General features: G+C 37.9%; 2 protein-coding genes and 2 pseudogenes across 9 annotated transcripts; 2 read left to right on the top strand and 2 right to left on the bottom strand.

Moving 5' to 3' along the window:
* Window positions 1-21,077: 21,077 nt before the first annotated feature.
* On the top strand, window positions 21,078-152,920 carry CPEB3 (cytoplasmic polyadenylation element binding protein 3; the record flags this gene model as incomplete). 6 transcript variants are annotated; one of them, XM_081157522.1, is made up of 11 exons in its annotated part: window positions 23,905-23,945; window positions 24,158-25,170; window positions 55,984-56,143; window positions 65,191-65,247; window positions 77,878-77,901; window positions 89,562-89,729; window positions 91,175-91,264; window positions 108,658-108,776; window positions 122,472-122,586; window positions 132,048-132,229; window positions 149,699-152,920. In XM_081157522.1, the coding sequence occupies 10 exons, from the start codon at window positions 24,169-24,171 to the stop codon at window positions 149,924-149,926; spliced, it is 2,145 nt and encodes a 714-aa protein (XP_081013648.1). In that variant the 3' UTR covers window positions 149,927-152,920. The 6 variants fall into 6 exon arrangements, with proteins under 6 accessions (XP_081013651.1, XP_081013650.1, XP_081013649.1 ...); XM_081157525.1 differs by lacking the exons at window positions 23,905-23,945; window positions 77,878-77,901 and adding an exon at window positions 21,078-21,207 and having other exon boundaries at window positions 55,984-56,074; XM_081157524.1 differs by lacking the exons at window positions 23,905-23,945; window positions 77,878-77,901 and adding an exon at window positions 21,097-21,207.
* On the bottom strand, window positions 74,023-74,266 carry LOC308566780 (cytochrome c oxidase subunit 6B1 pseudogene; annotated as a pseudogene). Its single transcript has one exon. The product of its transcript is annotated as a cytochrome c oxidase subunit 6B1 pseudogene (transcript).
* Window positions 152,921-164,491: 11,571 nt separating the features above from the next.
* BTAF1 (B-TFIID TATA-box binding protein associated factor 1) lies at window positions 164,492-249,129 on the bottom strand. Its single transcript, XM_081158230.1, has 38 exons — window positions 248,796-249,129; window positions 235,628-235,751; window positions 231,675-231,789; window positions 229,809-229,955; window positions 222,124-222,287; window positions 219,867-220,003; window positions 217,360-217,489; window positions 217,019-217,087; window positions 211,579-211,668; window positions 210,887-210,982; window positions 210,613-210,789; window positions 209,735-209,875; window positions 208,806-208,930; window positions 206,251-206,371; window positions 200,626-200,730; window positions 199,368-199,517; window positions 198,917-199,059; window positions 198,483-198,657; window positions 196,809-197,012; window positions 190,592-191,018; window positions 189,296-189,486; window positions 187,460-187,613; window positions 186,951-187,060; window positions 185,384-185,585; window positions 184,250-184,398; window positions 179,953-180,105; window positions 179,642-179,763; window positions 179,386-179,553; window positions 176,829-176,906; window positions 176,564-176,693; window positions 174,652-174,793; window positions 174,430-174,560; window positions 172,784-172,909; window positions 170,998-171,150; window positions 169,959-170,170; window positions 168,401-168,560; window positions 167,868-168,038; window positions 164,492-166,121 (listed from the first exon to the last, which is right to left on the bottom strand). The coding sequence occupies exons 1-38, from the start codon at window positions 248,807-248,809 to the stop codon at window positions 165,978-165,980; spliced, it is 5,550 nt and encodes a 1,849-aa protein (XP_081014356.1). The 5' UTR covers window positions 248,810-249,129; the 3' UTR covers window positions 164,492-165,977.
* On the top strand, window positions 222,985-224,103 carry LOC308567228 (histone chaperone ASF1 pseudogene; annotated as a pseudogene). Its single transcript has 2 exons — window positions 222,985-223,096; window positions 223,501-224,103. The product of its transcript is annotated as a histone chaperone ASF1 pseudogene (transcript).
* Window positions 249,130-255,838: the final 6,709 nt, after the last annotated feature.

Below are 255,838 nucleotides of genomic sequence, written 5' to 3'. Positions count from 1 at the left end.
GATTTATACTAAATGTAAAGGAATTCTCACCTCATCTTAGAATTCCTATGTGAACCCCAATTTGGAAAGTAATATGACACAGTTCTTTTGATAGCAAAGCTGTGTGCAGATTAACTTTTTTTTTTTTTTTAAAAAAAAGGATTTGATATTAGCATCTGCATGAAAATCCTGTTTCCTGGCTGTGTCATAAGTCCTTTGAAATAGGAAAAAAAAAAGGCAACGCCGTTTTTTAATCTTAGGAGTGATTAGCACCAGACCTAGTAATTTCACTCCTTGGCGTCTTACCCATGAGAAATAAAAACATACAACTACACAAAGACTTGTGTGCAGATGTTCATAGCAGCGTTATTCCCGACAGCCAAAAAGCAGAAACCACCCAAATACCCATCAACTGATGAATGACTAGACCAAATGTGGTCTAGCCATACAACAGAATATTATTAGGTGATAACAAGGAAGGACGTTCTGATAGGTGCGACAACATGGATGCATTTTGAAAACGTTATGCTAAGTGAAAGGAGCCTGTCACAAAAAACACATATCATACAATTCCACTTACATTAAATGTTGAGAATAAACAACTTCAGAGACAGAAATTAGATTAGTGGTTGCCTAGGGCTGTAAGGGTTGGAAAGAAATGGGGAGAGACTGCCAGATATGAGGTTTTGTATTGGGGTGATGAAACTGTTCCAGACATAAAGTAGGGATGGTAATACAACTTTGTAAATTATATTTCTGTTTTAAAAATAAAACAAAATGAGGTTCTGGTGATGATGGCACAGCTCTGTAAGTATACTAAAAGAAATTGAATTGTGTGCATTTGAGTGAATTTTATGGTATGTGAATTACATCTCAATGAAGCTGTTAACAAATGTAATTAGCTATGTATAAAATGTTCATAGGACATCTAAAAAGAAACAGAGAACTGATAATTCCTTATCATCAAACTTTAATACTTTTAAATTAGTACGGGCAAAAATCATGATTAATAAAACTCACAAAATAAATTAATTCCTTGCATTTAAAATGAGTAACACATATACCCTGAATTTCAATATTGTCTGTCAATATTGTCTCAGTTCTTGCATTTTCAAATAATACTCAGAATAATAGGAATTATAATTTACTCTGTGATTTTGAAGGAAAAAAGTCTTAATTGCTTAATTGCAAAAAAAAAAAAAAAAGTTAAAATGCACTCCTGCATTTTACATGGGGTTAAGGTATATGGTAAACAATCATTCAGCCAAGAGAGTAACAACATAACTACAGCCAAAAAAATATTTTCCTCAGTGATATATTTTGAAATAGAAATTAATTTACTGAAAATATTTAAAGATTCTCCTAACTTCAAAGGACATGCACAAGGATTGACAATGTAGAGTTATCCTAAAGAGTTATGGAATACAGTATTAATAGTTTGGTAATGGATTTAGAAATACCTGAGTATTACATATGTCAGGAAATTTAAGATAGTATGTTACTTTAATCTTTTCCTGTCGCACTTGTTTTGAACTGTCTTCTAAAAGAGGCCCTGGAGGTATTCCATAAAGATAACATAAAATATCCAGGTGCCCTCCAAGGAGAATTGTCAATTACCAAATTTGGAGATAAACTGCAGTCTGAGTCCACGTTGCTGGCCACAAAAAGTTCTTCATTAATTCATTGAGCAGATGTTTCCAGAGGACTTACGATGTGCCTGGGTACTCCTGTAGCAAATTAAACTATAACTTCCTTGCAAGAGCATACGAACTACCTAATGACACTTAAATTTTTAAAAAAGTAAAACAAAGCATTTACATATGAAATATTTCATAATGATACATGGCAGCAGATGATGAAGCATCAAGTGAATGGCATAGAGAGATACAAAGTGACGTGGAAGTTTAGAGGAAGCTGTTCTGGGCTGGTGTGTGAAACAAGGGGAATTTAGGCTCTACCTTGTAGCAATAGGAGGAATTATTTAGGTGAAGAGGTGGAGAAGGATCCTAGGTTTGGATAAAGATGACAAGATGTAGACAGAGGAGTTACCCTTTGTCACTGTAGGTCTCTTGAGTAAGAGTGAACCATATGGCTGGCGGGTTAAGTAGGGAATAGTTAAAAGGCATTAAATTTATGACTTCTTTTAACAAATATTTATTGAACCATTTATGTGACGGGCAGTAAGCTGGACTGGGGATACAATAATAAGCAAAAACAAGCACAGTCCCCACCTTTGTGGAGTTTACAGTTTATAGTGGGGGAGAGATAATCACATAAATACATTTTAAAAATTACAAATGTGGTACATAGTGTTATGTGAGAGTAGAGTTAGGGATTTGATCTCAGCACAGAGGTCAGGAAAGGCTCTCTCAGCAAATGTCCATTATGTTGAGGCCTGAAGAAGAGCAGAGATGAACTAGATTAAGGAAGGGGAGAGGAGCTTCATGGACTAAAGAACAGTACGTGCAAATACCCTGTGGAGGAAACCTCTATGACAAATAGGGGAAATCAAAACTGAGAGGGGATTTGGGGCAAGATGGGACCAAAAAGGTCAATCACTTAAGTGATAGACTATGAAGAGCTTTGTAGGCCAATTTTAGGAATTTTGCCCTTATCTTAGAACCTGCTAAAAGGAGTTTAGATATAAGAAATCAACTTCATTCTGTGGGAAATAGGAAGTTAACTTGTAGGGGTTCCTAAACCTGCTGTGATTCGGAGAATTGCCCTAGAAATTCTGATCCATGTGCTTTGTAGTTGTGCCCAATAAACTGTTGTTTTAAGCAACTGTCCTAAGTGATTATTAGACCAATGGGATCTCTGCAGAGATATTGCAGTGGGTTGAGAGCTTCAACTCAAGCCTAGATTTGAAATCTTAGCATTGCCACTCAGAAGCTCAGCAACTTTGGGTAGACTATTAAATCTCTTTCAGCCAAAGGTTCCTCATCTCCAGGGAGAACTATAGGAACTACCTCATTGGTTACTGGGAGGATTAAATAAGAAATTTCATTTAAATGTTCAGTATAATGTTGAGCACTTGGTTAAGAGCTCCACTGGTATTAGCTCTTACTTATTAGTAAAATTTCTTAAGCAAAGTGAGAATGATTTAGGGGAATTAATCTTGGCAGTGATATGCATGTGTGGGTTGGAAACAAAGACAAGTTGGGACTGGGCTAGGTTTCAATAACTTGCCCATGGTCTGTAACTGTTTTCAAGCTTGCTTTAACACAGCTATAAGTTTTTGAAGATCCTTAGTTAGGCTAAGTAATACTCAAGTATATAATGTCCAAGGGCCTCTCTGAAGTACTTTTATGGGGAGACTTTGGTTTCCAGGATACATTTTACTGGATTAGCATTTATAGGATTACTTTGAATTGACTTTTAATTCTGGACAGAGGCTTCACTGGCCACTTATAGAGGATGGTCTAAAACCTGTCTTACTTGCTACTCCCATAATAGAATCCTAACAGTTTGTATATACTCTAAAGCAGGGGTGGGGAATGTCTGACCATGCCCCGCAAAATCATTTGGCCTGGCCCTACCAAGACAACCACAGGCAGGACTCAAAATTTAATAAATCTAGGACCTTTCTTCATAGCTAATTGTTAAGTTGATAGTTTTATATGGTCTGTGAATGATATTATAAATATCCAAATGGCCCTTGGCAGAGAAAAGGTTCCCCACCCCTGCTAAAGGACTAGATATTTACTAAGGGTAAATAATTTTTACAAAAACCCATCATTTACTAATTTGCCTTTTCTGTCTCCTCATACATATGTTAGAAGACCCATTTTTTACACTATCCTTGCTTAAATTCCTCCCTTTGGTTGTTTCCCTGGGATATGCAGTGGCGTGTCAAGGGTAGAAAAGAAAATCAGAGGATAACATGCCACATCTTCCTTCTGTATCTTGTTCCAGGAGTATTAATTTTATGAGAAAATGAATATGAAAGGAATTATTGAGAATAATGTAAAATAATATTGAATATCAACTGTAATTAAAAAATAAAATTTTAATCTATGTTTATTTTTATTTATTGAATTTATTGGGGTGACATTGGTTAATAAAATTATATAGGTTTCAGGTGTACAGTTCTATAATATAGCATCTGTATATTGTATTGTGTGTTCACCCCAAGTTAAGTCTCCTTTGAAAAATAAAATAAAAAAGAATTATTTTCCTTTTTAAACAAACATGGATGTCATAGAGCAGCAGTTCTCAAAATGTAGTCTAGCAGACCCCGAAGCCTCCTTGAGAACATTTCCAAGGGGGGTATGTGAGATCAAGACTATTTTCATAATACTACTAAAGCATTATTTGATTTTTAAACTGTATTGGCATTTACACTGATGGTGGAAGAAAGTGCTTGTTAGTACTATTAAAGGCATTGGCACCAAGTGAAGCTAATGGTTATATATCCTTCACCACTATGCACATGCAGTCAGAACAAAACAAAAGTTCACTTAAGAATCCTTGATTAGGCAATAAAAATTTTCTATTTTATTAAATCTTGACCCTTGAATACAGATGTTTTTAATATTCTCTGTGATGAAACAGAAAATATGCACACTTTTGCTGCATCCAAATTGTAATAGTTGTCTTAGAGAAAAACACATGATTAAGATGCAGGCTAAACTGGCTGCTCATGGCACACTATTTTTACCTAAAGGACTGACAATCAAAATTCTAAACTTTTGTGCTGCAAAGAATACTGTTAAGAAAGTGAAAAGACACCCCACAGAATGGGAGAAAAATTTTGGAAATCACATATTTGAAAAGGGACTGGTATCTAGAATATATAAAGATTTGTTACAACTCAATAATAGAAAAGCAAATACCTAATAAAAAAACAGACAAAGGATATGGAATAGCCATTTTCCAAAGACATACAAATGACCAGTAAGCACCTCCAACATTAGCCATCAGGGAAATGCAAATCAAAACCTCAGTGAGATCCACTTCACTCTCACTAGGATGGCCATAATAAAAAAATGAATAATAACAAATGGTGAGTCTGAAGAAATTGGAGCTCTAGTACATTGCTGTTAGGAAGGTGAAATGGCGTAGCCCCTTTGGAGGTGGTCTGGCACTTCCTCAAATGTTAAGCATAAAGTTTTCATATAACCCAGCAGTTCTACCCCCAGGTATATTCCCAAGAGAAATGAAAACATATGTCTCCACAAAACTTGTACATGAATGTTCATAGCTGCATTATTCATAATAGCCAAAAAGTGGAGCAAACTAAATGTTCACCAACTGATGAATGGATAGATAAAATGTGGTATGTTCATACAATGGAATATTATTCAACAATAAAAAGTAATGAAGTACTGATATATGCTACAACATGAATGAACCTTGAAAACATTGTGCTAAGTGAAATAAGCCAACACAAAAGAGCATGCATACTATGATTTCATTTATATGAAATGTTCAGAATAGGTAAATCTACAGAGAGAGAAAGTAGATTAGTGATTTCCTAGGCTGGGGAGATGGAGTTTGATTGGTGACAACTAGGGTGTGCAGGGTTTCTTTTTGCAATGATGACTGTATTCTAAAATTGATTATACTGATGATTGCACAACTCTATGAATATACTAAAAGCCACTGAATTGTACCCTTTAAATGAGTGAAGTTTGTTGTGTTTGAATTATATCTCCATAAAGTTATTTAAAATAACACCAGATAAAACCTTACAATCCATTATTAGTAGACTGACCCAATAACTAATGACATATCCATATAACATAATATTTTGTAGCTGAGCTATTGAAACAAATGAGATATTTCTGTGTAGGTCATAATGAAAAGTTGCCAAAGATACAGTAGCCATCAGTTAGGATATTTTTTGTTTCACAGAAATCAACTCTAGCTAATTCAACCTCTTTAGGGGGCATTCACTAATGTCTGGAGGTGTTTTTGATTGTTACACTAGGGGATACTGCTGGCATCTGGTGGATAGAGACCAGGGATGCTGCTAAATATATTATAATGCACAGAGTACCTCCTTACAGTAAAGAATTATTTAGTCCAAATGTCCATTGAACTGAGGTTGAGAAACCTGGAGTTAACTTAGGCAAAAGGAAATTCATTGGAAGATATGTGTGTGCTCACATAATTGAAAGTAAGGCAGGAGAACCGGCTGGAAACAGTTACGTGGCAGCCACCGTGGAGAATCTTGGTAGCAGGAACATTCCATGCTCTCAGATGAGTTCAGCACCGAAATGAATAAACTCTAGTGTCTTTATTCTTCTCACAGTTCAAAATCAAAGGAGGGAGCATCTAATCAATCTTCATTGCCACTTGACTAAAGCAGGGCAGTCTATCTTGACTGAAGGCAATTCCTCAAAAGGAGGAACATTCATTAGCAAACACCTACTGACCATATGCTTATGTTCCAGGCACTTTTTAGTAAAAGGTGAAAGATTTATATGCTCTGAAGAAGAACAATAGAGTATTCCAGGTAGTTTTTAGATGCTGGGGGTAGAATAGGGCGACAGAGACAAATATAACTTCATGGAGCTTATATGTATATGATGCTACATTAGGTCAAATCTTTAAGGAATAACTTAAAGCAGTTAGAATAGTTGCCAAATACCAAAACCGACACGGGAATACATGTTAAGGGAAAAAAGCAGGGAGTAGATTGTATCTATAGTATTACCCCATTTACTTTATTTTTTAAAATTTAGCATGTACATGTGAGGAGATTGCTAGGATACATAGGAAATTGTGTTGTTGTTTTTTAAGGTAAGCGGAGAGGCAGGGTGTCAACCTTTACTGAATACCTGCTTGAGGCTAGAAATATCTCACCTAATCTCCATAGCCCCATTTGAGAGGTAAGGAAAAAGGACTCCTCTTCTTCCCAACCCCTACCAGGGATAGCCAATTAACAGGCATTAATTTTTGGTGACCTGAAAAGTGAAAAGTGAAATTTTATTGTTATAGTCCAGTGATTTTCAACCGGTGTGCCGCAAGAATTTTTAGTACATGCAATACCTGACTGTTTAGTCAGGGGCACTGACCTCTTTTTCCTTAGATTGTCAAATAAAAAAATGACAACAGCCCTGGCTGGTGTGGCTCAGTGGTTGGAGCATCAGCCCCATGCACTAAAGCATCTTGGGTTCGATTCCCAGTCAAGGGTTGCAGGTTCAGTCCCCACCCCAGTTGGGGTGTGTGCAGGAGGCAACCAATCAATGGGTCTCTCTCACATGGATGTTTCTCTCTCTGCACCCCCCTCCCTTCCACTCTCTAAAAATCAATAGAAAAAATATCCTCGGGGAGGATTAACAACAACAAAAAGACAACAGCCCACACAGCAATAGCCATCTGGTGTGAATAAATAAAAATTATAACTATTTTTTTAGTCAGATTGGCAAAAAATATTTTTTTTTGGTGTGCTGCAGAATCTTAGTAATTAGTTAATGTGTGCCATGAGATGGAAAAGGTTGAAAATCCCTGTTAGAGTCAAATGTTTACCTCTGTTTTATATCTTCTGCGTTTTATGTCTTGGGTAAGATGAATTAATGGTAGAAGAGAAAGTGTACATTATAAACTAATAGACTAGGACACTGTCTTTTGGAAGTATAGATATTCAGCATAAATAGTTTTCCTCTACTTAGGGAGTTTTAGACCTTTATGGGGCATTATATCTAACTTGACACCCTACAGCTGAAATTGCAACTTGGTAAGTCTGAGGAAGATCGCCCTTTCATTCATTTATTCAACACCATTTCTTGAGTTCCAACTATGTAACTCCAACTGTAGGAGATACTGAGGATACAAAGATATGAATAGTACATTGCTATACTGTTCTTTTCATCATGCTGTTTACAATTTAATGGAAGAGACATGTAGTCATATATTTACAATATATGGAAATCTGAGCCAATATATGCACATACTCCCCAAAACCTAGGAGTCCTCCTTGAGTCATCCTGCTCCCTTACCTCAGACCCCTACCCTTCAGTCAGTCACCAGGTATGGTCCATTTATCTCCTAAAAATCTCTCAGCTCCACTTATCTGTTTCCATTCCCCTGCCTTCACCCCTGTCCTGATGACTGTCATCTCTTACCTTGGACTACTAACCAGTCTCATAATTGGTCTCCCCACATTCACTTTCATGCCCTTCAACTGATTTGACAATTGGCCTCTCCAGGCTACTCTTTATTTCTTTGATTCATTTTAGTAGAATGACCTTTTAAGAGATGTAGAACTGATCATGTTATCTGCTTAAAATTCTTCTGTGGCCTGTCTAAATCCTAGTGAGAAGGAGCCAGTAGAAAACAGAAATTTAGAAATTTGGAGAAAAGGGGAATAATCCATAAGTTGTGACTTTTATAATTTAGGCTTCATGAGGGTGGGGATGGGACCATACCTGTTTTGTTCACTATTATATACCCCATGCAAAGCACAGTGCCTAGCCCATGGCAGGTGTTCAGTAAATATTTAGTAAATTTTAAAAGGAGAGATGCTTCTACGGCTAGAACGAACCCTGTGATGTTTGATTGGAATTGGAGGTATCAATACAAACTTAAGATTTACAGGTATATAAACACACACACATGTGTACCTATATATACTTTCTAGCTCTATCTGCTGAGACGGCCTTAGGCCCTGACCCTCCAGAATCAATGAGTGTACCGACTGCTATCTCAGGTAAAAGGAACCAGGGCCCTTTGGAGAAATTGCTAATTCCAGGTTGGGCAGGAAAAGTACATAGAACTGGAACATCTGCTGTGCCAGAAAGTAGGGATGTGCTCAAAAAGTGATGGGGCCATATCAAAAGAACCTAGAAGTCAACTTGTAGAAACCCCGGCGACCAAAGTAGGAAGTAACATACTATATTATAATAGTAATGAATTATAACCCATAGAAATAAAATATGGATTTATGAGTCTATACTGATAAAAAAGAAATCAGGGAGAAGAAAAAACTCTTCCTTTTAGTAACATTCCAGTTAATGTTAAAATAACAGATTACAGCTTGCAAACCTCACAGAAATAACTGATGGAGGCAAGAATCATTAAATCAGTGGGCAAAAGTATGTTGAGAAACAGGATACTCACATAGAAAGTACTTCCCAAAGGTCTTTGAGTAAAAAGGTAAAAATAGTAACTTTGCAGTGGAGTAATCTGGCAGATACTACCTTAACCCAGTGACCAAGGTTAACATCACCACAACAGGACAAACCCACATTATGTTCTTTCTAAAATGATGCACTACGGAGGCACAATGTCACTTCTGTGCTATGATTGCCAAATAAGTATGTCCTGAATTTATACATCAGATACACCAAAACTGAGGGACGTTCTACCAAGTAACTGGCCAGTGCTCTTCAAAAGTGACAAGTCCCATGTTACTGGAGATCAAGGACACATGACAACTAAGTGCAGTTAATGATCCTGGATTGGATTCTGGGAAGGGCCAATTGGCAAAATAGGGTCTTTAAATCACGTAATAGTATTGAATCATTGCTAATTTTTTTGATTTTGATAATACTGTGATCGTCTAAGATGCTAATATTTGGAGAATGTGGGTGAAAAGTGTAGGGAAATTATTTTTTGTAATTTTTTTTCTAATTCTGAAATGATTTCAAAATGAAAAGTTAAAAAAAAAAGGTAAAATAAATCCCACTTCAAATGGCTTTATATTACCCTTCTTACCTTACCTAGGCCCCCTCTCTTCAATTCCCTGGCTGTATCCTGAGCTCTGGCTACCGGCTTTCTCTTTAGATTCTTGAATAAACCATGCTTCTCCTCTTCAGAATAGGAAGGTAGGAAGAAGCATGGTATTCTCTTTGCATGGAACATACTTCCTTTGAACTTTGTCTTTTTGTTCTTTAAGGCTTAGCTTACTGGCTTTAGAAAACTCCACCATGACCCCCTCTAATCCAGGACCCAACATCAGATGGTTTCATAACATCTGGTGCTTTTTCACAGAATTTTTATCACAATTGCCAAGAAATTATTTATCATAGAATTGGCTGTTTAAAGTCCCTCTCACTAGAAATTAATGTTTATAAGAGATGGAGGCACTGTGTCTTCTTGCTTAATGTTATTTCCCCAAGTGCCTTTGCATAGACTCTCAATGACTATTTGAACAATTAGTGCAAGTCATGCAATGGAGCATTCTCTGCCCACCCCAAACCCCAACAACTTGGATGAAATTGGATACAGGAGATGGTTTAAATTTGAGGAGATGGGGACCAGAATTGGGGACAGTGACAGAAAAGGATAGATGGAGAAGTCTTATCACAGAAGGAGCCATAGGATTTGATAAGGAAGATGGAAGTCAAAAATGACTCAGGTTTAATCATCAGCTGCATGAAGGCACACAGTTGAAGAGGCAGTTGAGCCACTTTTCCAGCAGTATTTTTTTAAAGTATGTTTCTAAAAATATTTGTACATGAAGTCTGTTTATTTTTAATAAAAATGCTATATGCCCATGGTAACATACTATATTCTGTGGTAAAAACTAGTATTTTACTGAAAATACTAATTGGCATGCTAATTGGTATATTTGGCATACTAAAAATTACTAGAGAATTTTAATAAAAATACTATATACCCATGGTAAAATACTATGTGCCATGACAAACGTTAAACAATAAAAAGTGACTATGAGACTACCAGAGTGTCTCTCTATAGTGGATACCATGGTACTCCAACCCGGATCCTCTCTTCATTGCTAATGTGCTCATCCCTTAGCTGCTGGAAATTGTAGTTCCTGATGGTGGAAAGCTTTGTTTTTTGCTGAGCATTGCCTTAGGCTGCATGGTTCTGCATCCTAAGGTTATGTATGCTCCCAGGAGCCCACAGGCAGTAACTGGCTGATTTATGATGCAAAGACTCAGGTTCCTTGCCTCATTTAAGAAAAGGTCTGGGGGACCACCCCAGCTCCAGAGCTCATCACAGGATGGGCTGCGTATTCAACTGCAACCACTTTGGGGATCAGCATTTTCCTCTGACTGCCTGCCTTTCTCATTTCATTGCAGTTGTACTGCCCCAATAAATCATTTGCATGCAAAACTTGGTCTCAGAATTTGTCTAAGGAACTTAAATTTTGACACTATCTAATCTGCCTATTCTCTAAAGGTTGCCATCATGGGACTTCTGTGTATGTGTTTTTGTTTGCTTGTTTGTTTTTGTTTCCCCCCCCAAACTTAAGAAAAATCTTAACAAATATACAAAAATGTGCCCAAATTAAATGTACAGCTTGATGAATTTTCAAAAGCTCTCAGCAGCATTTTGTTTTGTTTTGTTTTGTTTTGTTAATCCTCACCTGAGGATATTTTTTCCATTGATTTTTAGAGAGAGTGGAAGGGAGGGGAGAAACACTGATGTGAGAGATACATTGATTGGTTCCACACTCAAACCCCGAAGGGGGCTGGGGACCCAACCTGCAACCCAGGTACATGCCTGTGACTGGGAATCGAACCCAGTGTGCAGGCCAACGCTCTAACTACTGAGCCCGGCCAGGGCAGTTCTCAGCAGTATTTTTATAGAGACAGAACAAGAAAATGAGTTTGGATACTGCATGAACCGCCTACGTTTACAACTGCCTCATGGTGAAAACTTGGAGAGGGGGGTGTTGCAAAGGAACATTGGAAGTTTCTCAGATTTTGAAAGAGCAGTCATCTTTTGGTTGACTGCAGTGCACGCCAAAATGAGAGGAACATTCTAAGTATACTTTATAATACATTTAGGTGAAAGGGGGAAAATAATGAGTATCAAGAGCCAGAGGAAAAACTTCCTTCACTAGGAAGAAAGAGGAAAAGATAATCTTCCTGAAAATCAACTATCAATAAGTCAAATATGTAAAACTATTGCTAAAAATGTGAGTAACCAGATTTTCCTGTGAATCAAACTTAAGGCTATACTACTCTTTGGATTTTCAAGTAAAATTTCAAGAGTCCTTCCATGACTTTGTGCCTCAGTGATAAAGGTAGCGCTCGCTGAGGGTGTTCACTTTACTTTCTGTTGAATTCCCTGGGCATCTGCCACCACCATCCTTGTCCTGTCCTGTCTGGATGATACCATAGCTGACCTCTGATCAGCCGTTTCTCTGTTTCCCCCTGACGCCCACCATGGTCTGCTATTCACACACAACCCTGATGGCCTTTTTAAAGCATAAATCAAATCACGTCACTGCCGTGCTTAAAACTCTCCCGGGGATTCCATCACACTTAGAACAAAAACCAAAATCTTAATTTAGCTCAGAAGGCTCTACTTGATGTGGCGTTTGCCTCCCTTTCATGCCTTACCTTATACCACTTTCCTCCTCGTTTACTTGATTAGATGTTCTTCCAACGCTGGGGTTGAACTGTGTGCCCTTTTACAGAAAAAGTTTGCCAACATGGGATCTGACAGCTTATTCCTGCATTAGGATCCTCACATTAGCTGTTTCTTCCCATCCTCCACCACCAGCCATCACATGAATGGGTTCCTTTAATTCAGGTGGGAGCTTAATTCAGGTATCACTTCATCGTTGAGGCCTTTAATGACCATCTCATCTAAATACCTTTTTCTTTCAATCACATGACTCTTTTGTTCTTTATAGCACTTATGTTTACCTGACATTTTCTTATTTATATTTTTTTCAACAGCCATGTTTTTTCTTATTTACTACTTTGAGTATTCTTGATCATTTAGATGGAAGGGAGGAATAATGAATGTTGAGCCTACTGCATAGTAGGTGCTCAATAAATGTGTTGAATGTGTGAATCTTGCACATTATTTCTGCATATGAAGTTTTGGGCTGTGTGTTTTTTTTGGTCTTATCTGGGAGGATCTACACTGCCAAAGGCAATGAAGAGTCACTTTAGAAAGGAGGGGCAAAACCATGCCTTTCCTTCTAGAGAACAGAAGACAGATTGTTCAAAGGGATATCTTAAGAACTTATTTTAAAAAGGAAAACAAGAAAGGAAAGAAAACCTTTCTTTCATCTTCTTTTGAAAGTGGAATTTTTCAGAATGGCAATTGAGGTCTCATTCTCTCAGAGGCTCTGAGGCTTTTGGGTGAAGAGTTTAAGTAGAGGCAGCTCTCTCTCTAGCATGCCCACATCTTTCCCCACCCCTGTCTTTCCCCAGCCTGTATTCTCTTTGGAGCATGCCCAGCCTTTCCCCCTTTCCTTCATGCAGATGTGCATATCCTTGCTTTTTTTTCTACTAACTTCCAAGGGACCTTCTTTTGCCTCTGTGACTTGTTTCCTGAGCCCATGCAGCCCAGCTGGCTCACTTCTTTCTCTGTGACTTTCTAAATAAACTTTTGCTTGTATTTGGGGGGAGGGAAGAGTTTAAGTAGAGAGGCCTCTGCTTGGGAGATGGATTTAACACTAAGAGGAGCCAGGCCTGGGCTCAAAAGAGAACAATCTGAATAGGGTGTGTTCTAGGTGATCAGGTGTGGGGGAGAAAGGTAAAAGCCCAGAAACCACAGGTTCTGGATTTTTCTGAAGTTTAATTGCTTCAGATTGTCAGACCACACGTTTTGACTTTTGGTTTAGAAAAAATATGGTCACTAAAGGAAGAAGCAACAAGAAGCAGGAGCTTGATTGCAGAGAAAATGTAGGCATTGATGTCTTCTGGGCTGTGCCTGGGTGTGGCATGAGGTGAGGGCTGAGGCTAAGCTTTAGAGCTTGTTTTTGAGTCAAAATAGACCTGAGCTTATTCGCCCACTAGTTATGTCACCTTGGGCAAATTATTTAGCATTTCTAAGCCCAGGTTTCCTTATCTGAAAAATGAGAAGAATGATAGGTTCTGTTCTGTCTTTTAAGGTTATTATGAGGAATAACTGATAAGGCTTGTAAAATGTTTAGCTAGATCCCTACATAGACTAAGTGATTTTAGTGTAAACATCATCATAATTGTCATCACCAGATGATGAAGAAATTCAATCCACAGATTTTAAAACTAATAATAAAATCTATGTCCTGTGGCAGTTGAAAGATATGTCCCACTATATTCTGCCCAGGAACGCAGGATATGGAAAGAGGTAGGATAAGAAATGTTGTTAGAAGTATGGGCTTAACACAACTCATTTTGACTCCCAATATTAAGTGAAAAGGTGGCAAGTAACTCTGTACTTGAGTGTAGGCCATCCAGATAAACCCATCTATCAGCCTGTCAGTATTAGCTTTGGATTTCATACATTGACCTTTAATATTTTGCAGTCTATTTAAGAAGCCCTCATACACACTAGTACTGTTTCTATAAGTAGGATGGCTGTTATGATCTCTATTTTATTCTAGAGGAAACAGACTGAGAAATTGAGAACATGGGTTTTAGAGGCATACTGTATTGCCGGGATTTGAATCCTAGCTCCTCCACTTCCCAACAGTATAGCCTGGGGTAAGTTATGTGAACTTCCCAGAGCCTCAGTATCTTCATCAGTGAAATGGGGATAATGAAGGTACATACTTCTTAGGGTTGTGTGAAATTATTCATCATGTAAACAAAGTACATGGCATATCAAATAGGATGTTCAATAAATATCTGTTACTGTTATCTTCCAGGGCCAGCCAGCTAATAAAGCAGTAATGCTAGTGTCAAATTTAGATAATTGGATTTCATATCCTATGTCCTTTTCACACACCACCTCCCATAATATAAATACCATTGACTTCCTGCTACTGTGGTGATGCTATGAACCATTAACATCAGGGTGGGTGGTCTGATTTGTTTTTCCAAAAGTGGTAAGAGATCCATCTAAAGTATCCCTCTTGGTACAGTTGGCACACATATCTATTTCTCAGCTTCCTCAGTGAGAGAACAGCTATGACTTCAGGACAGAGCTACTGGTTCAGCTGGTTAGAGCAAGTACTAAGGATACCAATCTGCCACATGGTATAGCCTATATTAAACTCAGCCAATGGGAGCCTTGTAGTGTAGTTGAAAAAGCACACTCACTAACTAGTGAGTTGAAAGACTTGAATTCTAATCTGGGATCCACCACGTATTAATTATATCTTGCAACATGTCCGAGCCTGGGTTTCTACATCTTTATTTTATTTTTCCAGTTTTATTGAGGTATAATTGACATTCAGATCTTTAAAGTAGGGATCCCAATAGTCATCCTCAGTGCTGTCACCTGTTTACATAATCCCTTTGTGGAAATTAGGGAAAGGTGTCTCTTTTTCCTGGCAGATGCAGCTCTAAGGTTCATGAGCTTGGTGAGCAGAGCATGTACTAGATTTCAGTCTTTACTAGTCTCCTGGGCCAGCCTTTGGGTATATTGTACAGTGTGCAAAAGTGAACACAAGGGCTCTGTCTATGTTGTCTACCCACTGCACAGGACTGTGAATATCAAATGAGAGAACAAAGGTGAAGGAGTTTAGTAAAGTCTAATCCTTTCTGTGAATGTAAGGTACTGATATTACACAAACATTACTTGGTTTCAAATAGTAGGATCCAAGAGCTTCCTGAGTAGAAACATTGACCATTGATTGCCCTTCCATTTGTTCTGATGATCCCTGTGATTCAACATGTACAGCACCTATTAATTACTGGCCGTTAAAGCAGAGATTGTGGCAAAAGAAAGTTTTTTTCCATCACTCACAGGCCTGGGCCAGCCTTGCTTTCTAGAATCCTGCAGACTAAAATCAGTTCTTTTGGTGATTCATCATTTTTATGACAATCATGCTGTTTTTAGAATGTCCTGGAATGGGACGGGGTCTTGCCCACTGGTGGAATTTGGAACCCTTTGGTTAGAGCTTATCTCTGGTTTTCAGGCAAAGGTCACTGTATAAAAGCTTCGGGTCAATGGGAGAAAGAAAAGTTGCTGAACCATAATTTCACACCTTTGAAGCTCAAGCTGTCTCCTGGGCTGTATGGATCAAACAGGAAAGGAGGGCCTCCTTTTATGAGTCACTAACCAAAAGACAGCTTTAGAGTCAAACAAACCTGAAATTAGGTCCTAGTTCTGACACTACCTTGGGTAGGTAAGTCACCTTTCTAAATTTTCATTTTGTCATGTGGTTTTAGGGACAATAATAGTATTTACCTCATAAGTTTATTACATGGATTAAATGAATATTTGGAAAGCACTTAGCATTGTACATAGCACACAGTAAATGCTCCATAAATGTTAGCTCTCATTACTAAGCTCTATGCACAATATTCTATCAGACTTTGAGGAAGAACAAAAGCATAAGTTGCAATACCTTCCCCAAGAAGCTTAAGGTTGTAGTTGGGGAGTTAATGTAATCATACCAGAAAAGCTAAATAGAAATGGAAAGCAATAAATGTGTGGTACAGATAGATGCTACTATTAGGAACGGGTGTTTGAACTAGGATCTGAAGAAAGGCGAGGCTAGGGTAATAGAGTGGATGAGGAAGGCATTTCATTTGGGATCGGTCACATCAGCAAGGTGCAGGACTGTTAGATCAGTTTGCCTGGAGCAGTGGGCATAAAGCTGTCTGGGAAGGTAGATTGGGATTAGGAGGGGAGAGCCCTGAATACTAAATACTAGGGTAAGTATTTGACTTTTGCCCCATAGATAATGATGGTCATGATGACACTTGAACTTGGAAATGCCCAGTAGACAGTGGGAAGGCTGTTGGGAAAATGCTCAAAACTGTAGCTAAAACTTTGGGGATGGAAGTTGAAACTGAAAGCTGGTGATACCTCTGAGGCCAGCTCCTTGAGAGGTGCTCTTTGATTCCAATATAATGAGGATATTTTTTGAACAGCATTTAAGGTGAAATGGTGAAACTCTTGGGAGAGCAGAAGAACAATTTAAAACATTAACTGGGTAGGGTTTGCTTATCTGAAGTTTTAAGAAAGAACACCTGGTCTTTCAGAATAATTTAAAAATGAATTTAAAATATAAATGGCAGTTATTATAGGAGGAGAAGAAATGACCCATGTAAAGCTTAACTGTATTTTCTGAAATCATTCCACAATCTTTGAAGTCTCCAGAGGGTTCTTGTTACTGGGTTACCATAATGAGAGTAGGAAAATGAATACCCTATCATTGACTAAAGGGACGTACATTGTATCAAAAACAATTTGTAAAGGAGAGGACATTGTGAGCAGGGACTCAATTTGCAATTGGATAAAAACTAACAATAGTATGGGATGCTATTTTTAAAAATATATCTTTATTGATTTCAGATAGAGGAAGGGTGAGGGAGAGAGAGTTGAGACATCAGTGATGAGAGAGTTGTCATTGATCGGCTGCCTCCTGCATGCCTCCTACTGGGGAGCAAGCCCCCAACCTGGGCATGTGCCTTGCCTGGGAATCAAACTGCGATCTCCTGGATCGTAGGTCGATGCTCAACTGCTGAGCCACGCCCAGCCAGGCTGGGATGCTTTTTTAAAGAGTTAAATTTAGTTTCTCTATAAGTTCACAAATTTTTGATGCATAGAACTTGTTATGTAAAAGTATATGACCTGAGCTTATTCAGACCTAAGATGAATTCAGATATAGGATATATATATGAATATTAATTTTTCTTTTTAAAAATTTAAATATAATGGACATAAACATTGTATTGCAAAATGGTCACCACAATAAGTCTAGTTAACATCAATCACCATACATAGTTACAATTTTTTTTTCTTGTGATGAGAACTTTTAAGATCTACCCTCATAGCAACTTTCAAATATACAACACAGTATTATTAACTATAGACACCATTTTGTACATTACATCTTCATGACTTACTTATTTTGTAACTGGAAGTTTGTACATTTTGATCACCTTTGTGAACATTAGGTTTTAAAATAAAATTAATTACAATCGATGAAAGCTATTTATCTTTTTTCTCAAATGCAATACATACATGTACACATTTATATGTCATAATTTGAAATGGAATCTCCAGCTAATAAAGATAGGCTATACGTATTTAAGTTTACCTTCACTGTTTTATTATCACAGGAAGGTATGACAAAGTACTAAATATATTAGGATGCCAAAAGGGACTTAACCTTATTTGGCATATCCAAAGGGGAGAGATGTTTCTGCATTAGGTCATCAGAATAGTAAATATGTTATTCTTTACTGTATACACTATTTATACATTGTTTTCATGTTAGAAGTTCAGTTCTCAAGGAAGTATATAGTGTGCATTCTTTCTTTAACAATTTGTTAATGTGTATCTAAAGCCTTAATGTTATGCCTTTAAAAAATGTTTTTCTTGATTTTAGGGAGAGTGGAAGGGAGAGGGAGGGAGAGAAACATTGATGAGAGAGCATAGCATCAATTGGGTGCCTCCTGCACACTCCCTACCAGGGATTGAGCACTTAACCCTGGCATGTGCCCTGACCTGGAATGGAACTGGCAACCTTTGGCCAACTGAGTCATACTGGCCAGGGGAGATTTATTTTTGCCGCCAAGATTGCCTTTGCATATAAATGTCATTTTAATTCAACAAATATTTATTGAATACCTATTTATTATGTGCTAGGCACAGTGACAGATGTTGGGAATATAGCTGTCAACAGATAGGTGGTCCTTTCCTTATAATTGGGAAAGTCACATAGAGTGAGATGAGAAGAGAGCCTAGGGTAGAGCCCTGAAGAACTCCTATTTAAAGTCAATTAGCAAAGAAGACGGGGGGGGGGGGGGGGGGGGGGGGAAGAAATGTAAGGAAGTCAAGAAAGGACAGCATGAAGGAAGCCATGGGAAGAAGGGAAGAAGGTATATCCAGAAAGCATGGTCAGTTATGTCAGTGTTGCTGCAAGGTCAAGCAAGACAAAGCCCGACAAAACATCCATTGGACTTAGCTCTTAGTGGCTACTGAGAACTGTGTCTTTATTAGATTGTAAATTCTTAGATGGGAACAAAGTTCCCTGTTTAATTAGCGCTTAGTGTATGTTATTTCATGATGATAAGCAAATGATCTTCATATTGCTGAACATCAAAAGGGCCAAGATGGTTTTCTATTTTATACCACCCTCCATATTTATTCTTGCAGCTGATGAAAAATTGCTCTTCTAAATGGAAAATAATTTAATACCTGCTAAAACCTTGGCTGCTAGATAATCAGAAACTTTATTTCATCCATTCGTTCATTCATTCACCCATCCATTTATTTATTCATTAAACAAGGATATATAGAGCAACCACCAACTATCCAGGACTTACAAGCATTGTGCTAGAGATGCAAGGAGAGAAGGAAAGGAAGGAAGGAATATTAGAAAGATGTATTTCACCCATGTATATTTCAGTAAGTTAAGTCTGCAATCTCCGTTTTCATATTTTGTAAAGGGGGTATGTGGTTAATCTCTGTGACCTGAACACAAAATTTCAGAAAGTGCTTCCTTTCTGGTTAAATAAAAAACAGGATTTTAGTAGAGAAGTTCTTTGTCCTTTTTGGTGGGCCCTCCTATAATTTATTGTTTGCTTGGTATTTATTTACACCTTGGTATTTATGTTTTCAGTCATTTTCTTTTTAGATTTGAGTGCTCATTTTAGGGAACAGAAATTCATTTTCAAATACAATAAAATTACACTATGTATATTCAGTGCTAATTTTTATTGCCGTTTATCAAGGTTTAGGAAACAAAGCTTACTTTTCTCCATTGTGCGAATTATTAGTAGACCTGTACTTAGGGTCAAATGGATTAATAAATGGCCAAGTAAACCATTTTCAAGCACAGCTGAGTAACTTAAGAATTTCTACTTAACCGATAAAATATTGACATTAATTTCAAATTATTTTTAGAAATCAAGTCTTTTTAAGGATATTATGAAATAATTTTTTTTTAACTTCCAATACTTGAAAATGTAATAGAAGTTTAGTAGATTAGGAAGTCTTCAGGAGTAAGATTAACCTAGAGTTGATCCTCACTGGCTCTGGAATGCACCGCGGCAGAAGTGAGGCTTTTTTAGTAAGGTAGAGGAAGAGAGAAAAACAAAACAATATAAACTAAGCTTATAGGAGGAATAAGAAGATCATTTCGTTCTTTTAAAAACAGCTTTTGGCAGCTTAATTCAAGATGATTTTTTACTCTTAAATTGTTAGTTTTTTCCTTAGAAATAACTAGAAACAAAGACTACTAACTGCTGCAAATTGGTGGTCTCTGGCAATACTTTAGTTCTAATTGGTGAATAAGGGAAATAGAAAATGACAATTTTAAAGGATGCTTAACATTTTTAGTTCCAAGTGCAGTCAGCATAGTCATCAACTGACGTTTACTCTGAACCCCTTTGGGTGAACGTCACTGAGCCAAATCCCACAAGAAATAATATCTTCTGCCTACGTAAGCAAGCTGGTAGTTGAACTATCAATTTCAGAACCTATAGATGACAACAGCTAATGTTAATATGTTGTGAGATTCCAGCCTTGGAGTCATGATATTAAAATAGGAAAAATGTACACTAAAACATTTTTTAAAATATAGAAACTATACGTACTTTCTGTCTTGAAATAAAGAAGTCGTTCTCTTAGGCAGTAAATATCCCACCAAATATTGCTTTAGCTTAAAAGAGCTGAATTTTATTTAATTGAACAGTATATGAGTAATGCGAGGTAAACTTTCATTTTGACAAGTAAAATAAGGAGGTGAGTTGATTCAGAGAATATCAGCTAAAATATTAAAATAAGTGATTTGTGCCTTCACTGAAAACTCAGATACAAAGAAATCTTGGTGGATAAGATGTCATAAATTTGTGACTGAAACTTACTTTTTTCCTGACCTCCAAGGTTAATACCACATTTAACACTAAGGCATTTTTCATTCTATACTATTAAAATTGTTTCTCTTATATATAGTCAGATTTTAAGTGTTTCTCCCTATTAGTCTCCATTCCAGTCTCTTGTGCTCTGGTAGGGTTCCTATTGCTGGCTCTCTAAGTCATTACCATTCTAATACCATTTAAGGTAGCTCTGCTGGGTTTATTTATTCTGAGCCCTACGATCCAGTTTCTCTTTTAACCTGGCTTCCTAAATCAAGTTGACAAACCATTTTATTTTTTCTCTTTTTCATTTCCACAACTCCTGATGTGGACTGGTTAGGAGGATGTAATGTAAACCGGGTACAACCTCTTCCCCCTGGAATCGGTATTGGTGAGGCTTCCTCCTTTCCTGGCTGAACGTGCTTAAGTCGGGCAGAGTCCCTGGTGAAGGACTTCAGCCCCCACAGTTCCCTGTGTGCGCATGCCCTTTCTTCTTACAGTTGTCAAAGTGCTTTTGCCAGAGCGGTCACATAATCAACCTGAAAGAAGAAAATAAATACTGTACACTTTTAAATTTTATCGACCCTTAAAAACTGGACACTCAAAGGTAACTGCTACTAAGAATTTGTTACTTGAGATTGGGTGATTGCATGTAAAGGAAGATCTATTGTGTGTGTGGTGGGGGGAGGGGAAGGAGGTATCTATTTCTCGGACTTTGCTGTAAATAAGAAAAAAGAAAAAAAGAAAACAAACAAACAAAAAAACCCCCGACCCAAACAAACAAACCGTACAAGCAGTCACTGAAAGACAGTGCATATTAACTTTATAAATGTTATCTTAACCTATTGCTTACCTTTTGTTTAAAGGGTCTTATTTATTAAAGATGGGTCTTGACCTTGACAGAGTGAATTTATGCAGAAAGTGAAATTTATGTCTTTAAGGAGGGTTGAGAAGAGAAACGGATGCTCATGGTATGATAAAAAATTTTAAATTCAATAAATATATTAATATTAATTACAGCCTTGATAAAATATTCTGAGTCCAGCTTACTTTTTTGGCTTTCTAAAATTTTTGCTATAGTACAGCATTATTTTTTCCACCAAGAGCGTGTGGTTTACACTGAGGCATTAACAAAAAGCCTTTATACAAGCATCGGAAAAGCTAAGTGATATTGAAATTAGAATCAAATGCATATTTCAGCCATGATGATATGGCTATTGTAAAGACAATTCTAGCTCACTGGAAGTATCTCAGATCCCAGATTATAATGGTTTACTGCAGCACTGCTTAAACCAAGTATGAAAATGTCTCTCTATCACCATTTCCTTTGGCAGCAATAGAACTTTGTGTTGTGAATCCCAGCTTTGCTTGCCTCTTTGTGTCATATTTTTCAATGCTGATCAAAGCATTGTTTTAGACCAGGGGAACCGAGGAACGTAAAATCAATCTTAAGTAGATTTTATTGGTAGTAGCTGGCAGTTTGTGATGTATGTCATATTGGGTTGGGTTCTTTTTAGGGGGGTAGATAGAGGAGAAAGGAGTAGAAAAGAGAGTAGGGTGGCTGTGAAGAATTTCTTTGAGCCCAGTATTTTGTCTATGTATGGAACTTTAAAATGAAAGATTAACCATGTCTTCTTTTTCACTTTTAAATTACAATTGACATACAATATTATATTAGTTTCAAGTATACAACCCCTTGATTAGACATAACCATTTTAAAGATAGTCTTTAATAAAATAGAACTACTTTTAACCCTATTTCTTGGTCTGACATAATTTTAATAGTTAAGAGCAGTAACACCTCTGTTTTCCAATATATTTATTTTACAACAGTTATTATGAGGATGTCCAAAGGCAGAGCTTCTGCGTGTATTTGAATGCCCTTTCACAAGTGTCCTGAGATACTTCTCTGTATCTGAATTAGCTGCATTGAATAGATTAATAACTTTGTTATAATTATACTGAATTCTCATCTAAAAATAATTATATGTTTGGTCATATGCTTCTTTAACATTTCAAAATACTTGTTTGCAGGGTCTCAGCAGTGTAATATTAACATATTTAATACAATGAACATGTTTTAAGGGATAACTCAGTGATAAGTATGTGTATGGAAATCTGGTTTTGAGTGATTACTATTTTCATTCGTGAATGAGAAAACAGGCAGCAGGCAGAGGTGAATATAGTCCTTCTATGTGAAATGGAAAATACCATACGCTCCTTATATGGCTAAATGAAGCAGTGATGGCAATGCACTATAATTACAATGTATGAGAATTTGAGACTTTGTGCTCTGCTATTTTTAACGCTTTTGCTAGCATATGGTAATTCAGGGTCTTCAAACCATAATCTTTCACTGCTAATACCAGTGATAAGAGAGTGTATTCTAAATTTGCCTAAGTCTTGTGACCAAGGCAGCAGCAGGAGGGTTCAAAAATGAAAATCTGGCAACTCCAGAATTATCTTGACTTTCTACTTAAATCTCAGAAGGATTTTTTACTTTTCTTTTTTTTTCCTCATTTTTCCCCGCATAAGGATTTTTTTTTAAAAAAACCCCACCCCATCTCACACTCAGTGTTTGTCAGTCTCTCCCTCCCCCCCCTCCCTGACCTCAAATCCAACCAGTCGCTCTTTCTCTCCCTCCCTCCCTCTGTCTGTCTCTCTGACCTCAAATCCAACCAGAGCATTTCTCCACTCTGCAGAGAAATTCTCAGGCTCCTCTTTAGACCTGAACCACTGAGATGCCAAAAATCTCTTGTGCAGCAGCAGAACTGGAGATAAGAAATTTGGAGAATAAGCAGAAAAATCCCTAACCCTTAGAGAGGAACAAGCAGCAGGCACTTCCAAACGTTTCAGTAGATTTTTACCTCTTTAAAAACGGTGGGGTTTTTTTCTGTCTCCTAACAAAATGGAGTAGCTGCAGCTACTGGGAGGCCAAAGAATGATTGTGCAGCTGAGTCCTCCTCCTAACAAATGCCAAGGATTTCCTCCCTCGTGGTTCGCTGCAGCTAAATGAAACAATTATCAGCGTTCGAAGGCAGTTTGCTAATCAAGAGGGATAAGACTGCTGTTTCTTTAAAGTGCCAGAACCGAGCCGGGGGAAGGAAGGGTCGTGCGCGGTGTCTTTTTAACCTTGCTGAAGGACGCAGCAGTATTTATTGACGTATGCAAATAACCAGGGGAGGGTGGTGCTTTGGAAAAAACAGGAACCAGAATCAGTTTCTCATTGCAGGGTGAACGCTCTTAGTTCCGGTGAAGGGAAAAGAGACGTGGCGAAATTGCTGTCTTTCTGTCTTATAAGCACATCTCCCACTAATACAGAAAAGGAACCAAGACATCAGAAAGGGTGAAGACGCTCTCACAGTATTTTTAGAGACCTCGCGCGAGCCCTCCCACCCCAGCCCGACCTGTTCTTCCAAATGGGAGATTATGGATTTGCATTGCAATTGGCTAGTAGCGGAGGCACTGGATTTTCTCAAGTAAAACACCCGCCCGCTTCTGCGAGGGGCATTAACGATCACATTGACAATAACGCGTCTCTCTTTTTTCCCGTTTCAGCTGCGCAAACCATGCAGGATGATTTACTGATGGACAAAAGCAAAACCCAGCCCCAGCCCCAGCAGCAGCAGCGGCAGCAGCAGCAGCAGCCCCAGCCCGAGCCCAGCGCAGCAGAAACCCCGTCCACGCCCCTCTCCTCAGAGACCCCCAAGCCGGAGGACAGCAGCGCAGTGCCGGCCCTTAGCCCTGCCGCCGCCCCGCCGGCCCCCAACGGCCCCGAAAAGATGCAGATGGAATCGCCGCTCCTGCCGGGCTTGAGTTTCCACCAGCCCCCTCAGCAGCCGCCGCCGCCGCAGGATCCAGCGGCGCCGGGCGCGTCGCTGTCGCCGTCCTTCGGCAGCACCTGGTCCACGGGCACCACGAACGCGGTGGAGGACAGCTTCTTCCAGGGGATCACCCCAGTCAACGGGACCATGCTCTTCCAGAACTTCCCGCACCACGTCAACCCAGTCTTCGGAGGCACCTTCTCCCCGCAGATCGGCCTGGCGCAGACCCAGCACCACCAGCAGCCGCCGCCGCCCGCGCCGCAGCCCGCGCAGCCCGCGCAGCCCCCGCAGGCGCAGCCCCCGCAGCAGCGCCGGTCGCCCGCCAGCCCCAGCCAGGCGCCCTACGCCCCGCGGAGCGCCGCCGCGGCTTACGGCCACCAGCCCATCATGACCAGCAAGCCGTCCTCGTCCTCGGCTGCAGCAGCCGCCGCGGCCGCAGCTGCCGCGTCGTCCGCCTCGTCCAGCTGGAACACGCACCAGAGCGTGAATGCCGCCTGGAGCGCGCCTTCTAACCCCTGGGGCGGCCTGCAGGCGGGCCGGGACCCTCGCCGCGCGGTCGGCGTGGGCGTGGGCGTGGGCGTCGGGGTGCCTTCGCCGCTCAACCCCATCTCGCCGCTCAAAAAACCTTTCTCCAGCAATGTGATCGCGCCGCCCAAGTTCCCCCGCGCGGCCCCGCTCACCTCCAAGTCCTGGATGGAGGATAACGCTTTCCGGACCGATAATGGTAACAATCTGTTGCCATTTCAGGTAATGCTCCAGTGCACCTGCACACGCCTTCTACCTACCCCACTTCCTTGGCCCCTTCTTCCCTGCCTTTTAATCGTCCACTGATTACCCCCTGGCCCCTTCCAAAGCCCCCAGTTCAGTGGGGCTATTCCACTCCCATGCACCGGGGTGGGGGAGCGTTGTGACTTCAAAAATGCGTGCTTACACACCCAGCAAGGCAGAAAAGGGTCTTTTTCTTTTAGTTTATATTTTCCTTCACCGTGCTTGTGCCTCTTATTTTGACCTTCTTTGACAAGTAAAGCTGCAAGTGTGTGGCAAGGTGCCTGCATCGCCCCAGGATGAGTAGGCGGAGATTCCTGTCGGTTTAAGTAGCTACACCTTTCTGGTTATGCAATTCTGGGCCCAGGGTGCAGGGTGCCGGCTGCCGCTGCCGTCCACTCCTAAACCACCCTGGCCCTGCTCCTTAAGAAGTTAACAGCCCCTGAGTGGTGCCGTTTCAGACAGTTGCATACACTCAAACTAATGTGAGCACTTGTGTTTATGTCTTGCTAAGGTGCTGGCATCTTTAATAGCAATCAGCATATTGCCCCTGTCGGGAAAATTATGAGTATGAGATTCCAATAACCAGCGGAACTCTATCAGTGGCAGAGATGGAAGAGTGGAAATTCTAGGGGTAACCCTTCCCATGTTACCTAGAAGAAGGACTTAGGAATTTTTTTTTTTTCCAGAGGAAAGAGACAATAGGACGCGACCTTCAGAGCCATATTGCAATGGAGTCTGCTAGCTAGCACTGAAATATTTAAAGCTGCAGTGTCCTTCAGTTGGGTTATTTAAGAAGACAATGCAGATCAATTACACCATTTGAAACTGGCAAAGTGAAAGTCTTGCAACTTTAATGAAAAATGAGCCTTGTGTCTTGGTGTTAAATGCCAATGAAAAACCCAGGAAGTGCCCCAGACAAAAAGGTTGAATGGAGTGTCCTTATTCTGTTCTTGCTCTCTGATCCAGCCCAGGGCCACATCCTTGGCAGTGTCCTGAACGTCTTGAATTGGAAAGGGGTGGTAAGGGTGAGTGTTCACTGGGGACTTTTGTTCTCAGGCAAACATTTATCCTTCACTTATAAACTGATTTGGCCATAAGGTTCTAGGCTCAGTAAAAAAAGAAAAGGAGAGAGGAGGACTTTGGATGAGACCCAATTTGTGTGGTCAAGGAAATGAAACAAAACAAAGCACTTGAACATTGCTGAAAAATGGCAGAACCAACATTTGACAGAGGTAGTTTAAAACATCAGGCGGAATGGGAGCTTTTATTTTATTGCTCTACATTTCAGATGCGATGTTTGGGTGGCTCCCATCCCTGGAGGAGGAGGTAGGGTTATTGAGAAGCACGTGATTCTCTAGGCTAGAGCAAGGATTTTTAACCTTGATAGTTCAAGGGGGTCCATGAAACCCATAAATTGTGTGTATGAGAGTTTTTAATGAGAAAGGATCTTAAGTTTGCACAGGCTTCTTCAGGGATGGAAGATTTTAATAGTTTTATTTTTTGCCATTCTGAAGTTTGCTTATTTAAAAAAAATGAAGAGACACTGCAAGATGAGATCAGTTTGATAGGTAGAGAACAGGAAGAATCCACTTTCTGGAATTTCTTTATGCACATATTTTTTGGGGAAGAGGAGGTAGGGCAGGGAGGGAGGCTGCATTTGGTAGGAGAGCTCCTCTTTTTCTAAAAGCCATCACTTTTTCTAATAGGCCCTCATTTTATTTTGCTTCTCCTAACCCAAGTCCAGTCTTAGAGGATAACCTCAAATTTGGTAGGGAGATTTAGGAGTTGACGACATAGACATTAGTTATCTTTTTTTAGGAGTTGAATTTGAATGCACTCAAACTAGCCTTTGATTAATTATCTCTAGAAATGGGGTCTGGGAAAAGATTAAATCCATAAAGGTTCCCCCAAGCAGATACTGACAAGTAGGGTGTTGTTTCTCAGCAGACCATTTATCAGCAATGCTAATGATAGCCAGATAGATTGGATTGAGTTTGGTCTCTTGTCTTTTCATCCCTAATGGTGCTATTGAATAGGCTTAGATAGCCCAAAGATTTGTAGGTGAAGAGATTTGATTTAAAATTGAGCTTTATATATTTGACCACAGAAAGAATTACATGGACTTTATGTCTCACTTTGTTTTCCTAAAATGGAGCTTCTGAGTTTTGAAGCAATATTAGAATCAGAGTAGGAGTAACTAGGATGTATTTTGGCTTGGAATATTATCAGACTTGGTTTGTGTTGATAAGTAAATCAAGTATGTTTGAAAAACAAAACACCTTGAGCCTTATTTGGAGAATTTTATATGTTTGTGCATTTATTTAAATAATTTTTGTACAAAAGGGAGAAAATATCTTTTTAAAAAATATATATATCTCTATTGATTTCAGAGAGAGGAAGAGAGAGGGAGAGAGAGATATAGAAACATCAGTGATGAGAGAGTCATTGATCGGCTGCAGCCCGCAACCCGGGCATGTGCCCTGACCAGGAATCGAACGCTGATCGCCTGGATCCTAGGTCGATGCTTAACCACTGAGCCACGCCCGGCCGGGCAGGAGAAAATATCTTAAGTAGTCCTACTGACATTTTAAAAAATTTGTTTATTTTGACAAATAGGATTTTTTCTTTAAATTGAAAAGTTTATTTCATAGGATGCTAATTTTTTTTTTGTTTCACAGATTCTTTGGGCTAAAAGGGGCTTTCAACAGATCTGCTCTAATGTATCTTAAATTAATACATATATTTTTTAAAAAATCCATGCACCTCCCCGTTTCCCCCTTCCTCAGTGCTGCTTCACTTTCATTTGCCAAACAATAGATTTTTTGGAGCTTTACTTCTGTGGTTTATATTTCAAAAGCAATAACTGTATTCAAATGTGGTTTTTCAAACCATACATGCTTCCTTACCCCTTCTCTCAATTCTAGCAAAGTTGATTGGTTTCCCTGGGTTGGGGTACTGCTTGCTTAGGGACTACTGTATGTAAAAGCCACTTCATTTCTCTAAATAAGGAACTGAGGTCCTGAGAGGTAGAGTTGACATAACTGAGGTCCTAGAGCTTTGGCTAATTTTGTTGATGTATGTTCCTAACTTCCCTGTAGCAAATAGTGCTGTCAGGTAGAATTCATTTTTAAATCAGGTTCTTTTTGAACTCGATTCAAAGAGACTTAGTTATGGAACTTTCTAGTGAGGTTCCCTACCTGACTGATGTCTCTTAGTGATGTACCTCCCACCAACAGAGCTTAAGAACATTGAGGCACTCCACCGAGGGAATTGTACAATGCGTCATTCCATTTTTATGTAAGTCAGAGAAGCCTACGCTCATAAAAGGAGTAGGGCAGAGATGTTTTCTATACGATGTGAATTGGGTTAAGTAGTGCTTTTGTCTAGAGAAGTTTAGAAGGGGCTTTTGAGAGCACCCATTCCATCACTCTGCTCATTTTCCAGAGGAGGAAATCGAAGTCTCAATATGGAAATGACTTGCCCAAGTTCAGGTGGGTAGTTGCTGTCAGAAGCAGGTTTTGGGGGCAGATTGCCTAGGTTCAAATCTCAACTCTCTGCCAGTTAATGTCTTCGTAATCTTGAACAAATTATGTTTGTTGGCCTTCAATTTCTTCATCTGTAAAATGGGAAGAATAATTCCTTGCTCCCTGTGCATTCAAGTGAGAAACTGCATACAGCATGCTTAGCACAGTGGTCAGCCTGTAAATAAGTACCATATAAATGTTGGGTTATGATTATTGTTATAGTAATAGTGACTTGAGGCTCTGCATGATGTCATCACAGTATGGATTACCAATTTTTTCATAACAGTGCAATCTGAATAACCCCAAACTTCTATGTAATGTCATTTAGTCTCCCCCCTCCCCCGGTCTGAAGGTACCCTCTGGTTACTATAACTATGTGGTAAGCCACCATTTACCTGTGGGCCAGGCCCTGGTGCTGAGTACTTTACATGTAATTTTTCATTGGAACTTGTTTGAGGTAGAGGACTATTATTATCCTCATTATACTGATAACTTGAGGGTTAGTGCATTTATATTATTTGCTCAAGCTCACAGCCAATAATGGCAGAGTTGGGATTTGAACCTAGGCAGTCTACCTCCAGAGCCAGGGGAGGCATATAATACCTTGGCTATGATACTTCTTAGACTTCAGTTAATAGTGCAGTGTAAAATCTGTACTTGACCTTGTAGTATACCCTGAAAACTGTGTTTTTAAAAAATTTTGTATTTATAGAAATGGAGGAAGAAAAATATAGTGCCTGTACATATACCACTATGTGGATTCACAGTAACCAATATTTCCCACTATTTATTTATTTAATTAATTTATATATTTTTGAGTATTATATTTTTTGGGGGGAAAATCAAATTATGTTCTGCTATCTGTCTGCATTTTTGCCCTTTATCTCTCCCCTCTTCCCCACCCCAAATTGATTTTATATTTTCTGGCATAAGTCTAGTTAAATGTAATTTAGTGTTAATTTTGTTGGTGGGTTATCTATAACAGAGGGAGAATTCCTTACACAATGAATTCATGGGATTATACATTATTTAAAAAATAAATATGCCTATTTATCATAAATTTTGTGGAAACATTAATATTTTTCAACTTGCCCCTGCTCCTTTTTAAAAATATTTTTACAGGAAGTAATATAAATTACCTGGCTTCTGCTTGCTTTTGAATAAGGATAGTATGACCTAGATTTAAAACTGGAGACTCTTCTGTAGTTGATTTCTTAACTATTGCTCTGATGCAAAGCCACTTAAAGTCCACCCAACTCCACAAACTGTACAAAATGTTCAGAAAAATTAGATACTGTTGTGGCTCTTAGATGCCTGCTCAACTACCGGTAATTACAGTAGTCCCTCAGTATCCACGGGGGGATTGGTTCCAAGACCCCCTGTGGATACCAAAACCTGTGGATGGTCAAGGTCCTTATATAAAATGGTGCAGAACGAAGCATACAGTTGGCCCTCCACATCCACTGATTCCAAAAGGTGGATAGAAAATACCATTTTCAGTCCTCAGTCGGCTGAATCCGTGGGTGTGGAACCCATGGATACAGAGGGCCACTATACAGTCAGAGTTTAAAGGAGGAAATATTGTTGATAATCAGTAGTCCAGAGTTAATCACTAGTTCATGGCATCCGTAAGTGGAGAGGAGCTGGAATGATGTGTGTTGTGGTAACTGCCTGTCCTAGAAAGCCAGTCTGGCGCTCTGAGGGTTAGGGAGTATAGGCTTATGTCATAGGATGGTGTACATTTGTAACTACCTGCTTCTTCTTATGACTGACTCACCAATGCAAGTGTAAGAATTTTCCTTGCTCTGTGACTATTTTAATTGGTGATGAGAGAAATGCTTCAACTTTTAATTTCCTGAATGCCACAAGTGTTGATTTTGGTAGTTGTGAATTTACAATGTCTGTAATTTGAAGCTCCTTATTATCACTTCCCTGAAGACTGTGTCTGGCTCTCTGTAGGGGCCAGTGTGGTTGTTAGAGATTGAATTCCGTATACAGCCCCAAGTTAGGATCTTGAGGGCTGAGGAATATGGCCACAGCTTCAAAGGGCATTTCCCTGAGAGATCGCTGGGCCTGCAGTAGCCAGCCTCACAAGGAGTTTTTCACAGCTGGTTCTTATATCTGGTAGATGGCTTGTTCTGTGGCGTTCTCCTTCAGTTCTCTTACATTTTGTTTTCATATCCTTTAGTGTTCTTTACAGGTGCTGAGCATGTAAACTTCTTAATGTGAAATCATTGTAATGTTTGCATTTTGACTTGACTTGAAATAGAAAAGCACTATTGAGTTAAAATAATATAATTAGCATCTTGGAATCAAGCCTACTTTCTACAGAAGCGCTATTATATAATCCTCAGAAATAATAAATATATGATATGAATCCTTGTTGGCAAACTTCAGAGGAAAGAAATAGAAATGGGCACTAAGCAGCCTTAATATCATTTGAAGTGATCATAGAATTAATGTACACGAAGAGAAGGAAACACTGTGTACTGATATTGTATGCATAAGACTGTTGTGCAGCCAAATATCTTCATTCCTCAAGCATTCAAACTTATTTCAAAGTCAAGATCAAGTACAAGGGGGGAAAAAGTGCCCTGTTCGCTTTGGGTCAGTGGTTAGAACGTTGGCCCACGGACCAAAGTCCTGGGTTCAATTCCTGGTCAGAAGCACATACCTTGGTTGCAGACTTCATCCCAGGCTCCTGTGTCTCTTTCACATCGATGTTTCTCTCTCTCTCCCCCTCCCTCCCTCCTTTTCTCCCTCTCCATCCCTCCCCTCCCACTCTCAAAAAAAATCAATGGAAAAAATACTCTCGAGTGAGGATTAAAGGGGGAAAAAAGTATGCTTCTATCTTTAGTAATCCAGTGCAACTAGATTAAATGGTTAGTGCTACCAAACGAATGAGCATCTAAAAGTTCATGAGCACCTGACACTTAGTAGGTGCTCATTAAATGAACATTTAAATACAAGTTGCTATAGCTTTGTCCTTTCCACAATACAGTATATTTAACATTTTTGAGATAGATTCTTCATTATAGTATTTCTCTACAAGATGTACATAGAATATGGAAACAGATGAATGTATATAATGTCATAGAGGATATCTTTAATTTGTAAAAATAGAAAATATTACCTGTGTTTCCAGACTTTATGGACATCCCATGGTTTCTGGGCTGTAACTTTGTATTAATAGGTTTGGTATGCCTAGAAGTAAGCAGGGTTCTTGCCTTGACATAAAAGGTTTTGGCAGCCAATAGATGGGAACACAGCTTACATCCTATGAGTTAAATTTTTCTTTACCTCTTCACTGTTAACCATCTAATTCTTGTGGAGTTAATTTACTCTCTCACGATGATTTGTTTTGTTCCCGACTTCCCAAATGAAGGCATTAATATTAGAACTGATCAGAATGAGGGTCAGAATAATTCTGACAATAGCACTTAGAAATATTAAGGAGAGAATTCTTTGGAGTAAGAGGTTTACAGAGGATAGACTATAGTAGGCCCACTCAGCCGGTCATTCACTTGAGGAATGTGAGATGGGAAAGCAGAGATGTAAAGGGCAAAAGACTGTCTATCTTAAATATATGGTAGGGTTTGGGGACTGATTAGAGATTGAAATACTTCAGAGGAAACATTTTGATCTTACAATCTTAGATTTATCCTACAGTCTAACCCCCTACTCAAAAGTCCAGGAGACTTAGTTCTTAGGTTTCAGATAAGCAGCAAGTAAAAAGGACAAGAAGTACATGTACCCAGAAGCACCTCTCTTTTGAAATCTACCGTGGAAATTTTCCTTTCCTCTTTTGGACTAGGGAAATATCGCCTACATATTCAGGGGATTAAAAATTGTGAAGACCAATAAAGTTTATGAGATGCTGGGGGAAAGGCTGAGAGACAATTTTTAGATCCTGAATCTGTGTTTTTCATGTGTTTGCACTTGATATTAGGGGTAGACCATTTAGCTCTTTGCGACATTGTTGTTTAAAGCAGTTGTAATCAGTAGTAGAATCCCAAGTTCAGATAAACGGTCAAAGAGAGCATATGCAGTCTTTTTGTTAACCACATAGCTACTACAGAATTCCCATTCCGTAATGGGATTTACATTGTTAAAAATTTATTTTGGCACCTTCACTTGCAGCCATAATGCATGTGGTTCAGCTTTTGGGTGTGACATTGTTTTTGATTCCTTCTCCAGATAAATACAGCTCACAAATACGGCGTACCCTGAATGCCAAGCACTGGCCTCACACTTTTGACATAAATTATTTCATTTAATCTTTACTTGTTTTTGTGAATTAGGGATTATCATCCTAATTGAGACTCAGAATATTACCTGACTAATAAGGTGACAGAGTAGAAATGAAAACGTAGGTTTTTTGACTCCATGTCCAGTCCTTCTGTTCTACATCTGTTTGCCTCTTATCTTGTCATCATCTTTCAGTATGCCGTTGATGCTGCACTCTTTCCCCGGATCTTCCCCGATTCCCCTCATTCCGTATTTTCTTTTTCTTTTTCTCTTTAATCCTCACCCAAGAATATTTTTTCCATTGCTTTTCAGAGAGAGTGGAAGGGGGAGAGAGGAGAAGGGCAGAGACAGGGACAGAGACATCGATGTGTGAGAGCCTGCAACCGAGGCATTGCCCTGGCACCCTTTAGTCCTAGGGCTGATGCTCCAACCACTGAGCAAAACCGGCTACGGCTAGTCCATATTTTCTTTATAGCACTTGTCTGACTCTGAAATGAGCTGGTTTATTTTGTTTTGTTTCTCCACAAGAATGTAGGCTCACAAGGGCAAGGACCTTTTCACTGCAGTGTTCCCAGGGGTTGTGACAGTACCTGGGATATTTTAGGCACATGGTAAATGTTTGTGGAGTGTGTTAATGATTTACGTTTACAGATGATTGATTATGCATTTATTGGTCATTTGCATGTAGATAGCAACATAAGAATAATTTCTTTTATAAACATTTAACTGGCCTCTACCAGACGTCAGGCACTAGGGATTAAAGCTGAATCATATCCTATCCTCAGACAGCTCCCTGACAAACATGAATTAAAATACAGGACAGTAAGGTTTATAGCAGTGTGTGATATGCACAACAAAGAGAGTTTGTACTTGAATCAGAAGCAGGAATGATTAAATTTGTGTGTAGTGTGTATGGTTGGGAAGGTTCCAGGAAAGTCTTCAAAGTTTAAAATATTTTCAAAGTTTTTCTTGAATACTATATAGTCACTATTTAAAACTTGAGGGGAAAATTTTTCCTGTAATTCTATTATCTAGAGATAAGTATTCTTAATGATTCAGTGCATTTTCTGCCAGTTATCTCTTTTTTCATGTGTATGTATAATGTATTTTATATGGTTGAGATAACTGTAACAATTTTATAGCCATATACTTTAGCTTTTCATGTCATTAAATTTATAAACATTTTTATTGCATAATATTCCATCACAAGGATCCATTATATTGAACAAATTATTTCTATATTTGGAGGATTTAGGTTGTTTTCAGTTTTTAACTATTATTCAACACAGTGCCGTCTTAAATATCTTGGGCTTTTTAAAGCTTCTTATTTAGCTCTGAATAGGCAGACCAGGGGATGGGGGTAGGGGTTGCAGCAAAGACTCATTTTAAGCAGAGGGAAGAGCAGGTACACAGGTAACAAACAACATGGTGCTGAGAGAGCAGCAGGTTGAGGGGAGAGGTGAGGCAAGTGAGAGAGATTAGGCTGGAGAAGTAGGTAGGCACCAGATCTTAGAGGACACTCCATCATTCTCTGCCTTCAGCTTTGTCCAGTAGGGATGTTGAAGGATTTTTAAGCTGAGAAAGGTAGCTGTTATAAGGTTTTTAACCTGGTGAGTGAAGTAATCATATCTTTGTTTCAGAAAGATTATTCTGGGATATAGATGGTCAGGAACGAAACACAGGCAGGGAAACCAGTGAACACGTAGGGACCTAAAGTGATTGGGAGGAAGGGAGAAATTGAGAAATTAGGAGGCCGACTGGAGGGATTGGTGATGGCTTGGACGCGGGGAATAACAGAAGGAGGAGCTGAGAATGACTCCAGGTGTTGGCGTTCACAGCTGGGAATGATGAGCTGGGGGTAAATGCTTAATAGTGGCAGATTCGAATTTCCATGACTCATGAGCCAGGTGTGCTTTGAGGGGGAGAACTTCACAGGGGAAAGCTATGTGTTGGGAATATTTGAGCAAGTGATATGACATCTCCTATCCACCTGTGCTTTTGTGTGACTCTTAATGCGTGGGAAGGAAAACCTTATTAAGATAGATTACTTTGTGGACTACTTATTAGAACACTAAATCTGAGAGAAGAAATAACTACCATTCTAAGTCAAGAGCTTTTTCTGATTCTAGGCTGATTTTTTTTTTTTTTTTCATTGTACCCTGAGAATTAGAGTATATGTGAGCTGATTAGTCATCTTGTTTATGGGTTTCAGCCTGGTGTTGCAAAGAGCTATAAGGAACTGCTAACCAATCAATTATATGGAAGGACCACAGGCAATAAGAAATGAAACCTGGCATCCTTTATTATTGAAGTTGAATAAACTCAGTTGAGAGTTTGGTGGATGTTATTAGCCAATTTGAAATATCATTAATAAGGTATAAGCAAAGTTGAGATTAGACATGTGGAATTTAGTTCTACTATATTAATACAATGCTTAGAGTTTTAATTGAGTGTAAATATAATTAAATGTTTTGAAGCCTAGGATCTATAGGGCCACAGGGAGATGAGCTTTATGGGAAGACAGGGGAAAGAGATAGGAAAGAGGTATAAGAACCACCAGAATTACATGTTGTATATTCATTTGCATTTCTAGGGAGAGAGGTGGGCTATAACTCCATAAAGTTTACAGAGGAGTCCGTAACTCAAAAACGATTAATAATTATAGATATGGAGTAAAGGCACTGCTACATGGCACTCAATAAGCCTTTCAAAGATTTAAAAAACTTTGGCGTCTCATAAAGTTTTCTTTCCCCCTCTTCATAGCTGAAATTCTGCCTAACTTTAATTTGAGAACTTTCTAAATAAAAGGGACCCAACTCCTTTTATCTAGCTTTTTCTAGAGCATTTACATTGCTTTTCATCATACAAATACTTTCTTGGCATTCATTTCATTGGCTTAATATATTACATTAAATTACAATACTACTAGCATTAAAAAGGAATGGGGATGAACCCACCATCTCTAGGTAAGCTTGCAGCTCCGGTGGTAGGGCAGAAGTTCATGGGCTTATTCATCACAGGTGTCAAGTGTAGTATGGGCGTTTTTATTTAAACAGGGAAGATGGAACTCATGGGTTAATCTGGAAAGTCAGTTAATCAAAAGCTTTAACTATAGTAGATGCTTATATATTTGAATAAAGAAATGGACTAGAAACTTTTGATTCAAGAGAAGGATGTTTCATTTCTAGTGTAGAAATATTGATTTTCAGAAATTGCTAACATTCATATGACCTTCCTCCTCAGAGGGCCATTTCCACTCCCATACACCTCTTTGTTGCTACATCCTGAGAGCCCATTTCTACTGTTGACATCTAATGAAGAGAGGAGAGAGTAGAAGTGGGGCTGGGGGAGAAGTTGGAGGTTTGTGGGCTAGAGGGGCAGTTGTCCTAGATCTCTCAATGATAGACTTAGAACTCACAGAAGTGTACCAGACCTTGAGGTTTTTACGTAAAACAGTGTTGGCTACATGAGGTAGGTCCTTTATTTAGCTTTGTAACCAATTAACTACTTACTGGCTAGTGTGGAAACCTAACCCACCATTTTTTACTTAGTTTCTTTTGGTAATGAGCCATTTTAACAGCAACATTTTGGAATACAATTTGTTTAAGATGCATGACATCAAGGCCCGGTAAGAACAACTGACCAAATTTTGCCAGTTCTGAACTCTTTTTCAGTGTCCTGTTCTGCATGTATCTAAATTAAAACAGAAAGACTCTTGTTTGTTTAGGGAGGGAGTTGTTGTTGTTTTTCATATGACAGTTTAAATTGAAGCTTTACCAGGCACCTCATTGCCATTGTACTCATTAAAGGCAAAAATTATCTGGAGGCAAAAAAAAAAAAGGCTTTGTTATTTAAATCTATGTAATGAGTTTCAAAATGGTTGAATCTAGTTAAAAAATAGTTGGCATTTAAAGCTGCAAAAACACTCTAAATACTTTGAACTATTTTATAATGCTGATGAAACACTGTTTTGCAATGTTTATCAAATTAAACTTTGTGCTTATTTTAAGCAGAATAAAGACAAACTAATTGTGCCAATGCTTCAGGCTATTGCAAAGTAAAACTTGGGTGAATGGAAAATTTTAAACTCTACTTTCAAATGAATTTAGCATTTTAGAAGATTTGGAACCGGGTGGGGAGAATGATTTTTATCATATTTTGACCTTGAATTCTTAAACATTCCAAAGTCATGAGCTCACTAAAAGTAGCAATATTATTTAGTTAACATTGTAAAGCTTACTGCCTGCTTCCTACTTTATTTGCCAATGTAGGTGATTCTATTTGACCCATCACCTTTGGTGTGATCTAGTATATGAAATGTTACCCCAGAGTAGCTTTATTTTAAAGTTGATGAGTCATGCAGGTATAACACAAAATTTTCATTTTAAAATACAATGGGATATTTGATATTCTAATTTAGGCCTAGATTCTGTTAAATGTGAAATATAGAGACTTAAAGGAAATTATGACTTAATGTCAAAAATGCAAGGCCTGGAGTGAGGAGGGAAGGAAACAAAAATCTCTTGATAGTGAATATATTCCTTTACACTGAGATATAATGGAGGGCTGAGGCTGACAAGGGAGTTGGACTGACATATTCTGTTAGAGGGGCATAAATAATAGAGAATGTATTGAGTACTGTGACATCAAAGGACATTGAAAGACAGGGAAGAAGATTTCAACGAAGAGAACAAAGCTAGGTAAAAGGATGCTTCAGCTTTCGTTACAATAATTAAATATTCAGAAAGGCAGCCGTTTTATCCTGTCCAGGAGGGTAAGCAATTGCCCATTTTATATTCCAGTTTTGTGCAAGGAAGCCAGAGGCAAGGAAGCTGACATCAGGGAATTATATGAAGAAGTTTCTTCTAGGGAATGTCATAAGCAAGTTCAAAACCCAATCTTAATCTCCTGAGGTATAATCATAATATTCATGATGCTCCTAAGAAACTTTGTGTTTGTTCTAAACCATCAAAGAAAGATAAACTGTGTGTTCAGCATAATATACATTATGTATATTATTAATAATCTAGTCTGGTAACTTCTCACACTGGTCAGTATTGTAAAAAAGACAACCTATGTAGAAAAGATACTTTCTGTAGATAGATCCATGTTTTATGGAGACAGCTGTAGAAACTATCCATGCTGTGCAAGATTCATAAATCTGTAGAAATTCACATGTGTTATAGGTGGCAATGTGGTTAACTGGAGTTTGATTTCAGTAAGCATTTATAAGGTACATACTATGTTCTTTGACTTGTGTTAGGTATTGGGGATGACGCAAATGATTTGAATCCTGTCCTTAGGAACTAAAAATAACATGCTTTAGAGCATTATATGAAAGCAAGTACCAAATTGAGTGATGCGTTAGTTGCCATGAATGGTCAAGGAAGGACAAGAATAATTTGACCTAGGGCAGGAAAAAGTTATAGAGAGGGTCCCTGTAGCTCCATTTTGAAGGAGAGATAGGATTTGGCTAGGTAGAATTGAAGTCCAGAATAAGGAAAGAAAAATGAGCCATAAGTGATGTTATGAGCAGACCTTCCTGACGTGAGCACGGGACTTTTAGGTCTTACTGGGAGGTAAGGATGGGTTGGTTCTTAGGATTCATAATAATAATAATAATAATAATAATAATGAAATTTTACTTACTAGACTCCACTTGGTTTTAAAAGCATTTAAGACGTCTTTGTACATACTATACTGCAAGAAAACATAGATTAGAAGTAGGTGAGAAAAATGAGTTAAAGGTGGGATAAGAAGGTACAAAATGGAGTCCAGAATTAGATTAGACTAATCTGACGATGCTTATCATGACAGTGGCAATCCTGACTACCTGGTTTAGGAACGTGAACTCTTTTGCAGACAGTGGGAGCCCTGAAGGACTAAGATCAGAGCAGTGGCACAATAAAAATGTATGTTTAGAAGGACCAGGCAGGTGGGCTGGAGAAGCGTGTGTGCCTGCCGCAGTGCAGCGTGGCGGTGGGAAGGCTGGTGAGAGGCATGATACTTACCTTGGGTTTAGCACAAATCTAGGAAGGTATAACTGAGAAACCTTTCAAAATAAATGTCAGGAGTGCGACTGATAGAGTAGAGGATATGAACGAATGAAAGATTGTTCTGAGCTGTTACGTTTAAAACAGTATCTACTTTCAGGCTTTTTTTTTTTTTTTTTTTTTAATCTTTCTCTTTTTCTGCATGACCTTGCCCCAGCTCACACTTGGTGACACTGTTTCCCACATCTTTCTCCATCGAGGTTCCTACCCCTTAAAAGGACTGAGAGGGGAGAGAAGAGGATGACCTTGCCCCTTTCTCTTTCTGACACGTCCAGTGTATCCTACTGCTGGCTTCTCTCTGACTTTTTCATTTGGAGCTCACCAAGTCAAAATTGCTATTGCCTATTCTCATTTTTAAACTACTGATAAGGATATTTTCAGTCTTAAATCCCTGTCTCCATAAGAGCTGAGGGGTTATTCAAGTAAAAATGAGCAGCAGGCATGCAATTACAAGTGAGGAAGAACTGACGTCAGGTCAGGCGCTGGGAGCGAATGAAAGCACCTCTTTGTGCTATAGTGTTCCCTCAACAACCTCTATAGCTCTTCCGCCACAGAATTCACAAAGCGATCATCTTATCTGTTCAATAATTTGTGTTGGTTCATAAATATGGGTAGTTAGTACACTTGCCAGGTAGGCTGGAGAACAGGGTCTGTGCTTGTAATTGTTTGTAATGAAACACATACCCATCTCTCTTTCTTTTATATACATATACACACACATATACGTGCACCCTGTAGAGACTGTGAGACATCTTGAATAGACCATGTAACTGTGCAGTGGTATTAATGGTCTAAAGGTCAAAATTTCTCTTTGATTTTGGAATACTGTTTTTTTCAGTGGTCAGTCTTAATCATGCTCTGTTAATGCAAATTTAGTTTAATTTGAGCACTTGTGGATATTCAAGAAAGACTTAAGAAGATGCCGAAAAAGTAAAGCTGCCAAAATTTCAAAATTGATTGTGCGTCATCATTGATAAATCAAGTAGATGTGTTAATATTTAGATGCTGCCACAGTGGTTTCTGTCATTAATGTATGGTTTTCAAGTGGGGAAAGATTTTTATTCTGATGTTCTCTAGTTAGGTTGCCATAGGATTTGGAGGGTATCAGATGTCTTTGTTTATTTTTTAAAAAATCTTTTACTAATGTGGAGAACACTGGGAAAGTTGAAGGGAAATGATTAAAATAAGTTTGAGTGGGATGGGTAACTTTTCACCACTGCACATATATATGTTAATCTCGAGTCATATGTATGGTCTTCTGTGTAGTGATTTGGGGATAAATTTAGATTTCATAAATACAGCTTATTTAAGTAGCTATAATTCTGGAGTTCAAATGTGGCCATTGATTGAAATTAAAATGGCAGGGTGCGATTTAGTCTGTACTAGGGAGACTTGGTGGACTTCAGCTAATGTGCCACGTTATAATCAGCATTAGACTAGGGAGGGTGTTTACCCTGGCTATTGGGCTTTAAAATGGTGTTCCACTGAGTCCTGAGACTGGGAGAAAAGTAGTAGAGATTGCTACTTTTGTTTTATGTCTCCTGTAAAACCCCACCCAATTTTTAAAGACCCAGACAGGTATTGGGTACCAAATCATGAAAATAATAAGGGTTCTACAAAGTCTGAAAATTTAGACTTTTTAGTCTCTTTATAAGGTGCAGAAACCTCAGTGAAAAGGATGTGTTATTCCTTTGTTTCTAACTTAATGTTATCTTCTACTCTGTCAGCAGGAACCTAGTGCCCACTTGATTTGCCCTTCCACTCTTCCAAAATAAGGTAGATTGCTACAAGTATGGATTTTAACTTAGGTAATTTAAATCACTAGACAAAACAACTTATATACAACTTTTTCTAACTGTTCCTTTTTGTTACGCATCCTCAACACAACTGCATTTTTACAACTCTTATTTATTGACTTTGTGCTATACAAAGACCACCATGGGAGCCTGTTGAATATACAGACTAGGTTTCCTAGACTTGCTGAGTAAGCAGCACCTTTACAGAATTTTAGAAGGGCCTTAAAAGGGGGGAAGTTAGAGTACTTAAAGTTTGGGAATCTGAACTTAGCACAGGGTGGTTTTAGGGTAGAAATTAGAAAGCAAAGTTTGGGCAGGGATTGGTTAAATTTGTAAACTGGTCTCATTGCTGGAATAGTCCGTGGTCTTAATTATGGAGCACAGGAATTCAAGCTGAGTTCCTGTTAAATTTATTTGTCTGTAGCAACACTGCCCAATAGAAATGGAAGGTAAGACACAAGATAATTTAAAAGTTTCTAGTAGCACATTTAAAAAGTAAAAAGAAACAGGTGAAATTAATTTTAATAATATATTGTATTTAACCTGCTTTACACAAAATATCATTTTGACATGTGATCAATATAAAAATTATTGAGACATTTTACATTTTTATTGTACTGTCTTTGAAATCCAGTGTATTTTACACCTATAGCATGTCTCAATTCGTTCTAGCAACATTTCAATTGCTTTAGTCTATATAATCTTAGAATAAATGGGTCTGAATGAGCTGGTGTTTGAAACAATTTCATCTTAATTTAATTTGTGTTTTATGTGATGATTTGGCATAGTTTATCTTTACTGCAAGTCATAACATAGTTTTATACCTTGTGGTTTCTGTTGCATTTCTCACTTTTATATATAAATATGTAGTCAGTCTTAATTAGCATGCCATTATTAATAAAACATAGAGAGAGATACAATATATAATTTACAAGGGGAATGTGTTTTCTTGCATGCTTGATAAACTATCTACTAGAGTAAGCCCTTGCTTTTAGTAGGTAGAATGGGGTTTTTTTTGTGTTTTTTTTAAAGGGTAGGCAATTACTATTATTTTTTAAAATATATCTTTATTAATTTCAGAGAGAGGAAAGGAGCGGGAGAGAGAGAGATAGAAACATCAATGATGAGAGAGTCATTGATCAAGCCCGCAACCCGGGCATGTGCCCTGACCGGGAATCGAACCCGGAACGCCTGGATCCCAGGTCAACGCTCAACCGCTGAGCCACGCCCGGCCGGGCTAGTAGGTAGAATGTTTCATCAAATTTTCTAAAGCTGTTACGTATTTTGAACAAATACTGCCCAGAAGTGGGTAAATGTGTGTATTATAATACCAGTGTTTTTATTAATTTTGTGTGGTACTTTCTTTAGTTGTCAAAAGCATTTCACATATATTCTCATTTGTTATCCCTTAAAGATACTATTCCTAGGTATTCTTGCAGAACTTTTATGATCACATTTTAAATTGCTTTTATATAGGATAGATGATGAGTTGTCAACAAAATCATAAAATTTTTCAAATGAAAAGTATATTTAAAGCACTCTCTATCCATTGAAGTTTTATTCATAGCTACAGTTTTCCCAGGTGACTACAGAGTTTTCAAAAGTTTAGTTATTACTCCTTATAGTGTATACATGTGGTGCGGGGTGTGGTGTGTGTGTGTGTGTGTGTGTGTGTGTGTGTGTGTAATATTTTCCCTCATTTCTTTTGGTCTCCAGCAACTTTCCTGTTTTTCATTACTTCAAAATAATTGCTGTAGATTTTTCACATGCCTTATATATATTCAGCACCACTTAGTTGAGTGCAGTTTATTTGCCACTTGCTTTTTCATAATTCCATAGTTTGCACTCTGTAAATTATGCCTGGCTTTACCTTGGTTCATTATGACTTCATGAAAACAGAATTGAGGTTTATTCTGAACTTCCATACCATGGTATGTGACCACCTTCACCTTCCTGCATGGCCACAGAGAAGAATGGTATTCATTTGTTTACTTTCTTTACTTAATGCTTATTTGGTGCTTACTTTATGCTATATATTGTACTAAATGCTGTACAGACATTACCTTCAAAACATCCATATAAGGAGAGTGATATTATTCACATTTTTCTCTCCATATAAGGAGAGTATTATTTTCCACATTTTTCATATGAAAAATCTGATCCACAGGGAGGTTAACTAATTTGTCCAATTCTGTTGAAATTTGAGTGCTTATGATGTGCTGTGATTTACAAAATTTTACTTTTACCTAACTGCAGAGCAGCATAGCGTTCTAATTCTGGCCACAACAGGTCATTCCAGTGAAAAGACTACTTATCTTGTGTATACAGTTGTACAAATAGTGAGTTCTGTCTACTTTTTTCTTTTCATTTTTTCTTGGCTTTTATCTGCTTTTTCCTTCCTCAAAATATTTTTTGAAATTCCTTTTTCGGGTCTCGCTTTTAGACTATTTAGAATGACACTATATATCCTATAGTGTCATTGAATGACAGTAATCATAACACTGCCAGTCTGCTTGCTTGTTTTTAGCTCTTCCTCCAGAAGACGTAATATATTCCACTGATAGTAGAGTCCATGGAAAGAGGAATGCTATGTATTTATACATAAACATGTATTTATGTTTATATATTACGGTAATCCCCCTTATATACTGGGTATATATTTCAAGACCCCCGGTGGATGACCGGCAGTATCAAACTTTATATTTACTATGTTTTTTTCTATACATATATACCTGTAATGAAGTTTAATATAAATTAGGCACAGTAAGAGATTGACAATAATAACATAATAAAATAGAACAATTATTACAATATACTGTAATAAAGGTTATATGAATGTAGTCTCTTTCTCAAAAGACCTGACTGTACTGTACTCATCTTTTCACTTAAAGGAAACACTTTACAGCTTCTCTTTCCTATGTCTGAATTGCCAGCATCATTACTCTTCTGCTTTGGGGCCACTGTTGAGTAAAATAAGGATGACTTGAACACAAGCACTGTGATACCAAGACAGCCAATCCTGACAACCAGAACAGCTGCTCAGTGACCAAGGAGCTGGTAGCATGTACAGTGTGGGTAACACTGGACAAAGGGACGATTCATGCCCTTGGTGGGTTGGAGTGGGCAGCACGAGTTTTCATCACGCTACTCGGAACAGCGAGCAATTTAAAACTTAACGAATTGTTTATTTCTGGAATTTTCCATTTAATATTTTTGGGCTGCGGTTGGCTGGGGATAACAAACCACTGAAGGTGAAACCATGGATAAGGGGGATGACTGTATTTATGTTCATATATATAAATTTTCTTCTATTGGTACCTCACTCTTTATGCAATAAATGTTTCTACAACACTTTGGGAATAAATTAATTTTTGTCAATTGAATCAATTTAAGAACCTCGAAATAGCTATACTTTAATTACTTTCTATAAACAAATTACTACTTTAGGTTTTTCACTTAAGTAAACTGTTTCCTCCAAATAGGGTTTGACACACAAATTGAAGTTAAATAAAAAGAGGGGAGGTTGTTTTTTAAAGTAGGTATGAGAGAGAGATTTAAAATTACAGACTAAAAAAACACTTTGGAACTATTCATGTTTTTGCCTTCCTTTCCATCATTCCTGGGAATTCAGCTCAATGAATAAGAAACAATAATATAAGAAGGTACATTTCTCTTTCACACCCCCCCTAACACCAGGATGGTTAGAAAAATAATGGTTAGATAGTAACAGAAATGAGAATTATTAACTAGGAGTGATTCTCAACCTAGAGGCCGAAGAGCACAGTGGTTTTAAGGCTCTGAATTGCCTGGGTTTGACTCCTATCTCAGATATATTTTGTGTGATACCTTTGAGCCTCAGTTTTCTCATTTGTAAGATGGGATGATAATAATAGGATTTGCTTCCACCTTCCACTGGCTTTTGTGAGGAGGAAATGAGATAAAACATGTAAAGTGCTTAAATCAGTACCAGGCACACAGCCAATGTTGGTCAGTTCTGTTATTTAATTCCAAGAGTCTTTGATAGCCCTGTTGTTGATTTAATAAGAGGGGAAAGGTTCTGGGGTATGTTGAAGTGGATAGGGCATGCTAAGTAAGTCTCAAAAGAAGACCTTAATGAGGTTCAGATGAGCAAGGATGTATGAGAAAATGCTTTGTGAGATGTACTCTATAAATAACAATATGAGAACATTTTATTATTTGTAGCCTTAGTATGCTGGAAAGTGAATATTTACAGATCTAACTCAACAGATAATGGTATTATTTCCCTGCAGATCCTCAAAATTGAATACCAAGGAAAAGGTTTAAGCCCCCCCCCCCCAAAAAAAAGTTTTTAAAGTAAAGTTGGACTCTCTTGTGGTAGACTATTATTCTGAAAGTGTACACATTCATTACACAAATTAACATGATGCTGTCCTGGAGAAAGGGTTTGCTATGCTACATCCTTAGTGTTAATAGTATTTACAGATTAAGTCTTATCTATTTATAGTCCATAGCCCATATATTCTTTGAAGACATTTTTACTGGGTCCTTACACATTTCTTGAGGAAGTTGGACCTTGGAACCTATGCAAGTCTCCGTGCCCCTGGCCTTCCTCTTCTGGAAGCCCTTCTGATCTCTCCATTTTCTGTGCTCCCATAATTCTAAGCACATAGCTCTGTCATTGCATTTGCCTCACTATGTAGTAATTATCTATAAACTAGACAGCTGGCTGCTTGTGGACAGAGACTGTGAGTCACTTAACTTTTTAAATTTTAATGGCCTGGTGTATTAAAGTTCCCCAAAAATATATGTGGAATAAATGAAGAAAGAGGAAAACAGCCTTCGGCACACTTGGCAAAATTTTGTTAGCACCAGCGCTTGGAAGTAATAAAGAAAGATGTTCTTCTAAAAAGTATTCTGTGATACAGACATTTTGGAGATTCTGACTGAACTTCCCATAATCTAAATTATTACATTTTACTTTTTAATCTGCAAAGTACCGTAACGTAGCATTCCTCAAATAATATACAGGCTTCATTTTGAAGTAAAGTTCTTTAACCTTCCAAATACCAGGTATTTTAATTAATGCATATGCTTTGCATTTTAGATCCTTTAACATGTTCATCTTAAATGTGGTAACATTTAACTGGAAGATTAGATCAAGGATTTATAAGTATATAACGTCCTTTTCTTCCTGGAATGTTCACATGACAAATAATTTGTGTCTGGCTAGCCTTCTTCAAGGACACCTGATTTGTATTAAGAACTGAAATCAAAATTTGGTTTCCACATCTGTAAAATAGAGATTGTAGTACCTACCTCATAGGACAGTTGTAAAGATTAAATAAAATAATCCAAGTAAATTACCCAGCACAGGGGCTGGCACATATTAATCATCCTTTATATGGTAGCTGTTAACTTGTTATATGACTACAAGGCGTGTTTATGGGAAGCAATATACACACCCATTTTCCTCTTCCCAGAGGCAGAGTGGTAGCTGTTCTTATAAACCAGGATTATCTTATGTCAGAAATGGCTTGGGCAAAAGTGGTTGGTTAGGGAGTAAGCCTGTTCAAATTTAAAACTGATAAAGCTTTAAAAATGGTTTAGACAGTTTGGGCTTTTGACCATACAATTCTATTATATTTGTTTGGTTACTTAATTTATTTTTATTTTTTATCTCATCTGGAATCAGAATTGTACAATAAACTCGAGATTGCAGGGTTTTGTTTGTTTCCCCTTCTCCTGCTATTAGAAGAGAAAGGTTCAGAAACAGAAAAAAATACTGTGCTTTTCTCCCTCTGGTCCTAGTCCATCAACTTGGAGTAAATTTTGTTTTTGGTACTTACCAGGTTCCCTGCTTAAAAGTAAACACATGCGCATATTTGTGACCTCTTCAATGGTGGCCAACGGAGTGATTGTGAAGAGCTATAGTCCATAGCTGTTAATCTGTGTGTACACTGGGCATAGCATTATCTGTTGGTTTCTGGAAAGGGGAAGAGCCCTAGACAGCTGCTAGTCCAAGTTGGCACAGTGTTGCCTTATTGCTTTCATTGCCAGAGGACTATTTGCATAAAGGCAGCTGTGTTTTGCTGCTCAGTTTTTAAATACAAGGATCATAGAGGATAACAGGGGGCCTCAGCAGAAGTATTCACATCACAGCCCTTGTCAGGTTCTGGTGAATATGCGAATTCTGCTGTGTATCTCCTCACCTAACCATTAAAGTCAAAGGACAGTTGAAATGAATAGGGGCAGGGCAAACTTTGGTGTTTATGCATATAGGTGTTTTTTTATGGTCTAGTAATGCTTCTAGGTAGACGATGTGTCATGGTTTTAAATGGCATGAGCTGGGTCTCTGAAGGACACAGTACATCGCTGTAAGACAGGAATCTCTGGAATTAAAAAAAACTCATCAGAAACAATAGGAGACATGAGAAGATGCTGTTTATGGGTAATATGGCCAATAACTGCTTGTAATTCTCAGAGGAACATGAAAGACACCACAGAAATGTAAATGACACATGTTGTGGCAATGGATGGCATTAGTTATTTGGCAGTAGGGTTGTCTTTTGAGCTTTACTGCTCTCTGGTTTAGGTTTAGTTACGTGGGTCCTTTAGTGGCTCCTGAGTGGAACAGCTGGAGTCAAGACTTTGCTGTTCTTGAGTCATAGTTCAAGAAAGTTACTAGGTGTTATGTCCTATACTTTAAGTAGATGATTTGCCGGTAATGTTATAGTTCCCGTTAAAAACCTTAGAAAAGTACTTTAAAAAAAAAAAAAGCTTTATTGAGATATAATTCACATACCATGAAGTTCAGTCACCCTTCTAAAGTATACAATGCAAGAGCTTTTAGTACGTTTACAAAATTATGTAGCAGTCATCACTATTTAATTTAGAACATTTTCATCACCCTGAAAGAAACCCTGTACCTGTTAGCAGTCAATCTCCATTTCTTTCCTGACTCCCCAGCCCTAGGCAGTGACCAATCTACTTTCTGTCTCTATGGATAATTTGCCTATTCTGGACATTTCATATAATTGGAACTATACGTGTGATTCTTTGTGACTGGTTACTTTCATTTATCATAGTGTTTTAAAGGTTCATTCATGTTACAACACATATTAGTATTTCATTTCTTTTTATTGCTGAATAATATTCTATTGTATAGATGTACCACAATTTGTTTATCCATTAATCAGTTTATAGGAATCTGGGTAGTTTCCAGTTTTGGAAATTATGAATAAAGTTGTTTTATAAAATTATAAATATTATCGTACAGCTTTTTATATGGACATGTTTTTTTATTTATCTTGGGTAAATAAGTAGGAGTGAGGTTGCTAGGTTGTAACACTATGTGTTGAACTTTATCAATAACTCCCAAATCGTTTTTTTTGAAGTAGCTATACCATTTTGCATTTCCACCAGCAATTTACGAGATTTCTGGTTATTCCGTGTTCTAGTCAGTATTTGGAATTGTCAGGGGTTTTCTTTGTTGTTGTTTTTAGTCATTCTAATAGGTGGGCAGTTCTTTGTTAGTTTCAAGTGAAAATCTTGCAATATGAAACCATCAGAAGGAAAATTTAAATATAAAGCAGGCATTTACTGAATGCCTAATATGTGCCAGGCCCTCTGCTAAATAATGGGAATACGGAGAAATAAGACACATCTCTGCTGTCATAGAGCTGACAGATTATTGAGGATGACAGGTATGCAAAGAAGAAATTATAATAGATTGAATCATTGCTCTAACTGGAGCTAAAATATTGGGTTGGGGAAGGAGAGTCCAACTATACCTAGAAGTGGTCAGCTTTGTGGAAGGATTTTGACATTTATGATCAGTTAAAAAAAACAGGACGAGGAGCTGCATGTACCTTTGCATAATGTTCTAAGATAGGTTTTGGTTGCAAAGGTCAAGCTTCCCCTACATTATCATGTCTCATAAGCTGCTTGGGATAATATGCTGACTGATGACCTTGTGGATTTGGAGCAGCATCAGCTAGTCTCATGCATAATAACCAGGGAAAGGGGCAACTTTAATTTTTGTAGTTTCTTGAAGTCTGCTCTTTTGACCATTGTAGTAACTCCTTTTCCTTTCTGTATCCTTCTTAGGTCTGGCTCAGACCCAGGTCTCACTTTCTGCCCTTTACCTAGCACACTGCTAAACTGTATAATGTCTCCTTTTTAAAGTGCATACGTACTTCGCTCTGAATGGTTTACCACAGTCAGAAGTGGTAGCGATAGGCGTTTGTACTTTTTGTCCAGTTGACCCCTTCAGCATCCACCTGGCTAGATCTGGCCTCAGTAATGTAGGTCATTTCAGGTGAATAAGGTGATTACAAGAGCCATCTTTCCCTGTGTCTGATGAACTGCGCCTCTCATCTGACCTGCATGGCAACCAGTGAGAAGAGCTGTGAAGGAAGATTGGGGATGGTAGGAAACAAGGAGACTAGGTGAAAATCGTGGGGTTGTGCTTCAGGTCGTCATGCTCATCTAATTTTTTAGCATCTCGTAGAGCAGGTGAAACTATCTTCTTGCTTTTTTTTTTTTTTTTTTAACTTCTCAAGAACTTTAGCATGGTTTGCTGTTATATAGCAAGGAAAAAATACTATCTGATAAAAAGGTAAAAGTAATTAGAATTTGTCATCCTGAAGAAAAAAAAGATAAGGGAGTTGTAATTTCTTTGTTCACTGTCATCTTATGCCAGGCTGTATTAAGGGTTCTTAAGAATTTTTTGAATGGAAGACTGGGTTTAACAGTAATTTTAAAGAATATTGAAATTCACAGCAGGTGGTGATCAATTATTCTTTTCTTTGGACAGAAAAGGGAGAAAGGTTTCAACTTCCTAAGGACCTTAAGTTGGAAATAAGGAGCATTTGCTTGCTATTGAGTGATTGAAGGAGAGTCTACAATCACGTTTTCCAAAGGGTCACACATTTAGTACTAGTCTTATTTGGGATGGTTAAAATTTACCATTGACTGAAGGACTTAATACTGACTGAAGATGGGATGAAAATTTGCATTTGAAAGTTATTTTTTCTCTTCCCTTCAAGTTAGTGACATAGGTTTTCCTTTATTTGGAGAAGGTTTTAATCTTAGGGCAATTGTATGTCAAGCTGTTCAGTACTAGAGTAAAATTCAGTTTGATACAGGAACCTCATGCTTTTGGTAAGTTCTGCCACATAACAGCATTGATTGGTTTAAAACGTTATTAAGTTTCCTATCTGTTCTTTGTGGTACTTTTAAGCAGATTCTGTGCTTGACATCACTACATGTTGAGCTTTTGGAAGTGTACTGCCTCTTTGATTTTTACTCAGTCTGGCAAGTTTCATATATCATTATGTTTCATTATTACTGGTGTCCTTTATAGAAACGAGGGGTCAGGAGACCATTGTGCCACAGTAGACCAAGCATGGAAGAGATGCAGTTAAGGGGTCAGAACAGAAATTTTGAGAAAATTGGGGAATGAGAAAGATACCTCAAAATCAGAAAAATTACTGGGATTATTACTTGATTCTCTTAACATAGTCACCATGTATTTTACTTTGTAGGAGGGATGTGCGTATGGTTGGGTGGTGGAGAGGCAAGAATATCTATATGAAAAGGGACTGATTTTTGAAGCACAGTGTTGGTCAAAGAAAGCACGTTATGAGTAGTATGCATACTTTTATGTTTAGGGGAAAATAACATAAAACAGTATATATTTTCTATGAGGACATACATATGAATATATTTTAATATATTTTAAACATCTGAAAGAATACATGTCAAATATATATAGTAGTTTGAGGAGAGTACAAGAAGGCAAGATTGGGGACGTTTGCTTTTCCTGTAATATTTTGTGTGTGGGGGGTGTGTGTGTGTTGGAAGAATAGGTACATATATTAGCTATGTGATTGAATATCCTTTAAAAATAGATAAAACATTCATTATTCTTAAACAATGTTTATAGTGTAGACAGGGAGTTGAGATAATCTCAAATAATGTAATCTAGTGAGAAAATAAGAGCAATAGGGTAGAGACATAGAAATGGCTAGTTTTGTGGGTTAAAACACTCTTATGTGTTGAATACAGTTAGCTTTGAAATGTTTTATCCATACATATGTTGAAGCTATATGATAAACAGAGAAACCTTCCTTCAAGAATTCCTTTTATTTTTCTATATTGTTTCAGAACCACATTGATCGTTTCCTATTCTTTTCAAAAATCCATCCACCTTTTGATTTTGATCCTGTCTGTACCCCTTTCTTTCCTGCTGAGCTCCCAATATTCATTGCATGCATGGCAACTGATCAGTGCAGGAGCATTGGAACATTACTGGTGTGGACCGGACAGATCTTGGTTTATATCCCGGTTTCTGACCAGCTTTGTGACTTTACAGTCTGAGCAATTACATAACCTTTGTGAGTCTCATTTTTCTCTGTGAAATGGAGATAATGCCTACCCTGCAGAATTGTGGTAAGGATTGAGATTATGGCTATAAAGCATTTAACCCAGTGCCCAGCACACAGTAGGCACCATGATTTATTATATTGTTTGGTTCCAGAGCTGTTTTTTTCTCAAATGCTCTTGGCCCCTTGTATCTGTAAGAAAGGAAATGTCTGGAAATAAGCCAGAAAGGGTAGAAAGGGTCGGGGATTTCTCTCCCAAGGAAAAGGCAGATGCATGGGATAAGGCTGGTAGAGGCAGGCCCAGGCCTGTGCCGGAGGGTAGATCAAGCTCCTTTGAGTTTAACTAGTTGTCAGCTCAATAAGGGTTATTGACCAAGGGCAAGTAAGGGTGGCAGGGTGGGAGGCCTCTCTTTGATTGTGTCAGGATTAGGTTGAAGGGGGTGTTTATAAAAGGATTTAAGGTGAAGTAGGAGGAAGTCAGGGAGGCAGTACAATGAATGTCCTTTAGAGCACAGTCTGGATTTGACTGGGTTTGAGCCCTGGCTCAGCTGCTTACTAGCCCTGTAACCTTGGGCCAGTCACTTAATCTCTCCAAGATTTAATAGCTTAATTTATAAAATGGGGAGAAAAGTTACCTATCTGGTAGAGTTGTAAGGGAATGCATTTAGCATACTTAGAATAGTGCCAGGCACATGTTAAGTACTTGAATAATTTATTAATATATTAAGTCAATCTGGGGGAAGAAAGAAAGCGGAGCTAATGAGTTGTACAGTGGGGGTGGACTGCCTGTATGTACGAGTAACTGATAACATCTGTCATTGGTTATATTCAGAGATAAAGAGTCACTAGTGGAATGCATTATTTATAAATGTTCTAATATTTCCTGATGTGTTTGCTTATTAGAAATAAATGAAAAAGATGTTTTCCTTATTTTCCCTATATCGGGGAAACAAAAGTTACGAAAAAAAGACTAAAAAAGACCCAGTTGCCACTTGTAACCTTTGTTGTTGAATGGTAAATTGTGGTTAGTTTGTTCTGTGCATAATTTCTGTGGAATTTCACTGCAAGTTTTTTAGTTTTTTTATCTTTTTTCTGTTTCCTACAGGCTTCCTGGTCAATCGGTTATTTCAGCAGCGTTTACTACTTGTAGAACAAAAAGGATACAGCAAATATAAATTGATGAGGCATAGCTAGAATTAATTTTAGTGAGAAAATAAGTCTCTCAGCACTAAGTTTGTTCAATTAAGAAGCCTGTGCAAATTCTGTCACGCATGTCACATGTCATTTGTTTTCATCTGTGGAGCACTAGTGAACCTTGTTAGGTTAGCATCTGTGAACCTCTAGGTGGTTAATCTGTGTCCCAGTACTCTGATGTGGCACCACAGAGGGCTCTCTGTTATTCTCCCTAATGTTCCAGTAGCCACCACTGTACAGATGCTTTATGGTACACTCTGTCGTTTGGTACTGAAAACAACTATATAGAGAGAATTATCATCACCCTCATTTTGTAGATGAAGATAATCAAGGCTTAAAAATTTGTTCAGAGTGACATGCCAGCATGTGGCAGAGCCAGAATTTGAAAATCAGATGCCTGATTTCAAAGTTGGTGCCTTTAAAAAAAAAATTTTTTTTTTGCAGTTCAAAAAGGTTGGATTTTATTTATTTATTTTTAATTTATCTTTATTGTTGAAAGTATTACAGATGTTCCCCTTCTTTTCCTCATTGGTCCCCTCTACCCTGCGTACCTCCCCCAGGCCTTTACCACACAATTGGCTGTGTTCATGGGTTATGCATATATGCATATAAGTTCTCAAAGTTTGTGCTTTTAAAAACCAGACCACCAGTTGTTTCTCTAATCCACAGTCAATTGGAAGACTACAAAGCTGACTTTTGGCAAAGTGGCTAGGCTTGTTTATTTCCTGATGCTGTCCTTCCCTTACTTTATTGTCCCATTTTACCCATCAGATTCATGAGTGTAAAGGCTTACTTAACTTGAAGAATCATCCAGTCTTGTGGCTCTCAAATTTAGCTTAATCACTCGGGATATTTATTTATTTATTTATTTATTTAAAAATTATGATTAAGTGGGTTTTAGCTGGAGACCAGGAACCTACATTTAAACTGTTTTACATGTAATTTTGACAGTTTGACCATTTCAGGTACATGAACCACCTCCAAATATCCCCTCCAATTTCTCTGACAGTTATCTAATATCTGATATTGTCTCCTGACAGGAACTCACTACCCACTTACCAGGAAGATCATTTATTTCATCAGTGATTAGATGTAATGCTGTGCTTCTGTAGAGCTTCCATTTTATGGATTGGATTAACTTCTTTGGACAGATTGTTATACTCCTTAGGTATTGGCTTTGAGGTCAGATTCAGACTTGCATGTGTAAAATGAGTATGTTATCTGCCTTGAAGATTATATCAAGAATTAAATGAAAAAAGGGAACTGTCCTGGCTGGAAGCATTCTCAAATGCCTTAAAACAGCCATTTCTTTTAGTCCCTTTACTTTATCAGCCTTTCTTCAAACAGCCCCACATGGTGCAGGGTTAGAAGTGTGGATAGGTATGATAGATAGCCCCTAGACATTTATTTGGGGATTGTCAGTGCCATAAATAGGTTGTCATTTTGCCTCTTCATCAGCACACTTTTTTTTACCTCTGCTTTTTCTTTGGGCAAAGAATACGATACCTCTTATGGAGAAAGATAAGCCTGCATTTCTGGAAATTCAACTTTACTCCTTAAGTAATTCAAGTTTCTACTGATAACTTGAACCCAAAGCAAAATAAATGATCTCCAGGAAGACCTTAAAGGTAAAGGAAAGGCCCTTCTTAAATTATATAGTGACCAAAATGGAGAACCAAAGAAAATATTCCATGTCTCTTTCTTATCCAACAGTAGAGACAGATAACTGATGAGTGTTAAAAATAAAAAAATTGCGGAGGAGACATCAGTAAACTACGAAATGTTTACTACTTGTTCTTGGCAAACACAATGTGAGTAAAAGAAATACTTAGGTAATTTCAACCTAATTCTTGCAGGTAGGATCCCATGTTACTAGTGAGAATACTGAGGCCATTGAGAATAACTATGACAAGCCTTATATCTGGTCACATGACAGGTATTCAAGACTCCTAGTACTTACTTTATAGAATGTGAGTTTTAAAAAAATTATGATGCACGCATACACAAATATTTGCCCTTTAAGAAATAGATGTGACTTAGTTCCCATTGTACTACATACATTCCTCTGTCAAAACACCTATCATACTCTAGTTTTAATTGGTTATGTCTCTCTGCTAGTTATTTGCACAGGGACTAGGCTACCGCATTTATTTTTGAACTACCAGGGCCTAGTAGGGGAGTAGCCCTCAACTTGTGCATTAAGGATTTGTAAAATCTGTGCCCTCCACCCCTACTCCTCATCTATGAGTTTAAAAAAAAAAAAAAAGGATAGGGTTGCCAGGGATATTAGAAATAATCTAGCTCAATCTTCTCATTTGTACAAAGGGAGGAATTTCACGTGCAGACTGGAGAGGTGGATCATAATGCACCAAAAGCCCTCAGTTGTTTATAGCTGTTCTAGCACTCTTACCTCCTGGTTCTTAGGACCTGCATGCATACGTACTGTATTCATTTATTCAGCAATCCTCTGAGATTTTTTATGTTCAGTGATGAGGAAATGTCACCTTCCTTTTTGCCTCCCTGGATAGGTATACAGCTATGCTTTCCAGAAACCAGAAGAAAACAGCTTTGCAAGAGTTTAAGACAAACCTAGAAAATGGTCATTGTAGCTGAGGTTTTTACCTATTGTATTATTTTTGCTCACCTGGGGAGTCATCATGTTATTCTCCTGTTCATACGAGAGGATAAGTGATCATTTGCAAGGCTAGTCAAGATCCTGAAAATAATCTCTCATTGCTATAGTTTGATTTGTGTGGGTGTTGAGGTGTATGTTTGTCTTGCTTTTCTTAAACAAAAACAAACTAAATCTGTGCAATAGTAATAAGTTAGGCCATGAGTTGTATTTCCTTTTAGGCTCAGACTACTAAAAATAATTTGTAGGTGATGGTCTCCCATGGGCTTGAGTGAACTGTGGTAGAACAATTATTTTTTTTTCTTTACTTAGTTTGCGTTAGCTTTCTATTTTCAAAATGTTTTCGAATCTAACATCATGAAAACACTACCTTGGGTTAAAGCTTTTCATGTGCATGCTTTTCAAAAAGTAATTTTAGTACTTTGGATATACTATAATTTTTATGATGTACACCTAATATATGGACTTATCAGTAATAAATATTAAAGATATCCAATAAAATTACATTGAAATGACGATCACTTTTTGGTTTCTCAGGAAAGTAATTCCTCCCGAAAAAAAATCTGTTCATTTGAGTAGAATCTTCATTCGACAGTGGAGGAGGGGGTGAAGGGCAAAGCCAGTTCACTCGACTCTTAACTTTTGAATTTACCTTTTTAGTTCACTTGAGAGAAAGTCAATCAGAAGTAGTGGGACATATACATGAAAGCATATTAGGGAAAAGGATGCAATTTAATTATGGAAACTTGTATTAAACTTAATGTTGCTAAGTCATCATTCTTTTTTTTAAATTCCAGCATTAATGTATAGTATCATTCTGGAATGTCATTATTCTTAATGAAAATAATGACTTTATCATTAGAGCTATCTGGAACTTTGATTCATGTCATCAATACTTGTCAAGAAGCAAATGATATGGTATTGATTTTATGAAGTAATTTTATGTATTGTCTTGTTGTTCTGTGTTTTTGTTTTTAGGACCGGAGTAGGCCCTATGACACTTTTAACTTGCACTCGTTGGAGAACTCCTTAATGGATATGATAAGGACTGATCATGAGCCTCTGAAAGGTAAACACTACCCTCCCAGTGGCCCACCAATGAGTTTCGCTGATATAATGTGGAGGAATCATTTTGCAGGTTAGGAATATTCATATGTCCATTCCTTGCTTGGTGTTGTAAACAAAAATCAGCTTTTTAATAATTGTGATTTTTTTGTTTTGTTTGTGTTTTGTTTGTTTTTGTTTGCTTCTGTACAGCATTGTGGAATGTATTTAAAGTTGATTTTTTTAAAAACCTGGGTTCAGCTACTTTATGATTTTTAAGGTGATTGCTTTAATCGTAATGTCTGGCAGAAGCATGTGTTGGGCAGCTGAGGTTGCAGTTATAGCATGAGACCAGAAGCCAAATTTTCTGGGCTTTGCATTTGGAATACATAGCCGAACCTGGATAATTCATTTAAGTCCAAGTATACTGCAAGGAAATAAGAGATTTAGTAAACTAGTCTCCAAAGACTACTTCAGAAAACTTCATAGGAAAGGGTTTCATTTTATTAAAATATTATCAATTTCCTAGTAGAGGGAAGTAACATTACACAGACTTAAGAGCAGCCAGTGACTCTTTTGCATTCTCTAAGGCTAAAACTCAAGCAAAATGTCTTAAAGTGTGTAAATGTTTCAGGTTAAACATAAGGCAGAAAGTCCCAACATCAGCAATATTAGGATTTCTTATTTTTACAGCCCATGTAAATTCAGGATAGAGGCTGATGTTACACTCATAATTACAGCTATTTCTTTTTATGGGTTATAGGACTTTTTAGGGGCCCTATGCTATTTTTAAATACTGTAATGGAAAATTTCTGTTGAAATATCTACAATGCTCAGGGTTAGAGCCTAACTATCTGAAAACTGTAAAGAGTTAGCCATAGGGATGTCTAGCTTTTATGAACCCTTATGTCCTCTGTAGTTGTGAGGAGTGTGATCCCCACTGGTCCTCTCCAGGCTCTTCTATAGGGTAGGACTGACTTGTGAACACCTGATAGTCATTTCCTCAGGCCATGCCAGGAATCCATTTCATCCCTTTCTTGTCACACTCATGGTTTTCTGCTGCGGTCCTCAATTTCCAGTGAAAAGAAAGTAGTTAACAGACTATAAAGAAAAGAAAGGATTTTGAGAAAAGCTATATTTTAAAGCCTTCAGAAGTAGAAAAAAAATCTCTCATTTATTCATTGTTATATTTAGTCACTTTTACCATGTCTGTCTCCAGTTGAAAGATTAGGTACATGGTAATTTAAAGCATATTTCACTTAGAAGTGAGAATGATGTTAAAAAAGAAACCAATGATATTCACAGACTTTTGTGTTTTTAATATCTTTTAAGGCTGTTTGTCTTGCTTCTCTACCTTGAACAGCTATAAGCCTCTCCTAATCTAAAATATTCAGCCCTTGTTCTTTATGAATATCTGTTTTATCTTAGTCTGTATTCTTCTAGCAATAAAATACTATAAAAGGATCTAAGATTATAGCCTGTTAAATAATTTTCCAGAATTTTGTGGATATGGCTTAAGTAGGTGCTATTGTGGCCCGCCTTTTGAAAGTAGCACTGGCAAAGTGTAAGGAGGGTACCTCACTATGGGGTAATGTAAATACCTTATTCCAGTTGTGGTGGCCTTTTTTAAAATTGCATGTCTAACTCCCTCTGCACAAACTTCTTCACTATACTTGCAAATGTAAGGTTTCATCTATAAAAGCCTTCTGCATTGTATGTATAGATGTATGTCCTAATGAATTGGAAGGCATTTAATATGTACTTTTTTACAGCCTCAGTATAGTTGCAACTTCTCAGTTCATCATACCACCCACACTAATTTCCTATGAGTAGACCACTTCCCATATTCAATCACATCATCATGTCGTTGTTCTCTGGTTGGGGTGTTTGAGCTCCCTGCTTCCCTTTTCCAGCTAAGAGGCTTTTACATCTGATTTATGGCATTATGTGCTTGAACCTTATTCCTTCTAATAACATAATTATGATGCTAGCATTATAAAGGAAAGATTTTAAGTAACTTTTGACTTTTAAAAAGGAGCAAATTATAACAACAAGAAGGTAATTTAAAGAACACTGTGATGGCGTATCCTTTATTTTTCTATTTCCCACATAAACATTACCCATGTTTTTATCTGGTCTTTATAATTTATTGATAGGCCTTAACTTTGGACTCAGGTTGTTTCCAGCTTTTTTCTCCACTGTAGGCAATGCTTCCATGGACAAGTTTTTGCACATAGCTTTTTCTTAAGGAAAATTCATAGAGAGGGGTCTGGGTCAAAAGATGTAAACATCTAGTAATTAAAAATAAGAGGATGTAAACATCTAGGTGAACTGAGCTTTAAGAGAAAGGTGGTAGGCTAGGACACTTACCATGTGGGCTCTGGATGAGTCTATCTAGAAACAGTTCCCTCTGCCCCATCCTATTTTTCCTCCTGTCTTTAGTATCCTCTTCTCCCCCTTGAACATGGAATTCTATTTTGAGGCTCTCAAAACTCAAGTTATAGAGTCATTGTTTTTTTTATATGCTTGTTTGTTTTGGTGTTTTCCTCTGGAGCTCAGTTTTCTTTTGAAACAATACATTCTTTCTCGTAAGAAATTCAAGTAGTACATAAAAAGACAAGGAAGAAAGTGAAAAAAATCACTTGAGACTTACTACCTAGAGATAACAAAGATTGTTATTTTTATTAACATTCTTTCAGACATTTTCTATTATCTGTAGAGAAGATGAAATTTCAACTCGGCCTTTCTGACTTTGCAGAGTTGCTCAGACCTGTGGTTGAATTTTGGCTCTGCCTCTAGTTAGCCATCTATCTAGATAAATTAGTTAGCCTCTTCAAAGTCTTAGTGTCCTCATCGTTAAAATAAAGCACCTACTTCATAGAGTCAGATCAAGTTCCTGACACTAGAAACTGCTCAAATGGTATCTACAGTTTTTTTGCTCGCGGTGGTAGTGGTATGCCTACTGCCTGGCCTCGGTAATAAATTAAACCTTTATATATTCCTACAATATTTCCTTCTAGCGAGACTGCAGCTAAATGTTGAAAACTTTCAAATGAAAGTTGTTAAAATTTTATTTTTGCCATATATAAATAGTGATTATCATTATCAAAAACCACCTAAAGACCCGGCCTGAGGTGGCCCAGCGGCTGAGCATCGACCTAGGATCCAGGAGATCACGATTCGATTCCTGGTCAGGGCACATGCCTGGGTTGCAGGCCCAATCCCCAGTCGGGGCATGCAGGAGGCAGCCGATTGATGACTATGTTTCTGTCTTTCTCTCTCCCCCTTCCTTCCTCTCTCCCCCATGATAAAAATGTCAAGTAATATAGAGAAAAAGTCAAATTGGGTTTTTTTCACTGCACCCTGAGAAATGTCTTCTGCAGTGTTGATCAGATCGTAGTACCCTATTTAAATAAAAATTAGACTAAGTTTTGGCTTCTTAAAGATCTCAAATTACAGTTCTTGGTTATAACAGAATAACATTTTAATCATTACCTGTTGTCTCTTACCCCATCTTATGTGTGACTTTCCCTATTGTTCATTTGAGATAATGCCTCTGAGGGATGAGAAGGAGAGTTTTGTGATACGTGATGAACTAATGAAAACTGTTCCTTATTTCTTTTCTCAGTACAAAAATCCTTGGGTTGGTAGAGGTATGAGTGAGGCCTGGGTGGGAGGAATTGTTCTCTGCCCTGTTTTCTAGTGGATTGAAGGGATGTTCAGCTCTCCTCGTAACTGTGGGAATTAAGGGGATTTCTGGCATTGGGGATAAGTGAGAGGGCAAAAGGTTCATCCTATCCCCTCCTTACAGTGGCCTGTTCACATACTACTAATGATGAGGGTTCATCTAGATGAGGGAACCCTAGGAAAATCCAGGGTCATTAGGTTTGATTAATACACTATCCCTTAGGATTAATACTCAAAAAAGACAAAGTACTGAGAGAATAATAGGGAAATATCAACCATAATGCATTGGGCAGTGTGGGTGACATTGAGAGACAAGCTCCTGTCCCCTGGCTGGTATTCGCAATAGAGCAGACATCTTTGCAAAAAAAAAACAGGAAAAAGTCACCTTTTTGTCATCCCATGTAGTCTTCCTTTTACAACAGAAGAGTAGGCCTGGCTGACTACTTGGGGGTAGTGCCTGATGAAACCTCTTCATATATTTGAATTTTCTCTCCTTCACCATTCATGGAACTGAAATTTGAGAAATGAAAAGAGCAGGTGTCAGTTGAGAACTGATCTTGAAGGGTTTGCTTTTCAAATATATACCCAATGAGAAAAAATAGCTACCTTCCGATAACAGTGCTTTAAAACTTTCAAATTGACAGAAATTTGGAAGGAATAGATGCCACCCCGTTGGTGTTATAAAGGCATTTTTATTTTTTCAATATAACTTAAGTTTAGTGGTATATAGCCTTTCACAAAATTGGCCCTTTTTGTGGAATGTTGAGGTTCCATTGTTTTAGGAAAAGTGCACCTTCATTACACTCAGTTTGTTCAGAAAAACATACTGCCTCTTTACTTACTTGAGTCATTACTCCAGTTATATTTTTGTGCCACCTCCCTTCAGCTCTTATCAGTTTGTCTTGTATAAAAGTTAGCAGATTCCACAGACTTTTAGGGCACAGGTTATGAGTTAGCAAGAAGTGATTGTTCTTCTATATAAGAGGGGACAGTAGTAGGTAGAAGATGAGCAGTTGTTGTTTTTTTATATATAAGTGCCTCCCATTAATTTGCCCCATGAGCCTTTCAGTGTCGCAGTAATCGCCTGAGAGGATTTTTCCCCCACCTGAGAATTTTAAAAGAGAAAGATTGAGTACTTTAATCCTGTGTACTACCTCCAGAAATTCTGATTTAATTATTCCAGAGTATGGCCTGAAATGAGGAAACATTAGGCACATGCTAAAAATTATCCACTACAGGTATATGCAAAGAAACTAGAATTTGACCTCAGCTCCAAGCTCACAGCTTTTGCTTCTTGGTCCTTTGGAACATATTTAGAATGTTATAGTATCAAACTTTTATCATATTTCCTTGAAAGGGATTTAAAACACCATTTTACTATATTCTTACATACCATATTATTACATCTTGTGGATAGTTTTTCTGAAGGAAAGTCAGCTTTACGGAGAAAAGTGGTAGAAAATAGAATTCAGTAGAATATCCATTTTGTCTTGTAACCTTTTCTAGAACATGGCACTTACATTCTGTTACGTGAAGGTCTCTTGAAGGACTTGACTTTCTAGAGTAAAGGGGGGATGATTAGAGGAAGATACAGCAGTTGTTCCCTATCACATAACATATTGCAGAAGTGAAGAGGTGACTTTCATAGTTAAGTATGAATTAATAAAAATTCTAATTTTTATTTTGGACATATGAAAGTATGGGTTTAGCTGGACTCTGACACTTTGAATAGTAGCAGAGGTAGTTTTTTGTAACTTGTCTCAAATATGAATGTGAATTGAGTTTATGAGACTGTGATTTTTGCAGTCTGAATAACCATATGGAACCCTATTCTCCAAACTCTCCTTCTGTCCCCTCTCACCCCCATTCATCAGGCTCCGTGCAGTGGGAAAAGTGGGACACAGTCTCAGATTTTCACACCATTATTCAACTCAGTGAAACCAAGTTTGCCTTCCAGTTTTTGAAACCTTATATTTTACACTATACTTAAAAGATAGCTAGCTGACAGGAACAATTTAAAAATAGCAGACCATGGACAGGTGACAAAATGTCACGCTGGCAGCACCAGACTGCATTAACAAAAATCACCAGATGTCACACACTTGATTCTATTTTCACAGCTGATTAAACAGCAGTATTTGTTGGACAAAAGAAAGGAACTAGAAATGGCCTCATCTGAATTTGGAATCAGTTTTTCTTTTGCTGTTATATATTTTTCTCTCTTCCAAAATTCCGTAACAACTGTAAGAAAACTTAAGGCATACAGTATATTAAGTAAAAAATAAAATTATAAAATAATCCCCATTTTAGAAAAGAAACCTTTATACATATGCACTCCCTAAACTGGGAGACTAAATCAGAATGTTAACAGAACTTGCCTTGGTTTGATTGATATTCTTGTTTTCTTCATTTTTCTGTGTTGTCTAATTTTTCTCCAATGAAAATATATTGCATTTTATACTCTAAACATTAATTTTTGAAGAGGTAAAGAAAGTAACTTAAAGAAGCCATAAGTGGTCTTACTAAAAAGAATTTGCATTTAGGTGGGGAAAATTAGATTATATTTAAATAATTGGTTCTGGTGAGTCTGGCATTGATTGACCCAGAGTTTCTTTTAATATCTTTTATTGATGATACTGATCCTGAGATCTATTGGGTCAAAGAGGCCAACAGAATTAGGCAGGATACCAGGAAAAGCAAAAAGTTTCTGCTTTATAGGAAGTAGTAATGCCTTCTACAAAACATTGCCCAAGGCTCTTGTTTTGCTGTATCTTTAGAAAGATTGAATCGGAAGAAATCAGTGTGGGATAGAGGATGATTAATTAGAAAGCTACTTTTCATTTTCATTTTTGCTGGCTGAAAAGTCCTAAACCTCATGGAAAGAGTCCAAAAAGGATCCAGCTTCTGGAGGACTACAGAGAGGGGCATTCAAAAACATACATAAACATATGAAAATTATTATTCGATGCAGTGATTGTAAACCACATGCTTCTTTACTGTTAATGATTGTAGCACAGGAAATAAAAGAAGTCGAATGAGGATCAGCTTAATTTGGACTTGGTTTTCTTGATAACCCTTTATTGTCATAGGAATGTTTAGGGAACATAGCTAGCTTTTAAGAACCACACCTACCTCTGAATATTCTTTGCTTAAAGATCATAGAGACCTTCTCTATATGCCATTTCCTTACGTTCTGATAGGCAGAGATTTTGAACTCTTGTTGGGTTTTTAGGCAGACTTTCAGTGCTGGTTATTTACTGTTAAATTTGAATACCTCAGAATATAATGAGTAGATCACATCTAGTTCTCATAGATGTTAGTATTTGGTGGTAATGAACCCAAAGAGTATCTTGATTATCTGAAAATAATGGAGAGAATGTTGATATAGCTAACAAAATTCAGAATGTAAAGTCTCTACTGAGTCAAAGCCTTGTTCTGGTGACAAATTTTCCTGTAGTAGGTTCTGATCAAGGTGGTGGTGGCAGGCGATAGCACTCGTTGCATATGGTGTAGACTATAATTTTTAGGGACTCTAAATTGACTTAGGAGCTGGAAAAGCATATGACACATAGATACTGTTAAATTTGTCATTTAACAATGGCTTGTTTTTGAAACTCCTAACAATTAGCTTCTAGTAAATATGAAAATATCTAAAAAATTCATTAAAAAAACAAAACCGGAAATTCTGTTAGTAAGAGATGATTCATTACTAATATGATGATTTTTCTGTAGAAAACATTAAAATATAAACAAAGAATTTTACCAAAATATAAATGTTAGCAAAATAGTTTCCACAAAACTAGAGATAGGTATAATGTCTTCCTCCTGATAGGGAGGTTTAAAATAATAAAAACCAAAAATAATTTTTCTTGAAAGTTCTTTAATGCTTCATGGTAAAATTAGAACAGTTTCATCAGAATCCATCAATGGCTGATGATTTTTTCATTCTTAATTACTTTTTCTGTCACACACACACAGCCAATTCAAGCAACATTACACTTACGAGAGTTTTGTTTTTCCCTTGTCCCTAATATGAAATGACCTTTCACAGATTACTGTGATCTGAGGGTCTTCTTTAAGAGATTAGAATGGCTTTGATTTGAGAAGGAATTCATTATTCCCCCTTTTTATTGGAGGCAAATACTATGTTTTGTCAACTGTGATTTTTTTTTTCTCCCTTTTGGGCCAGAAGAGCTTGATAATGCTGTTTGCCTGCAGTACTGCATAACAGAATTCAGTACCAAGTCATGACTAACGTTTTGCAATTATATATAACACTGTATTTTCTGTAAAAGTCAATCACTTCTTCCTTACCTCTAGCTCTCTCTGCATCACTCTCCCCCCAAATGCTGCTGACATTTATTTAAACAGTGGTAGTGACCTAAAATTAACATTTTTCTGAGAATTTCATGGTAACTCTTGACATAATTAGACATGAAAACCTTGCAGAGCCGAGTTTGTAGATACTAGCTTCACACAATAGCAATAATGATTTTGTTGCAGGAATTGGTCAAGGAAACTTACTAAGTACATTTTTCCCATATAAGACTCTCTCTCTTTCGTTTTTCTTTTGATACACCCACCTCCTTTTCCTAAATAATTAATGAAATCTTAACCCTGGAGGCTATTGGCTGAAGCATCTGATTTATTCTTGTCACCTTATAGACCAGAGGTTGGCAAACTTTGTATTTTAGGCCTTTGGGTCACATTGTCTCTGTTGCACATTATTGTTTTTTAATTTTTGTTTTTTACAACCCTTTAAAAATGATTCTTAGCTCAGAGGAGTACAAGCACAGCAGCCAGCCAGTGTGGACAGAAGTTTGCAACCCCTGTTACTACTATGAGGACAAAGGTCTGAAGACAAGCATTATGCCCAAGGTCATATAACTAGTTAGTGATAGGCGCAGCAATAAGAACCCTAGATTTTTAAGCCAGTCGTTCCCCAGTCCATTATATAAATTTTACCTTCTTTCCTCCATTTGCCATTCTGATCATTGTTGCATTTTTGAGTCACTATGAGACCTTTATCTTTTTATTCCCTCTAAGCTTCAAGTTTATAAAGTTCTTAAATTCATTATTCTGCTGCTCGAATTTGAAGGGCACTATGAATGGTTGTTAAAATAAAATGCTTAATTCAGGGAGTTGGCATGTTTAAATCGGAATGCGGGAGATGCATTAAAATTTCAGACGATTATAATGGAAGCTTCTTTTTTGTTTTGTTTCATTTTGTTTATTTGTTGTTCTTGAGACTTTGGCTTTGTTTTAAGATTTTTCGTGTGTATATTTTATGATTTGATTTAAAAACTTGTGATCGCTATGGCCTTTGATAGCATTGTTTGTTATAGATTAATTTGTTTTTGCTCTTTGTAATGTTCATACTTTACAATGTATTTGTAACGATTATATTAAGCATTATTTTCTTTGTGCTTAAAATAAAATTATTTTATTTTTTAGGACGCATGGGAATCAATTTCCATCATCCAGGAACAGATAATATTATGACACTTAACAGTAAGTCTTCATGTGAAATATTCTATAAAATTAGCAGCCACATTTACAGCATATTATTTCCACTTTTTTTTTCTTTTTAGTCATTTTTTATTTTTCAATTACAGATGACATACAATATTATATTAGTTTTAGGTGTACACGCCAGTGATTAAACATTATATAACTTACTAAGCAATGATTTATCAGGATGTTATTTCCACTTTTTAATTATTACATTTCAGCCTTTGAATGAGTAAAACCGTAGGCCATTATTTTATAACAGTGGTTCTCAAGGTATGATCCCTGGACCAGCAGCATCATTTGAGAACTTATTAAAAATGCAGAATCTCAGGTCCCACTACAGACCTGCTGAATCATAAACTTTAAGGATGGGGCCCAGAAACCTGTGTATTAACAAGTCCTATAGGTGATTCTGATGGGGCTGAAGTTTGAGAATGGTAACTGTATACCAGGGGTTAACAAACTGCAGCGCTGTGAGCCAGATATGGCCCACTGCCTGTTTTTGTAAAGAGCTTTATTGAAACACAGCCACTCCCATTCACATGGATTATCATCTGTGGCTACTTTTGTGTTACAACGGTAGAGCCCCAAAAGCCTGAACTATTTACTACCTGGTCCTTTACAGAGAACTTTGCTGGTAAGGACAGAAGAGAAGGAAAGAGGGAGGTGTGAAGGGAGAGAGGAACTGGGGTAGAGAATGGGAATGAATAAGTCACCTTCATTACACATAACTGAGAATTTTCTCATTTTGGTAGATAGCCAACTGGTGCTTCAAACTGGACCTCAGGGGTCTCCCATTAGATGATTTACATGATATATAGGTGTCAACAGCTTTGCAGGTTAGAAATATTTTTGTTAGTAATATTGGATTGAGTTCTGTTGGATTGAGTTCTGGAGCATCAAAACCTTACTAACCAGAAAGTCATTATATTAATTAATGCTGGAAGAAATAGCTGGCTGGTATAAATTCTCTTTCCAAGTGTCTGTGAACCAAATACTTTGCAGAAGACATTTGCTCAGCTCTCCTGATTGATGGGAAAGACAGGTATCATGGTGTGCCTTCTCACTTCTCAATACTACTTCCTAAGTTTGAATGGGCCAATTTCCCATTCTTTAGTGTTCCTAGTGCATACCTTCCAGTTATACTTTCCTCTGAGAATTACCACTGCTGATGTTGTCTAAACGGAAAGTGTCAGTTGTCAGAAGGACCTATACAAGCCATTGATTTAAGTTTTCTCCTCTATCAAATGAGTGGTATCAAGTTGTCCACTCTTTTCATCTGAGATACACAAGCTAACTCTTGACACACATGGAGGACATCCTGGGTAAATCTAGGATTGCGTACAACATTACCTCTTTCCCTCTTGTTTGCATAGGGATATTAAAATGCCAGTGGAGTTCCTTAAGACAGATTTTAGGTTATCTCTAAAATATATATTTCACATTTCTTTTGGCTCTGATATGTAGCCTACCTCCTAGTGAGCACTGCAGAGAACCCCTGACAGTGCTTGACGGTGCAGGTTCTAATTCACTGTGTGCACATTTTGTTCTAAATAGCTAGTGTCACCCTCTTTTGGAGGGTCTTGGAAACAATAAAATTCCAGACTGTTCACCTCTATTTTCTAATTCCTAAAAGAAAGGTAACTTTACATTTAGATTATGCTACTTCTAATTTCTGGAAGTAGGTACATTGGGGTCAAGATGAATAGGCATGCTTAACTTGCTGAGCTACAGCAATTTTGTGAAAATACTTCAGCTAGGCAGTGGGATTTAGAGTTGAATGTAAAAGGAAAGAACAGCATGGTAGTGTGTTTGCCTGAAGGAGTGAGTGTGTATTTGAGAAAAGATCAAATATTTTTCAAGAGGGAGGGGATGTAATTTTTAATTTTTTGTGTAAAAAAATGAAGCTAGAAGACATTTTTCTTTCTAAAAGGTTTGGATTTCCTTTGTTTTGATTCTCTTTAAATTCTCTGCTTTTAAATAAGAGATTTTGTTTAAGTTCTTTCTACTTTGTGCATGTTACTTAAAATGCCCATTTTAGCCTCTAAATTTTCTTACCTGTAAGAGAAGGGGACTGAATTAGGTCATCTTAATGATTGCTTTGAGACTGAAGACTATGATTCTGTAGTATATTTTAAAGTACCAAAAGGATCGCCCTGGCTGGTATGGCTCAGTTGGTTGGGCATCATCCTGTGCATCAAGCTATTGTCTGTTTGATTCAGGGCACATGGCTGGGTTTCAGGCGCCATCCCCCGTAGGGGGTGTGCAGGAGGCAGCAGATTGATGTTTCTCTCTCACATTGATGATTCTCTCTCTCCTTCTCTCTTCCTGTCTCTCCAGAAAAGTAAAAATTAAAAAAAAAAACGTTAAAGAGAATGCTCCATGATTCATTTTTCTTTGCCATTGGACCGTTTTGATAGGACAGTTGAAAATGATGGTCATTCATCTCATCTTTATTGCAATCTTGTTTAAAACATGGCACTGTTTTCATTTTCTAAAAAAAGTAAAGGAACATGCTGATGTCATACAGCCACAAAAAGCCATCTATGGCTTGGACACACACTTTATTCTGCTAATCAGTCTCTTAATCCAGTGTGATTTCTACTCTTGGGTTTTCCCCAAAAGATCACTGAGGTTTCATTTAGCTCCTTTATAAGAAAGCTAAATAATACTTTATTGATTGTGGAGAATTAGTGCACTTCCAATAGGATCAGCCTTACTTTCAGAACATAGTCTTCCTTGTTAGTGACAAGAATTTTAACCATACTTCCAAAGAGGCTTCTAGTCAATGAAGATTGGGAGTCTGAGACTTTCACAGACTTGGTATGCAGATGATCCCTAGGTAAACTTAAGTAGATGAAACTTTGCCTTCTTTTCTTTGTTGCTCTCCACACACACACCTTTGTTATCCGACTCAATTTTTTTTCAGCCTAATATAGTGGAAAGAATGCAGTTGGGGAAGGCGGCAAAAAGATCTTGGTTTAGCCCGGCCGGGCATGGTTCAGAGGTTGAGCGTCGACCTAGGATCCAGGCTATCGGGGTTCAATTCCTGGTCAGGGCACATGCCTGGGTTGTGGGCTCAATCAATGACTCTCTCATCATTGATGTTTTCTGTCTCTCTCTCTCCCTCTCCCTTCTTCTCTCTGAAATCAATAAAGATATAAAAAAATTAAAAAAAAAATAGATCTTGGTTTAAATCGTTGATTCATTACTTATTTGCTGTGTGAACTTGGGCAGGTTACCTGGTGTTTATTTAAAATGGACATACTAACCTCTTCTTTACAAACAGTAAGGTTAAATATGCATTGCCCCTACTACCAAACCTAGCAAGAAATGCACACCTAAAAAAAAGCTATTCTGTGCTTCTTCTTCTTCTGCCCTTCCCCTATTTTTTTTTCTTTTGAAGTAGCTATAATTTTTAATCCTGGCTATACAACCAAAATGGGAACCAAAGTAGAAAATACCTGTGACCCTACACTAAAGACTTAATTTAATTGGTCTGGGATGAAACCTGGTTGCGGAGGGTGAGTGAGGTGTAGATGGAGAAGACTACAGTTAGAAGTAGTTACCTCTTGATAGATCCACCCCCTTCCCCTTGCCAGTGTCTGTCTGCATCTGAGCATGAAGGAATCAGGTATTATAAGGGCTGTGCCCATCCATTCCCTCCTATTTCTTTCCCCTCAAGGCTTGATCTGCTTTTGTTGTTCTCTGAGGTTTTCCTGAGTTCACGTCAGAAGCAGCAGCTGTTTTTGAGCGGTAAGGGCAGGGATGATGGGAATGGGCAGCTCTCATGTTGTTGGAGCTCTTCCCAAATTCTCAGGTCAAGTCCTTTCCATAGCTTTCCTCCATGAAGGAACCCTCCTCTCACATGAGAGGAACCTTGTGATAGGGACAAGGTGAGCACTCACTGACCAGGGGCGGGGGGCAGGCCTTTGTTCCGCTTAGACTCCTGAGCACGCTAGCACCCATTCTGTTCACTGTCTCTTTTCTCTGGAATAAATTACCTATGTTATTTGTGGGTTTGGAAATGTAAGATTAGCAAGTATTGGCCATCCCGAACAATCTAGAAATTTAGTATTTATATAAAGTTCGAAGGACATCATGAGGTTTTGGCATAGTAGTTCAGAGAAGATGGTTTATTTGAGAACACATACCAGATGTTTGGGTGCATACTTCTGTAGTAGGCAATTTCAGACCTGATTTGGACATATTGGTATGTGTAAAATACTCTGGTATGTGATTAGAATCCTCATGACTTTTCTTGATTTCTTGCTTTGGGGGGGCAGTTATTATGTCATTTAGCAACATGCTACTGAAATAAAAGTAAGGTGGCAGTTAACTATTCTCCATGGAATGCTATCAGGCCACAGGTGTGAGGGTAAATAGACATTGTCTGAAGTAAGCCAATGTGGATGCCCACTCTCTCCAACCAGTGATAATAGTGTGGTGCAGAGATTCTTTACCTAGGTTTGTTTCCAGAGAAATCTTGTCACACACACACATTTTGAATGGCTTTTTTTTCCTGTTTTATTTAGGAATTTAGGATGTGGACCTAGAAGTTCAGAGTGATTACTTTGATAACCTGTCACATATTAAGAGGCTCTGTTATTAGTAACCTATATGGCTAATGTAGTTTAGACACAACTTTAATACTAGATGCAAGATGGTAGAGCAAAGCCTGGAACTGCGATTTGGACAAGACAGGAAAATAGTGTATGGAAATGAATAAGGTGGTTAGGGGTTTCCTAGAGAGCAGAGAAGAAAAGATGTCAAGACACATGGGTATCGAGACTCTTGCGCTGACCTTGTGGAACTTATACAGGGTGGGGCAAAAGTCGGTTTACAGTTGTGAGTATGCAAAACACAGAGTTTATTATTTTATTCTTATTTATAAATTACTGTATTATTTTCCATACAGACTGTAAACCTACTTTTGCCCCACCCTCTGTTATAATGATACTATCAGAAGAGTGGGTAGAATTGGTGTTACTGAATATTTGGGTCTGATGTGTGGAATGGTGAGAATGAGGATCTGAAAGGTGGTTAGGGGTCAGATGGTGAGGGGCCTTGGATGTTCCAATGAGAAGCTTGGACAGACATGTGTTACCTTGCTAGAAGATTAGGTTTATCCAAAGATGAATGCTCAGGATGATATGGGGTATGGAAAACCATTTCTTATGAGGAATAGCTAAATATATCTTCATTGTAGAGAAGAGACAACCAAAAGGAAATAGAGTAAGGACCCTCAAACAAAAGTAGGATTAGGCTTGGGTCTATGATTAAGGATAATAGAGAGGCAGCTGTAAGAAAGAACTTTCCAGCTAGTAAGAATGGTTCTACCATGAAGTATTGATCTTTAGCTTTCCAGTCGTGTTCTATGGAACCCAAGCATCCAGGGAGATACTTTAAGGGCCACTATGGGAGAAAGATACCCGAAAAGTGGGGCTCTGGGTCCCTGTGCTGTTTTGACCTGAATAGCCTTGTTCAGGAAACAAATATCTCTTATTTGTTAGGGTTCATTTGTTGGAGGAGAGCGGGCTCTGATACTTAAAAAAAAGTTTGAAAAAAATGATTGGAAGGGGCTGAATTGAGCCTCCTTATTCTTGTACCTTAACTTTTAATTAAGGTATTCCAGCAGAACCAGGTAGGGCATCTTTGTGTTGTTTACAGAAGTAATTTCTGTTTTGTTTGGGAGATTTATTAAAAATCTATAGGTTTCCTGTAAGCTTTTTAAATTTTTATTGATTTTTTTAGAGAGAGAAAAAGGGAGAGGGAGAGAGAAAAAAACATTGATGTGAGAGAGAAACATAGATTGGTTGCCTCCCATGCACACCCCAACTGGGGATCGAACCAGCAACCTGGGTATGTTTCCTGATTGGTGATGGAACGACACTCCAACCTACTGAGCCACACCGACAAGGGCAGTTTCCTGTAAGATTTTGTAAGCAATGAAGCAGAATGTTGCAAAAGTTCAGTTGTTTAGAATGCAGGATATAGTTTCATATTATTAATGACAATTGGATTTTCTAACCAATTCAGAAAAATATCTATTAAAATACTGATTTTAATTCATAAAATAACAGCTTTAACTCTAATGATTAATAGAAAACAGTAGTGCTATGGTAATAATAATGAAATGAAATAGAATTTGATTGAGAAATTCTTTTTTATTCATCTTAGATTATGCTACTAAAAGCAAACAGGATGGTGAAGTTTCTGGAAATTTGAAAGGAATTTCTGGGTACTTTCAAGGACTTTATAGCTTTGAAATACTGGCTCTTCAATATTAGTGTATAAGAGTAAAGGGCTTTTCAGATGTCCATCAACTGGTATATTACTTTACTAGGACTGCCATAATAAAACAAATTTATTTTCTCACAGTTTTGGAGGCTAAAAGTCCAAGATCAAGGTGCCATCAGGGTTGGGTTCTCTTGAGGCCTTTCTCCTTGGCTGTCAGGTGGCTGCCTTCTTTCTTTGACATGGCCCTTCTCTGTGCATGGGCACTCCTAGTATCTCCTTTTCTTATAAGGACACCAGTCCTATTGGATCAGGGCCCTATCCTAATGAGCTCATTTTACCTTAATTACTTCTTTAAAGACCTGTCTTAAAAAACAGTGACATTGGGAGTTAGGGCTGCAAGTCTATGAATTTTAGGGGGACACAGTTCAGTTCATAAGTACTGGTGAATGGGTAAATTGTGGTATTTCCATACTATGGAATACTACTGAGCAGTTAAAAAAATGAAATATTAACACAGGCAACATCATGGATAAATCTCAAAAATACGATGTGACATGAAGTCAAACACATTGATTCCATTAATTTGAAGTTGTTGAAAGGGTACACGAGACTATAGTACAGAAAGAAGATTAATGTTTGCTAGGGGCTGTTGGTTAGGGGATGGAAACAACAGCAAAAGGGCACAAAGAAATTTTTTAGGGAGATGAACTGCTCTGTATCTTGACTATAATGGTAGTGGTTATATGACTGCATTATCTCCAAAATTGATCAAACTGTACACTTAGAGTGCTTGACTTTTATTGAATATAAATAATACAAATCATACCTCAATTTAAAGGGGAAAAAAAAGAATAAACTCTGTAGAGCCAGTGTTGATCTGGACTCAGTCCCAGGTTTGCTGTTTTAGTAGCTGAATAACCTGGGCCAGTCATCTTCCTGGTCCTCAGTTTGTCCATCTGGAAATGAGTATTATGATAGTTGCTTTGGGAATTAGAATAGGCATGTTAAGCATTTAGCATACAGAACATGATAAATCATCAGTAGGTTATTATATTTTATTTCATGGTATTTCTTCTCTTTGTAAAGTATGTCAGTAACACTAGTATTATTTATGCCTATCAGTTATTGGTGTTACTTTGTAGGCTTGCAAATGAAATGGAAAGATTTGTCTGAGAAAAATGTGTAAGAGTCAAAGAGAGAAGGGTAGGAAGAAGGGATTCTAAAACATCTACATACTTTATGTAAATATAGCAGATAAGTGTGTATCCCATCCCTTCAAGCACATTTTACCTGCTAAGTTCATGTTGTTTACAGATAAATTGATCTTTCAAATTATAGTTTGCCAGATTTGAGAATCACTGGCCTAAAACATTGTTACTTACCATTATAAAGACAAAGATAGAAGAAGAGCATTTATGAGACAAACTCCATCACTCCTGCTCTTTGGGAATTTACAATGTCATTAAGGAAAAGGGGACATTCTTTTACTAACTTTAAGATCTTAACTCATCTTTGGTGAAATTTTTTTCTATGACTAATATTTAGATGGAAGCTGGAAAGGGATCATTAGATGTTTGAATAGAATTGAATTTTGCATACTGAAGTGGTATTCAAAAAATAAGCCTGCAAGATGTTTTTAAGAAACTGATTTTATTGCAAGGAAAGAAATTAACTACTTGTTTCCACAGTTGACTTTTACTAGTTGTGACAGATGTTTCTAAGCCAGTTAATAAAATGTTGTACTAAGTTCTTTGTATCTTGTTCATCTGTTTTTCATCAATATCGCATCCCAGGGACTCTGCTTAAGTTCCTGAAAATAGTGCATGCTTTCCTGATCCACAATAGAGTGGAGATATCTCCCCTTGACCTCTTGTCTTTTGAGCCTCTATAGTGGAACCTGTGTATAATGTCATTTGCTTAGAGAAACTTCAGCCCATGTGGATGAATCCATGTAGTTGAAGAATTACTTTAGATTTTTAGATCAGATTATAATGTGCGCTTGGGGAATCACATGTATGAGTGCAGCCATTTTAAACAAGTGTGGGCCAAGTCATAAGGAGTAACAGATGATCCCTTTACAGTGTTGCCTCGTATGGCTAACAAAGCACCACTCTATTAACATGGGGGTGCCATTTACAATGTACTAGTCATTGACCATGTAAATTTATTTTTAGAATAATTTGGGCCTATCCCACTGTGAACTAAATGTACCTTTCTATACACACACACACACACACACACACACACACACACACACACAGGGTGGGGCAAAGTAGGTTTACAGTTGTTTGTTTGGAAAATAATACAATAATAAATAATAATACTGTGTTTTAATAAAGAATAAACTGTGTTTCGTTTGCTCACAACTGCAAACCTACTTTAGCCCCACCCTGTATATATATATTTTTATACTTCCCAACAAGTATTTATTATTAGTTAAGCCATGATTCAGGATCCCAGGGTGGGGTGTACCCAGGTCCCCTTTTGCCTCCCTGGGAGAAGGATGGAGGACAGAGGACATGGGGTGCAGCCAGTTCAGATCTTCCCAGGAAAAGTGCCTTCTGCCCAGCAGGAATCCCAGACCAACACCCAGGATATGGCGCAGAGGGACTTGTACGCATGCCAGTGCCATCTGCACATGGAGACATCATGCCCTTCAGCGGCCATTGCCTTCTCACAGTGGTGGAAGTCCAGGTAGTTCTGCCAGCAGTTCCTGGAATCCGCTGTCAAAAGGGGCAGTCTGGTAGGTCTTAATTCTGGTCTTGGTGACTTCTGCCATGTTGCTGACTCCTAAAGATGCCCCTGAAGCAGCTTGCAGCTCATTGTGAGCCTCAGCAAAGATGCCTCCATCTGACTGTTTATATTTATTTTGATGGATTGAAAATAATTCTTTACTTTTTTTTCAGTTTTGTATTATTCAGGTTTATGATTCAAAGACTACAAAAATTGTATCATTTTGGATTTTCCACATTAATGTTATAACCTTTTATTCCCAATGAGCCATTCTAAAATATTTGTAATGTTTTAGTTTTTTACTGGTGTATATACATACCAAACAATGCACAGATAATAAATTATGTAGCTTGATATATTATTATGAATTGAACAGTCATAAAACTAGTACTTAGATCAAGACCAAAACATTACCAATACCTAGAACCCCACTCAGGCTCCCTTCCAGTTAATACCCCTAGCCAAGGGTAACCACTACTCTGACTTCTAAAAATTAAATGTAATTTTTATGAGGTCTAAAATTATTTAATACACAGGAAATGGTGAAAGAATTTTGTCTGTAATGATGATGATGATGATGATTGATAATCAAGAATTAAAGATCGTAGAGGAAGTAGATAGGACTTTATTTAAAAGTAGATCACATCACCTGGCTGGCATGGCTCAGTGGTTGAGTGTCGACCTATGATCCAGGAGATTGCGGTTCAATTCCCAGTCAGGGCACATGCCTGGGTTGCAGGCTTGATCCCTGGTGGGGGACGTGCAGGATGCAGCCAGTCATTGATGTTTCTTCCTCTCTCTCTCCCCCTCTCCCTTTCTCTCTCTGAAATCAATAAAGGCATTTAAAAAAAAAATCAATAAGAATATTTTTAAAAAGTGTATCACATCTTATATATCTGATATAAATCTATACTAGCATAGAATATATCATATAGGTGGAATTAGACACACTACCCCCTTTTTTTCCTATGTGGGATTGTTTTGTGCTGGCTCATTTAAGTTTTTGTGTTCATTATTCTTTCTTGTGTAAAATTCATACTGATCTCATGGGAATGCACTACCTTTGTGCTCCCAAAGTTCTTTACTTGGTGTTCATTTCATTACCTCTCCCTTAGGGAAGAGTTTGACTCTAATTAGTCTATTTGCAAGTGGCCCCCATATGAGCAAATTTTAAATCTCCAACAGAGTTGGCCTACATTCTGAAGGCCATCAGGGCATATATTCCTCCCTCCCTGGATTGCATACTCAGCTAACAAGCCATATTTGTTGAATACCAGCTCACTACAGAGCGTTCTGCCAGGTTCATTAGAAGATATTAAAAGGAGAAGATACCGCCCTTGCTCTCTGGGAATTTAATAGTATAGTGTGGTGTTTGAAAGTGGGGAATCTGGAGCGAGGCTGCTCAGATTTATATTCCAAGTTCACCACTTCCTAGCTGTGTGATTTTAGGTGAGATACTTAATTCTATGTCCTGTTTTCCTCTGGTATTTGAGAGAAGAGCCTAAGATTCTTATGTCATGAAGGTGTGGGGTATGTTGATGATGTTAATACAGATCAAGCATTTTGAACTGTTGCTGGCGCAGAGTAAGTACCTCATTAAGTTTTAGCTGCTATAGTATTAATCACCATAGAGATCAAACATGAAATACTGAAATGAGAACCAAGGCAGTGCATCATTAAATTCCGCAATGAGTGAAGAAAGCAAATGGAAGCATCCAAGATTTCTGAACCGGCTGCCTGTTCCATATGCTATCTTACCTCCGTGATGTCAGAGTCCCCAGACTGGCGTGAACCAATTTACTGCCCTTGACTAGAATGGAAAAGGAGAAGAATCGATAAAAATCATGAACTATTTAAGGAAGTTTTGATTAAAACTCCCCAGCATGTCTTTTCCAGATCTTCCCTACTCCCCAGTTCAGGATGTTCCTGCCTGCCCCTAGCCTGTCTGGATCTATTAACTTCATGTTTTCTGTTGCTGAATGTTTAGCGGATGATTACTTGAGTGAACAGCATTCTCATTTATCCTTCAGGGTGTTAAGGTCTGATGAGTCATTTGTACCTTAGTATTGTAATCATTCTTTTTCACTGAGTACCTGGTTAGAAATCAGATATAATGAAAGAATGGAAATTTGTTGTTTGCGAGAGAAATGAGTAATTTTGAAATACAGAATGCTTTATCATTTCTCTACGTAGAGGTTCTGCAGTGGGGTGTTGGGTAGCACAACACCCTTGAGGATGGGGGAAGGGACAAAGAAATAAGAGGATGTGAAAACATATTTAATCTCTTTTTGAGTGTTATCTGTTATTGTTAATTCACTCATATTATCATAAATGAAGTAGGCTTTTTGGGAGGCCAAGCTAGGAAACTACCATTTATTATACACTCTATGGTAAGATGAACTCCAGCTTCCAGATTATGAAAAGTTTAAAAGTTAAAAAAAAGTTTGTGGAATGCATTTCCTTTGTAAGTGATATAAAGAGTAATTGCTTTGTAAATTCAGGAGAGATTTTTTTATTTTTTATTGAGCATTATAATGATAGAAGGAGTTAGGGAGAAAATAGAGCTTGAACTGGATAAGTGTGAGTATGTCTGAAGAAAAGTGGAAACTACAGAAGATGAGATGGGCCAACTGGTATTTTAACTTTCTAGCTGAAAAGTGTGAATTCTTTTCCTAGGAGGGAAATAGATTTCTTTAGAACTATCTTATACTGCAAATACAACCCAAATTATCCTTGTTTTTTGGTTTTAAACTATTATGACATTTTATGCTTTAAAAAAATCGATTAAATAGAGTTTCCATTTATTTTTACAGAACCCATTTGGGAACTTTCCCATTTGAGAAACTTTCCACTTTGAAAATAATTTTAGATAACAGGATCTCCTAGCAATTTATGTATGACACCACAGTCTAGCTTTATTAAACACTGTAACAATGCATTCTGTGGGCCTTGAGTTTTGAAGAGGAAGATAATCTTCAGAGTACTCTGTTCTTCAGCATGACCTGGGATATACCCAGTACCTTAATCCCTTTCTGCTTTTTCAGTTCACTTTCTAGATGACAAATATATTGTTTTTCTCTCATCTGTGATACTGTATGGAAGGTAAATGGGGAGACCAAGAGAAACTTCACTGAAAATTTTATAGAAACATTCTGTAAAGCAAGAGTTAATTTTGTGTAAAATTTCCATAGTTTTCAGAGGACTCCATGAAGTGTGTGTGTGTGTGTGTGTGTGTGTATAGAAATTCAGAATGACTACCACATGCTACAGGTTTTAGTTATTTAGAATACATTTTTGTAGGTGATGTCTGATGGTAATAATATATAGTACAAATGAAGATTTATAAATTAGAAAAAAATCTAAAAGAACTCTATATCTGATATAGATAATGGGCCACAATATAAATCTTTTTGAAACGTGTGAACCTATTGTGTCTTTTCAAGTGGCTGCCACATCCAGTTGAATTTCCCTTTAAGGTTGTGATTTAGTTTGTCCTTCATAAAAGTTTTTAAAATATAATATGTCTGCAGTCAAGTTAAACAGTACTTCCAGATCAGTTCTGAGAATACTTAGGAAAGGTTTATGTGAATCTTTTTTATTTCTAAAATCATCATTTTGATACAAATACCCATGGTTTTCTTCTGTGTTTACATGCAGCCAGGAGCTATGGGCGGAGACGAGGTAAACATTTTTTTAATGAGCTCTTTTGCTTGCCAAATTGTGAGTAAATATGAGTGCGTGTATGTTTATATCTGTGTGTGTAAAACAGTTAATATATGGTATGATGTCCTAGTTTAATTATTTTAGTGAAATAATTCTCTTCTATTTTCATTACTTTTTTTTTGTGGTGTTAGTTGGTAATTTGTTTTTTAATCCTAATAAAGACATAGCAAAGACTATTTCTACTGGGAAGTTTTTGTTATATGGTTTATCATGAATGATCTTGAGGGAATATGAAAGTGTTTTGTTTGTTTTTTTTGTCCTGTATCCACTGTGTTCTTTTCTTACCACTTAGAAGCAGAAGTTAGTTTTTAGAAGGCAATTCTCAATCTTAGTAGGTTAACTGGTGAATTTTTGTGTGTGTTATATCCAGAGGCAGGTTTACCTTGAAGCTAAATGAAGCTTTAGTTTCAGGGAACCTCACTTTCATGAGTCCCCTCCAAGATCTTTATATTTGTGTCGTTTTTGTTAAGGAGGGATCCCCAGCTTGTATAGGTACTAGACCCTATAGAACTTGCATTTTCTCCTGGTCATACCTAAACAAAGTAGTAATTGCTTTCATTTGTGTGATGCTTTAACCTTTCTAAGGCATTTCCATATCTGTAATTTGTTCACATAATTTCAGGAAGTAGATATGCTTAATGTAGTAGAAATAGCATGAGATTTAGGGTCAAGGACGTAGGTTGTAATCATTGCTTTAACAGTTAACTCTGGTATCCTCATCTGTAAATTATGAGGTAATAAAACCAGTCTTGTCCAACTTCAAGAGTATTAGTGAAGTTATAGTATTAAAAATGGGAAAGGAAAACCTATCCATGTAAACTAAAAGCATTCCAGAAATACAAGTTGCTTTGGTCCTCATTTGTAGAAACTGGGAGAGATGTCCTTACCTTGGGATGAAACAATAAATATGTATTTGAGTTACCATTGAAACCTTCTTTTGTGGTGGAATCATACAGTCAGTTCTGTTTTCACCTCATGGTGAAGAAAAACATTTGTGTTGTTATTATTTAACCATGGAAATAAATACCATTTAACATTCGTTAACCTAAATTATTTTTAAACTTAAAGTATAGAAAATAATATTACTAGAAATCATTTTGTGCCATATATTTTCTTCAGCTGCTAGAAAAACAATCACTCTCAGGAAGAAATAGGGAATGGACCATTTTACATGGAAAATAAACACCATCTGGAGGGTAGATGGACGGGACTAGCTTGTCCTCTTCTTACACAGTGATCAGTCATCAGATCTCGTTAGTATTTTCCTGCTAGTTTCTCAGGCTTTGCCCCTTTCTTTCCATTTGTATTGTTTCATCTTTCTGAAGTACCACTTTGTCCATGTCACCCCCGCCTTTCCATTCAGCATCCCCATCATTTGGCTTCTCCCCGTTTCACCAGTGTTTTCCTCTGCTTCTGCTGCCTTCCATTTTTCCTGTCTTTCCTGTGTGCTCTGATTCTTCAGCTGGAGATAAGTTCTTTGAGGCCGTTGCCTCTTTTGCTTAACAATGTGATAATACATATAGGTAGCACTTAACAAATGCTTAGTGGTGAGGACTGCTTTAAAGTAACACCCCACATCTATGCAGCCCAGAGTTTGGCATTATATTTTAAAAATTATTTTATTTTAAAAATTATTTTATTTTGCCCGGCTCAGTAGTTGAGCATCAATCCAGGAGATCATAGTTCGATTCCCAGTCGGACACATGCCTGGGTTCCGGGCTTGATCCCCAGTCGGGGACATGCAGGAAGCAGCCAATCAGTGACTTTCAACATCCATGTTTCTCTCTCTCTCTCTCCCTCCCTCTCCCTTCCTCCCTTTGAAATCAATAAAGACATATTAAAAAAATAATAAAATTTATTTTTACAAATTATAGTATATTAAATACAAGAATATAAGATCACCTGTAGTTTCTAAAGTCCTGAAAAAATAACTGCTCTTCCTATTTTCATGTTACCTTTTCCATAACTATTTGTAAGTTTCGACTTTACCGTTTTCAGAAGTCACAATCATCTTTGCATCAAATGCTAAGCTAAACACTGCCTAGGTGACTTGATCCTTGCTGTCTGTAAGTCTGCAGTTCAGTAGTTGTAGGTGAAGAAGTAAATAGCAGAGAGGGGCAGAGAGAGAAAGAATGAGTGTGTGTGGTGGGGGAAGAGCGAACTAAAAGTCTTAATATTGACTTTCTGCATTGAGGAGAGAACAGGCAGAAAATTTCTGTTCCATACTTTTATTCATTTTATTCTTCCATTCCCAAAGCTGTAAAAAAAGAAAAGTCCATTTCCGTAAATGCAGTGACATAGCCATATGGGATGAGGCAGGTGTACCTCATATCCACTTTCATTCTCTGAAATATACTCATCTGGGCCAACGCTGCATAGTATAAATTTGATGAGCTGGCAGATTTTCTCACGCTCATCTATTTGTGTGACCAGAGATTTTATTAATGTTTGATTTGTTTTCTTAAAAAAAAATTTAGACTTTCCCCAAAAGCATAAAAAGTGAGCTTACTGATGTGTTATTTTATTCTATATATGATTAAGATTTGCTACAACTTGCCCTGGCCAGTGTGCTCAGTTGGTTGGAGTATTGTCCCATACACTGAAGGGTTCAGGGTTTGATTCCTGGTTGGGGCACATACCCCTGCTAGGGTGTGTATGGGAGGCAACCAGTCAGTGTTTTTCTCTCTCATCAATGTTTCTCTCCTTTCCTCTCTCTAAAATCAATTTTAAAAATTAATTAATTTTTTTAAAAAGATTTGCTATAACTCATATTCTGTGCATTACATATGCACAGTAGGATAAAAGTAGGTTTACAGTTGTTTGGAAAATAATACAATAAATAGTAATACAAGAATAACTTCTGTGTTTTGCGTACTCACAACTATAAACCTGCTTTTGCCCCACCCTGTATATGTTGGTAGATATTTTAGCAATAGAAAGCAAAGGGAATTACCTGACAGTTTTGAGATCTATCAGCAAGAATTAAGCCAGTAGAATCTTTCACCTCTCTTGAACCTGGAAAAGCTTCGTAGAACAGGTAGAATTTCAGGAACTCTTTGGATAATGGAAGAGGAGGGGAAAGCAAGGCACTCTAGGTATGTGATTCAACTTGAAAGAAAGCTTTGAGGTGAGATTGGCATGACCAGATGCTTGGAAAGTATGTCCCCGAGTGTGTGCAGTGAGGGCCAGCTGGAGAGAAGAAGTTGGCAATGAGATGGTCTGTGCTGCCCTGATGAATGGTTTTTAAAACAGAGGGTAAGACTCCTAGACACAGATATGTCAGGCTTTAGAAGGAGGGTTTCATGAAACAATTAATGAAAACCAGCCCGGCCGGGCGTTGCTCAGCGGTTGAGCGTCGACCTATGATTCAGGCGATCGCGGTTCGAGGTCAGGGCACATGCCCGGGTTGCGGGCTCGATCCCCAATGACTCTCTCATCATTGATGTTTCTGTCTGTCTCTTTCCCTCCTTTCCTCTCTCTGAAATCAATAAAGATATATTTTAAAAAACACACACAAAAAAACAAAGAAAACTTGGGCATTAGCAGAAGGCTTACATGGGGAAACAAGTATTGGAGGGTAGACTCTGGCAAACCAAGTGCTTCCAGTAGTGTAGTTGAAGCAGCAGTAGTTAGGGAAGAAGAATAGATATGAAAGAACAGGATTTGAAAATGACTATTGATTGTATATAAAGTATTTAAGTATCCAATTATATTTCCTATTGATACTCATTTTTACTGTAGAGATGCATTCTAGTAGACAAAAGTTATTTCCCTGTGGCATCAACAGAACGCCAGAGAATTGTAGCATTTTCTTTCAGGAGTATTCTGGTTTTCACAAGCTCTGATATGTGCTGTCCTATACAACTGCAGCCCCTATTAGAAACTAGTACAACAGGTAGTATCATGTAAGATCTTTGCCTTACGTTTAGCAGCGCACCTGATTAAAATATATGTCATGCTTTTCATTGTACATTAATTTTTATGGACTCTGGGAGACTTCTGTCCATATGTAGACATGTTGGGTGTGTGGCAGTACCCTTGATGTTTAACAGAATTTCTTAGGTAAAGAGTAGCAAGGAAAATGGAAAATATCTTTTTAAACAATGTAAATGAGCAAATACAAATAATGATTGGAGTTACTTTACTATTGGAGTTATTATTGTAAAATGTACTTCTTTATATATTTAACCCATAAAAATGTATTGACATTAAATGGATGACTTTGTTGACAACAGTGGTTTTGAAAGTTCAGTAAAACAAACTTGTGTATCACGTTGGATTTGGGTCTTTCTGCCAAAGCCTTGCCCAAGGGAGGAGAGATCAGCTATATTAGTGAAACCATGGTACAAACATGCTATCCTGTTAATTCATAGCTGATTATGTGAGCTTTCTTGTCTAAAGGAATGGATGGTTCTAGAGTGAAACATGGATAGCTGACGAAATTTTTGAGTGCTCATGATTATAATCTCTGAAATGTTACTGTTCATTGTAATCAGAAAATTTGAGCATGATTTTTCACCTTTGCAAGAAAGTGCCTAAAGAAATAATGAAGGAGGGGTTCTTGGTGGTCCACCTAATTTCATTCATTTTGTGTTTGTGTCAGATGCTGGGCTAGACTTTAGATGTGTTCTGTCTCCCTACTGAGTATTCGCTCTAATAGGAGAGAGACACACACAATAAATAAGTGAAACAAACATTTTTATACTCAAAAGTTGTGATAAGTAGTAGGCAGGAAAAATGGGAGGTTCCCTCTAATATAAGATGGTTTTCTCTGAAGAGATGTTATTTAAACTGAAACCAAAAAGGTGGAAAGACAGCTATCTTTAAACTTTTTATTATGGACATTTTCAAACATACACAAAAATAGAATAGTTTAATGAACTGTATATCCATCACTTAGCTTCAATGATTATCAACATTTTGGCCAACTTTATTTCATATATTTCTTCCATTTTCCCCTTAGAATATTTTAAAGAAACTTCCAGACATTATAAGAGAGCTACTTTAAGAAGCTTGAGACAAAGTAGTACTAATAAATGCCACAACATTGATAAACCTTGAAGACATTATACTAAGTGAAAGAAGGCAATTACAAAAGATCACATATAATTCCACTTTTATGAAATGTCCAGAATAGCAAATCTATTGAGACAGAAAGTAGATTAGTGGTTGCCTAGGGCTGAGAGGGTTTGAGGAAAACGGGGATTGACTGCTATTGGGTTAAATGGATGAATTGTATGATGTGTGAATTAATTCCAATAAAGCTGTTATTTTTTTTTTTTAAATATATCTTTATTGATTTCAGAGAGAGGAAAGGAGAGGGAGAGAGAGAGAAACATCAATCATGAGAGAGTCGTCATTGATCTGCTGCCTCCTGCACGCCCCTGACTGGGGATCGAGCCCGCAACCAGGACATGTGCCCTGACCAGGAATCGAACCCCAATTGCCTGGATCCTAGGTCCACGCTCAACAGCTGAGCCACACCCGGCCAGGCAAAGCTGTTATTTTTAAAAAGGGGTTGGGGCTTGACGAAAGAAAGGGCTTTGTGTGTTTGAGGAAGTTAATAGAGCCCAGAATGGCTGAGCTTGGAAGGGGAGAGGAGAGACTGTCTTAAGATGAGATTGGAGGAAGGAAGGAAATCTGATCATGCTAGGCTTTAGCTCCTGGTAAGGATTTTGAACTTGGTCCAAGTACAAGAGGAAATCTATGAATATTTTAAAGCAGGGTCAAGTGATTGGATTTATGTTTTTAAAAGAGCACTCTGCCTACTGTTTGGAGTGGTGTGAGAGAAGTGGGATGTCTAGTTCAGAATGATAGTAGTAGTCCAGGCAAGAGATGACGATGCTTAGGACAGGGTAATGGCAATGGAATTGGAAAGAAGTGAATAAATGGAAGATAGATTATGGAGGGCAGAATCTACCCTCTTTGATGGCATTAGATTCAAGAATTGAATGTGGAAAGTAAATCAGAAGGAAGACTCAAAACGATGTTCAGGCTCTAGCTTGAGCAGTTGGGTGAATTGTGAGGCTACATATTGAAATGGGAGTGAGAGAGAATAGGTTTAAGGTAGATGTCAAGAGTTCATTTATAAACAGATTCAGTTTGTGATTCCTAAGAGATACCCACATAGCAATACGAAGAAAGATGTATTTTTATCTATTTGTATATTAGGATTTATGTAAGACTTTTGTGTAATAAAAGGAATTTTGCTGTCCCCAGAGATTTGAAAAATCTCATCTAGTTCAAATCTCTCAATATTTAAGTGAGACTCAGGTAAGTGGTTTGTCTTGGCCAATGTCACAGATTAAAGCATAGGCTGGAACCTGACTCTTGATTTACGGGCAGTTTTGTTTTTTTTAAAGGGTCATGCCTCATAATCCATTTTTTAAAAATCCCCTCAGTGACTATTTCCTGGGCTACTTGTAAAACTAAGATGAAAAGGGTCAGGCTTGAAATGGCCATACTGATCCAGAAGTGCCCTGGTGCTATTGGATTGACAAAGAGGCTTTGGTGGGAGCTCAGAAGTGAGGTTGGAGCAGCTTTGACAGTCCAACATGGCCAGTGGGTTTTGCTTTCATCAGAAGCTGCAGGAAAGGAAGCCTCCTAGGGTAGAGTTATCTTGGACAAGCCTTCTATGCTTAAGTAGTGCTGTGCAGGTTTCTTATTTGGCATTTTTCTTACAAGGATCCTTTAAGTTTAAGTCATCTGTACATGCAGAGAGTATTTTTCTAATTACTAGACCAAAAATTATATTCTAGTTATTAATTGAAAATAGGTGTCAGAAAACCAGACCATTTGGTAGAAAAAGCCAAATGACCAAGTTGTGGCAGTTGAGAAACTTCTCTCTTGCTTCTTTTGAAATCTTGAATATGGAAGTACTGAGATTTTAAAGCAGATTTGTATACTAGATACATAAGGATATACTTTTTGGTAAGTAACATGGCTTAAAACATTTTGGTCTTGGGGAATGTTTTCATTAAAGAAAAGAAGTATACTAGAAGGATACAAGTTAATGAACATTTGTCTTGTGGGTATGAACTTATGCCAACCAAGTGAATGCGCAAATATCAGCCTTGCAAGGCACCACTGGACAGATCAGAACACCACTGCTTTAACTTATTATGGAAACGGATGCAGTAGAAATACAATGTCAGTGGCTGATTACTTGCCTACTAGCTCAAGTGTCACCTCTTCATGATAGCAACCCACTAAATTCATTTACAGAACAGTCTTTCAGGAGCTTGTAAGTAGAGTATAGGGAAATAGACAGTTTTCAGGCTATAGAAACAACAGATGGACCATTCTCTTCCATAGAGGAGTAACCCCACCAGTGTGATAAAATCCTTTTATCTCCTGTTGGCCTGTGCTGGGTAAACACTACAAGTTCTTACTCCTCACTTCTTTCAAATGCCTCCTACAGACTAACCTTTTATTCCATCAGCTCTTCAGGCAGTCCCGTTACAGTGAAATTGACTCGATTATAGATTTTACATTCCATTCCTGAGGATACACTTTCTTTAACTTGATTGAACTTGGATATTTCCCAAGGCTCTATCTGTCTATATACTTCACACAATATCTCTTTCAGTGGCTGCCTGCTATAGGCAATCTCCATTTCCATGGTTCTTAAACACGAGCACAGGAATCGCTGGGGAGATTTGTTAAAAGTGCAGATTTTTAAGTTTGACCTCCTCAGATTCAGATTAAATAGACCTGGGGATTGGGCTCTGATATATATATATTTATAAATTTATCTTTATTGTTGAAAGTATTACAGATGTCCTCTTTTTCTCCCCATTGACCCCCTTCTACCCCACCCCAGGCCTTCACCGCACTATTGTCTCTGTCCATGGGTCATGCATCCATGCATATAAGTTCTTTGGTTAATCTCTTGCCACCTACCTACCCACCCACCCCTGCCTTACCCACAGTTAGGGAAACATCATGTATGTGTGAATTCTTAGCATTTTCATTACTAAAGTCTATTGTACTCTAAATACTAAATAAAACAGAGATTTGGTTTTAAAACCTTGGAAAGTTTAAGTATCCATAACCAATTTTTAAAACAGTCCAAATTTTTACAAGTAACTCTTGCTTTTATTTTCTTTGTCAGAATACTTTGGGGAAGCTGTGGTTACGTTAGCCATGCAGAAAGCAAGTTCTCTTTGTTCTAGGATGTCTTGAACATCCACTTCTTCACTGCTCTGGTTTAAGACTTCCTCATCTCTCATCTGGACAGTCACAGATTTCTTCAAACTCTCACCCCATCCCTCTTCTCCCTGGGCGTAAATTGCTGGTGGAGGCAATGGTAGCTATTGTAGGATTTGGGGTAGAGGAAATAACATGGTCACAAGCATCTTAGAGAATTCATTGTGACAGAATGAGAGATGGCTTAGATGGGAGTATAAGAGTCTCCAGGGAGTGAGTATAGTTTAAAAAAAGAAAAAGAAAAAGCTAGTATTAGAAAGAAATATTAAATTTGGAAAATGGGGTAATTTCCTATTTCTTTTGTATTATAGAATATAATGCTTAAACAAATAGAAGCAATAGAAAAGATCTCAATTTTCTGGGGCATGGTCCCATCTCTGGCCATCGTCACAGCGTGTATTGTGTCCCAGCATATACCTGCAGCAATTGTCACATGCTCTTTTCCTTTCCTGGATGCTGTCTCACTTTTAACATTTATTTAGTGCTGTTTATGTTCCCTTGTTAGAACATGACGATACAGTGATGAACAAAGTTAAATGGGTCCCTTTCCTAACAGAGCTTACAGTGTAACGGGAATGGGGAACGAGATACCAAATAAGAACCCATAGAGCAGTTTAATGGTCATTGAGGAAAGGGTTAAGAAAAGTGCTGTGAGTGGATGGAAAAGGGGACCTAACCTACTATAGAAGGTGAGGGTTGTTCCACCTGCGGAAATGACTTTTCAGCTGAGACCTGAAGAATTGGTAGGAGTTAAATGGAAAATTAGGGGGTTGGAAAGAGGCTGTTTGTTTTGGTTAGGGGGAAGACCTTGTCCTTAGAGCCAGAGGCAAGAAGAAATAATCAAGAAATTCAAAGGAGGTTAGTGAACCAGAGGGATGTGTTTGTACTTTATCCAGAGAGCAATGGGAAGTTATTGAGGGGTTTTATAGGTAGGGGTGAGGAGTGTGGCCACATGTTCGGATTAATATTTTAACATGGCGACTTTGTTTGTGGAGAAAGTATTGTAGGGTACAGGATAGAAATCAGGCTAAACAAGCTATTGTATAGACTCATTAGACTGGTAGTTCTGGGGAGAGATGATGGTGATCTGGACCAGGCTATTAGGATCAAACATGGAGAGAACTGACTGGTTTGAAGGATTATTTTATAGCTTGAATAGGTAGGTCATGGTGAGAGATTGATTAGAACTGGAGTATGAAAGAAATGGAGATGTCAAGGATGACTCTTAGATTTAGTGGACTGAAGTGGATATGGATAATAGTCATTTTTATTGAGAGGAGCAGGTTTCGAGGGAAAAATCAAAACTGCATTGAAAGTTCTTTCTCTGTGGATTCCTGTTCTTTACCTTAGGTCCTTCCTCAGGACTCTGCTCAAAACTGCTCTCCTGTAAAATCACTCTAAAGGTCTCTTTGCCCTCATCTCGCATAGGGCAGTAAGTTGTGTTTTTGTGTCATTTGGTAAAAAGTCTTCCCTTAGTACTTATCCCTCTATTTTATAATTCTGTACTTGCTTTTCTCTCTGGCCAGAGTTGATTTCTTTGCCAGGGACTTCCAAATAATGATCTTACTTGTTTGGTGTTCGTGGAATGTGGATAAATATTTCTTCAAGTGTTTTCCACTGAGTTATGTATGTTAAAGTCTCCTTTATCTTAAATCCAGGTGATGCTGGATTAATTTATTTTACTGTGGAACTTTTCCCAGCCTTTTTTATTCTAATGTGGATTGTTAATCTATGGGAAGGGCATAAGCTGGGCAATGTTTTCCAGTATTATTAGCCACCACCACCCACCCCACCCGCCACCAGCTTTTGTTTTCCGAGCATCTCATGTTACTTTTGTCGAGGGTCAGGGATGGGGATAGGAACATTCTTTGGGAAATGCTGACTGGGGTGTGTTCCTATCACAAGTAGGCACACAATTCACTAAGTGTGGATTATGTGAAAAGCAAAGCTGACAGCCGTGGGAGAACATCTCTTGATGTCTTTGGGGAATTCATTTTCCCTATAGTTGCTGCAGATCTATTTTTCCCCCCAATAATCAAAACAAACATCAAGGGATGAGAATTTACTGTCTATTGTTTGTTCCTGTCAGGCTAGAAAAGCTAGGTGACGTGAGGTGACCAATTTTGTTCTGTTTCTTTGCAGCTAAGCTGGGAAAAGCTGAACAAAAATTTCTTTGGTCCTTTTATTTATTAACTCACAACATCAAAACAGTGCCTTTCTTATACCACCTGGGTTCATAAAATAAACAGAGTTATATTAGTAACTATTTTTTTGTAAAAGAAATAAATGGTCAGTATTTTTCTAAGGCTATTTATATTCTGTTTCAGAGAGTTTACTGTAGTGACGCAGAACCTAGGTTTCAGGGAAATAAAGACAGGATAGACTTAAATGGGAGGACACTGTTTTTTTTGTTTTGTTTTGTTTTTTTGAAGAGTTTATGAATTTATTTTAGAGGGGAATTTTTCTTTTTTTCAAAAGTTAGAGTGCTCAAGACAGTTTGTTTCTAGAGTGGAACTTAGTGGAAAGTTTTACCAGGAACTCAGTGACTCAAACAGGAAATATATTTGTTTTTAAACTTAGATTTTATTTAGTAATGCCAGATGGCATTATTGTGTGACATTTATTAACAGACTGTAACTGCTAGTATCTTTCTTACAGTCGTGTGGAGTGGATAGGCACCTTTACTCTGTACACTTTATTTGGCTATAGAGTTAACAATGAGAATAATTTTTTGAGTGATATAAAATATGGCCTACATCAGTAGGGTAAAAAAATGTCATAACCACATCTACATCTCTTCTTCCGTGTCTTAGCTTATATGTTTTCATTTACCTGTCCCATCTTTAATTGTAGCAGATGTTTATTTTCAAACTGGAATAGCTTGGAATGGGAGGGAAAACTTAATCATATTTAGTCCAGCTCTCAAAGAAGTTATCAGCCTCTGTCATCAGTTTAATATTCCCTTGGCTATCAGGGTCCATCTTTAGAACTGAACCTTTGAGATCACCATAAACAGCAAATAAAAATCTGTGAACAAAAATTACTTTTTCATTTATTTTAAGAAATGTCTGGCGAAAGGATAAATAACTTGCTGAATACCCTTAGCAGCAGTAATAGGAACTGGATGAGTAAGATGTGGTGATCTTTTAGCAGCGAAAACAGCTGCAACATGTGATGCTTCTTCCTTAGTATTAATCCAGTTGTGTCTGTGCTTTACATACCTTTACACAAAACTTATGGTAATAACTTGTCTAGACCTGGTAATTTGCCGTCGCTTATCCTATTAAAAAAGTCATAGCTCAGAGTTTATCTTCTTATGTGCTTTACTCTGTCTGCCCTTTGGCTCCTAAAAACACGTTTGTTGTCCAGGAAAATAATTTTAACTGTGCGAACTCCCACATTTGTTGCAGGTCGGTCTTCTCTCTTTCCCTTTGAAGATGCCTTCCTTGATGACAGTCATGGTGATCAGTCCTTGTCATCTGGCTTAAGTTCTCCCACTCGCTGTCAAAATGGGGAGCGAGTAGAACGCTACTCTAGAAAGGTGTTTGTTGGAGGCCTTCCTCCTGACATCGACGAAGGTACTGTGCGCTCATTAACAACTTTATAAAGGCCAGGTTTGCTCTTTGTGTGATCTGACCCTGCCTCTCCTCTCCAAGGCAGCTTTAGGATATTCATATCTTAGTGAGCAGAGAAGAGAATATTTGATAGATGGAGCAGTAATAGATTATGCACTTCAGGTCTACTGTTTATATGTGTTTATACATAGCAGTCTTCCAATAGTGTCCCATTTCCTAGTTAACAAATTTTGGGATAAATTTTAAAGTAATAACGAGAGCTAACTTTTATGAAACTTACTATAAGCTCATTATTGTGCTTGGTGCTTCACATCACAGTATCTCATTTAATCCCCATAGCTATCCTATGAGGCATATCGTACCAACTCCATTTTATAGATGAGGAAGCTGCGGATCAGAGAGAAACATTTGTCAATAAATATTTATCAAATGGATAAATGAAACAAAATTGTGACAGAGTTAATTTAAGGGGAAAAAACCACAATTCTAGTTCTAGGCCTTGGATCTACTATAAGATATTATTTTAAAAAACTGTTTTGCCAGCATTATTCTCTGACATTTCTCTAATTTATCATAATTTTCTTTTTTGTGTGTGATGAGAGAAGAATAGTCTCTAAAATAGTTTTATTTTAGACTTGCTGCTTTAAAGTTGTACACAAACGGAAACTCATTTTCCCCCAATCTGTTCTCATACTAATGTTAATTTCATCAATCGATTGGGTTTTTCTTTAAGACAAAGTTTTTTGATCATGACTGAGAGAGTGGCAACTTAAACCTGAGTAGGAGCTAAGTTATAACCTTCTTCTTTGACTCAAAATCAGAAGGAAAAGATAAATTTATTGAGTTATAACTTTCGAAACATTTTCTTTATAGGATATGTAGTGGGTATGTATGAAAGAAACCATTGGCTTTAACTTTTCCTACCACTAAATAGAATTACCTACTTATTTTCCCTACTCCTCAGCAAAACAATTGTAATTACTTCTAAAATAATCTTACAGATTAATACACTTAGATTAATAATAATAATAATCTAAGGTTAATGATCTTAGAGATTATGTTATACAAGTGAAAGCATATTTTAAATATTCTGTGTACTTTTGCCTTTTTAAAAAACAGAGAACATTTGTATTTTTAAAATCTCCTTTTTACTTGACAGGGAGGTCACCTTAGCTAATGTCAGATTTATTTTCTTCCAGGTCTTTTATATCAAGTGTATTGGCAGTGAAGGGACATGAATTATAGTTAGAAACATACTACATGGATGAAAGTGAATGACCAAATGTACCCCCCAGCAATTGGTATTTTACTTAGTACGTTTGCCTTCTGTAAAAATGCTTTACAAAATTGCTCTCAAAACATTTTTTTATATAAAAAGGCATGTTTTATGCTATTCTGCTTGCAGTGTTTTTTTTCTTTTTCTCTAAGATGCCTTCTCTGTTTTGTAGATGAGATCACTGCCAGCTTTCGCAGGTTTGGACCTCTCGTTGTAGACTGGCCTCACAAAGCTGAAAGCAAGTCGTATTTTCCTCCTAAAGGTAATGCCCTTAAAAGGTCTCCACTGCCTGCCTGTGGAGAGCTAGCTTGATAGTCCAGTAAAAGACAGCCTTTTAACTCTCAAAATAGCTGTTCACTTCCTCCCCCCCAGTTGAGAAAACATTTAACATTGGTCATCTTCTTGTGTCTCACTTTTTTACTTGGAGACTGTTCCCCCAGGGGCACTCTGATTGTTTCATGGCATCTATTTTATTGACAGTGAGATCCTGTGAGTCTTTTGTGAATGAGCCTCATGCTAACTTTTCACTGTGTGAGAGAAAGGATCTAGGGTTTTGAGAAATGTCAGTGATGGGAAAGGAAAAGATTATTTGTATCCCATAGCCCTATGGTTTTATAGATGTTATAAACCCCAAACTTGGAAAACCTAGTGACTGAAAAATGATACTATATGAAATTACCTTTATTCATGTCTGTCTCTTAAGCAACTTGAGTCTTGTTGATGGGTGGAGAGCAAACTAGCAATGGAATTTTCACATAATCCTGCTTCCCTTATTTTTGGTAGGCTTTTATTTATGAGAGCATAAAAATATATTACTTTATTCATCGTTTGCCATTTCTGTAAAATCTAGGGATCTTTTCTGGTGATATTAAGTCTGCATATGTATCTAGATTTATATAGAAGAGTGTTTGGGTTAAAGAGGAAGTTTTTTTCTCATGTTACGTTCCGTAGATATGTTTGAAGGATGCCTTTCCTCTCTAAGGAATTGTTTTTTGGTATGTGTTATTGTGTAAAACATCACCCACCACTAGATGATGGAGTCAAAATACTTGCCCTTCCTGTGCCTTTTCCAGGAATCAAATGATAGCTTAACTGAAGAAAGGCAAGTGGCTTCCTTTCACTTTTGGTTTTTTTGTCGCCTGTACTTCTCCCCACTCTCTTTATAGCCTATGAAAGTGTTATTCACTAAAGAGGGCTGTTTGTTTGCTTTTAACACACTTCTGTTGATTCTCTCCAGGAATTTTTAAAGTTAAAAATTAAGTTAACTATTAACCAGAAAAGATAAAAATCATCATGCTTATTATTTCAGTGAAGGAACATGTTTACCACTTTGTGGTGCATGTATGTCACTATGTAAATACACATGTTTAAAACATATTTTTAAGAGTGCTCACCTGAAACATACATAATTTTATTAACCAATGTCACCCCAATAAATTCAGTTAAAAAACACAGTAAAGGCAGTGCGAGCTTTTGACCGAGCAGTGAGCTGCATGCCCACCTCAGGGGAACCCTGGACAACTTACCCAGGCTTTGGCAGCAGGCCTCGATCTAGAGAAGAGAGGTTCTGGAAAAGTTGTCTCTGAAATAAATTTGTTTTAGTGTAAAAAAAAAGATGGCTAATAATTCATTGAATCAGAGTAGTGTTATTTCAGTGAATGAATGAGTTTACCACACTGTACTGCATATAATAATACACTCTATAAAGTCACATGTGACAAAAGATACTCCTAAGAGTATAGTTGCATGTGTGAATAATGACAGTGTTGTGTCAATGAAAGAATGTGTTCACAGTGTGTTTCCTGTAACATACTATGTAAAATGACAAGTAAAAAAATACGTCTAAGAGTGCCAGTTGAAAAAAAATGCTGAGGTTATAAAAATAATTCTGGGATAAAAGGTTTCAGATGATCATCATAAAAAATAAAAATGAAGATAAATATATATGAACATGTCCAAAGAAAATTATCCCATATCTACCTCTATCAAATATAATCACTGTATACATTTTATTAAACATCCTTCTGATATCTCTTTATGAATATATACATTTACATGAAATTTTAAATTTTACATAAGTGAGATCACATTATACATGCTGTTTAATAACTTGCATTTCCCTCCCTAGCAATGTCAGTACTTTTCTATAAGAAATCTACATTATTGTTAATGACCTTATTTTATTTAATCAATCCTAATGATGATGGACATGTAAGTGACTTACAGTTGTTTTCACTCATGGATGATGCTTCAGTGAATATCCTTATACCTTCGTCTTTTTGTTCTTTTTATTTAAAAATTACCTCTTAGGGTGAATTTTCAGAAGTGAGGTATATGTTCATACGTATTGCCAGGCTGCCCATAAGAAAGATCATACACATTTATATTCCCACCAATAGTACCCGATTTACAAAATCAGTTTTATTGTGGGTCTGGGGATATGGCCTTTTTCAATCTTTACCAATCCAGTGGTTAAAGTAACATCTTTTTTGGCATTTTTTTTCTTTATTGTCCATTTGAATTTATTTTACCTTTTTACATTGCCATCTCATTTCTACCTGGAATTTATAGCGGAGTAAGGCACAGAAGGGATTCAGCTTTATTATTCCAGTTAGCATGCCAGTCGTCCCAACAGTCATTTATTGACTGTTCCATTTTTTCCTCATTGATTTGAATCATTAGAATTATGTTTTGATTGGAAGGTTACCTTTTTTTGTTTCTCAATGGAATGTACAAGTTTCTCTAGACCTACTCTGTCCAGTATCATAGCCACTAGCCACGTGGAGCTAATGAGTACTTGAAATGTGACTAATTTAAATCAAGATATGCAATAAGTGAAATATACACTGATTTCAAAGACTTGGTTTTAAAAAATGTCTCACTGATTTTGTTTACATGTTAAAATGATAGTTTTTGGATATATTAGATTAAATAAAATATATTAAAATTAACTTCACCTGTTTCTCTTTACCTTTTTAAATGTAGATATTGGAAATTTTTCAGTTACCTATGTGAGTAATATTTCTATTGGACAGCACTCCTCCAGAACAGGGATTAGCAATCTACCTGTTTTTGCAATGGCCCACAAGCTAAGGATGGTTTTTATATTTTTAAGAACTGTAAAAATGCACAAAGAAGAATACGTAACAGAGACTATATGTGGTCCTCAAATCCCTTTGCAGAAAGTCTGTTGACTCCTACTCTAAAATAGCCCAGAGAATTACTCAATTTGCTTCTGAGACATCCAGTGACAAATGAGGCAGTTTATTTCAAAGGAAGTCTATATGTTTGCAGACCTAATTATTAAATGTTGTTCTTCTATTGAGTCAAATGCTTCCCTGCAATCTTTATCCATTGGCCAGTTATATCCTATAAAGTAAACCAGGTGTCATCATTGTGACATCTATCTCATAGTACTTAAGACTCTCAGATTCTCTTTAAAAAGTCTTCTCTTTTCCAAGTTAAATATTTGCACTTCTCTTAGTCATGCCTTACACCTAATGATTTCTGGACCACCATTCTCCTTGTCTACCTTTTCTTTCTATATGTCACTTTTACAATATCCTACTTAAATTGGTTACTGAAGATTGGAGAGGGATCATTTGGTTGGTCTGAACAGTACAGAGTTTAGCAACTCTATAAACTCCACGGTTTTGGTACCACTTCTATATAACAGCATAATAATACAGAATTGTAGAACACTAGAACTGGTGCCCTTATTTTACAGCTGAGGTTAAGTTTGGAGATGGACCAACGAGAGCCAGGCCAAGAAGAGAATTTGGATCTCCTGATTCTGGTCCTCAGGCTTGTGTCCTCAGAGATTGGGGTCAAGGAGGAGAAATTATTATCATACGATTGGCTCCTGTTGTGTTTTGCTCTTAGCTAAAGTTTGATGGTTGACCTATTTGGGAAGGACCTAAAGAAATTTGATGTTATTCCAAGATTGAAGTTAACATGGAGAATCTGTGCCCAATACTTTGAATGTTGAGGACATCTGAGTAGCTCACCCCAAACTATTGTGTCTTTTTAATAATGCCCCTTTGTGTTTTTTCCACTTTTCCTTAAATTCCTTAGGTTTTAATTCAGGTTTGTGCCTTCTTGGTAGTGCCCCTTTTTCCCATTCTACTTTTCTTTAGGTCACCTTAGGTTGGCCACTAGGTATAGTTTGTTTGGCTATACATTTTAGGCTTATGTGTAAGTAGAGAGGAAAACATGAACCATCCCCTATAGTTTTCATTCATTCATTCATTCATCTATCAGGTTTACTATACAGAGGTGGAGTAGAGTTTGTAAAACCATGACCATTTCAGTGAACTCTAGAGAGCTTAAAATCCACATAGAGAAACAGCAGCCAGACACATCAGCTATCCACTTAAGTGTAGTTGGGTCAAGCAGAGCGGAAGGCGGTGGAGGCTGCGGCCCTCCCCTGCGGGGGCACTGAGGCGTTTACCGCCACTGAAGGATATGCAGGGCCCTCTGGATCGCTCTGTGGGCCACAAGCAGGCAGTTGCTTGGCGTTCTGCGGAGCACCGCCAAGAGCACAGGAGGCGTAAGAAGGCACGGAAGTCGGAGTGTGTGTCTCTATGATTCTTCTCAGACCTCATGAACTCAGTCCTGTGGGGAAGATAAGAGCACAGTCAAGTGGTCATAAAATACATAGTTACAAATAGTGGTAGTTCTCTAAAGGAAAAATAGAGAATATTGTGACTTTAAAAAGGGGTATCAGTTTATATTGACTTGGCAGGGCCACCCAAATGATTTCATGGGCTGGATGTTCCCCACCTGTGTTAAATGATAGGATGGAGGCTTGAGCCTAAACAGGCTGACCTCAGCGCCCAAGTTTCCTAAATATTACACTATTCTCATTGGGGAAGGCGGGGAGAATGGCCCAGAGAATGAGAATGGCCCTGCATAGTCAAGGCAGGTTATGTTGTAGCTTCACTCCCAGGCCTAGAACTTGGCACCTATAACCAGTGATCAAAAGTACAGACTCTGGCGTAAGCTGCCTCAATTGAATTTCTGTGCCACTACTTGCCATTGCAAGTATCTTTGGGCTGATTATATTAATCTTCCTAAATCTCCTTTTTAAAAAATCTACAAAATGAAAATAATAATAGTGTTTACTTCAGTTTGCTATAGGATAAAATGGGAAAATACACATAAAATAGTTTCATAGTGCCCATATATCATTGAAGGCTCTTTTTTTTAAGGGGCAATGGGGTTTTTTTTTAATTTGTTTTGTTTTTGTTTTGTTTTGTTTTTTTAGGCAGGATCAGTAAAATCATTTAGTAGTTTTCTGAAATCGAGCTCATAAGAAGTAATGAGGACCACAAAGACCCAAGATATTAGCATTTAGATAATACTAGAGTTAGGGGAAAAAGGGACCAGTGGTTCGTAGCGATAGAGTAGATCATGATGGTGGCAGATTTGATGGCAGGGTTGTACTAAAAATTCCTTTCACTGAATGGGAGCATCATGGCACTGCTGAATGTAGGAGAGTCAATATAGAGAAAACCAGTTTGGTGTAGTGATGATCTGATTAAGGACATGTAGAGTCTGGCATGTCCTCACCTCTTACCTGAGAAGGCATTCCTAATGGGCAATTGGAACTGTAGGGACTTTGTGGAAAAGAGACTGTGGCTGGAGGTTACATCCTTCAAGAGTCAGTTTTATAGAAGGAGGGAGAAGAAAATGAAAAACAGGTAATAAGTAAATTTTATTAGGAACCCGGAAAGAAGAGGACATGGCAGTGGAGATGTGGGTGAGTGAAGGACTGGGAGTGTATCTGTGGCTGTGGAGCTAAAGGAAAGAAGCAGCAAGAAAGACTAGTCAACACCATCAGATGGTGCAGGGTTTACTGACAAGTCCTTCTGAGTAGAGAAGAGGGCATGACCCTCTTTGTTACGTATGTAATCGTAGTAATTTCTATTGTTATCCTAATTATAGGCCTTAATATTGTAATGAAGTAGTAAAACCAGAACAAAGCAATCTGGTTTGCATTGAACAAGTGTTATTACATAAATAATAAGAATAATTCTGCCTCCCTAGAAGAACCAACCATCATCATTTTCCTGTTTCCTTTCAGTCTTTTTATTCATATATACATTTTGTGGGGTATAATAATAGCAGGTACAATTTTCTATTCACCTTCCTCCCATGTTTTCACATAATTTTCATATTTTAAAGAGACTGCCTAACCTATTTTTGCATCATAATTTACTTGCTTGTTGGTCATTTAGGCCATTATAAATAATGCTTCTGTTAATATATCCTTGTATATGGTTTTTCTTTCAAATTACTTATTTTTAAGGATAAATTCGCAGAAGCTTAACCAAAGTTAAAGGAAAGTCTTAATGACTCCAGATTTCATATCACATGGCTTCCCAAAGCAATTTTCTTTATGAAGTTTATGCTAATTTGGACATCTGCAGCACATTTTTTGCTTAGTTCCAAGTCAGATAAATGGTACATTACAATTGTGAACTTACCTTTTTGCCTGTGTGTTTGGAAAATAAGGGGCCCCTGCAGAAGCCAGGAACACATTAGTATGGATCTTGTACTTGAAGTGTTTAAGCATTGTCTTCTCGGGTCTGTTGAATCTTGGGTGTTCTTTGACACCATCTCCTGTCCTTCTCTCCCTTACCCACTCTGGCCACACTGACTTCTTTGTTATCCCTTGAAGGTCAGCTAAGGCTTCCGAGAGTCTTAGTTCTTCAATTTGTCTTAGACCATCTTCCCCCAGATTTCTGAATGGTCTGCTCATCTCTTCCTTTAGACTTCTGTTCAAATATCACCTCAACAGAGATCTTTCCTGCCTTCCTTATCTAAAATAGGCACCCCCTCTTATCGATACTCTTTCTCTCTGTGCCTCTTTCCCTCATTTTATTTTTCTTCAGTGTTTTTCATGACCTGAAAAAATTAGATATGTTTTTCTGTTTGTTTTCCAGATTGCAATGTAAGTTTTAACGAGAGTAGGGTTTTTATTATGTTTTTGATCCCAGTACCTTGCATACCTGCCTCAATGGCTGGCCAGCAGATATTTGTTAAATGAATGAATTTTTATCTTTGCAAATGATGAGTTCATCAGTTGCTTAGAGAGTAGAATCCATCAGATTTTAGACCTGGTAAGTTTCTTAAAGATCATCTCATTCTAACACAATTTAAACTGAGACTCAAAAGGTAAAGTATCTTTTCTGAAGTACACACAGCTTTTATAGTGCTTTACCCAGTGGATTATAAAGGAAGTAGTTTTTATTGGTTTTGCTAGTGTGTATCATTTGAGGGAAAGGAAGGTAGGTTTAAACTAATCTGATAAATTGTGCTATTATTTATAAGGCTGTATTTTATATAAAAATTAGCAACTTAAGCTACATGACCCACGGTACACTCATAGCTATTTAAAAATGAAAGTGAAAAAAATAAAAAATAAAAATGAAAGTAATCCTTGGGTTTTTCCTGAATTCTTCTGTTGTGTTGTTTATACTCACATTGCAGGGGTGTTTCCAAGAGCTGGTTTAGGATGAGGTTGTAGTTCTGAGCTGCCCCCTTTAGCTGTAGATGGACCGTGAAATTCTGCCTCTTGTGTTATGCCACACCATTTCTGGATGTGAGTACACTGCTTTGTAGTTGAGTTTTTTACTTCAAAGATAAGAGGTTCTCTTGTGCTACCTCAAATTGAGAGTGTGGTTATGAGTGACAAGGAAGCCCCCAAATAGGTGCTGTGATAGAACCAGGTGTCATGGGGACTGTGTTGGGGATGGCAGGCTGTAGGGATTTGAACAGTGGAAACTATTCTTCACTGTAATGTTCCACTGTTATCATGACTCTTTTCTGCATGTGTGCTTCTCTCTGTGGGCATATTATTTTCATATTTCTAGTTGAATTCCAGAGAGAGGGAATATGATTCGCCCACTTCATCTTTTAACACCTAGCTGTGACATAGGTCATCCTAATTATAGTGGCCTTAGAATCCTTGACTGCTTATTTAAAAAACAAAAAATCTTAGTTCTGCTTCCTTGAGCATGGGGCTGTGATTGTGGCAGCTAGGAAGATAAGTTGGGCATGACAAACTTTTATGATGATAGTTTAGCATAACCTTCTTCATTTCCTCCTAGGAGAGTTGCCCATATCCAAAGTTGCTGTCACTGGAGCTCCAAAAAAAAAAAATCTACCCCCTCTGAGCCTTCTACCCCTGGTTCTGTACTAAGCAGCTGCTCCTTATACTGCCATTAGTCTCACCTCTTGTGGCGGGGCTGGGGCCAAGAAGAAGAGTTGGCACCTCCTGGGCAGTAAGCACAGCTGCACTAACGCTGTTGGCAGAGACGTCTGGGACAGAGACAAGGATAGCAGCCAGCTGCAGATGTTGGACAGGAGGTTGGCCACGTGGCTCTGAAACCATGTTCAGAAGTTGGTGGTGCTGGCAGTGGACGGGAGGAAGCTGTCATCCTCAGCCCGCTTGGGCAACCAGCTTCAGCTCTGGCAGCGCATGGGCATAGGGTCCAGGTGAACAGGAACAGTAATAGGCATGCATATTTATGCAAGAGTGGCGCATGCCTTGCGCTCTGATGGTTCCCATCCACCTTGAGTAAAGTGTGTACTTCTAAGTGGCTGTTTCTACTGGTGATTATTTCTTTCCTCTGCACTGGCCAGACTGGCTTGACTGCTAGTCCTTGTGATCAAGGCCATGTCGTTGTGGAAGTTTATACCAAATGCCAACATGGTTTGTGAACCTGGCATAAATCGAGCCACACCAGGAAAGAGGCTCCACTTTAAATGGACAAAAATAGGTCATTGTGAAGCTGCATTGGGCTGGATTCACGGCATCTATTTCTTTTTCCTCCAGTTTGTCTGAATTTTGCTTTGGAAGGAAAGTTTTCAAGCTTCACATTTTTTTCCCCATGTAGCATAACTTGAATGGAAATAAGTCAGTGTTGTTTTAGGCCCAGATTCCAAATTTTTCCACCTTTTGAGTTACATAAACTGCTCAAATTAGGAAGCTAAGGCATTTCAGCCTGTACTTAACCTTTTACAGGTTCTAAGCTTTTGAGTAATACTTTGCTCCCCACCCTTTTTTATTTAATGCAGGTCTGGCTTTTAGTACTCACACTCTGGTGAATACTGTATTTTAATATTTAACCAACTGAAATTTTTATTCTGAGAAAGGATTTTTTTGTAAAAACGGGGAAGCTGCACTGCAGGGCAGCAAGAGTGGGCTTTTTGTTTTGTCCTGTTTTGATAGGTGGAGCAGCATCCTATTGTTGCTTTTAAAAGCTTTGCATACCCTCAGTTTAAATTGTTTTATTAAGCACTTATGTGAAGATGAACTGTAAGAGTTAGTCGTTGATTTTGAAGCATTTATAGTTTGAGGGACTGTACAGAAAGGAGTAAACAGTAGGAATATACAGGCCACAGGACAAAGTCTGAGCAGGGACACAAATAGGGACGTTTTCTAGTCGGTCATAGCACAGTACCTGTTGTGCTATGCCTGGGCAGAGGTGCTGGAAAGGGGGAGAAGCCAAGATCACTCCTGACGAGAACTTTCTTTGGAAGAGAGTTGATTTCAGGAAGTCAAATGGAAGGTGCAAATTTGGCAGGCTGAGGCAGAGAGGATGTGTTAGAAGAGGGTGTAGCTCGGACAGGACTTGCTGGCAGGCATTGCGTAAGGGCTAAGGCTATGAGCAAGTGAGACCAAGAGAGAATATGTCCTTTGAAAGAGTTTGAAATGGGAAGCTGACTGAGAAGATCTGGTGAAAAATTTTGAAAGCTGAGAGTAAAGACTTGGGTTGTCTTTCAAAATAGAATGGATAGCCCTGGCCAGGTAGCTCAGTTGGTTGGAGTGTCATCCTGATACCCCCAAGGTTGCGAGTTTGACCCCCCCGGTCAGGGCACATACAAGAGTTGGCCAACGAATGCATAGATGGGTAGAACAAGTCAGTGTTTCCTTCCTTCCCTCCCTCCCTCCCTCCCTCCCTCCCTCCCTCCCTCCCTCCCTCCCTCCCTCCCTCCCTCCCTCCTTCCTTCCTTCTCCCTCTCTCTCTGAGATCAATAAATTAAATAAAAAAGAATGGACAACCTTAGTCTTGAGAAGGGGAAATAGTGGCCCAGAGAAAACCCACTGACAGCATTAAGAACTCATTAGAGGAGTATTAAAGTGCAAGGGGGAGGAGAAATTAGATTGTCAAAGTTCAGGCAGTATATATAAAGCCAGACTAAGTGTCATCTGTACGGAAGCATTTGCTGGGTTAAAATGTAGAATTTCAGTGGTCTCTTGCTGAATGAGGGAGAGAACAAGCAGTGAGGCAAGTGCTAGGTATTTGTGGACTCAGATGTGGGCACCAGCAGCTACTACCTCTATGACATTGAGCCAGTGATTGAATCTCTGAACCTCAGTTTACTCATCTGAGTTAATACTACTTAGGGTTAATACTACTTGAGTTATTAAAAGGGTTATGTGAGGCAGTGCACCTATGCACCAACACAGTATTTAGGTTTAATAGGTGCTAAATAATATTAGTATCCTTAGCCCTGATGAAAATGTAATGCTCAGTAATAATAAAACTGCCCAACTAGTTTGACCAGTTCCCTCCCACATTTGTAGTCTGGTCTCAGTTTTCTTGGTCAGGTGCTTAGAACTGACTGTGACTGGAACTGACAGATTGGCAGATTTCACAAGGACCTCTTTATACGGGGAATGTGTGTTATGTAAAAAGAGCAGACTTTAAGCCCAAGTGCCCCAGGTCACTGCCCTGGACTGCAGGACTTTACTGAGAACACAGGAAACAGATTGCCGGTTTTCAACTCTGAGTTGATCCTACCCATCAGATTTATTTTCTTGTTCATTCCTACCTTCCCCCACCCCTGCCTGCCGAGCAACAAGCCCACAAAGCAACAATTACTAGTGTAATAAAAAACACAAAACAGGCAAGAACCAAAATATTTGAGCCTCAGTCATACGTAGTAAGTATAGTAAAAGAAATAGGATTGGTTCTTAATCCAAGGGGAATATTTTGGAATCCATGGACTTAGGCCGGACCTGCAGGGCCACCTTTTCATCTTAACTTAGGCTAATTTCTTCCCTTGGAATATCCTTTGTCATTTTTTCACCTGTGCCATACTATTAGGGTCTGGTTCCTGTGCCACCATCTACAGAAAGTCTTCCCTGATTTCTCTATCTTCACTGAAAAAGTCTTTCTTTCTGTAAAGTTCAACTTTAAAAAACATTTAAAAAAATACGTATTTGGGTCCTTAATGCATTGTTTCTAGATTAGAGTTCTTTATGTACTTATTTTTGACCTTCTTGCACTAGCTCATACATTCCTTGAGAACAAGGACTTGCTCATGTCAGTATCCCCGCAGTGCCTAAGACACATAGTAAGTGTCCAGTAAGTCTGAGAGATCAGATGTTCCCACCCAAGAGAAAAATGAAATTACTCCAGTTCAGGGACCTACAGTATTTTCCAGGCAGTGGGCAGGGGGTTGATGAGCTGCTTATCTCTTCCCACCCACTGCCCCCAGTCCTGTATTCTAACTAATGAACTCTCTACTCACTGTTTTCCAAATGAACCAATCCCTTCTGTGCCTTGGCCTGTGCTCTTTCCTGACCTTGGAATGCCCTTACTTCCTGGAAAAGTAATTCTCTTCCTTCTCAGAGATGGCCTTTGCTCTATGACTTTCCCTGATGTTTGGCTGCCTCTGCTCCATTTATCTCTCACCAGCATTCTGTAGGACATACTCCCAACATAGCACTTTTCATGTTGTTTCTTAGTTATTTATTTACAGGCTGAGTTTTTCTAGGGCAGGATTCTTCCTTAGCTTATTCTAATCATCTTTGTAGCTTCAGTGCCTAGCATCATGCCTTGTACCTCCTAAATATTTTTGGTGCTATTGAATTGAATCCAAAGACAAAGACTCCTGAGGCAAACCAGGTAAATTCTCTGACCTGAAAGCCAAGGTCAGAGAGAGAATGTTTGGAACAGACCTCCTGTGCCAAAAAAAAAAAAAAAAGTCTGAACTCAGGCAGCTCTGGCTGGGGAAATGCCCTTCATGTCTCTCTAGGAAGGTCATAGGAAATCAGGGAGCCTGGATTCCGTGTGAGGAGAGAGTTCTGTCTCTTCAAACCGTGGATTCTTCCTTCTGGGGCTGATCTCACTCAATCAGAAACCTGCCATGGCTTATTCAGCCACCATTTTCTGAAGGCAACAGCAGTTCAGGGCACAGCCATATAAGCTGGAATTGTTTCCTATTGTAGTTGATATTGAAACATATAAATCATTAAGAGCATTAGTTGATTTTAAGAGCTATTCCTTCTTTCAAAAGACCACACTCTTCTTCATTAAGAGCTTGTGGTTTTTAAACTTTTTTTACAAATCTTTATTTTTAAAAACTTCAAACCTACAAAAATGTTAGAAGAATAGTACAATGAACACCTTTATAGCCATCCTCTAGATTCACCAGTTATTAGCATTTTGCTACATTTGCTTTCTCTTTTTTCTATTTGTATGTGTATATGTACATGTATATTTTTTGATGAATCATCTGAGAATAAGTTGTAGACATCAAGGCCCCTCATAATACGTATATGTCTCTTGAGAACAAGAAATATCCAGACTGTTCCAGTAATATTTTTTAGAGCTGTTTTTAAAAAAATCCAAGATCTAGTCAAAATCTAGCCTTACATTTAGTTATCATCTCTTTACTCTCCTTTAGACAGTTTCCCCGACTTTTTGTCTTTTACATCATTTGAAAAGTCCATACCAGATGTTTTCTAGAATATCACTTAATTTGGAACTTTCTGATTGTCTCCTCTTAATGAGACTCAGGTGAAACACTGTTAGAGGAAGACCACGCAGATGATGTGCTGCATTGAGAGAGGGACACAGTACAGAACAGATGCAACACAGTGGTGTCAGTTTTCCCCTGTGGTTGCTGAAGTTAAGTTTGATCATTTGGTTAAGGTGTTATCTGCCAGACAGTTCTTGCTTAAGTCAATTATTACTGTTATGGTGATACTCATTTCATTAAAATCTTATTTAACTTAGTGATACCTCCTCTTTCCCTCAAGAGCCTTCATTCTAAATATTCAACTTAAAAAATGCATTGAAAGCCAATAAGCACCTTGACTAAATAAGAAAATTTGACTGACCTAAATATAAAACTAAATCTAAACTTCTCCTGATTATTTTGAAATTCATCATTTCAACTCTTAGTATAGTTTTTGTGGACATTAGAGCAGATATATCTACATAGGCCTTAAATATTAGGCACAGATTACCATTTCTTGCTACTAAAATACTTTTATTTTTTATTATTATTTGTTGTCACTTTTGTGACAGTTAAATGATCACTGTCACAAAAGTGACAATAAATAATAAATTGGCAAGTCCTTATTTGCTAGTGATAATGAAAATTTATCTTAACCATTTTTAGGTGAAACAGCATAAGTTAATGGCTAAAGAATGAGAACTCTGGAAACTGACCTAGATGGTTATCCTATATTTAGTTTTTATATTTTAATCTATGCCCCTTAACCTCTTGGAGTATCACTTTCCTCATCTGTAAAATGGTCATGATAACAACTATATTTACCTCATAGACTCTCTGTGAGGATGAAAAGAGCTAACAGATGTAAAGTATTTAGAGCAAAGTGCCTGGCACGTTGTAAGTACTAAGTAACTGGTGTTCATGGTAGTGAAACTGATAGTGATTGTTATTTGTACTAGGGATCCGTATAAAACATAACATGCAAAATTATGTATTTAAGCACTCAGGGAGCTTTGTTTTTGAAAGGTAGCCAAGAACATTTTGAAGCTCATTATACTTAATGTGTTCTCAGGTATTAAGAGAAAAAAATCTTTTAATTAAATTTTCCCTTCAAAAACATGGCCAAATAAAATGGAATTTTCCCAACTTAGCACTCCCTCCTCCCCATACCTTCCTTCCTCTTCCTCTTTACCCTCAAAAAGTTCATTGGTCAGTCCAGGCTTGTCCAAAAATCCTTCGCTGTTCTACCCATCCTCCCCCAACTTGTTTGGCACCAGCGGGAAAGCAAGCAATTTTCTGCCATCTCTTCTGCCTGTAACCCAGGGTTGTGATGGTGACAGTGCCAAGAGTTCCTACTGCTTCCCCCAGAGCCTATATTTTCACCCACATACTGGCTCTGAGTTGAGGGCCTCTTGTAGCTCACCATGTCGCCAAAGCCCCTGCATACTCCTCAGGTATTTGGGAAACAAGGTCACCATTTCTGAGACTTCAGGAGTTTGATAATCCTGTTATCTCTCTCTCTTGCTCAGAGGGGAGGGAGTTTATGATTTTTTGGCCAAGTTTTTTTAATACCTTTCAAACTAATAGAAGAATCTGCCATCATAGTGACAGTTTGAGGAGCTTGATTTATAGGTATAATAGGCTTTTATTTAAAGAATGTATTAACATCAGCAAATAATACCACATCTGATAGTTCTCTCTCCTGGTGGAAATGGCTAATATTCAGTCACTTTGTTTCTTTACAGTAATATCCAGACTGTCATTCAAAAAACGTTAAGGTTTATCTGTAGTATCTACATTACTGCCCTTTATTCACCAAATGCTTGCAAATGCAAAGTAGAAAGTATATGTCATTAATTTTAACTCTAATTTTATAGTGAGACATATGCAAAACTTGGCTTAATTTTACATAGCACATAAATAACTGAAAATGCAGTAAAAGAAAAATTGGCACTTGCATGATATCCTAGTTTACAAAGATCTTTACATGTATTATCTCATAACCTACATTTCTATAAGATAATCAGGACAAATACTTAGTTTCTTCATTTTACAGAGCAAAGAGCCAAGACTTACAAATTTTAAGTTAATATTCAAGTTCATAGTTTCACCAGTTACTGGTTGGCCTTGAACAAGTCTTTTAATCACTCTTCAGTTTCTTTAACTGTAGAACAGAATTTAAAATAGTGCCTACCTCCCAGTGTGTGTGAAGGTGAAATGAGTTAATACGTATAAGGCACTTAGAACAGTGCCTGGTACATAGTAGATGCTCAATAGATGGTAGCTATTAGCTGTTATTACCACACACAGTAAATGTTAGGACTTAGACCCAAATTCAGACCTTCTGACTCCTAGTCCAGAACTCTCTTCATAGCACCATGTGGAATTTGCATCTTAGTGAATCATTGATTTAATTTCTGTCTCACGTTGACCTTGTTCTTGAAGGGATTTTTTTCTCCTTTGTTTACTTTGACCTTAAATTGCTGAAGATCAAGAGGGAAATGGGTTTGAAGGAGTCTTCCTTCCTCATTCTTTTTTAATCCTCTGATTTCTATTGTCTTCTTGGTTTGTTTGACCTAGAAGTATCTATCAGAAGGTGTTTTAGTAGGGGAAAGTATCATAAAGCTGTTCTCATGAGTGATTTTGGTTTTTTCTGATGTATTTTGTTTTGCTTGGAAGGCCTTTTCATCTGATGCCCAAGTTGAACCCAATGCAGGATTTGATGTGGAAGATTGTAGAGGGTGGGCAGTGATGTGCAGGAAAGGTACAGTCAGCCTGGTGGAGGCAAGAAGCTGGCAACCGCCCCAGCTCACTGAGCGTGCCCCATCCCAGCTCACTGAGCCTGCCCATCCTCCAGCTCACTGAGCATGCCCCATCACAGTTCACTGAGCATGCCCCATCCCAGCTCACTGAGCGTGCCCCATCCCAGCTCACTGAGTGTGCCCCATCCCAGCTTACTGAGTATGCCCCATCCCCAGGCCTTTTTGATGTGGCTGTTCATCAAAAAGGCAGGGTTCTCTCCAAGCACAAGATATCCCTTGTGCCCCTAGGACCTTTGTGGAAGATCTGCACCAGGATTTAACCTGGTGAGGCAGGAGGTTTGAGAGCACATGTCAACACCTCCTCTTTGTGATATTTGCATTTTTAAACTCAGTCATCTCTAATATTCTCTTTGGCAAATAGAATTAATGTTTTCACATTAAATGAAAATACTGAATTTTTAATAGAGTCCCTAGGGCTTGGTGATAGTTGGATACTGTTTCTAGAAGAGAAAAGATATGAAGAAATGATGTATTATCTTTTATAGTTTTGCAGTTTGGCTTTATTTTTCTTGCCTGGCCACCTACTGAACCCTTCGACCCATCTAGCCTGGGAGCAAAGCCAAGAAAACAGCTCTGGGTCCTACCACATAGACAGCCTCCCTCTTGCATCTGTATACCCACTCCTGTGGGCTGGGTGCTTTCCTTTGTTTGTTGGCTTCTGCCTGTTGCAGTGGTCACTCTTGGTGTTCTGGATAGTACTTGATCTTTTTCCTGCTATATTTGCTTGGCTGCTCTGTATAGTAGATGAGGAGTTCAGAAAAAGGATTTAAAAGAGTACCCATTAGTCATTGTCCACTGCCGGTGCTGGTTCGTGCTGCCCAGGACTCCAGAGAGCTTTGTGTCTAGGCCAGTTGATTAGCATCTTTGATGTATGAGAATCTTCTGAATGTGAGGGTTCTTATCCCTCCACTACTTCCATCTTTCTGGCACGCAGTACACCAGAGGAGAACTGTATTGGTGATGGTTTCCTTTGAGGTCAGTAGCAGGATGGGGAGTGGAGGTGACAGCTGAGAGACTTAGCAAAGCTATAAGGGTTGTAGAGAGGTTGAATAGTGAATGCCCAGGCTTAGACTAGCTCATGATGAGCCCTTGCTCAGCTGTCATTCATGAATACCAGTGTGGCAGTAAGTGCCAGAGTTGGCCCCTTGAACATCTGTTGTCCTCTTTGAAGTCTTTGCTGATTCTCCCAAGTCAGAGTCCTTACTCCGCTGAGGTCCCATGGCACCTTTGTCTCCAACTTATCTCCCTGAGCTTTGTAGCCAGTAGTTAATTGTCTAATTGTCTGTTTCTTCTACATAATTCTCTTGACAGTAGGAACCTAGTCTCTCTCATCTTAGTTTTCTTATAATCCATAGATTGTGTCCCACTTGCAAAGTTGCTCAGTGAATCTTACTGAATTGAACTGAACAAAGCTGACTGTGTCCATGTTTATACATCATATACTCTGTTATGAGACAGGAGAGTGTCCTTGGAGAAAGAGAGCATCATCAGAAGTAACACACTAGCCTATTGTTGGGCTTTTTTTTTTTTTTTTTTGGACAAGTTTTGTTGAGATTAATTCGCATACCATATAGTTCACCCATTTAAAATGTATAGTTCAGTAGTTTTCAGTATGTCCACAGATTTATTCAACCATCACTAGAACTAATTTTTGAAAACTTTCATCATCCCCAGAAGAAACCCTGTGCCTGTTCCCTCCAGTCCCCTAGCCTAGGCAACCACTAATCTGTTTTTTGTCTCTAGATTTGCCTATTATGGACGTTCTGCATACATGGAATTGTACAATATGTGGTATTTTGCTCCTGGCTTTTTTTCACTTAGTGTGATGTTTTCAGGGTGTCCCCATGTTGCTACAAGTGGCAAGCCTAAAGCAAGGTGGTGCCTGTAGAGCACCTGATGCAATGCCTGGCACGTGAGGGTCTCAGTAACTACCACTTGCCTGAGTCCTGCTTTAGCTTCTTAGATTGTAGCAAGCACTTGCCAAGTAAAACAATAGATAAAGTTCTAAGTGGCATTTCGAGTTCGACTTACTGACCCCTCCCCTCCCCGCGCCCTTTGCTTTGTTCTCCCCAAGGCTATGCCTTTCTGCTGTTCCAGGAGGAGAGCTCAGTGCAAGCTTTGATAGATGCCTGCCTAGAAGAAGATGGGAAGCTGTACCTGTGCGTGTCAAGCCCCACCATCAAGGACAAACCGGTACGTAACCCGTAGCCAGCTGTTGCTTTTCTAGAACACGCGTGCTGTTGAAATAGCTGACGGCCTCCTCCTTGTAATGGGACTGTTGGTAACTAGGACCCTCTCACCCGGGGTGACCTTGCTGTGCAGTGGAGCTGGATTGTTGTTGATGGGAAGCTAATAACAAAGTACTCAGTATTTCGTTTTATACCTTTGGGACCGCATGTAAACAAATGTGCCCTTGTCTTTTTCACTTTACAGCTCTTTTAAGCTAATTCCTATTCAGAATCTCTTAATTGAAGTAAAGGACGCTCTTAATGGTTTTGGCAGCTGGTTTCTGTTATTGTTTCAGATCGAGGACAAGAGTAATTTTTTTTTTAATCATAATTGTCAATGTTTATGTGCCTTTGAATGCAAGGCATTGTACTGAGTACCCACAGCTGGCTAAATAGAGCCTCTGGGCCAGGAGCTTACACTCTCAAATGGGGAGCTTCGAACAGGGCAGGAGGGGGGAAGGACAGAGAACATGGACCTCAAGCCATAAACAAATGCACACTAATACAGTTTGTGGTTAGGAGTTTGTGGTTACTGAACCAACGAGTGTAAGTCATTGGGTAAGACAGGCAGACTGCTATCTTTTTCCTGGCAGAGTGGGTATGAGTGGAGAAGGGACAAGACTGTGTTTTGAGCAGAAGAAAAGAACTCAGTAAATATGGAGGAAGTGAGGATCTGTGGGAAGTTGGGAGGGGTGAGTTTGTCGAGACTTGGTGCTAGGAGTGGGAAACAGAATACAAATAGTGATGGGGTCCAAGGCATTTATCTATCATGGGGTTTGCAGCATCCCCTGTAAGACTCACACCAGAAGAGTGGGGCTTGCTTGACAGCTGGATGTATTCTCAGAAATGTGCATGGGAAAAGAGTAGAGATTGGACATAGGAGTTGGAGTCTTGGTGGGGGTCTGGGGAGGAGGAGTTGGGAAGAGATTAACCAAAGAACTTATATGCATAACCCATGGACACAGACCATAGTGTGGTGAAGGCCTGGGGAGGGGGTGGAGCGGGGAGGAAGGGGTCATTGGGGGGGAAGGGAGACATCTGTAATACTTTCAACCATAAAGATAAATTAAAAAATAAAGTCAGAGTCTTGACTTTAGCATTTAAATATCTGCTTGGCTCTGAATAAAGTCACCTAATCCTTGCTGCATCTTGGTTTCCTCATCTATAAGACGGGAAGATTAATGGTCTGTCTCTGGGATGTCAGAGGCTCAGGTAAGAGGAAAGTGAATGTGAAAACATTTGGTGAGGTCAGGTCCTTGTGCAAATGTAACTGGATGGTGCTGTTAGTCTACCAGTGCTATTGGATTTAGAAGAGCAAAGTTAGAGCTTATCTACATGGTAACATCTGTTGGGAAAAAATGATGATATCTAGATCAGAGTTTACAATTGGTTGCAAAAGAATGATGCTGGGACTTCACCACCTCTAAGGGGGAGACTGCAGTATGTAAAGCAGAAGAGAGGTTACTAAAGAATGGGAATATTGAGCATATTCGAATAATGGATGCAGAAGGAGAAGCGATGATTTTAACAAGTGTGAAAGTGCCACTGTAATTTTAAATTCTGGGGCCATTAAAAAAATTTTCATAACAGATCTGGAAACAGCCCAAGTTCCCATCAGTGGATAAGTTGATTTAAAAGTTGTGGGACATTTACACCACGGAATACTATGCAGCTGTAAAGAAGAAGGATCTCGTACCATTTGGGACAGTATGGAAGGACCTGGAGAATATTATGTTAAGCGAAATAAGCCAGGCAGAGAAAGACAAAAATCACATGATTTCACTTATATGTGGAATCTAAAGAACATAATAAACTGATGAACAGAATAGATTTAATGACGTGGAAGCATGGATTAGACTGATGAATCTCAGAGGGAAGGAGGGGGGTGGCTGAGTGGAGGGGGAGAGATTAACCAAAGAACTTATATGCATATATGCCTAACCCAAGGACATAATGGTGTGGTAAGGGACGGCAGAGGGTGGGGTGGGTGGAATGCATCAATGGGGAGAAAAAGAGACATCTGTAATATTTTGAACAATTAAAAAAAAAGTTTAAAAATTTTTTTCATAACAGTTAACAGTGTTGAATAGGGTAGCATACATGTGGGGAAAATAGTAGAAAACAGTACTTCGGGAAAAAGAGTAGAGAACCTTTGTTAACTTTGTTCTTAATTTTAACAGTGTGGAGAGGCTGTGTGTTATGAGGGAGACATGGGGACTGACCACCATGGGAGTGTGCAGGCTTCATCTGAGTAAAAATAAAGCTGAAATAACTTCTCTAAATATCTTTGGAATAGTGTGAGATTAGAAAGACCAAACCCAATTTGTCAGGGTCAGATGCCTGACAGGTAAATGGTCAACCTGCAGAGAGTGCTGCCACTGGCACATCGGTAGAATGGTAGTGAGCTAGGAAGGGCTATGGTGGGATTGGTCATATACTCTAGGAGGAGGTTAGAAATATACTTCTATATACAGAAGGGCAGAAAGGTAGAAGTACACATTAAGATAATTATGCCCATAGTAGATTAGGAAGCAGTTGAATTGACGGGGAAAGACTAGAGATGAGCAGATGGGTCTCCTGTACCTTGGAAGGCTCATCACTGACTCTGTGGGGGGAGGAGGAGATCCCTGGTCGAGGCAAGCCTCACCAGGCCTGGGCATCTTTTAAGAGGGGAATGAGAAGTGGTGGTTGCAGATGGAGGTGGTATGGAGGCAACATCACTCCAAACGTGTATTATCTACCTTTGGCTTGAAGGACTTTTGAAAATAATTAGTGTAATTATCTGTTTTGGAGATGTTTATGGAGAACCTAACTTTCATTGTTTGTGTTTCTACAAATTTTTGCCTTATTGCAGTTTTCGTTTTCTGAGTTCAAGCGAAGCAGTTTTATTGGAGCTTAGTGAATTATGAATGGTGGCTGCCGATCACATTTCTTTGACCCAAGTATACTCAGAATTTCCAGCATAAACAATTTGAATGAAATTTAGGCTGAGAAACATAAAAGTCCCCAAATACCCGTAATTCTAATGAACTGGATCCCATTTTGGGTTCCAACTCTTTTGGCTCCATTTTTGAAACCTTCCCTTCCTGTGCTTCACCTCCAGGCCTCTCGCTCCCAGCCTCCTTTGGCAGCACTTCCCTTCCAGGTTTCAGTGCATTCCACCTCACTTTGGGTTGAACCTTTGGGAGTAAATGAGCACCTTGGCGGTAGCTCAAGGTAAAGTCAGCGATTGGAGCTCATTCACCACACTCTCTGAGCTATGGCTCTTTCTCACTTTTTCTACTTCTTAGCTTGGCTGCCTTTCAGTATCCCAGTGCCCTCATTCTGTTGTTGAGTTCTCTCCATCCTCCCTGTATTTCTCCTTGGAAATACACCATGTTCCAAAATGACCTCCCAGGTTTTCTGTCCTTCGTCCTTCCCCTCTCCTCCCTCTCCCACCCCCTCCCCCTGCCCTAAACCCTGTTCCCCTTGTGTGGTTGGGTTAATCAGATCCTTTTCCTAATACAGAGCCTGATAGCAAGGTTCCCTCTGACTTAAACCTTCTCAGATCATGTCTGTTTTCAACTCAAACAAATCCCTAATTAGTGGATTTCAGGTAGTATTAGGGAGACAGTTTTGGTCTATGATTACCTTTCATTAAATGGCTCCACTCAGACTGTTCTATGTACAGGTCTGATCCTGAAAGATGGCAGAAGAAACTGTGTTTGTGGCCTGATTAATTGACTTCTTAGCCCCAAAGAATGGGTGGTCAAATTGACAAGAGCAGGAGCTATTACAAAATGTCTCGATACATGATTTTTCCCCCTGCAGCAAGAGGAATTCCATAGCTTAGATGTCCCAGGCATCCCAGATAACTGTGTCCCCATCCAGGCCCCTAGCAAAGCAGGCAGACATTGTGACAGTGGCCCTTCTCGTTAAGGTGACTGTACTTTTTGAATGTATAAATAGACTGGAACCTAAAAGTTGGAGGCAGCAGTCTGAGAGAGCAGCCAACCTAGGAGAGTCTAACAGAGATCGGGATTGAAAAGGGAGGCAAGGAAGGAGGTGGTGATGGTTCTTGCCTTATAGGACACTGTGGCTAGAGATGTGGGGTAGTAAACACCTTGAAAGGAGTATCAGAAAAGCTTCCTGCTTCCTCCTCCTTGAAATTTATAGCACAATCACAATTTATAAATATCCTGAAATATGACAGATTGATTTGCTATATACAAGGATGGGCAAAAGTAGGTTCAATTACCAACCATCATTACCTAAAAGATAAATCATAAGGAAGAATACAAAATAATAATAATAATAATATGACAAATAATACAAATAAATAATACAATAATTAAATTAATAGTAAAAGAATGAGGTCTCTGTTTCATACAACTATACACTTACTTTTGCCCCCCCCCCCATATTTAAAAACTGTCTTACCAGACTGATGTGTGCGTATGGAAAGTCAGTTCTTTAGGTTATTGCTTAGGTAATGTGGCCATCCACTTAAAACTTGAAAACAAAAATTGAAATAAAATGTTGGGAGCAAGGAAGCTGGAAATAGAGGCTGGTTTAATTCTTTAATTTTTAATCCTGTCCAGTATATTTATTATTCTGGTCTCTCTTGCCCCCATCTACATATTAATGAGATCTCTAGCACTTTTCATCACTCCTCTTTAGTTACAAAAGTCATTCAGATCCTTTTGCCCACAATTTAATATCTTCCCAGTCTGACTTGAAATTTTTTTTCAATCTTACCTTTTTCTGCTTTCCTTCTGAACCCCATATTCAATTAACTGAAATATTCTGTTCTCATCTTAATTTCTAATTCCTTTCCTTATTTTAAGACCCCTTTCAAATGCCATCTTTTTCCTGAAGCCTTCTCTGATCACTGCACCATCTACAGCAGATCATACCTGCTGTTACAGCTATCTCCAGCCCACATACAGCCATCTTTTTAAAACAATTTGCCTTCCTTCCTTTAATTCACCTTTGAGTGCATACTGTGGGCAAGGCATTCATACTGGTTACTATGAATCAGAACTTAATCTAAATCAGGCATAAAATCCTGTATCAAAAAGTTCATAGTATAATGGGTAGATAAAACAAATATTTAAATATGTACTTCTATAGAGCCTGGCACATAAAAGTTCTTAAATATTTGTCAAATTAAGGAAAATAAATACAGTGAAGATAAGACATAAATTAAGTACTTTGGAGAGTTTATATATACCTGGAGTGATAAAAGAAAGCTTCTTGAAGAAGTGTCATTTGAACTAGGCCTTGAAGGATTCAGAGGCTTTGGAGATTGGCCGGGAGAGGGGTGGAGGGGTGGGTACACAGGCATTTTCGAGAAAGACAGCAGTATGAACACAGACTGTGGTGAGTGGAGAACATCTAGGCTGGTTAGAGAGAGCACAAATGTATGAAAGGGAGTAGAGGAGAAGTACGTTGGGAAAAGTAGATAGGGCATCTTGACTGACAGCCTCAGTCCTCGGGTTGTGGTATAGTCACTCAGACTCTTTCTCCATCTGCTGCCTTCTAAGACAACCACCATCATTTTATCTTGGTTCAGTCAAAGCTGGTTTTGTTCTAGCCCACCTGGGAAATCTTCAGCATGTCTGATCTTCCTTATTTATTTATTTTTTTCTTGAATCCTTGGTCTAAATTTGTGGTTTGTACACCTTCCACCATAGGAATTTCTCCAAAGGATTTCTCCCCTAGAATGAGAGCAGTACCTCCTCTTCATAATTAATCCTATCCCCCCCCCCCCCGCCCCCAAATCTATGATTTAAAAATGGATCCAGAGTTTCTTAGTGCTTGAGTCTTTGGAAGCTGTTATTCCTTCCTAGGGAGGCCTAAAAGGTGCTGCAGTTCCAGTGTATTAGGCAGTATCTAGTGGACAAAACAGCCACCCCATCCCATATTCAGTGTTTTCCAAAGTGTGTTCTGAAGAGCACTTGTTCCATCCAAACACTGGTCTCTTGAGAGGAACATTGACAAAAAGGTTTGCTCATCATAATAATAGGTGTCACTTATTGAGCACTGACTGTGCATTTTATATCTTCTCCTTTAATTAAAGGTTCAATAGGCAAAACCATTTGGGAAACATTGATATATTATAGTTCTGACAAGTTTTGCAGTAAGTAAATTTGTGTAATATTGTTTCATCCAGCATATTATATACCTGGCTTGGAATTATACTTGTGAAGATTTCAATAGAATTAGTATTCCATGAAGCACACTCAGAGAATAGGCTTCTTCCCAGGAAAAACTTAGGTCATTTGAACTTTTATGTGTACATTCCTCTCAAGAGTTTTAGTGATCAGCACGCCAGTAACAACATCCTTGTTCTCATACCATGGAGCTGAAAGTACACGTTGGACAAAATCGTATGGCTGCAGAGCACAATTGCTTGAGGCTGAGAACCCAGAAGTTAAAATAGCTGAATACAGTGCCCATTTCATTGCTAAGTCATTTTCTTGACCTTTTCTAACTGCTAGGTTTGTTAGGTGTAAGAGTCTATCGGTTACTTCTTTAATGCATTGAAAATAGGCAGAATAAGTTTGGAAAGAAGAAAGAGGTTAATCAGTCACAAATGAAAGTGCACACTGACTTGTCCAGGAGACTGTCAGTAAGCATAACTGGTGGCCAGTAGCCTGGAGGACGGGGAGCCTCACAAGCACATGACATCATTGCAAGGGGAAAAGTACAGAGTATATAGGCTTTGGGGTCAGATAAATATGGGTTTCAGTCCTGAGTTGACTTTACTCTTCTGATCCTTCATTTCCTTATCTCTAAAGTAGGTATAATTCTTGCAGCATAACAGTTACAGTGAGTTTAAGACTAATCATATGTGTAAAATGCCTAGCACAATGGTGCAGTGTAGGTGGTCAAAAGTCTTAATTTCTTCTTCAAAAGGGACTCATCTGTCATGCTTATACTTTCTAAGTGATGTGGAAGCATCAGCAGTAATGATAAGCTCTAGGTTGTTTTATAGGGAGTAGTTGGGCTGGGAAAGGCGGGGGCAGGGGCTCAAAGGGCAATGTGGTCAGATGTTCCGGAAGGAGTTATGAAAGCCAAAGGAAGGTGTACCCTTGAATCTCTTCTGCTTATAAGTATAGTTATTTATCATAGCATTTAATTAATAATGGATTTATTAAGTCAAGCATAAGGCAAGGATGTGCATAGCCATTTGGGAGCACAGTGTACGCATGCTCTCTTTTTGTATTGGATGCCCTTATGAAACTATACAGAGAGCTGTTTTAGTTGTTCAGCAGTAACTGAAGCTCCTAGAGGGCTGTAAGCCTGTGGTTTCCATGCATCCGGCAGGTTGTGCAGCTTGGTGCAGATGGCAGGGGTTTCCTTTTTGTTCTTGGACTGTTTCTGACCCTGATAGTGGACCTGGAACATTCTGGGAGAGCATGAGAGAATTCCCTAGGGTTACTTCTGGCTCTCTGTCTAGGAAGAAGCCTGGCTTTGACAAGGCTTTATGGGGCCTGTGATCTACAGTCATGCACCACATAATGACGTTTTGGTCAACGACAGACCACATATACGATAGCAATTCCATAAGATTAAAGTGGAGATGAAAATTCTTATCTCTTAGTGATGTCACAGCCGTTGTAACATCATAGTACAACACATTACTCATGTGTGTGGGGATGCTGGTGAAACAAGTTACCGGACTGCCAGTCATGTAAAAATATAGCACATACAATTACAGTAGGAGGCTGCACCATCTAGGTTTGTGTAAGTGCACTTTATGATGTTCTCACAACGACGAAATCACCTAACACATTTCTGAGAACATATCCTGGTCGGTAAGCATTGCATGGCTGTGCACTTATCTAAAGAATGGGGGAAGTAGGCTGAGTGTAAGACTTACAGCTTTTTGCTTTAAGGCCCAATGGAGTTCTGACTGGAGGCCCCAGAGCTGTCCAGGGTACATAATCTTGTCAAGGCCAATGACTCTGATCAGCTCTTAAGTTCCTTTCTGGCCACAAGCCTCCCCCTCTGCATTGGCCGGAGGGCAGCCTTTGAGAATAATAGGTAGCATCTAAACTCCTGGAAATTGGCTCACCTTTTTGTTAGAGAGCTATGTGGTACAAATTAGGTTGAAATGAGATACCAAACATGAATGTACTTTGAAGAGTTCAAACCACAGTCCAAAGCTGTTAGTTTTGGTGGTCAATAATAATAAAACAAGCCCTTATACCATGGAAGAGAGAAAGATGCCTCACAAACCACAAACTAGTTTATTTGTGATACTGTGGGGCACTCCAGTCTTTCTGTGAGGTCTGTGGTGCTTAAAATAGAATTGCTGACAACTGGGTTGGGTCTGAGTTCATTACGCTACAGCTGAGCTGGTGCAGCTGCATGTCAGCGGACCTAGCTGACTCATCCTGGGTGTCAGAAGAGCCAGGATGCTGCGGCTTGCTGGGGAGAGCAATCCTGACAGTTCTGCAGTATTGTTTTTCTGATTCATGTAGATTGAAAGGATTGTAGGATTATGGGGAGGAAAATGGGGACTTTTCCTGAAGAGCTTCAATAGGAGTTTGAAGGGTATTGAATAGAGGACAGGGGAAATTGGGGGCTGGGGGTGGGGCTTTAGCTGTGTACTTCATGGGAAACAACAGTGGCAGTGAGGTGGGTTTTGGTCAGGTAGTTTCCCGCTGGTCACCAGATTGCACTGTGTACTCGAAACAGTTTGGTTGCTTTTTGGAGCAGCCTTGAGATGAACATAAAAAGGATGCGCTATGCAGTAGGATGCTCATGTGACTGCTAGTTTGTGTTCTGAGGAAATGACCAGACAAGGATGCAATGTAGGGTGAAATGTTCAAAATGAGCTCAAATAACATTATTCATTGGTCGATGAATATCTGAATTCTAAACAGGGGTCTAAACTGAGAGAATCCTAGAGCTATAGGGAGACTTAGTCATATTCAGAAACTTGAAGCCCTAAGGTTTGTATTAAAAACTATTCTTACTGCCCTGGCCGGGTGGCTCATTTGGTGGGAGTATCATCCCATCCACCAAAAGGCTGTGGGTTCAATTCCTGGGCAGGGCACATAGCTCGGTTGTGGGTTTGATGGGAGGCAACCTGTTGATGCTTCTCTCTCACATCAGTGTTTCTCTCTCTTTCCCAAAAAATCAGTAAAATTAAAAAAATATCATCGAGGGAGGATTAAAAAAAAATAAAATAAAAAGCAAAAAGCTGTTCTTACTAAAACTGTATGTTTTCTTGTATCCTGTTATTAAAGATACAATTAAATGCATTTTATATTTAATTACAACATAGAGTCTCTTGAAATCTTCAATGAAATTTTCTTTTTAGGAAATGATGTTATAGCTTCCTGTCAAAATAAGTGACCCATATTGCATTTCTTAATTTTTTTCTCTAGCACCGCCCCTAATCTTACCTCTATTAATAATGACGTTTAGTTTTAACTAGGGTGAAACTTTAGTTTCTATATAGAACTACAATTAGATATTTTATTCTTTATTGATAGAGAAATCGTCAAACTGATTTGGTAACATCTCTTTTGTTTAGTCAGAAAACTTTCAATTCTTTGAACAGTTATCTGTTATTCAGATTTACTATACTCTTAACCGTTTAATTTAATTTCTATGGAAGCAACCCTTTCAGAGCAGTAGCAGGAAATAAGTGAGGAAAAGTCCTGGATTGGAGCGAAGTTTCTACAACAGTTTGTTCAATTAGTTCAACCGCATTCCATATTTTGATACATCACAGTATGGATATCAGTAGGTATAATGCAAAAGATAGGTTCCATAGGAGTAATTTTGGAAATACTGGGTTTAACAACGTTTGAACAGATTTCTTTCCTGTAGAACTGCTCAGAGCCTTTAATTAATATACACGAATGGGTGCCATGAAACTCCAAGAAGGAAGACAGAGTTTCTGACTTTTCCCTAACACTGCTTGTCTGGCAGAACAACCCTGGGGGCCTACACTTCCTAGAACACACTTTGGGAAACCTTGAAAAGGAAAATTAGTGCTTTCTGTACTGTTGATATTATCAGTGTTAATGATTTAGGATTCCTTGAAGCTGTTGAAGTCACTGTATGGTATAAATTGATAACTTACACAACCAAGCCTTATGTTTGGTTTTTGACCTTATTCTTAAAAAGATTTTGCCTTTGGAGATAAGCAGTTATACAAGACAAACTATTAATTTGGGAGGTAAGAATTTAGAAGGTAAATAATTCAGCCAGAAGTAGGCTTCATGGTCCTCAACAGAGCTTCACTAGGAATACATGCTCTAAAAAGAAACTGAAGGAAAGCCATTTTGTATTTTCTCAGAAGTGCTGATGGAACACTGTGTTCCGTTGTGAGCTGTGTGGTAACTAAACCTTTCTAGCCACAGATCACAGACCGGGGCCTACAGGATAGACTGGCCTGCACATAGTTTTGTTTACCCTGTACAGTGATGTGAACATTTGAATTAGTTCCCAACATTTTAAATTTTTGAAGTTTCGCATAAAAATCTAGCTGCTCTTAAAAAATGGGAAAGTCTGACAGCACATTTGCAAATTATAACTGCTTGCTGGAGCTGAGAAGTGTCTGCTTTCTTTAAAAGGAGCGATTTATCCAGTGTGTCACTGCCTGCCTACTATTGTCCTGGTGGCTTGACGCATTTATGTTACCTTTATGGCCCTACAGACTGGTTTGGTGTAACCCCTTTAAGGGCATGGCCTGGCTGAAGAGCTGGTGGGTGGTGCATCTTCCTGGAGTCTCCTTTACAAGCAAACGTGGTCAGGTTTCTCCAGGAAGGAGAATCAGTTTTGGAATCCGTGTGAGGCTCATTTACGAGAATCTTCACTATTTCTGGTGACATCCCTATATTTGTCCTCTGAATGTTGACGCTTTTCCTGCTGCGAGTATAGCCTACAGTAGCCTGTTTGACAACATACTGGAAGAGTTGTTACGCACGTGTGCGCGGGCGCGCGCGCGCGCGCGCACACACACACACACACACACACACACACGGTGATCCCCGTATATGTAAAACTTGTTTGTATTGCTGGGGTAAATTTATATTGAATCAGGACACAGTTCTAATTTCGTCCGTTCTCAAAACTAATTATTAAAGAAACAAAAATAATAAAAAAGCTGTTTTATTTATGTTCTACCCCTTTCTACAAAATATTTGAGTCAGCTTATAAAGTGTGGTATTTAAAAAGTAGAGAAACATATGTGTGTGTGGAGAATATATTAAAGGACCAGAAAATATATCCAAAGAGTAAGTGAGAAAGATAGAACATGGCTATCAGGCCCTGAGAATACACCTTAGGAGATGGAGAACATGCCTTGTGTGAGAGTGGGTTTATGTTTCAGAGAGATACCAAAATGTGAATGGAACATCTCAGTGCAAACGGGACCACAGCATTACCTTTTGCTTAGTCTGCAGAGTGTGCCAAAGTTGGCCTATATGGACATTTCTCTGATTCTGCAGTGTGAGTTCTGAGGAGCTGTTTTCTGGTAACAGCTGGGAAATGTGGATTTTATGAATAGGGTTAATTATTGCTGTCTCCTGAGACCTCTTCCTGTATTTTTACCTAATCTATAATGCCAAGAATAGGGTAATGGAATGGGTTGTGTGTGATGTAATGGAGTAAGGGTGGGAGGAGGGGGCAGTAATGAAGCTCTCAGCAGAAAGGTTTGAGATCTGCAGAATTCTTTTGAGCAGCAGTAACCTACAGCTGTTACAGAAGACTGCATTATCTGTAATCTGATTAAATGAAGCCAGAATAGTATGGACACTGCACAGGAATTGTTTTCATTTGTGAGCAAAGTGATCCAAGATCAAACTCAATTATCATAAAGTGATTGGAATGGCCAGGTCCTGAGGCTGCCTTAACTACTTTATTAGGGATAAGACTAAAAGGAGAGAGGGCTCTGTGTAGAAAAAGGTACATTCTACTTTTTTTATTGGTGACATTAAAATTCTTATTATTACAGTGTCTGGAAATTGTGCCTTTGATTAAACATTAATAATGGGTACTCATGAATATGATTTTTGGCTTTTTATTTTTTAAATTTATTTTTCAGTTACAGTTGACACAAAATATATTATTTTCATGTGTACAACATAGGGATTAGACATATATATACCTTATGAACTGACCTCCCCTGAATGAAGGCAATTAAAAGTGATGTTTTATGGTTATAGCGAATCTGCCTTCAGGTAAATGTCAAGGGAATGATAGTTTAGTCAAACAGGCCAAATTTTACAAGGAAAGAACTGGATCTTTTTTCCCCCATGTGATATAGGTGGAGCCAATGCCTGAATATTTACAGAAATTGCAAACAGGTCCAAGTTTTCAGGACCTAGGAAAAAATGGAGATTTTATAGCTTCTGGCTAACCCTTGAAGGGAGCAATGTCATAAAAGGCAGAAAGTTAGGTAGGGGTGAATGTCATAGCAGTCATAAGGAATGTGCAGACTGCTGAGCAATGCCAGTTTTAGAGTTGACATTCAAAGTGTTTTGAAAGTGTAATCGGCAGATTTACTACCTTTCAAATGGGAGTACTCCTAGATATAAGCCAAGCCACATAAGAAATTTTCTTATGTATTTCCTTACATTAACTGTTGAGAGTTGAGCAATGGGGGAAATGAAGAATTTTGTTGATACTAAGGAAATGAAAATTCAGCTGCTTTGTTTCCTTTCCTAATCCGTGGAAGGGGAAAGGAGAGGCATGTTCCTTAAGGACAAACACCAATTTCTCTGCTTCTACACCTAGCCCCAGTTCCTGGAACACACGTGACTGGTTCTTTTCCAGGCAGTACTGAAACTCATCTTTCAGTATGGGAGGGTTTTTTTGTGGTTTTGTTTTGTTTCATTTTAAGCTTTTCTTTGATAATTCAGTTATGGATTGAAAGGAATATACTTTAAGGTTCAGATTCTGATGAAATAAATACCTTATTTTTTATTGTTTGATAAAACAATACAAACTATGGGCAGGAAGTCAGATTCCCAGTTAAGAGATATAGCAAATAGAAAGAATCATGCCATAAAGAGTTCTTTCTCTACTGTTTGAAAATTTACTTCAGTTTCTTCCTTTATTTAACCAGACTTGTTTAGAAAAATCAGATAAATCAAAAGTAGATAACTCTGTGTGCTTCACTGTTTGATATTGCTGGAAACCCCGTGCTAACTTGATGAGTGTTAATCTATGTTAAATCATATTGCTGAAAGATTAATGTTTTAATTTTAGGGGATGATAAGAATTTAAAGGCCAGACATACAGATAACTTTTAGAAAATATTTCTAATGTTCCCAGTCCCTTCCTTTAGGTGAGTCTTAAAAAGCTGAGTGCTGTACTATGGCAGGTTATAAACAGTCTCTCATGTGCTAAAATGGTTCTGATCCAAAGCCCAGAATCTGTCTGTAAAAGACTGCTTTTTTTTAAGCCACAGGTGGTTTCTGAAGGTTTCATGGTATATGTCTTGAGTGTCAAGTATAGTACCTATAAGTAGATTTCCCAAGAGTTCTATTGAAAGGCACATAATGCAGATTACATTAAGAAATAACTGGATTTCTGTTTGGGTTGTGTATGTTGTAAAATGCGCAAATCAGTGGGTTTGTCTTTAGTCACCTTATTCTCATTTGGGGTTGATGGAAATGAAGTAAGGACCAAGTAAACGACTTTTTTTCAGGTGCAAATTCGACCATGGAACCTAAGTGACAGTGACTTTGTAATGGATGGTTCTCAGCCTTTGGACCCCAGAAAAACTATCTTTGTTGGGGGAGTTCCACGACCCCTTCGAGCTGGTGAGTGGAAATAGTAACACCACAACAACAGAACCCACAACAACAACATTCCCAATGCATTTAGTCTCCAATATTTTCTAGGTTTCCAGTCAATTATACACAATCTCCAAAAAGAAGGCTGTCATGTCAGTTTCACTGAGCTGACTCTTTCAAAATTAAATGTTTTCTGCCAAAATGCTCTATTTCCTGATGGTGCAAGAGTGAATTTCATTAAAATGTTATTTTGAAAGGATGAATTCTATTTAGCACTTTCCTATTCAACCACATATTTTAAAAATAGTAACAATACATTTGGCAGTGTCATTCTTACACGAGTTAGCATTGTTATGTATGACAGAAAAAAGTCACCCCATCTGTCCAATGCAGCTGTGTGCCCCTCAGTGACGAGCCAAACCACTGCTGGAAACTGTGTCACTGAGTGTCAGACTGAACTCTTTCCAAGTGAAACAGGTTCCTTTTTCTTATGCAGTTTGAAAAATGAGTTACGGATTCAAGCATCTTGATGACTTTTTTTTAAAGCTCCCGTTTTTTTGTTGTTGTTGTTTTGTTTTTTTAAGTTCCTTTCCAATGATGAAATGTTCCTGCTGGTACTGGGCAGAATCATAATTGACTGGGGCAGTTGAGGCTGATGATATCAACATTCAAATCCAAACACAAATCTAATCAGTTGTGGATCAGTGTTATTGCCAGTGGAATATAGTATTTTTTGTAGGAACTAAGCTTTTAAAGTGCTTAAAATAACTGAATTTTATATTTTTCAAAGTAGGATGAAAAGATAGGTAACTGTTGCCGCTGTAGTTGTGAAAAACTTGACATTATCTCTGTTATTTGTAAGCAGTTTGACTTAATTCTACCTAAAAAAGAAAAGAAAAAGCAGAGATCGTGAAAATCAAGTTGTGAAAACAATTATAAAATGTAAAATGTACCTACAGCTATGTGGCTCTGTGACTGATGAGTTCTCAATCCTTACTCCCCCTCAACATTTTTAACATATTTATTTAGATCTCAGTTTCAATCTAGTCCTAAATGATAAACTTCAGGCCGATATAAAAATATATGTATTATTGCATTTTGAAGGATTTTAAAACATTAATTATGACTGTGGAGTGTAATTTTGTGGTATTTCAAAGAATCAAATATCTTTGGGTCTTACTTTCATTTTAATGGAAAATTATGCCAAAAGAATGAAAGCAAAGTAGCAGAGGCCCGCTCCTCCCCCCCCCAACCCCTTCCATGATCTGCTGTTGGAGAATCAAGTCCAGGAAGAACCAGCTCCAGCATGAGCAGCATTATTAGATGTGGGTAAATGCAGCTCTTTGTTTCTAAGCTGCTTGTGCTTTAAAAAAAGAAATGTAGGTGGCGGCATTGTGGAATATTCTTAACTTTTTCTAACTAGTGTTATATTTAGGAGTGGAGTAGGAGAAAAATCCCCTTTGCTGTCTTTTAACAACATATATATTTTGCAAAAATGGACATTCATTGCTAGTATTCCAGCTATCCTTTTTAAAAAATATATGTTTTTATTGATTTCGGAGAGAGGAAGGGAGATAGAGATAGAAACATCGATTAGCTGCCTCCTACACTACCCCTACTGGGGATCGAGCCCTCAACCCAGGCATGTGCCCTGACTGGGAATTGAACCGATGTTTCGATGACCTCTTGGTTCATGGGTCGATGCCCAACCACTGAACCACCCCGGCCAGGCTCTAGCTATTTTTTTGCAACTAACTGCAAACACAAATTAGTATTAATATTCTAGCCCCTCTCCTTTTTTCCTAGATAGGAATCTGAAGGAAAAAAAGATTCTGAAAGAAAAAGCCCCACAGTTATAAAAAGAATAGAACTGGCTTTAGCCTATTATGTCTATTTTTAAGTAACTGACACAATAATTTATAAACTAAATTTCCTTTTTTATTATTTACCCTTTATTCTTCCTGTTTTAATGATTTTAAAGGATAGATAAGGGCCTCTATATTATTTTCCCTTTATAAATCCTATGAAGATCCATTTTCCACACTTTTCTAAGATCACATTGACACCACAGGGCAGGAGACCCAAGGTGCTAAATTATATTCTTTCTTTAACACTCTGTGTCTACAAGATGCTGCAAGTTCTAGAATTAGACAAGGGTTATATTTAGTTTTCTCATCTGAAATGGGATTTTGTGTTCCCTACCTAGATGGTATATACCCTTTATAAGTCTCTTGGTGTGTTTTTTTCTTTTATATCTTTATTGATTTCAGAGAGAGGAAGGGAGAGGGAGAGAGAGAGACAGAAACATCAATGATGAGAGAGTCATTGATCTAGCCCCCAACCCGGGCATGTGCCCTGACCGGGAATCGAACCCTGATCGCCTGGATCCTAGGTCGACGCTCAACCACTGAGCCACGCCCGGCCGGGCATCTTGGTGTGTTTTTTTTAAGCTAAGCTAAAATTTTTGTTTTAAAGTTTTGTTTTTGCAGTTATGTGGTTAGCAACCCACAATCACTTTGTCTGATGGACACATTCCTCCACACCAACACTTCCCATAACTGTAGCTGGTTTCTAGATGGCTAAATAAGCTATCTTAGTATCTCAGAATTTGACTGTCTATTTAAGACTTCCCGATTGGATGCCATGTAATCCATACGAAAAGAGTTAACATCCGTAGCTTTTATCCATGTGCAGAGAATTGGACTTCTTTGAAGACACTGAGCTTTGTGGGCTGGTGTGTGCCTTGGAATAGAAGGCTATTTTTAAAGGAATTCATTTTGACTTCGCTAGACCATCTTAAACTGAATACAGTGCAACTCACTTGATCAATAACATTTATTGAGCATCCACTGTGTGACTGGCACTGAGCAAGTGCAGGTCATGCCAAATTGAATGAACATCTCACTGTCACATTCAACAGGTTGTCATCTACAGAGTCACAGATTTCAGAACAGAGGAAAGCAAGAAATGCATTAATAGAATGCTGACTCAATTAACTGGATGCTAGACTGTACTTTTTAACATAATGTTTCTCAAACTTGGTTTTTAAATACTTCAGGCCATTTTTTATTATTTCCAGAGGGCATTGTGGTTATGGAATTTTGAAGAGTGTTAAAACTGTTTCAGGCACTATATGCAGGGTGATCTTGGACCAGAAATGGGTGACAGTACTCAACAGGTGGAATTCTAAGTGTCCAAATTGATTTTCGCCTTCTTCTGGGCCAAAAGTGGTCCATTAACATGGAATAGTGACTAAAATGTTACCACTCAAGAATTATTCCTTTGGATCTTGTGAGGCTATTTATCTTTGATATTTCCCCTTTTAAGACAAGACCATTATTATTAATGTTATTATAAATATAGTCCTTACCCCACCAAAAGGAAATACACAAACACTTCTAAAGAAACAAGGCAACCTGTTTTAAGCAGTATTAGGTTGCTCCTTCTGGTCCTTTGACAAGCCTTCCTTTTTAAAATTCAGGTTGGGGGAGAAAAAAAAAGTTACAGACCTAGATATATTAACCTGAAAATGGGAAAATATCAATGGAAAAATCTAGATGGGTTTCCCAAAGCTAGACTGCCTGATTGTTGGTTTTTTTAGGCCAAATGATACACATCCCTACTGTCTTCTCTCCCTCCCTTCCATCACTTCCATCAGTCACAGTGGCAAGACAAGGACAGCTTGCCTGAAGTCTCCTGGTGTTTCTCAGGTCCTGTTCTTTGCTCCCCACCTCTTCTCACCCCCATGCTAGGAAAGGCTATAGGTAGACTCACCATGCCACCATGTGGCTGAAATTTACATTATCCTTCAGACAGCCAGTACAGGGAAAGGGGTAGGTAGTCTGTCTGGTTCTCCACCTGGAAGTACAACAGTGTGTCTCCAGTCTTCATCCCAGTAACGTAAGCAACGTGTCTTCCTGAATCTCACTCGGTACAGAAATAGCCCTGTTGTATATCCCTATGGCATTAGGACCTCTCCAGAACATGTCTCCTTGCTCTCAGAGGAAATGAGTGCTAGGCTTGGGGATGGTGAGGCCACCAGGAAAAAGTAGAGAATGAAGCATCCGGTCTCTGTACTCTCCCCCCGTTTATAAACACGAATATTCTGACTCCAGCTTCTTGGCTCAGGCATCTAATTTGAGTACTGCCTTGGTGATCAAGCTTTGGGACCCAACCACTTCCATCTTTGATTAGGCTTGAAAAACCCTCCACCGTCCTCTCCAGTTAGGGACTTGTGAGCTGTTCTTCCACTTCATGACTTCCTTCTGACAGTTCATCAGTCCAGGTCCCGCTGACAGATCAGTCTTGAGAGACTGCTCATCTGAGTCCCTAGAGCCTCCCTGCCATTTGCTTGTCACCCTTGGGTCTTTCCTAACTATGGCTTTGATAATTCTTTCCTGTCTTTTTCTCCCCTGCTAATATTCTGTGATGAATCCTGAAATTTCCTTCTCTGCCTCCCTCCCCCCCCCCCCCCCCCCCCCCCCGCGACTGTTGTTAGGATGGCTTTTCTGTAGAGGAAAAAACAACAACTTTGAGGTAAATATTCAGTGATGTGTGGGATACATCTAGAGAACATGCATCCTGAATTTTTCTAGGTGCACTTATTTCAGACATTCTGTACAGGCATTCTGGCAGTTCACATGTATTAGGAATCACATTCTGATTTGTGACTCAGGAATTAGGACTCTTGTAACCGTAGCTTTTTTTTGTTGCTGTTATTCTACAAAGTGGTAGCAGGCAGAAATCATCTTATATCAAGTTTCTCAGTAGTAGAAGCTTTTTCTTTTACCAAGTCCCAAGTTCGGTACGTGTTGTCCCAGATAAGCTCCAGGTTTAGCATACTGACTTGATTAAGTACATTGCCCTTAGGGTTAAGGATTTTCTAATGTTAATATGTGTTTGTGTTCTCTCTCCCCCATAGCTGATGTCAAACTTTGCCACATCAGGGGCAGGTTGAGTAACTTGAGCATAAAGTTCAAGTAAGACTGGGGTGAATTGGTGCTTATGGAGCCGAAACCAAGCCAAGTTAACATTAAGCAAAGATTTATGAGTAGAGGCAAAAACCACCCCTGGACAGAGCTAAACATTTGAGCACCAGTCTGTGCTCAGCAGTGTGTTCAGAGTTCTCATGTATGTTTAATCCTCATGATAACCCTGTGAAGTGGAAGGGGTAGAATTCATTGTAGAGATAAGGAAGCAGGGTTCAAAGGGGGTGATCGGCCAAGGCCACAATAAGTTGAAAAGCCAAGACTCAAGCTCAGATCTCCAGACATCAAGTTTGGGGCTCTTTGCACAGAAGGGAGCTTCTTTCTCCAGCTGAGAGCTGAGGTGTTGTCTCTGTAACAGTAATAACGGTTAACTTGGTACCAGTCCGATTTAATCAAGTTAATCACTCTCTCTCTGACTTGGTTGGTGGTTCATACCATTTATTTGAAACTATTCTTAACTTCCCAACATCTGATGCAGAGTGGAAGCTTGTGATCACCTTCCTGAGGTGCCTTCTGCCTCTTTTCTGTCTGCTTTGTTCTTGTTTCCTAAGGGAAGAAACGTGTCTTCTAGATTCACAATTTAGAATCTGGAAAGATGAATGTGTTGATACTTCCTTTAGGAATCCTTATTCCTGCTCTACCCTGTTTGGTTCCCATCGTGTCTCATACTTAAACATTGCTTGATGGCTGGCTTTGATATCTAACTAGGAACAGGACCCTGGGGTGGGGCAGGATGAGGGAGTCATCATGATTTCCGCTCTGGTGAACTGAAGTCCCTTTCAGATCTCTGTGAAGAATCAGGACTTCAGAGGCATAGTCGCCACAACCAGGAGGAATTCGTGGGAATGCTACATGCTACATACTCTGCAGTATTCTTGCTTCCCTCTCCGGTGGTGGCACAGTAAAGCTCATCACAAGAGCCAGTGTGTGAGTTAGACTCTTAGTGTTGCTTGTTATCATGGAACAGATGTCTTTGACATGACTTGAGTTGTCTTAGGAGCACAGAGCTTATCCAAAGTGCAGAATGCCCTTGGATAGAGCTACCAGACCTGCTAATTCCCCACCCCTGTGGTGACCAGACAGACCATGTGAACACTGTCTGGATAGGAAGGAAAAAATAAAACGTGGTTTGGAGACTCCTGACTTTTTCATGGACTCTCTCCGTGCCTGCTGTTACCTCCATCTGTCTGAATTCCAGCCTTCGCCTGTATGCCTTGCTCTAGTAGCCTCACCTTCCTCAGGTTAAGTGTTAGGAATGTGATTCTGGGAGCTACACTGTCCTTGCCCTCTACAGAGGATGATTTAGAATGAGGAGTCACTGTCATAGCCTTAGTAGGTGGTTTGACCACATTTTCCAGATAAAATACATCTTTGATCAAGTGCTCACCTTTCATGAGCAGGGTTGAGATCACAAGATACAGATAAACCCATGAAGGTTTTAGTTCATTTCTGCTAGATCCTTACTGCCTTCTACTTTTCTCCCCTCCCAAGTAGTCAAAATGGTAGCCCTCGTCTTGGCTCAGCTTGCCCCCATCAGAGGAAGGGAATTTATATGGGATTTTCTTATGTTAACTGATGATGCTCACTATAAGGAAGCCTTTAAAACCTAGTCTCTAAAAATAGTTGTACATTCTGACATCTGTAGGTGAATTTGTATCTTTATAAAAAATATTGTTTCAGGTTGAAAATTTATAGGACTTGAGGAAGACTTGCTCTGTTATTTGTTAGTCGTCTACCTAGTGGTGAATTCAATTACATTTTCTTCCCTAAAGCTGTATTTACCAAGTGGTTACTTTTCTCAATAATGTCATTTAAGTACTAAGCAGAGTTACTTAAATGACATCCCCCTGGTGTTTGAGTTTAGCCTGCAGGAAGTGTGCTTTTGATGAAGACTTGCTGATTGAAAGGACCAGTCCAAACAACAGTTCTCTGACCATCATTTACCTTTCTTCAGGGGTGATCATGGTATTAGACCTTTTGTAATTAAAATAGAGGTTAGGGTAGAAAGAAAGATGGGAAATTTTCATACTCTTCACCCCAAAAGCTCTCTCTTTAGTTACCTTGGTTGTTTCTAGCTTGTCAGCAAATTGCCCTTCACTTAAGTGAGACTTCATTGACTCAAATGTCTGCAGACTTTTTGGTGGCCAAGAAAATGACTGTGTATAATAAGCTTATAAGTGGAAATGATTTATTTATAAGTATTTTTCATAAAAGCATAGTGAGTGAGGGTTTCTGCTTCCTATCAAAAGTACTTAACTGCCAGCAACAGAAGTCATGACCTCATCTTTGGCACGTGAAAATGATTTTCCAGCAGCTAGATCTACGAAGCAATGGAAAGTTTGTGCTCATGGAAGGCGCCTTCTCTGGCATCCGGGACCCCCCAAGATTCCTTTGGAGGCCCCTATGCAATAGAAGAACCTGTGGTTACAGTAACTCTCCTCGCCAGCTAGAGCTGCAGGCTTACAGCCAGTGTACCTTCTTTCTAAATCAAACACTTTCTTGAGTGCTTCCAAAGGGTGGAAGACAAGTGCCATTTGGTCCCTTGCCAGCATTCTTCTCCTGCCATTCACCAGGCTGAAGGAGTGTTTATGTCCTATTCCATTCCAGAGGAAGCCAGGTCTTTGGGAAATTAGTGTTTAATTTCTAGGCCCTGAGGTTACTTAAATTACTAAGCCCATTTAACCAATAAGGGAAATTCATTAATGACTATAATTAACTAATTCTCTCTTCAGTTTCTTGGTGTCTGTAACTGGAATAACATTAGCCAGGTGAAGAGGTCCTCAAGCCATCAGAGGTTGTTGGGATGGAGTATAAGGACCCACTGAACTCAGACATTCAGGGTGTGTGCACCATTATTTTTGCATTGTTTGAATGAGTGTGATTCCTGGATCCTGCTCCAAGACTGCAGTCAGGGTCTGCTTGAGCGCTAATCAGCAGTGTTCCTTTGGCTGGTATGACTCAGTAATTCTGATCATAATGGGATAATTGAGATGGCTTTCTGCTCTTCTGTCTTGAATAGCACATATTCTTGGCCGATTACTAGCTTCTTTCCTCACCTTCTGGAAATACCTGTTGATTGCAGGTCATTCTTCCTATTACAAATAGGCACTTAGAAAAGTCACCAATATTAGGGACTCTGGTGTGGGGTGCCTACAAAATTTCTCCGGGGAGAAATTTTGAAGTTAAGTAAAAAGACAGCCTTTTTGTCTTGGCAACATAGCTTTTCTCACTGCTCAGCAGCTTCGTGTTACAGGAAGCCAGTAGTACTTGGCCTGCCTTCTGCTTGTAAAATTTTGGTGGGGCTCTTATACCATCCAGCCCTTACATCTGCTGCAGATTTCTTCCTCTACCCCACCAGGTTGTGCTGCTTTTCCTCTCCCCACATCCTGATTCCTGTGGATCTCTACTCCATAATGGTCTTTGCCCACGGGCTGTGGCCCAGGTCATCATCTATCCTCACTGTCTTCTCCTTTCCAAATACCATATGTAGGTATTTGAGGGAAGTAGGTCCTTGGGTCATTCCCCACGGTTAGGGTAAGTCTTTTGGACTTAAACCATGTTTAATGGCCTGAAAGGACTGGTCATACCTGGAGGAGGTGCCATCCAGTATCAAGTAAATAATTACCTTCAGGCAATTTGGATCCAGGTAAGTCACTGCTTCATTTCTCTCCATGGTACCTTTATGGTGAGGATAATTTTAGAATATCAGACCTTTGGAATGGACCAATTTCCAAATGCTTTCTGTACAAAAGATATTTTGTAAATATACCAATATAAAGATATATTAGGGGAAATGTGACAAGGACTGCAGACCAGACCTCTGGATTTATAGCAGGTGCAGGATGGGTATGTTTTCACTGCCTTTGTAGCAGCTTAGTGTTTCCTGGCACATTGTAAGTGCTCAATAAATGTTCATTGCTGCTGTTATCATTGCTAATATCACTTAGAGGTTAGTGTGGAGAGTTCTCAGTTGGGATAAAATATACTCTAACAGTCTTCTTTTTCAAGTGTAGAGATTTACTTTAAGGCTGTAAACATATTGCCTCTAGCTAAAATGATGACTTAATTCTTTCTATAGCTTAATCTTAAACATAGCAATGTAACTTTAGTAACTGCTTTCAGTCTTAGAGGGTTGTTTTTTATAACTTGTTAGGGCACCGTGAAATGCTTTGCCTACACAGGGCCCACTCCAGTGGACTAAGCAGTTAGAAGTTAGAACAAGAGGATTAGTGATAGATCATTCCTTTAACACTGTTGCTGAAGTTCTGATTATGTAAATTTGTGTGTGCGTGTGTAAATTTTATTTCCATTTTATTTTCAAATATCCTATGAGGATCTCCCCCTACTTGAATTGTAAGACTGATGTGGACACTCTTCATGATATTTCACATGGGTTTTCCTTTTCTTAATTACACCACATGATCCTTACATAGTCCTTCCTTCTCCTGGTCAGGAGCACCTTCTAAACATTTATGCAGGATTGTGTTTATTTTCTTGCAGTTGAACTGGCAATGATCATGGACCGTTTGTATGGTGGTGTCTGCTATGCTGGCATCGATACAGACCCAGAGCTGAAGTACCCCAAAGGTGCTGGCCGCGTGGCGTTCTCCAACCAGCAGAGTTACATCGCAGCCATCAGCGCTCGCTTTGTGCAACTCCAACACAATGACATTGACAAACGGGTAAGCACGTGCTTGGGGTGTCATTGCCACAGGAAAGAAATGAAGCTTGTTCTCTGGGCTCCTGGGAGGAAAAGCACCCTGTGCTCCTAAGCGAGCAGCTCTGCCTTACATGGCATCAGTCCACAAGTCCATCTAGGCTGCCTGAAAGGAGAGCACGCTTGGTGTTTAAGGCGTTAATGAACCCTCTGCCTCGCTCATCCCCAGGGTGATGTCACACTTATGAAAATAACCCTGCAGAAATTAGCATACCAAACCAGTGCTGTGCAAAAGATGACGCCAACAACGCGTTCACAAAGGTTGGGAGCTGGTGACCTATTTGACCCAGGTGGTGCGCTTAAAACAAGCAAACTTGGACTAACATTTAATGTTAACGTGCAGGCGTATACATAAAATTGTGAAGCTCTGGTTTCTCTTAAAATTGCAGGATCACATGTGGTAGCAATCATTGAACCAAATAGCTGCTATCCCCGCCAGTCCCCCCTGCACCTCCCTGTAGTTCTATTGCTCACACCATATATATAGGGTGTCCCCCAAAAATGTATACACACACTGAATAATTATAAAGGCAGTGTCTTTTAAAATATATTTCATTTTCAGAATTGAGCTATCAGCTGTTAAAGTGTGTATACATTTTTTGGGGGACACCCTGTACATATGCTTTACCTGCCCTGCTCGTTGGCATTACCTGATTGGCCACTAGAGGCATTCAGATTTTCTCCTTCTGATCTGAAGAGGGTCCACGAGGTAGATCTGAGGAGTTGGTATGCTCGGTTGGTTTTGCAGACAGGCATAGGTTTAAATCTCTTAAATCCAAGCTCTGCCACTGTTTGGAAGCTTGGGACAATGGAAGGTAGTAGGTATTAATCTGGGACCTGTGTTATTAGAGTAAAGGAGCAAATAGGAGAATAGCAGCAAGCCTTGAGCACGTCCCCTATGCAGTTGTACAGTGGCTATTAATGCTTCCAGCAAAGGGTGTTCTTGGGGGATACACTGATTGGATAAATAAAGCTCATTCCTAGTTTTATTTTTTTTTTTAATTTTTCTGCTAAAGCTTACATTTGAGTTTTGTAGAGAGTTCCCATTGTATACAGGGTGGGGCAAAGATGGGTATACAGTTGTAATGCAAATAAGTAATACAATAATTAATAAGTAATAATACAAGAATAAACTCTTTGTTTTGCATACTCACAACTGTAAACCTACTTTGCTCACCCTGTTTAAGCACATCAGTGTTTCCTTAGGTGATGGCCTTTTCCTTTCTCAGGGGCTCTCTTTGTGATTGTCTGCAGAGATTCCTTCTTCCCTTAATAACCCTCCAGGTTTTTAGCAGTAGTCTCATAGCTACGGTTTTGAAACTTGCTGTCCTAAAAGGCAGGGACAGATGTTCACCTGTGCCCACAATCCCTTTTCCATGCTATTGCAAATTCCAAGATGCTACAGTCTTTTTTTCCTTCATTCTGATGTTATCCTAGAGTTGCCTTTTAAACCAAGACTGTGGCTGTTTTAAATAGCATCAACTTCTATTACCTCTCTGGTCAGAAGAGCCTCCTTTGCTGTCTGCATCATTATAAGCGCAAATTCAGTGAATATTTTTCTAAACTGCAGGTGGAATTTTAAGGGCCACTTGCTTCCTGTTTGCAGCCCTTACCCCTTTTCACATTTCCCCCCATATGGGAATTTGAAGAGGGCAACCTGCAGAGCAGCAGCACCTGGAGCCATGAAAGTTCTGGGACTGTTTGAGGTGTGTGCTCTCAGGTTGCACCTTCCTTGGTGAACTGTGGGAAGTACCTGAAGAAGAATTTGACTGGCATGTTCCCTTTACCTCTTTTATATCAACCCAGTTTTTTTCAAAAAGACAACTCTTTAGAGAGTTTATATGTTTATGTATTTATTGTTATTACTATAATTGCTGCTCTTTGACTAAGCTTTTAGATGGAGTGGTTTATGGGGAAAATACAGTCTTTATAGATTTGATTTCTTTTCACCATCTTAGAGACTTTTGGGCTTGCATGGGAGTAGAAAATATGTCCATGTACAATACTGATAGGGACTGTCGACCCTGAAGCTGTCATTTCTCTCATCCAGTGTGTCATCACCTTTAAGGAAGAGGTGTTTTTTTCTTTTTATATTTGTTTTGGTAACAGCTTTATTGAGGTATATAATTCACATGCCATACAAATCACCAATTTAAAGAGTATGATTTAATAGTTTTTAGTATATTTACATAGTTGCACAACTATCCCCACAGTCAGTTTTAGGACCTAGGAAGAGGTATTTTAAAGTACAGCCTTCAAGTAAGAGGATCAATTAAACAATAACCCCAGTGGGGGTGGGGGAGGCACAGCATTTATCCTCTATAATTTTACTCACCTCTTTATAGGGAGGGGATCTTACTTATTTAACCTGTGCTCTTCAAAGTTATGGGAACAAGATTGTCCAGGCTATTGGGGCAAACTTCTGACTCCTGCTATAGCTGTAATTAGGGTCCCTCAAGAATATGTGACTTGTTAGAGTGGGCTGATAAATGTACACATCAGCAGACTTTTTGCCATGGTGTGTCTAGCAATGGAAGCACTAACAGGTGGGGGGCTTCTCATGGTTCCTCACAGAGCTGCCATGTCCTTGACTCTGCCACCTGTGCGCAGAGGCCTGAATGGGGGTGCTTGGGACATGAGTGGTACTCAGTAAATGTACAGAATAAATTAAGATGATAAATGGGAGGACAAGGACTGGAAGCAGCCATGGAAGTTTATCAAGGATTCTGGAGGGAGTCACTCTCGTCTCTCCCCTGAACATCAAGAATAGCTTTCTCATGTCTCCCCACTACATCTTTAGCCCATCCCAGTTCATCCTGTACATAAAAATCAGTGTGATCTTGTAAAATCATATGTGAATCATGTCTTCCCTCCTTTAAACCTTTTGATTATGTTCTACTGTCCTTGGAATAAAGGTCAGATTTCTCACCATTGCCTGCATGACCCACCATGCACTACATACCTCTTCTGCCTTAGCTCTCCCTTCCTCATCTTGAGCCAGTCACAAATAGCCTTTTTCTCTGTTTTTCAGGGTTATCATATATACTTTTTCCTCTGCCTGCCTAATACCCACTTTTCTTTAAAGTCTCAGCTTAATTGTGATATTTTTAGGAATCCTTTCTTCAGTGGAGCTCATATCGCCACTGTAGATCATTGTCATAATACCACCTACCATTGCTTCGTGGCATTAAAGCACATCTGTAATTAAGTAATGCTCCAGTGTCCTGTTAGACCATACAATCCCTAAGGCCAGTGACTGTATGTCTTTCATGTTGGCTACTGATACTTAATACTTGATACAGAGTGGACACACACTATTACTTGTTTTTGGATGAATAATGAGTGAGTCTTGAATGAATGCTGACTGAGAGGCAGCTCATGAAAAGCCCTTATGTACCAACCTTTGGTATGTTCCACTGTCCACCAGAGGGCACTTTGCACAGCATTCCTTCCCTACTTAGTTATGAACACTCACTTGAGTAATAAAGAAACCTAGGTTTTACTGTTTAAACTACCAGAAAGTATTCTTTGACACTTATAGTACATTAAAGCCAGACTTAACCTTAGGCATGACCTGATTCAACTTTGTTTATTTTACAACAGAGGAAAATTTAGGAGAGATTTGGAGACTCTCAAGATGCCTGTCCATTGAGGGCAGGGCGGCCTCTGCTCTTGGGACTCCCTTCCTGGATTTTCCTGCTTATCCAGGGTCTAATGTTTATTCAGACCAACTTATTCCATTAAGTCCTTTCCCCCCAGACTTAGGTTAGGAACCTCGAGTTAGATTACAGGTCCCTTAGTGATTTTATATATGTTTCAGTATTTCACATACCTTTTAGGTGAACATATTCTGCACAGAACTCGGCACAGCTGGAGTTTGTTACCAGGATTTTCTAGTACGTCTGTAGGTCATTTTGAACATTAACAAAATGAGTTTGAAATTTTCCTGTGCTTATTTTTACAGTTGTTTTGCTTTTGATTTTTACTTTTGTGCTGCCTTCATGTAAAACCTTTTTTCAAGTCAATATGAGCCAATGCAACTCCACTGGATTTATATATATATATGTATGCATGCATGTGTGTGCATATATATATATATATATATATATATATATCCTATAGTTAACCTTTACATATACATAAACATATATATAAACATATAATGTTCTAACATATAACATTAGTGAAAATGTTTGCCATTTTTAATGTCATAATGACCCTTGTTACAGAACATTATAAATGACCCAAGGGGTCAAATAAATAAATAAATAAATGCACAAATGCAATTCATGCCTCAGTTTTTACTTCCAAGGAAAAATTAACATCTTGAAATAAATCCTTTAAGACTTACATTATGCATATCTTATGGCTAGTATTCACCAGTTATTGGCCAGTTGGTGATAGTCCCTATGTTGACAGTGTCAAGATTGTATAATACCCAGTACAGTGGTTCTCAGTGTTTCTTCTGCCTTGGCATACATGAGGCATGTGATGCACTCTCATGGGTAAGAGAGGCTCCCTAGACACTGTTAGAGTGGGGCGTCTATGGTTGATGCCCATAAGTACCTTGGGGGACGTTATACTCCACACCCACTCCTATCCTCACCGTCCAGAAAACTATGGCTCTAGTGAAAAACTGTCCCAGCTTGAGACTTGGGAGATGTGAGCCACACTCCTAGCTCTTCTCCCAGGCATGGTATTACCTTGGGCAAGTTTCCTAACCTCTTAGAGGCTTGATTTTATTGTCTTGTAGTAGTAAGAAATCAGCCTTATGGTTTATTGCACAGATAAGCAATGATTGATGAGCCAGTGCTTTGGAAAGCTGTTCAGGTGTTGATTTGTATTATTGTAGAGCCTGGCCTATTTAAATTGTGCCATTGCCCAACCATACAACCAAAGCTAATTGTTGACTCTTTTTTTCCCATTTGAAAGTGCCTACTCAGTTCCACTGAGAATCATTAATATAAGGGTAAAGACACACTTATAGAGACTCTTAAGTTCCTTTTGTAGATGTGAACACCTGGGTGCATTTTCCATTTAAAGAATTGAAGGTGGTTTTTTTCCCTTTAGTCTAGAAAGAGGTGTTTTTACCAGTATCTTTTTGCTGATAATGAAAAGATTTTGAACTTGATATTCAGTAGAAGGTTAGGATTAAATTTTGCTTATATTCCTTTGAACAGTTTTTCTGTGAAAAACTGGAACAGTTTAAAGTATTTAAGCGCAATGAGGGCAAAAGAGGGCCCCTGTACTCATTCTATTTTCATGGTATTTTTAGAAGTGGTGCCAAATGAACACCTAAGATGTGAAAGCTCTGCTAAATCCAGTTTTCTTTATAACTCATGTCTGGTCACTTACATATGAAAGATTTTTGCAGTGTGAAAAATGAAACCCTCTGAAAATGGGTAACCTTTCTACATGCTCACTTTCCTACCCCTTTGTCTACTCTGCACGGCTCTGAGAAAATTTGTAAGGGTAGAATCAGTTGAATCTCCCTTAGTCTAACAAAAGCATATGATTTGACTGATATGAACAATTTCTTTATAAAAATCTGAGAGGTTTCCCCCCATACACAACTGTTGTTTAGTACAACTCGGTCATGTTGTCTCCTAGAAATTTGTAAGCCAAATGTTTCAAACTTGACATGCATCATGCAGTAGACATTGGTTGGAGCCTGCCAACTCAGCCCATAGAGACTGTTTTACTAGTCGAAAGATACTAGACTAGAATCAGCCAGTCTGGGGTTTAGTCTTGACTATACCACTTATTACATCGTTTGAAGGAAGGATGTGTGTGTATGTGTTAATGACGGTGCTTTTGAAAGCTGTAGAGCACTCCTTCAATATACAGTAGCACTGATAACATATTAATTTACATGAAACCATGAATGGCTAATATTCGAGCTCTTCTGGAAGATGCTTATTAGTCTAATTGAAATTTCACGTGATAAAAGGAGTTAAATATTTCAGGCAAGAAAGTGGGTTGATTGTTTGAGTTTTTGAAATAGGAAGAGGAGCTCTGAATAGGTAGGGATCTACCCCTAAAATTAGTGCCCCTAAACCGTTTTCTAAATCGTTCTTCAGAAAGCATGAGTCCCTTGGGATTTTAATATCTATTTTGCAGAAAAGTCTTTTTCCGAGTCAAATGAGTTTGGAAATGCTCCCTTGAAGAAAATTAAATAGGCTGCTTTATTCTAGAACTTCTTAGACTTCTTTATACACTCATCTTCATTGTGAAGACCCAAGGAGGAGACACTGTGCAATTCTTCACAAATTCTTTTGATGGTGAGCTCTCCTAAAATGCACCATCTCTTGGAATAATGTTCATGGGAGCCCAGTTGGGGAAATACTGTGTTTTCAGCTTCTTTTCTTTTTTCATGCCCAAATTCAGAAGTTTAATAAGCAGTCGATTTTTCCCCTTCCTCAGTCCCTTTTTACCAAGTATGTCACATCAACATATCTCCCCTCCCCTCCCCTCCCCTCCCCTCCCCTCCCCTCCCCTCCCCTCCCCTCCCCTCCCCTCCCCTCCCCTCCCCTCCCCTCCCCTCCCCTCCCCTCCCCTCCCCTCCCCTCCCCTTCTCTTATTGTGGTAAAAAACACTTAAACTCTATCCTCTTAACAAATGTTTAAGTGTACAGCACACTATTATTATTAACTATAAGCACAATATTGTGCGTAAACTATACCCTTTGAACAGCAGTTCCCCACTTCCCCTGCCCCCAAACTCTGGCAATGGCCAGTCTACTTTCTGCTTTCTATGGGTTTGACTGGTTTAGATGCTTCATAAAAATAGAGTCATGCAGTTGTCCTGCTGTGACTGGCTTATTTCATTTAGCATAGCGCCCTTAAGGTTGATAATCTATGTGGTCACATGTGACAGATTTTCCTTTTTTAAGGCTGAATAATATTCCACTGTATGTATAGACCACATTTTGTTTATCCATCCATCGGTGGACATTTAGGTTGCTTCCATGCCTTGGCTGTTGTGAATAGTGCTGCATTGAACACGGTAGTGCAGGCACCACTACGAGATCCTGATTTCAGTTCTTTTGTATAAATACCCAGAACTGGGAGTGCTGGGCATATGTTTTCTATCTATGAGAGTTGGGGTGGGGTAGGAAAACAGCAGCTGCGTATTCGTGGTTGTGGTGGGGCATTGAAGGTGTGACTGGTAGTCCCTGTAGTATTTATAGTTTTTTGTATTTTGATTATTTGAGATTATCTACATTATCTATTGTATCTTTCTAACATATCAGTCTCTATATAAAAAGGGAAAATAGTTTTGAAACCAACATACTATTGACAAATAATGTTTCCTTGCGTCTGTTTTAGCTTAATGCAGAGGACCAGAGAGACTGTCAGCTAATTTGGGGCTTCCTAATACATCGTGACAGCTGAGCCATAGCACATAATATTTGCTTCGAGTAGCATACATTTTTATTTAATGAGATGTTATTCATTGCACCTTTCTTTGCAAGCACTTCAAGTATTTCACATATTTAATCTTTTTTTCCTCTTCACTAAAAACATATTAGACTTGAATTTTAGCTAAAAACTATCAAAGGCTTTGTATTTTTAGCCTGCATGAAGATTAATATGACCCAGTAACCATACTGACAGAAGTGCAGATAGTGCCACACTTTGTCCTTGGTCACAGCTGGAATACATGAGATGACTGGAATACATGAGCAAAAGGAGCGAGGGTTCTGAGGACGTCTGTTCCTAGCCTCAGTCTGGGACTCCCGTAGCCCAGCCTTTATTTAGCTGCTGGTACTGGCCCCTGCCTTGATCTGGCTTGAAAGCTTCTCAGCTGTAGCTATGGCTGTGTTTGATTTGACCCTTTGAGAAGCAGCAGCACCCAGAAGTGAGTTCATGTATTGTCAGAACTAATCCTACCTGAGCTTATTTCGAAGCAGTGGGAGTCTCGGAGACTTTGACTGGAAATAGTTTTTTAAATGGAGTTTGGGTCATCTAAAGAAAGCGAGAGAGATGCTCCTCTTCTCTAAATGGCATAGAAACTTTTTGTCCTAGTCTTGACCTCTGATCTCTCCTGTCCTGTCCTCTCTTCTTATGTCTTCTCTCTTGGAAGTGTGATAATTTTTAATATGAAAGCTCGACCATCACCCCAGTAAGTAGTTATCTCAGTAGGACATTCAGGTTCTTTAACCCCAGAAGTCAGGGGCTATCAGTTAGCAATTTCTTGGTGAGTGCTTATTCTTATTTGGAGGAGCTGGTCCAAACCTCTCATGGGGTAGGGGACTCTGAGGCTGCAAGGTTGTGATACAGCCAGTTAAGGGATAGAGTCAGGGCACTCTGCCGTTTTATACCCCAGTGAAGGTGGGGGAGGGGCAGTATGCATTTCAGTTTTTAATGATTTTCTTACCCTTTGTTCTCCACATGATACACTGTTTTGCTAACTAGAGATTGGCTTGGAGCTGATTAACACCTTCACCTCCATCCCCGCTCCCAAGTAGCATGGAAGGAAACTGGACTAAGGGTGAATGTATGGATTGTGCAGGATGCTGTCAGCTGGCATGAAAAAGTTATCTTAAGGCCAACAGACACTCACAGGTCTTCTGTTCTCTGTAAGCACATGGCAGCAGTGTCATCACTGGGACACGTAGGCACAAGGGTGATTTTTAAATCCTTCTGCCCCTAGCACCTGAAAACATGAAACACGATAAGATCCATCTTTTGAAAGGTCGAAAGAAAATGAAATCCAAACCATTTTCCTTACGTGTGTTTTAATCCCAGATCGCTTCTAAAATTAATAACCGTGAAGTTGCTAAATCTGGAAGGTTGTGAGTAACTCTGCTGCTGAGGGAAAGCTATTTTCACGTTGCTGCTTTAATTTCCTAGCATCTGTCATCTGCTTTCTAAATAGCAGGATTCCACCTCATAGTCAGTTGAAAAACTAAAAGTCTGTGTTTGAACATCCTTAGTATCGCCTGCAATGGAGGGCCTACGTTAGCTCTAAGGATGCCGTGTTTAGTGGGAATGGTGACAAGGTCTCTGTGGTTTTCAGGCTAGATGTCCTCTGTGACACATGCCATGAAGGTTAGAAGCACATTACACTGAAAAGCTTTGAGCACACCAAATAAAGTTCCGCTCCCGGGAAGCATGTTGCTCTAGGTGATAAGAAAGGCGACCATGACTTCTTGGCCAACCCTCACATCTGTCCCCATTCGATCATACCTCCGCACTTGGCCTCTTTCTCCAGTGGGTCCACTCTTACTCCATTACCTGAAGTCTTTGCTTCTGCTCAGCTTCCAGCCACCTTTAAGCATATCTTCCCTGCCTTGGGATGGCCAGGTATCTGACTGGCTTAATTTGTGTGTGTTTTTCTGTCACCAAAGGGCAGAATGCAGCAGGGACCAGTCTTTAGGTGTCCTTTATGTAACCTTTATCTGAGCCTGACCTTGGTTAATGCCTCCCTTCTGGTTGCTACACCCTTTCAGGCCCAGGAGAGGGAAATCTGGACCTATGCGTAGTTCATGGCCTCCCTAGGCAACCCCTGTCTTCCACCAAGAGCTGGTTAGCCGTTGTTTCATTTACTTCAGGAGACCATGTTGCTGACCAATATCAAAGTGACCACAGAGAGAAATATTTTCTCTAGCTTGTTAGAAACAAAACAATGTCAGCTTGAGGCCAGTTTGTTAAAGTATGGCTTTCTCTTTGTGTTATCCGCCTTCTTATAGCCGGTTATCTCAGGCTCCACCGCAGTCCTGACCCGCAGTGGTTGCCAGCTCATCAGTAGGTTACACGTGCTCCTCAGCATCCTCGGGCGTGGTGCTCTCTGCTAGGTATGTGGTATGAATTCATTGTCTCTCTGAGGAAGTTGCACCTCCTGTACGTGATGATCCCTTTGGCGCAGAGGGTCAGTTTGGTGGTGTGATTGGCTCTGCGAGGGGCTCTGGCGTCTGGACTTAAATGGTGGTGTAGATCAGTAATGTGATGCCAGTAAGTTGGTGTCTTCAAAGTGGCCTAGCTCAGTGATATTGCAGGTGACTTAGGTGGTTAACAGAGAAACCCATTTTTTCCCCTGCTTATAAGTACTTAAAATTAAATTTGTTGGGGTAGCATTTGGTTAATAGGATCACATAGGTTTTAAGTGTGGGTTTCTATGTTACAAAATCTGTATATTGCACTGTGTGCTCACCACTAGTAACAGATCTGTGCATTGGGAAAAGCGGAATCGATCTGGATAGTCAAGTAAAACATCCCATAATAATACAGATGGCATTAGGATATGGCGAAAACAACAAATGGTTTGAGAGTGCCTTTAAGAAACTCTCAGACGAACCATAATTATTTTAGGGAAGACCTATGTCGTGTTCTCCATTGTAATTCAGTTTTTAATATGGTGGCTTACAAGGAATAGGCACTTCCATAAGTATTAGTCAAATGAGTGAATCCACTTGAGCCAAAATACACACTTCTTTGGCACAGGACCACCTGACTACCATGTCCTCATGCAGCTACTTCTGCTCATTGATTTAAATTGTCAGAGATCCTGCTTGACCATTGCCCTTGGAAAGGCCACAGTAGCCGACCTGCACATCTGTGTTTGTGGATCACTTTGAGTCATGGTGTATGTCTGATCTTTTGGCCAAGCCTCTGCCCTTTGGATCAGCGCCTCGCATGGAGGTGCTGGAAGTGGCTTTGCAGTAACAATGCCACTCCTGCACCTGGAAGGTAGCCCTCTGCAAGTTGTCAGGAGAGGCCTCCGGGAGCGGAGTAGCAATCCTGAGGCCACATCCTTTACTTTGTGACTTTATTCAGCCTTCTCGACTCCGATGATTGCCATGTAATGTGCAAGTCTCAACCTGATTATCCGGCGTTGCAGTATGATTAAAAATGATAGGAAGCTGCAGATGTATAAAGGATCAGTGAACGGTGTTATTAAAAGTGACAGCAGACAGACTTTGAAAGGGGTGACAGAAAAAGAGAAAACTGCTTTGTATTACCTGGCACAACTGTGAAGAGCATGCATAATATCCCTTGCTTAAGAGGGGGCAGAATGAAGACTACATTTTAGGAAGATCTCCATCAAAAAACATCAAAATTCAAGATGGTTTAGCACTGAAAAGGAAAATTGTCTGCGCTCTAGAAAAGTAACTTATGAGAATTTGTTATTTCCTAAGAAAGCTGATTAAATAAGGCATCACTGTGTGCCTGCCTAGAGGAGTCATGATGAAGCTTCATGACATATATGCTGACCAGTTCTCTCAAAACCCTTCAGCGGGTAAAGAACATTGTGGCCAAGCTCAGCTAGAAGCCTGAGTTAGAAGATGCAGTTTATTCACATTGCATTTTCAAATATCAGCACGAATGTACTGCTTGACCTTGGTTCAGTGTTTTACAGTTTGCCATACGAGTCTGTATCCATCGTTCCACTTGATCTTAACACCCCCTGTTGTGGAATTCCTTTTAAACCAGTGGGTGGAGCACACACTCAGTCTTTTTCATGACTGCATGATATTCCGAGCGGGGGTTAGATGTACTGCATTTTATTCAACCATTTCCCTATAGGGGAACATTTACTTCGTTTCTAGTTTTTTGCCGCTTCAGTAAATATATTTTACATGTGGTAGTTATATTTTCACGCATTGGGATGACAGCATTAACAACCACCAGCAATAGGATTATTGGGTCAAAGAGTATATGTATGTTTAATTTTAATAATTTGCTAGTTTGCTTTTTAAAATTGATTTTAGAGAGAGGAAGGGAGAGAGAGAGACAGAAAGAGAGAAAGAAACATTGATCTGCTGCCTTCTGCACCTGCCTTGACCCTGGGTCAAACCCACAGTCTGGGTATGTGCCCTGTCGCCTTTCTGTGTATGGGACGACACTCCAACCAACTGAACCACACTGGCCAGGGCGCTAGTTTGCTTTTTAAAAATATTGTAGCAAGTCACATTTCCATCAGCAAATGATAAGTAGGTATCACCTCTTAAATGTTTGCCAGTCTGATGAGAACGACGTGATATTAGTTTTCTTCCTCCTGACTACAACCAGTGTGAACATCTTTTCATGTGGGTTGCCTTTGAATTCTTATATGAATTAGTCTCTACCCATTTTTCCACTGTGGTGTATGTCTTCTTCTTGCCAGTTTTTAAGAGTTCTTTGTATAATATAAATAATTGTATTTTCCCCCCAAATCCATCATTTGTCTATTGACTTTTCTCATAGTGTCTTTTGTCATTTATAAATGTAGCTTACTTTTACATAATTTATTTATTTCCTCCTGAAGCTTCTAGGATTCTAGTCCTCATTTAAAAGGTCTACCTTGCCCTTAATTTATACATATAGACCTAGTTGGGTGTTTTTAAAGATTACTATTATTTTTGTAACATTTAAATATTTCTTCATGTAGGTCCTATGTCTTTATGGCTTGTTTCATTCTGAGTAACTTACAATTTTGTTACAAATGTGAACAGAATATTTTCTTCATTTTTATTCCTAGAATATCATAAAGCTACTAATTTTCTTACAAGTCTTCTTAACAGAGAAATGATATCTTGGTTAGATAGAGGATTTTTGGATCATGTCTTTTCGTCTCAGCCTAATAGATCGTATTTCTTGGTGTGTCGGCTTCCAGTGCTACAGATAAGAGGTCAGGGTGTTTCTTTCTTTCCTTTATGGGAGGTAGTAACTCGCTCTTTCCACTTGGAAGCATGTAATGTTTTCTCTCTACCTTTAGAGTTTGAGAATTGTAGCTAGTGATTTACCAGGATATGCCTGCTGGTGCGTTTCTTTCTCACCCAGTCCAGACTGGGCCTGGTGGTACTTTTGATACGCAGTTCAGGACTTTTACCTTCCCTCAGTTCTTTTTCTTCTTCTGGAACTTTTGTAATTTATATATTAGGTTCTCCTGGATCTATTAAAATTTCTTGCCTTTTCTCGCTCTTGTCTAAATTATTTTTCCCCCCAGAGCTTTGAAATATCCCTTCCACTTGATCTCTTAGGCCGCTAAGCTGGATCTCAGTGATTATCTTCTCTTCATTTCATCTGATAACTTAATTAGTCAAAAAGTCCCAGTTTAAATATTTTAGCTTCTTAATAATAAAAACGTTTGGATACATTCAGAAGTATTGAGGAGAATATAATGAACCCATAATCTAATTACAGGTTATCAACATGCAGGTGTTTCCATCACCCAGTTTCAGTAACTGTCAACTTGCAGCCAACCTTGTTCATCTGCACCTCTGCTCTCCCTCCCTCACCCAGACATCGTATCATTTCATCCTGAGATCATTTAGTTAAATAATTCAGTAATATCTCTTAACAAGAGTTCTTTAGAAAACAACGCTGGGAGGACAGGGTTTCCTTTTGCAGTGATGAAAATGTTTTGGAACTGGGGAGAGGTGGTGGTTACACGACATTGTGAGTGTGCTAAACACCCCTGGATTGTTCACTTTTTTATGACTTTAACCTCAATTTAAAAAACTAATTTATGCTCTTAAGGAGAAAAAACCTGAAGGGAAAAAACCCACATAACCACATTACTGTTCTTATACCTAAACAAAAGTAACTTTTTTTAAATGGAATTTATTGGTGTGACATTGGTTAATAAAATTATATAGGTTTCAGGTGTACAGTTCTGTAATACATCATCTGTATATTTATTGTGTGTTCACCACCCCAGGTCAAATTCTGGTTTTTGGGGTTTTTTTAAGTATTACTGGAAAGTCTCCTTTGTGCTAGACTTGAATCTCCTCAAGTGCCCATAGTGTACATGCTGTAAAGGGCTGTTGTCTCTCTCCCCAGCGCTCCTTCTTCTTTGCTGAGTGTGAATTCTATTCTTTCAGACCAGTCTTCTCGCAGACTGCTGGATCCCTTTTCTAGGCTTACTGGGGCTCAGGTCTGGTTGCTGGGACACCCTGAGTATTGGGGCCTGCCTGGTGGTAGAAGCAGAACAGTCCTCAGCTCGTGGGCTGGGGAAGAAGAGCAGGCCGCTCCCAGTTCCCTGGCTGCCCTGCCTCTACCACAGTCCGGCCTCAGGGCACAGAGGAGTCAGTGGGCTCCCTGTGGGCTTTGAAGCAGGGAGATGAGGCACCGTTAGATGCACTAAGCCTGTAGCTCCCTTCCCCTGGGAATCTATAATCCCCGCAGACCACTTTCTTCCCCCGACCTGCCACTGTCCTTTGCTCCAGGACTCTGCTTGAAGCTAAGGAGAGATGCTGACCACAGCAGGGCGATACAGGAAATGCCAGATGGCAAGGTGCAGTATTAAGTCCAAAGGAGGAAGGAATAGATCCCTCTGGGACTGAAATAGTTAAGGAAGGCTGGGCCTTGCATTGATTTTCTACAAGGTTGCCAAGATCATTCAATGGGTAAAAAATAGTCTCTTCAATGAACAGTGCTGGGGCAACTGGATGTCTACATGCTAATGAATGAAGTAGACCCCTTCCTCACACAGTACACAAAATTGACTCAGAATCAATCAGCCTAAATATAGGAGCTAAAGCTATGAAATTCTCAGAAGAAACCTAGAGGTAAATCTTCATGACCTTGGATTTTGCAGTGTGTTCTTAGTATCAAAAGGAGTCGTCACAAAAGAAAAAAATAAATTGGACTTCATAAAAATTAAAAACTTTTTTGCATCAAAAGGCATTATCAAGAAAGTGAAATATAACTTATAAAATAGGAGAAAATATTTGCAAATCATATGTTGATAAAAGCCTAGTATCTAGCATATATAAAGAACTCTTACAGCTCAACAATAAAAAAACAATCCAATTTAAAAATGGGCAAAGGACTTGAAATAGACCTTTCTCTAAAGAAGATACGCAAATGGCAAATAAGCACATGAAAGGATGCTCAGTCATTAGTCAGTAGGGAAGTGGAAATCAGAACCACGGTGAGGTACCTCTTCACACCCATTAGGACAGAAGGAATGACAGGAGTGAAAAACAGCAGGTGCTGGTGAAGATGTAGAGAAATTGGAGCCCTGGTACATTGCTGGCGGGAATATAAAATGGTGCAGTCCCTGTGGAAAACAGTTTGGCAATTCCTCAAAAAGTTAAACATAGAATTGCCATGTACCTCAGCCGTTTTACTCCTAGGTACATACTCAAAAGACTCGAAAACAGGTATTCAAACAAAAATATATACATACATTCATAGCAGCACCATTCACAGTAGCCAGAAGGTGGAAACACCCACAGTATCCATGAGCGAATGAGCAAATAAGATGTGGTATATACATGCCTGAGCAATGGAATATTATTCAGTCAAAAGGAGTGAAGTTCTGCTGCATGCTACAACATGGATGAACCTCAAAGCATTATACGTGAAAGATTCCAGATGCAAAAAGGGCGCATATTGTGTGATTCCATTTATATAAAATATCCAGAATAGGTAAATCCTTAGAGAAAGCAGATTGGTTGTTGCCAGGGAGAGGTGGGTAATGCTTAGTGGGTATAGGGTTTCCTTTTGGGGTGATAAAAATGTTTTGGAATAGATAGCAGTGGTTTACAACGTTGTGAGTGTATTAAATGCCATGCATTGTTCACTTTAACATTGTTAATTTTATGTCAAGAAAGAAAAATAAAAGATTGGGCTTCATTGGGTACATGGAATTGTTGGGCTAGCTGGGCATTCAAGGCCAGCAGTTAAGGTGGGAAGAATGTGCACTGAAAATGAAGACCAGGTAGAGTTTGAGTCGGGAGAGAGATTAGGGCAAAAATGAAGTCTCCTGCTCATAACCGAGCCATAGGAGACGGAGTAAGCGCCCTGTTACACTACGGCAGCTGGGCTGGGGAGAATCTGGCTTCGACCAGGAGAGGAGCCTTGTAAAGGAGACTGTGGAAATGTCAGCAGGTAGATAGGAGAGTTGGACCGGGGAGGCTGGAGTTGGGGGGTCAGCGCAGAGGCCATCAATACTGAACACACCAGGCGCGTGTCACGATGGCCTAGACTAGAGAGGAAGCGGCGGGAGTAATAATGCTTGGTGCTTCTGCCGCGCCAGTTCTGTTTATGTGGTTTCATTCACTTCATCCCCAGCAGAACCAAAGTCTCCTTTTCCTCCAGTGTGCAGATGAGGAAACAGGCTCAGAGTGGCTGAGAAACTTGCCTGAGGTTGCACAGCTGTTAACTAGACTTGAACCCAGGCAGGTGACCCCAGAACCCCATTACAGTTTTAATTATAATGCAGAGGTAAACGTGAGAGATTTGTTTGAAGCCCACTTACTACCTTGTCAGGTTGAGGGTGAGGAAATAGGAGGAAGGGAACTGGAGCCAGAGTAGAGACATTTCCCCGCTGGTGACCGGGACCGGCACAGTCTGCTCAGGTGGGCCTTCCAAGTAGGGGCATCCGGCGGGCCAGTGGACCTGAGGACTAGAACTCATGGCCAGGGACAAAACTCGAGAGGCGGCCAGCCAAGAGGCTCAAAGGAAGGAAGAGCCAGGGAAGTAGTGTCTAGTCCTGGACAACCCCCATCTTCCCTGCTCACCCCTCCCTCCAGAACCTCCTGGCTGCATCCAGAGGCACCTAAATTGTCCTGTCAAAAAACTGTGGGTCCTAGTCGCCACGGCCCCAGTGGCCACAGGGGTTGCTCTCTCCAGTGACTCTGGAGGTCGTTGTGGGAAGGAGCCTGATGGCAGACTCGTCACCTTCCTGCTAATTTCTAACATTTGAGATGAAAACATTAATGATGCTCCTTGTCTGAGGTTCTAGGGGAAGGGGCCGTGGGGGAAAGGTAGCTTCTGTTCCTGCTTCATTTCTAGAGTATAAAATGCCCCCCTGAAGGGCTGGGATGAAAAGTTCCCTAGTGAAGCTCCCAGTCTTGGGGGAGATTAAGGCAGTCAAGTCCAAAACATGAAAGAGCCTCAATTACTATAGTAGCTTCTTAGCATCTCACTAGTCCCCCTTCTCCTCCAGCCTCCTGCGTACAGTCCTGGGATGTTAGGCGTGTCATTGAAACACGAAGGCCAGGCCTCGTAGCTGTATCGCCCTTCAGCTGCCTTGCCCATCCCCACGTGGCTCCTGCCAGACCATCCCCAAGCACGCGCCCTGCATTCGCCTGCTTCTGGGCTTTGTCCCAGCTGGTTCCTCTCCCCGAAATGCCCTTCCTTGTCCCGCATTGTCAGGTGCTGCCAGGCCTTCAGGATTCGGCGCAGGTGCCACCTCTCTTAACCTCACCAGCACCCTTTGAGGTAGACACTGTTACACCCACCTCACAGATAGACGTGTGTGTGCGTGTGTGTGTGTGTGTAAATGTCATACCCACTTTACAGATGCTCAACTAGAGCACATGAGGCAGAGTGGTGAGAATTTGCCTCCAGCCACACAACTAGTAAACGGAGGGAGCAGATTCCGAAGCCCATGCTCCCGGCTACCTTCCGACGCGAACTGAGTCTCACTAGTGTCCTGGAGGCTCTGGAAGGTGCGGAAGCCTCGCTCAACCCTTTTCTTGTCTTTCCTTTGGGCCCAGGTGGAAGTGAAGCCATACGTGCTGGATGATCAGATGTGTGACGAGTGCCAGGGCACGCGCTGCGGCGGGAAGTTCGCCCCCTTCTTCTGTGCCAACGTCACCTGTCTGCAGTATTACTGCGAATACTGCTGGGCGAGCATCCACTCCCGCGCCGGGCGGGAGTTCCACAAACCGCTGGTGAAGGAGGGAGGCGACCGCCCTCGGCACGTCCCGTTCCGCTGGAGCTGAGCCCAGGGCAGCCCGGCCACAAGTACTGGAGTAGCTGACGAGGGAGACGAGAGGGCACTGCCTCAGGGCTTACAGTGTTCTGGAAATCTGTGCATTCGTTCTCGATTTTTAAAGAAGAAATGGGTCTTTTTATTATTATTATTTACAGTCATATTACTGAACTCAATGTCCAGTATAATGCAGAACTGCAGAGTGTCTAACGGTACTGATTTGCACTTTGATTCACACCTTTGTCTGCTTGGTACCTTCATTTCTTATACCTGATCTGTCACTCGTGACAGTGCGTAGACTGCCATTCTCATCAGCGGCCATCAGGTTGATGTCTGTGATTTTTTTGTTTGTTGTTGTTGTGTTGTTGTTCCGATTGTTTTTGAACTGGAGCATGCACTTATTTTCAGAAACTTAGAGAGTTGCCCCTAGGAGAAGACTTACCAAAGGTAATACTCGAGAGTAGGTGGCAGATGTAGCAAAAACTTCACAACAATTCAGCAACCACTAGTTGGGGTCATTTAGAGTAAGGATAACCCTTAATGAAAATAAGCCTTTAGTTGCTCTCTGTTTTGACATGTAAGGATACCTCATAAGCTGAATCCTTATTTTTCCTTCATGTTCGATTTTTGTTTTGCTAAGGATTTTGGTTAGATCTTTTAGTGTTATGTAAATTTATGCTGCAATAGCTTTTGCTGCTATTAAAATGGTATTATTAATACCATAATACTCTATTCAGGCTAAGGTATCAATGAAAAAAAAAACCCAACAACACACTTCTGCGATTTAGGGGTAGAATCAGCTGCCGAAGGGAGATCAGAGTAGACTTCAGAAAGCTTCGACGGAGGCCACTGTTTCCGACTGCATGTTTACTTAATCAGGTTGCTGCATGCAATAAATTTTATATCCAACGTCTAGTATAAAACCTTCCCACAATGCACAAATTAAGAATCTATATAAGCTATAAAATACTGATTTTTTTTAACAAAAAAACAAAAAAAAGATTTTTTTCATTCAAAGAATTGGTAATTGACCAGAGGAAGGCATGTCTCAATAAATGGAATGCTCCTGAAATTAGGAAGAGTCCATAACAGAATGACCTATATTACAACCAATATAAAACCTAGGTGTAGGATATTCTTAAAGCAAATTCGTGGATGGTAGATGAAGTACTTTGCGGTGCTCTGTTATATATTGTGCAATTTATTTTATATAGTAAAGTGATTATGTCTAACTGTGATCAAACTTAACTGTTTAAAGCCTCTGTGTCAGACGTTCATGAACGTGACTGTTCATAACCGATATACTCTTAACTAACACATGAGCTCTTAGTTACAACCTCCTAGTGCTTGCACCATTTTACATAGCTTCAGACCTTGTCCAGAAAACCAAAGAGCTCATCTTAGCTTACAAACACTAGGAATATATACAGTATATAGAGATAAGTTGTCAGATTGACAAACTAGGCACATTTTAAGAAAGTTGCGTGGTGGTGATGCTAAAGAAATGTCTGTACAAAATACGATGGCCTGGGTGTGGGGTTGGTTGTCTGGGTGAGAAGTTAACTACTTAATTCCCTGGATTTATCCTGTAAAGCTTGAATAGAACTAAGACCTGCTAATACTACCGTGGACATTTTTTTAGCATTCACTCTTGGGCTGCAGATAGTAATATATAAACACACACAATGATTGTGACTATGTAGATTTTTTTTTTAATCTTCTTCCTGTGTTTTGGAATTCTGGGGACAATCTGACTGGATATGACACTGCAGAATAGATTTAAATCGCTGTGTTTTATGTGCTGTGATGTCCTTGTGCTGTCTTAAGTTAATATTGCTTGGTTTTCGTCCCATTCTGTTTTGTTTCTCCAGCGTTTTGTTGCAATTACCAGCTCTCAAACTATAGTTTGTTTTCAAAAAGGAAAAACAAAATAGTTTTTTACTGGATTAAAAATGCTTATTAGAATTCTCCCCTTTTGAGGTTACCTCTGGGCTTTTTGGTAATAATTGCTTTTTTCCAGCCCAGCTGTGGTTTTCTGTTTGTTTGTTTTTTCTATGTTTGTGGTTTTTTTTCATCTGTACAAGAAATTTTGTTATGCACTACTACTTTTTGTATTCTAGACAGTTTTCAAAAGTTGGCTGAAGATTTTTTTCGTTTGTTTGTTTTTAAGGAAAAAGGCATGCTTTCTGACTGACATGATCTTTTGCAATACCTCAATTTTGAAATATAGGAGAGAAAAATGATATTTTCTAAGTAAGTTTATTCAGAAAAATATATATTAATTTAATTCTGCAAGAAAAATGATTTAACAGATGGGTAACTTTATTTTTTTCATGCTTATTTGTGTTTTTTGAAAATGAAGAAGTTAGAGCTTTATAACTATAATATTAAAGATCATATCTAACCTACAGAAATCTACCTAATTATGTGAAAGAAGCAACACTTTTTGAAGAGGCACCCCTCTTTCATGTACTAAAATAACACTGAGATTAAAAAATAAAAATAAGCTGGAAGATTGGACAGCCTAAAGCTTACCATGAAAGCGAAAAAACATTGTCATGAAGAATAGGTTACAAAACAACTCCATTTGGTGCTGAAAGTTGTGAATAGATGGTGGAAACGACTTTCCCTTAATTTGTATATTTATAATCAAGCGTTGATTGTGCACGACTGACCAGGATTGTGAAAGAGTTCTTCTGTTTGTATTTTTTTAAAGAGAACTTTTTTAGTTTATTAAATTATAACATGTTCCCTTTTGTTTTGTAAATAAATGTGCCCCCCCAAGTTGTTAATGTTATATTAAAAGAGAGGGTCCTTCAAAAAAAATTATTTTTTAAAACACAGAGGTGTTCTGACCTGCAACTTGACTGGGAAGCCCCTGGGTATCACAGGTCCTGTTGTGGCCTTTCCTTGATGTGACACTTGAACTAGTCGATTTTTTGAAGGCTATAACCTAACCTCGACTATTTGTTGTTATGTGCAATACTGTTTGTACTGTTTGTATAAAAAATAGAAAAAAAAAGAAAAGAAAAAAGGCATAAATCTTTATTGCAGATTTATTTTCATTGCAAACTTTAGACATTGTGATTCACTGAAATCATTTTTCTACTGTCAAATATGTACCTTTTCTTCATGCTGGTATTTTTTCAATAGTAATGTAGCCTTTGTACTGAGACAAATTTTCATTGTTATTTTTAGAAAGATTTTTTGCTAAGAAAAAAATTAAACATATTTACATATTTTTCATTTTATTTCGTATTTTCTTTAAGGAGTGCTTTCTCAATCATTAATAGAGTTGTTTCTGGGAGGGACTTTCATATCTGGTCAATGTCATAATATTATTTTGTATTTTTACTTGGAATAAATTAATTTTATGATGCTAATTCTTTAAAAGTTTATTTTTTTCATTTTCAGTTATTTTTGAAGCTAAAACCTTTGTAATATTGTTACTAAAGTGTCTAGTTTTTTGAAATGCAAAGCTTTATGTATTAACTTGCTGATGTGGTTTACAATAGTGTGACAACAATGAAAATGGTTGGTTATGTAAAGTGATTGGAACATGTAATGAATAATTGGGTAATAAAATGACAGAATGAGCAGAACATGTGAGATTTTGACAAGCCTTTTCCTTTGTTACAGTGGTTTAGTGTAAGATTAGGGATGTCACAGTACAGTTCTCTAGGGATGTCACAGTGGATTTATACAACACCAGGTGCAGCCAAATCTGTGGCCCTGATCATGAAGTCACCCTAGTGAAATACCCCCAGGTGAAAGCCTGGCCAGGTCAACAGAATGACTCATCCATTGCTTTTCCCCCTCACTCTTCATCACGTCGTGTGTGTGTGTCTGAATCTGCCACCAACTGCTGTCCATGGGCGACGGTGCCTTTCACCCAGGCCACATCTTTTCCATTCATCCACAGTGGTGACGTCTGAAGAGTAAAAGGAAGTTGCCCAGAGGACACCGCCTTCTGTGTCGTTGCCTTTAGGCTTGGATTGTAGCCTCTCCCGAGTCGCCCCTGTCCGGCTTGGGTGGTAAACTGAGGAAGCACCCTCAGCCGTCACCACTGTCTATGGACAGTCTCAGACTCCGCCTTCCTTCACCTCCCACCTGCCCCCGTTATGGTGCCCCTCGTTTGTCCCTAACTGTCCCTTACTGTGGCGACACATCTGACGACACTCTGAGCATGATCTGTCTGCCCTCCTGCTGCTTTTCCAACACCCGCCTCACCTCGAAGCTGCGCTGCTCAGGCAGCGTGCCATTGGAATGGCACCTACAATAAAACCAAACCCAAACCCATACAGCTGCAAAACTGGTGTTGCGTAAACAGAACATCCGATGGCTTGCTCTAGACGGACGGGGTGTTTCTGCTGGTCCTTGATGGCCTCTCCCAGTCCCGCTGCGGCCGAGGCGAGGTGATCAATAACTCGGAGAAACGTGTGTCCAGAGTCGGCTTCTGGGTATGCTCTATGTATTCAGTTTTGTAAATAATATATAGATAAGATCAAGTCGTGATGTAAAATTTTAACTCAAATTGGGTATCACTGGTTGGAATTTTACATTAACTTACAAATAAGTGATTAGGAACAGAAGAAACGAAATTGGAAAATTCTTGCTTAGTGGTATAAAGATTATGCTTAGATTTCTGCTTATATCTTGTGTTTTATAGCTTGTTAGTGAGGCATGGGCTAATGCAGAATGTATTGCATTTATGCAATTAGCAAATAACTGCTAGTTTTACTTTTATCTATTGTATTAGCAACAAAATGGTATTTAACTGGGTAAAGCTCCTACCTAAATATTTGAGTATTGTGACATCTCTACTTGCAAGGTTTGAGTGAAAGATTAGTCACAGATTAGTGAAAAAAAAAGTATCTTTTGTTAAAACTGGCTTATTTGTATGGATCGTTGCTTTTTCCCTGGTTTGTATGGTATGTCAGCTAACATTTTCTGTTTGTTTTTTTAAATAATAACCAAACTTCTCTATCTCAGCTGCAATAGTGTTCCATTTTACCACAGAGTATTTTATAATTAATGCTGTTGACTTTATACCCCAAAATGGGTCAAGAAGTGTGGATATGTGATTCGGGGGTGTTTAAATTTGTATGACGACGAAGTTAATCGCCACAAGTAGAAAACTCGGGTGCTAACACAGGATAACTTCTCTTTTTTCTTTTCTGGATATAGTTCTGTTGGGGTATAAAGTATTAGGTATTTGTATTTTTGCTGTCAAAATAATGGACATAACTTTTAGAGTGTTCACAGCTAAGATCTCTGTATTTGTTTTTCAACTAACAACTAATTTTAAATGTATTGTATCTTTTATTACCTGTTCTCTTAGATTGTTTTTGCTAGTAACCCTTACTCAGCTTCTGCCTTTGGGGCTTGGACTAATATTGCTTGTACGGAACTGCAGTACTGTGACTAAACATGGAGCTCGATGCAGCTATTGCTTACAACTGCTTAAACTTTGTAGTTTGGACTTCATTTTTTTCTGTAATAACAACTTATTAAATCTAGTTGTATGAAGTACTGACGCTTGTCATCCTTTGCATTCGCTGAGCAGCTGGCACATGCGGGTTGCACCTGGGAGCAGGAGCGCCTTCAGTTTGCTCCATGAGCTTTTGGAGGGAGGGGGGCAAATTCCTTTACAGCAGATGAAGCCCAGAAATTGTCACCTGTTCTCTGTCCCAGACACCACTCACACCCCCACTCCAGCGCACGCACCCCAAAAAACCACGCGTACCTTTGAAGCAGGGAGCTAAGTGGTTGGTTGACTGCGAACCTGTTCAGTGCAAGGGGTTTCCAGGTGCGGCTGGTTTTTTAATGCCCGGCACTTGCCACGTGAGACCGATTTTCAAAATCAAAACCGGGAAAGTCGATGGACGCGTAAGTACGTCCCCTTCCGCCTTGTTTTCTGCACGAGGCTCTCCGATCATTTCAGAAAACGGGTGTTTTTAAGATCCCGTGTCGCTCGGGACGCCCTGGCGGCGCCAGCGGAACCCTCCGAGACCCCGGTCACGCGTGGCGGCCGGAGGCGCCCTGGGAGCCGCCCTGGGAGCCGCTGGCACGGGCAGGTGCGGCGCCCCGCGCCCCGGTGGCCTTCACCGGCGCGGGGCGGGGCGCGGCGCAGGTGTTTCTAAACTCCCGGGGCTTTCGGCCCAAGACCCAGCCGCGCGTGGGCCCCGCGGGTCCGGGCGGGACTTCCCGCCTCTGCGGTCACCGGGGCGCCGGGGGACGGGACTCGCGCCCGCGCAGCGCTCGGGCCCTTGGCGAGCCCCGCTGCCGGGAGGGAGGGGCCCTGAGCTACCCCCCGGCCCCTGCGGTCGGCTGCGGAGTCCACGGGCTCCCCCGTCCCCAGCTCGGGCCACGGCCGCGGCGCCAGGACAGGCTCCGCCGCCGCAGCCTCCCTCCCGGGCTTCCCCTCCCCGAGTCTCCTGCCTCGCGCCCCTTCCTGGGGCCGGCACCCAAGTCCGCGTCCCAGGTCTGCCCCCTCCACCCAAGGTGACCCTGCGTGTCGTGGTGGCCCGTCCACTCCCCGCTGCAGCCCTGCAGGTAAGCTGACCAGGGGCCGGGGGGCCGCGTCCCTACCCGCCCCCCCCCCGGGCCTGGAGGGGCGCCCCCGGCTCCGCCTCGCTGCGCGCAGGCTTCCGGTGCGGGGCCTGGAGCCACGGCCGGAGCCTGGGCCGCGGGGGTCAGCCCCGCACATTGGGGGCTTGGTATCCCCCCAGGAAGGCGAGAGGACTGTTTCAGGTCCCTCTTCTGTTTGATTTTCTAAAAATGTATCACACTCTGCGCAACAAATGGCACCCTCCTCCCAGGCGGCTGGGCCGACCGGCCGCACATTCGTCCCCTAGCAAACGGTTCTGAGGTCCCGGCTCCTGGGGCGGATGGAGGGAGAGGGGCGCACGACTGGCGCCTTGGTGACGAGCGGCCCGTCGTCTCCAGGAGTGAAAATCCGGAATCCCGACGGTCCGGGCGCGCGGGCCGAGGCGGACGGGCCCCGCTCGACAGCGAGCAGCCGCCGCGGGGGGAGGGGCGCGCGGCCCGCACGCGGTCTGGGCGGCCTTCCCTCGGGCACTGCGCTCGGGGTGCGGGACTCAGCCCCGTGCTCTCAGCGGAGCGGCCGGGGCGGGGTCCCGCCGCCCGTCGAGCGGTCGCGGGGGGGGCCGCCGGTTCTTCCGCCAGCGCCGCTCAGCGGCCGGGACTCTTCACAGCCGCGCACGGGGCTGACGGGCGGAGCGAGGTCACCTGCAGCCGCAGCGCGCAGAGGCGGCCCCTTAATACAATTACGGACGCGGGTTGACAGCCTAGTTTAATAGGGGGCGGAGGGGAGGCTTCGGGCGGAGCGGCCCGCGGGCCGGGAGTCCGCGTGGGGTCTCCGCGCTGTGAGCGCTTTTCCTCCCCCGTCCCGGCCGGAGAAAGTCCCGGGGGGGGGCTTTGGCTGCAGCCTGGCTCTCGGAAGTTTCTGCCTTTTGTCAGATAAGGGGAGCCCTGAAAAAGCTGCTTTTTGCATCTGTCGAATCTCAAATGTCTTCCGTTTAAAATTATCTTCATATCAACTCGGGGCGTCCGAGTGGGTTCCCGCAGATAAGTGGCTGGAATGCAGCTGTCACTGGGACAGATACCGGAGTTTCCTTTATTCTGGGCTGTTACATGGTGGTGTGGAGGGGATGTGATTCTGAGTTCGGGCATTGTGTGTATTTAGATCAGAGGTGGGGGACCTCGGGCCGCGGCTGTATAGGCCCCGGGAAATCATTTGCTCTGGCCCTGCCGAGCCCTCACCAAAGAGCAGCAGTTCCTGCCATCACATTAGGGGTGAGTTAGTTAAATGTTTGACCAAATATAACAGTCTAATTTTTAAGATGATAATTTTGTGTGGGCCACAAATGATGTAATAAATATCCAAATGGCCCTTGGCAGAAAAAAGGTTCCCCACACTTGATAGAGGACTTGGCTGGCTGTAATTGCATGTACATACACACTCGCACCTCAATAGTTAATTCTGACACCCCCCTCCCCATGAGTCAAGTCATGTCATGTTCTGCTGGTTACTGGTCCAATCTTTTTTTTTTTTTTTTTTTTTTTAAATATATCTTTGATTTCAGAGAGAGGAAGCTCAGAGAGGGAGAGAGAGAAAAACATCAATGATGAGAGAGTCATTAATCCGCTGCCTCCTGCACGCCCCCAGCTGGGGATGGAGCCCACAACCTGGGCATGTGTCCTGACCAGGAATCAAACTGCGATCTCCTGGATCCTAGGTCGATGCTCAACCGCTGAGCCACACCTGGCCGGGTCTGGTCCGATCTTCGGTTCAGATGGTTTGAGCTGAACTGTTAAGCACATGGGAAACATTCCCACTTCTCACCTTCAGTGCAGGCTTAAGCCAAATGAGACTCTTTGTAAATGGAAGAAAAACTCCCTGGGCAAGTTTTGGTCCCTAAACTGAGTTGTCATGTTGACAACTGCGTGTTGGATACACAGGTGTGTTCAGTTAGTGAAAATTCACTGAGCTTATACACTTCGATGTGTGCACTTTTCTGTTTCAGTGGAACATCGAAACAAACAAGGAAGGGCTCTGTGAAAAGTGAAAGTTGGTGCTCGGGCCAGATGGAATTCTTTCTTTCCAGGCAACCTCCATATACAGTGGTGCCTCGGTTTTCGAACATCTCCATTGATGAGCATTTCGGGTTGCGAACGCTGGAAACCCGGAGTAAATGCTTCGGTTTCCAACACACCTCAGAAAGTCCAACGTGCCCCGCGGCTTCCGCTGAGGGCAAGGTCCTGAGGCCCAGCTGTGTCCTGTGGGTCCCTCGGTTTTCGAACATCTCGGAACTCGAACGGGCTCCTGGAACGGAGTACATTCGAAAACCGAGGTACCACTGTAGTTTGCGTTTCACGCTCCTGATTAGCCACGTTTCCTTTCTGCCTGTCATTGCTACCAGTGCCCGGGAGCGCAGTAGCAGGGTCGTACTGTAGTTTCATGTTTAGTTTTTAAACAAACTTTTCTGGAGTGGGTGTTCCTTTTTACAGATTGACCAAAATGTATGAGTGATCCAGTTTCTCTGATTCTCTCCAGCCTTTGAGTTCGTCGCTACTTTTTGGTTTAGGCATTCTGATAGGTATGCAATAATATCCCCTCCTGGTTTTAATTTGAGTTTCCCTAATGGCTAATAATGTTGCACATTTTCCATGTGCATATTTATCATCTCTCTCCCCTCCAGTGAAATGTCACTTTCTATTTTGCCCATTTTCTAATTGGATTATTTTATCATGTGGCTGGCTATTTTTTACACTTTTCCAGAGCAATTTTAAGTTCATTGAAAACTGATCAAACAGCAGAGTTCCCATGTGCCCCTCCAAACCCCCCAAGTTTAACATCATGCATTGATGTAGTACCTTTGCTACAGTTGGTCAACCAATATTGATAAATTCTTATTAACTGACACCCGTAGTTTCCATTAGGGGTCACTCTTTGTGTTGTACGTTCTGTGGGTTTTGACAAATGCACAGTGCCACATACCCACCATACAGAACAGGTGGACTGCCCTAACCACCCCATGTGCTCCAGCTTCTCTCCTCTCCCTCCTCACCTTGGCAACCCCTGATATTTTTCCTGTCTCTATACTTCAAGCCTTTTGCAAAGTGTCATATAGTTGGAATCCTACAGCATGTAGCCTTCTTACATTGGCTCCTTTCACTTAGCAATATGCATTTAAGGTCCTGCCATGTCTTTTCATGGCTTCATACCTCTTTTTAGTGCTGAATAACATTCCATTGTTTGGAGGTACCACAGTTTATATCTATTCGCCTACTGAAGGACATCTTGGTTGCTCCCTGTCTTTGGCAATTATGAATAAAGCTGCACCCATGTGCAGTTATTACTGTTTTTGAGAGAGAGAAGAGAGAGACATCAATTTGTTGTTCCATTTGTTGATGCCTCCATTGGTTGGTTCTTGTGTGTACTCGGACTGTTGGTGTATCGGGATGACGCTCTAACCCACTAAGCTACCTGGCCAGGGCCATCTATGTGCAGGTTTTTGTGCCGACATAAGTTTTCAACTCATTTGAGTAAATACCAAGGAACATGATGGCTGGGTCATAAGACACTGTTTAGCTTTGTAAGAAACTGCCAAACTGTCTCACTGTGGCTCTGCGTTTTGCATTCTTGCCATCAATGAGTTCATTGCTCTACATCATGGTCAGAATTTGTGTTTTAGATTTTAGCCTAATAGGTGTGTAGTGATGTCTCATTGTTTTAATTTGCAGTTCCCTAGTGATATCTGATGTTGCGCATCTTCTATTACCTTTGATGAGACCTCTATTCAGGTCTTCTGCCCATTTTTGTACACTGGATCGTTTTCTTAAGTTCTTTATATGTTTTGGATACCGGTCCTTAATGTTTTGCAGATATTTTCTCTGGCTTGTTTCTTCATTCTCTTAGTCTTTTACAGAGCAGTTTTTAATTTTAATGAAGTTCAACTTACCACTTTTTTCTGTCATGGACCATGCTTTGTATTTTATAAATAAAAACTCATCATCAAACCCAAGTTCATCTAGATTTTCTTCTATGTTATCTTCTAGAACTTTTACAGTTTTGTGTTTAACATTTAGGTCTATGATCTGAGTTAATTTTTGTGAAAGGTGTAAGGTCCGTGTCTAGATTCACTTTCTTTGCATGTGAATGTTCAGTTGTTCCCCCAGATTTGTTGAAAAGACTTTTCTCCGTTGTGTTGCTTTTGCTCCTTTGTCAAAGATCAGTTGACTCTACAGAGTGGGGCAAAAGTAGGTTTACAGTTGTCCGTATGGAAAATACAATAATAGAAGAATAAACTCTGTGTTTTACATACAACTAATAAACCTGCTTTTGCCCCACCCTGTACCTGACCTATTTCTGGGCTCTAAATTTTGTTCCACTGATGTATTTGTCCGTTCTTTCATCAGTATCACACCATCTTGAGTACTGAGCTTAAATTCTAAGTAATGGTTTTTGCCTTGGAGGCTTTTTCTGAAATTAATGTAACTATATCAGTGGTTGGCTTCAGTATCCTTTTCCTAACTGGTTTTTGAGCTTCTCCCATGGTGTTTGGCACTGAGTAGGAATTCATCAATAAATGCTGTGCATATGACTGTCACTTAATTTTCAAACATGAATAATCATATATTTGATCTGTTTGTAAATCCCTAAAGTGTTTTGGTTTTGTCTTAGTCTTTATAAATGGACTGAAACTCTCCATTTTATTTTTTTTATTCACCCTTGTTTTTGAGATTTATCCATGTTTTGTTACTCAGATTTTTCACCGCTGTATAGTATTTCATTATATAAATAACCCCCCAGGAGATCTTACTCAGTCCCATACCTTATAATACTACCTTCCACATTTAGGCCCCTAGTTGTGACCTTTCCTTTGGAGCTCTAAACTCCTACATCTACCTGTTTACTCAACATCTCTACTTTGATATGCAATAGGAACCTCAAATTTAATGCCAAAAGACAATTCTTGATTTTCTACCTTCCCTTTTCCCCTCCCAGATCTGCTCCCTTTTCAGGCATCCATATGTCCCCATGACACCAACCAGCTATGCCAGAATCAAAATCAAGATGGAAACACATTTGGTTTTATGTTGAGGTATAAGCAGAAGACTACTGACTCGACTGGGGTAAACATAGTGGGATATGACAAGAGAAAGGACAGTGGCCAGAACCTGTAGGACTCGTAGACCATGGTAAAGAGCTCAGGGTCAGCCTGAGTGTTATAGGAAGCCAGTGAAGGATTTGGCAAGCAGACCAGTTAGAGTAGAGTAGTTCAGGAGAGTTAAGATGGTGGTGGGAACTACAGCTGTAGTGGAGATGAAGAAAAGATTTAGAAAATATGTTGGAGATGGAGATGGTAGAACTTGCTGATGGACTGGATGGAGGGGTATGCAAAAAATAGACATAAATCAAAGGTGATTTCTTATCTCCTGCCATGATCTCCCTTCCCTTCTGGACCTCCTACTGAGTGTGTATTAGCTGCTGTCATTCCATCTCCCGTGATTTTTGCCGCTTCTTTTCTATTTTCTATCGATTCATCTCTGTATCCCATTGTAGGTGATTTTGTAAGATTAATCTCCCAGTTCACAAATTCTCTTCAGCTGTGTCCAATTTGCACTGATACCAAGTTTTCAATTCCAATAACTTTTTCATTTATTAGAACTTTTTCAAATTTGTCATTTTTTAAAAAATGTTTTGATTTCGGGGAGAGAAAGGGAGAGGGAGAAAGAAACATCTGTGAGAGCCATTTTCGGCTGCTTCCTGCACACCCCCTACTGGGGACCGAGCCCACAACCTAGGCATGTGCCCTGTTTGGAATCAAACAGTGACCTGGTTCATAGGTTGACGCTCAACCACTGAGCCATGCCAGCCAGGCAAATTTGTCTCATTTTTTAATAGTTTTCCTTATTTCTGTATCAAATTATCTTAATCATTTTATGGTCTTTCAAATTACTCTATTTTCAGTTCTTAAAGAACTAGTCCTATTTGCACCTGCTGACTTTTCCTCCAGGAGATAGTTCCATGCCTCTCGTAGACAGTGGGTGTGTACGTCAATTTAATCTTAGGATTCCACAGGGGGAGAGATATCAGAGCCTCTCTATAGGGCAGTTTTGTATTTGCTTCAGAGTTGATAGTGTTGTTTTGATTTGTGGTTCCTACAGTATACACTTAGCATAGACCCAGACCTTAAACTTAACTGTGGTGCAGGCCTGGGAGTCTGATTCTCATAGATAACTTTGTTTCTGGGCTCCTGGACAGTTGTGGCTAGTACCGTATGAATACACGAGCTATTTGTGACTTTATGGAGGGAATTGTTACAGCTCCATTTTCTCCTGTAAGCTTGAAACCAAGTCTTTTGTCCCTACACAGATATTAGGATCTCAGCCCCTTATGTTCTTCAACAGAACTTCATTGGCTTGAGGAAATTTACCAGACTAAGAACCCTTTGTTGAAGCAGAAAGCAGTTTTTGTCTTAGAGACGATGGCTGGTACTGATTTGTGTAAATAGTAAACACTTCCTATTAATTGGCATAACTCAAGTTTTTCATTTATAGATTTACATTGAGTGCTCTGGCACTTGATAACAGATTTTCCTGCAACCAATTTCACTTTAGAGCCCACTGATGGCAGCATATATGCTGGGAAACTGAGGAAATCTTTCTTTAACCAGGGAAAAGACTGTATTGGGATTATTTGGAATGGATGTTATACAACGCCTATTACTTTTCTATAATTTCTATTCTACTTTTAGAGGCAAAATTGGGGGAACTATTAAGGGGTCACATTCTTACACAGCTTCACTGAAGTATTTTACTTTTGAAGAAGCTTATATAATCATCTGAAAGGAGTAAGATTATAGTATACTGGGTCAATCAGTCCAACATCAGAGACTTTCACCATTATAATGAGCTCCTATTGAAAGACTAGAATTTTTCTTTAACCAATGTTTGTGGATACAGTCATATAACAAAAATTATACACAGAACCTCAAATTTTAATATTTCTTTAGTCCTAAAAACTTATGATTTTCCTACAGGAAACACATTAATAACTCTGATAATCTTTGAATATATAATTATTTTTTAACTAAAATTTTCTATAATAAAAGGGGGAGAACAGTACAATGGATATCATCCATGAACCCAAACCCAGCTTAAAATATTAACATTCTCTCATGCTTGTTTTGCTTCCCACATGCACTTATTTTAAAAAACATTACCATATCATCACATCCACAAAATTAACAGCTGTGAATTTCTTTACTATCATTCACTACTCAGTTCACTCCTCCCCATGTAGCCATCATTCTTAGGCTGCACTACTGATTTTTAAATCGGTCACTTAATTGAGGATACTTAATTCTTACCTGTTTGTGTTTTTCTTTATTTGGAAAGCTGGAGTGTGATTTAATTTTGTGTGACTCAAAAAAATTTTTAATTAATTTTAGAGAGAGGAAGGGAAATGGAGAAACATTGATTGGCTGCCTCCCGCATGCACCCTGACAAGGTTGGATCAAACCCACCATACCTTTTTGATGTATGGGATGACGCTCTAACCAACTGAGCCACACCAGACAGGGCAAGGTTATTTTTTTAATGTTATAGTCACACTAAGTCTTCCTCTTATCCTCTTTCTCCACTCAGCGGCAATCACTGTTATCATTATCCTGTCTATGCTACTAGAAATATTCTACTCTTTTAAAATTTAAACTGCCTACGCATCTGACTTCCAGCGTTGTCCTTCCAATTTGGAAACAACTTTAACTTTTATGGTGTGAATTCTCTTCCTGCCTTTAGTGATATATTGCTCCCTACATATTCTTAGAAACTATCCATTACTCTGAGCTATGCTAAATAGTTGGCTTCTGGAAATAGCATATAAATACTTATTAAAAAATTCAACTCACGTATACTGACTCAGCTACCCAGTGCTATGTACAAGGGATGTTCTATATAAAGTCAAGAGTTCCCTTTTGTTTTTTTATTATTTGAATGTAAATCCTAAACAATGAAGCAATTAACCAAGCTTTTTCAGAATCTTTACGTATGAACTAATCATTTTAATCTTTTGCTTTTTTTAGTGATCATTTTGTACAAATAACACACAGTTGCATATATTTTACAGTTTCAATCTTATTTATTATTCTCTTGTGGAATGCTAGGTTTAATGTTACAGTATGGTTGTCAAAGCTACTGAAATGTGACAAATGTCCATGTCTAAACGCTGCAGAACAGTATAACTAATGATTTTAAACAGAAGGGTTATTTTACAGCTGAGGTCTGATGGTTTTTAAACCGATGCCTATGTGTATGGCCAGCCACAAACCTTGGGGATGTTTATTACCTGTACATGTATATACAAATATATGCCATACATATATATGCACACAGGCATGTATTAATTTATGTGTGAAATTTATAAAATTATATACATACACATAAATGCACATCTATATACATATACCCACCCTCACCACTGAGATCACTTTTCTAATACTAGTTAATCAACTTTAGGCCCAGTTATTATTGCTGCCCAGTATAACTACATGATTTTAGTGCCAATATCAAGCACCTTTTCAGATGACAGGTGTATGTCTGTGTATATGTGTGTGTATTTATGTATGTTTGTGTATATAAAGGAATTATTTCTCCCTTTTATGCTTCAGTGATGCATTACTTCAATAAACAGTCTTATCACCATAGGTTTTAGAATCACCATAGGTTTTAGAATTCTAAACAGTGTAAAATCTACTTCTGGAAAACTGTATATGTTCATAGTTACAAAAAATATATTATATATATATGATTGAAACCTACTGTGTACATATGTTCTCTGAATCTGGCTATATCCTAGCCATTAGATAAATTAAAAAAACACACCCTCTTAATAGGATGTTATTATGATAGCCTTAAATAGACCATTACCTGTATTTAGAATAGCTGATATATTTTAAAAGTTGACAAAATGATGTTAAATATATAAAGGTTTCCACCAAGGGCATGGTTCAATTCATTGCCTAAGATTTCCATGTTCCAAGAGTGGCCAATATTATGGTCACTATTCTTAAAATTATGGCTCATTAAGGCTTTTATTTAAAAAAAAAAAAAAAAAAAGCCCTATTTTTAATCATTTGTAAAAACGAGTTCTAGTTAAAAGAAAAAATGTACATGAACACTGAAGTACTCCTGGATATTCATTCTGTACAAAGTGACTATGTAAAATAGGAGGCTCGTTCCCAGTAAGAACACCTCATGGTAGCACATGTAAACCTGGTTTGGTTCCTCTGCTCTGCAGCTATTCAGCATGTAAAATTTAAGCCATTTCACATTAACATTTAAATTTAATACAGTGCAAATATTTTAGAATAACTTGTTCCCCCCAGTGAAACAAGAACCAGCATTATGCTGAATATTCTTCAGATCTATTTACACATTGAGCTAAAAGTTCACCATAAACTTTGAAATTTGCTGAATATCAGCAGAAATGTAACCGAACTAGCAGCAATTGCATTAACAACGTTTGATAGTTACTTGAGAGAATGCATAAAATTTTCCAGGCTGTACTCGGACTCATATTGCTCTTGATCCCAAAGATCACTCAGGTTTTCAAGAATTGATTTCATACTTGCTTTTCCAGAAGTAGAGGTGTCAGCTTTTCCTGATTTGCCATCCTTAAAGAAAAATTGCAAAAAGATTAACTTCAAAAATGAGATTTTCCTTTAAAATATCATACTTGTTCTAATATTGCACTTATTCAACAGAGTTAAATAGTTCAAGTGATGGGTAAGTTCATCTCATAAGATAGCTTATTCTATTTTCTCACAGGACTAATGATTTTATTTATCATTTTAAGTTTTTCATTTGGGAAGAATTCTTACAGAATTATAAGAACATTACAAAGAACACACTGTTAATTGTGTCACACTGGCTTTGTCATTCTCTCCCCCCTGTGTGTATAATATATATATATGAATATGTATGAGCCAGATATATAGTTAAATAATCAGCTTTTTATCCAGACCATTCAAGAGTAAGTTGTAGATATTATGCCCCTTTATCCCGATAGGAATAAGCATGTATTCCTAAGAACAAGGACATTCTCTTACATAAACAAAGTACAAAGATCAAATTAAGAAAATTTAATATAAATTGATACATTAAAATGAGCTAACATATTGTCCATATTCAAATTTTCCTAGCTGTCCCAATAGGATCCTTTATAACAATAGTTCTTGCTTCTGGAACATCCCCAAGTCCAGTTCTCCTTGCTAAAAGTCACACTAAGACTATTCTTTCAAACAGAATAAAAAGTTATTTGAAAACAGCAATCCATGTTTCTTTCAGCCTTTTTTCTAGGTTTCACGTCTTGTGTGTTTTTTTAACCTTACCTTACATAACATGATTGAAGAACCTTCCTCCATTCTGGCCATCTCTCAGGGACTTACTACTGTTTAAAATGTAGCAACCAGAACCAGACATAATATTTTAAATGTGGCTGAATACACATAGTATAGTGGAACTACTTTCTCAGATCTGGATATTACAATTCTGTTATTACAGGTAGTTTAATTATATTATCTAAGGCAATTCTCACCGTAATTTATACTGGGTATGCAGCTGATTTTCTGAACCTAGGCAGGACTTTAAATCCAACCTTATTAGTTTTACATTATTAGATTAACCAATATTTCCAGATGATGCATTCTTTGATTATGGATTATCTGGTGTACTAGTTCCATCACCCACAACAGTGACTACTATTTACTGAGAATCTATACTAGATACCCTTTCTAAGTGCTTACATAAATTATATTAACTTCACAACTATTAGTAATATAGGCATTGGTATTTGCCCAAGGGTGCAGATCAGGGGTGGGGACCCTTTTTTCCACCAAGGGCCATTTGGATATTTATAACATCATTCGTGGGCAATACAAAATTATCAACTTAAAAATTAGCCTGCTATATTCAGTCAAACAATTAACTAACCAAATGGGCCAGATCAAATGATTTCCTAGGACTTCTATGGCCCTCAGGCCAGATGTTCCCCACCCCTGGTGTAGATGCTCAAAGAAGTTAACTTGCCTAAGGTCACCAGTTAACAGGAGGCAGGGCAAGAAACACAAATCCAGGTTTAACTAACTCCAGTGAGAGATGTTCTTTAGCAGGAAAGGACTAAGGAAAGAAATCTCAGGGCAAGACACTGGAGACATTAATCAGAGCCAAAACTTCAAACATCCCCTAGAATCCTGGAGAGTTTTATCTGTGTGTCAAAAATTCCCTCAAAAAGTTGTCTAGTTGATACCATTGATACTAAAGTGAATGCCTTTTGTTATTCCCTTCAATACTTTCACCAAGCATCCCCAGGAAGTCTGTGCATGCATTAAAGATAGAGCAAATTGTGTTAAGTTCTTTACCTTATCAAGTGTAAACAGATCGAGAAGTTGATCTGTCCCCATACTCTGCAAACTAGAATTCTCTTGGCTAATAACTGTATTCGCTATATTCATCTTGAATTTCTGCAAACCCATTATTTTCTCTTCCAATGTTCCTCTGGTTATCAATCGGTACACGTTAACCACACGTTTCTGAGTAAGAAAAAGAAGTTAAGCAACTGTAGCACAAATAAATTGACAGGTTTGAGGTTCACCAATTCAAGTGGCTTGCATACTTAACTACTATCTAATTATTATGGAGTTTTCTTTATCTGGCCCCATGAACTTAAAATATTTGCAGAGAATCACAGAATATTAGGAATGGACAGTGTCCCAGTTTTCTTAGGCCAAGTCACCTCATTTAATGCATTGAGGAAGTGGTGCCACAGAATTGTGACTTGCCTAACATCAAACACTTGTTAACATCAGAGTAGGAATTTAAACCAATTCCTGTCTTTTTTGAGGAGTATTTTTCCCAGTTCACAGGTTAACACACGTGAGTGGTTACTTTTTACCTGCCCAATGCGATGGGCCCGGTCCATGGCTTGTAGATCACGCATGGGATTCCAATCGTGCTCCACAAATACTACTGTGTCAGCGCCTGTTAAGTTAAGGCCTAGGCCACCAACGTGAGTTGTAAGTAAAAGAACATCTATGGATGGATCATTGTTAAACCTAAAAGTATAGATATTTAAAAGGAAAATTAGTACATTTCTTTCTAAGGTACCCACATAATAGAAATTGGACTATTTAATAAAAATTAAAGAACACAAGTGAGAATACTTCTTCACAAATCCATAATATAGACACTTCTGTGACCACTTGATATCAAACTATCATATTTTAATATTTAGGGTGGGGCAAAAGTAGGTTTACAGTCATGAGTGTACAAAAGTTTATTCTTGTATTATTTCCATACAAACAACTATAAACCTACTTTTGCCCCACCCTGTAAATAACATCTTTAGTAGTAGAGAGAATGTATTTTAGAACATGTCAGAAACTTTAAAGGACATCTAGTAGCTTCTAGGAAAAAGAAAAAAATAACATTATTACCAACCTACCATTTATTACATCCCACTGAGTCAAGCAATGGGCTTTGTACTTTATGCATTATGCTATTTTAGTGTTACAACAGCTCTACAAGGATATTATCATTGTGTCATTTTAGAGAGACTCAGGCTCTTTGGGTGATAAATAGGCCCAAGAGAACACTGCCTAAATAGCAATCAGGAGTTAAACCTCAGTCTGCCTGCCTCCAAAGCCCAATCATGGGTCTCTAACTGTATTACTCCTAACAATCTCGAAGGTACCTGTTAAAAATGCTCACTCTTGAAGTTACAAGTCTGGGACAGAACCTAGGAATCTGAATCTAGGTATCTGTGATTTCTAAAGCAGAGGGTGCTAAGTGTTTCCACACTTAGGAAATACTGTGCTCACTAATTTTGCTTGCTAGCTCGGCCAGCTTCCAACTTGTCCAGAGCAGAGACACAGAGATCAGGATATAGATCTCAGCTAAGCTACATTTTTGCTTCTTCCTACCCCAACTCCCCCCAGAAAGGTGAGGTAAAATGTAGTTATCTCTATTTTTCATTGATGCCTTAAATTTCTTTCATACCCTTCAAAGTGCTTACCTAATATAGTCACTTCTTTTAAAACTTAAACTATTTATTCAATGGTTTTTCTGTAGTTCTATATTTTTATTTTTTGGTTTTTTAAAAAATTTTTTTTTCCATATTTTTATTATTTTTTAATGCTCACACAAGGATATTTTTTTCCATTGCTTTTCAGAGAAAGTGGAAGGAAGAGAGACATACACACACACTAACTGGTTGCCTCCCACACACGCGCCACAACCACGGCCAGGGATCGAGCCTGCAACCAAGGTACACCCTTGGCTAGAATCAAACCCAGGACCCTTCAGTCCGCAGGCCGACACTCTAACCACTGAGCCAAACTGGCTAGGGTAGTTCTGTATTTTTAAAGAAAATACTTCATGAGGCAAATACTTCTATGTAAGTAATAATATGCTGACTATAGCCATGATTTATAAGAGTTTTAGAAGCCACTTACCGTGAAACAATGGAATGCCTCTGACCAGGAGGTATGCTTCCATCTAATCTCAGATAAGTGACAGAAGGTAAGTGAGGCTTGAGAAGGTCATGTTCTACTATATCAAGCATGCTTTTAAGCTGACAGAAGATCAGGATCCGGTGCTGGGCCACAACGGACTCTGTGCCACTCTCTGAAGTGCTGCCATTTCCCAAACCACAGTCCAACAGCAACTTGAAAAAAGAATCAACTGTTAAACGGGTGTTCCGTAAAAGTAGGCAACCAATAGTTTTTCAAGCTATATCTCATATAAAATGGTTTTTAGATTTATTATAGTTATATACTTACAGTGGCCCCAACTATAAATGATACTCAAAATTTGATATAAAATACAGTGAAACTATGATATCCTCATTTTGGCCATTTCACTGCTTTAATCCCACCAACATCATGTTAGCTTTATTTACTGGCAACTAATTCATACAGTAGGTTTGTAGTGAACTTACCATCAAATCAAATTCAACTTTACCCTAAAAAAAATGTTTGCCAAGTCAGAGAGAATCTATTATTTACCGAAGTGTTACCTGGAGTTTGTTTATTCAACTCTACTAAAATTTTAAAATTCTGACTCTGGCAATATTAAATACTTCTTGCACTATTACCTGCTGATAAACATGTTTCTTTACTTCTAGTGCCAGATTTTTTAAATGCAAATAAGATTTCTCCTCTACTTCAGAGAACAGACATTTTAAATAAAAGAAAGCAAGCTAGTTCTCAGACAGAACCTTTACTCTGAATATCTGTAAAGAACTGGGCAAATGGAAAAGAAGGGTTCTAGAAAAGTCCTCCATGAGTATAGCTAGAAATAACCTGGGCCATGCCTGGCCGGCATGGCTGTGTTTGAGCACAACTTTTTAAAAAGCTATACCAAAATTTAACCAAATTAAAAAATTAAAAGTGGTAAATATATCAGTAATCTATTGGAAATGCAAATTTACCTAGTATTATAGATCAGGAATGTTCAACCCTTAAAACATCTAACCCTTAAAGACCTACTTACTTGTTTCAAAGCTGAGAGTTTAGGGGCATGTTGAATATCATGAAGAGAAGAATTCTGAACAGCGAGTTTTTCAGTAGTACTCTTGAACTCTGGATGTTGAGGTGTTAAGACTAATGCTGGGTGGTTGCACAGTTTACGCAAGTACTGTAATGCCTTTAAAAGGGGAAAAATATATATACAAGTCCACTCCACATGTCACAAATGTTTATACCTCAGTATCTTTCCCTTCTGTATTCTATCTAGAATGCCCTTCTTTCCCTTTTGACGACTACTACTCATTCTTCAAGAACCAGTTCATATCTCATCTGTAATGCCTTCATCTGTTTCTTGTACAGTTTGTATTTATTTTTGAGAGCATGTATAACTTGTGTAAACTGTAGTTTATTCTGTATCCCCCACTAGAAAATGAGCTTCTCATGGCAGAAAGAGGCTTATTCATTAGCTCCTATAGATAACCCTTTCCCACTCAAAGTACCTGATAATGCTTACAGATGCTTCTGGAACCAGGCATCATTTCCCAAAGAAGGGTTACTCAGACATCAGTGGGTATAAAAACTTGAGGATCGATAAATCTGCAAATCCTTCCCCTCTAAATAGTATTCCAGTTCAGTAGGTCCTTGGTGGGGGGTCGGGAAGCTAGGTGGTTATTTCAAGTGACTGTGTTTGAGAAGCAGGACCCTATAGAATCTATTCTTTCTTTTCTCTGATTCAGGCACACCCTTTCTCTTTTGCCTTTTACTTGAGTGATAATTTGTGTCTCACCCTTGGTACAGAGACTTGTATTAGCAAGCTCCACTGACAAGGCTCAAAAGACGACTGGGTACTTTGATGGAAATTGTGGGAGAGGTACAAGCCTTTACAACCACCTTTTCCCTCTTCTATCTTTAAAAATGCTTACAGTATTTAATGTATTGGAGGTTTTATATAGTAGAATATTTCAAAAGGGAAAACAAGTGAGTTGACACTTTCCATGTCTTTTTCATTTGCTACCCCTGGGAGCACAATAGGAAACATGTCTCAGGACTTCTGTAATTTTTATATCCTCTGCCCAGAATCGCTTCCCCTTACATATCTACCTTGCCTCAATCCTCCTTCAGATCTCTGCTAAAATGTCACTTTCTCAGTGAGGCTGTCCCTGATCCCTCAATTAAAAATCATAACCTGGTAGTTGAGCATCAATCAGGTTTGATTCCTGGTCAGGACACATGCCCTGGTTGCAGGCTCAATCCCCAGTAGGGGGCGTGCAGGAGACAGCCAATCAATGATTTGCTCTCATCACTGATATTTTTCTCTCTCTCTCCCTTCCTCTCTCTGAAATCAATTAAAAAATATATAGTAAAAAAAAAAAATCACAACCTACCCTGTTTCTTATACTGTATAACCCCATACTCTGCCTTTTCTCTTACATAATATGTATTTTACTTATTCATTTTTCATATCTACATGGGAGGGAGTCTGTTTTGTCCCCTCCTTTAATTAACCCCTGAGCCTAGAAAAATTGCCTTGTAGTAGGTGTTCCAATATTTTTTGAATGGAAAGCAAAAGATTATTTTAAAACCCTTTTAAACATTTAATAAACAAATGTATATTACATTTTAAATTTAATTTTATTAAATTACCTATTACTAATTACTAATATGAAAATAGATTGGTACTTTTACCTATTTTCAAGAATGAACACATGATATTTAAAAAATTTAAATCCATATTTCAGTATACCATGTAAAATCTGCTGCATTGAAGAACATTCTTAAGCAACATTTAAAAAGTAGACTATAATCTATACCTGGAATACATGGCCTGTAGCTTTAAGTTTTGGTTTTTCAGTTTCTTCAGAAAGTGCGGCTGATGAAACAGTTTCATCAACATCACACTTGGCGCGAGACTTAGCAAAGTCCTCATAGAGCTGAACCTGTAAAATACCCCCCCGAAAGTATATTTTCAATTGTTGAAAAAAATAACTAGCAAAGGCCAGTAAGAGCAGTAATTTAAATCACCCCTCATTAAAGAAAATAAATTATGACACCTATACTTTGCTATTGATTACAGATAATCCACTGCATCTTTAGTAAATTCCTTTAAAATTACATTTAGAAAACAAATATAACACATTGAGTTATGTGATCAAGACTCTATAGGTATATTCTGAGAGACCAACTTTTAAAAGAATACCGCTGCCTAAAAGGGGAACTCGTATCAAGTTTAAAGTATTACCCTTGGGGTTTGGGTTCTGCTTGTACATGCTAAAACAATGCAAAAGGGAAGAAAATCTAGAATGCTAAATAACAGAAGTCAGAGTATAAAAACCTATGAAAGTTAAAGCCAAATGTCACTTGCCTCCCTAAGCTCCCTTCCTCCAGACAACTTAAATGTATTTTATGTTGATGTTTTAATATCACCAGTATATCACCACAGCCTTTTTTCACATGGCACCTTTTTATTGCATTTTAAAAAGCCTTCATCTCATTGCCCATAAAATATTCCTTTCAAGAAATATTAACCCTAGTTTTACAAATAAGGAATGGAGGCCCAGAGAGATGAGGTAGATAATATAAATGATCACGGAATTCTTAGCATCTAGATTAGTATCCTCCCCACTAAACTCAAGTTGTATAGATAAATACTAACAGGTTAACTGTCTATACACTAAAGGGGGAAAGAAGGTAAGTTTGTAGGGTGTGTCTATATATCTTTCATTCGTTTGATCATCTCATACTACTGAAACAGACTGATGAATAGTAACCTGGAACATAAAGTATATATTCAAACAAAATTCTGATTGTAAGTGTCTTAGTAAGACATGGCCTTTAAGGGACAGTTTCCCTTTACAAAATACTACACAAGGAAAGGCATACAATAAATTCCTTTGGTAATGTTCTGTATGTACAAAATTAGAACTGTGCAGAAGCCAAAATTTATTTCAAAAATTTACTGGTAATGCAATAATACTTTAAAAGGGATGAGGTCCCCACTTCCCAAGGTTTGAAACTCAGCCCTGATATATATTAGCTATATAACCTTGAGCAAGTTGCTTAACTTTCTGAGCTTCAGTTTTCTTATTTGTAAAAATGGGGACTGATGATACCTATAATGTTGTGAGGATAAGACATTATAGGCAGATTTTTGGTCTTTATAAACATTTCTTCATCAGTTTAACCTTACAACCTTTTCAACTAATTAGACATGAGAAAGCAACTATGATACTGAATTTTGCCTTTTAATCCTAGATTCAAAATGCACATATCCAAATAGATTCACTTAGGTCTTATCTATATCTATTTGAAACAGAATATTCTTCAAATCTAAGGAAGCAGAAGCTAGATTAGAGTGATAAAGCCAAAGGCTATTCCCCTTTATTCAATACTTGATGGCTTAGTCAAAGCATCTACTAGTAAACATACCACCAACAACCATAATCACCAGATTCCTAACCTGGAGAGGACTAAGAGTACAGTAATAGTCTTGAATAATTTTGGGTGGAAGGTCTTGCAAAACATCTTCTTTCATCCTTCTCAAAAGAAATGGCAGGACTTGGCGGTGCAGTGCATCCATCGCAAGGACACCTTGTTAATAATAACAGAAAATGGCTCAAAAAAGTTAGGAATAAATTATATTCACTTGCACAAAGAATATAATTATGTCTGCTTTTCATACCTGCTTCTTGTTCTCGACTGGAGCTTCGAGCATCCCTACTTGCTAATATAGGTTTACCATATCGAGCAGCAAACTGGCGTTCAGTCCCCAAAAATCCTGGCATGAGGAAATCAAATAATGACCACAGCTCCAAAACGTTGTTCTGAATATAAGAAAGGAACATGAGTTATCTTTTGTACTGGGATGATTTACTTACACTTAAAAAAATGAAACATTAACAAAAAAGCCCATTATGATGATATAGATGAGATTTTATCACATTTTTAGGTATATGGTATAAGTCCATATTTTAATGTGTAATCTTCAGGTCAGCATCTTTGGAGAAAATTATCTTATTTGGGAAGAGATTTTCAAGTCTCCTACACCAGATAAGCCTTGGTTTATAATATTTAAATCCTACAGGTGGCATAAAGTAAATAAAAGAGCAAAATGATGATGAATGTGTTTCTAATTCTTTTAACTTTGATACTCAAATTAACACTAAGACTTAAGGAATTTCAAGTCTGCTGAGTATTTATGGGTCACAAAGAACTGCCATACGTTCTTTCCAATTCTGAAATTTCATGAAAAACAAAACACGTTTTCATTTGGGATGCTTTCTCAGTATGGGTGTATCTTAAGGTACCATTTCACCCCTTAACCCTTCCAGATGCCCCCCTCACCTTGCTCAGGCTCACCACCATGCTAGGCTGCTCTCCCATATGAACACCCTTCAAGTCCCACTTAATTTTGACCCCCCAACTCTGGGCTACCATGGCTTTTTGGTGCAGAAACCCACTTCACAACTTCACAGTTAAACTGTTCAGGTGGGTATGAGGGGGAAAAAAGATTGCCTTTAAGCAAAAAAACAAACAAAAACCCTCTTTTATTGTGAAAGCAATAACCTATTTAAAAATATTGTGAAGTTTCCATGTAAGTTCAAATTGGAACAAAATAAATCTTCATAATTCAAGCCTAGACAGTCTTTTTTCCCTTTTAAAGGTACTTTGAAAAACTTGTATTAAATTTTTAAATGCTTGTAATTATCTCTTACGGTTATTAAAATCCACAGTGTTCACTTAATGGACAAAACCCTAACCCTTATAATAAAGAAAAGTAACAAATACATAAATAAAAACATCAATTATTTCAGAGTTGGAGGAACTCTTAGAGGTCACTTGTTTACCCTCCCACTAACTGGAGTGATGAAGGTTATCTTCCCATCCGAGTGGACTATCCAAGCTAGGTGTAAACATTTGCAACCTCTGGAAGTAACACAATTTCTCTTACCTGAAGACATCCAAGTACTCAACTATTTTCTTCCTTTCCCAAGATAAACTTCTATAATATCCTCCCTTCAACTACTTCCTAACCTCAGGTATTCCTACTTTCAATGTTAAATCAGACTGTGGTGTTAATACTACAAAAGGAGAACTGCTAGTTTGGAAGAGAGTCTGACTAATGTCTCCCAGACTTTGGACACAAGTCTGTCCAAAGGCTATTTATATAGCCTAAAACTGTATTTTGAATATGACTTTAAATACTTAGTTTGCTAAGATACTGCTACATACCAAATGAACCATTATAAAAGGAAGGTAATTGCTGGAAATTATTCCTATAAAATAAAAACCCTCATTTTTTTTTTCTTAAATATGCTTTTATGATTTCAGGGAAAGGAAAGGAGAGAGAGAAACATCAATGATGAAAGTCAATGATTGGCTGCCTCCTGCACACTCCCATGGGAATTGACCCTGCAACCCAGGCATGTGCCCTGACCAGGAATCGAACCCTGATATCCTGGTTCATGGGTCGACGTTCAACCACTTAGCCACACCAGCCGGGCAAAAAACCCTCTTATTTAATTCACTGACAATGCTAAGCTTTCTCTCCACTTAGCAAATACTAAAAAAAAAAAAAAAAAGTAAATAATTACCTGTATTGGCGTTCCAGAAAGAATAATCCTGTAATTAGCAGTCAGTTGTTTCACTGCTTTTGATAATTTTGTTTTTCCATTTTTGATGACATGGCCTTCATCAAGAATACAGTAGTTAAATTTAATATTTCTAAGGGAGAATAAACAAAAAAATTTAGCATTTTTACTGTATGTCAGGAACTATATGAAGAGTCTTTAAGGCAGGGAAATACTAAGTTTCTCCAAATTTGATATTAAGTTTTTCTAAAAAATAAAAAATTCTTACCTAAAGAAATCTATGTCATTCCTCACAACATCATATGAAGCCACTATCAGATTATGCCTTTTTACTTGATGCTGTAACCTGTATTTAAAAATAAATAAGAGTAGGAAATGGGGCATCTGCAAAGTCTGTAATACAATTTCAAAGGGGAAACTATAGCTACCATCATATAAGGTGCTTTCAATCTGCCTACTAAGACTAACATTCCCTTCTGTTTACATTTATGACCCTGCTACCTGAAGGCCATTCTTTTTATAAATGGGTCTTATTGCCCTAACTTAGTCTGATTAGAAAAGAGATGGAGCCCAGACAGTGTGACTCAGTAGTCGAGCATCAACCTATGAACCAGGAGATCACAGTTTGATTCCCAGTCACGGCACATGCCCTGGTTTCAGGCTTGATCCCCAGTGGGGGGCATGCAGGAGGCAGCTGATGAATGACTCTCTCATTACTAATGCTTCTCTCTCTCTCCCTTCCTCTCTCCGAAATTATTTATTTATTTATTTATTTATTTATTTATTTTAAAAAGGGGGGGTGGATACCTGGCTCAAAATGTGGTGGGAGTTTTAACTTCATTTGCGTGCACACCTCTTCCTTAGAGGCACTATTCCTTCACTACCCCATGTCGTGTTGGGCATTTGAATCAGGCTGAGCCACTCATAAGTTCACTGACTACAAAGGGCTGGTTTGCAGGTATGACCCAATGGGCCTAAGACTGCCCATGATCATCATACCCACCAACTGTAGACTGAAGTCCAACACTGACCAAACACAACAAGTTATGTATGAGAAGAAAGAGCAAATGAGAGTAACCTACATGTGCCTGAAACAAGAATTCATGCCTGAAATAAGAATTCACCCTGGAAATTCTCAATTTAGTGAATTAATGAATTTCCTGTTTGCTTCAGCTAGTCTGAGTTGAGTTTCTACCACTTGTAAATAAATGAATTCTAACTTTAAGAGTACAAGCTGTTGAGCTGCCTGTGTTCAAATCTCATTTAATTAGATGAGTGACCTTGGACCTCGGCCCCATGTCCTAGACTCCTTATCTGCAAACTGGGAACAATAATAGTACCCATACCTCATAAAGTGTGATAATACACAATTTTACATAAATGTAAAACTGCTTAGGACAATGCCTGGCCAGTTAAGTGCTCAATATATGTTAGCTATTATTAATACAGAAGGAGTAGCGTACCTTTGGACTAATCAGCAACCTATGACTATCCAAGCTTTGAAAGGCAAACTAAAATCAATGAGATTCCCTTCTTCAAAATTTGTATTGAGGAAAGTAACGATGTACTAGTAAAGACGGAGAGGGTAAAACTAATAGACCTCTAGTGTAGCTACGGTATCAGGACAGCTAAAGCAGTCATTGTGGACCAAAAGCACTTTTGGGGAGAGGGAAGAAGGAAGAGGGAACTCTTAGGGAAAGTGGGTGGCTCATAACACCTATGAAAACAAGGGTCCCAAGAATAGCACAGAGAATGGCTTTGGTTCCTGATAGTTTTCTAGTTCCAATACTTAGAAAGCCTAATTGATTGTTAAAAACAGCCCCAGTCCTTGATATATATATATTTTAAAGAATTTAATTTTTTTTATATGTTTTTTAAATTGATTTCAGAGAGAGGGAAGGAGACGGAGAGAGAGAAACATCAATGATGAGAGAGTCATTAACTGGCTGCCTCTTGCACGTCTCCTACTGGGGATGGAGCACAAAGCCCAGGCATGTGCTCTGCCTGGGAACCGTGACTTCCTGGTTCACAGGTCGACACTCAACCACTGAGCCATACTGGCCAGGCTAAATTTTATTTTTCAATTACAGTTTACATTCAATATTATTTTGTGTTAAGTTCCATGTGTAAGCGTAGTGCTTAGACAATCATATATTTTACAAAGTGTTCCCAGCAATGTTTCTAGTACCCATCTGGTACATACATAGTTATTACATTATTAACTATACTCATTATGCTATACTTTACATCCCTGTGACTATTTTGTAACTACCCATTTGTACTACTTAATCCCTTCAACTAGTCACTCAGTCCCCAACTCTCCTCCCCTCTGGCAACCATCAGTCTGTTCTCTGTGTCTGAGTCTGTTTCAATTTTGTTTGTTCATTTTGTTCTTTAGATTCCACATGTAAGTGAAATCATATGGCATCTGTCTTTCTCTGACTGACTTATTTCACTCAGCATTAATACCCTCTAGGTCCAGTCATGCTGTCACAAGTGGCAAAATTTCATTCTTTTTTATGGCTGAGTAATATTCCATTGTGCATATGTACCACAACTTTTTTATCTACTGTCTATTGATGGGCACTTGGCTATTGCAAATAACAGTGAACACAAGTGTGGCATATATTCTTTTGAATTAGTGTTTTGGGTAAAGTCCTTGAATACTGATGAAACTGATTATCTTTAAAATGTATGTATACTCACCTTCCTTAAATAAGTTTCTAACAACAAAAAAAGCTACCTAAATTCACCTGTAATAAATTTTCTTCTTCCAAACTACTTAAAGCAAAAGACTTAACATTTTTTGGTTATATGGTTCTTACCTTATTCTTTCAGTAGGAGGTCCAGTATAGTGCAATGGATTGAGATATTCTCTGGAGCAAAATTTACCTACTTCATCCACCCAGTGACCTGTTAATGTTGGCGGACAAACCACCAAGGAAGGAAGTGGCATACATTCTGCCAATTTTGATCTTGCATATTCCTGGGCCCTTTACAACAATAAAACAATAAATTAACCACCTTGTTTACATTTATCAGCATCTGGAAGCCTTCTTTTAAAGTAACATTTCAAATTACCTATGACAATGATCTCCTGCTAGAATGCAGATGGACTGTAAAGTTTTTCCTAAACCCATGTCATCACATAGAATTCCATGAAGTTTATACTTATTAAGAAATGCTAACCAGTTCACACCATCCTGAAATGTTGAAAGAGAAAAATTATAAATGTAAACATCATAAATATGTATTTTTACAGGCATAAGAGAAACAAATGGATATAAGACACTAACCATAAGATTTTACTAAATGAATTTTTAAAACTCTTTAAGGTACATTTGGAAGGAATAGTCACTATTTATATTTATAAGTTAAGTATAAAACTTTACCTGCTGATATTTTCTGAGTTCAGCATTGATTGGTACTGGAATTTTATAATTTTCTAATTTCTTCCCATCTAACAATTGCTCCAAAAAGTGTCGTTCCTTGGCTTTCAATTGGATTAATTCTTCTGACATATTTGGAGGGTCTGGAATGCCTGCCTAAAATGATATTTTAAAATGATATTTTAAAACTATTTACTCATAATCTTTTTATCCTTAGATTACGAAGTAATTTTAAGTTTTATTAAAATATAAATGCAGAGAGAAAAGTAATTAAAAAATAGTATACATTTAAAGATTGGAAGACAGTTTAAAGAATTTGACAGGTATTAAAATGCTACAATCAGACTACCAAACAAACACATTTGAAGTATTTTAAAGAACACATATGAAGTCTTAGGGCGTTACTGTACACTGCTATAGACTTTATGAGCATGGTCCCACAAGCTCTCCTTCCCCTGCTTCCTTCCCACAGGGTCAAAATAAAACACTGAAGCTGTTAATGCTGCTCCATGAATAGAGATGTGGGCTGGATTGATTGGAAACATGAAGGAGAAACTGGCTAAGTAAAGCTTAGATCACTATAATAGTGACTGTCAGGAGGGAGTTGCACTGGAAATAAGAAATTAAAATGGAGAGGTAAAGGAACATGGGATTGTAATGGCAATGTGGTTTTGGCTATTGCATGTTGGAGCAGTGGGCAGATTGAGGAACTTTGTGGTATTCATTTAAAAAGAGGGTGTTTAACATGGAGTGGGTGTAGAACTGAAGAGTCAATATTTTTACTTTGGAAATTTGTTTTTGGGTCCATGGACCCTGTCTGGCATAATGAGCTCTGACACTGAACTGATGTAATTATTTGTAATTATATTTTTCATCTCAATAAGTTCAATTTAGGTGGTTTTCATGTCTTCAATTTTGCTCCATATTATACTCATGCTGCCTTCTTAAACATATGGAGTGTATTTTAATGTCTTTGTCTACTATTATATGGGCCATTTCAGAGTCTGTTTCTAGTGACTGACTTTTCTCCTATGCTGTACATCATTACAACCTGAAAATACTTCCCAAGTACAGGGACAGGATGGCTCCACACTACCACAAAAAACTTTCAGTAAAGTGGCAGTGGCACTTAATATTTGTTACGGTAACTCCTGGGGCATTCTGCCCTTGCACAGGGTCTTAGGAAAAAGAATTTATAGCAATGTACTCTGAAGACCATCAAGTTAGATCTGGAGGGCTGAAGAACCCTCTGAATATGTAGTACTAGGGGGAAAGGTTCCTCTGTGCTGAAACAGGTCAGTGGCTGAATGACTGGGATATAATCTATGCCCTCAAAATTGAGGGGCTGTGAGAGGGAATTTATTACCAAGCCTCACAAATAATGTTCCCATCAGAGAAAAAAAAAGTTGTCCTGAACCACATCTACTTCCATTTCTTACAGGAAATTCAGCTCCATTAAAATCTTATGGGACCACCATAAAATATGTGGTCTGTCGTTGACCAAAAAACGTCGTTCTGTGGCATATGACTATTTGTAATTATATATTTCATCTCAGTAAGTTCAATTTAGGTGGTTCTCGTATCTTCCATTTTGCTCCTCATTACACTCATACTGCCTTCTTGAACAAATGTTCTTGTCTACTAATTGTATTATATGGGCTGTTTCACAGGCTGTTTCTGTTGACTTTTCTCCTGGTTATCAGAAATATTTACGTGCCTGGTAACTTTTTCATGGATGTTAAACATCGTAAGTTTTACGTTGCCAGGTGCTGAATTTTTTTGGTTTAAATATTTGGGGGGAAGATTCTGGAATGTAGTTTCTTGAAATCAATTTGATCCTTTTAAGTCTTGCTTTTAAACTTTGGTAAGGTGGGTTCAAATCAGCCTTTTGTCAAGGGCTAATGTGGCCCCACTACTTAGGCAATATACTTCTAAGGACTATAATGTGATGCTCTATATGGTAGAAGGTCTTTTGACTCAGCTTGGTGGATACACAAACTATTCCTGGCCCTGTGTAAGCTCTGGGAATTGTTCCACCTACTTCTTTCTATATCCTCCCCCCCCCCCCGGTCTCAAACATATATTCTCATACATATGCCCAGATGAATGCTCAGTCCTTATGGGGACCTCTGGAGCTTCCTCTCTGTGCAGCTACTTCCTGTTGGGTACTTTGCCTTGCAAATTCTCACCATCTTGTCCTCCCTGCACTCTGACTCTTCAACCTGGTAAAACCACACGACTCTTCATTTGTTTCCCTTCTCTCATGAATCACTATTCTGTGCTGCCTGTTGCTCAATGTCTGAAAACCACTGTTTTATTCATTTTGTCTGATTTTCTGGTCCAGGTAGAATAAATCTGGTCCCTGTTTTCCTATCATGGTGGAAGCAAAATATGCCTCACATTTTTATAATTTTCACATCGAAGGGAACCTTATTTTCTCTATCTCTGAAGTCAAAAATCTCTTTTCTTTGCCAATGTTATCAAGTACTATTTTTTTAAAAAGAAGTTTACACTCATTATCACCTCATAGTGGATCTGGGCTCTCACTTGGGGGTACTTCCATTCTAATCCACATTCAAAAAGCTATTAAACTGATTTTCCCAAGACACTGCTTTCAGCCATTAGACTAATTTTCCTAAAACATTGCTTTTATCATCTACTCTTCTGCTCAAAGACGACATGATGATTTCCCATCACTCATTGATTCCAAAGCTAAAAAAGGGCCAAGGGGACTAAATATAAGCAATTTAGCTTTCAGATAAAATGACGCAAGGCCCAGGAATCAAAGGCTATGAATAAGACCTAGGGAGGATGAAAACAATTCTGGATATAAAAAATATATAAACAAATGTACAGTTTAATAAATTATAAAACAAACACCTTTATAACCATGATCTGACCAAGAAAAATAGCCCTGCCATCATCCTTGAAGACCCCATATGTTCCTTCCCAGTGATAACTCACTCTCTGTTCCCTAAGAGGTAATCACTTTACTGACTTTCATAGCAATTTCTTATTTTTCCTTATACCTTTATCACCTAAGTATACATCCCATATACTTTTAACTATTTTTGAATTTCATAAAAAAAAAAAAAAAAAAAAGGGAATCTTATGTAAAGGATTCATTAACAATGCTGTGTCTGTACTGTTCATTCTTACTATAGTATAATCAGTTAACATATCTATTCTACCACTGATGAACATTTGAGGGGTTTTAGACTACTATAAATAGTACTATAATAAATATTCTTGAAGATGTGCCTTGGTACATATGTCTATGAATTTTTCTGGGGTTTATACCTAGGATGGTTTTGCTGGGTCATTAGGATGAGAATCTTCAACATTACCAGATATAGCTAAACTTTTTTTTAGAGGCTAACTTATGCTCATATTTTGCTGGTAGGCATGTAAAATGGTACAATTACTTTAGAAAACAGTTTATCAGTTTCTTAAAAAGTTAAACATCATATGACCCAGTAATTCCATTCTTAGATATCTATCTGCTCAAAAGAAATAAAAGCACACAGCCACACAAAGACTAATAAGTGCATGTTCATACTATTATTTGTAATAGCCAAAAGCTGGTGACAATCCAACTGTCTATCAACTGTTAAATGGATAAAGAAAATGTAGTATGTCTATACTATGGAATACTACTCAACCATAAAAATGAAGCATTGATACATAGACAATATACGGAACAACACTGACATCCAGTTGTTCCATTACATCTAAGTTATTAAGGAAATTTCCAAATGGTTCTGAGGTAGATGTTTTCCCAAAGTATTGATACATAGTATAGCATGGATGAACTGCACATCTACTTATTTCCTGAATCACAAAAATCCCACCAAAATATTTCAAGGGGCTTGTTAGTAGGGCTCCAGTTCTTCCCTTACTTCAAGCCACTATTTCCTGCATTGACCACATATATTATTTCTGCTCCATGAATACACTCCAAAATTCTCCAACTTTAGTCCTTCTAGTCTGCTTTCTCCATACTCCCACAGAGACTTCAATTGCTTTACACTTTCAGTTACCACCTCTCAAATTTACCTTTCATGTAAACTTCAGCATAGAATCTTTACACTGATGTCATAGGGATACTTAGAAATGACTGTGTTTCTAGAATAGCATCAAGGAAATAGTCTTTTAGGAACCCTAGTTTTACTTAAAACTGTTTAAAAAAATTACCCATTAAAGTATAAGCTTCTTAATGCTTATAACAAACATATTCAACATTATTTTAAAAAACTTAACATGTTCTATTAAGTCCATAAACCAAGTGTCTTGCACTTACCTCAAGTGGCATGAGTCTAATTAGTGTTGCGAAGCACTGCGTAGCCATGAATCTTACACTGTCTGTCTGATCGCTCATTCTTCCCAACACAGGCACAACTAAAAGGACAATATATGGAACAATACCGACATCTAGTTGTTCCATTACACCTGAGTAAGTTAAGGAAATTTCCGAATGGTTCTGAGGTAGATGTTTTTGCAAACAAACTAATGCACCAAGATTGTAACTTCTAAAACAGTTCCTCATTTTCTCATGTGTTTTGAGGGACTAGACTGTCCCTCAAGGTCTGATTCACTTATAACAGCATTTGCACACTATTGCTCCTTTGTAAACATTATGTAATTTTCTCATGATTAAAAATACAAAAGTATATTTTCATCTGAGGATGACTGGAGAAAGTTTTACTAATAAGATTTTTTTCATTCATGTAAGTTTTCTAAACTTCCAATACCAAAAGAGAGTGAGTTACATTACAAGCAGGGAACACAACACTCAATGATTAATTCCAAACTTCCCATCAGGATCTTGACAATCATAAACTGTACATAACAGGCCCAGTAAGTTTAGTTCTCCTATAATCTTCAGCATTTCTGAAACTGATTTTCTACTGATTTGATCTCCATCCATCTGCTCTTAGAAATATTTTTCAGGTACTTCAAGTTAAATAACGTCAGTGGATGCTGTAACCTTTTAGCAAAGCGCTTTGCCTATATATTTCTAGTAATTTAGTATATGTAGTCACATTCCACCCAAGTAATGAACTAACTCTGGAAACGTAATGTTTTATAAGGACTACCTACATAGTATCTGATTAATATTAATGAGGCATTTATTATAAACCAAATAGATCAATTGCTAGATACATAGTTCATAAAATACATAAAATTATTTTTGCCTATTAAAAAGATCTCCTGAATAGCAATTCTTCAAAATTTCTGTGTAAAAATTTTCATAATAAAATATAATGTATTTATACTATAATAAAAAATACTTCAGAGTAAAATGTAAAAAGGTAGTTTTCTTTTTGGAACAAGGCAGTTTATGTGCATATTTGAATGAATCAATTTTATTTTAGTCATCCTTAAATAAAATGAATATAATTGCTCAACAGTTTGTCAAAATAAAAAAGGATACAGGCAAGTGCTTCAATTGCACCCTCTTGCTTGATATTGTCGTCAATAGCTCCCAACCATGGAAGAACCTTCTCCAAAAAAATATTCATTGTTTCCATGGTAGCGATTTTGCTCATAATTCCTACACAACGAGCAGCCATGTGTCTTACTGCAGTGCTGGGGTACTGAAGGCACATATAAAGATGAGGCAAATGCTGCACCAACTAAAAAAAAGTTTAAGATCATTAGAATACTCATTAGGGAATCTATTGTTTAAAATATAACTATAATAGTCCATACTCAGAGGTTCTCAAATCTGACTCTAAATCCAAGAATATCTCCAATTATCTCAAAACAATACTGTCAAAACATCCTCAATAAAAAACTGAATCCAAACTAAGGTATTATAACTCTTTTAGAAAGAAAAGGTGCAGAACTTCCCTGCTCAATATCTTCTTTTAGGTATAAGGGAAAATACAATTCTTTCAAAAATTAACAGGAACACATCAAAAGGTACTTGTAAGATTCTCCTGCTGAGGCTGGGGAAATGACACCACACATCACCACCTCTCTGCAAATCTTGTAGCACTGGCTTAGGTTTAAGTGCATACTTTTTATTCACTGGGTTGAACAATCCCGATTTTGTTCTAGGCACCATACTTTGATAGGTGCATTTTCCACTTTAACTTCCTAGCTTACCATAATGTTATGACCACAACAGCAAGACATATGCCATTATTAAATGTATGCTGCAATGAACACCAGGATTAATGTTGATGAAAGCCAGATATCTACTCAACAGACTAGCCTTACATTTCAGGTGAATGCATGTTTTTGATCATGGAGGGTAAGAGTATATGGATGGATTCTGTCTTCCTTTACTGATAAATCAGTGGAATTTAACAAGTAAAAGAATGTATTTTATTACTGTATAAAAGGCAAAAGTTCATTCTTCTCTACTCTCTCCTGGAATCTCCCTTTTACATTGGCTATAATAGAGAATTTGAGTTAGCACCCTGTAAATTGAAGAGAGCTTCCTATTGCATCTATATTGAAAAAATAATACTTTCTGCTACGTTAAAGTCAGATAATAAACTCTTTTCCTCCTCCCTCTGTCTCAATTTTTTTGTAAAAAAAAATTTTAATACTAAAACTCAAATGAGTGTTCTATCTTTGCCACTAATTAGTTTCATCTTTTTCAGGTAACCTCCTTCTACCTCTACACTTACGTTGCGAAGAAGTTTTATTACCTGTGCTCTTCCTTTCTTAAAGCTATATTATTAAGACGGTATAAATGAATAGAGCTGCAGTTTTCTTTCCTGTTTATACCTGGCTTCTGTGGCATCAGAGACCTGTCCCTACTGCCCTGTATTCAAAGGTCCCAGAGTGGGTTTTCTATTATTCACGCACCCAATACTGCCTCAAATCACAGAAGAGTTGTGCTGTCAGTAAGAAAGGAATCTAGATATACCATATAAAAGAAAATGCAATTACTAGGGATGACATCAAAGTTGCATTTTTCAAGTCATAAGACTTTTATATAAAATCACTTGTAATAGAAAAAAACTACACTTGCATTAGTTAATTACCAAAGGATGAAGCTCAGAATCCATTGACGCTGCTGCTGTTTCAAAAACTTGCAGAGAATTCACCAAGTCTTGGGCAGGACCATCTCCCTTTTCCAGGAGAGACTTTCCATCTATTAAAATATATTGATTTAAGTGCGTATCACCTTGCAAATAATTTTTCAAAATATAGAGCCCACATAAAATTTTAGCACCTCCCCAGCTACCATGAGAGAGTTGATTTTGCTTTTTCAGTGTGAAATTAAATGCCATGCTCTTAATTTAAGTGCTATGGTACACTTAAAGCAACTGAAAAAGTTTACCATAATGATTTATTTCAATTATCTTTCTAAATATATAATAGAAAAAATTAAAAATATATACAAAATTAAAACAAATTACCAACCTTCCATTTTAAAACTTAACAGTAAGTCTGAAATAAACAGGTATTAGCATTTTTATTTTATAAGGATATATGTAAAAATTTACAGTGACATTTATTAAAAATCCAACTCAGAAAAATATGTACACACCAAAATTATTTATGTCGATAGTATTCCTCAATGGACCAACCATAGCATCCCAGAGATGTGGCAACTTGACTGCCATTTCACCACCAAAATGTTTCACTATAGTTGTCAAAGCAAATTCAGCTCCTCTGCGTTGTACCAAATACGGTTTCTGGGCCTAAAATTAAATGTTAGTTTTAAACACAATTTCACAAAAAGTATAATGCATTTGAAATTTTGCTAAGAGAATATAAAAGTAACCATCTAAGAATTCAGTGCTACCATTAACCAACTAAATAATTATTGGATATATTTATCACAACTACAAATATTTTTCAATAACAAAATTTACAGCAGCATAAAATCCAAACGATTTTTTTATATCCAAAGCAAAATACTTTTTTGGGTTGGGGATAAAGAATAGAACGACATATGCCGTTTCTAGAGAAAGTCCTAAGTGATCTCCTTTTCTTCTCCCTACCCCAAGAAACTTACCTGATAGAGAGACTGGAAGATAAAATGATATCCTTATTAATATTTGTTTAAGGACTAGAATAAGAGCATCTGTTTACTCTAACCACAAGATTAATACCTTCTCACCTAGCAATAATTTGATTATAATTCAATACACATAACTGTTGCCCCAGAAAGATATGTTTTTTACAAATTATTATCAAGTGGAAGAACTTTGCAAACCACAGAGGTATAAATATAAAAATCACAGTAAATTTTTTACTAAAATTATTATTGGAAGAATATAATTAGTGAAAAAGGCTTCATTCATGGACTATTTTAATCCTCACCCGAGGATATGTTTTTCATTATTCTAGAGACAAAGAGGAAGGGGGCGGGGGGACAGATACATAGATATGACAAAGAAACACTGATCGGTTGCTTCCCACACACACCCCGACCAAGGATCGAACCCTCAATGTGGAAATGTGCCCTGACCGGTAATCAAACCCGCAACCCCTTCAGTGCATGGGATGACACACTGGCCAGCGCACAGAATAGTTTAAAAGAAACAGACAATAAGCTAACATTTTTATTTTAAACCTTAAAATAGGCCTATATTTTTAAATATATATATTAAACACATATCTTTTAGCACTGACAGTTTATTGCTGAACTCAGGTAAGTTCCAATGTCTTGCAACCGAAAGAGTTCTATAGCATTCATCCACTGTTAATAATGTTACTGTTTTCAATAACCACTTTTATCATCTTTAAAGAATATTATACTGTAAAACAAGAGTAGACTAAAGAAAAAGAATAGAATGCCCAAATAGATCTTCATATAGTTTATATAAAGCATGATATATAACAAAGGTGCCATTTTGAATCAGGGAGGAAAGGATCAATAGTGGGATAACTTGGATATTCATACAGGAGAATAAATTTAGATCCCTCCCTCACATCACACATTTAATAAATTCTAGGCTGACTAAAAGTCAGATAGATGACAATTATTTGACTTACAAAATTACTCTGAGTATCAACAATTCCTGACACTGTTAAGACTGAGAAAAGTTAGCTTTCAGTTATTTAACATCTCTATAGTCACCGCTATAGGAGTGAATTAGTTTACATTTATGAATGACTTATGTACCAAGAGGGTTTCTTGCTTAGGGAGATAACCAAAGTTAAGCTAGTTAAAATTTGATGCATGAGAAATCTGAAGAAATTTTCAGTTTTTCTGGATCTTGTTGCTGGAGTACTCCAAAAGGTTATTAATCCCAGTTCTTTCACTTAAAAATATAAAAATGCAATCCTGGAAGCTGATATGGCAATTGACAATTTAGCTCTCAATCTGAAAGATATTTGTTTAAAAACCAGAGTATTGAAAGAAAAAACAATTTACCTCGTCAAGTTCTACAAGGATATTTCCACTACTTCCTGCAGGAAGATCTGCTATTTGAGCTTTTACTGCTTTGGGGGTTGGACCTCGTCTACTTGTAATAGCAAAAGCAGCTTTCTGATGCCTATAGAGTGTAATTATACCTCTATGTTTGGTGACAGTATGGTGCATTCCATCTTTTTCAGAGCTGGATCCTAATAAAGAAAAAAGTTAAATAGCCTTTTAAGTATAATATGTGACCAGATGTTTCCTGGTCAAAAAAACAAACAACATATTTTAAATCTATGTAATTTTTATAGGCCAAGTACATTTCCTTTAGACAATGAAACAGTAATAAAATTATCAGTAATTTAGAACATTAAGTTAAATGTTTTGATGTCTGAATAGGTCCATATTTAATATAATCAAAGTTGTAGGATCATGTTAATAAGAACTATCATATGCAAGAATAACTGTGCCTTCAAGTTAAAGCATATTAATTTCTTTAAATGATTGTTTCTAGGCATAAAAACAAACATTTAAAAATATTGCACGTTCTCTCCATAAGAAACATCCATGGTTATGTAAGAAACATTGATCCTGCAAAGTACTGCTGCCTTGCATAGCACTGGGGGCTCGCGTGGGGACTAGAATCACCCTATCACATTTTTACAATGTTGATATTCAAAATGTCCACCACATTCCGTTTCTAGTTCATTCACTTTTTTTTCAAGACCTATATTGTGCCAAAGTTGTAAGTCTATTACCTTTTGAATAATTTGCTTTTCCAAAATCTTAACAAAAATAAATAAATCACATAGGACTAAGGCATGTGAAAAAATGTTGGTCCTTGAGACTAGCCTCGAGAAGGCAGTTTTTGTCTTCCATATACATTTTCCAGATGAAAACAGAAAAGTTGGTTATAAATTATTTGCTAAAGGTAATAGAACTTACTTATTTCAAAAGACACGCACCAAATTAGAGAAATCAGAGTTTAATAGGAAGAACTTCAACATTTGATACCATGAAGTTTTCTACCCCCAGTTCACAGTAAGTCCTATAATGACCTTGAAAGACAAGGGAAGGGTTTACACCTGTCTCAGATTTCAGTCATCTTATATTAGATATCAGGCCTTTAATGAATAGCGGACTTGAGTTTACAGGGTTATGATTTGATTAGCAGTATGTGCAAATTCTCTCAAAATGGGAAACAGCTCTAACATAAATGGGATTTGTATTTAAATTATACCTATAAGTAAATGAAAACACATTTAAATGGTTAATTCTTTCTCTACCCCAAATGAAGGTTTAGATATATACCTTTAGAATTTTCCTGGCCACTTTGTGTTGGTACTGGACATGTCACACAAGGAGTTAGATAAGGATCCACACAAAGTGAGCTGCAAAGGTTTTTAATAATTTTTGAATTGGGACAGGGTGTCCTCGTTGTGCACTGCTGAAGTAGTTTGGCTATGGACTGAGCCGCATAGTTTTGCACTAGTGTATTCTCTTCTTTTTTAATTGTCTCCATTAAAGGTTTTATGATAGGATTTAATTTCTCCGGAAGCTGCTGCAAGCTAACAACTGCACATGCAACAAAAGTATGCACTCTCAACTGCAACACTTGCCACTCCTGGTTGGTCTCTGTAATTGTCATTTGGACCTGCTGTCGTTTACTATCTAATTGCTGTGACACTTGAAGATTTAATTCGAAAGATGACGTGACTTCATTAAACACAGTAGTGACCTATTGAAAAAGAGAAATTAAAATCATTAATGATGTCAACCCCAAAACAGTCCATAAAATCCTAAAGGGCTGACAGCAAGCTTTCTGTTTCAATTTGAAGTTTTGCAATATCTAGTATTATTTTAGTATTCAATAAACTATTTTAATCTGACCTAACATCTGAGAGAAAAATCACACTCAACACACTTTATTTCACATATTACTTTAGTGAAATAAAGCCATAAGCAGCCCAGGCCAGTGTGGTTCAGTTGGTTGGGCGTCATCCCGTGCAAAACGCTGCCAGTTTGATTCCAGGTCAGGGCACATGCCCAGGTTTCGTGTTTGATCCCCAGTAGAGGGCGTGCAGGAGGCAGCCCTCTCTTTCTCCCTTTCCCTTCCCCTCTCTTTAAAAATCAATTTTTTAAATCTTTAAAAAAAAAAAAAAAAAAAGCTATAAGCAAACATAAACTGTTAAGGAATAGCAGAACTCACAAACTTCCTTTTAGGGAAAAATATTCTCAATTCAGAAACTTTTAGGATAGCTGTTGCTAATTGGATAAGTATTACTAACTGAATTATCATCATTCTTTCTTTGGTCTACCTTTTGGTGAAAATGCCCAAATAATAGGGCAGGGGGTGTACAATAGATTAATTCTTTAATTACCAAGAACTGCCTAAAGCTATAAGGCTGTAGTATTAGACTACTTTACAAGCCCCATTAAAAGACTGCTCAGTACATCTTTTTTAACAGTATTCAAATACAATTCACATACACTACACCCATTTAAAGTATATAATCCAATGGTTTTAATTATATTCACAGAGTTGTGTAAACACTGCCACACTTTTAAAACATTTTCATCATCCCCCAAAATAAAACTCACCTATTAGCAATCATTCCTCTTTTCCTCCCAGCCTTATCTACTTTCTGTCTTTATAGATTTGCCCATTCTGGACATTTCATATAAATGGACTAATATGTAATCTGTAGTGACTGGTTTCTTTCATTTCGCATAATGCTTTCACAATTCATCAATGTTGTGGCATGTATGAGTACTTCATTCCCCCCCTTTTTTTGCCAAATAATATCCCATTATATGGATACACCACATTGTATTTATCATTGTATTCATTAGTTTATGAATGTATGGGTTGTTCCCACCTTTTAGCTACTATGAATAATATTGCTCTGAACATTTACGTACACATTTTTGTGAGCATGTCTGAGTGATGGCTTACATAACAAAAATAATCTTGTTTGACAGGTAACAGCAATCATAAAGAAGTTCCATAAATAGATCCAGTCTAATCAATATTGGTCAGAAAAGCCTGTAACACTAAAGAACCTAATTTTTTTTAATGGAGAACCTAATTTTTCAGACTTAGAAATGATCAATTCCATTGTGAACAAGACTGATAATGCTGGCCTCTTATTATGAAAAACAAAACTGGCACACTAATAAGATCTTCTTTTATCATTATAAAATACCAAAGACTTTAAATTGAGCTGTATCTGCTTGACCTTGTCAATCTGCTCACTAAAAAGGAACATGATCACAAACCATTATCTGTTTTATTCATTTGAGTTCTGCATAAAATTTATTTGAAATAGAGTTTCACTGCTAGAAGTTTGAAAACATTGTCTTCAATATACTGTTTCTGTCTAGGCAACTAAGGAAAAAGCTTTCCAATTACCAAATTAACTCATTCATTCATTCAACAAGTATTTATAGAGTAATACTAAAATATGTCTTCATTCAAAAAAATGCAGAGACTAATGTAGGAGATAGATATGTAAGTAAACAACTAAGACAATGTAACATATAACCGAGGTAAGTGCAAGTTGCTGTGGGAGCACATGGGTTTGCTTAACTCTTCTTAGGTGACAAGATTAGTGGAGGCTTGCCAGGAGGTTAACACTTGAATTTTTATAGAATGGGTAAGTCAGGAGTTGTAGGGACATCTTGGAAAATAGTTAAGGAGGGGAAAGCTGGATGTTGTCCAAGAAACTGAAAACAGTTTATCATGGCCTGTGCACAGGGTGCAGATGGAGGAAGGTCAAGAGATGAACTTGGGATGAGCATAGAGGACTGAGGGAAGGGAATTCCTGGAAAAGGAAACAGCTCAGGCAAAGAAGTGAGAATGATGAGACACAGAAAGTGAGTGTGGTGTATTTTTCTGCAAGAGGAAAGCTAACTAAGTTTAAGTGGCTGGGTATCTCAGTTGGTTAGGGCGTCATCCCCATAAGCCAAGATTGTGGGTTCGATCCCAGGTCAGGGCACATACAAGAATCAACCAAGAATGCATAAATAAGTGGAACAACAAATCAATGTTTCTTTCTTTCTCTCTCTTGTCAATAAATTAAAAAATAAACTGTTTAAGTGGAGATGTGGGAAATAACGAGGAGGAAAGATGATAAATTTAAAGACAACGGAAGAAAGAAAGAACTCAAATTGAGGAAGAAAATGATGTTTTTAAAGAGAGGAGGGATGCACTCAGAGTGGCACCAGAGGATTTTACTAGTCTGGCACAGCACATAGAATAAAATGAACCAGAGCTGCCTGGAGGTTTAGAGGTGAGTCAGGATCTAGTGATAACGTACTATGGCCTTTGACTAAGTTGGAGCGATGGAAACAAAGGATAAACACATGAAACTTTTTGAAAGGAAATTTTAACAAAATTTGTGAGTGTGCATAAAAATGGTATTTTTCTGTTTAAAAAATTTCCAGTTTTAGTTGTGTTAATTTGAAGTGGCAATGAGATATCCAAGTAAAAATGCCTAACAGAAGAGCATATAAAAGATCAAGAGAAGAGAGCACACACAGCACATGGATAAGAACTAATTCATGAAAATGGTGAGAGACAAAGAAAGGCCTCAGGGAAACACCTGTACTTGGCAGGCAAGAGAAACATTGGGATTCAATGAAAGATACATACAGCAGGCAGTGACTCTTAGCCAAGGCCAAGACTAACCTTTTGAAATTGCCATTCCCTAATATCTTCCAGAGATTCTGATACTTCAGGTCAAAACAGCAAAGTTCATGAAACAGAACAGTAATTTCATTGGTGAAATAACAAAAGCTTGAAGAGGAGGCCATTTGATAGCTTTAAAAAGAAAAGAAATAATAGAAAGGGAATCCAGACCAACAAAAAAATTTTGACATCTCATTCCAGGCAGGTAAAAAAAAAGCGGGAAAGGGATGTGAAAGGAAAAATTATAGAACAACAATCAGAAAAACAACTTTATAAAAGACCACCACAGGAAAAAAAATAGCAATTTTAGATTTCTCTCACTGGTGAGAACAAAATTTCAACTACATAACTTTTTAACTAGGAGGGTAAGAAATGAAGACTGCCTGGCTGGTGTGGTTCACTGGCTGAGCATCGACACATGTACCAAGTGGACATCAATTCAATTCCCGGTCAGAGCACATTCCTGGCTGTGGGCCTAATCCCCAGTAGGGTGTGTACAGGAGGCAGCCAATCAATGCTCTCTTTCATTGATGTTTCTAATCTCTCTCCCTCTTCCTTCTTCTCTCTCTGAAATAAATAAAAACTTTTTTTTTAATTAAAAAATAAAGAAATGAAGCCCGGCCGGGCGTGGCTCAGCGGCTGAGCATCAACCTAGGATCCAGGTGATCGGGGTTTGATTCCTGGTCAGGGCACATGCCCGGGTTACAGGCTCGATCAATGACTCTCTCATCATTGATGTTTCTCTCTCTCTCTCTCCCTCTCCTTTCCTCTCTCTAAAATCAATAAAGATATATATAAAATAAAGAAAGAAAGAAATGAAGACTGCTATTTCATAGGGACCAACACAAGTGAAGTGGCTCAGTTTCTAATCCTCTAAATAAAAAAAAACAACAAAAAACAACTCATTTACAACATCTAACCTCAAGGACTTATTAAGTACAAAAAGCTACAGTACCCAAAACATTGGTGATAACACGAGGAGAGACAAATAGATTGAACAAATACAGCCCAGGTAGAGACCCACACCCATACTTCAATGAATTTTTGACAAAGGTGCCAAGGCAATCCACTTGGGGGAAGAAAAACCTTTTCAATAAATGATTGAAAAACAGGAAAAATTGGATATCTTTAAGAAAAACAAACAAAATCCAATCTCTACTTCACTCTATACATAAACATTAATTCAATATGATGATAAATGTAAACATAAAAGCTAAAACTACAAAAAGCTTTAGAAGAAAATGTATGTGAATACCTTTACCACTTGGAGATAAGAAAAGATACATTAACAGGTCACACAACACAATAACCATAAAAGAAAACATTGATAAATTAGACTTCATCACAATTAAAAATATCTGTTCATCTAAAGACACCATTAAAATGAAAGGGCAAGCCACATAAAATAGAAAGCACCTATCTGACAAAGGACTAGTATCTAGAATATATAAAAACTCCTATAACTCAATAATAAAGACAACCTAATTAAAAACTGACAAAAGATTTGAATAAGCATTTCAGAAAAAAATCCCTACAAATGGCCAAAACATAATAAAGTGTTGAACATATTGGTCATCAAGGAAACACAAATTGAAACCAAAATGACACTATCACATAACCACCAGAATAGCAAAAATTAAAAGGAGTGACCACACCAAATTTTGATGGTGATGTGGAACAAGAAGAACTCTCACATATTCTTGGTTAGAAGGTAAAATGATATAGCCACTTTGGGGAAAGGTCTGCAATTTTTTATAAAACTAAGTAAGCACCCACCCTATGACCCAGCAATTCTACAGTGTCTTTACCCAAGAGATATGGAAATATACTATCTACAAAGACTTGTACAAGAATGTTTATAGCAGCTCTGTTCCTAATAGCAAAAAACTTGGAACAGCCTAAGTGTTCAACAGGAGAAGGGCTTAAACTAATTGGAGTATATTTATTAAAAAAAATAAGTATTGATACATATAACATGGATGAATTTTAAAAACATCATGCTGAAAAAAATCCTTACACTAATCAGCACAGGGTGTATGATTCCACTTATATGAAATTCTAGAACAGGCAAAAGTAACCTATGATGGCAAAAAAATCAGAACAATGGTTACTTGAGAAGTGGGGATGATACTGTCTGTATCTTGTTAGGGATCTGGGTTTCCTAAGTATATTCTGTTAAAATTCATCAAATGGTCCAGTTAAGATTTGTGTATTTCAGAGTATATAAATTTTAACTCAAAAAAGAGCAAAAAATCAGTCAAATATTGAATTTTAGTTAGTGATATACATCCTGAAATGTACTGATATCTGCGACTTAAAAATGCATCAAAAAAATAAGATGGACTGATGACTGGATAGAGGGGCAGTTAGTTGCATATACATGTGATAAGGCAACATTAGTAAAATGTAAACTTTAGAATCCAGTCGGTGAGTATATGAAATGTTCATTGTGTAATTGTCTTGCCTTTTGTGTTTCAAAATTTTCTTTATAAATTGAGGGGGGTAGAATTATTTAGGAACTTAGAGAAGCAGCTTTTCTTCTATACTCTGCCAGACTTAAGCAAGACAGAGAAACAACAAAAAAAAGTAACAGCTTTTCTAATAAAGGTGCATTGGTTTGCCAGAATCTAAACTTTAAAAAAAATTCCTTCCCCATCCCTTTATTTCAAGAGAAGTCAATACAATGAAATAACTTTTCAAAAGGGTAAAAATGGCAGGATATCAAGACACAGACAGATTCAACAAATTACAGTGTTTTTGTGGTAAACATGATATGACAAGTTTCTAATCTTTATTTCATGCTCTATCTAAAATTAAGAAAGTTACTTCTTTACTTACCAGGTCATTAGCTTGATCTATTGTAAAAACACTGTTGTTTACTCTATTACCAACTTCAATTTGTGCATCAGCTAATGATGAAATAAGCTGTTTACACTCATTCTGCATTCGTGTGAATGGGACGGCAATTTCATCATAATATAAATGTTCTGAAAGGATATCAAGTAAACGTGGCTGCACAGCTAGCGTAACAGCTTTACACTCCTAAAATACAACAGACAACAAATATTCAGGGCAAATAAACATAATTCTAGAGATGCATAAATCTTCACTTGCAAACTCCAAGTTCAAATTCCTATTGATTTTCAATCTATGTTCTGTTTATCTCCTAAAACATAGTTAGTTGCACAGAGAAAAGGTATCACACCCAAACTATCTAAAATTTTAATATGAATGACTACAGAACATGCACATGGAACTATTAAAATTCCATTACATTTTCCAACTAATTACTGTTACCTTACTCTGAATTTATTCCGAGTTTACATCTATATAGCACAGATTTAAAAATACATAACTGTAAAAAGAAATCAGTAAGATAAGAACACTTAGCATGCACTAAAAATGTTATTTAAAAACTCATTAGATTTCTTAACGGTCGAATCCATAGCTTCACATGCCATACTGTAGAAATGGATATATAATTTAAAAGCTACTTACCTGCCCCCAAATTTAACTAACCCTTCCCACTCTCTCTGGTTGTTGCCTGCCCCAACCAGAGGGGGAATGGCCTCAGTGGTGAGCCATGAGGGGTTCTGTGGGATCTGGGTGATGAGCCTGGGCTAGACAGAGTAAGTCCAGGGAAGCTCTGTGAGGGTCCAGAAACCGAACTGTCAACACTTGCTGCTGAGTCTGAGAGGCACAAAAACACAGCATCACTGCCTCTCCAGCACACCGAGTCCTGCCTAAAAACAGATGAGCCTTGCTTCTTTCTGGAAGCAAAGCTGGGGTCTCAGCTGCAATAGAGCATGGCTCAATTACTTTTAGACACAGCTCTGACAAACTGCTAAGAGGCAGTAATAAGCAACTCTCACAGCAAGTGCAGACAGTTAAATTTCCAGAATTCCAGTCAATGGATTAAACAAAGCCAGCAGGAAGTTTTTTTAATTCACAGAAGCAAGACTTATACAAAATCATACATCTTACTAGAAGTTAAATGGGCTGCAAAGGCATGGATTATTTGGAAACATAAAGATTTTGGCTTAAATGTGGAGATTATTCTTCCTGTGACCAAAAATTCTGCCCTTGCTAGACTACTCATACAAATGGATCTCTAGTACCCAAAGCCTCTTATCTTTTGTAGTTTTCAGTGATATTCGAGAGAGAGAGAGAGGAATGAATGACCAATTGTTTCTGGACTGCTTCCATACATACACTTTTTTTTTAAGAGGGACATTTCTTAGCAGATAGTAGGATCGAAAGTAAATGTTAAGTATAGGCATAATTAGTAGTCTCAGGTATGAGACTGGGGGTTCTATGAAAAAAGTCGAGGGTTAAAGGCAAATGAGAAACAATGTTTCAATATAATCTGAAATACTTTTTTGTAACTGTTGGAATTTTATGCAGAGAAAATTTTCACTTTTCTGCTTATAAAGTATAATGAGAATAATCCTAACAGCTAATGAAAATTGGTTTACTTAATGTGACTTCATTACCTTTTGAGCAAAATCTTACCTTTTGTAAAGCAGCCCATTCACAGATTACCAAAGCAACACTAATCCTCTGTAAGGCAGATTTGGAGTTCAAATGGAAGAGTAGTAACTGGCCAAGGGATTCAGCTGGTTTAATTTCTTGGGTTACTACATTTACACCTGGATCACAAATACAGCAACAAAGTGCTCCTAACAACCTAAAAGGAAGAAAAAAAGAGTTACTATAGAAGTTACTTGAGGTAGTTTCCCCTATTGAACCTGTAACTTTTCCCAAAAAGACATAACTCCAATCTTACCTTCGTAAAAATATGTACATCCTATTTAAAACTTCAAAAAATTAAGCTTTCTTATACATTAATTTTTTTCTTATTTTGTAACTAGTGTGATGAAGAAGGATTAATAGACACATTAAAGGAATCTTTGGGTTAAATAAATTTTGAACTTATGTATACTCACTTGGCTGCCATCATTCTAGCCCGCATAACCACAAAATCTCTGGTGGAAGGGTCCTCCATAATGGTGTCTGCACCTGCAATGTACTCCTGAAGTACTTCTTTACTCTGGCTTTGGCCTTGGCGTATCTTACCACCTGTTTTTTCCTAGAGGGAATGAAGAAAAAAAAAACAAAAAAAAAAACCACAAAAAACAACAATTAAAGATTAATCATTAAAGTTTAACAGCAACATCAAAAATATTCTCATTTGTTATAATCCCAGTAAAATACAGTTTTCACAAAATTTTAGTGGATAAAAATTATGCATTTTGTTAAGATCCTCATAAGATAATTTTCCCTTAAGTTAAATAAATAAAATCATATTTACGATAAAGCAATACAGATTTCTTACATGGTTACCATATTAATAATTATGAGCTGAACATACAAATAAAGTACATCCCTTTCACTTACCTTGGCTCTCGCTTTAACTTCCAGCAACATATTTAAATCAATAGGTAAATGTGAAGGCTGCATCATTAAGCAAAGCCAAGCACCCATCCATGGACAAGCAGCTGCTACCACATACTGAACTGAAGCCTTGCTCAACAATTCCATCCAAACCTACAGAGTGAAAGGGGAACATGAAAGTGAAACTTTTCTAGTAAGGGCTAATAAAGCCTTATACTTATTTTTAGGGATGCTAAATTAAAAAAAAAAAATTCAGAAATAGTACAGAGATTAATTTTAAAATTCAACATAGAGGCCTATTTTTAAAATACTGGGGTTTTTAGGGGAGGTTTGTAACTAAAAAATGTAATAAAAAAAAAAGTTAAAAAAAGGGTAATACAAAGAATTTTCAGTATTTTATGAGTCATTTAAAATAAAAAATACCCATAAAAATAATAGGGTTGTCAAAATCTCAGTAAGTCACTGAAATCCTTTGCATATATCATCAAGTTCAATACTAATACAGTCCCATATTCAACTCACACTTCAAGATATAAGAGCTCCTGATAAATATCCTCTGCTAACTTTAGAGGTCATAATATCCTAGTATAAATTAAGAACAGTATAAGTCTTGATTCACGATCTTACTCAATAAGGTACCTTACTTGATGCCTAACATTAAATGGGGTAGGACCAGTATGAACAGTGGTAGTAACAGTGGTAGAAATAACACCACTGTTAATTCAAGGCTATTAACAATGAGCCAATAATTCAAGACTAACTTAACAGGTTTTAAGGTACAACAGTGCCACCCCCCCCCATGTTATTAAATATATCACATGGTTCTTCTTTAAACATTCCAACACATATAAACAATCTTGCTAAGTAAAAGGGAAAAGTACAAGTCTAAACTATGACAATCAGACTCTACTTATCACCAATAAATCCCAAAAGATACTTTGCAGGATCAATAAGCATTCTGATAAATAGGAAAATGAGTGACAGAGAAAAGCAGTCATTCCTTCATTTTATTTTCTGTAGTGAGGCTAAGAAAATACTTAAAATATCTGCATAGAAGGTCACACAAGAGAAAGAAGCACGGCCAGTTGGGATTTAAATATCATATTGCATAAGAAGCCTATTTCCTCGTCTCACCTTGCAGATCACCGAATGATTTCTAATTTCTTAAAAATCTCTGACCAACAACAGTGTAACAATTATGAAAAAATTTAAAAACTACCAAGTTACTGGGAAAAGGAATACAGATATATTCACTGTGTACCTTGTGAATGAGGTCCAGAATTTCCTGGCTACTTTCTAGAACACAAAACTGAAAAATGTGCCGCAGCATATCAGGAAGAATAGGTATAAGCCAAGATGATGAGTTCTGAAAACAAAAACAGAATCAAAGCTATAGTACATAATTCATGGGTATTAGCTTACTTGAGAAGTTATAAGTCAAATAATCTCAAAGTATTACCATGAAAAGATTATATAGCTTTATCGAAAAGGTTCAACTAGTGATAAATTCTGACAAGATTTTAGAGCAACAGTACCATATTGACTATTCCAGTAGTGTGGAGAAACTGAATGGCATATAATGGCTGGGAAACTGGAGAAAGTCTGATTATGATTAACAGCACTAAATTTTGCTTCAAATATGCTGAAACCATCCTCCACATGGAAGGAAGCTCTAATAAGCAACATCTCCTTGGTTATGTTATATATCATTGCTTTGTCAGGGAAATTTGAAAGATGATCAGATTACTGCTGCTGTTCTGGATGATCAGAATTTAAGTTCTATTGTAGTCACTAATAATCCAAGTGAGGAATTATACGATGATACCCAACCTAGAAAACTCTGTTTTGACTTTGGTACAAAATTAAGGCAAAGGTTCTTAATCTATTTTGGGTCAGGGAAACTGAAAATCTGATGAAAACTATGCACACTCTTTTCTTAGAAAATCGCACTTACATACATATTTAGGTATAACATTTTGCTACCAATTTCAGAGGGTTCCGGGATTCCCTTAAGCCCAGGTTTAGCACCTCAACCCAAGGAATTTCTCAACAATTCAAAAGCCCACCCCAAATTAAGCAATCAAAGAGTGCTCAACCAAATGCCTATTGTGTACCCAGGATTCTCAGAAACGAATCTCACATGTTGTCTATTGTTGTTCAAATAATTACAAGATCACTGAGTAAGACTGACCAACCAAAAAATTCTAGTAACTCACAGTACCTATCACCATATCACACCATAATTTTTTAAAGCAAAAATATGTTGTTTGGAAGGAACTGAAAAGAAATTTGAAAATTTAAACTGAAATTTCAGGCAGCTAGAAGTTCTAGGGATAGCACATAACTTAGAAAGCTATGTATAATTTTCTAGCAAATGAAAAACTAATGAATGACAAAGATAGGACTGGGGTTGTATGTTCTCAAAATGGGTTGAAAGATGTTTAAAACAGACAACAAAATCATCAGCTGGGAGAGCCTATTATGCCTTAACTACTTTTTACTGCAAGGGAAAGGGAAGCTAAGAAGTTCTTTTCTCATCAGACACAATTAGGGACAATTTTAACAGAATTAGGAAAGCTGTAATAACAACAAGCAAATAATTTAATACTACTCTTCTATAATCTCTTCTCTCTTATGATTTTCGAAACCCCATCATATTTACCAATTTTTTTAACCCACCCTACCCCCAACTCCATTATTGGAAATCTAAACACTGCTTGTAGATCCCAAAGCCGTATCTATAGGGGAATACTGTTTCCCCTGTATTTATAAACAATAAATGTGATACAAACTGTAGTAGTCTTCTCAGGCTACAGGTTTAACTACTATAGTAAATTCTACTTTATACTTATTAAAAATAACTAGGGGGAGGAAAGAATGAATAGGTAGAGAATAGGGGTGGGGGCTGAGGGTGTGGGGGTCAGAATTTAGAGAAACTATTCTGTATGATACAATAATGAAGATATGTCATTATACATTTGTCAGAACCCATAAAATGAATGTACAATATGATTTGATTGATAATGATGTGTTAATGTTGGCTCACTGACTATAATAAATGTACCACTCTGGTGTGGGATGTTGATGGTGGGAGAAGCTGTATTTGGGGTGGGGGAAGAGGTATATGCTGTGAACCTAAAACTGCTCTGAAAAGTAAGCTTAATAAATAAAGAGAAAAATAAAATTTAAAAAATAAAGAGAAAACACCCCCCCCTCAAAACCCATCCCAGAATATATAGATCAACATCATCACAGGAACTAGCATTTGAAAAATGCAGATTCTCCAGTAGCGTAGCATAAATTCTACTTACTAGAAAACATAAGGTAAGGTTGGGAAAACATCTGTAGGCCAAAGTCAGTCCACCTGAATAATTGTACAAGTATCTCCTTTTAGATATGGTTGCAGAAAGTAACTTGCCTTTAGCTCACAATAGTACCATCTTAAAAGATCACAAGATATAGTTCAGTCAATCCAGGGTCAGTCCATCTCTTACAAAACTGAAAGCTGGCCCATCCATTTTCATTTCTTCTACACTTGTCCTCTAGTAGGCACTGATTTAGACAGGTAATTTAGTGCTGTCGATTTGTATTTATTTATAGGTTTGTTTACTTAACTAGATTGGTGAGGGAGCAGGGCACAGTAGAGACTATGGTATTTTCAGTCCTTTCCCAGAATTGTAGTTGGCAATAAATCCCTAACTGGTAAAATTGGCATCCTAGGTAGGCTAAGATCTTGCCAGCACCCTTTTGCTATGTCCCCTCTTTTATCTTCCCACAAGTATTCCCACAAACTGGGTAGGTGTGGAAAAAAGCAGCAATCTGATTATCATTACCAGAAACACCTGATTCCTGATTGCAGACAAATTAATCATCACTTCTATCTCTATAGCAAATGAGTTAGGTTGCAGGGAAGATCTGGAAAGAAGCTATAAAAATAAAAATAAAATGAAGCTCTGGCTGGTGTGGCCAGTGGTTACAGTATCGCCCACACACTAAAGGGTCGTGAGTACGATTACCAGTCAAGGGCATGTACCTGGATTGCAGGTTTGATCCTGGACCCACTTGGGGCATGTGTGGGAGGCAACCAATTGATGTCTCTCTCTCACATTGATGTTTCTCCCTCCCTCCCTCCCTCCCTCCCTCCCTTCCTCCCTCCCTCCCTCCTTCCTTCCTTCCTCTCTCTAAAAATCGATGGAAAAAGTATACTCTGGTGAGGATTAACACACATTCACACGAAGTGATGAATCACACTGAGTTCTTTCACTAATCCCATTTTGCCGCCCCCTCCACAAACCCAATTCTATATTTAGATAATTTATAATAGCTTATTCTGTTCATGTGCCCAACCAATACTTATTGAAAGTGGCTAGGTATTTACACTTTGTCTCCCCTTTCCATATCTTTATAAAATCTGGCCAAACCTAATTATGCTAAAGTTCTCTAAAGTCAAAGTCTTAGTCAAGTCTATTTTTTGGTCTTTCCGTCTCTTCATATGCATATGTTAAACTTTCTTACATCCTGGATTAAGTGTGCCTCAGATTCCAACTCAATCTCATGTATATCTTTGTGCTAAATATAAGCTTCATGCCAAAACTTGCCTTTCAAACATGATTCACAAAGTGACTGTGGTGCAGATGGAATGAAAAAGTGCACCCAGTCAACAGAACATGGCTAAACAAGAGATTCGTGTCCAGAAGCATACCTTTCTAGATCTTAGAGTCAAGTTCTGGCTATAACAGTTAGTGGTTATCAACACTAGTTAATCTAGATATTCCAGTAAAGGAGTTTACTGATAGACATATACATTCTTGCATGTATAAACACAATCAGGCTAAAGAGAGAATGTAGGAAGGAAAAACAAGTGGTAAATTCACTCACTTAGATTGCCAAGCTGCTAGTTTAGCAAAAAAGTTACACCTTGACTTTAAGTCATTACCAAATGAAACTAGTTTGGTTTGCTTAAGAGTTCTTATTTCATGCTCCCCAAGAAACCAGGCTTGCAAATACTTTCACGTGTTAACATCGCAGACAGAGGCACAGGGACTAAACAATTTATTTTCACAGATACCATGGTATGTTATAGATAAGTTCCAATAGACATAAGATTCACAAACAACTGTATTAACTATGATTCTATTTAAGGATATTTTAGGGAATTGCCTGCCTGCATATATACTTATGATCAAATAAATTTTAAGATTAAGGACAAGGACACCTTTCTCATAAAGTCTTCTGGTTTTATAAAGCAAAACAAAACAAAAAAATTACTAAAGATAATCAGAACTTTCAGGGGAACAGAGGCATCAGTCTTTCTGAGGTATTGATGCACTGAGCTACAGCCAGGTTTAGCCTAACCAAATTACCCTGGAATTACTGAAATAGGTTGAAAAGTTAGAAACTAAAACCAGAATAGAGTTACTAGTAATTTAGAAATGAGGTTCATTTTCAGGGCAGTGAAACTATTCTATGTGATACTATAGTGGTATATATCTATCATTGTACATTTCTCAACACCCATAGAATAGACAGTAGAGTGAACTTTAATGTAAACTATGGGTGTTAGTTAATAATAATGTATGAATATTGGTTCATCAAGTGTAACAAATGTACTACGCTAATGCAAGATGTTAACTATAGGGGAAACTGTTGGGGGTGCATACAGGGGCATATGGGAACTATGTACTTTTCGCTAAATTTTTCTGTAAACCTAAAACTGCTCTTAAGTAAAGTTTATTAAAAACAAACAACCCCCCCAAAATAAAATAAAACCCATGAAGGGAAGAAATTTGGAAATTTCAAGAGGCCTATCCAAGTGAATTTAAGAATACAGTTCTTACATCAAAACATTTAGATAAAAACCACGAAAGTAAAATAAAGTGAAAATTCAGAATAACCCATGCCAGTTTTGTCATAGCAACCCATGCCTGATCAACTGAGGATTATAAAACAGACCTGATAGTTTTTCCTCAGAAGAGTCTGAGTAGACAAAATAAAAAATAATGCAAAACAAAATTTACAGATGCTGATTCATAGAAGTGCAACACAGTATCATGCTGCAGATTAAAGCAAGTCTATATGGAATATTCCTAATTCACAAAGAAATGCATGGTTAGTTAACACAAAGGAGACATTTATTCATACTTACAATCTATTGTCTAAAAAAATTAACCACTGCTTTTTAAAGTTCACTGGCTCAAGCTGTAGTACCTATAAATAACACCAGGATAGAAGAATGGATTTCTTATATTTCCCTCAATTCTAGTATTTTGTTTGACCTATAGGGTTATTTTAAAAATAGGAATGTGAAGCCTTTTATAGACAGGGCAAGGACTCCTCAGCTCATCACAGAAGATTCCATTCATACCTTGATATTACCTGAATGATTGCTGCAGGCATTTCAGTATCTGACTCCTGAAGTATACTATCCTTGGAAATATCATGCTCTTAGGATTGAGTAATCCTTAAGAGGAGGCAAATGCCTAGCAATTTCATTGTTAGTCTTCAGAAATACTATATAGCTTCAAATGTAACCTTCTAATCTGCAATGGGTTCTGCAAACCATCAAATTATCAACCACACAGAGCAAAGACTGAATAACAGATCTTTGACAGGAAGGGACTATTCAATTGTTCATAATATTTACTGAGGGCCTCCTATGTGTTAAACACTATTCCAAGTGCTAGTAATACAACCTAGAGCAAAATATTAAAATATTTCTGCCCTCATGGTAATTATATTCTTATGTGTCTACATGGTCACCATACTATTACTAGGTCCAGCATTCTACTGATCTTTGGATATGCAACACGGGTAACCTGGTGGTCCAATTTATTTCATAAAATTAATTTATATAAATTTCAAGATTACTATAGTTATTCTTTCTTACCTGGTCCTGTGTTGATAATAACGTAAACAGAGTTTCCAGTGCTGCTCTTCGAACTGATGATATAGTGTGATGCAAAAAAGGCCAGACACGTGGAACTAAAACTGTGAGTGACTGCTGAATACTAATAAAGAAGACACAAGTTAATCTAATTAATCTCAGTTGAAACTCCATTGATACATTATTTATCATTTCCTGGTGGACCTACTATCTTTTTTGATGAGTAAATTCTAAAAATACAATTTTCATATGAACATTCATTTAACACCCTCATTCAAAACTGTTATTATGGCACCAGCATAGCCAGAGCAAGTAGTCATAAAGAAGAACAGAAATATCAACATTAAGTTCTTCAATGGCACTAATGTCATGAATTACCTTTATCAAATTAGAACTTTCCAACACAGATGTTCTTATTCTTAATCTGTTCTTACTCAGGAAAATGGGAAATGTAGTTAGCCTACACAAAATCAGGATTGCTAATCCTTACTCCTCTCCTGTGGGCAACCATTAGATACACATAATTTACATGTGGCCCCTCTGGGGCCATCTCTGACACATGTCAAATGAGCAAGAAGTGGTATGGTAGTTGCTCTGAAATTTACCCTTAGCATTACTAAGTTAAGAAAACTCAAATATCTTCCTTCTTCCAGATTAGATTTTAAATGGGGAAGAAAGCAAAGCCACATATAGGCTAACAACTTGGACCATAAGGTTCCTGTCACATCCATGAGTGATTTATCAGTTACCTGGAATTAGGAAATGATTGGTAAATAGCATTTGAAATACATACCTCTGTAGAAAAAAGGCATGAATAAAAAAGAATATGTCAGTGTAACTATTTATCTGTTGTTTTGTGGTCCCTCTTAGGAGGCCTATCTTTCAATACTTCAATACCTGAAGGTTTGTATAAACCTGACTTCTTACATTAATTTACCCATTTAGTACACATGCAACATAGACATAAAACAGACTCAAAATATATAAAAAGCATTATAACAAGGTCTTGTTAATAGTGTAACTGCTCATGCTCCAAATGACATGCTGCATTTCTTCTGACATAAGCTAGAAAGTATATGCCAAATATCACAATATATGAAGCAAATTTTCTAATAAAACAATTTTGAAAAGAATTTTAAAAATACATTATTTCATATTGAAGAAACAGAATTTTCACTACGTTCTTTCATTTTCTTACATTATCCAGCTTTTCTGACACTATCTTAGTTGGTGATTTTTTTTAGAAGTCCTAAGTCTTTTATTTAGAGCAGTTGTCAATAAACTAAGGCCCACAGTCCAAATCCACTCTACCTGGTTTTTTAAATCAAGTTTTACTGCAAAACAGACACATTTACTCTTTTATGTATTGTCTATGGCTGCTTTTGTGCTACAATGGTAAAGTTGAGTAGTTCTGACAGAGATCGTATGGCCCACAAAGCCAAAAATATCATTATCTGCCCTCACAGAAAGGCTGCCAATCCCTAACTAAGGGTAATCAAAAATTCTTACATTTTGCAGCTTGAGGAGGGCTTTCACATAGATTAACTCATTTATTCCCTATAGCTTTCATTATTAATGAAAGCATATGAAAATTAGGAAATCCCATATATGCACTACCACCACCACTTTTCTCATTTATTTTGCTGTTCCAATTTGTAGACTGTACAGTATACTAGCCTAAACTTAACAGTGAAGTACTACCAGTTGGTCAGTATTATTTGAAACATTCTCTACATGTTTTCATACATCTATGATTTTCTTTGGGAATACTCACAGAACCAGAAATCATTTATGATCATAATCATATGAACATTTACTGAACACCCTCACTAGGCTAAGAACAGTAATTAATTTTCTCATCTGTAATTTTTTTTAAGTTGCATACAAATTTTCACTTCTGTATCTCCAAGGATACTATTAATAGAAACAATAACATTCAGGAGCCAGTCTAAAAGGAAGGGAATACATTAATTAGCTGAGCTTCATTTCAAATAATCAGGATAGGAAAATATGACACTAAATTTCTTGATTTACGTTTTTGGCTTTACCCAATCTCTGCCTTTGGACATTACATTACATTACTATGCATTTCCTTCTTGATGAGTAATCCTTGAAACCAAGAACAAAAGCTGAAATAAACATTACAAGGAAAAAGTTCCTAGAGGAGCAAATTTTGGAAAATACAATGCTGCTGGTTTAATGTTAACTATATCAACTAAATATCACTAAGTTAGGCTAAAGTTCTATATTCTGGGGTTAGAGGTGAAAATAAAATGCAATAATTATGTTCTGAAGTCAACTATTATAAGATGAAAAAGATGAAGAATTCTATAACCAAAGTAACCCAAGGGTAAAAGAATATGACCTTTTTAAGCTCCTGCTCCAAATGTGCTAGTGTCAGATAGTTTAAAAACAAAGGCCTCCTGAAAATAGTAGTCTTTGGCATCACCAACTTACAGTACTGTTCCTAAAAGCTAGACTATTATATTTTTAGGCTTAATTATCTGGAAATTTATATAAATACTTTTTACTTTATTCCACTAAATAAAAATAATTACCTGCATTGTTGAACCTGAGGGTAAGTTAACAGGGATGAAAGAAGAGTCATAATACTATTTGTTGAAGCTGTTAGATCATCTAGTTCCAGAAGAGCATCCCATAAGGTATTTATAATGAAGGGTACCTATAAGACCAGTTATCAAAAAAACAGTTACTAATTTTACACAAAATATTCACAAGCCATGCCAAGTTGTATCCCAGGAGTCACTACCAATTCAAAGGCATATACAAACCCAAAGATCTTGGATAGTGTCAATTTTGAGCAAAGTTAAGAAGGGGATATTATTTGCCTTTAACAATTCCCTATCCCTGTTTTTAATGCCACTCATATCTACTTTGAAACTTCTCTTCCTAACCAGATTCGCAATGGCAGGGAGAATCCAGGAAATAAAATAGTCAATACTTTATTTTATATAAAAACTAAACTTTGAAAACAATAAAGACACACAAGACATAGCCCTCTATGTAATTTTATTTAAAACACTACTATAGACAAATGTCATTTGTAACATACTGCTTGCTACACTTCCAAATATAAATGTTCTGGTTTTGATAATACAAGGGAAACAGACCTTGAAAGAGGCACTTCAAAAAATGAGACCAGATTAAAAAACCAAAAAAACAAAATCAAAACAAACAAAAATCACATATGTCTAAAAACCAAGAGTAAAATAAAGAAGAGATGTTTGCTTTTTTTCTCAGGGAAGTTCCCTACATATTGTGTATGTGAATGAGAAGGAGGTTAATAGACACAATTCACTCTTCCCAAGGATAATGTGTATTTGAGTTGCATACACCAGAGGGTTGTCACAAGAAAAATAGAGAGTGAAGGAGAAAAAAAGTAGTGAATGTTTTTCCTAATACTTTATGCTCCAAATGTAAACAAGCTCTACAGGAAGAATATACCAAAAAAATATATTAAACTTACCTTTTGTGTCTGAAGATACACAAGGCTTTCTACCACAGGTACTAATGATGCTGCAGCAACAGCTCTGACATCATCATCAAGGTCCTGGAGTCCTTCAATTATTTTAGTTAAAACTTTAGGCAATAAAGTATTAATTACATCCTGCAAAACAGTACATCAAAATAAATTAACTTTCTGTAGTACAACTATTGTGCTTAAATATTTATTATTAAACTTGCCATATGAAAACATAAATTCCAATCTTTATTTATTAAAAAAGAATCACATAAACAGAAAAGAAAAATAACATCAATAGAAGCCTATGTAGCTAATCCTATTTGAAAGACTACAACAGTATCAAGTACTTTATTATTATTCAGTGTCATTTAAAACATCAGGACACGTTCTCAAGGTAAGACTATGAATTCCCTGTGTGACTACACATACAAAGATAACCCTGGCACTAGAACTTTAACTTCTATTTCTCATTCAACTCCACTGATAACCAAAAAGGTATGAGAAGAGGAAAAGAAAAGCAACCCCTTCCTGCTTCTCTTTATTCCAACTACTCTCTTTTTCAAGGTCCCCAATAGAGCCAGCCTTCAGAGGCCACTCCTGTGATCACACACAATGAAATCTCACCTAGAATTGATCTGGCTATGAACAGGAAAAGGTTTCCAAACCTAATTCATTATCTTTTCACTTGTATGTAAATTCTTATCTGTATCGCCTGTCTCTACTGGACATTATCTTAAGAAGGCAAGTCTTGGAAGGACTGACTTCCAATCATCTGTTAAACAATCTGTAACACTAAGAATCTAGGGCCATTTCATATAATTAGTAAAAATAAACAAAGGGGAGAAACTCTCCCATATATGCTTCAAAAACTGAATATTTACCTGACGAACTGCCAAAGCATATTTTATTCCTAGCAGACCACCATGTCTAACTTCCCATTGTTCCTGTGTAAGTAACTTAAGCAGCACATCCACAGTCTTATGAACTCCTGTTTCATTCATGTGTTTTAACACCACACCTAATGTTTGAGCACAAGTTTCACGAACTGGTGCCACAACCTACAAATGAGAAAGGAAGAAAACTTTTATTTGCAAAAGGCTTATTTTGCTGAATTTGAAATTTAATTGGGCAAAGCCTCCCTTAGGTGATACTTACTTCATCAGAAACAAAGTCTCCAAATCTGTCTAATGCAAAAACACAAAGGAGTCTAATAACCAAGTCTTCCAACCACTCTTGATGCTGCTGAATCATCTGTTAAACAATCATTTTTAGTAACAAAGATCACACTTTGTACTGGGGTTTGGGGAAACATATTAGGTCCAAAAAAAAACTAAAATATTGAGATGGATTATTTTAGCTGTAGGAAGAATAACCAAAATATATTAGAGTCCCAATTGCTATATTTAATATTAACCACATCCTCTTTATTAGATTGAGATATACTATACCAAAATGTTTAAAATTCATAAATTCTATTATACTACTTGCACTCCAAGAGAAATGAAGAAACTCCATGCTACACCAATCATATTGCTCACTGACCTCTAAACTATCCTCTTATTCACCTTACTCTACTTCTAATCCATTACATCCTGCTCAAATACTCTTGCTTCTACATACTTTTCCAATGTTTCTGAACATCTTTCCCCTGAACTAATTTCTTCCTGTCTATACGTAGACTTTGATCTTAACCTTTTTACTTTTACTTTTCCCCTCATAATCACCTCTCCGTATTTCTTACTATTTACCTCTCATTTTTACCTCAGGGTACTTGCTGTTATTTCCCTAACTTGGAAAAAGAGCCAACTACTGAAATTCAATAATAATTATTGCTTTTCTAGACTTACCTCTTCTAAAGTACTGTCTCCCATTTTACCACCACTTTTCCCATGAGCTTTAAGGATTTCCCTAAGTCCAGTGCCTGCACCATGTCGAACCTAAAAATAACCAAGAAATAAATGTCAGAAGTTAAATGCTTAAGAAACCAAGTTTAACTTTTCTTTAATTTGATAAGGAAATATTAGATTTTTAGGAAATTAGAATAAGTGACATTTCATAAGAATGTCTTTTTCTTCTACTAACCTAGGAGAACTACACATATAAATTTTACAATTTTGGTTATGTGGAATATTTTTTAAATCAAGCTAGGAAAATAGCTATTCTAATATCTTCTTTAGATATACATAATCCACTTGGTATGTCCCTTCTCTATCCTCTACTTACATTCAGCATTATCTACATTAAAGAAGAAAGTTTCATATATTGTTCTTTATAGCCCCGATACCAATATTTTAGAAATATATGCATCAAAACTAAGTTCTAAAGCTACCAGTGTTAAATGTCAAAAGAATAAATTCAAATAAAATACCTTATAACTAATGCTTCACTGTAGCCCTGTAGCCTTCTGAAGTGTCATTTGGAAGGAAGGAAATAGGCCACTGACACTGCACCCACTTATTCTAAGATCTCATGTGAGTTAAAACATGAATAGCTTTAAACAGAAGTACATCAAGGAGCAGAAAGGCTGCTGCTAAAAGGTACTCCAAACCAGTGTTTTTAAAATTATCCAGAGGCCACTGTAAGTGGAACAGAATGGTTTGAGACCACTAACCCTCAACTTCAACCAGAGGAACTTTACTTTCATCTTTTTTACATAGTTAAAGATATTCTTTGAAGAAATATTTTTGAGGTTAAAAAGCTGGTGTGGAAATTACTGCTTTTAATCAAAATTGTTCACTTCCAAAGAACACTTTTACTGTCTGAGAGAGATATACAAGTCTTTGTATTGTAGTGAAAAGAAATGAATAAGCCACTAAAGAAATACAACAAAAATGATATGAAAGCTGAAAATCAGTCTAAAGTTTTCTACTTGGTGAGTAATATAAAATGCCTTGACCAGTGGTCCTGAGAAGGACACAAGGGAAGAATAAGTACCATGATAAAACAGACTGTACTTGACATGGTTCCCTTCATTGGCAAAGAAAATAAAGCTAGAGAAATTGTAATAAAAGAAATTGTAGACATCAAGCCTGGTAGGAAGGGTGGAGATGTGAAAAGGGCTGGCCATGCTCCCACACGTGGCAGCTGAGATTCAGGAGAGGTATGTCAGCTACAGAAGTTCCTTCTAAGGTCACTCCTGGAGCACCCAGCTCAGTTGATCAAGGAGACTGCACCACTGGGTCCCACAGGACACCTACTACTTAAGGCTATACTACGAAGACTGGGAGTCATAGCAGATCTACCTAATACATAGAAACAAACACAAAGAGGCAGCCAAAATGGGGAGATAAACAGACCCGAAATGAAAAAAGACAGGAGAAATCTGAAGGAAAAAAACTAAATGAAATGAAGGCAAGCAATTTATCAGATATAGTTTTAAAAAATGGTTATAAGGATGCTCAAGAAACTTACGAGAACTACAACAGCATGAAAAAAGACACAGAAACCATAAAAAATAAACATCGGCCTTAAATGACATACTAGATCAGATGGATTTAACTAACATCTTCAGAGCATTTCACCCCAAAAAAGCAGAATATACATTCTTTTTAAGTGCACTTGGAACAGTTTCAAGGATAGACCACAAAACAAACTGTAAGGATACAAAACAAGTCTCAATAAACTTAAGAAAAGTGAAATCATATCAAACATCTTCTCTGACCATAGTGGTATGAAACTACAAATCAATCACAAGAAAAAAACTGAAAAGCACACAAAGACATGGAGGTTAAATTACAGGTTACTAAACAATGAATGGGTTAACAATGACATCAAGGAAGAAATCAAAAGATAGCTTGAAACAAATGAAAATGAGAACACAACAACCCAAAAATCTATGGGACACAACAAAAGCAGCCCTAAGACGGAAATTCATAGCATCACAGACCTACCTCAGGAAATAAGAAAAAACTCAAACAATCTAACTTTAAACTTAAAGGAACTAGAAAAAGAACAACAAATAAAGCCCAAAGTGCAGAAAAGGAAGTAAATAGTGACGATCAGAGCAGAAATAAACAAAATAGAGAAGCAAGACTGACACACCTTTAACCAGAATCGATGAAGAATAAAAGAGAGAGGACCTAAATAAAAAATTTAAAAAATGAAAGAGAAGTAATGACTGACACCAAAGAAATACAAAGGATTATAAGAAAATATTATGAACAACAAAGCCAACAAATTAGACAATCTGGAAGAAATGGATAAATTCCTAGAAACATACAATCTCCAAAACTGATTCAGGAAGAATCAGAAAATCTGAATAAACAGATTACAACTAATGAAATAAAAGCAGTAGTAAAAAAATTCCCAACAAACAAAAGTCCTAAACTGGATGGCTTCATAGGTGAATTTTATCAAACATTCAAAGAACTGACACCTATCCTTCTCAAACTATTCCAAAAAGGTCAACAGGAAGGAAGACTCCCAGGCTCATTTTACAAGGCCAGTATTTTCCCAATTCCAAAACCAGATAAAGACACTACAAGGAAAGAGAATTACAGGCCAATGAACACAGATGCTAAAATCCTCAACAAAATAGTAGCAAACTGGATCCAGCAATATATTAAAAAGATCATACACCATGATCAAGTGGGATTTATTCTGGGAAAACAAGGTTGGAACAATATACACAAATCAATAAACATGATGCACCACATAAGCACAATGAGGGATAAAAATCACATGATCATATCAATTGATGCAGAAAAAGCATTTGATAAAATTGAACACCATTTATGATAAAAACTCTCAGAAAAGTGGAAAAAAGGAAGCATACCTTAATGTAATAAAGGCCATATATGACAAACCCACAGCAAAATCATACTCAATGGGCAAAAACTACAAGTGTTTCCTTTAAGATTGGGGACAAGACAGGGATGTCTGTTTCCACCATTCTTATTCAACATAGTACAGGAAGTCCTAGCCACAGCAATCAGACAAGAAGAAATAACAGGCATCCAAATTGGAAAGGAAGAAGTAAAACTGTTATTATTTGCAGGTGACATAATATTGTATGTAGAGAATCCTAAAGATTCCACCAAAAACTACTGGAATAAATGAATTCAGTAAAGTAGCAGGATACAAAATAAATAATAAAAACCAGTTGCATTTTTATACACAAATAATGAACTATCAGAAAGGGAAATTAAGAAAACAATCCCATTTACAACTGCATCAAAAAAAAATAAAAATCTAGGAATAAATTTTGCCAAGGATGTAAAAGACCTGTACTCAGAAAATTATAATACATTGAAAAAGAAACTGAAGATACATATAAATGGAAGTATATACCATGTTCATTGATAGCAAGAATTAACATCATTAAAATGTCCATACTACCCAAAGCAATCTATAGATTCAACACAATTCCTATCAAGATACCAATGCCATATTTTACAGAACTAGAACAAATATTTCAAAAGATTATATGAAACCACAAAAGACCCCGAATAGCCATAGCAATCTTGAGAAAGAACAAAGTAGAAGGAATCGTGCTACTTGATATCAAACTAAAATACAAGGCCATAGTCATCAAAACGGTATGGTACTGGCATAAAAACAGACATACAGATCAATGGAGCAAAATAGAGAGTGCAGAAATAAATCCATGCCTTTATGGTCAATTAATATTTGACAAAGGAGGCAAGAACATACAATGGAGTAAAGGTAGTCTATTCAATAAATGGTGTTGGGAAAACTGGACAGATATACACAAAAAATGTGTATACACCATCCACCATATGTAAGAATAAATTCAAAATGGATTAAAGACTTAAATGTTAAACTCAAAACCATAAAAATCCTAGAAAGAAACGTAACAGTAAAATCTCAGACTTTTCATGTAGCAATATGCTTCTTGATGTATTGCCTCGGTCAAGGGAAACAAACAACAACAAAAAAACACAAATGGAACTACATAAAACTCAAAAGTTTGTGCACAGCAAAGGAAGCCATCAACAAAACATAAAGACAATCCACTGAATGGGAGAATATATTCACCAATGACACATTTGATAAGGGGTTAATTACCAAAATTTATAAAGAACATATGAAACTCAACACCAAAAAAAAAATCCAATTAAAAAATGGGAAATGCCCTAGCCAGTCTGGCTTGGCGGTTAGAGCATCCGCCTGCAGACTGAACAGTCCTGAGTTCTATTCTGGCTAAGGGCACGTACCTCTCTTGCAGGCTTGATCCCCGGCCCTGGTTGGGGCTTGTGCAGGAGGCAACCAATTGACATGTCTCTCTCACATCGATGTTTCTCTCTCCCCCACCCCCACTCTCTCTGAAAAGCAATGGAGAAAATACCCTCAGGTGAGGATTAAAAAATAATAAAAATGAAATTAAAAATGGGCAAAGAACCTAAATGAACACTTCTCCAAAGATGGCCAATAGACATATGAAAAGATGCTCAATACCATTAATCATCAGAGAAATGCAAATTAAAACCACAATGAGGTATCACCTCACACCTGTCAGAATGACTATGATTAATAAATCAACAGACAAGTGTTGGTGAGGATGTGAAGGAAGGGGAACCCTCATGCACTGCTGGTGGGAATGCAGACTGGTGCATCCACTGTAGAAAGCCTCAAAAAATTAAAAATGGATCTGCCTTATGACCCAGCAATTCCACTTCTGGGAATATATCTGAAGAAACCCAAAACACTAATTCGAAAGAATATATGCACCTCTATGTTCATTGCAGTGTTATTTACAATAGCCAAGATTTGGAAGCAGCCCAAGTGTCCATCAGTAGATGAATGAATAAAATGGCTGTGGTACATTCACACAATGGACTATTACTCAGCCATTAAAAAGAAGGAAATCTTACCTTTTGCAACATCATGGATGGACCTAGAGAATATTATGCTAAGTGAAATAAGCTAGTCAGGAAAGATAAGTACCATATGATTTCACTTACACGTGGAATCTAATGTACAAAATAAACTAAAAACCAAATAGAAACAGACTCATAGATACAGAGAACAGACTGACAGCTGTCAGAGGGGACAGGGTTTGGGGGGCTGAGTGAAAAAGCTGAAAGGATGAAGCAAAAACAACCACAACAACAACGAGATAACCACCATATGGTAACAAGGTAAAGGGGGGAAAAATAATGATGGAAAAAGACCTGACTTGGGGTGGTGAACACACAATACAATATACAGATGATATATTATTTGTACACCTGAAATCTATACAATTTCATTAACTAACCAATGTCACCTCAATAAAGTCAATAAAAAATAAATAAAAATAACAGGTTTAAAAAAAAAAAATCATACCTCCCAGGAGGGATTAAAAAGGTCGTTGCAAAGTTCTTCACAAAAGCTTTCCAAAGGCCATTCATTTGTCTAAATAAGAAAAACAACATTACTACTAATTCAAAAGGTCTATTTTATGCTAATAATTTAAGTAATTTAATAAAGTGTATTTATGTGGAGGTCTAGTAATAACAGTCAGGTTATAAAATTTTAAAATAATTAAAATTTTATTAGTGAAGTAAAGCTATGATTTTTAATATAATTTCTTTCAATTGGCAGATTATTAAACACTACTACTGACACATTAGTATGAAAAAATTATAAACAATTTCAAAGGACACTTTAGGGCATTTCAATAGTACCTCTTCAATTAAGGAAGAATTGTCAGGAATATTATCAATCAAGACTTTGGAATCATTTGCAGACTGATTAATAACAACATTTGATATTTTTCTTCTCTTTTCTTCTGGTTCTCCATCTGTGCTATCATTGCTAAAAAAATGAAAGTAACCATTTAAAGCATGAATAAGGAAATGTGAACCACAATAAATGTAAGAAAATCCATCATTTGAACAAATGTTTCGTCATATTTTGCTTACGTGGTTTACATATAATTTCATGTATCAAATAACTAAAATTAACCACTTAAAATTTTTGAGCAAAAATGTACTCTGCTACTCTTATTGATGAATAATAATCAATGAATTCTTACTTACAAATTGGATCTCAAATTAACAAGTTTTTTTTTCTTCCTCTCTAGAACCAGCTCCTCTCAAACTCCCTTGGTCTAACAACCTAAATCGGGCCCAGCATAACTTTTAGGCTTTTGTACCGAGGAGAAAAAGTAATATGCTGAGTGACACACTATAATTTTACTAGTTGTTGAATAAGATAGAGATAAGACAACTGATCAATGAAAAATGTATCCAGAAAATTTGAGAAAATGTTATTTTATGACTAAAAGACCAGAATTAAGTTAATTAGCACAGTTAAGGTATACAGAGCATTATTTTCTATAAATATTGCCCCCATCTTAATAGTGTAATTTGTTTGGCCAACTATTTTTTCTATAAGGTGATGAATGAAATCTGAGCCTCTCTAATGTCACTCCTTATTGTTTTTACTCTAATTCTCTCCAATCTAGCCACATCGGTCACCTTACTGTCCCTGAATTTATTAAGTATATTTCTACTTCCAGGCATTTGCCCTTGCTATTCCATGTGGAATTTCTTTTCCAAATATAGAATCCTCACTTCTTTCAGATCTTCACTGAAAAGTCAACTCTGTGAATCCCTTCTTGATCAGCCTATTTAAACTTTAAACTCTCTACCCCAAAACGTTGCACGTTTTCCTTACTTGCTTTATCTTTTTCCTTCTAAATCCTCACCATTAACATATGATTCTCTTATTTATCTTGATCCTCATCTATCTCTCCCTCTTCAATGTAAGCTCCACAAAAACAGAAATCTTATCTGTTTTATTCACTACTGTATGCTGAGGGCCTAGTACAGTATCTTGCACATAGAAGATATTGAGTAAATATTCGTGGAATGAATGAATCACAAGTCTGAAAAATAAGGACTAATATTTCTAATATTCAAACACTTGGGTAAAAGCTCTTATATAAATAAAAGCCAGTAGAAACAATTACTAGGTTACCATATGATCTTAATGAGCTACTAACTGAAAAAAGCCTGTAGTTAACAAGCAATAAAGATTCTATACTTAAAAATAAAACAATCACATATAAAATTTTATACCAAGTAGATGTTTATTATTTATCCTCCTTTGTGCCTAGCTTTTAAAAGAAAACACTGAAACACTTTTTAGCTTTATATGAATGGAAAGAACAACAAAAGGTTGTCATCAACAAACATTTATTTTCATAGGCTCTCATATTTAATTCATTTACTCAAACACTTTTTTTTTTTAAATGTATCTTTATTGATTTCAGAGAGAGGGAGGGGAGGGGGAGAGAGAGAGAGAAACATCAATGATGAGAGAGTTGTCTTTGGTGGGCTGCCTCCTGCACTCCCCAACTGGGGATTCAGCCCGCAACCTGGGCATGTGCCCTGACTGGGAATGGAACCACGATCGCCTGGATCCTAGGCCAACGCTCAACCACTGAGCCACGCCCAGCCGGGCTCAAACACTTCTTGAATACCACTAAAAATTCTGATATAATAGAGCTGAGTGGGGCCCAATAATCTGCATTTTAACAAGTCTCTCAAAATGCTTCCCAAGGGGTTTGTTTTGAAACATCCTTTGAGAAATGCTGCTCCAACCATGCACAGATATCACTTTTATTAACTCATTAAGAATGTGAGGACCATGAGTTTAATCAGAGTTCTTTCCTACAACAGGTTAGGTAAACAAGCCTGGATTATTACCTGCTATTTGGGTTAGCTGCCAGCCTAGGGAACAGGTGATGTAGTAATGTAATAGTTCTCACTTTACTAATGCACTATTCTTAACCTGTGGCCCTTAGACCATCATCTCTCTGACTTCACTCTTTACTACTCTCATTTCCACCACTCATCCCAGCCATATTGCCCTTTCTATTTCTTGAACATTCCATGATTAAGGCATTTACATTGTTGCCTCTGCCCAAAATGGGCTCCCCCTGGAAGATCTTCAGCCCTCATTCAGAGTTCATAATTAGTAAGAAAAATATCTGCACATGCAGATTTTTCTGGCAAGTTGTCCTAGTCCCTAGTAATAGTAAATACTCTCTGGCAGTTGAGCAAGACAATCCAAATGGTACGCCACAGCTAGAGACAATGTCAGCAAAAAGTTTTTAGAGATCAAGTAGACACATATTTAAGCTAGAAGGCGTTACCGTTTTAAATGAATAGAAAAAGATAATTACCTCTTTTCATTAGTTTCCACTGCATCCCTGGATCTCTGTTTTGCAAATAACTTGGCCATTCTTTTCGCTTTGTTCTTTTGTCTATTGCTCATTCCTGCTCGGAATTCTGAGTCAATCAATTCAGCTGCCTGAAGAGTCTAAAAGAATAAAAGAACACTGAGTTTGAACTTTAGAAGTTAAAATAAATATCCATAGTCTCAGCCTCAAAAGAGGACCAAGTCTATAAATTTCACTATATACAAATTGATCACATTCTTTTTTGAGAGCTTCATGCTATTCTGCTGTATGGCTGTACCATTATTTCACTCTCTTCTTCCTTCTTCCCTACTCTTCCAATTCCCAACAGATGCTCAAGCGTTTCGTAACTTTTCTTATGTCGCAGATGTGGCACAAATGTATGATCCTAACCCACCAAAAGAGCTTTGAAGAGTGAGATTTCAAAATAACCATAATACCAACCAAAAATTATAAGAATAAAGAATGTCAATGAAAATAACTGATACTCATCATCTGCTGAAAAAAATTTTTTAAATTATATCCAGAAGTGATTGGTCCAGCATCCTATAGTCAACTTACCCCATAAGCTTCCTTCCTCTAAGGCACTCACTGCCTACTATTTTTTTTATCTCTTTTCCATTCATGGAAGACATTATAAAGGCTGTTAGAAATGCTTTGGGCCCAAGCCTAAAATCCCTTCTGCCCTTAACTGATTGAGAGTCAAATGAAATTTACCATTCTACCACCAATCAAGGTCACTGGTATGGATGTCATGTACAGTCTTGATCCAGGGACCACTGGCACACATACAAGGTAATGCAGCAGTAATCAGCCTATGACAACTCCTCCCAAAGGTCCATGACAACCAAACTTGGATCTTTCAAACCATAAACTGGCTGTTGCCCATCCCTGTCCAACTATTCTGTATAGAGACCATTTTCTCTAATATTCCTGCCCATTCATTTTCTTACACCATGCCCAATTACCACACTGTGACACAGTACTACATTTTTGTTCTCCTTTGTTTTATTCTATTTTCTTTTTTATTTACATCTTAAGCTTCTTTTGTACCTCATTTCTTTCCATTCTTTGCTGGTTGTCATATTTTCTGCCTCTTTATACTCTTTTCCTTTTTCTCTCCAGCATGTGCAATATTTTTTTTTTGTCTGCAAAAGTAATTCATCATCACACACACCCTAACCCTAAAAAAATATAGTCGACAAATTCTAATGGTTGAGAGACAACTAGTATAAAGGCAAATAGACCATTCTCAACTTAAGCAAAGGGAAAGGCCAAGGGAATGAGAAGGTAAGGGTTTCATGACTGCAAAGCAGGAAATCCTAACAGGGCCCATAGAACCCTAAAAGGATACTGCAGGGGCAAGAGGAAAGGCTGCTGAGCCCCTGAGAGGTAGTATTTCACTTGTATGTGAATTTTTCTGAGGAGAAAGCCACTGCTTATAGAGTCTGGGACATTTAAAAAAAAAAAAGAGAGAGAGGCATACAGGCATCCATTGGGAATAGGAAGAATAGAGAAAAAAGGAGCAATACAGAACAAAATTATAGTATAGCCACCAACAAAATAACCTGAGTCTGTCAAAAAAGAATGTGATCAATCTGTATATACAGATATTTAAGCTACACGAAGTCAATAAAGGTAAACATGGCTTAAAAGGACACATATACTTGTATATACATAGAAAATTTCAGGAAGAATGCATAAATAACTCAAAAAGGGTTGCCTATGGAGCATGGGGCGTGGGTATCTATCAATTATTGGAAAGAAACTTCTTTTACTTCATACTGCATATCCTTCTGCATCTAAAAGTCCTTTTTTATCATGTTTGTTACTTTCTCAAATTAAAAAATGAATCACAGCTCTAAAGATTTTAGATTCCTATCTGACTACGATAGCCCTTACTATCTCCCACTCTCAAACATTTACCTTTTGTTTCCTTCGCTAAAGAACAAAGGAAAGAAAAATTGGTGCAACTAGGATCTTTCAATATGAGAGGCTCCTAAAGGTCCACCACAGCTTTTATCTAGCAGTACAGTCTCTATAAGGTAGGTCGAATTTCTGTCTCTTTAAAATCTGTCACCGGAAATCCAATTTATAAATAAAAACATCACATTATGGTGGCACTAAGCAGCAATCAGCAGAATTAGGGACAGCACTTTTTTTAAAACTGCAACTGCATAGCAAAAGGAAGCAAGCCCTTTGTATAATTACTTAAAATCAAACAAATAAAGGTTTTACCTACAGGTTGTTTGTTTACAAGGGCTGCTGAAGTTGGGGTATAATCCAAATCTTCATCATTGAAGAGTTCTTCAGTACTCATTCCAATGGCTTCTCCCATATTAAGGCCAAGTTTCTTCTGTAATAGTTTTCGTTGGCGTGCTATCCTCTCTTTAGGATCCACTTCACCTTTAAGCAGAAAAGAAATCCATTTCCTCCAAATCAGTTAAGAAGTATTCTAATACATAAAGATCAGACTCGATTAAAATACAAAAAAAAATTTTTTTAACTATTAAAACACCCTTCCTGACAATAAGCAAACCATAGTTTTCAATATGTCATAAATTCTATTACCTAACCATGATTAGAAAATACTTTTCTAGTTAACAAAAAAACTCTAGGAATTTTCACTGAGACTTCCCCATTGACCTACTGTCAATTATCAAGTATACATAAAATGAGATCCATTCCTATGGGAATAAAATCTTATTTTATAGCTACACCTTGTACATTTTCTGAAAGATTTAACCAAGCTAAAAAAACAAATATCTAGATTTTATTTGAACCTGTAACCCGTGTGTGTGCCCTCACCAGGAATCGAACTGACCACCTTTCAGTGCATGGGAAGATGCTCCAACTAACTGAGCCATACCAGCAGGGCGATGACGACAAGATTTTTAAGCTTCAGGTTTAACAATGCTCAATGTAAAGAAATATACTATCACAATAATGAAAATAAAGGAGACCTCAATAGAGAAACAGGAACTATAAAAAAAGAACCAAACAAAGAATCACACTTGAAATAGTTCATTATATGATGTACAAAATATGCCAATAAAACTATTTTTTAAAAAAGAAGTAGGTCTGGAAATACATTATCTGAAAAATGGAGATACAACAGAGTGTAAGTGAACTTACAGAGAAATACAAAGTACCCAATCTAAAAGAACAAGGAGAGCTCAGAGCTCCGGTACAGCCAATTGTGGGCAACAATGCTAGTAATCAGAACACAATGGGCTGTAGTTCAGTGAAATGGGAAAGCTGCAAAACCAAAGAATTTATATGCATATATTCATAACCCATGGACACAGACAATAGTGTGGTAAAGGCCTGGGGCAGGTGGGGGGTGAGTGCAGGATAGAAGAGGTCAATGGGGAAAAAAGGGGACATCTGTAATACTTTCAACAATAAAAATTAAAAAAAAAACACCAAAAAAAAACCACTGTGGAGTGTTCCTGTGTAAATAAAAAGAGGGGAAAAAAGTTTCTCAAGTCGCCGCTGCACGACATCAGGCCAGCGCTGGGTCTGGGTCTGGGGTCTTCCAGGAATGGCCGCGTTAGACTTTATTGTGCCGCAACAAGCCCCCATTCCCATTGTTTTTTGTTTTTTTTTCAAAATACAGCAAAAGTTCAGGTGAACAATGTAGTGGTGCCGGATAACCCTTCTCCTTTCTACAACCCATTCCAGTTCAAGATCATGTTCGAGTACATCGAGGACCTGTCTAAAGACTTGGAATGGAAATTATCTATGTAGGCTTTGCAAAAAGTGAAGAATACAATCAAGTTTTAGACTGTTTTAGTGGACCCTGTTCCTGCAGGAAGGCATATGTTTGTATTTCAGGCTGATGCACCTAATCCAGGACCCATTTCAGATGCAGATGCTGTAGGTGTTAAGAGTTGTGCTAACTACATGCACCTATCAAGAATTTACTAGAATTGGCTATTATGTAAATAACAAATGTACAGAGACAGAATTAAAGGAAAAGCCACCAGTAAAACCAGACTTTTCTAAGCTTCAAAGGAACATTTTGGCATCTAATCCCTGAGTCACAAAATTTCACATTAATTGGGAAGATAAAAAAGAAAAACTGGAAGATATAGAGAGCAGCAATCCAAATCTGCAATCACTTCTTTCAACAGAAGCATTATCTTCAGCATCAAAGGGATGGTCCACATCAGAAAACTCACTAAATGTCATGTTAGAATCCCACAATGACTGCATGTGACCATCTACCATCTCTTTAGTACAAATTAAGCTATAAAAACACACAGAACTATTTCCCTGAAATTCCGTAAGTCATAGTCACTAAGACACAATGTGAAGAATTTGTTTAAAAAACATCCTGTAGAAAGTTTATAAGAAAACCAGTATTTGAGCAAATTGTGGAATATAAATACAACTATTTTTAAGTATTTTTTTCTCTAATGTCCTATTTTATTTGTTCTGAAACTAATCTGATTAAAACATATATTAAAAATAAATAAGTAAATAAAGAACAGGGAGGGGGGAAAAAAGACTTAAAGCAGCAAACAACTCAAAAATGAAATTAAGAGAACAATTCTACTTACAATAGCATCAAAAGCAAAAATTAAAACTTACATTCTGAAAACGACAAAATATTAGTGAAAGACATTAAAGAACATTCCATGTTCATGGATCACTGTGGTAATTCCCAAAATGATATACAGAATCAACACAATTCCTATAAATACTAGTTGGCTTTTCTGCAGACATTGAACAACTCATCCTAAAATTCACACAGAAAATCAAAAACCCAGAATATCCAAAACAATCCTAAAAAAAGAACAAGCCCTGCTGGCATGGCTCGGTGGTTGAGCATTGACCTATGAACCAGGAGGTCAGGGTTTGATCCCTGGTCAGGGCACATGCCCAGGTTGCAGACTCAATCCTCAGTAGGGGGTGTGCAGGAGGCAGCCAACCAATGATGCTCTCATCACTGATGTTTCTACATCTCTCCCTCTCCCTTCCACTCTCTGAAATCAATAAAATATATATTTTTAAAAAACAAACAAACTGTGCTGTTTTAAAAACAACAACAACAAAGCTGAAGGGACCATGCTTCTTGATTTTTAAACTTACCAACAAAGCAACAGTAACCAAGACAATGAGTTATTGGCATAAGGACAGATACTAACAGAATAGAATTGAGAATCCAGAAATAAAACTGTCTATGACCAACTGGTTTTCAACAAGGGTGCCAGACAATTCAGTGGGGGAAAATAGTTCTTTTCAACAAATCATATTGAGACAACAGGATAGCCACATGTAAAAGAATGAAATTGACCCATAACCCCACAACACATACAAAAATTAACTCAAAATAAATCAAATACCTGGTAGTAAGAGCTAAAGCTATAAAACTCTTAGAATAAAACTTTCGGGTAAGTGAGCTTAGATTTGGCAATAGTTTCTAATACATGCCATCAAAAGCTTGAGGGGGGGGGGGAGATAAAATGGGCTTCCTCAAAATTAGTAACTTTTGTGTTTCAAAGGATACCATCATGAAAGTGAAAATACTACCCACAAAATGAGAGGATATGTTTGTAAATCTTATACCAACCAAAAGGTTTGTATCTAGAATATATATATCTTCCAACTCAGTAATAAAAGAACAATATTCCACTTAAAAATGGGCAAAGGATCTGAATAGACAGTTCTCCAAAGATATACAAATGGTCAATAAACACATGAAAAGATGTTCAATATGATTACTAGTCATCAGGAAAGTGCAAATCAAAACTACGAGATAGCACTTCACACTCACTAGTATGGATATTAATCAAAGTCAGTTAATAACAAGTGTGGTCAAGAACGTGGAGAAATCAGAACCCTCACATACTGCTGGTGGAATGTAAAATGGCAGAGCCACCTTCGAAAACAGTCTGGCATTTCCTCAGAATGGTAATGCCATAAATGGTAAAATATAGTTACCATATGACCCAGCAATTCCACTCTTAGGTATCTACACAGGAAAAATGAAAACATATGTCTAAACAAAAGCTTGTATATAAATGTTTATTGCAGCATTATTCATAATAGCGAAAAGGTGGAAACAACCCAAATGTCATCAACCAACAAATGGATAAACAAAATGTGATATCCATACAATGGAATATCAGTCAGCCATAAAATGAAGTATCACCACTTCACAATCATCAGGATGGCTGTCATAAAAAAGACAAAACAAAACAACCCCCCCCAGAAAATAACAAGTGTTAAAAATGTGATGAAAAACCAGTTATTCTGAGGTGCTGCTTAGGCATTTTACAATATAACAACCCTCCTCCTGCGCAGAGTTTGGACATTTAGATAAGAGCTTGAGCTTAGGATTCCCACCACAACTTCCCACTTTGCTTTTCCCAGGGCACCTTTTAAAATAACCAGAGTAAACCTGGGGAAAATTAGTGACCTTCCCCCCAACCACCTTATAAGTAATAGGTGCCTGCTACCCTGATCTCCTGGTTCATGACCTGAGACAGAGGACTGCCCTTCCCCCAGCTCACTGCCCCACATCCCCAGCCATTTCTAGGATCTGTAAGGCATAATTCTTCCAACTTTACTTCCTTTGTGTGAGTGAACTATGTTGAAAGTGTGCCTTCAATTAAAGCAACTCTGAGGTTTCCACTTCCCCAAAGCAGAAGTTCAGATGATGAGGGAGCTATCTGTGTGGGTGGCTTGTGCCTCATTCAGCAGGTCATAATCTGCATATCCTTAATTTAATATACCAGCTACGAGTCCCCCAATGCAGCAAGGACATGGAGAAATTAGAAACCTTGTGCATTCATTGGTAAGAATGTAAAATGGTGTAGCCACTATGGAAAACAGTATGACAGTTCCTAAAAAATTAAAAATAAAATTAACAGCCCTAGCCAGTTTTGCTCAGTGGTTAGAGCATCAGCCTGAGGACTGAAGGGTTCAATTCTGGCCAAAGGCATGTACCTTGATTGCAGGCTCAATCCCCAGCCCAGGTCAAGGGAAGTGGAAGGCAACCAATTGATGTGTCTCTCTCACATAGATGTTTCCCTCTCTCTCCCCCTCTCCTACCCATTCCACTCTCTCTGAAAAGCAATAGAAAAAAATATCCTCGGGTGAGGGGTGAGGATTAAAAAAAAAAAAAATTAACATATGATCCAGTAATTCTACTTCTCAGTATATGGGTATATACCCAAAGAGTACTGAAAGCAGGAATTCAAATGGATACTTGTTTACCCATGTTCATAGAAGCATTATTCACAATAACCAAAAGACAGAAGCAATCCAAGTGCCCACTGATGGAAAAATGGAAAAACAAAATGTAGTATAAACACACACTGAAATATTATTCAGCCTTAAAAAGGAAAGAAATTCTGACACATACTATAACACGAATGAACTCTGAGGAAATTATGTTAAGAGAAATAAGTCAGTCACAAAAGGACAAATAATGTAAGATTCCACTTACATGAAGTACGGAGAGTACTCAAATTCATAAAGACAAAAAACAGAATAGGGACTGCCAGGGGCTGAGGGAGAGGGAGAAATGGGAATTGTTGTTAAATTGGTATAAATTTCAATTTTGCAGGATGAAAAGAGTTCTGGAGATTGGCTGCATGACAATATGAGTGGACTTAATACTACTGAATGGTATGTACACTTAAAGATGGGCAAGATGTTAAATTTTATGTAATTTATCTACCATAATTTAAAAGTGAATATATCCTATAACAGTAATAAAAACTAATTTTTATAAAATGAAGCCCTGGTTGGTGTTCCACAGTGGTTAGAGCGTCAGCCCTCAAACCAAAGGGTTGTGGGGTCAATTCCCGGTCAAAGGCACATGCCTGGGTTGCAGGTTGGATCCCAGGCCCCAGTCGGGGTGGGTGTGGGAGGCAACCAATTGATGTGTCTCTTTCACATCAATGTTTCTCTCTCCCTCCCTCCCTCCCTCCCTCCCTCCCTCCCTCCCTCTCAACCCCTCCTTCCCTCCCTTCCTCCTTCCTTCCCTCTCCCTCCCTTCCACTCTCTTAAAAAAAAGAAAAAAAAAAACAATGGAAAAATATCCTCGGATGACGATTAACAAAAAAAAGAAGTACTGACATATGCTACAATACAGATAAACCTTAGGAACATTCTGCTAAGTAAAAGAAGCCAGTCACAAAAGACCACAGATTTATGATTCAATTTACATGAAATGTCGAGAATAGGCAAATCTATAGAGACAAAAAGTCACTCAGGGCTTGAAAGGTGAGGAAACGAAGTAGGGGGATAAAAGAGTGATAGCTAAAGGATATGGAGTTTCTTCATTAGGTAATGAAAATATTCTAAAATTGCACATAGCTGTGAATATACTAAAAACCACAGACTTAATACACTTTTAAAATGAGTGAATTGTATAAAATGTGAATTATATTTCAATAAAGCTATTTTAATTTTTAAGGCTGCTCTACCCTGAGGGTAAAATACTAGGACCCAGATTAGTCCTTTTGTTCTAGGGAAAGTCTTACTGGGAAAAATAACCTATACAACTGCAAAGGAAACTCAGACCAGCACCTGAACTAATCATGGATGTGTTCTTCATATACATGAGAAAAACAGATATGAACAGACATTTAAAGAAAACCTAATTTGAGGATTTTAAATAAGCACTGTTCAGCATGCTGTGACTTAGCAGCATTTAAAACTGAGTGCCAGGGTTTCCAATCCTGATTACATAAGAGAGTCACAAGTGGAGTTTTTCTTTTAAATACAATTTCCTAGAGCTCTCCAGAGATCTATTAAATCAGAATCATCTCTGGGGTAAGACCCAAACAAGAATTTTTTTTTTAATGGCAAAGGAGACACTGACTTTTATTCCTTGATTAAGGCCAAAGATCTCTGATAGAGTCCAAGGGTATCCTAGTAAGATTATTACACTTACTGTTTAGAGATAACTTTTTTCAAATTGAAACGTTTCTATCTCCCCATTGCTTTTCTGGATCTTGAGCAAATTTTCCTCTTAATTTTCTCCAAAAATAATTAAATTGTATTCTCAACAGAAACCATATTAAGCAAGAGGGAATCGGTACTTGATATTTTCTAAACATGTACAAATTGAAGATCATTTCATTAGCTTAGCTAGAGATATATACTTTGAAGTGATTAATTTAATTAGCAACAAAACAAAACACTGTTCTGTTTTGGTTTTAGTCAAAAGAACAACTTATTTACTTACAAATCCATTAAAAACATCAAGGTTTTTTCCACTCAAGGCATCAATCTTGAATGGCCAAAACATTTATTTTATATCCAGATAGATTCTGTAAGTTTAAAGATAATGGGACAATTACCTATCCAAGATTTATTTTTCATTTTTAGTTTTTGCGTTGGTCACCAGCAAGAAAAGATCCAATTGTTTAAAATTTAAAACCCACAATAAAAAGAAAATTATCATATAGCCTCTCAGATTTCCATAATTGTGAAAACATTACCACAATCTGGCTTTTAAAATCTATTCAACTGAGGCACTTGGGTAACAATTTAAGTCTCTATTACATAAAATGGCTGCTGAAATATTAATATGTATCCATTAATAATGCATAGAGTGGGGCAAAAGTAGTTTTCCAGTTGTGAATACACAAAACACAGAGTTTATTCTTGTATTACTTATTAATTATTGTATTACTTTTCCATACAAACAACTGTAAGCCTCCTTTTGCCCCTCCCTGTATGTATAGTACATGTTCAGTTAAGGGAAGAAAAATATTCATATGGTAGCTCTAAAGTACTTCTGGTTATCTCCCCACTCATAGCATCCCCAAACCCAGACTGCAAACTTCAGACAATGTATTACATTTTGTGACATATTTTGCATGACTGATACATAGCATATCAAGTGATAAATTGGTTTGAACAAACGCATTTCAGACTTTCTTCTATGGGATTACTACATACCTGATTTTTCATCTTGTACTTCAAATTCTGCACCAGCAGATCCCAACAGTGACGCCCCATGTTGTAATAATCTACATATATCAAATCTGTCAAAATTCAATCGATCTGTAGTAGATGAATCTTCCATAGCACTTTCTGAAGTAGGTTCTAGATGAGGTTTAAAAATATTTAATTTGATCACATAGCCAAAATGTAAAATGAAAGAAAAAAGCATTACTTGTGGTAGATGGGTAATATTTTAAAAGTAAAAGGGGAAGGAAACAGAAACACTACTGTGGGTTTATTTATGAATAAACTATTTAGATGGTGGCTCCCCTCCTACAAACTATCAGAATGTTAGTGGGTGTATGTATAGCTGTTTTTGACTATAAAAGCACAATGTTATATGAAAAAATAAATCCCCCCCCATGTTGAAATACATATGTTAAATATCATGCTGTCTACACTTACTGTTGAATTGTGTAAAAATACCAAGGTAACAGTATGAGTTTATTATAGTGCTAAATTGAAAGATAAACATATTCATGGAACATATTCATAAATAAGACTAATAAGCATCATTCCTCTCCCTATACCTGAGGAATATCTGGAAAACAAAGCAACTACTTATTCAATAGAACTCACTTCTCATAACATGAAGCTAATTATAATCCCCTGGTAAATTGCTAATATTATATATCCATCTGAGGCCTAAAAATATCTACAAAATATTCTGTATTCCTCCCCAAAAAGGTATGCCATTATAAATTTTAAAATATATTATAATTATCCACTGGTGTGTTTAGCTGGCATTTGCATATAATTCATCTATAAACTAAAGCCTAATTGCTCAAAGAGAAATGCTACAAATATTTTAAGTTTTATAGTTATGATAATAAGCAATCTTACTATAAATTTTAATGTCAGTGTAACTAATTTAGTAAGTTTTGTAAATCAGAATCTGAGTTCTACCATCTCTTTATACCAAAATAATCATGGATAATAAGCTGGGAAAGGTTCTTTTCTAAAAACAAGTTATAACTTCTTATGGTTATACATTTCATTTGATGAAAGAAAAGACAAATTAACATAATCACTCAAAATAATATGTGCCAGCAAATTAAAGCAAAAATTTTAGACAATCTAAGAATTATGATAAAAGCATTATCAAAGTGACTTGAAAATGAAACTCAGTTACACTGTATTAAATTTTCACTTAATTAAAATGTGCACCTTTGCACATTTTTAAAAGCATACACTCATTTTTAAATATCATTACAGGAAGTCAGAAAAGTAATTTCCACTACAAGACATCTAAAGGACACATAAAAAAACTAGGCATCCTGGTCAGGGCACATACAAAAATCAACCAATGAATGCATAAATAAGTGGAACAACAAATCAATGTTTCTTTCTCTTTCTCTCTCCTCCTTCCCCACCTCTCAAATCAATAACTAAAAATTTAAAAAAAACAAAAAACTAGGCATATCCATCCAAATATCCATACATAATTGTGCTTAAATTTAGAAAATACACTATTCTTCCACCAACAGAAAAATAGACTATTTCAAATATTTATTTTGTACTGATTTATTTTTGTTTTTTAGGACATAAATTCCTTCAGGTAAGTAATAATCTCTATAAGTCAAATATACTGTAGAATTAATAATTTAAAAAATAAATATGAAAACATTTGGTTTAGTAGTGTTTTTTTTAAAGCATGGTGAAAATCACCGTATTCAATGTCATTTCTTGACAAGGCTACATCTAAAACCATAAAAATTAAGGCTTTAAATTAAAATAAAAATTATTAAAATGTAAAATGTATAGTTTAGTTAACTCTATAGTTAGGTGTTTACTGCAAACAAGTTTTCCACTTAAAAGCACCTTGTTTGGTTCTTGGCACTGGATTCCACTCAGGTACATTTTTCACTATAGCTTCAACAGCTTGTCCTGCTGCTATCCGAGTATCCCAGTTTGTACTCCTTAAGTATATCAACACCTTAAAAAATGATAAAATAAAAGTTAGATACCAAAAAAGTGTTTGTTCAAGGTAGCCAGAACAGAGAAATAGAAATTTACATGTTATTAATTTATAATTTAGCAGCCCTCAAATTTATATAAAACATCTTGAAATTATTAAAATCACTTATAAGATTATATCATTCACAGGAAATATCATTACACCTTAAAAAAGGAACTTTTAATAAAAGAATACTTAAGTGCATTTGAAAAATAGCATAGCTTTTAACGTGCTAAAAAGCAAAGTGTATATTAAGTCCCATTATTTAATGCAAAAAGTTATAAAATCTAGAATGAATGAGTTCAATAAGATTGCAAGAGATAAAAATCAGTGGAAAGTGTTCCTATAAAACTTTCAATAAACAATCTGAAAATAAAATAGAAAACAATCCCATTTAAACAGCATCAAAAACTATAAAATACTTAAGAATAAATTTAACAAAAGAAGTGCAAGACTTGACTACTGAAAATTACAAAAATTCAAAATACTATTGAAAGAAATTAAGTAAGATCTAAATAAAGACACCTCATGATCATGGATTGGAAGAATATTGTAAGATAGTTGATACTCCCTAAATTGATCTTCAGATTCAATAAAATCCTTCAAAATCTCAGCTAGCGTTTTACAGAAATGAACAAGTTAATCCTAAAATTTATATGGAACTGCAAGGGACCCAGAATAACCTAACAATCTTGAAAAGAATAAAAGAATAATCAAACTTACTATTAAAGCAATAATTACCAAGACAGTGTGATACTGGCAAAAGGACAGACACATAGATTAATGGAATAGAATTGAGAGTCCAAGCCCTGGCCAGGAAGCTCAGTTGGTTAGAGCACTGTCTCTGATATGCCCAGGTTGCAGGTTTGATCTCTGGTCAGGGCACATATAAGAAGCAACTAATGAATGCATAAATTAGTGGAACAACAAATCTATGTTTCTCTCTCTCTCTCTCTTCCTCTATCTCTATAAAATCAATTAAACAAACAAACAAAAAAGAACTGAGAGTCCAGAAACAACACTATGTGTCTATGGTCAACTGATTTTCAACAAGAGTGCCAAGATAATTCAATGGGTAAAGAGCAGTTTTTATCAACAAATGGTGCTGGGGCAACAAAATAATGATTTTAAACCCCTAACTCAAATGGGCCACAAGTCTAAAAGTAAGAGCTAGAAACTATTAAATTCTTAAAACACAGGGATAAATCTTTGTGACAGTGGGTTAGGTAAGGGTTTCTTAGATACAACCCTAAAAGCACAAGTGATGTTAAAAAAAAAAAAATTGAACTTCATAAAAAGTAGTTAACTTTTGTGCTTCAAGGATACTATCAAGCAAGTGAAAAGACAACCCACAGACTGGAACACAATATCTGCAAATCAAATACCTGATAAGGGACTTGTATACAAAGTATATAAAGAACTCTTACAACTTAATTAAAAAAACCCAAATATCCCACTTTAAAAACAGGCAAAGGATCTGGCTATTCTCCATAAAAGATAAATAGTCAATAAACACCTGAAAAGACGTTCAACATCATTAGTCATTAGGAAAATACAAACCAAAAATACAATGAGATACCACTTTACACTCACTAGTATGGATATAATCAAAATCAGTTAATAACAAGTTCTGGCAAGGATGTGGAGAAATTAAGATCTCTCATAACACTATAATTGGGAATGTAAATCAGTGGAGCTAGTTTGGAAAAGTCAGGCAGTTCTTCATGAAGTTAAACATGACCAGCAATTTTATTCCAGGCATATATCCAAGAGGAATGAAAACATACATCCACACAAAAACCTGTAAATGGATTTTCATAGCAGCGTTTTCATTATAGGCTGAAAAGTGGAAACCACCCAAATGTCCATCGACTGATGAACAAATAAGTAAAATGTGGTATATCCATATAGTATATCCATACAACAGAATATTATCTGGCAATAAAAAGGAATGAAGTAATGAGACATGTTACAATATGAAAGAATCTTGAAAATATAAAATATTATTTTAAGTAAAAGAAACCTCTCACAAAAGGTCACACAATTATATAAAATGTTCAGAACAGGCAAATCTATTAGACAGAAACTAAATTAGTGGTTGCCTAGGACTGAGTATGAGAGGAGTGATGAAGAGTGACTGCTAATGAACATGAGGCTTCTTTTGGGGAGATAAAAAATGTTTTAAAATTAGATTGTGGTGATGGTTGCACATATGTGTGAATATAATAAAAAAATAATTGAACTGCATATTTTACATGGGTAAATTGTATTGTATGTAAACTATATTTCAATAAAGCTGTTTTAAAAACAAAACTGAGAGGCAACTGGAAAACACTGAAGGAAGAGAAAAGAGGCTAGGAGGTAAGAAGGTGCTAAAGACAAACTTTGCCTCTTTTGGAATTATTTGATGGCAGCCAGTAGGCTGGGGTCTCAGCTACGAAGACCAGAACACACAGGGAAAGTTGGAAACCTTTTCTCAGTACAGCACAGATTAGTCTTGTTCATTGTTCCCAGTTTCAGCTTTCAATCCTCCTCTCTTCCCTCGGGATGAGAAGAAATGGGTATGCTTCTCTACCCCTCCACCTTACACGAGTACAATATTGCCTAATATGCATCCTTCCCCATAATGAGAATATGGAGCCTGCAGTTGTCAAATCACTGTCTTTCCATCTACATCTTGGTTAGAAAGCTCTGATAATATCTAAGCAGGGAATATACTGGAAAGAAAGTCATTGTTAGCCCTTATGGCAGGAACCACACAGTACAGATTTATATATGTCAACAAAGGGTTTAGAACTCCTACTCATAAGAATCAGGGAGGGACAAATGAGAATGAAAAAAAAGAGTAAGACCAGTGGGAAAAGAGGTATCTTGGGGCTTCTGATGTCTGGGCTATCATATTGCTCCTTGATCCTATCCCCTCTTCTCCCTTCCCCCAAAGCACTCATTTTTACTTTGCATGCTAGAGAGTTAAACACACAGAATTTGCTGCTTACTATCATACAGGCTGCCTACTTCTACAAGCCCAGAGTTCAATGTAAGTGCAGCCCTTGCTTAGGGAAAGAACATAGGCTAGGATTATGAAAACATTGATCCACCAAAGCAGAAAGCCTCCACTTACTAAGAATGTAATGACAACTAGCTTCTCATATATTTTAATCATTCCCATGAGTACTCATCCATTTGAAGACTGCCAACTATGATATAATTATTAGCGGTTAAAAACAAGTTAGACCACTAACAAACTAGATTAACAACTTAGTTCATTACCAAATTGGGTCAGATCAAATTTGTGCCACAGGTAAAAGGTTTTATGTTGTCACATCCCTTAAACAATTAAACTTGATGAAAAAAAACCAAAATATTTTAAATCTTGCAACAAACAAAATAAATACATTATAAATAGCAAAACTTTAGCCCTGGCCAGTTTGGCTCAGTGGGTAGAGTGGGCCCTCAGATCAAAGGGTCACGGGTTTGATTGCCAGTCAAGGGCACCTACCTCAGTTGCAGGATCAATCCCTGGCACTAGTAGGGGTGCATGTGGGAGGCAACCAATCGATACATCTCTCTTCCATTGATATTTCTTCCCCTCCGTTTTTTAAAAAGCAATGGAAAAATATCCTTCGGTGAGGATTAAAAATAAAATAAAAAATAGCAAAAATTTAAAAATATTTGGAGAAATGTTGAGATATTTAATGGAATCTGAAGACTACAAGCTGTCACTAAAACAAAATAAGACAATTTCTGTCTTTTATGTTCCTATCCATGAATAAATTTCCACATTTATATTATACTAAAAAAAAAAAAGAGTTCTTACTTTAGATAAGAGATTATGTAGTTCATGGGGATGAAGCTTTACCACTTCTCCAAGTTGCTGGGCAGCAGCTTTTCTTGTAACTGGAGTAGTGCCAGTATCCAGTAAGATAAAAAGACGGTCAAGCCTAAAATGACAAAAATACAATGGTTATTCTGAAACGTGTTTTCTCATATGTATGAGTTAACAAATGTACTAAAGATCTGTGAACGAAGACCTATACTAGGGTTGCAGGAGAATCTCTACTCTCAAGTAACTTGCTATGGAGGGTAGGGTGAGTGGGTAATGCAAATACACAAATAAGTAGAATATACAGTACAGTAAGAAACATGTCAGAAAACACGTACAAAGTGCTTATTTAAGGAGTGGGAACAGAGAAAGCAAACACTATATCCCCAACTGCGTAATACTGAAAAGGCCTCATAAAAGAAATGATGTATGAGACGGACCAGAATGGTAGAAAATAAGATTTCAATACTGGTGGAGATGAAGTGGTAAAAGGGAACAGGGAAGAGACACTTCTTGTACCCTTTGGGACAGTATGGAGGGACCTGGAGAACATTATGCTAAGTGAAATAAGCCAGGCAGAGAAAGACAAATATCACATGATCTCACATGTGGAAACTAAAGAACATAATAAATTGATGAACAAAATAGATTCAGTGACATGGAAGCATGGATCAGACTGAAGAATCTCAGAGGGAAGGTGGGTTGGGGGGGGGGGAGAGATTAACCAAAGAATCTACATGCATATATGCATAACCCATGGATACAGAAAATAATGTGGTGAAGGCCTGGGGAGGGGAGTGGGTACGGGATAGAAGGGGGTCAATGGGGAAAAAAGGGGACATCTGTAATATTTTGAACAATAAAAATTAATTAATTAACTTTAAAAAAAGAAATAACATAGCAATAAGAAAAGACTATATTTAAGGAAGTGACTAACAGCTTGATTGTAATTCAAAAGAAGAGTGGGAGATATAGCTACAGAAGAGTGGGAGATATAGCTACAGAAGCAGCTAGAGCTCTAATGCGGAGACCTTTGAATATATAGTTCAACCATGAAGATTTTGGGTTAAGAAACTGATGGGACTGGAACTATGTTTTAGAAAGACTAATCCAGCAGCAGTTTGAAGCGTGAAATAAAATGGAAGGAAACTTTTAGATAATTTAAGGCTAAAAGTGCAGACCTAAACTTTAATCATGTCAAGAACACTAAAAAGAGGTTGAGAGAAATGCTGAAGTAAATTACACATGGTATAGTAATTACATGAAATGTTAAGGAAATGAAAAGGCTGAGACTCTGAATCTTAGAAAACGAAGATGTCATTAAAAGAAATGCGAAGAACTAGTGAAGAAATGTTAAAAGATGACAAGTCTGCCCTGGCCAGGCGGCTTAGTTGGTTGGAGTGTCATCCCGTACACCAAAAAAAGGTGGTGGGTTTGATTCCCTGTCAGAGCACATACCTAGGTTGTGGGTTTGATCCCCAGTAGAGGTGTGTACAGAAGGCAACCAATTGCTGTTCCGCCACCACTCACTTCCCTTCCTCTCTTTAAAAATCAATTAAACACACACACACATAAAACCATATCCTTGGGTGAGGGTTAAAAAAAAAGAAAAAAAAGATGACACGTTTACTAGCAGTTGGGAAAGGATAGCAAGGAGACACCAAAAAGGATAGCTGGAATAGAGGTCTGAAGTTCAGGAGAAAGTTGAGACTAAAGGTACATAGGTATATGAGTCTTCAGTATAGAAGCGTCAGATACGGCAATAAATAAGATCTCTGAGAAAAGAATTTATAAAAGCACATAACATAATGTCACAAATTCTGGAGCCACAGCGCCACTGTTCAAATCCCACCAATGTAGAGAGTTTGGAATAAAATTACAATGCCTTATACCTGGAATAAGTGCGTGTGTGTGTGGGGGGGGGGGATGGAAACGCATATTACTTTGTTTTCGGCATTCGGAAAATCCTAACGTTTTAGAAAGAAAGTCACAAGCAACTACCACAGCTGTCCACATATCATATAGGACTAGCCGTCCCATTACACTACAAACCAGGTTTAATAAGGCAAAGTGAATGCCACAATGAAAGGAAGGCGGCTTCATATATGGAATAAATATGTACTTTAAACAAGATGTAAGTTATGAGTGTGCCCAATCCTATACAAGGAGAGATTTAGAGAATACACCTTCAAATTTTATCTAAAGCAGCAGTAGCAGCAGCAAGCAAGGTCCCAAAGCTAATTATGAGCATTAAAGCATTAATAAACTGTAAGTGGCTCATATTTTACTCCTGGGATTCTTTTTCATTTATAAAGAGCTAAAAAATTACAAACCAAAGCTCTGAAAGCCTTTTATAAAATAAACCTCTAAGGGGCATATGAAATGGGCAGGGTTTTTCTTTTTTTTTCTTTTTTCTGCTAGTATTTCCAGCTAGCCAGTCACTAATAAGTACAAAATCATTACAACTGGTAATAAATATATAATTAAAACAGATCTTTTTCTGTCAAGAAGGCTAAGGTACTATGAAAACTTTTCAGCTGCTTCAAAACAACACTAAGAGGCAAGGTTCAAATTTTATAGTTAAGGGTATGTAAGAAGGACAGACATCAAGACAAATATTTGAGGCAATTTAAGCCAGTGACACAGAAGAAAAAAAGAGTAATACAACACAGTTTTTGCTCCCAATATACTGAATGGCACACAGAGTGATTAAAGGAAATTAGTTTTTATAAGACATGCAAAAACTAACTTACTTTATACATACACTGTGCATAAACACATCCCATCTTATTCATTCAATGCTTATCTAAATATTTGTCTTTACCCATTTATTCATCAGTTTTTGCTACAGGATTTGATAAGGTGACTCAGAGAGATAGTGGGACATAAGAAAAGGGGGAAAAATGTTTTCTGACAGTTGGTGTTCTTAAAAAGTTCTAGGACTAAGTCAGACCCCAAACCCTGTCCCCAGAAAATTATTTCGCACATCCATCTCATACATAACTCTCAAAATGCCCTTTACTTTCATCTTTAAAAGTGGCTGCCATGTTAGTTTAATCCTCACCCAAGGATATTTTTTTTCCATTGCTTTTCGGAGAGAATGGGAGAGAGAGAGAGAGAAACATCGATGTGAGAGACACATCGACTGGTTGCCTCTTGCATGTGCCCCAACCAGACCCGGGATGGACCCTGCAACCAAGGTACATACCCTTGGTCAGAATCAAACCCGGGACCCTGCAGTCCGTGCGGGCCAACATTCTAACTACTAAGTCAAACCAGGGCACAATGTTTATAAGAACCTTCTCTGAACCAACAAATACCTGCGTATTGCCATGACCACATGATTTTAAGTGCCTATGGTCAATGAAAAGAAATTTCTGAAAATTTAAACATCTACAAACTATTTTCTGTTTAAGTATCAAAACAAATATTCATTTAAATAGTCTATATTCTAAGGCAGGCAAAATTATAAAAAATACATTTTACTATAAAGAATATATTAGTCTTAGGTCAAGTTTATGCTACAGTGGATTTATAAGTGTATGTACTGCATATACTCATGTATTCTTTATAACAATACAGGTTTCTCCAATATGAATACCATTCACAAAGATCCAGCACTTTCCTATAGGAAACAGTGGTAAAATGGAAAACAAGACTGAAAATTAGGAGACCTTTAAAGGTCCTACCTCTGTCACTTAAGAGAGAACTTAGGGAAGCTTACTTTGCTTAACCTCTTATTTTGCAGGTAAAACTAGATAATTTAGCTGCATTTTACAGCTTCACATCATCGCAATATTTTTTATAGTTTTTTCCTTATATAACATATTGTTTTTCATACCTTTGACTTATCTGATGCCAAGTTCCTTAGACCTCTGCAAAGATTTCAACTACTTCATAATTCCTTTTCCATATGGAGTTTCTGCTCTTTTTGTAACCAAAAGCAAAGCTGGCCACAAAATGAACACTCTAAGGAAGTGACAATACTAACCTGTTTATAAATCCATGTGTAAAAAGTTAAAGGAAAATTGACAGTTTTCAAAGTTTTCCCCAATCATTTCCACATTCTTCAAGCCCCAATTACCATTCCCTATTCCTTAAAAAGGAACGAACCACTTCACTGAGTACACAGATATTCAGACTATGGAACACAAATGATCTCAAGTTCTCTCTTCAATACCTCTAAAAATTGGTCTTTACACTTACCCTCTCTTTCTATTTCAGATGAAGACAGTCCCCACTCTTCAAGACTGAGATACTGTCCCACTGTTTTCTTGATACCATCCCCTTATATGCTTATTCAATTATCCTTTCTCTAATATCTTAAATCACTGTCTTATTAATCCATTCCTTTCTATCTTCAAATATGCAGAGGTCTGTCTCTAATGAGAACATAAACTCCTTGACCTCCATCCCCTAGAACATTTTCTTTTTACTGTCAAGTATCTTGAACCAGTGTTTAAAATCACCTTTTATTCTTCATCATACAATTTAATCCTTATCAATCAAGTTCCCAATCCTTCTCTACTACTGAAATAACACACCTGAAAGTCACCAATGAACTTTTAAGATCCAAATCCAATTTTTTTTGTAAATCCAACTTTTTGACTCTTCTATGACATCTGATATCAGCTAATACTCCATTCTTTAAATACTTTCCTCCCTAAATTTTCATATTTTATTACCCTGTTCTTCTCTGAACTCAATTCTTTCCTTGGTTTCCCTACTCTTAACATTTTTAATATGAACATTCTCCCAGATTCAATCCTTGGCTGCTCATCTCTTACCAGTTTCTCCCCTAAGAAACTGTTACAACACAGTACAAATAATCCCTAAATCTGGCCCATCTGGAAGTCTAGTGCCATACTTTCAACTGCTTGGTGAGCATAACCCCATACTAATGTGATCTTATTTGCCAGATTTGCTTCCTAAAGCACCCTTTGATCAAATTACTACCTTACTCTAAACTTTTTAATGGCTCACCCTTACCGATCAGATAGCAATCAAAAACAAAATAGTATCTCCCAAACATGGAACTTTTTGGTGTTCATAACTTTGTCTATATTGTTTCCATCACTTGGAATATTTTTTCTTGGTTCAATTCTTCAGCTAGCTCCCATCCATCAAGATTTAAAGTCCTTTACCCTCTTAAAACCATCTCAAACTACTAAACCATACAGATCACTTCCTCTTCTGAAATCCACATGAATTCTCATCTTAAATGGCGATTCTGGTATTTATTATTCTTTGTTTTGTGGCACCTCTTACATTGAGTTGTCACATGATGTCTTATGCTCATTAGATTTCACCTCCTTCAATGATTCTTTTTGCCCCCACAACACTCTGCACAGTGTCTTTGCACAGTGTTTAAATATAGTTGAGTAGTTGGTGTTTACTACAATTAAAATTATAAAGAAAAGTTCAGATTTCTTGGGGACAAATTTAAGCAAAAAAAAAGAGAGTGTGCTATATTAAAATTTTTTTGCTTCCTTCGAGAAACATCCTAATTTACAACAGATGTATTACATAAAAACAAGTTATAAAAATAACAGAACTGAGGGTAAGGTAATGTTTCAGATAGTGAAAAGATCAGCAGAGCAGTACTTCAGCATTCTGAACATCAAGACAGTTACGTCTGTTCCAAACAGGAAGTTGAAAGAGATCGTGAAGTAGGTACTGTATTCCTTCATTAATTTCCATCCTTCCTAAACTTTCCTTTGGTCCCCTGCTACCTAGCTTCATTAGGACCACATGCCTGTCCGAAGACCAACTCCTCTCTAACCTAATGCTGATCTGTCTCAGCCACACAGTTACTCTTGCCTCTCCTTTCTGCAAAGCCTTTTATCCCAATGCCATGTCATGTCACCTGTGCTCCTCCACTAGCCAACTACCCTAAGGGTAGCAGATCAGCTCACTCTCTCATCTGGTTCCAGGCCTGTTTATCCTCACATCTTCCACCTTGGTGGTAACCAAACATGCCTCTCTGAATAGAGGAATGGAGACATAAGTTGCTTCCTTGGGTCTTCTTGACTCAAAGCCCCTTTCGGAGTTCTCCATTCCTCTCTCCAGGACAACAGATTAGACACCACATAAAAGGCAGAACAAAGAAAGCACAGACCAGGATCTGACAAGAGGGCAGTCTGACCTGTTACCCCAGGTAGACAGCTAAAAGGCAAGCAGGGTAAGCATCAGGTACAGGCCACAATGGAAAAGGCTGGTATAGTGAACTGGTGTGAGAGGGGCAAGGGCTTGAGACAGGGTCAGTATTATGTTGGAGGGCAGACAAGGCCCTTGGTGAGGGAGAGGTCCTGAAGGAAGCTAGGTGGTCAGAAGAAAAAGGAAGTTAAAAGGGCTGATTGAGGGAACACAGTACTTACCACAATACTTCTTTCAGTTAAACCTTCTCTTGCAGAACAGCTAAGTAGAAAAAAATGTCATTCTTCATTCTCTGAAGATAGACAGATGGAGAAGAAAGAGGTAACAGGTATCAACTAAATGAAAGGTACCAAAGACTATAGAACAGTAACATAAGGTAATTATATCTGACAATATCCACTACTTAAGAATCTACTGATGATAAGAAATCTGGTCCATTTTCAATTTGGATTTTAATTAAGAAAGATAACCACACAACACATGATTAATGTTTTGTTTACCAACTTATGATTTTAGGCAACTGCTCTAAAGACTGCCTAGAAAAAGGAAAGAGTACAGGAAGTTTGTAGAGGTTATACTGGCAACTGCAATCTAACCCCTCTTCTCTTCAGCTCTTTGCATTATGATACTTCATAAAGACATAAAAAGAAATTCAAAGAAATCATATAGGGGTGGGCTAAAGTAGGTTTACAGTTATAATACAAATAAATAATACAATTAATTAATAATAATACAAGAATAAACTCTGTGTTTTGCGTACTCATAACTGTAAACCACTTTTGTCTACCACTATGCCCTGGATTACTACTTCATCATTAATAAACATGTATATGTTGCATTTGCACTCCTAAGAAATTTGAGGATGAAAGAAAAAAAGTACAAAACATAACATCCTCAATATACTTCTAATCTCAATATTCTCAGAATAAATTTAATCTCTGAAAAACTGAAAAGTCAACTGACAGAATACCTCATAAGAATGGCTTTGTAACCTTAACTAAAAGAGAATGATCAGTCAAGTCTATCCATTTTATTATGTATTTTTTACATTTAGCAAAAGCACATTAAAATTTAAAACAGAAACTATTTAAATTTTTACTGCTCTTTATTATATAGGGAGTAAGGTAAGAAAATAAATATCTGATATGAACACTGTCCTAAGTCCCACATGTTATCATTAAGCAAGAGAGTTATAGTCAAAAGAAAAAAAAATTCCAAGAAATTCTCTAGAGAGGTGTTTTAAAATGCAAATCTTCTAGTCCATACTGCAAGTAATTTGAAACTATGTTAATGTTATGTTTTTAAACAAGAAAGTAGATTAATTTAAGATACCACATAGGGTGAATATGATGATGTGAAACCACACCAAAGCCAGGGGCATGGCCAGGTGCATGCTAGATAAACTGTATTTCCCCCACTAGAATATAATAAACTCCATGGGAATGGGGACTCCATTTTTGTTCTCTGCTGTATCTCCACCATCTAGAACACAGAAATAATTCTGTAAATACTTGTTAAATAAATGCTAAGTAAAGAAATAAATAAATACAACCGCCGTGGCCAGTGTGGTTCAGTTGGTTTAGTGTTCTCCCACGCACAGAGAGGTCCCCCATTGGATTCCTGGTCAGGGCACACACCCGGGGTTTTGGGCTTGATTCTGGGTAGGAGGTGTGTAGAAGGCAGTCAATTGATGTTTCGCTCTCATATCGATGTTTCTCTCTCCCCCTCTCCCTTCCTCTCTCTAAAAATCAATATTTAAAAACAAAAAACAAAAAACAAGTTGTGTTATCTTCTTCAGGACATTTTCACTAATCTCTGTCCCTATCTAACAACCTACTGCCCTATGCATGACTTAATCTTAAAGATAAAATATAGGTTCCTTAGCAGAAATATTTGTGGTTTTAAAACTTCATATAAAATTATACACTTTATTTTTTTATTTTTTTAAACATACCTTTATTGATTTCAGAGAGAGGAAAGGAAGGGGGAGAGAGATAGAAACAATGATGAGAGAGTCATTGATTGGCTGCCTAGCCCGCAACCCAGGCATGTGCCCTGACTGGGAATCAAACCCCGATCTCCTGATCCTAGGTCGATGCTCAACTGCTGAGCCACGCCCGGCAGGGCAAAAACTTATACACTTTGAAGTGTTAAATTTTATGTTCCCCCTTGGATACCAAAATCTGCGGATGCTCAAGTCCCTTATATAAAATGGCAAAGTATTTGCATATAACCTACGTACATCCTCCCATGTACAGCAGGTCCTCGAATAACATCATTTTAAGGTTATTTTATTATAATGTTGATGAGAAGATGAGATGCCATAGGAACTTAACTCTTATTTATATCAGTTAGCATATGGTAAAATGGTTTCATTATACGTTGTTTCTCTTAAGGACCTATCAACAATGCTAAGTACTTACTGTACTTTAAATCATCTCTAGGTTACTTATAGTACCAAATACAATGCAAATACTATGTAAATAGTTGTTATACTGTATTGTTTAGGGAATGACAAGTCTGCACATGTTCAGTACAGATGCAACCACTGTAGGCCTAACTACATAGTACACATCAACAATAATGTAACTTCTTTCCCCCAAATATTTTTGACCCAGATCCACCTTTGATTCAATCCACAGACACAGAACCTGCAGATACAGAGCACCCACTGGATGTAATTTATAATAGTCACTTCTGTCAATCCTATAATGAGTTGACATTAGCAGTAAAGGAGGAATAGGCCTAGCAAACACAAGAAATATATGCTGCCTTATAGATAATTAAGGTTGTTTTAGCATTTTCTCTGTCATTAGCAAGGATCCACTGGAACTTCCCCCACATCAAGAAACTTCCTTTTATTTGGCAGAACAGACTTGTTGAAACAATGTTGTTCCTAAGTATCAGCAGTGCAGACAGAGACTTAACAAAACTAAGCAAAGTTCTGTTCATATGTAGCAATTTGTTTCTTCCATAACGGGTATGTTCCAATTTTTCCCTGAAACCTTTCTAAACACTCCATAATTTTCAAATGCAAAGATATATGTCACAGATGTAAGGTGTGGCTTCTAATATAGTCAAATCCTAATTACTGGCTAGACATTTTAGACATGAACTTTTCTAGCTTAGATCACTGAGGAAAAATTCTCTAAATTATATTTAAAATTTTTTTCTATGATCAAGGAAAAACTGTTCATATTATCTAGTCAGTGTAAAACAACATTCAACTGATTCAATTGTGGCATAAACAGGCAAAGGTATCAAAAACCTTTTTTAAAAATCGGTATTAAGACATCAAACTCAACAATGTTACAGATTCACCAACTTCTTAATAAGCATAATACCCCTTAACAATTCTTCTAAGGCTGCCTTTATTGTTGGTGGCCCAATCCCAACTAGGAAGGTAACAGGTGATACTGAGAGAAAGTCTCACAAAACAAAACAGCAGTATTCAAAGATTTAACAATTGTAATATCAATTGTTTGCAAGCACAATGAAAGCAGTAATATATACTAATTTATTTTTTTGCTGAGGTTGGTTTCGTAGGAGCAAGTCAAGTAGTGAGTTTAGCTGATTTTCCAGCATTCACATTTAAAGGGCAACATTGTTCTGTACTCCTACATTTGTATACTCTTTTATTAAGGGTCTAAAGGAATTATACATTTTTCAGTAATATTTCACTGCATTTTATGGAGAACTTCAAATGCTATAATCGTGTATGTGCTGCTGAAGCAAGCACAAAAATGCTATAATTGTAATTGCAGTTTTAGAGGGTCGCAAAGTTTGTGGAGGGTTTTATTTGTTTTTGCAAGATTTAACTCACCCACACATCAAGAGTTGATAGTGCACTTCATAATCTGTCACATTCTTACAATTCAAAGTACAATAAAACTATAGGCCTTTATAAAACTGTAAGCAGGGTTTAAAAAATTTGATCATACAAAATGCAGTTACATTATAGCATTCTAAAATGCCACACTATCACAGAATTGTGCCAATTATAAACTTTTAAAAATAGTTCTAATAATACTTCTTATGTTTTTAAAATTATAAGCCTGGCCAATATTCAAAGCAATACTGAAACTTTTTCTTCTAGAGAAAAAAAAAAAAATGTGGCTAAACTCAGAAGCACTCACCAGAAAACACTGAAAATATTCTACTATACATAAATTACGGTAAACTATGACAGGTATTAAAACAAGAAACAAAATCACTTGTTAAATATATATATATATATATATGTTGAGCACATACTAGAAGCCAGGCACTCTGGATAGAAAGATCGGACCTACTCCGTTCTCCCACAGAGTTTATGTTAATTCAAGCAGGGAAGAGGACAATGAAACAATCAATTACAAAGTATGGTAAATATTACGATTGACAGAAGAACACATTGGTGCAAATAGCTCAGATGAAGTAAAGCCAGAGAAGGCTTCCTGAACAAACTGATATAGGCTTAGACCCAGAATATAAAGTTGGAATTAGCCAGACTTAGGGGCGGGACACAGAAAGAAATGTTCCAGAGATAAAGGTTAGGAGGTGAGAACACAAATTGAAAAAGGAGGGAGAGAGAGAAAGAAAGAGAACTTGACACAAGTTGAAGCTAAAAAGGTGAAGCAGGAACCAAATCACGAAGGATCTGGTAGGATATGTTTGTTAACAAATTTGGACTTTGTCCTATGTCATTAGAAAACTATTGAGTTTTAAGCAGAAAAATTACCACATAAAATGATATTAGCAAATAATATGGCTGAAGTGAAGAATAAATTAGAGATGCCATGGGAGGCAAGAAGATCAAATGGTTGCTGTTGCAGGTGTCTTGGATTAGAGGTGGTGGTATGAAGCAGAATTGTGGTAACTGGTACGGAAAGAAAACCAACTGACCAGAAAAAGACTAGAAAGGTAGAACTGTTGAGAATGGGTCTGGTGACCTGCTAGATGGGGGGAAAAGAGAGAGGAAGAAGTCAATGATTATTCCCAGCTTTCTGAACCTGGCAACTGAGGGAATGTTGGTACCAACTTACTGTTCCTTTCTGTTGGAAATATTTACAAGGTCCTAAAAATATTACACAATCTCATTTCAGTTATGTGCACTGATACAGAGCAAAAAATATTTCAGATTTAATTCTGGCAAATATGCTTTTTATCTCTTGAATTATCTTCCACCAACCCTGCATAAAGTATTAAAATGAGTCTATATTCTACAAGCATACACTAACAGGAAAAAGAAGATATTTGGTTAGTAAAGAAACTTGCTTAGTGCATGGAGAAGGCCAGCTTGAAATTCAAGTTTGCTATTTAGAGTGAATCCGCAAATGAAAAAGGCAAGAACTGACAGTATCCCAAAAACACAAGAGTCTCAAATGTGTTTTCTTTGAACCTATTACTAAAATAAGCACAGCAGTAGCTCTTTCATAAAACCATGACAGGCTTTTTAAAAAGTAGAATTTAATAGAATTTTGGCAAGGTGAATAAGAAAGAATGGGGGGGGGAGCACTACCCTTTGAAATCCAACATCAAGAAGAAAAGGGAGTACCTTTCGAAACCCATCTATTCATTCAGAAATTTAGGTGCCCTAAACTTCTGTAAATAGATTAGCATTGGACAAGCAGATTAGGCTCTTCTTAAACACTGTCATTTTGTCTGTATAAAACTATATCCAATACTGCGAAAATACACTTAGCTCTAAGACAGGAATTTCAAGAACAACTCATTCCCTTAAACACTATCACTTGGAAAACAAATCTCACATTAAGTTTATGTGTCAATATATTTATAATGTACATATTTATGTACTTATACGGAAGGTAACAAATTAGAAGACAGAACTTTCTCTATTTGCAAAAAATGAAAATACCACTTGCATTCTCTCAAGGCAGTTTATATATCACAAAATAAGAACATCCTCACATTGAATGGGTTCAATTAATCTATGAAATAAAAATTGAATGTTCCATACTAGGTACCTAGCAACCCCCTTCACCCAACTCCCATGGGCTTCTCCGACACACTATTTCATCAGTTATCCAGGGAGTCTGTGAGAGATAGGTGATCCTTTCTCTTGCAAAACAGATAAAGCTTGAGCACATACTGTGTTCAAGGAATGTGTTCAATTAATTATGAAAAAAAGAATAAAAACTATTCGTTTTCTGAACTATCATTTTTCCTTCAGTCTATGTGGCAGAAGGACCCAATTCTCATGAACACTTACCTCATGAACTCGAATGAACTTGCTAAATCCTTCTGGTTGCTATCACAGGAACTGTCCCACTAAAATCAAACCTGTGACAAAAAGTTTTCCCACCATTCTATCATATTGCAGGAAAGGTATGCAAATATGTTGGTTTTCCTACACGTTCCTATTGATAGGCAACAAATATTTTTAAGTAATTTAAGATTTGTGATCTTTCACGCTTTAGTTAAGGGAAATGGTACTAATACGGTAATTTGCCGAAGATTACAATGCTGACGACTGCTACACAAAAGGAAAACTCTACTGTAATGTTAAAAAAAAAAAAAAAAAAAAAGTCCTCAGGAAAAAACATATCCCTGAAGCCGTAACTATAAAAGATTAACGTAATTAGAAGATCACTTAGTTAATAGTACTCTAATCACCCCGACTTAGAGCCCCACTACCAAGTTTTCCCGTGAAATGGAGGTTAGGGAACAGCCTTAGAATACTAAGATAAAAGAAAAGGCTCTCTCAGAACTGAAAGAGAGAAGAGAAACCAGACAAGAGAAACACGGCGAGGAAAGAGAAAAACTAGCTCTATCATGGCAGTAAGTCAATTCCACACACGGAAAAAAAGACATTTTTGAACCACTCACGAGGAGTACCCCGAGCCCAAACCCCCGCAGACTGCAGGGCGAACTCCGAAGTCTGTGGAAGAAGGCGCCCGAGCCCAGTGACAACGGGAACCGCTCCCTTCTAGGAGTGGGGTCACCGAGAGGAGACGGTGCCTCGCCGGGGCCAACTCCCCGCCGGCTCGTCAGGAGCGAGACCCACCTGGAGACCGCCATGGCCCGGCGCCGGCGGTTCGAGGTACCCCGCGAGCTAGGCGCCTCGCCGCTGAGGCGCTAGTTTCCAGAGAGCAGAGCGGCGCAGGCCCAGGCCGCGGAGCGGAGAGAAGCGGCCGGTGCGGCGCGGGGCGTCCCGGCGCGGGCTCTCGGGCATCTGCCCTGCCGCCTCCCGAAGCTCGTCCCCGCCGCCGCCGCCGCTCGGGAGCAGGGGTCTGACACAGCGGAGGCGGCAGTCCTCCGACCCGCACGACTTCAAACCCGGTGCCCCCAGCCCCGCTCTTTGCTGACGCAGGCGTCTGCACGCTGAACTGCGCGTCAGCGCGCCGGAAGTGACGTCAGCTCCCCGCGAGGGGCGCCGCTCCACGGAGGAGGGCGAGGAAGGAGTATAAGCAGTTTTGCTCTGGCTGCGCGCGCTTAAGAAAGGAAAAAAAAAAAAAATTCTTTGTGCTCCTCTGAAGAGAGTCGTCAGTTTTAAAACGAAGCGGGAGTAATGAATATGGGACCCCTTATTTTCTAGAGAAGGAAAAAAAGGCAACTTAGCCAAAGTTCCGGAAGTTCAAAAACTTAGTTTCTCATCCCTTACCGCCCCATCCGCGCCCCACCGGGCTGCTTCCAGAGAAAGCAATTAGGAAGGACCTTAGGACGCGCTAGGCCAGGTGGTGCTGCCAGTGGGAGGGGAAAAATTAAGGAAGATCAGCAATCGCACTTAGGACACGGTTCGCATGTTTGCCGTAGATGCCAGGAGTTCTGCATAGGTATTCGTGGGAAGGTCTTTTGGCAACCATTTTGCCAGGTTTGGTTTCTTGATTGTTTATGTTGTTGGTACGATCGTTTTCTCAACCAGAGGTGAAAACTCCCAGGCTTTTTGGGGGGGAAAGGGGCAGATTTATCTGGCTATTCTGTCGCTTAATTCATTAGGCTTTTAAACTGGATCCTGTTACCTAGTTCAGGCCCTTATCACCATAAACTTGATTTTTATGAAAGTAGTCAAATATTTCTCCATTTTCTTCAGTCGAGCTCATCTTATAGGCCACTAACAGATTAATCTTCAAAAAAACACTGCTTTAATAGATTCAATGACATGGAAGCATAGTTGAGACTGACGAAATGTCAGAGGGGAGGGGGAGAGGGGGTGGAGGGGAAGAGAGTAACCAAAGAATTTATATGCATATATGCACAACCCAAGGACACGGACAATGGTGGGGAGAGGGACTGGGGAGGGGGAAGGAAGGGGGGGGAGGGTCATTGGGGAGAAAAAGGGACATCTGTAATACTTTAAACAAAAATAAAAATTATAAAAAACAAAACACTGCTTTTATTATGTCACTCGTCTGTTTGTAAAACCTGTACATTGGCTTCTCATTACCTGACGAGGCTATGTCTCAACCCCGGAGTCTGTTTTTCATCTATAAAATGAGGCTAATGAGAAGTACTATAGAAGGTCATGGAAGTAAAATGAGGTCATGTATCTAGAAGAGCCTACAAGAGCTTTGTAAACAATAAAGTAGAATATAAATGTAAGGGGAAAGAAACTAACCAGTACCTGCTACAGGGTAGGCATTTGGTATGCATTATCTCATATATAATTCACTGGCTAGCCCTGTAAAGTAAGTTTTAATCTTCACTTTATAGGTGAGGAAACTAGGCTCAACGTTTTAGTAATTTGCTCAAGACCCAAGCTAGTAATAGTTACTGTTTATTCATTCATCAAATATTTATTTGACACCTATTCTGTATCAGACACTCTGGTAGGCATTGTTTATATTATTAGATAAAACCTGATTAAGCTGATGTTCAAATATCTTCACATTTCAGTCTCCTCCCACTTGCATTCTCAAATTTATCTCCCGCCTCTGAAACTAACCAGCAGGTACTATTTACTGATTGGGTACTACATTCATTTATTCAGCCAAAATTAAGTATGTGCCACCTTGCTAAACTCTGTAATAGAGATTGGGGCTTCAAAAGAAACCAGATCAGTCAAGGTGCCCACCCTGGTTCAACTTAAATTCTAAAGGAAGGAAAAAGACAAAACAGATAAACAAAATATCATGTTTACATGTTATGTCAGAATGATGAGACAGAGAGGGTGGTTAGAGGCTCTAGACTGGGTAATTAGGGAAAAATCAAGGAGTCACTTAAGCTGAGGCCCAAATGGCAAAAAGGAGCCAGCTGTGTGAAGACCTGGGGAGCCTTCCAGGTGGAGGATGCGCGGAGTGTAAAAGCCTAAGAGAAGTCTGCGGTGTTGGGAGACCAGCTGGGAGACGCAGAAAGGGGCCACTGTAAGGAATTGGGATTCTACTCTAAATGCAGTAAAAAGTCATAGGAGGGTTTTAATCATGCGAGTAAAATGATCTGATATACATTTTAAAAATCTTACTCTAATATCCAAGAGGTAATTAGATATATAGTTCTTTTTTTTTTTTTTTAATATATCTTTATTGATTTCAGAGAAAGGAAAGGAGAGGGAGAGAGAGAGATAGAAACATCAATGATGAGTCATTGATCGAGCCCACAACTTGGGCATGTGCCCTGACTGGGAATCAAACCCCAATCGCCTGGATCCCAGGTCGATGCTCAACCGCTGAGCCACGCCCAGCCAGGCTAGATATATAGTTCTAAAGGACAATTAGAAGAGAGGAAAGGGCTTGTAAGGGATAGTGTAATAACCAAATATATTGGTGTCAGAATTGTTTTTAAGTCATTCCTGACCACACTTAACAGCTGTGAGTCCAGAAGAGTTGTATAACCTTTCTAAGCTTCAGTTTCTCCATCTGAGTAGTAAGAATAATAGTACCTCATAGTGCACATTGTAATGAGGATTAACTGAGATAATGAATATACTGCATTTAACCAAGTGACTGGCACAATAAACACTAAATATATTATTAATTACATTGATTATTCTTTTTGTTAACTATGTGACCTTGAGCAAGTGATTTAACTTCTATATCTCAATTTCAATTTCCTCAGCTGTGAAATGGGTATAATAATAGTACTGGTCCACAACCCTTACCTGAAACCCCTGCCAGATGGTTTTCTAAATTTAGAATTCTTTCCATTTTGAGAAGTTATACAATGTACATGCCTTGTTTATGTCACATCCCAACAGCTTCTATGGCAGCATCTTATAATCAAATACACTTGTAGTTCTGCAGTAAAATGTATTAATAGCCATACTACAAGGAATAAATAAAAGACTGTAAAGAGCTATATACCAGTTCAGGTGAGGTTATTCTGCCAAATGAATTTTTTTAAAGTATGGTTTTCAGGCCTTTTTCAATTTCAGAATTGTAAGTAATGAATCATGCGCTTTTTCTTTTAAGGTACATGTGAAGTTGTAAGGATTAAATGAGTTTATACTGATACACTTAAAAATGCTAAATATTAAATAAATATTAGCTTTTTTTTTTTTTTTACCACCAGAAAGGTGGCTTCAAAAACCAATGACAAAAGCCCTGGCTGGGTGGCTCAGTTGGCTGGAGCATTGTCCCATACACTGGGAGGTTTCAGGTTCATTTCCCAGTCCAGGCCTAGGTAGTGGGTTCAATACTCAGTTGGGGCGTGTATGGGAGGCAACTGAACAATGTCTGTCTGTCTCTCTCTCTCTCTCTTTCTCTCTTCCTCTCTCTCTAAAAATCAATAAAAACATATCCTCGGGTGAGGATTAAAAAAATAGCAAAAGAAAGAACTATTGAACAAAGAAAGTTGGACACTTGGCTCTCCAGATGGAGGGGAAAATCAAATTCTTACTTCATACCATATTCCAAAAATAAATCTCAGATGGATTAAATATCTAAAAATAAAAAAATAGAACTATTAGGAGACTATACTGAAGAATATTTTAACCTTGGGTAGGAAAGAATTGAATACACAAGAAAATATTTACCACTGAGGAAAAAATAGACAACCTTGAACCCACTGAAGTATAAAACTTGTATGTTGCAAAAGGAAAACAGTCAAGGGAAGGTGGAGGAAGACTGGTTTCCATGAGTCTAAGTGCAGGGGAGAACTTTCCCAGAAGCTGACAGCAAACTTCACGGAGTGTGCAGAATTGGGTCACACACAGATAACTAAACCAACCATTGGAAATGGGGATGGAATTATCCTTAGACCAACCAGGAGAAGAGAATGGCTTCAGCTTCCCTGAGATAAGCTCGACTGGGAGGGTTGGAAAGAAGGTTGCTTCACCTCCAGGCATCATACATCCAGGAAAAAGAAGAAAAGGAAGGAGTAAAAGGCAGTGTTTGTCTCAGGAAAGCAAAAATCTTCCCACTCATTCTTAGCAGACAATATCTCATTGGCCAGAACAGTGTCCTGTAGCCACTACAAGTGCAGGAAATTCTGGGAAGACAGCGGAATGACGCGATACCTCCACTAACTTTATCCTTTTGTAATATGCTCAAAAAAACTTTGATATGAATATAAAAGTATAAATTATCCAGTTAAATTATTTAGACTTTTACATCAAAATTATTAGCTCTTCAGATATATCGTTTGTCTATGCTAAACACAAATTTTAGATAAACAGAAATTTTTTAAATAAAAAATTAATTTTAAAAAGTCTATATACTAAATCTTATGTATAAAATCCCAAATGAGATTTGATATTCATATGGATACAAACTCTGCCTGTCTGTAGTCAAATGAGAGCAGGGCGATAGAGAAAGGAGGGGAAAAAGGAGAAGCAACCTAATACCCTAACCACACGTCCATACCCAGGCCTATGGCTGAGATAAACATATGGAGGAAAACATGCACATTCAGATTGAGGATCTTGAAACTGAATTTTTAAAAGTCTACTTAGGCCTATACACTTCTTGAAAAGTTTTTGGGTATCCTCAGGGGTATATATACTCCAGCTTAAAGACCACTGCTCTAGGGAAAACTCTTGTACATAAGATCTCTACAAGAATGTTCACTGCAGCACTGTTTATCACCTGGAAAACCTGGAAATGACCTAAATGTCCATCATGAGAATGATGGAGAAATTAAATGTTATATAGCATATGATGGGATACCAACAGTAGTAGTTAAATTAAATTAACTAGATCTACATATGCCAATATGGATGAAGCTCAAAACCATAAGTTGAGTAAAATAAGCAAGATATAGAACAATATTTACAATAGAAATACAATTTCTATGAATTCAAAAAAACTATTTACAAAGCAATACTATTTGTATTTTTGAATTATGAGTTATATTCAACATACAGAAAAACATAGAGAATAAAACCCATGCATGTACTCATCCCCCAGGTTTAACAAATGTTAGTATTTTACCATATTTGTTTCAGATAAATTCTTTTTTGTTGTTAATCCTCACCCAAGGGTATTTTTTCCATTGATTTTTTTAGAGAGAATGGAAGGGAGGGGAAGAGAAACATTGATGTGAGAGAGAAATATCAATTGGTTGCCTCCCACACACAGCCAAGGGATCCAGCCTGCAACCGAAGTACAGGCCCTTGACTGGAACTGAACCCGAGACCCATCAGTCCTCAGCCCAAAGCTCTAACCACTGAGAAAAACAGCTGGGCCAGATAAATTCTTAAGAAACTGAATGTGTAATTGGGGTCTTTTAGTCCTCTCTAATCCCATTCTCCTCCCTACCGTCCCACAAATAACTGTTATTATGAAGTTTGTGTGTTTACATCTTGTCCATGTTACCATTTTGCCACATATATGTGTATCCATATCCAGAATATATAAGGAACTCCTACAACTCAACAACAGCAAAACAACCTGATTTAAAAATGAGCAAAGGACTTAAATACACATTTCTACAAAGAAGATATACAAATGGCCAATAAGCACACGTAAAGACGCTCAACAGCACTAATCATTAGAGAAATGCAAATCAAAACCACAATGATACCACTTCACACCCATTAGGATGAATATTATAAAACAAAAATAAGCAATTAAACAAACAGTAAATAGCAAGTATTGGTAAGGATGTGGAGAAATTGGAACCCTTGTGCACTGTTGGGAATGTAAAAAGGTTCAGCCACTCTGGGAAACCAGTATGTAGGTTCCTCAAAAAGTCAGAAACAAAATTACCACATGATCCAGTAATTCCACTTCTGGGTATATACCCAAAATAACTGAAAGCAAGAACTCAAACAAATATTTATACACCCATGTCCATAGCAGCATTATTCACAGTAGCAAATATTCAGAAGCAACCCAAAAGCCCATTGACAAGTAAATGGATAAACAAAATGTGTACATACACACAATGGAATATTATTGTTTTAAAAATAAGGAAATTCCGACACATACTACAACATGGATGAACCTTGAGGACATTATGTTAAGTGAAACAAACCAGTCACAAAAAGACAAATACTGGCCCGGCCAGTGTTGCTCAGTGGTTGAGCATCGACCCATGAAACTCAAGGTCAGGGTTCAATTCCCAGTCAGGGCACACACCATGCCCCCAGTGGAGCTGGATCCCTAGTAGGGGGCATGCAGGAGGCAGCTGATCAATGACTCTCTATCATCATTGATGTTTCTGTCTCTCTCTCTCCCTCTCCCTTTCTCTCTCTGAAAGCAATAAAAACATATTTAAAAAAAGACAAATACTGTATGATTCCACTTATATGAAACACTGAGGGTAGTCAAATTCATAGAGACAGAAAGTAGAATGATGGTTGCCAGGAGGTAGAGGAAGGGAAGGAATGTGTTATTGTTTAACAAGCATAATTTCAGTTTTGGAAGATAAAAAGCATTCTGGAGATGGATGATGGTGATGGTTGCACAACAGTCTGCATGTACTTCCTGCCACTGAACTGTACACCTAAAAATGGTTAAATGGTTGTTATGTATATTTTACCAGAATTTGTAAAAAGTAACCCCTGGTAAGAAGTTACCCCTTCTGACATGGTATACCACATCTGTGTGGCCTTACTTATTCCTCTGGGAACAATGTTTCTGACAGAGCATGGTCTCTGGAATGTATAATTATGACTCCTGAGATGATAAACTTTTCTACTGTAATTAGCGCAGAATGTCACAAGATGTCACT

The sequence above is a fragment of the Miniopterus schreibersii genome (genome assembly GCF_964146895.1).
Source record: "Miniopterus schreibersii genome assembly, chromosome: 14".
Classification (NCBI taxonomy): Eukaryota; Metazoa; Chordata; class Mammalia; order Chiroptera; family Miniopteridae; genus Miniopterus; species Miniopterus schreibersii.
This window is presented reverse-complemented; position numbering and strand designations above follow the sequence as displayed.

What these genes read in the sequence shown, in the direction of transcription:
- BTAF1 (XM_081158230.1), bottom strand. An exon ending in ATGCTTTGGCAGTTCGTCAG is followed by an intron (nt 209,876 to 210,612) that starts GTAAATATTCAG and finishes ACTGTTTTGCAG; the next exon opens with GATGTAATTAATACTTTATT. An exon ending in GCTAGAATGATGGCAGCCAA is followed by an intron (nt 198,658 to 198,916) that starts GTGAGTATACAT and finishes TCTTCCTTTTAG; the next exon opens with GTTGTTAGGAGCACTTTGTT.